The sequence below is a fragment of the Leptosomus discolor genome, chromosome 9, assembly GCF_034619465.1.
Source record: "Leptosomus discolor isolate bLepDis1 chromosome 9, bLepDis1.hap2, whole genome shotgun sequence".
NCBI lineage: Eukaryota > Metazoa > Chordata > Aves > Leptosomiformes > Leptosomidae > Leptosomus > Leptosomus discolor.
Window position 1 is genome coordinate 2,092,559 of NC_141399.1, and position 287,442 is coordinate 2,380,000.

Sequence of the window (287,442 nt, forward strand, 5' to 3'; positions counted from 1 at the left end):
TCTCTAAAATTCTGCACAGTTCGGCTCTTACACAGGTTCCACTCCACAGAATTCGCTGTTGTAATTCCGTCGTTAGACCCAAGATTAATTTAACCCACTTTTCACTTCAGTGGGGTTACTCAAGGACAATTTTCAGCAGAATATGAGCCCTCAGCTTTAAACAAATGCTCCATGTTTCTTATTAAACAGGTTTTTTTCTGCTTCCTGAGAAGGAGGTGAGTAAACCGTGTGACTAAGGAAACCTCGTGTCTTCAAACCTAGGAGACAGCTCCTCGCATGAGTTTGGTTCCTGCGAAGCCACAAGGATGACTGCAAACCTCACAAAGCTGAGCACTTCAGTGCCGTTCTGCCTCCGTCCGCCTTTCCCTTCCTCCCTCACGCGAATACACTCATGCCCAAAGAGTGTAATGTTGCTACTTCCTTCCCAGCTGGGACAGCTGCATCTCTCGCTCCTCTTTTAACTACCTATTTGATCAAAATGCAACTCCGCCGCTCGGTCTGCTTTGTAAACTTGGCCCGGCCCCAGCCCAGAGTCGCTTGGCGAGCACACAGACACAGGCGGAGGTCACGTCAGCGCTGCCTCCCCAGCAGAAGCGTTCTCCAGAGAACTCTGAACTCGCTGCTCGTTGTCACGCTACCTCTGTCGTTTCTTGGATGGTGCCCGTCGTTAAGATTTCTTAGGTCACAGAAAGCACCGCGATTGAACTCTCCTTCCAGACATTTATCTCAATAACCCACGCACATCTTTAGTATGCCGCCCTGCTCTTTATACTTCCATGAATAGTCCAGGCAGGACGGGGACACCTATCACAAAGGTTGTCCAACATTTTCCACCATAAAACCCCTGTTTTCAGTTGATTACAACTTTGAAACTTTCCTTTCAACCAAGGAAACAGGGATCTTTTATCCATGCTAAAGTAATTCTAAATATGGGGTTTGTGAGAAGGTCTAATGCCACCACGCCTTGAGACTGCAGCCCAAAATCTGACGGTGGAGGGAAGGGTGAGCTTTGCAATCTTAACGGTGAAGCAATCAACCTATGGACAGCTGATAAGCTTCTGAGAAGCTGCAGCTTGTGCAGTATCTCAGTAGAGGTTTGTTAGATGCTCCCAGCTAATTTCCCCAAAGATTTCGTCTGCGTGAGGCCCAGCAGGATCTCCTCTGCTGATGATCTGCGCTCGGACCAGGCACTTGGGCTGAAGATAGGACATTTAACCTCAGTGTTCTCAGTGACCTTGAGGGGTGGAAGCTGCCCCATTTGAGAGCCAGGAGGACAACATCTGGACTGGTGTTTAAGAAATTGCGGTTCGTTTTCCTACAAACTCATTTTTCAGAAACTGGTAGGGAGTGGTAGGGCTGGAAAGGCGATTGGGAGCGGCCAAGCAAGGGTGTTAGCACAAGCAGCCATGAGGGGGGGAAGGCAGAGGAACGATTTGAAAGACAGATTCCCTCTGTCCCCAAGCCCAATGTCTGGCAGTTCCCTTTCCGAGCTTGGACGAGGTCCTAAGGCTTCCGACTCCCACCACTCCTCCGCCACCTGCAAGTGTCCACAAAACCTCCCAGCAAGATGTCCTGCCTCTGCTGACAGACATGACGGCGCAGCAGCATGGCCCATCTGCTCCATCACCACTCGCTGCCAGCTCCTGGGCATCTCTTCGACTTTTCAGTCCGAGGGTTTATAACCACAGAAGTTGCCTTTTAGGACTGTTTCATGTCTCTACATTAATCACTGGGGGCTCCACTGTGCCAGCGGCTGTGGTGGGGAAAAAGACCCAAGTCCCAAGAGCCATCTACGTGGGGACGAGTTGCGGGAGGACACCAAGGTAGAGCAGGCAGGCGCAGCAGCGCTGCACAGGCAGACGGGTGCTGGCTGCCTGCCGAGGTTTCCCAAGCGCACCACGAGGCCATTCAGCGAGGACAGGAGGGTCACCCTTCGCATCCATCCTTACGCTTCCCACAGGCCCACCAGGCAGCATGGAGGGGGCTTACACGTGTAGACGGAAAGAAGGAAACGGCATCTGCTTCATAATGAATTTCCAGAGCAGGATGCCATTGCATCAGCTGGAGCACAGCCAGGACCAAGACGTCCCCTGTCCCTCCAGCTGCAAAATTCACACCATTTCTGTAAAAAAGCAGAGCCAGGAAGTGTGAGGTGAGCAATTCCCACCCGTGTGGGAACTCGCAGGGGGATGGACGGCTCAGGCCTGCCCGGCAATAGAGGATTTTAAGGCTTTCTGGAGGCCCACGGTGCCCATACCACACGGTGCGCAGACACGGGCGCTCTCCGGCCAGGGCACCGGGACACCGAGGCACCCTGTCCCCCGCCCGCCTCGCTCCAGGGGCTCCTTGAGGGCGGCCGGCGCTGAGGGCCGGGGCGGGCAGCGCCGGGGCCGCCCTGAGGGACGTGCGGCGAGGCTGGCAGGGCCGGGCCGGGCTCTCTGAGCGGGGTCAAGCTCCCTCAGCGCGGCCGGGCGCCCTCAGCGGGGCCGGGCGCCCTCAGCGGGGCCGGGCTCCCTCAGCGGGGCCGGGCGCCCTCAGCGGGGCCGGGCTCCCTCAGCGGGGCCGGGCGCCCTCAGCGCGGCCGGGCTCCCTCAGCGGGGCCGGGCGCCCTCAGCGGGGCCGGGCTCCCTCAGCGGGGCCGGGCGCCCTCAGCGGGGCCGGGCTCCCTCAGCGCGGCCGGGCGCCCTCAGCGGGGCCGGGCTCCCTCAGCGCGGCCGGGCGCCCTCAGCGGGGCCGGGCGCCCTCAGCGTGTCCGGCCGCGTGTGGGGCGGGGCGGGCCGGCGGGCGGGCCCCGGCTGGGCCATGCGGAGCGGAACGTGAGCGGGGCCGCCCCCGCGGCCGCCGACCCCGGCGGGGAGCGGCGGGAGGGGTGGGGGGGGGGGGGAGGAACGAAGCGCCTCCTCCTGTCCCCGTCCCGGCGCGGGGGTGAGGCGCACGGGGCCGGGCGGGCGGCCAAGGCGTGTCGCTGGCGGGCCGGCAGCCAGGGCCTCCCCCGCGGGCAGGGCCGCAGTCTGCCCGTGGCCGCCGGCCTTCCTGCCGCTCCCCGCCCCCGATGGCGGCTGGCAGCCGCCGCCGCGGGGTTTTCCAGCCCGTTCCCCCAGCGCCCGGGGGCGGACGGTGCTGGCAGGGCCCGGCGCTTGGGGGGGGGGGTGGGGTGGGGGGGGGGTGGTGGTGGTGGGGTGCCGAGAGCCGCCGCCCCCCCCGCCCCGCCGAGCCCCTGAGGGCAGGGCTGGGGATCGGGCCCGGGTTCCCCCGGGACGGGGAATGGGTCGTTGCACGGGGGAAGGGGAAAAAAAAAAGGGAGGGGAAAAAAACCCCTCCCAACCCCTCCGATGTGAACCAGCTGGACTGGGCTCGGTAGTGCCAGCGCGTCTGTGCGCGCTGTTTATGAAACAACATTTTGGTGCCAGGATGTGGTTAGGCTGCGATCGCAACCAGATTTCAGCTGACCTTTCGGAAGCCGGCTGGGGTGTGTTGGAAAAGGGGGGGGGGAAATGCAACCGCGCAATAAGCAGGCAGGTGGGCCCTGCTCCGCGCTGCGTTACCGTCCGCTTCTCGAACCCGCTGCAGGCTTTTTGGATCAGCAGAGCTTTCCACATTCGTTTTAAGGCGAAATACAAGCAAAATCATCTTCAGAATTAGTGAAGCTATGGAATCGTCTCGTCGGCAGTGGGCCGAGGAGGAAATGTCACATCGCAGCCCCGCCAAACCGACCCGAGGGCTCCCGAGGAACCACCCGCGAACGTGTGTTCATGTTGTGCTGAGCGTCGGCACAGCTTTAGTTTTCGAGTACAGTCGTGCGGAGTGTGTTATTCTGGAAATGTTGAGCTCACCTTTCGCTAAGCGCATTCCCCAGAGATTTCGGGAGGTGCAGCAGGCATTTAAAATAGAAGAACATGTGAGACCTTGTTCTTTCCAAAAGGCCTGAGCATGCACTTGCATAATATTCAAATGTTATCCCTGCAATTACATTAGGTTTTACTTTTCACAGCAAAAAAAAAAAAAAGAAGTTCAGTTAGAACTTCCTATAGCAGAAACTAATATTGCTGCTTTTTAACATTTTATAGTTAATATTCTACTTAAATTCTTTTAACTTGGTCCTGAAAAGGACTGTTTCTCGGGCTGTTACCTTGCAGTTTATTATTTGTCAGTGCAGAATTACTTGGGCCTCTAACTGATCCACTTGACTCGGGCTTGCAAAGATGATGTGATTTTCCAGACTGAGCCCTTGTATTGTGGTAGGGATATAAAAATATCTGGAACCTCATGGGAGATTTATGGCTACAACGTCATGTCCAATGTGCCAGTGTCCATTAGGAGCAATCCGCGCTGGTCATAAATGCTGCTTCTGCCCCAGCCGCTGCATTAGCTTCGTTCAGCAGAAACTGGTAATTTAGCACCGTTGCTCAATCAATGTCTTGCTTCCTTTGAGAAAGAAACCTTTCGGGGTTTTTAATTCAGCGCCTTCTAATCTGCTGCAGGTATTGTATTTCCCCAATATAATCCTGAAAAAAAAAAAAAAAAAAAAAAAAAAAAAGTTGTTCCATCTCTTAAATAAAATATGCTTAATATATAACTGCTGCCTTATGTAAACCTCCCTTAACACTGCCGGTGCACAGCGAAAGTGTTTGACATTATCTCTTTTTAAAACAGTATGTAACGTCGTTCAAATATGTTTGTTCCAGTAATAAGGGAAAAGGCGATGATCGTTAACAAGAACCAAATGAAAAAAAAAACCCCAGCAGCACAGTCATTTTTAAAGTCAAACACAGAGGTGGTGCCAAGCCAAGAGGGAAGAGATTTTCTGCCATGTTTTCATACGACCGGGCCATCAAGGGGCTTTGAAGACCTTGCCCCTGCCTTTCCCGTGCAAAAGAACCATCAGCGGATTAAAACATGGGGTTTAATTTTTAAACGTGGGCACCCGGTGAGCGCTGAGGGGTCTGGCCCGTGAGCTCCTCCTCGCAGCCCGGGGGGGCCCCTCCGTGCGGCGGGACCTTCTGGGGGTGGGCAGCCCCTGCGTTGGCGGCCCAGCATCGCCTGGGCAGACAGAACCCCGGTCTGACCCACCAGCAAATGGACGCGGAGGTCAGTCGAGCTGGCGGAGCTGAGTTTATTTTGACTCTTTTCCCTGGCATTTAAAACTTGCATTTAGGACGGCTGCTTCTGGTGAGGGTTTTGTAAGGTGAATGGCTGTCAGGAAAAAGGAAGTTTAGTGCTGTGTGGGGCTCCTTGTTTTAAAGCTTTCTTTTAAAATGTTTCAGCAAATGGTTACTGCAAGCACCAGTGACTTTTCCAAGCGCGTTTCGGTATAATTGTCCCGGTTCCTCTATTTGATAGCCACTTTTTGTGATACGTGGGTTGTCCGGGACTAGAATTGGTGGCTCCCGCCACAGTGGCCTGCCCGCAAGGGAGCCAGACCGAGCTGGCACAGCTCTGCTCAAACTCCCCGTGACGTTCAGCACCAGCCTCTCTGCGGGCACCCCGGCGCCTGCCCAGCCAGCAAAGTGACTAATAGTGAGCGGTGCTAGACAACTAGAACAAACAACTAAACAACAAGAATCCGAAACTCCTTCTCTAGCGCTGCTGGCGGCTGTAGAAGACAGACTGTTAAAATCTACTAATTGCACAAAAAGTGGATGGGTCGTGCTTCTTCGGACTGAGCGGCAGACCTTTTGGAGAGTGCGAGAGACGGCGAATCCAAGTCCCGACGGCGCTGGTGCGGAGAGGTGATGATTGTTTGGGGAAACGTGGCAAAAATCTATAACATCCCATGCCAGGGAATCTCCCTTCCCACCAAAACCTGTGCAGAAAAGAAACTGGGAGTACAGGGATGGAGGGGACGGCCAAAGAAGGTCTACAAAATATTGGGCCATTTCGTATTTAAATAGCTTCTATGCAGCTTGTATGCAAAGCGTCAGACCACTAATGCAAATTAACGCTGCTGAGTCATGGCCAGAATGGGGGGGGAAAAAAAAAAAAGTTAATTTAAAGTGTGACCTGAAAACTAACACGAGGGAAAGAAACAAATCATCCTGCAGCGTTTGAATTTTGCATGGAATGTCACAGTGTACGGTTAGGGGACAGTATCTCAAGGTATGGTAAACACTTTTAAGATTAACAATTTAAATTAAACACTTCAAAAGCCAAAATTATTGTAAATATCAGGTAAGGAATAGCAAAAACTATTTTTCATCTCAGCATCTTCAAGAGCTTAAAAAAAAAAAGTCCCCAGCTTCTTAAAATCAAAGGTGCAGCAGAGCAGATGGGTAAAGATCTGAAGAGTGGCAAAACCAGCTAGCGGCTCTGGGTTTATTTTGTGTAAAATACGAAGGTATCAATGAAAAGGAGATGGTTAATTAAGTCAAGTTTAAGAGTTAATTTCTCTAAATATTTTGGGGTTTATTTCTGCTGTGGAGGTTCTGGTTTAAGGCTGTAAAACCACGCACAGATTGCACGCAGGGTTTCTCTTAACCCCGGTTTTCCCAGCGCTGACAATGCGGGACGGTGCTGGAAGGTGCTAGTCCAGAAAAACAACTTCGGCTCTCCGTGCAGTTCCCCCTGCCCATCTCTCTGGGAGCGGCGTGGCCTCTTCCCGAAAGGGGAGGCTGAGGCTGGCTCCTCAGCGGGGCTTGGTGGCAGGGGGATGGATTTGGAGCGAGGGTTATCATCGCCCCGTGCGGCTCCGGCTTGCGCCCGTGCTGTCGACGCCTGTGTCCCACGCCTGCTCTCGGGAGGGGTGCAAAGTCCCCATCGTCATTCTGGCGTCACTGGGGCGTTTATCTTCAAAGGCTCCGGTCATCACGGAGCTAAAATGGGGCAGGTGGGAACGAGGACTTTGGGCTGAAACTGTGGCCACACCAGCAAGGCTACAACCCGCAGCTTATGAAGGCCAGCCCCGAGCTGGGGGCGTTCGGAGGTGCTTCGCCACCTCCCTTGCGCTTGCACGAGCGTTGCTGGTGGTTGGTCCCTGGCACGGCTCTTTGCTTCAATTCCTGTCTTGGTCGGTCTGGTGGCTTAGGCAGCACGTCATCCGACAGAGTCTGGGGTTAAGAAAATCACCTTCAGCCATGCTGGTTCTTACTGGTGGCGTCCTTCCCCTCACGCATTTCCCTGGCAGTTTCCCACCTGTCCCACTCAGTTTTGGTGAGTTTGCCTGAGGCGAAGGCTGGAGGAGAAGCATCCCCGGCCAGAGGCTGGGCGAGGGCTCTGACTCTAAGTGGGTGTTAGGAGAAAAAACCCTGAGCATTCAAATGAAGGCCGGGAGTAGCAGCTGCAGCGGAGTTTGTATTCTACCGATCATGGGACTTTCGGTTGTTTCCTATCTGTTTTTCAGTAACGCGTCTGGTGGTTATAAAATGAGCAGTATTTATCTGACCCAGGAGTCAGAGACATTACCTCATTGTCACGGGGTCAGTGGCAATTAGACTGCAAAGAGCAGCCAAGCAGTGCCGCTGGGTACAATAGTCTGTGGCAGGCTTAACCTTTACGGTCACCGCTGCTGCGGAGGGACAGCCCAGCCGCACGTTACAGCCTCGTGGCCCCGCAACGCCGGGCCTGGCATTTTCATAGCAGGAAAGGCCCTCTCCTTTCATAACCCATCCCCGAGTGCTCAGGCACGCTTATCAGTATAGAGGTTAAGAGAGTGCAGTATAGTCATTTGGGCAGGATTAACGGGTTAATGGTTTATGATCGGTTCTATCTCAATTGGGAGTTAAAGTTCATCCCCCCAAAAAAGGTGCAGTAACGGTCGAACGTGCAAGTGCAGTAATTTAGAGACGTCGGTCATCCCGTAGTTACCATAAACATGACGTACGAAGGCGAAGAGCCAGCTGTGCACAGCGCAACCAGCTCAGCAGCTGAAGTCAGCCCGCAGCCGGAGAAGGTGACTGCCACGGCTCATGCACGGGGGGTAGCAGCGAAGGGGCCATACCCGCTCCCGCCTTCAGCAGCTGAGCCGTGCACTCGAGGGCGTTTCGAACTGAAACCAGGTGCTTTTCCTTTCTGGAGGTGGCAACCTTATATTTCTGGTCTGTGAATGCGTGGTTATTCACCGTGCTTACTTCCCATTCGTATACGTTAGACTTGAATCACAGGTCTGCCTACCCCGTGCACGCCAGAGCGTGGTGACTCTGAATTGAAGAGCAATTCACCTTCAGATCGCGCGTTTAATGTCACCCCGAACGAGACGGCTGAGCTGCCAGGTGAAGGCCGTTGGTCGCCAGCTTCCCACTGCTGTTCGTTACTGCCTGAGAGGGTTTGTCAGGCTGGGTGGGCAGGGTGCTGCGGCAACGCACGCAAGAGGAGCTCTGCCTCATCCCGGCGGGCTGCCAGAAGGGCTTTCCTCCTCCATGTTGTCACTGGTTGCTCTGATTCATTCTGTTTGCCCGGCTTGCTCTTGCACGATTTCATGCACCATCTCTGTTTTTTTGGTTCAGGAAAATTGAACGTTCTGCCTATTTATTTTTCCACTGGATAAAGGTTGGTTTTGGCACAGGCTGGGCTAACCCTGCTCTCCCAAGGAGAGAAGCTGGGGGAGAGCTTAGGGGGTAGCGCTGTAGGTATTGTACAAGCATGTAATCTTCCCTTTTGCTTTACAATTCCGATTGCTCAGAACTAGGGTGAGGATGTGGGCAAGGAGCAGGACTTTCCCCTACCGTCCTGTCAGAGTGAGTACTAGACCCACAGAAAGACTAGGAACTAGACTCACAACAGGTCTGAAAACCGAAAATCTGAGCATTTCAGTTCTTACCTTGTAGGCACCAGCTCAAGCCCCGAGTCTGGGGTCTCGGTTCCTAGGCAGGCAACGGGGAGAGAAGGGGGTTTGTACATGGGAGGCAGGGAGGCAGGAGGGCCTCCCCCAGTAGCTGGCAGAGGTATGGCCGCTGGTCAGGGGGTGACGGGCTCTGAGCTGCTTTTTTCCATGCCGGATTCACAACTGGGAACTCTGCCCCGGGACGAGGTGGAAAGTAAACCTCAGTACATGCCGTGTGGAAGAGCCACACGGAGCACTCCCAACGTGGGAACCGGGGGCAATGCCCTTTCACGCCCAGGGAAGATTTTAATCTCGTTCTTCCAGGTAAAAGCTCTATCTGGCAAGATATCCCTGAGATAGGAGCTCCTTTGACCCCTGTAACACTTGACTGTCCCCCGGGTGAGGAGGTCAGGTAGCACACTGCTCTGGAGAGCAGCCGCCTTGCTGTTCGTGCCTGCTCCAGGCAACAGGCAAGTATTTTTATTCAATATTCACTAAAACAGCAAGGGCAGGCAGGTCTGCTTCCTGCAGCGCTATCGTCGCTGTCTTCAGTCCGATGATGCAAAGCAGAACAGTTTCAGGAGCAGACGGTGGCATCCTCCCTGCTCCGGCTGTGGCAGTGGTTGTTTGGAAGGTAAGCACCATCAGAAGCAAGGTTGGGGCCTGAAATGTCGACATTCCTAGTGCCTGGCCCTGCTCCCTGCCGCGCTGGGTCCCTCCACGTTTTAAACAGGGCTAACCCCGTCCCGGCTCTGAAAACGTGCACTGGATCGGATCACACAGGCGAGGGCTCAGGAGCTGGGACACAGGCAAGGCATGAGGCACCAGGTACTGCCAAAACCTGGACTGCCCCAAGGATGGCAGTCACTAGGTGTGTAGGAGCCGGCCGGAGAGGACAGGCGACTCCCAGGTCTCTGGTAGCACTTTTTTGGCCGGTCACTGCCAGAGAGGGGGCTCTGAGTGACACGGGCACGTGGGCTGAGTCAGCACGAGCAGTGTGACACGAAGCCCCGCTCAGCTTGGTCCTCACCTCCATTGGCACAAACTCCCCAGGCACTTGTCTACGTGCTTGTCCTGGGTTCGTGCCGTCGGCGCCCAGGAGCTCATCCAGGCCCTCATCCAGGCCCTGCTGGGGTTGAGCCTCCAGGCTGGAGCCCACCGAACCCTTTCTGACGAAACTGAGAGCTGCTCAAACGCAGCAGCCCTTTGCCCTTCAGAGAGAGCCGGCAGGGCACGACAAGGAGAACGTCCTGATGGCGGTTGCTCACTGGGAATGCTGGGGGATAGCTGTCAGCGGGACGAGCATTCCCATAGAAAATGGACTGTTCTATTTCGGGTCGTGCAAGCCAGGTCCCCCTCCTCCAGGGCCATCCGTCCTGGGTATCCTCTGTGCTGGCTCTGTGCAGAAAAATCACGGGGCCATGAAGAAACTTGGGAGCGGCCATTGATGGCTTTGACATCAAAGGCACTGCGAGGAACCTGCATTTCCATCTCTCTGCCCAACATTTACATCGAGCAGGGTTTGGATGCCACCATTTCCTTCTATTCCTCCCACTTCCTAATTTTAGGGGGAAAAAAAAAAAAGAGCAGGCTTTCGTTGGCAACCACAAACACACACCTTTGGGAGAAAGGCTGCTTGATGCAGCAGAGCGGGATGGCTGGGAGCGTGTTCAGGATGAGCCTGTCCCTGCGGACATCTCATCCCGCCTGTCTAGCCCTGCCTGTTTGAGGTTTTCCGTAGCTCTAGTCCTGGCTTCTTCCAGACAGAGAGCAGCCCTAGGTTTGGGGGTGTCTTCGGGGTGAGTCTGGATTTCCAAGGATCTGCATTTTGGGTTTAGATAGCTTAATCCTCTTGTCAGCTCTAGATCTAAGCGGACACAAGCCACATTGCTCTCTGCAAAAATCTCCTAGCCATTGAGATGACCTTTCATACTTGAACGAGATTCCATGGCTGCAAAAATTCAAACTAAAGGCAGTGAGTACGTTTACCAGTAAAGGCAGGTCACTGGGGCACGTTGCAAAGGTCCACACCAAATTTACCATCACGGGGAGATGCTCTTCTTGAAAATGTGGGGCAGTTTACCCACCAGTTACGGGGTTGGATGTGGGAACCACTGGGAGATAGTGGGATGTGATTTGGGTCCTGAAGGTAGCTGTGCTCCTTGGTTAGAGTGATTCTCCTGATTTATGAATAATGAATCATCCTGTGGTTAAACTGATGTGAAAACTCCCATGGCACGTAAATAGAGGCAAACTGCAATTTTTAACTACTTTCAGGTATGCTAACACGGAGGGGATATAATTTTCTTTCTCTAATTTAATTGTACACGATGTTTGCTCCCATCATTCATAAGTAAAAGTTTCCTGCAGACTTAACAGATTGTGTTTCCATCTCTGTTGCGTAAAAACAGTATTACGGACACAAGCGAAATGGAAATCGTAACACAGCATCCCCGCTATTTTAAGAGTCGCACTGAAACACACAGAACAGATATGCAATTCCACTCTTCACTGCCTTCAGATTTGGTGCTCTGTGTATTTACTTAGCGCTAGGAAAGGAAAGTGAAAACAAACCCGTTGCCTCAATGAGCCCCAGGGACAGGCTTTGCTTCTGCCCTTTCCCTGAGGACCGGCCACGTACCACGTCCAGGCACTGGGAGGGTTCTGAGCAAGCAAGAGCTGCAAAGTCATTCCTGAAACGAGACGACAGAGAGAAAGGGGGGGAAAAAAGATTAAAAGAAGGACTGAGTGTCAGGGTGAGAACAGCCAGCTGAGGAGGACTAACGAGTGAGGAAGCAGAGAAGGATCTGAAGGGTGAAAGCTCTTCTGGATGGAAAGGCTGCCTTGAAATGGGTCTGGCTGTCCCTGCTCCGTGGTGCTCCCAGGGAAGCACCTGCCTCGAGGCCATTTATCCATCCGTCAGCTTGTTTTCACACAGACCATAAATGCATCCTGGCATGGGACTTCGGCTAGGCACAGGGTGCCTTTCCCATCTCATGATTGTTTCTGAAATTTCAGACCTTTTTCCCGGGTTGCACTGGCTCAAACCACTTCCATTTTTCCCCGTGGAGTCCCAAAGGTGGGAAGAAGAGGCTCCAGCTGCCAGCAGAGCCGAGCTGCAGCGATGGCTTCACGCAGCCGGCAGCCACGGAGCACACTCCGTCACTACGGCCTCACTCCTCACCGAAGGCGCCAAAGGTTTTGTGCGTTTCCCGGCATTAACCAGCAGCCACGCTCTCAACCGATCCGTATTTTCTGTTTGCTTTCTGCCAGCTTTTCGAGGTGCAATTCCACAGTCAAACTTCCCTAGCGTTCCTTCGATTCGGTCAAGAGTTTTCTCATCTTTTTTTTTTTTTTTTTTTCCCTTCCAGCCTTACATAATTTCATTTCCAAGCGTCCCACTCACGCGCGTAACTGCAGCAGAGGAGCTTTGCAAGAGCCCAGGGGAGCAGGCCAGAAGCAGGCTAGCTGGTCTAATACATCCCTTCGGCGTGGCATCTCCCCTGTGCCGATCAGAGCTGAATTTCTATATGACTAAGCACCTTGGCAGTGGTGTTAGACTGCATCTTTGGGAGTACCGCTCCGTATTTGTCTTTCCTTCCTCAGTTTGCCTCAGTTTAAAAAGAAAAAAAAGTGGGTTCATACGCTACGTGCTGACAAGACTTCACTATTATGGATGGCAGGAGGGGTATGAGGCTCACAACGCAGCTGAGTGCTGGAAAGATATTTGTCACTGCAGATTTTGCTTGTCATATGCAGAGATGACACGCAGATCTCCCCTCTGACAGATTGATAGTCATTCCGAGATGCATCCACCCACAAAAACCACAGACATGCTGCTTTACTCAAATCTTTACTTTAACCACTACTTTGTGATGCAAAACTGGTGGAGTTTTTGGTACTTTTTGTTAAAAATGAAATCTTTATAGGGGTTTTCCAGCATCCTTGCTAGTTACTAAAAACAAATCAACATGAGCCTACTGGATGGGACAACTCAGTTTACTTGTGGGTGGCTTTGACATTCAGCTCATTAACATGTTTAGTCTGAAAGAAGGTTGGAAAGGTAGTAAATAAAAAATTGGACTCAGAAGGACGGCACCTCTCCAGAAGTTATTTTTTCGTGTCTCAGTTAAAATGCCAGTTTCACATCGGTGGAGTATTTGTGGCGAATTTTTCTCCAAATATCTTGCGGTGACCAAGCTCAAAGACCGGCGACAGGGCTCTGTCTGTAAAAGCAAACGCAGGGCGTTAACTGCCGACGTTACGCTCTGAGCTGTTCAGGGCCAGGATGGATGGTCACGTCGGCTCGAAGCCAGGTAGTCTCCAGCTGAAACAAGTAGCCACCCAAATCGGCCATCGGTAGGCTGGCGGCCCCTTTGGGGCCCGTGCTGCCGCACCTGCTCGACTTCTTGTGGATGTTTTGGCCCCGGCGCGCTTCACCGGCACCCCCGGAACACCTCGCCCTGGGCGACCCGCCGTACCGCTGCCTGGAAGAACGGCAGGCGGGCGAAGGACACACATGGCAACGTCTTCAGGTGCTTGTGGTGGAAACGTAAAAGGGAAAGTACTCCAAATAAGGTTCTCTTGTTCAGAAATACAATGGGCAATTTAAAAAAACCCATTAAGCGTGTGTGTAGGAGCATTTCCCATTCTGGGAGACAAGTTGAATTGTTATACGGAGCTATATTATGACTTGCCCGCCACGGTATCAATCAAGGCCCCATTATGTAACGAGGTCTCCGTCACACGCGCCCCACCGCGAGTCCCCGCCGCGAGCGCGGAGAATGTAATCCCGGCTCCTTTGTCCTGCCCTCCGCCAATTTGCTGGGAAAAAAAAAAAAAAAAAATCGAGGACGAGGCTTGAATTTGCCATTGTGGTGGTCTCGGGGCCGCAGCGCCGCGGCTGTGCTTTAGGAGCAGTTATTTGCATCGCCTTGATTAGCGCGTCACCTGCTTCATTAGCGAAGAGAATTCTCATCCACGGACTCAGCCGTTCATGCAAATTGAAGAATACACGGAGATCCTTCCCCTCGAGGACTTTCCATTATTAGCAAAATTGGTAGATTCTTTTTGTTCCTTCCTCTTCGGAAGGTCACTTTCATTTTCACCTCCAAATGAAAGTTCTTATTTAAAAGACAAAATAATTGTCTTCCCGAACTTCAGCATACGGCAGTCTTGCTTAAGGACATCTGATTCCAAATGAAGACCTCTCAGGTGCACACGAGACAGGCGGAAACTCCCCAGTTCCAGTCTAACCCTTACACTAACTGCCATCTGTCAGCGTCACCGAATCATTAATTTTACTTGACGTCAGGGAAGCTTTTTTAGAGCCAAAAAGCTCCCCGCTGGGTAGGATCTAAACCTCCTGGGCTCAGCTGAGCGGTTCCTTTTCCGTACATCTTCAGCAAACATCGCCTTTGCTCTGACAGGACACGGGACATCTTCCTTCTTTCCTCCCTCCCTCTGTCCCCGGTTTCCAGGCTCCACAATCCCAGCTCCTCACAGGCCACTATTTCCCAAATCCCTTCTCGCTTTCCCCCTCCGGCACACCCACACCATTTTTTCGGAAGGTGGGACCGAACCAAGAGACCCTCCAGAAGGGCTGTAGGGGCACCGGTGGAGCAGAGCGTATTCACCCCCCGCCAGTTACCTTCTCCCACAGCAGCACCCGCCCTCGCCGGTGGCCCGCTGTCACCCCGGACCTCCTCCGGAGGGGTTCTGCCTAACCAGCTCCCCCTGCTCCGCACCCGTCGCCGGGTCGCTGGTCACTGGGAGCAGCCGGGTCCTCCTGGCCAGCACCGCTCGTGGGCTCCGCACCGAGAGGGAAGCCCACTCCTTCGCCCCAGCCGTGCCTCTGGCCACCCTCTGCGAGTGCTGGTGCTGTTCCTTGAAGTTGCCGTTGGATATTCGTAGCTATTCCACCCAATTAACAGCCCGCACTAATCATGCTGCTTCCCAAGAACTCCCCGGGCGCTGTGACACTTCAGTTCTGACATCCCTGAGAAATACCACTGCAAAGCCTTGGCAAAGGTGGTCAGTGAGAGCCACGTACCTTGTCTTACAGCATCTCCAGCGGCACTGCTCTGCCTCCCAGGTCCTGCCTTAAAGGAAAGGCATCGTTACAGATTCTGATCTCAGGTTTTGGAGGGGTTTTTTCACTTTAAAGTCTGTAAATAGTTAATAAAACCTTTTGTGATTTCAAGAAAGATTCAGCTTTTGTGGAAAAAATACCTGAAATGTGGTATTTAAACAGATCTCTCGTGTAGCTTTTCCGTGAAGCCAATGACAAGTTGCCAGGAGGTGCTGGATCTCGCTCCAAACCCGGAAAGCCCCTACACAGGCATTAACCTCAGAAGCTGCGGGGTCAAAACCGCTGCCAACCACATGAGGGTTTCCTCCACTGCCATGGCCACGACGGGCAGAGTTCAGTGCATCCAGAACGACCCAAGCCAGAAAGAAAAACCCAAAGAAAGTCTTGAAAACCAGATAGTGCAAGAAAGAAAAAAAAAGAAGCAAAAACGTGCGATGGTTACGCGTGAAATTTCATCGCAATCGTGAGCCTGCAGGAAGGAACGACCCATTTGTGGATGGAGGGGAGGAAGATGGCAGCACGCTTCCTTGGCCGACCAGGAGCTGATGCAGCCTCTGCTTGGGCCGGGGAAGGGTGACCACGCAAACCCCCCCAAGCCGACCCCCCTGCCCCGCAGTCCATCTCTGCTGTCAGGGCAGCGGTCGAGCTTCACCCCGGCGCTGTGCTGCAGCGGGAGGGAAACTGCTCTCGCTTTTTGCATCCCCCCCCCATCCCCTGGGAAAGGACGACCACACGTGAAAACACCCGCCGTGACGGCCCCGCGGATCACCGCGCAACCCGGGGCTCCTGCTCTTGCTGAAGCGCCCGGTGGGTTTTGCCTTTTTAAGGTCAAGACGAGGCGACGTTGCGCCCCGGTCCGGGTGACCCTCCGGGGCTGCGCTGCAGCCTCCTCCCCCCCTCACCTGGCCTGGCGGAGCCTCCGGGAAGCCTGACAGATCTGTGTGGGTCTGCTCATCCCTGGATGGCACGAAGGGAAGAAGCGAGTCAGACGCACGTCTCTGCCGCGCAGAGAACATGAAATCCTGCTCCTTCGTTGCACAACCCCGACGGCAGCCGCATCCCTCGAGCTCCCTCCGCGCCCACCTTGCCAGGAACCCGCGGCTGCAGAGGGGAGGAAGACCGATTTACCAGGGTACGTGTGGAAATGGATGGAAAGTCACAAGCTCCGCAATAAATCTCTGCCTCGGAGACTGCTGGTCACGCTGCCCGCCCGCCCGCCCTCCTCGAAGGCACTGGCTTTGCCACGGCGCCATGACCTCGGCCAGGGAGACGCACCCTTTTCAGACAGTCGGGTGCACTTCCCAGATTCAAAATGATTAATTGTACCAGGTAGTTCCTGCTGTAGCTTAAACACACACCAGATCAGCGCTCCTGTGCTCACGGTACTTGGAGCTGGAGCAGGTTTTTCTTATTTTTACCTCTCGCACGCTCCAGCCTGGGGATGACAAGCCTAAAATACAAGCAGTAAGTCTGTGGGTGATGCAGGGAGGTTCCTGGGGCACTGGTACCTCTCGCTGCCGGAGGAGGACGGACTCGCTCAGGTAGTACAAGCCCAACCTCTGCCCCTCCTGCTCCCCGAGCGGGGAAAAGCGCCGCCCTTACCTGCAAGGCTTGGCTCTCCGGGACGCGTGGGCAACGGCCGACACCACCACACACCGCCTTGGAGCGGGGAGACAAACCACCAGCAGCCTCTGACCGTATTTTGCATCATTTATTTAAATACCTATATTTATGCATTTACAAATTTTCATAGCTCTGTAGCTTTTTTTTTTTCCTTTTTTTTTTTTTTTGTAGACGGTATTGCAGAGAAGTTAGCTTTTGTAAAATGAGGTCCATGTATAAAACTATGCAATGGATTGGAGAGAAAAAAAAAAAAAACAACCAAACAACAAACAAGTTTCCTCTAGAATCAGGAACCGAAGTGACTGAATGGAGGAGGAGAGGGAGAGGAAGGGGTGGGACAGACCAACCTCAAACCAGTGGCTCTCACAAGCATTACACGTCAGTGCTCAGCTACAGCCCTAACGGGAGAGGTCACGTTTCACTCGGTGCAATGCCCGTTTGCTACAGCTGTAGCAGGCACGTCGGTCTCTAGTGAAAAAATAAAAGGAAAAGGATCCTACACACTGAGAATGCAGAGTCTGGACAGCCTCGCCATCGGTTTTGGGTGTCGCGGCACAACGCCCGCAGGAGACTGCACCGACTCACCAGTGGTGCATCCTCATCCCAAACTTCGTTTTGCATAAAAAGTTCCCTTTAAGAAATCTTAGCATTTAAAAAACCTGGTATCTGAGCTCTTCTAGCCTCAGTTCTTTGAAGAATTCACTTGAAAAAATACCTCCTGCCTTCCTCATTTGGAAGCTTCAAAGTCATGTTTTGCTTTAATTGATACCCATTTAACAGCTCATGGATTCCCAGTGTTAGCTCTGGGAGGAAGAGGCAACAGATATGGCATTGCAAGATATTTACACACATGGTACAAAAATGTCCGAGGGTATGAAAAATCACCAGTTACACAATTTTGCAGCAGCCTCATTTACACCTGTAATTTTATACCATTTATTACATTGTACTAACACACCAGATTCAAAGATGTGCACTCCCTTTAGGACATTCAGGAGTTACAAATATATTGTGATTGCATAATTCATATTGCACAATTGTATAAAAACATAAATACTAGCTATTCTATTTTTTTTTCCTTTTAAATACAAAATACATGTCACATAGTCAAATATTCTTTTCAAGTGCAATTCAGGTGCTCTCTTTAGTCCTTCCAAGAAAAAGGCAATTTCGATAAGTTTTGGCACAAAGTTTAACCTCCGTCCCGTGCCAGCGGTTCTCACGACACTCCGTATGCCCCGAACTTTAGATAGTAGCAGTCACGTACAGACAGTATAAACCCAGGGTATTTACAACAGGAACCGGACGGGCACAGAAGCAGCCTCAGCGGTCGGAGCGGGCTCGGGGTCAGCACGACCCGGGCTCTGCGAGGGGGGCAGGCGACCCTCCCGACTTACGCCGGTTGCTGCGGGTTCACATTCATGGGCGGAGGGTGTCCGAGGAGGCCGATGCGCTGCTTCTGCTTCCTCTGCTCCGTCATCTGGAAAATTAAAAAGTTTGCTCATTAGGCCCAGGCGCTTCCTGTGCGTCAGCTCGCCCAAGGACCCGGCGCTGCCTCTTGCGGTTAGCGCTTGCTCCCAAACCCGCTCTCGGCAAGGAACGCCCGCGGCGCCAAGCGCCAACGGAGGGAAGAGGCAACTCGGGGACGGCCACGGGCTCGCTCGTGCGGCTGACCCCCGCTTCGCAAGGAGAGAGCTCGGCAGAGCCAGGCGGCCGGCGCGAAGTCGTGCGGAGAGCAGCTCGCAGAACCCTGCCACCCCCCCCCACCCCCCGCTTCGAAATTCCTTGCAACCATTCCAAGGATGAGGCAGACGAGACGCAGAGGGCGGAAAGAAAAGGGGCGAGCCCTCAAGTCAGGCTGGGAATACCCTTGTCTTCGCTGGAATAGACTCGAGAGCTCCCGCTCTCATCAGGAGCGAGCCAACAGCCCTCCCCATCTGCCAAAAAGCCAAGAGGCAAGGCAGGGACGGGAGGTTAACCACCGCGCTGCCAGACAGCCAGATCTCTGGCAGTACTTCCCACCGGATAAAGGAACGTTTCTCCTGGTTAGTGCCATCACGCCCTGAGAATGAATCACCACTCGTTACCGAAAAACTGCCACAATCCAATTCCCCACTGTTGTGTGGTTTTTTTTTTTTTCCCAAACCTTGGGAGGTTTCTGACAAGAAGCCGACACGCCACGTAAGGACCAGCTCCGGCGCGGGCAGCGCCTCCAGCAGCAAACAGCTGGATCACCGCGCTCCCCACAGCCCCCCCCGCGACCGCATCTCGGCTTCGGGGGAGCCGACGCGGCGGGTGGCTTGCAGCAGCCGTGCCAAGGCGAGCCCGACACCGCTCCTCGGGCACCCGGGCTCCCCCGAGAGCCCCCGCAGCCCCAAAGCAAGGTGTGGACGCGCAACCACGCCGCTGCCCGTCACCCGTGGTGGCACCAACGGCGTGCACAAGTACCCGGGCTCGCATCCCACTTGTGCTGCTCCTGCCCCGGGGCTGAGTGTGCTCTGGCCTTGCAGGGCCCCGCCGGCGACTCCGGCAGCACGCTGGAAAACCCGATTCACCCCAAAAAAGTCATCTCTCACTCCAGCATAAGATACAATTTGGAGTATTTTCCTCTGTGAGAATTCACTGCAATGCTCTTCCTGCAACGTCTCCAGCCACAACCATTTAATTTTTTCAGTTTTCAGATATTTAATCACAAACGTCAGCCAATATGATTGATTGTGGAAGGAGCTCCAGGAGAAGGGAGGTGGCACGTTCCCACATTTCGTTCACTTGTAACATGCACTTGAACATATTCATCTAAAACCTCCAGTTTTTGGGATGGTGAATAGTCTTCCCGTCCCTGCTGCGGGTGCCCCGGCGTGCTGGGGCAGCCGGCTGGTGTCTGGGGTTCATTGTGGGGAGAGGAATTGGTCAAAATGGGCAGTTCTGGGCAACCTCCGACAGGCTCCTCCGTGTCCCGGGGCCGCAGAGCGCTGCGCACACCACTGCTTTCGCTCAGGCTCGCCGGGGAGAACGACACGCATTTAACCACGGGGGAAAGGACTGAAAGGCGGTAATTCCTCTGGAACCCATAACAACGCCCGGTGCCTTGCTCATCGCCTGACCCCAGGGAGGCAGAACTGCTATTTCACCTTTCCAGGAAGATGCCCGCAGCCTCACGAGGCCAGGTCACACCTCCCAGTCCTCTGTGCCACGTTTCTGGAAGTCTTATTTTCGCAAAAGGCTCGTAACGCCTCACAGGCAAACGGGAGCAGGAGGAGAGGGGTCTTCCCATCGCTCCCCGGTCTCAGACACACACAACAATCCACTCCCCTGCTGAAAAAAAAGCTGGACCTTTTTTTTTTTAGCTGTTTCTAATACAACCCACCAGTTGGAAATGCAAAGAACTTCACTTTAAGGTTTACACTAATGAGTTTCACTGAGCAAGCCAAGAGCCACGATTTCACGCAGCCAATAAACCGATTCAGAGGACACAGGAAATAAAAATGGGGAAAAAAAACCAATAAAAAGGCACTGTAACAGGTATTTTTCATGCTGAGTAGAAAAAGGGACGGTGCACCCTGACGCAGGCGTACGTGGAAGACGCGCCTTTTGCAAACAGGGAAGAATAAAGCGTAAAGCAGCGAGAGAAATGCAACGGCAACGCTGATGCAGAGCGTTATTAATCCTGCAAGATGCGTCATGCTCGTCTAGAGGGCACAGGGCTGCAAGATGGAGCAACTTTCATCTCCATCCCATTTACCTGGCGAGTGAATCTCTCGCAAAAGCTTCTCCGCTGCAGCGCCTGCACGCCTGGGTCTGACAGGCAGCGCGAGGCATCGCAGGGGAGCCGCCAGCTACCGCAGTCACGCTGACGGGGCTCAGAAAATGCAACCAAGGGGCCTGAGGTTCATCCGAGTCCAGCTGGACTCGCTGCTCGTGGCGCCCAACTGCACGGACACGCGCCACTGGGCTCCAGGGGGTGAGTCGGAGTGGACTCCAGGACAGGGAGCAGGGCACGCGCGAGCTGGGGGAGCAGGACACCGACGGTCCTGCAGGGCCACGGCGGCGTCTGCCCGCTCTGCTGCTCGCCGGCCCGCTCCAGGACAGCCAACCTGAGCAGCGGCTCCAGCAGCGAGGTCAGGGGGCCCGGCTGGCGCGAGGGGACCGTCGTGCCTCACGCTCACCGACCCCGGAGCTGCCGGGCGATGACATCTCATCCCCTGCTGCGGCAGACAATCACGTCGCAATCTTTTTTGCGCGGCATTAAAGCGATCGAGCTGTTAATGGCTCTGGGTGCACTTCTTTGTGAAAGCATGTCCAGGCACGCTAGATTTTAAGTTTCTAACCATTACAGTCTCCAGAAACCTAACGAGCTTGAAAAGCAAACGAATGAGAGGTTTGCCCTTTATTTAATTACAAGAAATTAAATACAAATAAAACTTCCCTGAGCTAGTTCCTTTTCCCGGAGACAGCTCCTGATCAGGAGGGGGGATATACTGGGTTTGTCACATAATTGGAGCATCCTGCAACTCAAGCAGGGCTCTCCATAATGGTACTTAGGGGAATTCCTAAAAGCTATCGCAACGTTAATGAAGCCGGTTTCCTCTTTTGCTTTTACAGTCAAATAGCTCTCTAAAAGCTAAATCCTTCATTCTTATTTTCACAAAGAGTGAGAAGGAGTTTTAGTGCTTGGTCAGCCAAGAGCTGCGAGCTTCAGAAAGAAATGTGTTCTGATCCAGAGCTGGCTGCGGCCGATGGAAAGACTCCTGGTGACTGCAGACCACTTTGAGTCAGACCCTTCGACAAGAAGATGCGAGACACATGTTTCAAGATAATTGTTTCCAGGCAAAATAGCAAAACCGCTACCTGGCACGTATTAAAGGACAGACAAAAGAGCAACTGCCTCTTATCCTCCATCCTCAAAACCAACTAGAGCAAGGGGGCCCGTGGCACCGTGGCTGAAAACTAATTACAGGCAAGAGCAGCGACGTTTTCTGCTCCCAATCCTGCACGTTAATCCCTTCCTTGTGCTCCGTGGGGAGCTGGGCAAAAAGGGCCCAGCTCCATCAGACACGGAGCGTGATCAGAAGGCAAGGAGCCGGGATCTCAGTCAGTGCTGGCTTCCAGAGACTCCTGTCTCCGTGAAGACAACTGGCTTAACAGAGAGAGACCCGGCCAACCCGGAGCAGAGGTGGGAAGCAGGAATCCGACTGGCATCGGAGCGCGCTGTGCCAGCGGCGCTGCAGCAGGCAGCTCGCAGCTGAAAAGATCACGAACCCCGTCTGCCCTGCGCGACTCCATCGCCTGCCCTGGGATGCCATCACGTGCAAGTCAGCAATTCATTTTATCCGCCGTCGATACCGATATAAACTTCACTCCTCGAACCATCGGGCTCAGGTTATTAACCCACGGAGATAAGCAGCTAGTCGCTTCCCCGCCACAAACGGCTCCCACCGAGGCAGGCAGCAGCATTTCCCCTCTTACTTCCACTTAGGCTGCCATCCGTCGGGACAACACGCAAGAAAGCCCTGCTGCCTCCGCGGCTTGCGCAAAGCCACCGCTGGGTTTGGGTGGGGGACAAGCCCCGCGATCCCCTCGAGCCCCAGAGAAGCCCAAAATTCGCACAAATCCGCAAACCCTTGCTGCAGAAGAACTGCCGCACCCGAAAACCGCTCGGGAGGGCCGGGCAGCCTTCGCCTGCCGAGCAGCAGCCACACGTGCCGCCACGCAGAACGCTCCCGCGGGTCCGTCTGTCCACGCGGCCGTCTGAGGTGTCGCGGCAGCCAGGGAGGGGACCGGCGCGAGCCAACCCACCGCTCGAGCATCTCTCCGCTTCCTCAGCGGGTTTTGAGGTCCCCGCAGCAACGCAGCCCTCCCATCGACACCGCACCCTCCGACCAACCTGAGGGTCACAACCTGCACCACCACCACCACCACGTACAGGCTCCCTGCACCAGTAAGGGCTGCTTTAAGTTAACTTCAGCTTTGATTTTGGCATTTTTTTTAAAGCAAGTTTTCCCTTTTCTGGAGGTGGCCTCTTTGGAGCGCAGCGGTTCGGTGAGCGCTGCCAGGCAGGTCAGCGGGGCTTTGGAAGGGCATGTGGTTTGCTCGCTTCTTCGCTAAACACGAGCTACTTTGGAGAAGTTCTTCCCGGGGTTTGCAGCAGCCACGGAGCTGTAAAAACTCCACCGTGTCCAAGGGCCGTGCAGGAGCTCTGCCGGGCCCGTGGCAGCGCGTGGCCGCACGCTGGCAGCCGGCCCTCCCTTACCTGATCTTTCAGCTCCGACAGCTGGCCGGAGAGGTTGCTCACAAGCTTCATGGTGGACTCCAACTTCTCCTGCAAGTTCCTCAGCTCATTCTGCTCTCCTTCCGAGTCGCTGCTGACAAGCGACATGGCCCGCATCCGGGGGAACCAGTCCAGGTTTCTCTCCTGAGGATCAGACACGAGTTCACAATTAGCGTTTGCCACATGAAAACCTGCACCCTGAGCGGGGACATTCCTCAGGTACACGAGCTCTGTAGTTATTTTCATTTACATCTTACTGGGAAGTCTGCAAAATCGCCTGCTAGAGGCCATGAGGCCCTTCAGACGTGGCTACTGCAGATTAAGGCTCCTTATCCTTGGCTTTTCCTTTCCAGCAACTCACTCTCCCCAGCCATTCTTCTTCAGACATACACGGACACTGGACACTAAACCAGCCCAATTTTCACGTCTGGCCAAGCACTTTCCACGCTAGAAATCTGCTGCCATCCTATAGTCTTTTAATTTGAGTTTGGTGAAGATTTTCTGCTGATAAAGCTGGTTTGCTTTTTTGGTCAAGCAACGTTCGGCTGTGCTTTCCCATGAAAGAAACCGTGTTCTACCTGGAAATGCTTTCATAGTTGAAATGCTTCCTTTCTAATGAAAAAGAAAAAAAAAAATCATATTCTGACTTGGCTGGTTCAGGCTAAAATGCAGGACAGCTTAAGGCACCGGGAATTGCTTCTAATAAAGTTTTCGTTCAGGCACACAAACTCTCTGATATTCCACGTTTAAGTTACAGTCAGGAACTTCAGTGGACACGTGCTCAGTGTTGTTAGTGTGCACCCAGAGGCTCACACATACGCTCACATACAGGCCAGTGACGTTGAAAATAAAAGCAGGAAGGGAACAGAAAGCCACAAGAGAGGAGGAGGGGTGCACACCGCATCTTGACACCTTAAATTTCAACGCTGAACTGGTTTCCTACCTAGTCTGGTTCTCCTCCCGCACCGGCGATGCTCTAAAACAGAAGTCAAACTAACGCTGGGGGAGAGAAGGATGGGTGCGCTCCCATCGGTGACGCTGCAGGTAATACCTTAAACAAACCAGCCGAAAGGGTAACAGGCCACGGGATCAAGAGGATCCCAAACCAGAGCCCGAGCAGCACCCCTGACGAGCGGCGAGCAGATCTCGCCCCGCTTCGCAGGCCGGGCTTGGGCTGGGCGCTCTCTCCAACCCATGGCTTGTTTTTACGGGGCTGCAAGCTCCCGCTGGCTTTTTGCCATTCCCTGCCTCGAGCTCTCACTCCCCCATCTCCCCGCTCGCTCGTTCCCCGGAGCATCCCTCCTGCTTAAAGCAGGGTTGGGCACCTCTACAGAGAGCTACCGTCACGTCCCTTCTGCAATTCGGCTGCGATGCCAAGACTCATCATCTTAAATGAGTCGCTTCTGATCTGCTTGGAGTTTACTACTGCCGAGATGAAAAGGCAGCAGGCAGGCCCTCTCCCGTGCAGCGCACCACAGGATTCCCACATGATGCAAAACTGCCAGGAAGGGTTTTTTTTTTTTCCCTCCTGATCTCTGTTTACAGGGCAGATGGTTTCTGCTAATAAAAGAAAAAAAAAATAACGTACAAAAAAATGTGCCATTATCAAGACAAGTGCCAAAATATTTTGGACTTTAGGGAACGACAGCCCCACAATTAAGATTTAATAGCAGTAACAGGCAACATTTCACTGCGTTCTTCCAGCCATAGCAAAGTCCTTGTCAGGGAAGAGAGGGCAGGCTCGTCACTCGTGCTCAAGTCCAGCGCCTCCCCAGCAAAGTATTTCCTCTCCCCACGCAGGGAAAACAAACTACACCAACTGCTGTTGCCTTCCCCGCTCTCCTCCAGGGGGAAGGCTGCCAAGGACAAGCCAAACTCGACTAAAACGCAATTTACATTCGCGGGTTCGCCTGGACCTCACATTCTGAGGTTTCCAGGCAGATGCAGGAGCAGAGCCCTGAAGCTCCTGCTCCCCTCCTGCTCACGCCTTTTCTTGGTGTAGAAATATTGTTGTTTTACTTGCTCCCGCAGAGGCGAGCTTTCCAAGCCCCTCCCCAGAGCACTCCCAGGCCCCGTCCTCGTGGAGGATGAGGGGGACGAGCAGAGCAGGACCTGGCAGCACCCACCTTTCCCTACCTGCAACATTTTATTAACAAACAACCCAAACCTCTTCTAACGATACTTGGCAACATAAGCAAACGCTGCAGCTGCCGCAGAGGCTGCAACTGGGCCGTCGCAGGCAGGGAAGGTGACGGGCAGTGTGGATGGTGAAATCAAACGGCGAGCGCTACAGCACGGACAGCGTCTGCGGGCTCGTCGGGAGTTTCACACTCACTGGTTTTCTGAAACCCCCAGCACTTGAAGTCACCGAGTATGGGAAATCCTGGCTTCCACTTGAAAAAACAACAGAGTGCCTCGCTAGTTCTCACGACAATGGTGAAAGATTAAAACCAGAAACGCTCCCCGTGAACTCCACGAGCTGAGAAAGCAGAAGGCTGATGCAAAGGGGACGAGAGCCACGGCTCCCCAGGCAGTCTCCTGAGCCATGAGGACAGGACTCCCTTTTGAGCCTGGCAACACCCCTGCAAAGCCCTGATCCATCCGTGAAAGAGTTAATGGGGGCACCTGGAAATTGTCTGTGCAGGGACAGGCTCCGGGAAGGACCTGTACATCCCTGCCACTCCATGTCACGGGGCTGCCCCTAGCCCGCGCTCCCACCCAGGTTTCGTGTAGATTGTTGGTACGAGTCAAACCCAAAGTTCACCTGCAAGGGCCCAGCTGCCACCCAGCAAGAAAGAAGGGGGTGCCCACCCAAACAGCCTGGGCAAACACGCCGAGGTGAGGACCTGTGGGGACAGACGTGCAGGTCAAACCACATCCCCGCAGGTAAAAATGGGCACCAGCGCTCGCTGAGCCGCGGAGGCTGCTGGGACCCTCCGGAGAGAGCAGCAGGGATGCTGCCAGCAGGCGGGGGGGCACACCTCTTCCTCCCCTGCACGCACGCAGTCACACAAGCCCTTCGCTCGGGAAGCCTTCAGCCTCCTCCTCCAACCTCCACCAGCACCGCAGAGAGAAGCTCGAGAGCCTGGGTGGGACCAGGCTGCTGCGACGGCGACTTCTGCCCGAACGCCCGTCCCTGGCCATGCTGGGGAGGAGCAGGGGGGTGGGGGGGGGGGGGGGGTGGTGTTTTCTTTTAAATAAATAAATAACGATGCCTCCAGCGGAGATGGTGGAAAGGGAAATAAGCAGGAATGCAGAAAGGTCAGTCGCTGACGAGCCCGCTGGGCCAGCGTGCGGCAGCCCGCCCGGCTCCCGGCCCCGCGCCCGCCAGCAGCGCTGCCTCTGCAGAGCGCTCCTATTCAAGGTCGAATAAAAGATTTATATCTTGATGATCTAGTTTCTGCTGAACTTTAGCTGAACACCGGGGTGCCTTTAAAGATACAGCCTCACATCTTTCGTCGCTGGGGGTTTGGTGGTTTGGTCGAGGCAGGCGGTGAGACGTGAAGGGAAAGGCTAACCCCCCCCTTGAACCCTCTTCCCTGCCTGTCCCTCGTCCCACCGCGCGCCCTCCCCGGCTGCTGGCACCTCGCATACCAATGCAGTTATGCACTGTCTGCTGTGGTCCTCCGGCAAGCGGAGGCACCGGGATCCTGGTGTGCATCAGCTCCCTCTTCCCGTCACAGTCGCAGCTTCCTCTGCTTCAACAGACGAACTGACTAAAGCCACTGACGGAAGCTGGCTAACCGCGAGCGCTGGGTTTCGGGTTAGCTCTTTTCTAGGTAAAGTTGGAAAAGTCCCTCTTGTAAAGCAAATATCATTAAATCTCAGACATGGGGGCGATGCTGACCGTCCACGATTGGAAATTTGAAAAAGGGGAAGCGGCGCTGCATGATGCAGATGCAATTCATTCTGAGAAGCGCCCGCTCCTCCCTGCTTCTGCCGAAGAGTTTATTCTAAGAAAGGTTTCTGAGGCAACCTCAACGCGAGCCGTGCCAAGAGATGCATTAGCTCCGCTCCTCGGGCGGGAGGTGGCCGCTAACGGCAGGGACCGGGGCTCATCCCCGCCTCCGGCGGCGCCGCCTGCCCCGAGGAACTCACCGCTGCTCTCCCGGGTCTCGGTTTATTCAGCTCTCCAAATATTTATGGGGTGCCGAAGGGCTAAGTCAACGCTCGATGAAATAAATCCCTACGGCCTGCCGTCGGAAGGCTGCCCAGAAGCCGTCACCGAGTGGGGGAAAGCGGCAGCGGCAAATTTCAGTTTCCGTCATGTGTCGCTAAAAATCATACCCATACAGCTAATAAACAGCTTTGTAAATTAATTTTTTTGTTTGTTTGTGGCGAGATGAAACTCCTCTTAGCTCTTTCTTGTGCTGCCTGGAAAAAGCCCCACGTCAGGTTCTCTCTTGCTCTCCTGCAAACGGCTCACCATCGCTTCTTCCACACTTCTCCCCTCTCCATGAAAAGCAGCACTCAGTCCCCACTCTGCGCTAGGAGTATTTTCAAATCCTCCCATGCACCATGTCTTTAAACAGCAGGCTGACGATATAAGGTTAATGATTAAAAAAAAAATATTTTTTTTAAAAAAATCTCCTTTTCCACTGCTGTCACAGATTCAATACCTCAGTGGCTCTTACAGTGGTGCAGAGCAGGGGAACCTGGAAGACAGACGCCACTTCCAAAGGTGGCAGACGACCGTGTGCCCATACGAAATGATCCCCCACACCCCCCTGTACCCCCCCCCCACCCCGTGATGGCTCTGCCGTGGGTGACTCACTTGAGCCGAGCGCCGTGTTCACCGGCGCTGCAGCGACCCCACCGCGCGGCACCCGGGTGGGAATCCCCGACGGCCACGGCCTTACCCTGGCAGAAGCGACAGAGCCGCCTCGCCGTGGCAACCGACTTGGGGCCGCTCGGATCTACGTTCCAAGCAGGACGTGTTACACCACGACCGGCCGGACAGGACAGAACAACGGGGCTGAACAAACAGCCGCTGGTGGCGGGGGCTGCAGTCACCCGCCTCCTCTTGCACAACGCACCCGGCACGGCCCCGGTGGCCCGCGGAGCTCCCCGCGGCACGGGGTCATGGGCTCCCGGCACTGCCGGGCTGGAGGAGGTGGCGATGACTCAAGGGGACGGCCACCTTGCCCCAGCCCCGGGCCACCTCCTCGGCACACACACAGCCCCACGGGTTGGGTTTGGGTTTGATCCTGGCCAGCGCGGCGGACCGAGCCGTTTGTTTTCCCCAGCGTGTTCCCCCTCGATGGTTTCCAGTTGGAAACCTTCCCCCTCCCTCCCAGGCCATGTGCTGGCGGCGCCCCAGCAGCAAGGACACGGCGCCCACCCTACCAGCTGCTTGGGGATCCACCCGAATCCCAACACGTTATGCAAACAAACCAGTAACACAGAACTGGGCTGAAGCCTTCGCTTCAGTTTTCAGCCGCCCAGGCCCTTTCGCTGCCACGTGCCCAACCAACGTGCATCGTTCCTCGCTCAGCGGAGGGGATGCCAACCCGGTATTCCCCGCACGGATGCCCGCCCAGGTGGTTTATCAGGGAAAACCAAGGACTCGGCCACGTCAGGTTAATGCCAGCGGCTGGAGGGGTTTTTCCTGCAGCAGGCTGCAGGGCACGCCGGCTTGCACGCCTCCGGAGGGAAGGGAAGGGCGTCCTAACGCTGCGTGGGGAAGATGAGGTTGACCGACCATTTCTCCCCATGCAGCTTCTGGTTGGCAGCTTAATGCCGATTTCAAGGGCGGAACAAGTTGCTTCGCTATCTGAATGCAAAGCTCGGGACCCGTGCCTATGACACGGTGTTTCCAGCAGCCAAGGGCCTGCTGCCAAACACACCTCTTGGCTCTTCTGTGCCTCTGCTATTATTTATTAACCCTGTAATTATATTGGCTAACTCTGGGAAGGCATCTCAAGATGCAGCTTCTTGGGAAGGCACCACCAAATTAGGCACCAGCAGCTCCAGTTCAGATCCTGACCTCTCCTCAGTCCTCCTCCTCCTCCTCTCCCGGCTTGCACCCAGCGTCGTCGTGACCAGCAGCCCTGAAACCCCCGTTTCCCCATCCATAATCGAGCAACTGCACACAAGTTATCTGTATGGGCTGCTCTCTTCCATGTCTGCAATTGGTTTGAGTATTGATATGACAAATCTGTTCTATTCGATTTTGCCCCAAAGCACAGGATTTCCAAGTACCAATTACACACGAACGTAACTACTAATTTCTCAGACTGTAACCTCAGCTGTATACATGTCTTTCACCAACGCTGCAATCATTAAAGCCCCTTTTGAAATGCTTCAGGTTCGAAGCACGGTGGCCTGCCACTTGCCATTCCCACAGGAGCCGCAGTTCAAATCCAGCCTTGGCCACCTCCAGCCGAATTACACCCGACCTAGAGCCTGGGGACACAGTAACCCTTCCAAGCCATCACCACGTCAGCCTCGGGCAGGCTGTGAATCACACCCTTCCGCTGAGTTCCAGAGTACAGCGACAATGGTGGCTGGGCATTTAACTCCTCAGGAGAGGTTTCGAGTCAAACTTGCACTTCTGGAAGAAGGTAATGTTACAAACCTGCAGCTGATGAAACCTTGCCTTTGCTTACTAGGAGGCTACATCTTGGCAGACGTTACAGGCTGCACTGGACACTCAGAACAGTAGTAAGAAATACTTTCCAATTATGGTGTAGCACACAGCTCGAGACAGGAACTAAAAAAAACCACTCAATAGTATATTTAAATCTCACAAAGAGGTTAATTAGGGCACAAAAGGAAATCTGCAGCCTTCATTTCCATTCCAAATTCCTTGAAGGATATCTGCACCATCACTCCTGTTTACAAACGGTTCATTCTCCAATGACAACACGATCCAGTTGAAGATCCAGGGCTCCACGCTCGCGATCCGGACAGGCGAGCTTGGGCAACCCCTCGCAACTCCCTACCTCGCTTTTGTAATAAAGGTGGATGACACGTGTGCAACACTAGATGAGAAATCCGTGGGAAATGGCAAGAGCTAGTTAGGAAGCTTGATGCTGAAAACGCTCCCAAACGAGCCCTTATTTTTCACGACGCACATCCGCTCGCGTAAAATTGCTCCCAGCCGCGCCGCGCTCACCCCCACCGATCCAGCGCCGATGGGGAGGTGCCTGTGCAAATCCCCGCGTTCGGGCGTGCAAGAGTTGATTACGCAGACATCTGTCCACGCCAGCGACAGCACCCTGCAGCTGCACGCACAACGGCTTCCCAGCGCGCGCAAAACCCACCAGTGTATTTGGTTTTCTACGTGTGGAGCTTCAGAGGAGGAATTTTCACATATTGTAAGTGCCTGCAAACAGCTGCTGGAAGGAGACCTTTGCCAAGACTCGAGTGGCAGCTGTACTGCCGGGGCTGCTGCTAGCGAGGCTGCCACGGTAACTGCAGGGAAGCGCAGAAAACTTCAGAAGAAATTCTCAAGACAGGATGGGTAGATAAGACATTTAAATGAACTGATCTGCAGGGAGTTGCACCGAGTTCACATTAGTCATTTGGGTGTGGATGTCAATGTCTGGCCAACACGATAAGTGGATCCCCCCCCCCCCACCACCTCCTACACACTTGGTATTATTCAGACATCACCTGATCTTCCCTGGTGACTACAAAGCCACGCAGCAGCTGAACCGTATGCCTTTGTTCCTGGGAAACACAGGAGGCACTGGACTGCCAGCTCGGCAGCACCATTAGCATACCTTCCAGATAAACACTTCTCAGAAGACATTGATCCATCCTGAAGCTTCACTATCTTAACTGCACATCTGCAGTGATTTCACCAGATGAACACAACTTGGGTCAGCAGGGAGGGGGCTCTATAAACACCAAGCATTAAAGACCATCTCTGTTACCACCAGATGTTTTCTCCCGTCCCACAGCACTGTCTGCGCTATCAAACAGACACTAGGAGGTGGCTCAAGAACGCATTTCAAAGGTGAGCTGCTCCAGGCCACGCTGCTGTTTGCCTTCTCCTGAAATCCACGAGGTTATCAACCTCGCCAGCGCTGGGGAGGACTCGGGGACGGCGCGTGAGTCACGCAGCAGCTCGGGCGTGTACGCAAGCTCAGCTTTTACAACCAGCAACCCCATTTCCCCCCTTGCTTTGCTCCAGCAATGCCCAGCAAAGACTCTTTAAAGTTTTAGTTCGTGTATCACAGCAGGCACATGCTCACCTTGCTGGTGAAAGGGAACTTTATTCCCTGTTTACAGGGGGAGAAGCTGGCGACGAAAGGCAGGGCTCCTACCACAGCTCTGGACTCGGAGCTACAAGACCCCCGCAGCCTGGCTCCCCGCGCGGCGGCACACAGACACGGGGGAACTCGAACAAGAACAGTCTGAGATCACAAGCAGACCCATCTTCGTATCAGAAAAACGTTCTGGAAGTTACACTTACAAACCAGTACTGGCAGTAAAGTATATTAGATTTTATTTTGCCAGATCACTGGTTTTTTCATTGTTATTTTCATCAGGCTTACGGAGTTCAAAATACTTCTAAACCTTGAACTCTGCTTCCAGGTTGAACTGTTGGCTTCCCTCTGCATGCTGCGTTTTAGCGTCATGAGGTTCTAGCCATGAAGAAATATAAAATTCACTAAAGAATTGAAGTTGATCATCGATTTTCAAGGCTACAATTTCTTTTTATGCTGGGTCAGGTTCCTGCAGGCTACAAGATGAATTCTATGGGCAAGATGCAGCTCTGCCACCTCCGGTACAGCGGATAGCCTCAAAATTGCCTTTCTACACACATTATTTTTAGAGAAGAAAACATCAAAATTCAAGATCACTCTTAAAGCTTCTGAATATTCACTAACTGGCATAAGTGAAAGTGTCCAGGATTCTTTTGATACCACACTGCTTAAAATATCTTTAAAGCACTGTACAAGCAGCACTGGATGCAACTCACGAGCTGATGGCGGATATAATTTTAGTGCCCTACATTCATTTTTTTGGGGTTGCCTTCCCCCCTGCCCCCCATGTTCTGAGGTGTTGGAACAACCCACAAACACGAAATGGCAGAAGCAATTTTTTTCTTTTTACTTTTTTTTTTTCTTTTTTTTTTTTTTTACTATTGCCAAAAGGCAGAAATCCAAGAGATTTTTCTAAAGATATTCTGTTGGGAGTCAGAGCAAAGGTGAAGCGTATTTGAGGTGCATTCTGTCAGCACAGGATGATTTGGGGCACATCATGCTTCCTACCCTCAACTACTAAAAATGGGTCTAAACTGCACTCGAACAATGGTACCACCTAACAGCCCATGGAAAAGACGTGCCCCATCTTCGTCATTATCGAAGATGTTACAGTGCCACCTTCAGTCTGAAGAGGTGGGGAGAAAAATCCCTTGTCAGCCTAACCCTAAGGAGGCTCCTCCAGGAGAACCTGGTAGCTGCAGACATGAGGCAACCCCAGGTTGTCGTTGGCCCTCTGTGCAAATACAAAATGAACCATCACCTCCAACGGGTGACCCTCAGCCCGTGGATCCACGGACGTATTTCAGGCTTTCCTTTCGCCTGCCCTTCTAGAGCCATGAGACGAAGACAGAAGGCTTGAGGAAAAGATGAACCGTGCCCCAAGTCACTCCTAGATACCACTCAAGAAAAAAAAAAATAATAAAAAAAAGGATTTCTGACTCTTACAGAAGTATTTAAACAGGTCTGGTGAAGAAATATATTCATTGTGCTTTTCACTCAGATTTTCTAGGGCAGAAAGATGTTAAACATCCCTCAGCGTTAAAGGATGACGGAAGGAAATTGCTTCTGATTTTCAGAGTCAGCTTTGCCAGATCAGTCCTAAGGAAGAGGGGGGATTGCCAAACGCTGTCGAGAACGAGGGTGTGCGGGCAGCAGGAGCCCCAGCTGCCCCGGTCACGCCCGTGCCGGGCCGTGGCAGACCGCTGGTGGGCAAAGCCAATTCACTTCCCACCCCGCAGCTCGCACGGGTGCACCGCGCTTTGGGCAGCACTGCAGCGAGGCCCTGCTGTTAGCCCTCCATTTAAAACTGGCTCCTCATGAAATGCAAAAAACCCACCAACTACAAGGAATACTCCAAACCTCTACCTACAGCATATAGTTATGTAAAATTGCATCTGTGTGAGCCATTTGGTCTATGCATAATTTATCCATATTCCCATTCAACACGCAGCAATTAGCCCTCGCTGACACTCCTGTGAATGGGAATTCTGATAAAAGTTCTCCAGGTTTTGCCTTTATTGCAAACACATTCAGTGACTCGGTTTTGGTTCTTGTCTAATTTGAACTGTGAGTCTGAAATGATAATTTGTTAATAAATGGAAACTTTTTTTTTTTTTTAAAAAACCCCTAGTTTGAACACAACACAAAATCACCTTTTAAAAGCAGAAACATTTCAAAGAGTACAGTGCTTCCCCCTGAAGTTATGCTTGCGGCAGCGGGATAAATAAAGGCAGCAATATAATCAGTCAGACTAGAAAGCAGCAGTGATGTACTTGGTTATCTCACTGTGCTAATCCTCTGTCAGGTGACCGCTCACAAGATTTCTTTAAGCCCTCATTACAGAGGCAGAAATCCACAACCAGGACACACACTTTAGTGACCCCAAAGTAACATGTTTAACCTCGAAGAGATCTTGGTGGGATTTACATGCCGACCGGGCCATGACAAATTGCCCACTTAAAGGCAGGCTGCACCTCCGCAGCAAAACAGCTAGAGACAAATTAGGAAAGGATTCTGCTATTTATTTGTCCGAAGGCAAATAAAGAAATAACTAACTGAAACGCTGTAAGTCAGGAGCAGCTTTTGCTCACCAGCCAGAGGACACACAAAGCAGTAACTGGGGTTTAGGATCTAATTCCAGGAGCTATGAACCTGCAGCTTGGCAGAGATGAGGCTTCTAATTCTCTCATTAAAAGGCCTTACAGTTGAATAGATGGTAGGTTTAGTTTTTTTATAATAAGCTAAAATCATGTGACAACAAATCCTACAAGTCCGTTTGAGACATTTATACTGGGACAGGTTACAAGCTGCTTGTTATACTTCAGACACTTCCACCAGCTTGAAAATATTCTCCCTTAAACATGAGTTTTCCAAACAGAATAGCTTCTCTTCGCCCGATTCAAACCCCCCGAGAGCGCCCTGCCGTCCCCGCTCCCCGCCGCCTCCTCGGCAGACCCACAGGCGGCCCCAGGGGCCGAGAAGCCGCGGGTTCGCGGCCGCAGGGCGCCGGGTGACCGCGGTGCTGCCGCACACGCCGGCTCCCACGAGGGCCCCTGCCTGCACCTGCCCTCGTCTTTATCGAGCTGTCGTGCCGAGCCCGTCTGAAGTACCTCGTCTTTAGGAGATGCTTCGACGAGGAAAGGCATTGGATTAAGCCTGTTATTGTAGAAAAAGCCTTACACCCAGTTTTTGCTTACAAAACCCCATAAAATACAGAGTACCATTTTTATCAAGTATGCCAGTAGGTTGGGCTAATCCAGGGGGAACAAAAAAAAAGCAAAACTCCAAACTCACCTTGATCATTTCTGCCACGTAACTTTCTGGTCCTGTGTATTCTGTGGAATCCTTCACTTTCACTAACACGATAAAGCACAAATAATGCCACATATTGTGCTCTTCTTTAATGTGCTCTTCAAATGTGACTGTCTTGTTATCAAACTTATCTCTTTCCAAACCTACAAGAGCGACACACATATAACCCTCAGTATTTACAAACCGGTACTCAGAAAATTGAGCTCTACGAACAAAACCTGATTATAAAGTCTGCCGCGCTTCCTAGCAGCCACAGCCGTCCTTAAATGAACATTGAATAACAGGGATAAACTCCAACAAATGCCCACAAGGTCGTGAGAAGAGGAAAGAAAGCGTCACAAGTGCTGCTCACGGTTACTACACACAGCAGAACACTTTGGGTTAAAAGAAGGTAGTTACCGCGTAATGCTGGATTTCGCAACGCATCTCCTATTTTTAGGCAAAACGATACCAAAAGCAACATCTGCTTTGCCACAAACTTCCAAAGGTTATTTCTGTCAGTCTGTGTGTTGTGCAGCTTCTGCATGAGCAGGTCACTTCAGCACACCGGCCTCAAAGGCTCAGCACCTTAATTCCCAGCTTCCTGACGGGAAAACCCTTCGCAGGCGCTACTCAACCCCGCTCTGCGCCCTTGGAAGAAACGCCTGCTTACAAAAATCTCTCCCGTTCCAATAGGAAACTATTCTTTGAAGCAGCAGGAACAGAAACTAAGGATTTGAGGAAAAAAGGGTACACTGGGCACACATTCCCCATCTCTTCCTGCTGCCAAGCTCCCGTGCACGTGATACCCGAGAGCTTCAACCAGCTGAGGAATGCAAGGTAGGAACAGCCAGTCATTCGAGACTCCATTTTCCTGCTAGCTTGCAGCTATCTCTTTTGACTTGGACAGAGGAAGCCCTCACTCTTCAGGTGTGTTCCAGCACTTACCACAAATAAAGCAAGTCGTTTTTAAAATTTCTTCCTTCTTCTGTTTCTCACTCCTTAAATCAGCAAAAGTGTCAATGATCACACCAAAAATCAGGTTAAGGACAATAATGATGACCATGAAGAAGAACAACAGATCGTAGATCACTCTAGCAGCAAAGAGAGGTTCCTGCAAAATACGTATTTCAAGAATTAACGACCCAAATACATATTTTAAGAATTCACCACCCAAATACACGCGCGTCTAACCCTTACCATGCCTTTCTCAGTTCAGCAACAGACTGCGCTGCCCCACCACCCCTCCCTTTAGAGCCTCCATTTCTCACGCTCTTCAATAACTTAGAACTCCAAACATTACGTGAAACCAAAATGCAAGATGACTGAAAGAAAAGCCAAATTAGGCACCTACCAGAAGGTGATCTCTACAGACTTGCTCTTTCTGCTTACTGTGCCCAAGTCTGTCCTCTTGTCTCACACCCCCAAAATTTGTTCTCTCCTCACCCCTGCCCTACAAGCCCATCCAAATTACACCCTTACGTTAATCTGCTTGTGTATCGATATAGTTCCAGTGTTGACAATAAACTCTTCTACTGGAATTTGACGGTATTCATTTCATTTATGCTAACAACCACGTATGTGGACACTAAGTTGGACTTCCTGGTGGTCACCTCGTATTTATTGCGGGCTGAATACTTAACCTCCATTTCAGAATCATCCTGCCCAACTTTCACTAAGAATTATGAGACTTTTAAACCACTGTAAGCTGAAAATAAGGCTAAATATTAGAAAGCGCTTTGAAACTGCTGATAGTACAGGAAGGCGGTCACTCTGACGGAGCCTGCTCCTTTGCCCCCTAACGGGGTTTTGGGGAACGGTCAGAGGGAGGACAGCCCATGACTCCAAGGGGCACAAACAGCTAAAGCAGCAGCAATGTGGGCGGCTTTGGGTATTATGAAAAATTCCTGCTGCTTAGCCCGGTCCTCGCTTTCTGATGACAGCTCCAAACACCACCCATCCCTCCTTCCTTCCCACAGTCCCAGCTCCAACCCATCGTGGTCCCTGTCCTCTCATCCCATTTTACACACCTCACCTTTCCCTAGGGATGCTCCCCACAGAAACTCACGCCCCTAGCGCGGCATCAGCTACCACCGCATTTCCATCCTGCTACTCCACGTTACTCTTTCCCTAGCCTGTACTTCCCTTATTTCTTCAGACCCCCAACTCCCAAAGCACAGACTGCTGGCTACGCCAGTTCTGTTCCTTTGGGCCCCATTCTGGACAGCCCTCAAGCTACAAAAAAAGCCCTAAAAAAAGGACGGGTAGAAACTTATTTGCAGCGGCTGCTGTTTAATCTGACACTGCAGAGATTTAACTGTATTACACCGAGGGAAAGTGCGGTCCCTTCCAGTTGTGATGCATCCTACCTCTGTTTAAAGGGAGCGTATACACATTTTCCCCAGCAGAACCAGATCCCCGGCCCTACGTGGTTATCACTCTTCCGCCCCCATTCAGGGATAATTTACCTCTTTGGATGGTTTCCTGAGCACATCACCTACTCCACCCCCACTCCTGAGCCCATGACTCAGTACGGTAACAATGCACATCAGCAGCGTCTCGCACGTATGCTCTTTATTCTCTTCCTCCATTTCTTCAGCAATCAGTTCTATTAACACAGCAAGCAAAGACACGTTTCAAAGGCAAGAAGATCAGTTTTAAATAATTCTCTCCATTCCTTGCTGGTTAGGCTCTCTCTCCCCTTTGCAAAACCGGCCGGATTCCCAGCCAGCGTCGCAAAGAGCCGACCATCGGAGCGGGGCCCCGCTCGGGCTCCAGCCTGCCCTCCATTCCCCACCACCAGAGTTCCCTTTCGTGCTTGAACTGCTGTCTTGGTTAAATCTCTCTTTCCATTTCTGTTAGCATGCCTAGCTCAGATCACCAGATGCCTGTTTATACAGAATCCTAGCTTTTTGACAGCTCCGAGGACAAAGTGTTGCCTCTTACACTCTCCCTTGGTGCCTGACAGATTGCACAGCCTTTGGGCTGCACTCAAAATGGCAACTTCGACTCGGATTTTTCAAATGGCTAAAATATCACTGCTTATGGAAACAGCATTTTACTAAAAAAGCAACGCACTTTTTTTTTTGACCCTCTCTTCAAATGGCTGAAGCCTCCAACTTCACTGTTTCAGCTGCAGAACGGCTAGAATTAGTTACCTAATCTCATATACTCTCCCTGTCCACATTAAAAGCCTCATGGCTTTCATTTCATCATAAAACTGCTCATGAGCAGATCCCACAGACAGCCTTCGAAATGCCCAAACCCCCGTGCAATCCAGAAACAGCCAAGCCCCAAGATGGTAGAGAAATGGCCAAAGATTTGGGCATCAGAGGCATCCCTGGCCACAGAAGACCCTGACATCAGGTTGATTATTTACGATATAAAAACACTTCTGGTGTTTTCTCTCCTGCAGCCAGAGCAGAGCACTCCTCCTAGAGCTGAATAAAGCAGCTATTCTTGTATCACCGCTGGATCTTGGTTTATCAAAGAGGACACTTGAGCAAAACAGAGCCGTCTCCTCTTGCGAGCATGGGCTCGTGGCCATTATTGACCTTTGAAACGTTTGACCACGTTAAGAGCTCCACTTCCAAGAGAAACAGCAATGTTCTGCCTGGCTCTCTCAGCCAGCACCGTAAATCTCCGAGAAGTAAATTACATTTTCTAGAAAATAAAACTGAAATATCTCAACACCAAATCTGAGGCTGGCGATTATGCTACAAGCAATACCTTGCACGCACTTTTTTGATCTCAAAACCCCCCCGACCTACCCTGCCTGCTTAATCCACTGCGTACTTCCTGCCATGATCGTTCTAAACAGTTCGGTTAGACAAGTAGTTAGCTAGATAGAAGAGTGCTGACGATAAACAATGTTCTGCTCCATATTTCACAGGGTGTTATCCTCCGAGATCACATTCAATAGCCTAACGTTTTGAAATAATAAACTTGGCAAAGAGGTAAACTGCATCACTTCCTTCTCAAACGGGTAAGGTAGAAAACGAAAGAGTATGGCTGTTTTATCGAAGTTCTAAGTTTCTCTAGTTTAATCACTTCACATGACATATGTTATTTGTGCTGTTGGCCTAGATTAACCCCATTCCAAGTAAGATACTCTCATGATAGCTTGGTTCCCAGATTTATTTCACAGGATTTTTAAAGACGTTATTATTTTTTTAATTCAAGGTGCTTAACTAGCAAAAGCGTGAAAAGTCAGGGTGCGAGTTAGGAACGCGACGGCAGACACTTACGGTCTGAAGGAATGATTGAAGAGCAGTTGTCACTGCTCCCTGCTTTGCATACATCTGAATAGAGAAACTCTCCCGTCATGGTCTCACCTGGTTCCGTGCGATCTAAAAACAGAAGGTGATGAATCAAACAGATAGTTAAACGTTTCGTACGCTTTGCAAGAATACTTCTCAGATATTAAGGTACCCCACCATACTCTGTGTGCAATTACTAGGCAGATTTAGAATAGTCCATTATCCTAGAGTTTAGAAGGGCGCAGCACTCTGATTTACACATTCAATGACCTTAAATTCAAGCATATAATTCTTCTTATTTCTGTGGATTAAAGACCGAAGTTGTGCATTTGTTTTGCATCAGCTCCAAAGCTGACAGGGTAATTGAAATTGTTCCGAAATTACCATGTTCTAGGGCACAGTGAGTTTTGAAGGTGCCTTGAAAACCGGCCTTTCAATGCCTCGCAAGTATCGAATCAAACCTATGCCACACAGTAATACGTCTTTGGCATTTCTCCAGCTGCATGGAAACTTGAAATAACACGGTCAGTGAGGTTTGGGTCTCTCGCAGGGTTGGCAGTAAAATTAGGAAAAAATGGTGGGAATGTCAAATAATACTTGTCCGAATAGCTCAAGTGTTAGAGAAAAAAAAAAAAACAAAGACAGATCAAGAGAAAACCCAAACCTCTCCTCTAACAAATCTCATTTCTTAGCAGGAGCTTCCCACCCACTAAGTTAGTAGCTTGATGCTGCAGGGTGCGAAAAACACCCCAATTTTTAACTTACAATAAGCCACCTAAGGTCAGCGCAGAGAAGTCTGCTACAGAATTTAAACTGTAGCCAGTACTGGAGGGAGGTTAATACAGTCTATAAAACTATGAGCAAACCAGAATTAGAGAGATAAACCGCTACTTCACAGGAGCATCTCTCTGATGCCCTTTGATGCCCTTCATTTCTATTCAGTCTGCTATTTCAGATAAAACACTAATTTTTGTTACGTTGAAACTAAACCCCACCACGAAAAGCCAATATGAGCATTCAAGATCCGGCAAACCGAGGCAGAACTGAACTCTCCCAGTGCAGAGCCTTCTCCGCGATGGCCTACCTAAAGTCTGCTCGTAATTAAGCTGGGGGAGGGAGTAGGTGTAGCTGAATTAGATAATCTCAACTGTTTTAGCAAACAGCGAGCAGAGAAGTCTCAACCGCGTGCTGAAGAGCCCAAGTGCTATCTCCAGGGGTTCCTCCTCCCCGCCCCTCTTCATGCTGCAGCAAATTGCGGCGTTTCGTAAAACTATCGGGGTATCCATTTGCCCCAATCAGTTGGATTGTTTTTAAAGTGTATTTTCTATTTAAACAGTGTCCTTTGTAAGAAAGAAGTTGTCGAAGCGGCGAGGCAATTTTGGTTTGTCTTGCCAAAAGGTGGAAGGCGCTCAACATGCCCTGAGGAACGAACCGTGGAAAGGAGTCGCCGGTACCCACCTGGCAGTAACGTTTCGTTGGGGAGCTTGTCTACTTCCAGGATAAAGTCATCTTTGAAGAAGAGGTACCCCACTATGGAGAACAGGTAGACCAAGATGAGAGCGAGGACAGCCGTCAGGATGATGGAACGTCCATTGCGAGTGACGCTCTTGATGACGTTCAGCAAGGTCTCTTCTCGGTACACCAAGTCAAAGAGCTGGGGGACACCAAACGAAGGCAAAAAGGCTGTTTCTCACCTGTACTACCAACAACACCGGTGGCACCCTCCATGGTGGCGTAACTGCATGTTAACAACACCAACCTGAGGTTTTAAAGAGCATTTACAGCACCTTTTTCTTTCTTTTTTTGCCTTTTTATAGTTACGTGACATTTAACGTATTAGCAAAGAGAAATAAGAGCAGGAGGTGAGGAAGATGGCATCCCTCACCCCCGCTGTCCCAGCCTTGGGCCACGCGCTTTGAAACACAAAGAATGGAGGCAGCTCTACCCTCCTCTTCATCTGCACTTCACAGACTCCAGTCCTGAGCAGGAGCTTGGGAAGAAGTCCCTGCCTGGTGCGAGGGCAGGTATTCTTGCCCAAGCGCTAGACAGACAGCACGTGCTTTAAACTTAAGGCTGCCAACACAAACCCTTGCGTCTTTTTATAGTACTGTCTGCCCCACCACAATCTCAAAACAGCTCATTCAAAATGCAATTAGCTCTTTCCTTTAAGTCCTGGTTTAAGTGTGTAATGAAATGAACAATATTCTTTATTTAAATTCTTTACAGATGTTTCCTTCATTTTTCGCTCCTCTGGGTCTGTGACAAGTCACCAGTGCAGCCCAGGCAGGCTGCTGGCTACGCTGGCTGACAATGAGAGAAGGGGTATTTGTTCAATCTGACCTGTGTGACACAGCAAACCACCAGTTCGGGTACCAGGAGGAGCAAGCGCCAAACAAAAGGACAAAACCAGTGTTCTGAATGGGATTTAAGGTTTGCTTTAAAAGTGACGCATTTTCTCCACCAACACTAGATATACTCCTTCAGTGCTTATTCTTAGAAGTATTGTGCTGTGCAAGATGAATTCCACCCCACACAGAAAAAACACGTATGCCAGGCATCCCAGTCGTGCGAGGTCTGGAGCCGAGCCCCAGCTAAGGAGACGTTCCAAAAGCACGGACACTGGGTTATCGTTACTGACAGTGACAGAGTGAACCATCCTAACGACTGTGCACCTCGTACTTACAGCATGGTAACTCCAAAAGTGCCTCCTGTTCAGCTAACGTTTCTATGGCTAGATTTTTCCATGTTTTTTTTGTTTTTTTTTGTTTTTTTTTCCTCATGTAAGACCTTGTATGACCCTAAGATGACTTCAACCTTCACCAGGTATTTATATTACTTTGAGTCACGACATTTTAAATTGTTTTATTATCTTGGATGTCAAAGCAGGGTCACAAGCTCTACGTCTAACCTGGAAAATCTATGCCTTAGAAGTCCGAGAAGAGGACTAACCTGCACAGGGAAATGCTAAACACCTTCCTTGCAACTGCATACACATTTACTGTAATGAGCAATTTGAATTAAATTTAACCTTAAACACGTCTCGTATCATATACTTCAGAAGAACAAAAGAAAATCTCTGCTTGTCCGGACAAATCAGGAAAAGAGGCAGGAGTCCCGCAGCCTCCCACCGCTGCGTCTCCCAAGCACTGTCTCCAGCGCCTGCACCACAGTTTCCCAGTACAAACCAGCACGCAAGCAGTGTACGACCCACGTGGATAGGCCAGAGATGGGACCTTACAGACACATTGTGAGGGCAAAGTGAATACCTACCAACAAACTATAAAAGAATTCATGTACGAAGAGGCCCAGAGCGCAAATCAGAAGGTACAGCAGGTGGTAAAGAAACTCCACGTCCATGATCATCGCCTTGTATCCTCTAGTGAAGGTTCCACAGTTACCCACAAAACTCATCAGGAAAATTATTTTATTACAAACCTAAGGAAAGATTAACCACAGATTAGTTACAACACGTGGCTTTCAGGAAAAAGAGGCAATTTGGAGATAACTCAGCTCCATGACGGTATCAACAACCACGCTGAACAGCGTCTGCCAGACGACAGCGTTTGATGTGTCAGTCAAAAATCTGCTTTCTGTGGCGTGTTCGGCACAGCCGAGCCAAAACCAAAACCGCCCGTGTCCAGTAAAACGTGCGCACTGGCTCCCGTCTCCAGCTTGGTGGCGAAAGGCACCAAGACTAAGATTTAAAGAAGAAAGTGACCACAGTCCCCTGGTGCGAGAGGCAAACCTCCCTAAGAAAAACCAACCCAGACCAACCCTGTTGTAAGCATGGCACCTTCTGCAGTCGAACAACTCGCCAGCCTACAGCAAGCCTCACGTTTCTGAAACGCTATGGATCACCAAGAAGCAAGTGCTCCACATCCCCTCAGCAACTCACTCCGGAACCACGCGCCCAGGAATCCTCCTGCGTAGCACCAGCCACCAGCACCAGAAGGAAAGCTGCCTTGGGCTCCCCTGGAACCTGCTCAGTGCTGCAATTACCAGTAAAAACCACCCCCCCCCCTCACAACACGACTCTGGAGCGGCTCAGCGAGGTACTTTTAAGACAAGGGGCGCTTTTAAATGATGCGCTTGAAAGCTGGGCACTTGGTGATAAAGGCAAAGACTTTGAGGAGACGCATCTTTGCGCAGCTCCTGCTGACTCAGGCAGGGAGAAACGCTTCTGGCACGCTTGCCACCAGAGACCACAAGTATCCGGGTCTGAGCGTTAATGAAGTGCTCTGGTGGCTCAGCTTGCACGCTCAGACCACACGTTACTGCAGCAAAACTGCTTCGAGTCAGCTTTTGGCTGGCAGGTAGACTGCAGGCAGACATTTGGGAAATGCGCTGCTTAGTGAATCCTGCACAACCCCGAAAACGCTGCAGCTCAGTCGCTGAGCGGGAGACGGGTTGGAGTGAATAACCGAGTACTTCAGGGTCACAGAGACTTTACATTTCGGGCTGGGGCAGGAGCTTCTTTCTAGACTGTGACAAAACAGAGCGCAACCTTGGAGGTCTCCAGCCTTGGGAACCAGGGTTAAACGAACAACAGCAAAGCACTTCTGCTAGAAACAGCCCAAAGAGGGAATTACTCCTCCCACCAGTCCCATCGCAGGCTATTTTGGCCTGACATCTTCCCGAGCAGGTAAGAAACCCTTCCATAAGACGCAGGAACTTCAAAAAAGCCCACTCGATACTTACGTTGAATGCACCCAGAAGAAATAAAGTTGGTTGTAAACCAACTGAAAATATTAGCCGTAATATCGTAGAGGCGATTAAGGCGCGGATGCCGTGGGGCTTGGGCAGAGCTATAACGATGGCCAGGGATATCAGCATCGCTGTCCACAGCAGGCCTGACAAGTGGGGCTCCAGTGTACCTAGGGTGGAGAGGAAAAAAACCAAACCCCCTTTCAAAGCCGAAGAAAACAAACCCAAAATAACCAAATCACTGCCATTTTATCTTCTCTCTGGTGAAGCCTCACGTTCAGACATTCTGATTTCAAAGCGGTAAGTGGAACACCTGAGCCCGATGCCTTCAGCAGATTTTAATTACAAACTCGTTACTGAAGGATTATGTAAATGACAAGCGCCAGTATTTATTACAGGATTCTTCGTTTTAGTGTTCATTACTTAAACGCCTCGAACGCCGAAGAGGAGAGGCATTTTGCTAACGCGCTCCGTAGAGGCAGTGAATGGGAGGTGAAGACAGACAACACACTCCTCCAGGTCCCGATTCACAGCAGATTCTCCTATTATGCTTTTGGTCAAAAACCTCGTACCAGTTTTTGTCATCTCTTGCTATTTCTGCTTCTATTTAGACTGTCCCGTGAGACCGTCTGCTTACATAACATCAAGCCCGTGTTGCTAAAAATACACTCCTCTGAAAGAGCCATAAAAAATACTCAGCTGAAAACACCATTTACCCTGGGTTTGTGCAGAATATAAGAGACATCTTCTTCTTAAAACTAACATAAAAATTATTGTTATCCTCAAGCAACTGGTTCCTCGACAGACAAAAAGGCAAGACCCCCCCCCCCGCCTAGATTTCACAGCCCTTCTGCAAGCACATACTCAGAGGACTGTTGTGTCTTACTGGCAAGATACTCAGAGGGCTTTTTCTTCCCCACGCCCAAACTCGGAAGGCTTAGGAAATATTACTCTCATCTGACTAGCACAAGCAGCCATTTAATTTTGTTCCAAATCACTGCAGATTAATAAAGACAGCAGAGGGTAGATGGAAATTAAAACTTAATAAGCATAAAGCTGAACAGATGTTTCTGCCGTCTAAAGGGAGCTTGGGATCCCAGAGCAACGCTGCCACCGCTGCCTGAGCTGTCAAACAGCAAAAGGTGCAGAGCTCGAGTCACCCGAGTGGGAATGATAAACAGCCCAGAGAGGGGAGAGGGAACAAAAACGTGCAGAAGCTGATGTGGGGATCGCCACGAGAGGCAGATCCTGCAGGATCCTGCCTGCGCCCGCACAGGCGTCCGAACACCCCGGCTACTCCAAAGCCAGGCACGTGGATCTATTTGCTTTCAGAGGTTGCAGCAGCCCTGCAAAAATAACTTGTTAGGGATCCTCAGCTCCCGCCTCCGCCAGCCACCCTGGAAAGGCCCGACGCCACCGGCTGCTCCCGCACGAGGAGCGCGACGCCAGGACACGGGAAGACCTTAGCGGGACCCGGGTGAGGCGAATACTCCGGGGCTCGGGGCACAGGCTGGCCTCTCCCTCCCGGGGACAGAGAGAGACGGCGAGCGGCGTCTCGGCCCTTGGCAAACGAAGCTCGCCAAGCCGGCGGGCACTCGGCAGCCACCGCCTGCACCCAGCCCGACCTCAGAGCCCCGCTGCCAGCACGTGGAGGCCATCACACGGCTGCGGGCAGGAGGGGCTGGGCAGGAGGAACGTCTAACCAGGAGGAAGCTCTCGCTGCTTCTGGGATTCTCAGCATTCCAGTACTGAAGGCCAGGCACCCAGTTTTGTTTCTGCTCCTCAAGTCAGAAGTTTTATCGCTTCTGCTACAGTCAGATGCTAATCAGCTGCTCAGTTCACCGTGTCTGAGCAACTCAAGACACTTAACTTCCCCCAAATGGTCTGTTTTGAAGAGTCTTTTTTTTTTTTAAGCTACATATAATACACACATGTATTTATTTATTTTTCAGTTTTGATTGTAACAAGTAGAGAAAGAGATTTTATCAAAACGTTACCTGATAAATAAAGCATTTCAAATATGTAGGGTAGGGCATCTTCAAAATGCCAAACGATCCCCCCGAGTCTCTCAACTTGTAATCTCAGTGAACTAATTACCAGCTTTCCTAGCAGCCACAAATACAGACTTTGAAATTTTAACTTGTGCTCTTTCAAATTAAGAAACTCAGTTGCTCTTCACGCTTGTTAAAACCTTTCAAGCAACTGCTGGCCAGCACGGGGAAGCGGGCAGCCCCGTGGTCTGCTGCCACAGGGTGTGACGCAGAGGTACGGCAGCCGAAACCACAGCCTGGGGTTGCAGAAGGTAACGATACTCTTTCCCCACTCAGGAACACCGGGTTTTGGTCTCAAATATCCTGTACCTTCTCCCAGGCTTTATCAGGACGCAGAACCCCTAAACCCACACCCACTGTGACCATCAGCTGCTGTCAAACACTACTTGGCTAAAACTATGTCTCTCCTCAACCTGAAATGACTGGTGAGCTGCAAAAAGGGTGAAGCGGCTTTTATGCTGCACACAGAGCTCAGCTGATACTGCTGTCACGTTGAGGGTACTGCTATCCTGGAGCTGCCTCGTCTTTGGGTTCTGTAGTTTGCAATGAAGGGGAGAAGGAGGCAGAGGGAAGTTCAACAGGGCAAGATAAGCACCTAACCGGCCCTGTTGCGTGGTGAATCTCAAAGAAGGGGAAGCGAAGGCTTGACCATGAATCACCCCCCCCCCCCCAGGAGGAGGTTTTACTGCTGAGGTCCTTATTTACTCCAGTTGACACGGATGTGGAAAGAACTCAACTCCTACCTCGACATTTCCTTTACACCAGAGCTCTGCAAGCGGTAAACACGAGAGGCGCGTTCACAAGAACATTTCTCCAGATTTCCCGATTCTTGCTGGCGTGACTCCACCCCTCGACCTGCCCCGGGGTTGCATCTCTTGGGAGAGGCCGGATCTAAGGCAGAACAGCTGAATCTCATCAGGACTCCACCGGGACTATTTACTGAATTGGCTCTAAGAACCACCACGGTCACACAAACCCACTGTTTGGATCGAGAGCAACTTCCAAGAGACCTATTGCAGCAGGATTGTGCAATCCCACACGAACCGCGCTCGTTAACCCATCCTTTATGGCCGAAACGATGGCAGCCCAGCTCCTGCCCACCACTGGCGAGGAACCTCGGAGCCGCAGGTTGCTCCCAAGCCAGGGGACATGGCTGGCACGCTGCTCCCTGGGGCAACCTCTGCTCTACGTGCTCGCAGGGGAGAGGCAGCACCAGAGGGAGCTGGGCTGCTCTTCTGTACCCTCCACCGATTCCTCACGGCACGAGGCGGGTCACTTCGCCCCCCAACGCCTCACCTGCCCGCGCAGGGTAATCTCACTCGCCCAACCCCACCACTCGGAGACCTCCTGAAGTGCTACGTAACCACAAAAGTTCTATGGAAAATGGCATTAATAAAATGCAAGCTCAAGGAAATTAAAAAAAAAATATAACATTTCTCATATTTTTAGTTCAATACTTAATTACAGAACTTTAAAACAAAGTAGAACAGTCAAGTAATTAAAGGTGGATGTCTGTCTTTGATAATTTTTTCCCTTAGGAAAGAGCATGGCTCTTCATTTTCCTTGCGAATGCCTCAAGAAAAAGTCAGCACAGCACAATTTAAACCATGGCAATTAAAAAAAAGCCAATTTCTGTTCTACTGTCCCCACTGAAGTAAACAGAGATGCAGAGACACAAGTGGGGGACGGAATTTGGCTCATTATACCTTACTGGTTCACATATTTTTGTGTGTTAAATATCCGTACCTCCTCGAATTCCTTTGAATGGATAGAAAAATGCCACGAGCAGGTTCATAAGGACAGCCAGGTTAAAGGAAATACTGCTCCAGAAGGACATGTTGCGAGCACACCAGTACAGGAAAGGCTGAGCTGCAAAAGAGAAAAATAACTCTTTTTAATGAAACATTTAAAAAAATAAAAGAGTTCTCTATAAAAAATTCATCTCCACCAAAACCCAGTTTTTCAGTTTGCCCAAAAGCACAGCATCAAGAGCAGTAATATTCATGGCTCATTCTGAAGTTTATTTGATTACTCTTGATCTTTGGGTACTTCCAGTTTCCCAGATAGTGCTTTAAGGCAGAGGACTTGTGTTAAAAAGGAAAGTATCTTCAAACGTGATTTAGTGGCAGCGTGAGAACGTGGTCACAAATGCAGAGGCCAAGGACTGCAGGTTTCCCTTAATAATATCCTTTGTACTCAGAATCACACAAAGAACAATGAGGAGGAGGAAAATTTGTACACACTGGCAACGGTTGAGATTCAGCCCCATCCCCGGGAGTTACGCTGATGCCAGCAGCTCTCACCTCTGTGAGACGCTGCCCACCTTCACACTTCTTTTCCGCTGCAGCAAGCCAGAAAGCACGCAGCGAAGAGAGGGCAAGGGGGACAAGAAAGACACAAAATGCAGCGTAACGACACAGCAATAAAGCTCAAATGATTAGGACGGGCTGCCGAGCAGGTAAGAGACCTTTACTCCACGCGGAGGATAGACCAGGACAGCCACAGAGCAGTAACGGCGTGAAGCTCGAGTGGCCTTCCCTCTGCCCGGGGGGCAAAGGACACAAGCACAGCTGCACAGAGCTAAGCACGCAGGTAAACAGCTCCACGTTTGAAATGCTTAACATGACTCCTGACATTAATTAATCATCTCTGCAGCTCGAATCAAGAGGCACAGAAAGCAGGGAGATTCAGCTTCGGAAGTGGTCGTGGGCCAGAAGACGAGGACAGCTAAGAAGCTGCCTTACAGTAATTCCTCCTGCATCCAGGCAAAATCCCCGATTTTAGCTCCTGCAGGCTTACTGTACAGCAAATTGTGTACTCCTGAAATCTAGAGTGGCAAAAAAAGAAAAATCTGTGAAAAATGCTCTCAAAGAAGGGAAAGAACTAACGTCTTTCCCTGCTGGAAGGAGGCAACGTGTACAGGTATCAGAGAGCAAAGGAAGAGAAGCTCGCAGTGAAATTTAGGGAAAAGGTGAAAATGCAAACTCTGAGGCTGAGAAGTAAATTAATGAATGCAGCAATTCTGAGCCTCACAGTAGCCACCACCTGTCTTCAGCAAATCGCCACTTTTAGCATCCTAAGCAAAAAAAAAAATGGGTTAAAAGACTCGTACAACCCCTCATTATACTGAGCTGAAATGCACATAAAAAGCAAATGTAGTGAACAGCTGAATGCAAAGGAGAGGACGACAAAAAGGCACCCCCTCACTGCGGGAACACAGGCTTCGTTGCGCCTCGTTATCCAGGCACACGTTGAGCCTCGCTGAAACGCAACGGAGCAGGTACGACGCGCTGATTTCTGTATCATTTCTGTTCTCGATTTCATCTTAACTGGGAGAATTTCTAAGCAGGTTGAAAGCACTTGTAGGAAATAGTTAATCCAAAGGGTCATTACATCCAGGTTTTACTTTAAACCTTCCCTTGGGGCTGGGCACAGACTATCTGCCCCATGTAGCACTGCCGCCTGGTTTTGGCAGGCTCGTTTGAATTCTTAATTAAGACCTTGGGAGACTTGAGGTGCTCAGATGACAGGTCAGCACCACGAGCTGAAGGGGGAAATACATGGGCCTTTATAGAGACTTTTAAAAGAAGTGTCTGGGGGTTGAATAAGCTGTAAGTGTGCAGCACAGCGCCCCGCCCGCCGGTCACGTCTCGGAAACACAAACCTGTATTCAAGAGGTGAGAAAGAACCGTGAGAGTATCACTTAGGGGCCAAACAAGACCAGAATATTAGGAGACAGACTAAAGGGTTCCAGTCTCTTATTAAAGAAAAAAAGAAACACTCTCCAGCTCTGCAGGTGAATCTTCATTAGTTTGCGGTGTTGTTAATCACGGAGGTCTTCACAGCTTGCCTGGAGATAGCCTCGAAGACAACTAAAGTAACTGGAACAACAAAATCTAACAGAATATATGGATGCTGTCAAAGACAACGCTGCCCATTTGTTTAGGATGTCATATACTCCCGTACTTCTCGTAGAGCTCTTACAAGCCATTTTAGGAAGCAGCTTCCTGGGGATTTCGATGCTTCCAGCAGGACTAATCCACCGTTCAGTGGAAATAGCTCCGCTCTATTTCGTATTCACACACAGGAAAAACAACTCAGTAGAGCTGACCAAGTTTCAGGCAGTCTTGTCTATACCGACTTTGATGATTTTAAATAATACGGTTCAAGTTGCTTTTCTCTGTTACAAGATCTATCACCACATATATGTATACATACACCCCAACAATCAGAAGCAAATATTGAGCTTCCGTTACCAAATGTGCAACACCTCATCAGCTCGAGTGTGAACTGTGCATATGCATCCTGAAAACAAACTGGAAAGCGTCCAGCCTCTTCCTGGAGGTGCACAGCGAAAGGGCGAAACGCAACCACCAGCGATGGCAACAAGGGAGATAATTTTATAAAACCCCAGTTTTCACAGTGAGGAAGGTCAAGAGGTCCCTTCTCACCTCATTTTTTTTTCCTACGACTTGCAACGCTGACTGAGGACCAGCAAGGCCTCTGTCAGGGGAAAGCCTTTGCTGCCCACCCCGGCGCAGCAGGCAGGTTTCGGTGGCCGCCAGCAGCGCGTCCACGCTCACGTTTGCTCGAGGAGGCGGTGCCGGGCCAGGCTGTGCCCTTGCGCTAACAACTGGAGTGGAGCTGATGTGAGCAGCGGTATCGGACGGCAGATGTTGACTAGAGCAGGGAAGAAGAGCTCTCTCGCGTTTCAGAGGGTCAGTGCTGGTAAATTCTAACTGCTCGTCGCTGCCCACTGCAGCTGAGCCTTGTGTGCAACACTTCTCCTTCAGCAAAACAAGAAATCAATTTAAAAGAAATAATTTAAGGAAACGACTCAGAAAGTTTAACTGAGGGAAGCGGTGGCACTGTATGAATTAAAATACGATTTTAAAAGTTTTCCTAGCTGCCAGTGGGAACCTCAGAGGGAAAAACGGGGCTTGACAACGCTTGATTTCAGATGTTTTAGCATCACAGGGCTGGAAGGGAGTTAATCGGCCTGTCTGCCAGTCTGCTCCTTGCCCAAAGAAAGGATGAGTTCTACTTTTACTGTCCCTGGAAAATGCATGTTTCACCTGTTCTGAAATCTCACTGCTGGAGATGCCATAAGCTGCATCACCCAGCCTTACTCCTCCTGGCAATGCAAGGGCGCTGCTCCGTGTATCCAGTGCAGGGAAGGGAACAGACCACTGCTTACTTCAGCTGTGTCCTCTCCGTTTCTCCCCATCTCCACATGCCTTCTCATTTAAGCTAAGCCTCCACAAATTTGTTCCTTCCTGTTGGATCTCAAAAAAGACAACCCGTGACCCTTCTTACCGCTCTCCCCTGGCTCCCCTCCAGTTGGTCCATATTGCTCTTGCATTAAGCTTGACTTCATTACAGCACGTTGCCACCGTGCAGAGGAGCAGGCTCTTTCAGTTATCAAGGTTGCTGCCACACTGGGGAACCATCTGCTACCGAGTCAGCGTTTCAAACCCCCAAAACCTGACCTCAGCGCTCTGCTGGTAACGCTCCACACCACCACACCGGCGACAGCAACCCACCTCGCAATTTCTTTTGCCAGTTCATCTCATTAAAGAGGTCTTCTGATTTCATGAAGAAGTCATTGATCTTGCTGCCTTGTTCATCCCTCTCCGTGGTGTAATATATCCGCAGCTTGGACTCCTTCGTGAGGAATTCACAGATACTGGGCACGGGGAAGACGATTTGCTCCATGGTACGGTCCGACCTGACAATCTGAACAGCAGCCATATTAGAGGTCTTCCTGGGTTTTAAATGCTTTTTTCCCTTGGTTTGTCTGCTTCCCCACCCCCTCACATGGAGAAGCTTGGACACATTTCTGTAGAACAGCAGCTTGATAGAGACTTCATTTAATTTACCTTTCAAAGCAGGCCTACATTTAGCTCCAAGACTGATAATGTCTATGCTGCGGCCTTATCCTGGCAGTACTGTTCTTAACTGGGATCCCCAAGGGACTCAGTGAATCCTGCACCAAAGCTGCGCTGGATTCCAGAGCAGCCTGGTCGCCCGAGCTGAGAACCTTAGCAAATTTTAGCCACATTGCACAGGCAAGTATGAGGAATAACAGTTATATTTATATTGCTTATTAGAGAGTTTTGTCAACCCTCCATATTCGCGCGTGGTTGACTTTTAAAAAAGCATCTTAGATTGTACCTCAGGCCAAATTATCCTTTTAATACAGGAAGAATGGCAAAAGCTCTCACTAACTTTATGGATTCAGCAATAGTACCCGGCCAAAATGTAACAGAAGCGAAGTTACACTTCCTCCTGCCAACAGAGCTCTGCTCAGCTCCATCTTAAAGCCCACACATGACAGCTCAGAAATAGCTCCCCCCCGCCAGCGGCTGTCAAAAAATAAAATAAAAAAAAAAACCACCAAAGTACACACAGATTCTCATGTCAAAGATGACAGTCCACACACAGGTAGTCAGTTCAATCAAAACTCCATGTATAATGGAACCCGGGTTTAACTCCGCCGTCTCTTCCCAGCGGCTCTCTCCCCAGCAGCCCATTCCCCCCACACCTCCCGCTTCCCGGTACCTCAATCTGTGCCGTGTGCTTGGCGTAAAACTCCAGCGCCTCGTCTCCCTCTATCTGACCTCCCGGCTTCAGCATGTTCTGCAGCTCTTTGTTATGACGAGCCAACTAAAATAAAGGAATGCAAAGGGAGTGGGAGACACCAGATGTCTCTCTATGATATTAAATTTCTGATTTTTGGCATAAAAAAAGAAATAGTACGCAGTCAGCTGCTAAGAAAGGGCAAAGTTGACAGAAGGCTTGTTCTATTCCAACCAGACACCCTGCAGCTTTATTTTGGGAGTAAGTCAGAATGATTCAAATATGTATTTTATTTTTTTTTTTTTAATATATCCGTGTTGTACTCCTCTTTTACCCATCCTCTCCCCACCCTGGGCCTGACTTGGGAAACTTTCTGAACATTCACATTCAGTCTCTACAGCTGCCCTCACTCGAAGGTGTGCTAATCACACAAGTATCTAGGCAGGGACGGAAGAGAAAATTTGCATCATTTGAAAAGCAGATGCACAGAGCACTGCTCCAAAAATGCTTCTGGATGCTCTAAATTCATCTTACAGCATAACGATGGGGGTTTTTCTCAGCTGCTAAGGCAGTCTCTAATGGAGTGATAGATGCAGCACCAATGTATTAAGTAGATCTAGGTTTATTTTTCCCCCCCCCCCATTGGTATTTCACCCTTCAAACACCGCGTTGTATCAATACAACAAACCTGACTGGCTCCAATGGAGAGAGAATGTGGCAAGAACCGTGAAAGCAGAGTGAGATTTCTGCTTACGATTCGAGTGATCTGTGAGCAGAATTTATCCGTGAGTATAAAGTAACCCTTGATATGGCTGAGAAATAATACATGGCTTCGCAGGACCGCCAAGAACTTGAATCACACATCTTCAGAAACTTGGTCAAGAGCCTGCCTGCTTCCCGCTATCAAAGAAAACTCCAAAAATTTTCTTGTATTACAGGATTTTCTTTTCTGATTCTTTAAGGGTTGGAATTCGCTTTGATAAAAAGCGAAGGTGCAGCGAGCTTGTCTCAGAGGCGAGCCATTAAAACAATTTCAGGGAAGAGCAGACCTCTTGCTATTCACAGTTTGTGACACTTGGTGCTACCAAAGCTGTAGGCGCAATCCTACCTGATGAGCCAATATATAAATGTTGTGTCCCACGTTCCTCGGAGAAGCCGCAACATCTTCCCCGTTCTCTCCATCCTCAAATTCTACTTCTCCTTGCAGATAAGCCTTCTTTATCACTTCCACCTAGACAGACAGACACAGGCCAATGAAGAGACAGCTCAGGCTGGGGTTGAAGTCTGCTAAGGCAAATACACGCTTGCCACCCTTACAGAAGTGAAAGGAAGCTGAGCATAGACACCCAAGAGGAAGGTCAGTGGGCTCCTCAACACCCAGGGTAAGACAGGAGACCTGAACTCAGCGCCTTCAGCCCAGGTCATCAACACAAGCAGCTAAACTGCACGTTCCCCTCGAGGTAAGACCTTCTGGGCCACCCTCGCGGCACGGGGCATCACGTCCCGACCTCTGGCCCTCACTGTCGCTACGTGCACCGAGACGAGCCGACAGCGTTTCAGCCGTACTCCGACTGTCCCGTTTGTGTCCCCACCAGTTCACACATTAACCAGCCCAGGCTACTGAACAGCTTTTAGGTCACGAGAAATTTATGCTCCTCTCTGTCTCTTGTGCAAATGGCTCCCGCATGAGGACTGCAAAGCGCCAGATGATGCCCCTTCCCTGCCTTAAGCAGGACGCTGAACGCTGCCTCCCTAGCACTCAGCAGGGCTTCCCCACTCGCTCTGGGAGCAAGACGGACCTGCTCCCTGTGGATGCTGCACTCACTCAACCAAATCCTTGAAAGACCTTGCACTTGCCACCGATCCACGCACGGCCCTCTTGCAGCACACCCCAGTCTGCCCAGCGCTGCTGAACCCGCCTTGAAGGGAGTCGGGAATTTCGAGCGACCCAGGGACTCACCAGCTCCTTGGGCCTCATGTTGTAGAGGATCCTCTCGGCGTTCTCGCTGTCGTGCCTGCTCTCCATGATCGCCAAGAGCAGTTTCGAAGCGTTGTTCTGAAGAGAGGGAAAACCAACAGCAGTCACTGCCAGGAGGCAAGAAGCGAGGGCGCCCAGCTTACACGCTACCAGCCCTGCTGCCCAGAAGGGCTTCAGATACCTGGTTTGTACAAACACAAGCCACAGGCAAGGCAGATTTTCTCAGCCAGCCCACTGCAGGGCTCCTACAGCCTCACCTCACCAAGCATTCCCTCTCCTCTAATTATCTAGGTATACAACTTGATAGTTTGTTTTTTTTTCTTTTTACCAGTTTCTTCCCCAAACCCTGCTAAGTGGGAGACATCAAATTACGCCAAGGCAAGGTTTAGATTTCCAAAATGCCAATGTTTCAAGCTTGTATTGTTTTGCTTTGTTCTAAAGACACTGCAGCGCTACTACAAGCTCTCAACTCCAAAATGGGGCAGCTCAGCTTTACTGAAGATACTGTTGATTAAGCCAAAGGACAGCCAAGGCTGAAGACACAGACGTGCTTCACTGCTTTTAGCTGAAAATTACTCTGCAACCTGCTCATGCCAAGAAACGGAGGGAGGAAATGGGAAACTACCACAAGGCACCAGACTACTTTAATACGAACAATTAAGATCAAAATCCATCATGGCTGACAATAAAAACCAATATAAGTATTTAATTTTGAAGTATAATGCTAATTGAGTCTAAAAGCATTTTTTATTTAGAATAATAAAAAAACCCACATTACCCATAATAACGGTGTGAGTTGGCAACGGAAAACAACCAGACATTGCACTACCCGACAGGGCACTAAGGCAGAAAGGAAATATTTCTAAAACCTGTGCTGAAGCACAAGGGCTCTGTGACTACTGCCGCTAGAAGACGACCTACTAGCGCATTCTGAAGCCAGCACCAGGGCTAATTATTTCATCAGCATTAATATGAGCAGCCCTAAAAATTTCTTGATGATTAAAGCGCAACCGATTAAACAACAGCACAACACACTATTAGGAAACTAGTTGTAGCACGAGAAATTTTACTTCCACTGTATATGTGAAAGCTCACCAACAACAGAGACCTTTTCATTGGCTCCAAATTTTTAACAGGAAATTATTTTAGGATTCCTCAGCGTTTCTTGACTGCCTGCATCCCGTGACAGATGCGCTCGACCCCTTAACCAAACTCACAGCAGGTTGGCACAGGCTCCAAGGGAGGCGAAGGCCTGAGCCGCAGCGGGGCCAGGACCTCCTCTAGGAAGCCCAGAAAGGCGCCGAGTGACCCAGCGAGCATCGGTGCCTACGAGCTTGGATCACCCGTCACGCGATTAACACGTGAACGGCGGGTGGTTTCTCCAAGACTCACTTATCAAGGAACAAAGACAGTCGGGGGTACAAGGAGTCTCGTGCATCCCTTTCCCACTGTAGGCAATCTGACCACCAGCCAACCAGTTTATCCCATCAACAGGGCAGCCTAAGCGAGCCTTTGAGCCCTCCCTCCTAGGCAGCGTGGCTGCACGGCGGTGGTCTGCCCTTCGGCTGGGACGCCTCTTGAGGTTGCTCCTTGAGGCAGAGACACCTTTTACCAATGACAGATCACTGGATGAGCCCAGTTTGAGTTCTCCCTAAATTGGAACTGGACCGCACGCCAGGTGACTCTCCCCTCGAGCAGGGACTCCTCTCCTCCCCTCGAGCAGGGACTCCTCTCAAGGTTTGAGATCCCTTACCTGAGACTAGGAGATCCTTGCCCAAGGTGGAGAAGACCCCTTGCTCACCACAGATCCTTGGTAAGTGACTCACAGCATGCTGAATCCATGCTCATGTAATCCATGTAGATAATTCCATTAGACATAAACCGTTGTCCAAGTCTGAGACTAGGACTGGGCCTAGCCGCACCTAAGCTCCATCAAGAGTTTAAAAAGCAAGGGGTCTCGCTCTGAACCTCGTGACTCAATGGGAAGGTGTCCCTTATGTTTTTGCACCTCCAGTCTCTGTGTAAATCATTCTGGCTCGATTCTGACTCAATTCTCCTTTGTAGGTTTCTTCCATGCAGTAAGTAATATGGTGAACTTTGCCATTGAACCTCGTTAAGTCCCACTTTCACAAATCCATATCAAAACTACTTTTGCTGATACCTTTGACAGTGATTCTTTAAGTGATCTAAACCACTCATTCCACAACACATCCCCTCATCTGAAGACTGGGGGCTCCATGTCATCATCTAAAAGATGAAATACCTGTGACAAACAATCTTTGGGCACTGCCTCCAGCTCGCTGATATATATAATTTTTTTGGCACTTATGAATACTGGGATATAATAAACACCCACATAATTCCAACAACAAAATTATGTTTCATCTTACTGTTAACTTGGATCATGCAAAACATTCACTTGCCTTCAATTCCAACACAAGGTCCATCCTCTTCTTTCCCAAAGGGTTGATGTCATTGAGAATTAATGCTGTGATGATGTCAATACCGTTGGACTCGTGAGTAGCAATGCAGTTCTGTCCAAAGAAAAATCATCAAACTTCACTAGTTGCCTACACTAAAAATGCAGCCTAGGCTGGTGACCCGGCCACGAACAGAAGAGTCACCACCTCTTCCATCACCTCGCAAGCTGCTGGAGATGGATAACTGAACAGAAAACCCCAGTCAGTGGAATAACAAAAGATTAAGGCATTTTGTTTCGAGCTTTTCCTACCATCAGCCATGGCATGTCCTACTGACACCACCCAGCCTCAGGAAGCAGAAAGCAACACAGTCGATAAACGAAGCATTTACACGCCAAAGCATCCAGGCTGAATACACAGCTAAGGAAGAACACTGTTTTACTAAGATTAGGGAGAGTTTTCTTTATTTCAGATGTGCCAATCAACACCTACTTCAGTCCTGTCTAACCAAAGATTGTGAATTTCCATAACCTTCCTGCTTACCCTTTAACCCTGCTTTTACAATGGTCTATAACCAAAACAGCAGCTTGCTGGCTTCAAAAGCCAAGAGCCCTGCTCTGTTGTTGAGCTCCACTGCTAAAATCCATACTCATATCTAATGGCTGTTATTCACCCTGATCCATATAACGGAGAGAAACCGTCAGTTATGAGCTGACGCGTACAGCCTCTCGCATAGATAGGATTTCAGCTGAACATCGGCCACCCCCACGATGCTTTGTTTAGCTTTGCTGCAAATTACGTTGGAGCGCACGAAGAAACGGCGCTTCAGAGGACAGATATTCCTCAGGACTTTTTGAAAAGTCACATTCCAGTCTTTCTGTACCATGCCATGGTTCAAATAGCACGCAAATGGAGAAAACAAGCAGACATCCACGTTCGTAAGTGCAGGAGTTTGCTTGTTAGAAGGGTAACACCCACCATCCCAGAACACAGGACTTACCAGGTCATGCCAGCCCGACGGGACGAGTGTTCTCTAACACAGGTTGGGCCAGGTGACCTTTAAAGGTCCCTTCCAACCCCAACTATTCTATGATTCTAACACACACACTGAGCACATGTTATCTGTCAGGTTAGCGCCATAAAGCGGCCAGAGTTTGGAGAACTATTTTGGGGTAGCTATCTCTTCAGTATGGTTTACTCTAGACTTTCAGACTTCATTTGACTCACTGAAAGAGTTATAGCGAGAGTCACGTTTAGACCAAAGGCAGAAGAAATGGGCCTGACTAACTGGCGATGCTGCTCTAAAACAGGCTGTACAACCCGCGGGAAGGCGAAGTGGGAAAGCACGGCCGAGCATACGGCTGCCCTGCCCTCTGATCCTTCCCACTGGAGCAAATGGTAACTCTGGAGCACCTAAAAACTCCTGCTTAGGCAAAAAAAGTACCTTCCCCTACTCCTCACTGATGATTCAGCCTTCGAGGCACAGAGCAGACCAAGTCCAGCTGTGGGTCAGTAACCGCTTTATCCGATAGGATTATTGCCATTATTCAGTGGCGTCTTCCCTGTAACACGCTTGCTTTAAAACAGTTATTCCTGCTCAGAGCAGAACATACCTCTGACAGGGAGTGTGGTTTGGGGGGGAGCTGGATAGAGGCTGCCTCCCCCCCAGCAGACACTTGGTGGTCCTCACCAACACCCAACCCGCGCTCAGCGGGAACCACTGCCACATCCCCCTGCCAGGCAGCAACACACACCCGGTTCTACACACAAGACTATGTCTGAAAATAACCTCAACATGGTTGTCACCTTCATTAACGAGGCTACAGAGCTCAACCTTCGCCCATCAGGCTGGGGGGGGGCACGTTTCTGGCCTCATTTACAACAGGCAACAGAGCTTGGTTTTAGCAGTGTTTTTCCTACGAGGTATTTCAAGTACAAAGATTCCCCACTCTTCCTGTCTGTCAAGTCTAATAAAACAACTTAAATCCTAGCAAAGCAGAAAAATCCCTAATGCTTTGAGTGGTTCAGCTCCTCAGAGGGGGAGAAGTTGATTATTATGAGTTTATAAAGGAAAAAAAACCCCAAACCAAAACCCCTTTTGTAGGGCAAGTCAAGTGAGCAGCGTTGCAAGACAACACAAGTCCAGCAGACTGAGAGCCCAGCCCAGGGCTGGTGGGAGAAAGGCTGATGCTTCTCCCAGCTATGGCTGTATTACCTGGTTCTCATGGCAAGGCCCCTGACAGTACTCGGTCAAACTTTCCAGCGTCTGGTTGATCAGCGCCACGTTTTTCTCATTTATATAGAGACCAAGAAGTCCAAGTCCACCAGTTGTGCTTCCACAGATACAGTCCAGAAACTGCAGCGTCTCGCACACCAAGTTGTAGTTCGTCTTGTTGTTCTGGCAGCGCAGGAAATTCTGCGAGGAGCGTGTCAAAGCCGGGGGAGAGGGGGAAAAAAACAAACAAAAACAAACCATACAAGCTGATGTTTGGATCGTAACATTTTATTAAGTTCATCAACCCACAATTGCACCGCATGGTATATTGCTCTAATTTCACTGGAGCCTGTACAAGCAATTTAAGGCTTTTTCAGGGCGGGCTTGTAATGTGCTGCTCTCTTGAGCAGCTTGTTGGCTTCAAATGTTATAGAAGACAAGCAGCAATGAACAGAGCGCATCCATTAGAGCACTGAAACCCGACGCAGAACAGGCCATTCGCTGCGGATCAGAAAGCTCTCCCGAGCCTGGACGCTTTCCTTCCAGCCTACCTGCTGCATTTCCCTGCTAACCACCACTCAAGGCGCTCTCCTCCCGAGACCTTTCTCCAGGACAGGAGCAGCAATTCCCTGGCTCTGGCTTTGCAGCAGCACCACCTGCGCAAGCGGCACGGAGGCACCTGACTGCACGCCTTGGAGGAAGGCGTCCCGAAACGCAATTCTCTCAATTGCATTTCTTCCCACATAATTATTGTAATCCCTGCTTGAAGCTGCTGATTAGGAGCAGCTCCTCTAATGAAATGCCAGGTTTATCAGCACGGATGAAACATGTTTCCTCCCTCCTGTATGCCGAAAAAACCCCAACAAACCCAACCAAAACAAAGGAGGACAATTAGTGAAAACCAATTTCCCAGTGACTCAGACGCTGTTTGTCAGCGTGCTCCCAGCAGCGCGCTGTAAAAGTGGACAGCCACGACTACCACTTTCTTTTCCTCAAAGTTTCAGCAGGAGAGCTCCTATCCAGCTTCATTCTAGCAGGTTACAAAACACTTGAAAGGTGAAAAAACCCCTCAGACGAACAAGGTGCATGGGGCTATGGAACCAGCCAGGTCTTTTCAGCCAGCCCGCAGAGGAGAGCTGTTAACTGATCGCCCCTAGTGCCTGCGTCAGGCTCAGAAGTCTTTTAAGGCAAACAGACTGAGAAATTGCCAGATTCGATTGAAGGCTAAGCTATAAAAGGAAAATGCTGCCTATGAATGCAGACTAAAGGTGACAGTGATTCAGCACATTTCAGCTGATTGCTCATTTAGTACCCTGACTTTTGATTAACTTGTCAGAACGTAGAAAGGTTGATGCTACAGAAATCGGAGCTCGTGCCTTCCCTCCAGGAAAAAAAAGCAGAAATAATGGATAACACTGAAAGCGAGGAAACAAAATGTTCCCCAGCCTGTGGTATGGCATTTATTCTGATCTCGGCCTATACCAGCCTTAGCTTCTTGATCCAAAGTCAATAAAACACAAGGAAAGAGGAGGAACGAGGCACAGGGGGCAGGAGGACCACGTTAGATGGCTAAACAAGGGGAAGGAAAAAATTGTAGAAAACAAGACCCTGCTGCACTGTGAGAAACTGCCCCAGGGAACGGCTCTTGCTGCCTCAGCCGGTGTAGATCGAGCTCTTCAGTTTTTGTCATCCAGAGCACCTCACAGGCTACGGAGCGGGAGCACTGCTCTTCAGTACTGACCATGCCACCCCACTGCTTCCAGTGGGGATGAACCTGAGGCGCGTGCCGTCCGCCATGCCCTGCATTCAGAATTAAGAGCGACAGAGTCGCAGATTCAGCCAGAAAGTACGAAAAATAGTCAGCTTGTGGGATTCTGAGGAGAAAAGGGGCAACAAAGCATTCATACCGCCTGACTTGAAGGATCCTACGTACTCAGTTGAGAGAGAAATACTTTCCGATGGGATGAAGTGCGAAGTCAGGCAGTCCGTAAACTCCTACCTTCGTGAATAATCTCCTGGAGATACTTGGCTGACTTTATGCTACCATTCATCTTCAGGCAGCCCAGTCCTCCCCATTTCTGGGATACGTGACCAGATAAGGCTACACCCGCAACGGCAGCGTCTGCAGCCAGTTCTTAATGCCTCTGCAGCATGTCAGGGTGTTGGAGACTTTGCTTCCCACTACACAGCCTAAAGCCAAGCACCCTTTAGAGAAAACATGATGAATAAAAAAAAAAAATAAAAATGGGCTACTTTGAGAATACTAGCTCGGTTTGTTCAAGCAGGGGTGAACACAAAATCCTTGGAAGGAACAATTCTACCATTTAAGTGGGTAATTCCCCCCAAAGCCTAAACGTTTTCCTTGGACAGCCTTTGTTTCAGCAGAAATCTGATCCCTCACTGGAAAAACTTCACAAAGAGAGCATAAATAAGAAGAAAGTCTTAGTGAAGAGATATTTTTAAATCATCAGATTTTTCTTTACAAGCAACCAGGTAAGGCAAGGCATTTTTCACCGAATACAGGCTTGCCTGTTGGTCTCATGAAGTTAATCCTCACACATACTTCTTGCCTAAAACACGACGAGCTAAACCAGCTCATTCTCTGCATGCAGCAGTACTGCTCCAATTATTGAATCACTCTCCTGCAGCATGCAGAGCTTTACTGTTCTTTATTACCTAGGCTTTGTCTCCAGGGATTACGAGTAAAAGAGAAGTCAAATCCAATGTTAAAAGTTGTATCAATTGCTGCCTTTTTTTGGGCACAAAAGCACTATTTAACTACCAATTCAGACCTTTAACTAGAACGGTATTTAACTACCAACTTTGACCTTTAACCTGAGCACGACTGGCTAGCTTATTACTAAATTACTACAACATTTTTATTTCACAGAAATAACAGACTTGATAAGAAAAGAAGAATGGGAGTATTGTTTTCCCCATGAAGGCGGGATTTTTAAGGGTGATGCTGAAGCTGTGGCAGGCTGCTGAGTATCACCTGCCCCGGCGCCAGCCCCGGAGGGAGGGCCCCGCTCCCCACCCCGCCGGGAATCCCCGCTCCTCTCCTCCAGCCAGCGTGGCTCTTCCTTCCAGCCAAGCGCTCCCCGGGTGCTCCACTCGGCTTGTCACGAGCTTCAGTCCTCGTGACTGACTCTGTAGGGCACAGGGACATCCCCTAAAGAAACTGGTGGGGCTGTAGCCCAGCCAAGAGAGACCAGACGCCAGGCTGGCTACGCCAGCTCAGAGCCGTGACAGCTTTGCTCCCAAGGCTGAGCTCTCGCGCAGAATCAAGGGTCAGACCTAACGGCGGGTTAGCGAGAGCGGCCGCGTACCCGCGTGCCGAGAGGGAAACGGAGATACCCAAGGGACTGTGCAGCACAGTCTGGAGCGTTCAGCCTCAAGTGGGTATCGAACCACATTGCAGCGTCCACCCCTTGGTCCCAGTCCTCGCGTTCGTTTCGAGGAAGACGCTGCGACCCCTCCTCCAAACCCGCGGCGTAAGGCGGAGGGGGGGCAGCACCCGCCACGCCGCGGGACAAACGGCAGTTTTGTCGGCCAAGGGAACGACCGAGCGATGCAAAAGGTTCCACAACGGCTTCCTCCTCGTCCAAAACACACGCCGCCTCTTGCAGCCCTGACCTGCCTTCTCCAGGTTTTGCACCACAGCAGGCTACTCACCAGCGCCAGTGGCTCGTGAAAGGCTTGGTTTGACAAACCTGCAACCGTCCTGGGCAGGTGATCCCTGTTCTCTCCTAATTCAAAGCTAACACACAACTTGGGAAGACATAGAAGCTTCCAGAACAGGTCTGTCTTATTCTTCGAAGCAGTGACTCCATTGGAAATATCGATAAGGAGTTCAGTTACAACTGACACAACGATTTGAAGCCTCACACACTCCTGCCTCGCCTTCAGGCTGAAGGGGAAAGCAAGCACCAAGGCAGGCAAGCAGCAAGAGGATTATATTTGAAAAACTGTCCCTCCCATCATTTTTTTTTAAAACCTTTTTTTCTCCCAGAGCTGAATGCCACTACCTGCTGTTTGGGAAATCTAATTGCCCAGGATGGTGAACAGCTCAGGCCAAGTTTCTGCACTGGCTTGAATTCAATTTTGCTCCTATAGCTTTCAGTGCCTCGCCAAAGACAGCAGCAGCAGAGGATCATGTGCGTGCGGTTTGGACTGCTGCCACGTCAAACTGCCGTCCTACTTGTCTCCGGCATCGCTAACGGCATGAAAATTGTTTGACAAAACAAAGATCAAACCGTTTTCTGAAAAAAATTAGGAGAAACCCTGATGTATGTAACCTCGGCACCTATGAAATGCTAAAAGAACGACACGCTCGGGGCCCAGGAACATTACCATCCCGATTTGATTTCACACACTGCCAGCAGCGGGGCATTCGAGTTCAGCGGAAGTGATTTGGCAGGTCTGAAAAGCTCTCACGCAGGGTCCTACACTTCTGGCGTGCCGTACAACAATATGCAATCACGGCAATTATTCCTCCTTTATGAGGGCTTTTAGCACATTGTACTGGGTCTCACTAGCTCGTCGCTCGCATTCCATTCTAATCCGGCAGCAGCGGTTACGCTGAACAAAAATCACGGTAATTGCAGTCCATTTGTAAGCAAAAATCTTATCTCCTGGGGAGGCGCACACCAGATAAGATTACCAACGTACGAGTTCTGGGCTCGCTGTTTAAAATCATACAAACACAGCACAGAGCATCACAGGACAGCCGAGGTGGGCAGGGACCTTTGGAGACCGCCTACTCCCACACCGCTTGCCCTGTCAAGGGGCACCACCGAGCAGAGCTCTTCACATCTCCCCACGAGGTATTTATACACACGGGTAAGATCCCCGAGCCTCCTCCTCTCCAGGCTGACCTCTCCCAGCCTCTCCTTGCCCATCAGACGCTCCAGTCCCTCAGTCATCTCTGAGACTCCCTGCGGGACTCAGGAGCCCAGGACTGGACCCAGCTGGGGCATCCCACCAGGCCCTGTGGGCTTGTGCACGTCCAGCTTCTTTCAATGTTTCCTAACCCAATTCTCCTCCACCAAGGGCGAGTCGTCCTTGCTCCAAACCTCCCCTCTGGTCTCAGGGACTTGGGGTTTGTGAAGGCCAGTCTTACCAGTACAGAGCAAGGTGAAGGTGGCACTGAGCCCCTTGGCCTTCTCCATGTCCTTTATCACCAGGGCCTCTGCCCCATTCAGCAGCAGCCCCACGCTCTCCATAGTTGTCTTCTGCGATGGATACAACCTAGAAACCCTTCTTCTTGCCCTTCACGTCCCTCACACCAGATCCAACCCCAGCTGAGCCTTCCCTGATACCATCCCCATGTGTTCTGCTCTGTGGATAACTGGACTTCCCTGTATCTGTCCACCAAGGTATCAACACTTTTTCGGATTACCTTCAAGGCCAAAGGGAACAGTTGGTCACGTATCTATTTTAAAAGGCACGGGATTAGCGAGGCTGAGGCGACACGACCACGGGGCTGTACCTGCAAATCCCGATTGTGGTTTTCACAGAGCAGCTGCAAGAACCGGAGGATAGGTTGCATTATGGAGATCACAGCACTCATCTCCAGGTCATCTTTGCTCTTGTCTGCTGCAGACTGTGCTCCTTCTCCCGCCGAGTAATGGTCCTCGGGATCAGCTTCCCTCCGGTAAGTGTTGTAAGCCTTTCTGGTAGCTGCAGAGGCCTCCAGTAACTGATCCCGGACCTCCTCGGTGATTTGGGTCATAGGCTCTCTCGCTGAAACACACAACAACAGATCTTCCTTAGGCAAACTGGATAAAGGGGGCCAGAAAATCTATCCACACATTTCCCATGACAGTTTCGCACGCAGGCCAGCTATTCATCATCAGTTCTTTGGGTAAGTACGTTTAGTGTGACGTGAGGCTCTCGAGTTTAGAAGGACATCACGTCACTCTCTTCGCACCTTTTAAGCAAACCACATTAAAGTTACAAATTCTGCTATTAATTGGTTAGGGCACACACATCGAGCACTATCAGGAGTTACGACAAAAGGACCCGCTATAGAAGAAAATTAGCATTTCTCCACTTATTGTTAGAGAAGGCACCGACCACAACCCACAGTCCAGGGTCGTTACTACGGATCAGATTTGGGCAGCTTGTCACGATAGACAAGGCGGCACAGTCCCATCTCAGAAATACTTTTCATCATTTCAACAGCACAACCTCACAAATGGATGAAGAGGGGATGAAGCTCTCGAAATCCCGAGCCAGGGCACCACTGATCTCTGAACTTTGCTCTGTGGGATCAGAGATCAGAGCATTATTGCATCAATTGAAATGAGTTCAAGCCACAGCATTTTACTCCCTTGTCACTTCAGAAACGGAACAACCGGGGATTACCTCTTTTCCTGTTCGGTACATCCCTCTCTGAGTCTTCATCCTTCTTTTTATTTCCTAAGTCACTCGTATTGACTGTGACAGTAGCCTTGATTTCTTGCTGAGCCACTTTCATGCGATCATAAAAAACCTTAAAAAACTTTTCAGACTTCTTATCTTCCGTCAGTCGGCAGAAGAATGAATGCTACAAGAGAAGAAGGAACAGGATCTGTATTTTCATACGCAGGTTTGAATACAGATTATTTCACCTTTCTGCACTGCGTGATACCCTGAAGGACTGGGAGGTTAATTAGTTTTCAGTAAACTGAAACCCAGAGCAATGGAGACTTGTACTTTATTGTTAAGGAAGCCCAAGTGTCTCAGCTACATTAGCTCCTTTATTAACAACTTCCAAATATATCTTTAAAGGAAAGCGAGTGCAATAAATCACGCCAGCCCTGGTACATTTAGGCAGCACGCTTCTCTCTCAACAATGGAATTAAGGTAAGCGCAATGAATTAAGGTACGGACAACGGAATTACCTATAATTTGATTCTCAGTCCAGAAACAAAAGAGTAGGAGCAAAATACAGAGGAAGAACAACTGTCCTGCCTTCCTGCCCTCAAATCAAAGGGACTGTGACTCGTAACACGCAATAGTCAATGTTAATCACAGCCCAAAAATGTACAAACAGGCCAATGTAATGAGGGACACTTCGTGCTAAGTTTCCACTGCCCTGTCTGCAGCAGACTTCTTAAAACTCCTTTTAATTCCTACTCTAATATATCCCTAAGCGACAGAAAAACTCAAAGCATTGACTGCTTTTAAAAAGGTTTATTAATGTTCTTCTGCCCATATGTGCACAGAGACAGAAAGTTCTTCCTAAAATTGCGGAGAATACAAATCATGTACAGGTCAAAAAGGAGCCAACACAGTGAGCGATCAGACAATTCTTGATGAAACCAATATGCTGTTACATAAATCAGGACCAGAGCTTAAACACGACTGAAGGATGAACTTGTAAGTGGGTCACCTTATGCAGAGTATTATGAAATTAGTTAGCATTCTGCAGCGGCTCACGATCCAACAGCTTTACACGATGAATAGGAATGAAGCCCGATCTATTGAAAAAAACAAATTAAAATGGGAATAGCAATATATCCTGCCCACTTTTCTGCGGAGCGGAGCACACCAGGCCGTCTCTGGTACGCCTGCCTTTGATCACCCCGAGCAGCTGCAGTCAGAGCAGCGCCGAATGACTTTGAAACACCAATAAAGTGGCGTCTTTGATTACCGACAGAGGAGGAGCGCTACTATTTAAAGAAGTTGGTCAATATTCACGTGAGATGTCCCTCCCACCACTGCAATGCCTTCCACCTGCCCCGAGCATCTCAGCTAAACTCTTAAGAGTTCATTTTTCTAGTGATTAAGAGAGGAGGGAAAGGAGAAAAACCCAGCATGGGCACCGCACATCCCCAGCGCCAGCCACGCTGGTGCCTTCTCCTGACATCCACTCAAACCTGTCTAAATGACAGATTTTTCCTTTTATTATTATTATTCTAAACTGGTTCTTTGACCTGATCAGAGCTAGTGGACAGAAGAACGTCAAGCTACAATCATCACCAAGAGGTACACTAACACAGTTTCCCTGAGCTGCTGACCAGGAACCAAACGCAGGGCTGGGTTACTGGGACAGCCACCCCCTTGAAGCGGGGCTTGTTACTTGGTGGCTACAGGTACAGACCGAGGAAGAGTTGGCATCTAAGTTGCACCTTGAACGTTTTACTCTACCAGTAGTGCACAACGAGCATACCAACAGCCATATTTCACAGACTGACCAGCAGAAGCCACGGGTTCTAGAAAGGGTAACCGTTTTCTGAAAAACACCACGGTTTGCTCAGTCAGGTGAGCAACGGCTGTCCCCTGGCTACACACCTCCAGAACCTGCCCAGGAGGGGTTTCCCTGTGGTGAAGGAGCAGCTCTTTTAAATGAACCACACTGAAGAAACATCTTGTACGCGACTAATTGTCACTTGCTGACAGGCTTGATTTTTGCTGTCTTCTCAAGCTTAACCTTCCACCGCGCTTCAGAGAAAAAAAGGCAAACTAAACGAGCATTTCCAGTAAAGCTTTCTTGTGCGTGCTGTGCCTGCATTCAATGGTTGTCACCAAATGATTGTTTCGGTTTAGGTCAGGATGCCTAACACCTTCACACATATGAATCAACCACATGCCAGCTATCAAAGATCCTGTATTTTAAGAGGTGTGATCTTGCAAGTCGCACTTGAGCAGGTAATTGGTGGTGATAATTATGACAGGAATCCTAAAGTTTATTTACAGATATAGCCTCAAAATAAAAACTGGAAAAAAATCTCCCTTTTTAAAATGGAAACAGAGTGGCATTTCAGACGACCATATGCCAGGGTCCTGGCTTGCGCGCAACCATGAGCAAGACTGCTGAAAGAGCAAGGGCGCCAGGGGAGCGGCTTGGGCGGAGGAGAACAGCACCCCTCCGCGCTCGCACGTGGTTTGGGAGAACAGTGCTTTTCACGTACCACGGGCACGGGAGCGTTCGACACCAGCCGTCCCGCTGAGCCCCCCCGCTAAGCGAACGGATGCAGACCCCAAAGCCGAGCGTCTTGTCGGCAGGACAGAGCGCTGCCCTCTCCGGGCAGAGGAGCCCAGGCTGCTCCTCACCTCCCAGATAGACCCAGTCGATTTAGCCACCACCAAGCGGGGACTGGTGGGGGATCCCCTAGAAACCTACTGCAGGGCAGGGGACCGTGACCCGTAACAGACCAGTAGTGGACTGTACACTGGACTGTACCTGGAGATCCCAGCACGAGGTGCCAGAGGAAAAGCTACCCGAAAGGCAAGTGAAGATACGAGCTTCATCTCACGCTCGAGACGCTGGCAGTGGACCAGTTGCCTGCTCTTACAGAGTGCTGAACTCACACAGTGTGAAACTGTATTTTATTTGAACTGTGCTTTGTTAACAACTGTCAGGAGTCCTTCCCATCAAACAAGAGACGTCGCATGACACGCAGAAGATCACGAGGTCTGCTTTATGCACGCCAGGTTCAGCAAACAGCTTTACAAGCACACGCACCTCAGTGAAACGCAATACATCTCCGGAGCACAGCAACCAGCTGATTCAATGAACCAAGACTCCTCTGATGCGGGGATATGCAGAGATAATGTCACCCCAATTAATTACACAGCTACAGAAGGGAAGAAACCCAAAAACATCCACATGTGACACGCACGAGCTCCTAACGCGATAGCTGCGCTCGCCACGCGCAAGGACATCGCACAAAGAGTTCTCAATCATTTTTAAAGACAGAGCAACCACCACCTACACCAACTCATTCGGAACTAACTGGGGGCAATGGAAAGAGCTTTAAGAAACACACGGGTAAAAAAAAATAAATCTTCTTGCATGAAGGTTTGCAGGTTCAAAGTCTGGCAGGTCACTGGAGAATATATGTATTGTTGTGGTGCAGTTTCCTTGCAGATATGGGGCACTAGGCAAGCAGCAGTACGCTGCTGCTTTTACAGGCATATGACATATATCAAGCATTATGATGAGCCTCTCTCTGTTTTGAGGGGATGGAAGGAGAAGAACCTGGCACGGGCATCACGTCTGCAAAGCCAGCCACACCGATGCCACTCCCTGCCACCCCAAGTGGTCTATTAAAACGCCACAGGGTAGAACAACTAATAACACCAGGTACCTGGAAACCTGTGGAGTAACTTCTCCTTCCTCCTCACCATCACCCAACTCTGCTCCTAAAGAAATCCAGCCAGAACCCTCACGCACAGCAGAGTGTCTCCCTAACACCTCTGCCCCTCCAGCACGCTGCCCCCGAGCCAAAGGAGGACGGTACGTGAACACCACCACCACCACCCCACCACCTCCGACGTGATTTCCCCAGTCCCCACCAAACACGCCGCAGAAGGAAAGCTGCAAACCCAGTGACTGACTTCACTAGCAAATCAAAGAAAGGCCAAGTCGAAATCGCAGCGCGTTGATCAGCGACAGCCTGGGTCCCCTCGAGCACCGTCAGCCCTTCGCGCTCATTAACCGAGACCAACGTTGTGTTTAATTAATGCGTCTTTTTGAGAAAACCACCCTGTCTTTCTTCAGAAGGCGTCAGAGATGACGAACTACGTCTGTCTGTAGTCTGCTCCGGTGGTTAATAACTGTTAGAAACATGTGATCAAGCTCCTTTTCATGTCACTAACTTCCAGTTACTGATTTTACTTTTTTTTTTTTTTTTTAAGTTTATGTCTCTTCTGTAGTTATTCCCAGGACCTTGCTATCCTCTCCCCTTCAAATTATTTACAGACTCTATTAAATGTTTACCTACCTTTTTTTTTTCTAAACTGAAAATATTATTTTTGCTTACTGGCATTTTATTCAGAATTAACATAATTTTTTGTGGTGGTTATTTTTTGGCACATTCTTAAATACTGCAGATCATTAACAATCTGGACTGTAGAATTGCATTTAAAAAAAAAAAAATCAGCAAAGAACCGGCACATCTCCTAGCATGACCACTTCACCTCTTCTCCCTTCCTGCCTTGCCTTCCAAGACCGTTGACACAGAATATATATCATTTCCAACAACGAGTGGAGCAGAAGCTCAGCTAACACCCCAGCAGCTCAGGGGAGTGGGATCACAGGGGCAGGATAACCAGACACCATGGACAAATGTTCCACAACGTCTCTCATGTACCAGCAACCAGTAGCAAACTGGTTTTTTAACCAGCAGAGCTGACATATGCCCTTTGGAGAGCCAAGCCACGAAACCCAGCAGACTGACACCTGTGTGTCAGGGGTACAGAGCGCAGACCCAGCCAGCTAACCCATGACAAATTTAGCTAATCCACGGTAAGTTTACTGGTGAGCGAGACTGCGTGCAGGATTGCTCAATGGAAAAAAACCAAACCAGCTGAAGGCAGCTCATTTTAGCTCTTGCCTTGGAAAGGCTCATCCAGGGAACACCTTCCTCCCCGCTGTCACCTGGATCTGCCCCCAAGTCATAACTGTTTCGCCAACCAAGAAACGGAAGAACCGTTGGGTGGTTTTGCATCGCCCGGCTTGGCTTCCCGCCCCAGACTCGGTAACGACAGCCTGGGCCGAACGGTCAGAACAGAACTAAAACCCAGGAGCAAGCGCCGGGTTTAAGATGCATCTGCTCCGAGGCGTGCGTCCTCCTCCAAGAAGGGTGGCCTGATTTCAGGCAAGCATTTGGCTGCGGCACCCAAACAGATTGCCGTCATCCCGCAGAGGAGAGCGGCTTGGCTGGACCACACCCTCCCTCATTCACAAAGCTGTCACAACAGAGCACAGCCACTAAGCCCTGCCAGACCTTCCGAACAGATCCCGAAGAACTCCCCGGGAAAACAAGTGCCTGATTACCAACAAATAAGGGAAAGCAAAGCCCCAGCAAAACACCTCACAAATTAAAGCCAACTGTTGCCACCCCCCTCCCCGCTCCTCCGCTGCCAGCGAACCGAAAACGTCCCACGAACCTGACTAGCGGGGACGATTTCAAAGAGGAGAGTCCCTCCAGATACAAGAGGAAGATCAGCTATCTGGCTTCAATTCAGGACACTTTATCCCAACACTAGAGAGGAATCATTACAGGGATGTTAACTTGCCTGGGTTATTCGGACAGGCTGCCAGCACGAACTAATGCAAAACTTGTGTGCTACTTCATGTTTGCGGCAAGAGCTTGCCACCCCCGTACCGCTTCTGATAGCTGGACTACTTCAAAGCAGCCACATTTTGAGGGGAACTGCACTGCTAACACGAGCACCGAATTGAGTACAAATGCCAACCCTTTACATTCTGCCTGAACATATTGCAAGGGCTTCCACTGCAGAGAATCCAAACCTAACTTTTGCCTTCTCTTCCCCCTCGTTTATTTATTTTAAATATCACTGATCCCTCTCTCTTCCTGAAATCTTTCATACATCCTGACTCGCTGAAGACCCATCACTCCGGGGCGTGAGTGACAGATATCATTAGTCTTGCAAAGCTTAAGGAAATGGCAGCTGAAATATTTCACGCTGAACATACTTCACAGTTTGAAATAAACCCATAAGGAAAATCTGCCAGAACACCTCAAATGCTTGTTGTTTTTTTTGTTTTGTTTTGTTTTGTTTTTTTTTTGCAAACTGTAAAATAAACTTTGTCCTGAAAACAGAAGGGGGACTTCCCAGCTCCGTTTTCCTCAAATAAGATAAAACCTGTGCCACAGGCATCCACACACTGTCCTGCAAGGTCCTACTCTCAGCTGGAGATTCTGCCCCACCTTACGGAGGATGTTTTTGGAGGGGTACAAGCACAGACTGACCCATGTCAATGCTTGTCGTTTACTGAAATGAAAGCAGCAGCAGAACTACATCTCTCGTTTTGGGAAGAGCCCTCATATCCTACACTTTCTCCTACTGCAACACCTAAAACCTCCATGCAATCTAAAGTCGTTTCACAAAGAGGAAAGTAAGAGTAAACCTCACAGAGACACAGTCCCCTCATGCCTTTCCAGAGCCAGCACAACCCCCCCGGGACAGTGAAGTGACACAGCACCATCACCAGCAGGTGAAGCCACGCTGGGGGAACCACAGGTAGAAACGTGACTCGGGTTGGGGTTTCAACCCCCCCGCAGCCAGAGCAGATGGGCTCCAAAGCGTGGGAGGCTCGGGGGCCTGACCTGCTTTCAGCAGGGAGCCCTGTTCGCGCTCCTCCCGCACGCAGGCGGGAGCACGCGCCCGCCGGGTCACCCAGGTGATCCGTGCAAGGCTCTGGCATGGCAGGAGCATGAATCCCACTTCCTTACCGAACCAGCGAGCTCTATGTAGGTGTGAGAAACAAGGAAGTCTGCAGACTCCTCAAAAAGAAAAAAAAAAAAAAAAAAAAAAGTGTAAGATCTTCTTGAGAGACAGAGGAATTAAAGAAAACCATAGCAACAAGTCAGTCCACCTACCCAAACCACCCACCCACCACCAGTTTCATTTGCTGACGCACTTCAAAAACAAGCTGGCTCCTACCCGCTCTGGAAGGTGAGCAAGCCCTGAGAGCTCATTAAATTCCCTTCTCAGCTACTCTTGTATGCCTGCAGCTAGTGAGCAAGTGGGATATAAATAGAAGTTATATAACGTCGCTTTGTTGATTCCTGTGCTTACCGAAAAAAAAAAAAGAAAAAGGCAGCATGACCTTGTTTTTCTGAATAGCTTGCCTCTGCCTGCTTGTGGAGGGCTTTAATCCTGCTAGGGATCATCTTAAAAGTTTATGTTGGACCTGCATCCCACAGAGAGGAACAGGGAGAATTCGGGATTTACGTCCTGCTCCTTGCCGGACCAGGATCCCACCCGAACGCCACGCGAGAGATCTGGGGTACCCAACCGCCACGAACGGCACCAGGCTACCAAGACCGAAGGCCAAGCGGCACAGCTGAACCCTGACGTAGCACCTTTCCTCCTTTTTTTGGCCGCTACCGCACCAAAGGGCACCTCCAAATCTAAGCATAAAACCTTATTTTGGGCAAAAAGACTGAAAGGAACACCGCTGGCTCAAACAGACTTCAAAACGTAGTAGCAGCTGCAGCTCAAGCAGGAAGACTTCGTGGCACCGTTACGATCTCACCTCATCCACCCTGGCCTCCATCCCCCCCTAGGCACCTTACTGCCCCCAGTAAAAATGAAATGGGCTCTGCAGGAATGATTCCTCACAGCTTTTGGCTCCGTCTCGCAGGCCGTTACCCGCAGGGCTTGTTTGTTTTTAACACGGTGGTGTCCGACGCCTAGGTGGGATTGAGACTTCGCGGGGCAAAAGACACCAAAACCACACGCGGAAGAGACGGCTCCCGCGTCTCACCTGCCGCAGGCCAACAGAGCGTCAGGACACGGGTTTCCTCAGCACCAGCTGAAAAACCAGCGCAGGTTCAGTGCCTGGTTTGGAAGGCAGCTGGGCTGGGAAGGAGGGCCTGGATTGGCGGCGTGCTTCGTTTTGGAGAGGGCTCTCCTTCACCAAGGGCAGGGTCACTGCCCGCAGCCGGGTGCGGCGGTTGACGTAGGCCCTTACCAACACTCACTTCTCTTTTTTATGTCATGTTCTGAAGTAACGTACTCAGAACGTAAAAAAAATATTACGGTGTATTTTAACTTGAGAAAAACTCATTAAGATGGTGAAAGACATAGGTGATTACTTACATGCTGACAGCTTTTGCAGCAGTTTCCTTATCAGGTATTATTAAAACAATATAAAAAAGATGCAACATCTTACTTATATCAAAGAATTCTGCTTGTTATAAACAAACAGTAGAAATTTTGGAGACTTTATCAACAACCAAAAGCTCTCAAGTGCTATTTACAAAAGTTCAGCGATCCAAAGACTTTCTTGCCTCTGAAGCATTTACCATCACGTCTGATTGTGTGCTCGCAGATAGCCGTGACTGTTGCAGATTTTATAAGCAGTAAATCTGGCTTAAAAAGTCCAAACCACAAACCCTAAAGCACCACAGTTTCACTAAACCTACGTTTTATATCACCAATACTTCTGTAGCCTTTTGTAAAATTTTCTCCCAATTTTGAAGGGCAATTGAAGTCACGGAGAAAAAGAAACTGTGTGTTCTGGCAACCGAACAGGTCAGGACACATTTAGGCCAACAGGGAAAGTGAAAAACAAATGCAGTGGGTTGACTGGCTGGTTCCAGCTATTTCACTGTTGATGTTTTCAGTGTCGCTCATCCTTCCATTTTTGTCACAGCGTTTCACAGCCAACGCTACAGCAAGCTGAAGGACACGGATCCATCTCGCAGCTACTGCTCCCTCAGAGCCCAGGGCTGCGGCAGAGGCACAGGAGCGAGACCCACCACCCCGCCTGCGGGGCAGCCCCCCAGCTCGCCTGGTGTCTGCGGCTTTCCTACGCGCCAGAAACACACAGAATAAGGGGATAGCTCTGGATTCAGTTCCTTTTGGGCACCAATTCTGCAATTATTTAATAACTATCGACCATCTTTGGACAGTCTGAGGCGCTGAGTTCAGCAAAGGACGCCACAACGCTGCAGGAGTTTTCTTACTGGGGGCAATGATGAGGAGAAATGTCGACTAAGTCCAAGTCCGTGTACGGTGCAAGACAGAGCTGGAGACAGGAGAGTCGGGGTAGTCTGGCGTTTCACCCAAACCAGTATTTCCTACTGCACCAGACTAGGGGAGAGCTGGCTGCTGAGGTTTCTGGCATCTCGCCTGTTCAGTCCCCCACAGCACTTCTGCAAGGGGCAGCACGGTCCCGTGCGGCCGCAGCCCCTGGCCCTAACGAGCACTCGAGGGAGGGCACGCACCACGCACGGCTCCTCCTCGCAGGCTGAGCTGAAGAGCTCTGGAAGCCCAAGCAACTCGAAGCCACGTGGCTTTTTTGCACAGTCACATCTCAAAGGAGCCTCGCACACTCGTGGCGAGCTCCAAACCTCGGCTCAGCACAACACCGATTTGCTCTTGCCGTGCCCGAACAGAGGCACAACCCTCTGGTCACCCACCACAGGCTCCTTGGTGCTGTCTCGAGTCGTGGTGGCCCCTGGTCCTCATCCCATACTCAGCTGCTGGAGGAAGGAGGAGTGCAGAGCAGATCCCACCATCATCCTCTGTGCAGGAGCTGCAACTCTGCTCAGGTGCCTTAAAGCTAGGAGCAAATCCCACTTCACTCCGGCACAATAATCCCCTTTTCCTTGGGTGCTGACTCCCATCGCCTCATCCTCTGTGGCTGCAGCCCACCTCGGGAAGAACTGGGGATGAAGGGGGCGCCACCGCCCTTTGAAGCAGTAGCTCTGCGCCACGGCACTTCGGGGTAGCGCTTTAAAAAAATCCCTGAAACTAACGTCGCCAACCTCATTTTACCTCCCCTTGCCGAAAATACCAACATGTGCGTGTGGGTAATTTGTCACGCAATCTAACTTTTGAGAAGATCCCTAATTAAACGAGCAGCCCAAAGTCTCCACGGAGAGGCAGTTACGTAAGGGACTTGACTTGCCATTAACTTCCACCGACCAAGGAAACCCAAAACTCCGCGGAGGTGAGGCGGAGTAAGGGCGCATATGATTTTTATTTAGCAGACGAGAGACAAGCGTTACAGGAGAAGTCCTCCGCAATTTCCTCCGCTGTCACTCACTCGCCAGGGTCCCTTGAACGGAGGGAAACGCGTCGCGTGGCAGCGGGGAGCGGACCAAGCGTCCGCCTCTTCCCCAGGAGACGCAGCTCAGCGTGCCTACGAGCAGCAGCACCTGCCACGTGAGCTCCGGCAGAGCCAGCACCCGAGCCAGCACCCCGGGGGGACGGGTGCCACGCGCCCCGGGTGCAGGGCACGCTGTTTCGGAGGAGAGCGTGGGGCCGGCCGGGCTTCCCGCCCCCCCTCCCCGGGCTGCTCCGTGCAGAACCGCTGATGCCAGCTCTCCCGAGGTGGATGCTGAGGGTTATATAAATTAATAAAGGGGTTTATGTAATTTTCAGTTCAGCGAGCTGCAGCATTTGTCAAGTTAATTTGTTGTCTGGTTTTGACCCTGCGGTTCCACCTCCGCTGCTGTCTCCTTACAAACGAGGGCAAGCTTCCCACCAGAGCTCCTGCTGAGCGGGGGCGACGAGCTCGCCGGACACAGCTACGACACTGTCATCACCGTCTTGGTTTCCAAAGAACCTGACGGCGTTTCTAAGTGAACTCCAAAAATTAAAAAGAACCCAGAAAATTAAAATTCCAAAAATTAAAAATAACCACCCAGAGAGCTTTAAGCAGGCAAAGACCTCTGTCTGTCTCCCAGAACAGGTAATTTATCACATCCATGTTCACCCCTACAGCGAACCACCGAGCAGCATAGGATACAATATGCCATACAGTGCCAGCTCAGCCTCTTTCCTAAGGTAAACCAGGAGTATTTTTCCCTTGTCCTGCTTCTCCCCCATGTTAATTTTCTGAACAATACAATAAAAATCACTCCTGCCAATTATAATAAGGAACATTTCTACATTTGCTTTTCTGCTAGAGTTGGCAACCACCTACTTTGCCTAGCCTTAATATCGGCGCTGCACGTATCTAATGAAACAGGAACACCTATTCCAGTTATCCCTTCCCAACATCATGGGGATCTGCTCTCCCACTGAAGCTCATGGGAGTTACCCGGGAACTCCCATTATTAACCATATTACAATCATCATGTGCAAGTTCCTGTGTGTCAGTACAAACCTTCTGCTTAACTTCAGGCCGAATTCATTTCCCGTGTGAAAACCTGGAGTTCAGAAAATGCCATGCAGGGGTGACACATTTCTGGCTTTGCTGCCAAAAAGCCTTTTTACATAACCTGTCCTATCCCACCAGTTTCCTATTCAAAAAGGCCCGTAGATATAAGCAATTTAAGTTTGGCAAAAATTATTCAGACTGAGCACAGAATGAACTTGTTCAGCGTACTATAACTCAAGAGCTGCTAATAATAACCAAAAAAAACCCTGTGAAATGAAGATAAACAGTGTCAGACCTCAAAGACCAAACCGGCTGATTTGGCTAGGTCGACTTTCACAATGACAAACGTACGTGATGCAAAGTGAACAGAGTTATTAGTCCAGAGACTGAGGATGACTCTTCCACTGGCAGTTACTGGAAACTGCCGCAGAACTTCAGAAAATCCACTCTGCAGGTCGCAGACGCTGCGAAGCCCTACCTAGCCAAGCTGTAGAAGTTACCGACAGAACAGTAGAGAAAGATCAGGATAAAAGGCCACGGAAAGCATCGGGTTAATTTTCACGACCGCATCTAGTTTCCACAAGCAGCCAAATTTTGCAGTGTACTTCGTAAAACTGAAATCTAAGTAGGAGACCATCACGTTGCCGCACTCAATAAATCTTCACTGTGCTGTAGTGAAAGACTGCTTCAGAAAACCCGTCAGATTTGAAGCTGTGCAGACTGGCGAGTACCCCACGCTGCTCTCCTGTTAAAGGCTGTGCTCCGACCAGCAGGGCTGCACCCGGAGCCTTCTGTATTTTCTGGGTGAGCAGATAAGCTCCTCTTTCTAAGTGAAGACAGAAAAGCTTGCTTGCACCGAGGTACCGTCTCGGGACACCAGTTTAACTTGGACACCATTCAGCAATTGCTCTGGGGGATACAGACCTGAAATCGTGATTTTACTAAAGAGCAAGCCTCCACCTTCGCTTTGATTCACCAGCCTTGAGCCAGCTGTTCTCCCAGAAGTTAAGCTTTGTGGTTGGTGGTTTTTTCCATTAAGAGTTTTTACTTACTTGGCTTTCGTGACTCAAATACTACAGAAAGATCAGAGCGCCGAGTATGGGCTGCTCTTGACTGACATTGTAGTAATCCCCACAGGCCTTGACTGTGCTAGAGCCAGCACAAGTACAGCAAGCCACCAGCAACCTCACTACCGAGCACCAGGAGATGAACCAGCACGTCAGGGAACATCTTTACGCACTCATAAACTTCCATTTTTTTGCCTTTTGCTGCCAGGCCACTGATTGCTATAGCGCAGAACACCTACAACACAACTGCTCCACAGGATATTTTCAATAAAGTCTCATCTGTGCTTTGCATGCGTGAGTAAGAGCTCCTGGGTGTGTCCAAGACCTCAGAGCTTACAGCACTAGCTGTAGGCATCACAAGTCATTTGGTTCCTAAAACATTCTGGACCGAAAGGCAGCCTACGCCGGAGCCCCCTCCCAGCCCTTCGCTGCTGCGTTAGAGCACGTCCACGCACACGCACCACGTCACTGCTGGCTGCCCGGAACGTTTTCTAAAGGTAAAGACAAGCGCCAAGCACTTAGTCCTGAGTGGGAAAGGATGGAAAAGAATCACTCTGGTTTGCAAAAGTAGTATCTATAAAGGCGAGAGCGCAGCAGGCGCCGGCAGGACGCTGAGGCGCGGATGTGAAAGCGTTACGCCATCCGCCGTCAGCATCCCGTGCCACCAGCTCACGCCTAACCGCACGGTTATCTCACAGACGGCAAATGCAAACTAAAGAATCTCCCTTTTTGGGGAACAGGGTGTCTTTGGAGATGGATCGCAGGTCTCCCCGTCTGTTTTGACCAGACGAGCTATGGGATCTGCTTCCAGCAGATTCGCAGGCGGCGGGACGTGACTCAGTCCAGTAGCTCTGGGATCCAGCACAAGCAAAGGATCTCTCCGTGTCAGGCTGGTGCAGAATTTGTTTTACCTTCCAGCATGACAGTGTGAGATTACCTGGGGCTCCCTGAGAGCTAGGAAGATGAAAGCTCAGCTTCCTGTACATTGGAGAAGATCAGGAAATTTAAAGGAATGACTCTCCCCAAGGAGTGTTAATCCTGTCATGGCGGTTGAAGGTGACACGGGATTTTAAACACTCAGTTCCCATTTTGTCTTTTGCAAAGAAGCTTCACTCTGGAGCATATACACAGGGGAAAAAGAGAGGGGACTGATTACAGACACAGAACAAAGGAGCCCAAAAACACTCCCTCTCCTCTCAAGAGAAGCGTGCGTGAGCACAAGAGGTGCTGCTGCAGAGATCTGGCGCACGTTTTAACCGTAACCATCAATCACAACTCGTCAGGATGCAGCCCCGCGTTACACTTCACCTAATCTCACCACGTACTGCTGCCCAGAGGACACAGCTGCTCTTTAGCACATCTCTGGCCAGGTTGGAGCCAGATGTTTCTACGGGACCGAATCCTTGGTTGCTGGCAGGCTGGTTTTCCATCCCATCAGCCACTTGACTCAACTCACCCCACAGCTGCACGAGCCGTACGAGGAGGGGACGAGCAGAGCTGACCAGAACAGTCTGGGCCGTTTTGGCAACGGCCCGCGGCGAGATGAGACGAAGCACAACCCTCAGCGCGGCCAAACATTTCTCCCTCCCAGGAGCTGCCGCGGAGGTCTAGCTGTCCTCACACAACGTTGTGAGGGCGGTGGCTCTTCGCTGCTGCAGCGATGCCAGAGACAGGCTGTGTCTTTTGGGCAGCTTGGCATGGCAGAAGAATAAAGGACTGGCGAGTGGTTACACCATAGTGGGAACAGTGGGCCACATAGATAACTTTTTTTTTTAGTTCTCTTTGTCCAAACTCTTCTGAAAATGCTAGTGTGTTTTAAGTATCTAAATAACATTCCTAATTAGAATGCAGCACAGACAGCATCCAATTATAAGCCTCACTCTGTACGTATATCGAACATTTGGATGTACCGCTTCTCTGAGTGAAAGGAACAAAATTTGACCTTCTTAACCCACCGATTGCTTTGTTCAGGCGTGTGAAGCACTTTGCGTGGGGTAGGGAAGGGGTAACACCCTCCGGAACAGCTATGCATATAACCCACTGTCCAAGCCAGAAACAGACTGTGTGCAAACAGAACGCACGCGAAGTCAAAAGAAGAAGAGATTACACGTTCAAAAACCTTGGTAGGCATGTTTTGCTGTCACAAGGTTTTACTCTGTTTGGAAGGATACCGTACAAGCCAACTGGTGTGTGTTCACTAAAATCCATACCAGGCACAATTCTCATTTAGGGAAACCAAGTCCTTCCTTAAAACACAGAAATGAAGGACAGCGTGATTGCAGAAGAGCGGTAGCCTGGAGTTTACCATGCATTGCTACTTTAAATTTCAGTCTGAAATCCAACAGCTAGTTGTAAAAGTCTCTGAGCACGTTGCAGTTGCTTAAACTTACTCACACCAGTAGTCACACTAACTTATGCTACAACGCTGTTTTGTTATACATTCCTCTATGTTGCCCTGGGAAACACCTCAATTACCAAGTGCCCGTGTTAACATTTTTATTAAATGTTAACTTTTGCACGGCAGACACCGATATTTTTCTTAATTACAGGTCAAAGATCATTTAGTCATTTCCTCTCCCAGCTCCTTAACCTCCTCAGGTTTCCTGGAGTTCACAAAAACATTTCCCTTCCCAACATGTTTTAGTTACAAGCTCGACGTTTTCCATTTCCCTACCTGTATTGTAGTGTTCCCGCCTTCCAGAAGGGCAATGGCTAGCAGGATGCTCTCGTGGAAGACTCTGTCGCTGGTGGCATTCATGATGAGATCTATGACCAAGTTGGATGCACCTTCTTTATCCAGATGACACTGGACATCTGCCAAACTCATCTCACCTCGGCTCATTGAACTCGATCCAGAGCTTCCTCCTAGAAAGGGGATCACGAGAAACAGGCTGAGATTCAACCCCCACCGCCCTCCGGTGATGGCAGCTCCCTTCTGGTTTGAATTATTAACCCACCCCGAACGACGCGCGGGCATTTACTAACAGCAATGAACTCGGCTCCCAGCGCTTCTGCAAGGCAGAGTTTGTAACGTTGAGCGCCGATGGGGCACGTTCTAAGACGGGCACTTCACATCGCTTTAATGTGTGTGAGGGCAGGAGGTGGCGTCCTCAGGGAGGACAGCCTGGGCTGCCGGGGGGAAACGCTCACTGCCTTCATTAGCAGCAGAAACTGGGAAGAGGGCTGGTGTACTGGAAGAGGATTCTGGAACCAGTGTGGATTCAGGGATGCAAAGAGAGGTAGAGGCTCCGCAGGACCAGGGAGGGGATGGAGAAAAGGCAAGACAAATTCCAGAGGATGGCAAAGCCGATGCTTTCGGACGTGGAGGAGTATGGCAGTAGGCAGCGCAACACAAGGACAAAGGAAATATATGCGAACTTCAGAAAATAGGGGGAAATAGGTTTTTTTTTTTTCTTGTTTCTGATCGGGCCTGCTTTCAACAGGATTACCCACTGTCTTTATTTGGAAGAGGCAAAACCCACTGAACTGTGTTTTGATAAGATGTGCTTGACATCATTGACTTTTTTTAGCAATGCCCTCAAATTAAAGTGCACTTTATAACTGACTTCAAACCAAATTTTTGCTCATCCTACCCCTCAATCTCTCTGCAATACAATGAAATGGTTTTGTTTCAGATACGGACAATAATTTGACATCCTTAGGAGCACGTTTCCCAAATATTGCAACTACTGAACTGATCAGGTTTGCCAAGTCCACTCATTCAAAGCAAAGTCACAAAATTCAAGCCAACCCAAGATAGTCTCTGGAAAGTATAAAAAACTCTGTGTGCTGAATTTTAAAGTACTTTCTCAAACGTGCTCAGGAGAAAAAGACCACCGCTCTCATCCGCACGAGGAAAAAGCAGCTGACATGATTAGAGACAGGAGAGCGATGCTCCGCTCAGCCTGAAGTGGGATCCTTAAAACACGGTGGAGTTTCTAAAGCCGGGAGTGACATGCAAGCAGGACTTCTTCCCCGTCCATGTGGATAGTTTCCTCTTTACGGGGATTTCATAGAACAGAATTTCATAGAACAGAACAGTAGTGGGGAAAAAAACCCTCTTTCCCCTGTAAGACGCCAGTTTGGCAGACACAGACACAGAGCACGTGGCAGGGCAGATCACACGAACCGCTGATGAGCGGGAGCACGTCCTACCTCCTGCCCCGGCCTTGCTGGCGCCTCCGGCGGACAAGGGGCCGTTGCCGAAGGTGGTGAGGCTCTCGCGCCGTCCCGCCGGTCTCACGTTGCCGTAATAGCGGTTGACCAAAACTTGCCTGAGTGCCTCACCCTTGATTCAAAGAGGATAACGAAATCATGACGTGAGCTTAACGGACAAACAAGCTAGCAACGCTCACGGCAAGCGGGCTGCTGTTACCATTAGCCTGCTCGCAGGGAGGGAGGGGGAACCGAAACCCTGGAGATTTGGAAAAATCCACCGAGCACCTCCTGATGTGCTTGGGCAGGGACACCCGGGGAGGGGGGGGCTCAAATAAGATTACAGGCTCCCAGAAACAGCTACAGTTCAGTTTTTGTGTAAAGCTTTCCAGACAGATTTTATTCTCAAAGAGAGGGTTTTTTTTTTTAATGAAGATCTATTGTCTCAGTCTCAAATGTAAAAAAGATGCACCTGCACGGCACCAGCACAAAATGAAGAGGATTAGAGGAAAAGTGACATTAGAAATGGCTTTGTGAGTGAGCAATCCCACCTTCTCAAACCTACCCTATTCTTCCCTTTCACCCACGTTACAGGGACACGCTGTTCTCCCTCCGTCAGCAACTGATGCGATCTAACGCTGTCAGCCGCCGAGCGGAAACCCGAGCGATCCCCGCCGCATCCCGGCTCTTTGTTCCCCGCGTCCCTGCTGGCAGCCGCCCCAGCCGCCCGGTCACGCCGGCAGCCAGCATCCGAGCACATGAGCCCAGGGACACCGGTCCTCAGATAACCCCGACACCCCGCGCCCCGGGGAGCGCCCGGCACGTCCCCGCACAACACGTGCTGCTGCCGTCAGCGGAGGCCGGAGGAGACCAAAGCACCTCCCAGGTCGAACGCCAACCTGCAGCCCCCGCGCTGCTCTCGCTGGAGGCCTTACAGGAATTCCCAGTAATTCGGAGCTGCTGGTACTGCCAGCAACGGGCAGACACACAAACACCGCAGTTGGATTAACAGGTCTTTGTGCAGAGGGGAAAACGGGTGGTTATTTTCACCGGGAGCTACTGCTCTGCTACAGGCAGCGTGCTGGGGTTACAGCAGTACCAGCCTGAGACGGTGTTTGAGAACGGGGAGGAAGGGTTTTTTTCTGGGGATTAAAAAAATTAATAAAAACCGATCTAGCCAAGAATAATTTCCTATTAAAAATCTGTCAGGATGAACTCAAGTACCTCGATCTCCATTCACGAAACAAGGGCTTGACACTGATTTTCAGATGTATTTCAGATAAAATTAGTTCTTGACACTGATTTTCAGATGTATTTCAGATAAAATTAGTTGTCTGACTGTAGATTCAAACTGCCATTAACCACGAGGTTTACTACACTAGCTGTCACACAAGTGAAGCCTTACTCAAACCGTCACAAGAGGCCTTTAAAGCACAAACAGGCGAACAGAGCAGCGTGAATGTGCATTCGTTGGCTCACACGAGACTCCTGCACTGCCGCAGCCACACTGCTTTTGATACACAGCTTAGAGAAATCCTTATAGCCCAATGCACTGGAAAGACAAAAACCTGTCTGGATGCTAAACAGCCCTTTACCAAATTTCAGACATCACTCCCAAGCAGAGAAGCCCAACGCCTGCCTGCAGCTGGTCAGGGATCGCTGCCCTCCCCGCAAGGCTGGTGCCAACGTCAGGGCTCCCGCCGTCTGCTCCCGTCACGATGATTTAGCAGATTAAAAACTGTTCCTGTAGATTATCAGTGTGAAAGCCGCAGCGCAGGAGCTGCATTTTATGGCATCAGATGGGGACGGGGGAAGCGGCAGGGAGACAAAAAAAAAAACCAACCATGAAAAGAGCTTTCCAACCAGCTGCTTCCAAAAGCCCCCCCCAAAAAAAGAAAAAAAAAAAAAAAGGCCAAGTTACTTCAGAATCAACAGTAAAGATGATGAGCACTTTTCCAAGGGGCTTCCTATCACCTCTTGGGTCTAAGACTGAACATGTATGAGAGGCATGAGACTCAATTCAAAAGCTCAAGCACAGTCTCATCCCAGGCGAGCTACTTTGACTGACAGCGACATGAGAGGGTTCAGTACATGATGTAGTGCTATAACCATCTCTCTGCTCCCAGTCTGGCAGGTAAGGAAGGCTACATGACAGAACAAGGCCAAGCCAGACAAAAAAACCCCTAACTACCTCTTCCTTCTACACGTCTACTGATTAGAAAGGCGACTTGATACCCATATAAGCCCTACGCCAAAAATCAAGTTACAATGGAGTTCCCACACTACGTTCTTCCTCTTCTGTTAAACTCCCTGGCAGTCGTTACATCAACGGGCAATAAAAGCAGTCATTTTTACTACTTACTACAAGGTAACACCACACATGAACCACAAGAACTGCTGTTGAGTAAACTCCACCTCCTCCTACAGCTCCTGGAGTTGTCTCTAGACTTTCCTTCTGGTCCACTATGGAGCAGAGGGCAACTTCTATTCCACGGGCAAAAGAGTTGGGGTGAGTGGAGAGACCTCCCCGGGAGCTGCTGCTCTGAGGACAGGCCTGCAGCACCTCTGTTGTCTGTAGGAGCAGCGTATCCAAAACAGGACAAGTAACCAGAAAACACAAGTGGGAACACGTATCGAGCCTTTGTTGTTTCGAGTCTGAGAGCGGGCTGGTCCACCGTTTTGGAGGTTTGGCAATCCGCATTCACCAGCGTTTCAAATTCTAACTGGGAAGAAAAACTCCGTTTCCTACGAAAGTATTCGAACCCACTGCGTTAGCTAACGACTATATGAGTATGTGATCAAAGCAGAGGGGAGAAAAAAAATAAGTGGTATTTAAGAAACGTTATAATTAATTCAGCTGCAATGCTTGGCTCCGGCACAGTTCTTTAACCATCCTGTTACTGTTGTACACCACTTTGATGCGTACAGTATGCAAACAAATATCAGATGTTTGGCGGCAATAAGAAAAATCAAATATGCTACCTAGAAAAAAAAAGAACCCAGCAGCGTTCCGCTTCGTCTGCGTTCACCGCCAAGGTAAGCTAACAGTAAGCAGCACACAGGCCTTGCTGTACCTGTATCGGTAAAGCAGCTGCAATACACACCTCTGTTTTAAGTGACACCAAACCCCCGTTATAAACTTCAAACCAGAGAATCTTTAACGGTATTTAGGCGTGAAGCAGTTCTAAGTTGCCGCTGTTCTGTTCCCAGCTACAAGAGCAGAAGAAATCGAGAACCGTATGAAGGAGGTTGACGTTGCAGCTTGGCTGTTTACGAACGGGGAGGTGTGGCCAAAGCGGGCAAACTCCCCAAGCGCCGAGGAATCTCGCTTCGTAATCGTGCCATCGCCACCAAAGGGGAGCGGCTTTGAAAGCGTGAACAGCCTAGACCAGGACCTGAGGTTTAAAATTCAGCGCAGCCAAGCACTTGCCCCTTCCACGCAACGCAAGCGAAGGCGCTCCAGCACCCTGCGAGCGCGGCCGATCATTTTAGATTTCCCAAGAGACCGACAACAAGCCGTCAAGCACAGAAGGTTCTTACGTGACTTACGCTTCACTGTTCAAAAGGAAAAGGTAGAGGATTAGTTCTGAGCGTGCTTGACTGCTGTACATACCCTTCTATGATCCTCCAGTTGCCTCTGTGGTAGACTTTGATCAAGCTCCTGCTGTGCGTGCAGAAATTTCATTTTAAAGCAGAACAACACTAAAGAGACACTGACATCTTTGCACCCACGGAAAATATCAAGGGAAGTGACAGCTGAAAGCAAGGGGGGAGATGAGGAAGGCCGACTGACAGGCTATCTGAACAGGACATCTGCCCTCAGTTAGCTCTGGCAGGACTTAACCAGGCTGCTCTGCCACCCCCCAGCAGACCACCATGGCATGCACCTATGCCAGCGCATTCTCATGGAGTCAAAGAAAACACCGAGTCTGTCTAATTTTACAGTTACCAGCAACACACACGAGTTTTTAGGAACTCAAACCATGCATGCCCATGCACACATAGACACAGATACACACCCCCCCCTTCCCCCCAAGACGAACGCCCCGTCCCACTACACACAGCAGACTTCTGGGGGAAGGGCAGGTACTCAACAGGTCTGGCCGTGGTCAGTGAAGCTCTTTTGAGACTGCGGAGGGCCTCTGACAAAACCTGCGGGATTTCCCTTCCAATGCCAGGGACTTCAGGGGGGTTTCGCCGGTTTACTGAACAAAAGTCCCTCAGCGTGTGCGTACTTCCAAATTAAATCTCTCTTATTTCAGGTATTAAGTATCTCAAGGAAGCAAATTTTCAGGAGTGGAACTTCCACTTTGTAAACCTGAAGTACGTTGAGTTTTTGCTGCTTTAAAACATTCCGAACATGAGTAGGAACAACCGCCCTGTACAGGGACCAGGAGCCGTCTCCCAAACATCTCAAAGTCATTCTATGACCACTCAGACTTTCAGTTTACATTTAGACACTATTCCACAAAAACTACAAATACAAGGTCTAAACCACTACAAACGGCATTTTTTTCCTTCATGATTTCAAAACTATTTATAAACTTCCTATTTATATAGCTTAGAATATCGACACTCTCCTAGATTTAGCCTTCCATGTGGTTTCAGTTAGGTTTGCACCGATACAGTACCCAGTTGTACAATCTACCCATGCCATCTGTGGATGTCCCATTAATTCCAACAGAATTTGAGATTTCATGAATTCTTATGTCTTCATTTCAGCAAATAATCCACCTTATGCAAACCGATGCTGGGGTATCTCATCAGGGAAATGTGCCTACATACCCAATTCACGATAGAGCTGGTAACCTTGAAGATCTGAAGTGACCATTAACTGCTTGACTGTGCCATTTTAAATGGGACATCTAGCTGCTCTGGGATTATGAAGCTTCCACTAACTTCTTCCGACACTTCCATTTCCTTACTAATTTTTTTAAATATGTGAGACAAGGAGAAACGTAAATTCTGCATTAAGAGCCAGAGAAATGAAGTCTCATTTTGTTAATGCAGGGGGATTTGAGAAGGGACTTTTCAAATATTGCCTCCCTTAAAAACTAAAAGGCAACAGCTGAAAGACCTGCGCTACCTTGGACTGGTTAAAACGCTTGTCCTTTGGGCTCCTTACTCTGTCTAGGAACATAGATTTGGGACTGGTTTACATGCTTTCGTGTATTTTTGGACTATCATGCTGAGGCTGTATCGGATTAAAGGACTTCAACAAATCTATTTTTCGCTGTCTAGCACCACGCAGGAACACACATTTCACAGGGTTTTTACCAACAAGACACTCCACTAGGACTACTTCAAAACACCAATATTTGCCTGTTGTACAAATATAGGTGGGTGACACACCTCTACAGAGCTCTCCGTTTCGGGAGGTTGCGGCAGCTAGTTGAAAGTAAAACGCAGAAAAATTAGTCATTCTTCAAGAATCTTTCATCCCAACAACAACAACAACAAAATCTAGTGGTCAACACTTAGGGGAAGGGAGCTAGCAAAGCGCTTGACTTCAGCTGAATCAGCACAAATGAATTACAGCCATAATTACTGTTTACACCCTCCCACCCACCCGGCCAGCCCCTAAAAGGGCTACATTTTGAAAATTTAGCAGGTAGCCTTTGAACATCCCAAACTACTTTGCATGAACAAAAACCTTCAGCTGCAGGTGCACGCAGGCCTGCGATGCAGCAAGGCACTTTTCTGGGCAGCCTGCTCGGTCCAGGATCTGCGACTCGCAGAGGCTGAAGGCAGCACACCCGTCCCCAGCGGGGAGGAGGAGGAGGAAGGCAGGGCTGCATGTCACAGAAAGGCAGGAGCCTTACTATGTTAGCTTAAAATAATGCTTTTGGTGGATTCTCATTTATAAACACCCATTTCTTGAGATAAAAGATAGGTGATACAGCACCAAACACGAGCGATGAAATAAAAGGCTCAATGGTGACAGCTTTCCAAATTTAAAATGCTGATCATCCCATTGAAACAGATGAAGACAAGCAACTTTCATATCTAGTAGAGCTTAGACATACAACAGAGACCTAAACATTCAAATGGAACTGCCTACTTAATCGTGGATAAATTGAGTTAACTTCTCAGGAACAGACACTAAGAAATAAGACGACGATGATGCAGCAATACCAAATGAAGTCGGCCACCCGTTGTCCGTGTCTGCCTGGAGGGCACACGAACTAGACAGACAAATCAAGCATGGGCTGGGAAAACGACCGTGGTATTTTAACCTAACGTCTGCTGCAGCCTAGGAAACGCACAGCAACGGGAGAGGAAGGACACGGGATCCAGACGTCGAAATACGGGGAGACTCGGCTTCCCAAGAAGGAGCCAGAGGAGCGAGCGCTTCCCCTGCGGCGATCCGTGGGCAGGGGCTCCTTGGCCAGGAAGAATCGTTCCCCGTTCTCCTCCTAATAGACTTTCCTCCTGGCTAATTCACACGGCCCTTGGTACACCGTTTCCTTGCATTGTCACCCCTCTTGGACACTTCACAAGCATGCAAACCATTTCTCCCTTGGCCAAACCGAAGCAGGGACTATTTAAGCCAGAGGATCAAAAGTTAACAGGAAGAACCTCATTTATGCAGAGGAACACACAGTTCCTGCACAGCCGCCCTGTACACCCTTGCTGCTCGTCGGCTGGGCGCTGGAAACGCCGTATCAAGTCATTAGGCAGTCTGGGCACATTGTTCTGGTTGCAGACGCCGTCTCCACAACTTGCTTCAGAGCAAAGCAAAAAAATCCCTCCTTTCTTAGCAGCAGCAGGGGAATTATGCATATTCCCCTGTAAAGGGAAATTAGGGACCTTCCTTCCAGCGAAGGAGGGACTGAAGCTGGCAGGTCAAGCGGACACGACTGCCACAAGATAATGCACTGGACTTTGGATTCCCAGTGAAAGCTTCCTTATTGCCAGGCTTACACCATGACCCCAAATCAATCAAATGTGTACGTTTTGGGGCCGAAAACCAGCACAGACAAAGAATCAGCATGAAATTAGTTTGATCTTTCCAGCTGAAATTGGAGAAGAAAAAGGCAGATATTCTAGCTAGCAAATTCCTGTGCCTTCCCACTGTAGCAGAGACAGCATGTATAAATAGATCAGCATGTTCGAACCAGCCCCACAAACTCATCTGCAAGCAAAAGCTACTGCCCATGGCAATGCTCGGATGGATCAGTCCAAATAAGCACGGCCTTCAGCAATCTTTCAGTAAGAATATAAACCTCAAGTACTAAAATTGTTATTCTTTGAGTCAAAAAGGGTTGAAGCTGTAGTTCCTGTGCTACACTTTGCACTGACCCGGGTGCTGCAACAGCCAAGTATCAGCTTATGCTTCACACGGAGGATTGAACAGGGCGGGAGAGTAGACTGAAGTAGTAATTTTGCTGCATTTCTTGTGTCTCTGCACACCTCAGCTCTCCACCTGGAAGGAAAGTGATGGCTTTAGGGGGCAGGGGCACATTTGTCAAATACCCAACGGTGGCCGGGTGAGCGCCACGGACACAGCGGGCAGCTTTCCGACTGGAACGTAGGGGGTGGTAGGGTCAGAGTACAACGTTTTTACTTTCTGCTAGCGGTAGCAAAAGTTCCTTTCAACTTGCTGTGCAAAACTCCGTCTTCCTTTGAAGCTTCCATCCCCGCAAGGCTGGCAAATAAACCGCTCGTCATTAGCCGTAATAGGAGAATTAGAATTTCTTTGACCTGCTGGTGACCGTAATGCTTCTAGCATCCACTTCCCCAACGCAGACTACGTGTGTTTCCCAGAAGGGTCTTTATCTGACTCAACAGTGGAGGGATCCACCTCAAAAACCACCAAAGCGAGTGACAGCTCAAGCGTGAACTCATTACATCTCAACTTAGGGGATATGGAAGAGGTTTCAGTCCTTTTCCTTTATGATTTTAAGGAAAGTATGAAAGTTTTACTTTCATTTGCTTTCAAATTAACAATCAAGATGAAAGTTGTCTAATCCTGTCTTTCACAGAAAATTCAAATAACTAGCACTGTGGATAAAAAAAGTAGAAATGGTTTGAGGAAATGCAGAAAGATTTTCATTCAGGTTTAAAGCCTCAGGATCGCTTTCCTCACTATTTTTTTTTTTTCCCCAACTCAACTATGTAATAAAAATCCAGAAAACTGAGCACTGAAAACTCTTGAAATGCATTTAAGAGGCAGGTGGAGATTCCAGTTCACATAGACTGGGTCTCCTCCAGACAGTGGCTTCAGCAAAACAGGACAGAAAACATCTCGTATGGTCACGTTACAAACGGGTGTGAAACAGTCTTATGGCAAAAACCTGCATGTTTGAGCCTGATCCTTTTCTCCTCAGCCTCACCAAACGTTAGAATTTTGGCAAAATAATGGACAAACCAGCACAATTACAAGCACAAACCTCCTCCACTTCAGGCCATCTCCGAGTTCAAAGGATTGAACCTCAGACTCCTTCACTTCCACAGGCCGAGGCCAAACTACCACATTTAGGGTAGTTTGAGCCAAACTCCTTTAGGGCTTTTTCCAAACACTCCTCTAAACTGGGCAAGAAGGTGACTAGGTGGTGCAAGGCAACAGTAAACTGACATCTGTCCTGGGAGGTCTTCAAGACCAACACTGAGCATTCTGAGGAAGCTTAGTGAAATTAAATCGATGTGACTCGGTAGAGAAGCAATGGCGAGAACCGAGCTGCCCTGCGCGGCGCAGGAAGTCGGGTTAAATTACTGAGCAGTCCCCTCCGGTCTCAAAAATCTGTGAATTCAGGAACCAAACCAACTCCCTGCATAGGGCATCTAATTACCGGGGTGGTGGGGGGAGAGATTTGGCACAAAAGAGGAAGGGGAAAACCACAACTACAGAGTCAGCCAGCCAAAGCTCACGTTAAGCTTTTGACAGCTAGGTTGTATGTCCAGATGCAAAGAACTGAAGATCGTAGACAGAAATTACTCTGCAACCGCTGCCCTCTGCCTCAGCTCCTGCATTACCATCTCCCCTATCAGCTGCAGCTCCAGTGGGACTGGCTGTTTAGATAAGAGTCCTGGAAGTCCCTTCCCACTTCTTCCTCCCTTTTCTGAATTTCACCTCTTTTCTCTTCGAAATACATTCAGTACAGTTGTTTCCTAAAAGACACACAGCAAAAGCATCCCCGAGTCTGATTCATGACAACAGACTAGAGCACAAATTACGTCGCTGTCCTTCACAACTCTTCAATAATACCAGAAAACTCCACGTGGGTTACCTGCTTGCCAAGTCTCCTTTGTAAGGCCAACGCTGCTACCTTTCAGAGCTGAGAAAAAATTTGGATAGGAAATTTCTAGCCTCTGCAGATGATACGTAGGTGTTTGTCAAAGACGCATTTGACTTGCTACGGATAAGTTTCAGGGCAGAGGGGAGTAACTGGGAACCAAGAGCACCAAACTGCTTTGACAAACTTCCCACGTTATCGCTTACCGTTGTACAGACCTGCATCAAAGTTGCTGAGAAGTGTATTTTTAGTGATTTTGGAGGATCTCCCACCTGCACAAACGAAGCAGCAGCAGGAGACGTGCAGCAGCACCTTGTCCTGGCACAGGTCCTCTCCCAGCCCTCGCAGAAGACATATGGGATTTATGGGGGCGGGCAGAAGCAGCCCCCCAGCTCGCACCAGTGGGTGATGGAGCAGCAACCACACACTTACACACCCTCCCCGCTGCAGCACACACCCAGGTCAGGGACGTGGCTAAACGTGGGTCATCTCCCCCCCCCTTATCTTGGTGAATTTGCAGCCTTAGCGCCCTGCCAGACGATGAGGTGGGAAACCTGGCGTAAGGGCAGCCAGTGCCGACACTGAAAGGTCACAGAGATCTGCCTACAGGCACGCCTTCTCTCATTTTCCACAGTTTTCGGTTCAGAAAGCATGTTTTACTTGGGCTGGGGCTTTCCTGGACTGAGAGACCTCAGTCTCCCATATGCTGCTGACCTTCAGCGGAGTGCAATCACTCGCTGCTCTTTAAATCCTCAGTCTTGCAGGTCTTTTACAGTAACTGCAGAGAGTAACAACTATCTTCACTACAAATTCTGTATTAGCAGTTTTAATTAACTAGGGAGATGGTATAACTATTATTTTTTTTGGTTACAAATAACTATAAGAAATGTTCCAGTCCCCTTTTCCAAAGAGCTCACCCATTCCAGTTCATGCAATAAAAATGGTCCAAAGATTGCAGGATTTCTGAAGGGAAAAAAATATAAGGCAGCCCACAAAAATTTATGAGATCCTGCATTTCCTCTGCTTGAGACATAACAAGTGAAGCACTGTCTAAGTGAGAAATGACTGTGGAGTAAGCTCTCTCTACACGGAGAATAATTTGTAAGTGCATATCTCCAGCTCTTAACAGGTTAATAAAATCCCAGTCAGAAGATGCACAAAATAGCACACATTTTGCACCTTATTCAGCCCTCCCAGTTTTAGTTTATCACTGATAAAGAGCACTGAGAAGGTTAATTCAGTCAGTCCCCTTGAACCAGGATTTTCAGTTCCCTTTTCACCTACTTGAAACCTCAAGACCAAACTGAAGAGGTGAAACTCCCCTGCCAAAACTAGATTGAGTGGGTCTGCAGGTGTATTTTAGCTGGATGCCGTTTTATCACCTGCATAAGAAGTGCTGTTACTGAACAAAAATAGAAAGACCCCCAACAACAACTAAAAAACCCCCGGGGTTTTACTTAATTCAGCTTTTTTAACTCCAGATCCTAAAAAAAGACAATATAATTACAAGGGAAACTCTGGGTGCTGATAGCAGTTTTGCTGGATTTGGTCGTTTCGGTGTCTGCTGGCCCCTGCCCCAGCCCCGCAGGGGACGGGAGCAGCAGAGCACCCCCTCTTCACCCAGGAAAATGAAATCCAGATCCAACGTACGGGACCGGGAAGCGGCAGCAGCCCCACAGACGCGGCAGCCGCCGGCGCTGGCTCAGGGGCCAACCGCCCCGGCACGGCCCACGGTGACTGTAAACATCGCCACCGCGTTTATTGGCAATTACTGCTGAAGGTCACACATCAGCAGCGGGCCCAAATTCCAGGAAAAATAGCTGTTCTTATGTAACTGCTGCTTGAATGTTGGCAGGTGCCCAGCGGAGCTGCTCACTGCAATGTGGCTGGGAGGGGGGAAAAAGGGAAGGGGGGGGAAAAAAAAAGAAGAATAAGTAGGACATCTCCCAGGCACATTCAGCATCCTCAGCATGCCACCTGCAGGTCAGCACTGACACTTCTCGCCTTCTTAGTCCATAAAATATTAATGTGTTTCTCTAGGACATATACATTTTGGTGCCCAAGACTCGCACTGCGGGTGGAAACTGGGCCACCGCGTCCCCAAACAGCTCTCTGGACCAAGGAGAGTGGACGGGAACGTCGCGTCGCAAACAGAAATGCCTCAGCAGGGAGGGAGCTGTGCTGCCTGAGCTGCCCTGGACCGCAGGGAACCCATGGTGGAGCTCACCATCCCCACTGGAGTTGTGAAACAGCGTAAAGATCTGCATTTGTATCATGACTTGACTTTTTAGCGGGGTGCGGACTGAATTAAAATTAAGCTGTTGTGTCTAATTACAACCAGGGTTTAGTTATCAGTGTTGTGTGAGGATTCACACCTGATGGAGCTCGAGAAAAATTTACCTTGGTCCTGAACCTCTTCTCTGAGAGACCAGCAAAGTCAACAGCTCCATCAAGAACAGGATTACACCAGTTCCAGCCCAGTAAGCAGTGGATCAACAGAGACTCAGCCCAAGGGCTTTTCTAGGCAACTCGCCATGGCCCTGCCTTGGGGGTTTCTACTTGATTATTTGAGAGACCTGCACAGAGCCAGAGGTTAAGACCACCCTACTTAGCTCTTCAGCTCGAGTCAGACGCCTTCAGCTCCTAACGCCCGCCCGACGCTCCAGGAGAGCCCGTGGAGCCAGAGAAACAGAAGCCCCAATGCAAACCAGAAGGCAAGCTCTGAGCACACAGCTCCCCAAGACCAGGACAAGACCACCACAACCATGCTGCAAGGAAGGTGCAAATAAGGTGCAAAATGGTTCACAGTTTCTGATGGTTTTGGTTTTCTATCAAAACAAATGGTGCTTTTCATCTATCTTTGAAGATACTCTTTCTGGTCTTTATTTTAATACTGGTCTTAAGCAGCCCCCAGCCCAAAGGTCTGTGCACGTTTACCAGTTTAGAGGAACCTGAACATTTTGGAAAAACTGCAAGATGACTCTCAATTTTAGCGTGTCCTAATTTTTGTCCCCAGAAGCAAAACCTGTTACACGAATCCTGCCACAGCAGTGAATGCTGTACAGCCCCAAAATAACCATCTACAAGAGCTTAAAGATGCCATCACCATATTTCTGCCAGACCGGATCACGGTCCTCAGACCACAGTAGGAGATGTTGCAAATGCACACCACACTGCACCGCTTCTCCCTGGAAACCTCCAGTGCCTGCCTATCCCTCATTTCCAACAAAATGGGAATTCCCCATAAGCCCCTCAGTAGAACCACGTGAACTAGGCCCACAGCATTACCCCGTCCTACCCCTCCCCTCCATTTCCACACCGCTCCTCCAGCGCTGCAGACACCCCAGGGGCTCGGGCAGGCATTCGCCAGGGGTGCAGCCGACCTTGCGCTCGGGTCAGAGACTCACCATCCTTCCTGTTCCGCGGGGGATTTCCTACCACCGAGGTGAATTCCAGCATTATTCACCCCGTTCTAAGGGCACTCCCTTTCTTCACTCACAAAAACGTTAAGGGGGACTGTAATGCCCATTTTCTAGCACAACTCCTCAGTAACAAACACATGGACCTCCTGGCATTTTCAGTATCTTGTATTATTTGGATCCACCACTCACTGAAATTACCTTGCAGTAAGCAACTAAGATACATAAACCAACCTATGCATACAAGCAACTTGTACATAAATCACATAAATATTATGAAATCATGCCATAAGACAGTTACTTTAATGGAGTTTTACCCTGAGGGAGTCAGAAGCATTTCAGCTGATCAGGAAAACTAAGCTGTGCATGGTTTGACAGAAAAGGAAGTTAATAGTTTTACTAATAATGGAGATTTCTGTATTCGTTGCTCTAAACATTCACAGTCTCCAGGGCTGACAAGGGAAAGGGGGGGGGGGGGGAAGGAAACCCTAGGATTTCCTTTGAGACTTGTCAGTGGTTCAAGCCCCTTTCTATACGCAGCCCGTGCTCACGGCTGGTGGTTATAACACACCTGCTCCCTCCACGCAGTTGCTCTGTTGAGGAGCAATAAAGTTCCTCCTCTGCAGCCTCCAGACCAAATCCTAAATTGTTCCGCACGCTCCGGCTGATTTATTGCAGGCAAAGACAGCACGTTACAGCCAGAAACTGAAGGGGAAAGAGTTTCATATTATGACTTAATCTGCAATTAAACAATTCAGGTTTCTGTCTGAAGTTTCTCCAAGATAAAATTATATATAAATATATATATGTATGTGCTGTTCTGGAGATAAAATTATATATATATATATATGTGCTGCTCTGGGAAGCTGTAGCACCACACAATCTAAGGGGTCTCGCGCTGGATGGAGACGCTCACGTGCTACAGATTAACTTCCCAAAAACCAGAGCATGCTGCTGGTGCGTACAGGTAAGAGGGGCAAAAAAATCTTGGTTTATAGAGAAAGAGGAAATAATGGCACCAGAGGTCAGACAGCACAGCACCTCTGTAACTCTGCAATATCAAAACTTTGGTGGGGAGCTCGGAGATGCACCCAAGATATCAGAGGCAACAGCAGCAGTGCAGTAAAAGGACCTGTGCCACACAAAATGCTGTCCTTCGGACCAAATCCCTCGCTCTCTGCCCATGTCCTACCCATCCCACCTAACTTCTGCGCATGTGAACGGGAAGGGCACGCCAAGAGGAGAGAATTTCTACCGACAAACAGCAGGGCGAGCCTAGCTGAGGGTTTTCTGATAAAGAGCTTTTCGTTGAAGCTGAACCTGGCGACGGGAGACGCGTGACGTTTTTCTTAGGAAAAGAAGCTCAGACCCTGGCTGGACCTTCTGCCTGGCGAGGGGACGCCAGCGCACGCCAGGATGACGGTGATGGCACTGACCTGCAGCACCCCCCAGGCAGAGGCTAGGTTAAAAACAACCCAAAAAAGCCACAACTCCATCTCGTTCTGGTGAGGAGTTCTGCTCCTTCCCTCCCCTAAAAGCCCTGCTGAACAGAAAAGACCCTCCGACCCAGCCCGGAGCGATGTTACACTTCTGGGTCTATTTTTGTGACCAATGGTTCAGATTTCAAATTCATTTCAACAGGCAAGGTCCTTGAATATATTATTTGGTTTTCAGAATGACGTCTCCCCAGTGAATTCAGCTGATCAGCATCAAAATTAACAAGTTCTACAGAAAGAAGTTTACGGCATATTTCATTACCTACTCTATTGAATAAAGAGCAGTAACATTTAAAGTGCTTTAAATGGTTGAATTTTGTTCCAAACAAAAGGCTGGCTTGGGAGAGAATGCAGGAAACAAAGCGCAGAGAGGAAAATATTTCTTTTTTTCCTGGTATTTCAGTACAACAAGGTGCCAGTCAATCACTTTCTCAGTATTACACATTTATGCAAAAAGAATCTCAAATTTAGCACCCACACGTGGGTTTTTTTGAGCTGGATGAGGAAGTTGCAGCAGCAGAGACAGCTCAGCTCCCTCCCTCCACCCCATGCGCGGGTGCCCGAACCAGACACGCCACTTTTAAAAGTCCTTAGAAAGCTGAATTTCAGTTAAGACTGAAAGTTCTCGCTCAAATATGGCTTTTCCGCCTGTAGAACAGCCGCACAGAGCATAAACACAGCCCGGGCTGCCGCACTGCCATGTTTTTGACGGTAGGAAGCTTTTCGCAGAGAAACAGCTTCAGAAGTCAGTAGTTTTCACAGGGTGACACCACGGCGCTTTCACAACGCTTCACGTGGCTTTATGCCCCAAACCGTGGCTACGAAGCGAGCGGAAGGACAGCGAGATGCCTCGATGAGCTGCACGACCGTCACCTCCTGCGGCGACACGGTCCCTGCGCAAGGACCCACCCTCGGCGGTCCTGCCCGCTCCCAGCCGCGCCGCGCCCTGGGACAGCAGCGAGCCGAGACACCTCGTTCTCCTCCAGCTGGCTTTTGGCAGGTTCTTCCAGCTGGCGTGAACCCCGCCACAGCTTTGCTGGAAGAGCCTGTTCATCGACGACGAGGCAATGGCGGCCGAGCGCTAACTGCCGGCGTTTTAACGGCGCTCGCGGCAGCCGATGCTGCAAAGGCGCTCGGATTTGGTCCTACGCTTCATCGGATCTACTACGGCACCAGATGATGCCAGACTGCCAGAAATAACTGCATGTAGACTAATATTCCAAGTAATGACACATGGAATTAGTTATGGTTAACTATTCCCAGCGTAGACACACGGCAGACTGAAAACTCAACTAAGTCACTGACACAGGCATAACAAATCGGAAATGCTGAAGAGACGACAGGACAGATCACAGGGCTACTCATAATACAAACACCATAGAAACAACACTGTAGAAGATAAATAAAATTAAAACCTCAGCATTATCCAATTCAATGGTAATCTGCCGGAAAAAAAAAAGAAAAAAAAGGGGAAGAATTGAAAGCAAGCATTAGTAAGAGAAATCACAAATGAATTTCATGTTAGGATCTTATAAATCATTTAACACTTTCATGCTGCAATCCACCACCGTGAGTATTTTACAGTCGGCATGAGTAACGCTGGCAAGCGCCAGGCTGCGGTGGGTTTGGGAACCAACACTGCTGGAAGCACCAGGGAGCTTCGGAGGTAGGATGCGCCCCGGCTTTGTTCCTCTGCCAAGTGACAAACCACGCGGGCTGGCTGACCGAGATCCAAGAACCTCACCCTTGGGCGTAAGAGTCATCCCCAGCGTGAGCTGCGAGCATCAGTGGGAGTGCAGAGGCTGGATTTCCAGCTTGGGAAGAAAAATGGAGTTTTAAAATCTAAGTCCTGCAGAATGGAGGCTAATCATCTGGTAGGCGCCCAGGAAGACGCGCGTGAATGACATGTTTCAGCAAAGTAAAAAACTTGGGTCTAGCCTACACTGTCAATGTAGTAAAGTTTTCTGCCTATTAAATCTACCACAGTATGCTACCCATCACGGAGCGAGCCTGAGCGCGTGCCAAGACGGGGAGTCTTTAGCAATATGTAAAACTTCCAGCCTTCCCACAAGCTTCTGTACATCTGTGCTCTCACCACGGGTTTTGCCTGCTGCAGAGGAACCCCAGCTGTTTAACGAAGGCCTTCGCTCATGGGAGCGGACAGCCCCGCGCTCTCCGTGCGCTTCCCACCTACGGGAGGGACGAGCAGCCAGGCCACGAGGGTGCGGTGCTCGTTATTAGCGCTGGAAGATTAAGCGTGAGAGGAGGAGCACGATCTTTTTATAAATCACAGGGTTCCAGCGAGCACCACACGGTATTACAGCAAAAATCGCACGCTGTGCCAAAACTTCCACGGCGCTCTGCTGCTGCACACGACTTCGAAGCGGCTGCTGTCAATCCTGGGAACGTCTGACCTACAAGTAATATTGCTTGTGGGATCAACACGCTGGTCACGAGAATAAGTCTTGCCACCTTTCTGTATGGAGGGACTCCTGTATTTGCAATGGGGGCATAAGGGTTTTCTCTTTTTTTGGGTTTTTTTTTTTTTTTTTTAAATATTCCCCAATGATTTTAAAAACAACAGGTATTGCCTTTTAAGTGGTGACTAAATACAGTTATATGAGTCACAAGGGAGAATAAATACGATTGCGCTTCTCACAGCCAGACAGTAAAAGCTGTTCTACTACTACTAGCAGTCTATCTGTAAGCAATCAGCTGCTGTTTCGTATGCGGGAATCCACTTCACAGGCAAGCACATTCTTATCTTGCGTTACGTAACTGACTTACTGCCTCAGAAATTCATGCGTTTTCTACTCTCTGAAGATTTTCAGAACCTTCTGGGGTTCTCCATGGCCCGAACAGTGCAAGTTATGTTAACTGTATCTTCTAGAAACACTGCTTCACCCGAGCTGCCCAAATAAAGTCTAAGTGGATTTCCATTTAGAAAAATCGGAGCGGCATATTGCATTTAAAGGCAAAAAACCCCACCCCCTCAGAGCTCTTATTTGGGTTTTGTTGGTGTATAGTACATAGAGTATGTATCATCCACCCTTTCTGTTACTTAGGATGACCTTGGACAGTCTTCTCCTGGCTGTTTTTAACAGGAGAACGTACACTGATGTACCAACAAAGTGTAAAACTAAATCTGAGATTACATTTAATCTTTTACATCCCCAGCGCTGGGCAACAGGAAATATCAGCGCTCTACGCTCATTAAAGAGGATCACCTAGCCCAACTCCCTCTTGCAGGAGCAGCCTAACTTCTGCAGGCTACAACCAGTTCCCTTCCAGATCAGACTTGTACTGTATCGCAGATGTCTTAGTACAGGACCTTGAGGAGAGGACAGAAGGTCTCGGCAGGGCTTCACCTTGTGCTGTTACGACCCAGCGCACGATACTGCCCCCTCCAGCAAAGGACAAGGTGCTGAGAGGGAAGTTGAGCCCTGCGGTTGCTGCCCCTTTCCTACCGACCCTGCGCCCCTTCTCAGCCCACACAGACATGCTTCTCTCCTGCAGCGTATTAGGGCGTTCCCCCCAAGTCAACGAGTTTATTCAAAAACACTGCAAAGTGAAAAAACTAAAAGAAATCCCCAGGTAGGACTGCAGGTCTAGAGCAAAGCAGCAGCAGGAGCCGGGAGGTGGGCTGGCCCTCTGACAGCCAGGAGGCCGTGGCAGCACGTGGGAAGAGCGTTCCCCGAGAGGGCAGGGAGCACAGCACCGGCCATCCCCACCCTTGGGGCATTTTCCAAGGAGCCTCCCACTCGCTTCACGGCGCTGCCGCCTGCTCAGCGGGGCGTGCTCGGGCAGCAGCCCCCACGCCTGCACGTGCACACCCACGTGCCCGCAGCCTCCTCCCTCCCTCCTTTCGCTCTCCTTCCTCCAGGTCCTCCTCGTTCCCAGCTCGGCGAGCCAAAGCAGAGAGGTCGTGTGCCACCTGCCAGCGGGCCAGTCAGCCTAGAGATGCCACAGGTTCCTCTGCCTTCAGAGCACCTCCCTTCCTCGCGGCTGCAGCTAGAGCCACAGCCACAAAGGGTTATTTACCCCTGCGAAACTGTCTGACCTCTAAAGCCTTTGCCTTTTTGCGCTGTGAATCCAGCGCTAGGCAACGCCTCTGAACCCCACTGCAAGCGAGGATCGGACATGAGGCACCACCCGCTCCCAGGCACGGACTCCCAGTTGCGTCCTTCCGCAGCACCGCTTCCCCCCAGGGCCAACTGCCAGTTCTCAGTCGCCCATGAGCACGTTGACTGGGAGGGTACGTGGCCCTGTACACCCACCGCGGGGCACGGTAACAACCGAGGTTGCTCAGAAATGCACGATACGCCTTCGACTAGGATTTTGAGGTGGACTGTAGACATGTCTAGATACACAAACAGATGGGCATATACACACTCTTCTGATGCAAACACAGAACAGGTCTGTATTCACAGAAATCCGTTCTTCTCAACAAGACAAAGGAGTTCTATGTAGGAAAGGGAAAGAAAACAAACCCATGGGTGCGGGTACAACAGTTTCCATCTATAATTCACAAGATGATGACTCAGATGTATATAAGTTAAAATTAAACTATAAAATACCCTCCTGCTGCAAGTTTATGTGACCTGATGAAGAGTCACCTAGACCCAGAAAGCAGATAAAGAGGTTATATCCTTCATAAAAAGGTAACGAAATTAGGTATTTTTACAGTGCCAGCAACTGCAGGAATTAGACTTAAACTTGCAAGTCTAAAGTAGGAAAGCAACAGAAACAAGCTTACCTTTCAAATTGTATTTGAAGTTATTAGTTGAGTAAAAATGTTTTGTTCCTGATCCAGTGCAGAAGTGCTTACACATACAAAACACAGCTTGGAAGAGCGAGAATTTTATTTTCCTTACTGAATAATAGACAGTGTTTAACACAGAACGATGAACTGTAAATTACATTACCTTTTCTCCATAGCCTCTATCTTTGGTCATCATTTCCCTGAGCGTCTGTAACACTTTAATACAGAGTTTCTCCTCATTCTCCTCTAGCAGCTGTTTAGTATGCTTTATTAACCTGAAAACAACCAATCACAGCTCAGTTTAGTACTAATATCCTAAAAATGGGATAAGATATATGTGGCTATCTTAGTTAATTGTTTTAAGCTGCAGACAAGTTTTATTATCATGCTGCTATACAACAATCTTGGGAACATTCTCTCAAGAGTGACATTTAACCAGCTACCACAGGCTTCGGTGACTCTGTGAAGGAAACAGCACGCCCCCGGCAGGGGGAGCGCCGGGCAGAGCCCTCTGACTACGGGCAGAAAGGAATTGGGGAAGGGGCAGAGGGATTTAGGACTTGCTGGTCCTCCAGAACAAACACTTAACAGTAAGAAAGAAAAACTATTCCACCTGCTGCTTTGTTGAAGAAACCGACTGAGAGTCCTGGATAGCGCAATTAGAAATCCACCCGACCCAGCGTTTGTTACTTACGCAGGTACCGAGCTGCCATAAACTCTGTACATGACCCACCCCCACCAGGAGGTGATCGGAGAAGCTGGATTCTGCTCCGAATCGTCCGCTAAATGTCCCTGTAATCCTTTCTTTTCCTTCCCTCTAAATGTGGGCAGCATCTGCATTAGCCGATGCACGCGGTAACACCTGGCTCTGACATACTCGCCCAGCGCGAAGTGCTACAAGGGCAAGGACCTTGCAAACATCACTGGGGTTGGAGGCAGGTACGAAGTAACAGGGATCAGCTCAAAATCTTTTACTCATTTACACTACCTGTTCATGCCACTTGTATCCTGCGGCAAACACAAAGTTTGAAGCATCAGCTGTGAGAGCCTACCCAGCAGGCTTTCCCTACCCCCAAGAGCACTTTTTTTTCCCTTCCAAGGACAAACGGCGGTTACCATGCCATGAAATACCGTATCTGCCAAGCTGGGGCAAGAGGCACTGTTCCACAGGGCACGGGCAAATTGGGAAGAAGCAAACCAGCACAAAACGCCTCCCAACAAGCCAGTCCTCAAGACAACTTACTTGCAAATAAAACCTCCGCTTTCACATTTCCTCCTCGCATCCGTGTTCTCTGGGAAGAGCAGTTCAGGCCTGTGAAGCACATCGACCAGAACTGACAGCTCTGCCTGGACAAGAGGACGTAGGCGATCCTCTAAGGCTGATACTATGTCCTAGAACACAACCACATCAAGATTTTAAACAAACATTAAATACATCTAAATTTAAGTGCAAATCACTTCTACAAACCGCCAAAGAGGGGCAGGACACTGAGGTCTGTCCTGCCTGGATAAACTAGATTAACAGACCTCAGAGTCTGGTCAGATGAGAACTTCAGTTTTATCGCTTAATAGTTGTCTCTAAAAAGGAAGCCCTGATTTCCAGCAGTCCCCCAGATGACTTAGTTCCCAACCCTCCCCATCTTCATAGGTGCTCTTGTTGATACAGGAGAACGAGAAAAACGCAGATTCATAGCTGAACCAAAACTTTGTGATAATGGTCAGGCTATTTATGTTTACGCAAACTGACAAAAAAGTACCACTGTTAAAATGATGCAAAAATACAACTATTCCCCTTTTCCCTTGTGTTTGGAAAGCTGCACCTACCTTAAAAAATCCCTAATACTTAAACAAGCAGAAAATACTGAGATACCTATGAAGCCAGGGAGGAAGTTAAATCAAATTGAAATGGACAAAGAGACAGGAATGGATAAAGAGGGAGAAACTATTTCAATCAGACGGGGTTGGGCAGTGCTTTTACATTAGGTAATGTAAGTTTACATAACGTTAGTTACAACTGTTTGCCAGAAAAAGCTTTTGACCAGAGAATGAAACCTCAAAGCATAAAGGCGTCATTCAAGATGATGAATTTCATTTGGTATAAAAAAGGCCTTATTTAAGCGTCTACAGATCTGAAACGCAGAGTACAGCTATAACACATCAGTCCCCATTTCTAACACTACAGTGTTATGTTTAAATAGTCTTTTTAGCAAAACCAGTATGGGAGTGCACACACTTTCTGTCAGGAAATGACTGGCTGCAACTGGTGCACAAGGAACCCGTACATCTCTGCTTCAGGCTCTGCACTGGTTTCCAGGCAGGGCTGTGGCACCTTTCGTTGCACTGAGAGTTTTGGTGAACAAGCAGCAAAGCACTGGAGGAGTCTGAAGGCTGTGACGACGAAAAAATCCTGGCTTATCAAAGAAGTGTTACTAACGGTGGAATAAGAACACTCCAAGTACCACTGCCTTCAAATACCAACATCTCCCAAGATGGGTACTTCTGTACCCATTAGCCATGCACGTTCAGTTACCTGTCTGGATACAAGGGTTGATATTTAATACAATGGTTTACGTTTAATTCTATACACAGTGTTACAGCATTATTACATCCAGCATCAGCTAACTTGATTACCACGTGGCATTTCGACTAGTTAATTCCCAAATGTCTCTCGACGGGGTAAATTCCTCCTTTCGCGTAGGCACGCCAGCAAGTGCTTGGCAAAGGAGGAAGGAAGGGGTGCTGCGTAGTCACCTGTAATCTTTCAATGATGTTCCGATAATCCCTGGAGGCGGCGAGCACCGAGTCTCTGCGGGCAGCGTTCCTCGCAGTCATTCGCCAGTTCATCGCCGTCTTCTGCACGATGTTATGCGACTTCAGGAAGAGGTTGTTGACCTGACTGTCCAAGTCCACGGGAATCGCAATCGCTCGGCTCTTTGCTGCAACAAGCAGAAGTCAGTGAGGATGGACTCCTCCACCCACGGGGTACAACCACTGCAAGAACAAGCCAACCTCTACCTGCGATTCCTTCCACAGCCTCCTTCGTAGGCATTTTAAACAATGCGCTGCTCGGTCCCCGCGTCAAGGGTCAGACCTCTGTGTAACGCTGTGCCTAAAGCCTTTCCCATCTCGCAGCTGTTTGCTGCCTTTGAAGTGTGGGAGCAGGAATCCGTCCCTACACACGCACCCCCAGCAACTCATGCCGGCAAACAGGTACACCCACCCAACAGAATCGGGCCCCACATCCAGTACAAATTACTCTTCTTGCTACTGAAAGCGGAGCGAATTACTGGGAGGAGTGGAACAAAACTATTTCCCCGCTGCAGATCAACAGGACCGCAGAGAGTTCCGAGGTTAAACGCACTTGAGGTTACACTGACAGCACCTATTGCTCAACCGTGACAACCCATCGACGCCACTGGTGCTTCGCACTACGCCTTGGCTTCGAATGACCTGCAAGTGGCACCTGCGGGAAGCCAACCGCCCCTTCCTTTCAGAAGGATGGCACGTGAGCAGCAAATGCTGGGTGACCACGCTGGCAGCAGCGAGTCCTGGTGACATTTATTTCTTACCCACGTCTGAGAGGACCCGGATGCAGCTTTCCACGGACGCCTTTTGGCTCGGCATCAGCCAGTTGCAGTGGTACACCCTGAACACGCCTTGCAGCAGCTGCACAAACACGGGCTGCCGAGTCTGGAACACAAGGTTAAAGGAAAGAAGATCAAACCCCTCGTGCCATACCGAGGTGTATCAGCATCACCTTGAGGTAATACTGGTTACCAGCTTCAGCCACGACTCTCTGCACACCAGTCACTTCTAACTGGTCTGCATCCACGTGTTAGGCAACTTCATGCTGCAGAGAGCGTATCTACCACACAATCAGCAGCTGAATGGCAAGGGTGGGAAGGAACGCTGGAAGGGAAACATTAAACAGGTAGCTTCTAAAGCATAAAGCCTCGGGAACTGAAGCTTGACTAAGCAAAGGAAATAAGCAGTCGCCTTCATCTGTTTCATCAGAGTTATCAGCAACCCTGGCACACAGATTCTTCTTTTAAGGCTGACCAGTAGCTGACTCAATAGTCCACAGGTAAATGGGACTTTGCTCTCGGCTAAACAACAGCACAGCTCCAGAGCTGAAAACTCATCATTTGAAGTATTATTAGCTGGTATCTAATTTACTGAAGAAACCAGCTGTGTGTGTGTTATTCCCAACACAGGTAGTAGTTAGTGGTAAACACCGCAGCAGCTATGGATCAGCCAACACTAAGGCGTGGGTTTTAGCCCTGTATTTCACAAGATGATCTTCCACTATAGATAGGTGAGCTACTCCAACACACACATGCACACGAGCTCTGTTCTTTCATCTTCGCGACAATAGTGACCAAAAGTCCCTGTTTGGTTTTGTACAGTAGTCACCTAGCAGAACAGTTCATTCATTTTACCTGTAGAGAAAAGAGTGCTTCAAATATTTCAAACGAACCTACATTGAGAGGGGACACCCCGTGTCCCTGTGCCTACTAGCTATGTAATGTTTCTATCAGCTAAGTGAACCACACCACAGTGCAAAGCCCACACGATTTAGGAACCAGTGAAAAAAATACCTCTTTTATTCTGGTCAAGATTAATGCCTGTTTGTAAGAAAAAAGTGGAGTTAGATGAAAAAGCCAACTCTATTAGATAACCAAATCTATTAGATCAATTAATCAAATAACACCATTATGAAATGTACAAACGGAGAATCAAAACTCAAGAACCAAAATTACGAAGAGGCAAATACCCACTATCCTTTCTAGAAACAAGCCGAACACCAACGACATGGCAGACAGTAGTATTCTCCACGGGCACCCAAAATACCAGTACTTTTGGATTTCAGCTACCCACATGCTCCTTTCAGTTCACGTTTGAAGACTTCTCAGTCCTAAAAAGCTTCACAGATATTTCATTTGTTTAAACTAGGTCAATAAATCGAGTAAGGCATTTACTCCATGTTCCACATGACACCAACTACGCTTGTGGAGGAAAGCCTTGGGCAGCAGCACCCTGAGGAGCCAACCAGGCTAAAGAGCGCTTGTTAGAGAGGAAGAGTTTTGGACAGCTGTGTTTTGAAAAGCCATATTCATGTTCTCCTAGTTTTATATTATTTGAACTGCATGACAGACAGACACGGTGTTCCTTGAGCAAGCGAGGCTGGTCCTGACTCAAAGGAGGAACAATTTAAGTCGAACAAGCCAGAACACGAAAGGGCGTGAGACGGGAAGAGGCTCGCAAGAGGAGAACCGAGATGACAAGGTGCAGCAGAAAGGATGGGGAGCGACTGCAACACAAAGGAGAGCGGCCACCGCCACTCGTCTACGGAGAGAGCAGCACCAGATGAGGTAGCAGTGGCTGCAGACTGCCCTGCAGCACCTCAGATGGGAGGAGAAAGGAAAATCCCACCCGGAGGAGTGATGTACACCAGCTAGGTGGTCCAACAGGCTGTACTCCTCAGATGGGAAAGTCCCTGGTTACGGGCAAGAGCCTTAACAGGCAGAAAAAGGGAGAGAAACAGAGCTTTTCGTTTAGAGACGTCGAGGAAAGATGAATCTAGGATAAGACAGAAAGAACTACCCACTGGGACGGTTAAAAGAGAGGTGAAAGAAGTTCTTCATTCTGCTAGACAAAGGGACAGATTGAGAAACTGAAGGAAAACCGCTGGCACAAAATTAACAGATGGCTAAAACATGACGGTAAGGAAGCGTATTTGCATGCTGGACGCTCAGAGATGACAGTTAAAAGCACGACAGCCGAGGCACACAGTACGGAGGGAAGAGAGAAGGGCAGGGCCCCGGGGAAACAGGGGATAACGATCTCCATTTCTCATTCCTTTTGATGAAGTTTTGACTAACTAGCACGGAGGCTGATACGGCCACGGCAGCCGACACTTCCAAGTCACATGAGGAGCAAGTCAACTGCTGGACGGCTCAGACTGGCCTGAGCTGGGCACAGCCCCAGTAAAGCTGCTTAGCCCCAAGACAGCCGTTGCAGCTCCCTGGGCTCTCGCAGGCAATGCTTGCAGTTTGGCCATTCAGGAGTAGTTGAGCCAACACAGCTCCGTTGCTGTCAGCGTGACGTGACTGTCTCCTTGTCTGAAGGAGGGCGGTCGAAGCCTGCGAGACGCAGGGCTTGTGTTCGAGTGCCAAACAGCTGGGAGATCAGGCTGCTCACTGGTCAAGCAGACACGTCTTGACTCGAGGAGGGCAGAGATACAGGCGGTCAGTAAGGCAAAAGCAGGCAGATCATTGCTCACACGGAGCAGAAGAGTCTTTACCCAACGGGCAGCCACGCAGCAGTTTTACGTATGCTTCCCCGGAGCACCGCGGTCACCCGGGCAGCACACCGTGATCCAAAGGGTTAGCACAAATTCCTTGACAAGGGACTGACACGGCAAACTGCCAGATGCCCTTCACGGCCGCTTTTGGGAAGCAGATGCCTCCTAACCTGCATTCGATTATAAACCCGGAGGTTGCACCGTGAACAACCGCCTTTGGCACGATGAAGTTGCGTCAAGTTTCGACGACTACCACCCTCAAAAACTTCTGGCAGACCTGCCCGGCACCTGACCGCTCCACCCACGCTCCTCCCAAAAAGTTATTTATGAACAAAAGAACGATGTTATCTCTGTGCTGCAATACAAATATTAGGACAGTGTCCTGACCCTGCTGTTCTGCAGTGGAAACCTCTACCTCCTGTCACCTCACAAATGTTCCGAGCTTCTCCTCCACGTTTCCCCAACTTCTGACCAAGACAAAAAAAATTACCCAGCTTGAGGAAACACACTAGAGCTTTTATAAATGTTTTGGTTTTGGAATGTTTTTGGTTTTAAAGGAAATTAGAATCTTCCTATAAAAACATGCTTTCTTTAAACAATCACTGACGCACCCCCTGTAACGCAACGCTCTCCTCCTGCCTGGAGAGCTTACCACCAAAGCTTTATCTTCCTTCTTCATGGCACTCTGGAGAACTCCTTGCTGCTGTGCTGCTGCTTTACCCCTGCTAGAGAGCTGGCATGCCAAACTATCACTGAGCAAAATGGCTTTTTTCTCTCCCACATCTGCCCACATCACCTTACTCAAGTGTACTCTGACCTATGGCCACAAAGAGGATGACCAGAGCCCTTTGATGCCACAGCAATACAAAACAGGGCTAAAGGCTTCATTTCCCTACTTGCAGAGTGATTTTCTCACCCAGAACCTGATCATGACAGATAGAAACTCTCTCCAGAAGACCTGCGTGGTCTCAGCGTTAGCACGGAGTTGAAGTCATGTGACACTTCAGCTTCTCCAGAAAAATGTTTGTACTCTGATCTACGAATCTTTCCACTTCTACAGCAAAAGAAACATCCTGCTCACAAAGAACACAGATCAGCTCCCCCATTGCAAACACCCGTGTCTCTCTTTCACTGGTAAACGGAACCAAAGCAGGACAAACGTAATGACATTGGCAGCACGTTTTCACTCTTGTGTCTCTACGTTCTCCTACCTGCAAAGTAGTGCTCTGATCAGAGAAGGGGGAGCTGAAGAAAGTGGTGACTATACTCATCACTATCTCTGTAACGTACTTCTCCAATATGGAGTCAGCATGCTTTCTGTCGCTGGTGTTGTTACAAGCCTGCAAGGCAATTCATCCTTAGGTCAGAAGCAGCTCAGCCAAGGTAGGTTAATAAGGTTACAGACTGGAATTCTCGATTTTGCGCTGGTTTAAGTCACAGCAATTCCCTGCCACCATGATATTTATGACACTTGGATCTCTGCACTTCCAGCAGACACAAAAGCAGAAGCCCAAGACCGTTTTTAATGTGTTGGCATATAGCATGTTTAGGAGGGAGGGGAAAAAAAAAAACAAGTGCCTTAGAGGAAAGAAAGTAGCAGGGTAGGGAGGACTGAGGTGTAATGCTTTCATATGGGGAAATACTTGGAATCCCAGGCAAAAAGCCATATGGCCAAACAAATGCCAAGCTTGGAAAAAATTTGTCCTGACCTGCCAAAAAACGTTGACTATTGCTCGGGAAGGAGCTCACTGATCCCGGCCAGAATAAGCAAGCCAGGTGGCAGAACAGAAAAAGGCATTAGACAAAGGAGCAGGGTGTGGGGCTTTTCTGCGTTTGGTGTGGTGGTTTGGGTTTTTTTTTCTCCTTTTTAAAAGGAAAATATTAATGTGTTCCATGGAATATGACTAATGAAATCCACAGGCACAAGGAAACGAAGGCACATTTAAATGTGGAGGAACACAGTACTCGGGGTACTTACTGCCTTGATGCACTGTTATGTTTTATTCTTACTGCTCTGTACTAAACAGTTTCATTTAAGCTTTTTGAACTCATCAGTTCCTAGATACAGAAATCATTACCCGACAGATGTCAACCAGGAAGTTCTCAAATAGCTTCCACATATGATTACTGGTGTAAATCTCTTTCATTTCTACTTCTGTGTCCACATAGCAATGATTCAAGAAGTTGATGTATGCAATTTTAACCTAAGAGTAGAGGGAAAAAATTGCCGTTAAAAAAAATAAAAACCTGCACGGTATTATGAATGAATATAATGTCACATTAGAACTGCTATATAAATCATTTGCAATTTCTTCCTTTTATTTAAGCACTGGTGAAATTTAATGCCATGAATAGCAAGACATCAGCCAATAAAAAACACCAGGATTACTGTAGACAAAACGTCAGCATCATAATCATTTCCAGTTCTGCAGAACCATCTGTTCAAGGTTAGCAGCATACTCCATAAACTCCTCTGCCTCAAGAACCCTATAAAACAAGCAAGTACAGCAGCACATCCCCATTTTAAGGGCAAGGGAACAAGTATAAAAGGATTTAACTTAGTCCAGCTTCACTGGGGTTGCCGACAGCAGAACCAGGGAAGGAATCCAGTTTCCCAGCTCACAGCTCACTGTCCACCTGCACCACCACCACCCTGCCCAGGCCAGACTCACCAATATCAAATCTCCCTCCCCCAAAGTCAGCCCATTGCCTCCAAACAGCCCTCACCTCGGGTATGCAGTCCTCGTGGGTTACTACCCTAACAATGTCATCCAAAGGAAGAAGGGAGTTGCATTTTATTTCTGTGTAGACGTTTTTGCCTTCCGTGCACACAGCAAGCAGCTCTACTAAGTGGATGTGGTACATCAGCGGGCTGTTTTCATCCATCCGATCCCTCTCCGACCTCATCATTTGCACCAAAGTCTGGAAGGAGGCTCTGTCATTGTAGAACACGAGGACATCTTCTCCCGCGTTCACCAGCTACCGGGAAAGAAACATATTCCGTCAGCAGATCAAAGCCCCCGCATCTCCCCGCAGCATCCTCCCCTAATCTGTGGGCTGCCTGTTACCGTGCAAACCCCGATTAGCTATTCTTTAGACACTTAAAAGGAGTGCAGCCCACCAAATCAGCTGGGCATTCCTCTTGTGCTCCCTTCATGGGCTACAGCATGACATTTTCTCCTGAAGAATTTACCACTTCTGAACTGCTGAAGAACTTCAAAGCCAGTCCAACTGACTGCTTAGACAGAAGTTGTGCCAAGAAGCTTGTGACTTTCCATTGTGCTTTTTTATTTCACATATACTGCTTCAGCTGACTTTGTATTAAATACAGCCAGCTATAGACATATCGTTTTGGTCAGAGAAACACCCCCGGGGCACGCTGGATGGGAGGACTGCAGGGCTCAGTAATTCCACCCTTCTGAACAAACACCATCAATTTTCCAAGGCTAACAAGTGACACGTTAAGTCACACACTGGAGATTGCTATCAGCTTCGCATTCGAGACCTGGAGAGCCACATTTTCAGAGCAGCTCAGACCTCCCGTAACTCCACGAAGGGAAGGAGGACGAGCAAACCCAGACCTGCTCCAGGCTGGGCACTTCTGAGCACGCAGCTGGAGGGACCTGGGGCTGTCCTCCCGCAGGGGGTGTGGCAAACAGGGAGATAAAACGCAGACAGCAACCCCCAAGGCAACTCCCTTTTCTCAGCAGCCGCTGACCCCCCCCCCCGAAACCGACCGCTGAGCATCTGGCAAACTCGACTCCATGTTGAGAAGCTCCCGAAACCATTTCTGAAGGGAACGATAAAATATGGCAGACCTTCCATCCACCTAGTGAGACTGACAGGCAAAAGCCAGAGCTTGACAAATCTGATCCTTGGGCTCCCCCTGCTGAAGAGGCCAATAAAAATCCTGCCAGGTGTGCACACACGCTGTCGAACAGATGGAGCCCAATATCCAACCGAGAGGGATTTATTCACCCTCATCTTACCTCTCCTTTCCAACCTGACACCCCAGTTTCCCAGTTAGCTACACACCTAAGTTTCTGAAGACCTCAGACTTTTCCCTCTTCAGCACTTGAACAGCTGAATATGCAGGTCTTGGTAAGGTCAGAAATTCCCAACAAAATACCATCATGGTATCATTTTCCTTCTCATTAGTGATCTTGAAATTAAACTATTTCTCTTCTGGCCAGTTTTGCCAGAGAAAAGCACCCTTGCTTCACAAGCCCACCTATATGCTGCTGTGTAGAAGCCTGGAAAGGAACTTGCGAGTGTCATTAATAACCAACCTCTTGTCATACCTATGGATGAAGAGCTCAGAAAGCTTTTGGTCACAAAAAAGCCTGCGCTTTCTGGTAGCTGTATGCTCTTTTTGCATTGTGAGAGCTAGCTGTCAGCTTCTTGGCAGTCCCAGAAGCGAGAGGATCAATTTGTCATTTTCACCAAATGGTATGTGAAAACTTCTGTTCAGACCGTACAAATCTCTGCAGCTCTCACCTCAGCCATTACCATATCTTGGCATTTCTTAATGAATTTTCCTTCCGCCTTGACAATTGTCTGCAGGAACTTTATGTACTGAACGTTTCTGCCATGTGTTTCGATACAGTGGACAAAGTGTTGAACAACGCGCTCATTAATCTCGCTGCAAAGCTGGAAGTTGTTCATGAAAATGTGCTGCATTGTTACTGCTTCCAGAATCTAACGGAGAGGATGAAAGGAAGAAAGAGATTAGAAAATAAACAAGCCACCAAACCCACACAGAGGTCGGGAGAAAGTCAACCCTCCTGCAGGGTGCAGGACTGAAAAGAACATTTCCGAGGACCTAATCTTTCAGCACAACGGCTCGTACCTAAGCCTATTTTTCAGTTCACTTCAGCCTCTTGAACTCTCTACACTGAAACACGGTTCTAAACAAACAGATCTTGCCAACTTTCGAGGCTTTAGAGTGAAGAAAACAAAATGTGACCCCTTCAACCAATCTTGCATCAGAACAGGCCCAGAGGCGATCACCAAGGACAATCCCTTCTTTTTTTCCTCGCTAGGGGAAAAAAAATAAATCACAGCATGAGGTTATTCTTACCCCTGGGTTAAGGAACAGGTTTATGTGCTTGTGCAGCAATGCCTGGTTCTGTTGGTTCCCAGCACAAAAGTTCTGTAAAAACTCGTGTGCGAGCTTCATGATCTCCTGCATCCTCGTGTCTTCGGCCTGCGATCGCATGACAAGGAAGACGGGGTTAAAAAAGAATCTGAAGGTTCACTTTCAGGTGAGCACTGGACGAGCCACAGCTCCAGCTCTGCAAGGGAACCGTCACGTCTCTCTCACACTCCAAAGAAAAACAAACCTCCACCCAGTTCAGAGACATTAGGCATGAGTTTGGCCCACTCCACAGTTTTAAAGATCATCAAAAATAAAGAACATAATAGATATTACAGTAGTTTATTCTCTAAAACTGCATACTCCACGGCCAAGCCTGCCAGCAACGTGCTTTAGTCACTTTTACGCTTCTGAACATACCAGTACGTTGGCCAAACCACACATCATCACCGTGGGGCTACGCAGGAAATCTGCCATGTTCCACTGAAATGCATTTCAGCAGCGACAGATAGGTGGTTCATGGCAAACAAGAGATGGAAAGTGAGGATTGCAACAGTCAAGCCCAACTTCTATTTGCTGGAATCCGCACACTACTTGCACGCTTCCAAGTTTGGTTCGGGAACCGCTGCCTTTCCTCTGACATCAGGGTGGCTTACCAGTCCACGGATGGTCTAAGATGCAGCTCGGAAAATTAGTGTCTGCTTTTGTTTTTAAGGAGTTTCATGTATTTCCAAGGGTGAAACACGTTCCACACTGCCTGTCCAACACGTATTCACGTGTATGGGACAGAAAGGTGACAAGAGGGTGTTTTTGCTGATGATTTTTTTAGCACAACGCAAAGCAAGACAGCACGAGACTTCGCTTAACATTAATCAAAGCTGCTGTCTAGAATGACTGCTTCACAGAAACCTGCAGAGTTTGGAAGAGAGGACAGGAGAGTGACCAGGAAAAGGTGACGAGCTCCCTCACCGATGCCATGATAAGCACCGGTCACCTGTGACTAACGGGCAGCCAACGTGCTGACCTTAGGGTGGGCTTCAACAGCACAGGGCAGTGAAGGGGGAGCTCAGGCCGTACTGCACCCCAGTCCAAGGGGGCTTCAAACCGCACCGCTGACATGACGAGGCGCCCCCATGGCTAGTTACGAACAGCAGCCCTCGCCTGGAGAGCCAGCTGATATTTATTCATTTCTGAGGGGAAGTTTGGGACTGTACAACAGCGTGGACCTGGGTCTGACCACCAGGCAGACCTGCTGATAGCTCCCACGGGAGACCAGGCACCCTCATTTCCCTAAAGTGCTCCCAGGGTGGCCGTCACACAGCTACCTCGGAGCCATGACGAGCATCTTGCTCCCACTGAGACACTTCAAGGCAGCACACACCTCCCATGAAAAGCTGAGAGCTGAGCCTTGGTCTTGCTCTGAGCGATGGTGGACAAACATTTCTTCAGGAAACAGGGCATGGCACTGCGTGTTCAAAGACCTCCAACAAACAAAGCTCATGTAAGTTCCCCATTATTTCTGAAGCGTGGGTATTTCCGAGACTATCAGGCTATACAAAATAGCCTCTGCGCATCTGATGTAAAGGTTAAAGGTTCAGGAAGATTCAGGGAAAGTATTAAAAGCCCGTCAATATGACCTGAAGCAAGGCAACAGCCAGAAACCCAACCTTTTCGTAAGGGATCTGCAGCAGCTCCAGCACGACGGCGTGAGCTCCCATGTTCCTCAGGAGTCGCTGCTGCTGCTTACGGCTTTTCCGGACCGAGGCGCCTTCCTGAACACAGAGCTTGCTGAGCCGCAGCAGGATCTGGAGAAGAGACTTGCTTTAGAGCTGAACTTCTGAGGTTTACTCCAGAGCACGCCAGGCGGCTCCCAGAGAGCACCAACAGCAAAAAAAAAAAACCCTTATCTGCATGGACCAGAGCTGCTCTAGGCAGTCAACTCAGGTTTTGGGGTGAGGAGCTAAGGCCTGCCACACCAGTAGAGGTGCAAAAGGACCCAGCTGGAAGCGAGAGCTGCTGGAAACGCGGGGGCAGAAGGCAGCGATGGTGTCGGCTGCCCCCCGGAGCGGCAGCCACCGCCCCCTCGCCACCCCTCCAGGGCGCCAGCGCAGCCTTGTGCCCCTCGGCACCGGGAAGGGAAGCAGCTCACTGGCCTGGGCACCACCCGTGGCATCTCTGACCAGGGCTGGTCCTGCACAACTCAGCCAGGCCGAGTGAACCCAGCACCTCGGGCTCCGCCGCACGGAGCCACGGAAGCACCGTTAGCTCACACCACACCAGTGTCTGGTATTTTTTAAATCAAACTTCAACAGGATGGCGAGTTTGAGCACAAGGTACTCGAGACAGGGGAAAAAAAAAAAAAATCAAATAGCTTCTCCACTTGCTTACTTCCTTTAACAATAAAAATATTGTGTTACCATTGAAACAGCAGCCGAATGTCGCGTTTCTCACTAATCCATTCTTAAGGGAAGAATACACGTTGTGCTTATTATATCCCTGGCTTCTCATTCAAGTTGGGCATGTTACTCAGCAAATACTTTCCACAATGGAAAAGTGACTCAGGCTTTCCTGAGTGCCTCCCTCTGACTGCAGCCCTCCAGAGCTCTGTTACTCACTCACACTTCCATTTAACTACCAAGAAGCAAAGTTTTACCTCTTTTACTACACGGTAGTTGTAGCTGCTAGTACTTTCAGGCTTTTGGGACTTGCTGTGACCTTCCTGAGGATAAAATCAAACAATTGATTAGTAGCTTATACTATTGTCTTCATGAAGGCTAAAATTACTGTTCTAGGAGAATGCCTGCTCTTTCCCTGGAGTGTCATCCTTCAGTCTTCTGACACTCAGAAAAATACATTTAATTATCCTGCCAAGCCATATTGGCCTCTATAACATAAAAGGAGGTGGGGGTGGGATGATTTTAGAGACAGCAACCTCCTTGTCCTGTCCTCTGCTTATCACATTCTGTCTGTAATCAAGTCTCCCCCAAAAAAACCTTCTTACTCCCTGTTTCTCTCCACTATTATTAAACCATCACTGCATAGATATCAGGAGATGCTCACAGTCCTACACACAAGCAAAGCAACAAGTAAATTACTTCTATTTACTTCCAACAATAAATGTTCGTAGCCCAGGGACTGTTTCTTGAATTCTCACACCTGGTCTTTTTTATTTGACTGCAAATTATATGGAGACAAAAGGTGTTTAATGGTTCTAACCCAGAGGTGCACGCCAAGAAAGTCCTGTTATTATCAGGTACGGCTGAAGCATCGTTCTCCTTTGTCATTTAACTCTAATGCCATGATTCAAAACGCATCACCCGAGCAGCTCACAGCTCTGCCCTGACACTACCTGAGAAACTTTTGACCACACAAAACCCACACAATCTGTCAGCGCTGAAAGGACACAACTCGGGAGCCAGAGCAAACCCAAACCAACTGCTCTGTTAAGATCAGCAGCGGCTGCTAATCCTGAGCCGTTTCCACTTGGCACTAACTAGCTCAAGTTCTCCTTTCACTCTTGCCTTAATCTAAAAGAAATACAGATCGCCTCACCAAGCTACGCAGGGTGCTGGAAAGATGTTTTTTCGGTCACATTTCCGGAAAGAGTTCCATCTTCACAAAGTATTAACACATTCATTGGCGCAAGCACAACCTAATTACCTCTTTTTTCTTGTGTTCGTTTTCACCTTGCACTCCATCCATAGTCTCATCAGGACCTTGGCCTTTGTACACCCAAAGCTCCGATTTTTCCACAATAGACCTCAGCTGGTCCAAATCTTGCTTTATCTGCTTGTAGTTGTCAACATCTTGGCTGGTAACAAGCAGTTGAACCTTACATGAATGCAATCCATTAGTTGCACGAAAGGACTGGGTTTTAGCTGCAATATATACATTCAGATGAGGAATAACGCTCTCAACACACACACATACCTGCTTAAAGGCCTGAAGAACTTCTTGTCTCTGACTGAAGTGCCGGAAGAGTAGCTGAAGCGCTCCAGACACCAGAGGCGGATAATCGTGCATCGTTAAATGCAACAAAACTCTGAGAAACGTTCTGCCGCCATGATCATCCAAATCCAGTGGCGTATTCTCCTCACTGGAAAGAGAGCGTAGGAGTTAACTAGCATAGGAGACTGAACATCCCAGCAGGTTCTCTAGTCCAGCCAGCAGTGGCAGAACACCTTTTTTCTTACTATTAAATAAGAGGGAAATTTATCATATCAAGTGCTATCTTAAGACACGCTGGGTTTTTTAGTGTACTGCTTAATAGGGAGGCTATTCCAGAATCTCATTAATCACGGTTCACTCAGCTTACACTATCCACTTACATTTTTCGAGGTCAAACTATGCCAAAATATTTGTCCCTGTCAGCCTCACCCTATTGCTCAACTAGTTCTCGCCCATTCCTGCTACTAACCTTTCTCGCTCTTTATGAAATAAAACCCTCCCTCACTATCCAGGTTGCAATGCTAATTATGTCAAACACTTGAAAACCTCCTCTTCGCTCCCTTTCCTGAGCACGAGAAACTCATGTTCTATTTTTTCCTCAGTCCCCCCTGAATTTTTTCCATATTCTGCTTCCAACGGAGTCTGCATGCTTACATCAAAATTCTGCTTATTAATGCTGTAATGTATCTCTCCCCTTCTGCCTTCATTTAAGAAATGGGTTATCTTGGGTTTACAGAGAACAACCACAGCTCTGAGCAGCTTAAGGACAAGCTCAAGTACTTGGAGTCTGTCACTGACTCGCTGTGCTGTGATTTCAGAAAGGATAGAAGCCGGTCCGGAAGGCAGGCAGGCATGGAAGGTACAGCTCGCTTTGTTCTGTCATGCATGTGCAGTTTAATGCTGCATTATACAAAAAAGGATGGCTAAATATATATCTGCCTCAGTAGAAGTCCCAATCCTTGCCTACACAAACTTTCCACCAAAGATTTCGCTGCAGCACTCAGCTTAGATGCACTAATCCTCCAAGCTGGCAGTCACCCACGCAAGCGAAGAGCCCCCATGAAGATCTTTCTGGCTGAAGGACCCCTGTGTCCCTTATCTGTGTCTTTTAATACAAATGGCCACTCCTGCGAGCTGTATCAAAGGCATTTCAGGAAAATGCAGCCTAGGTAACTGTGGCAGCTGTTTCCAACCTTTTCCCAGTTATCACCTCGCTTTCAGCTGCAATCTCCACTCCTTGGGAGCCCCGAGGGCTGCAGCCTGGGAACTCCTGAGCTACCCCTCGATTAGCACTAGTGAAGAGATACTTTCCTTCCGCCAAAGATCCCCTCGGCTTGTTCTTCAATATGTTCAAAGTCTAGAGCTCCTGAGAAAACAAACAAGACAAATACGTCGTGTCAGAGTCGCCCCAAAGATGTTTTTGCAACCTAAAGCCATTTCAGATGGCGAGTGGTGATCTAGGTGCAAGCAAGGGGGGTCACAACAAGCTGAAAGGAACGCTGAGAGGTCACCGAAGCAGCCTGCTAAGGTAACGTAAGACAATAAATTATCCTGTTCTCAGCTGACAAATGAAACTGCATAATAATTTCAGCGACATCCACGCTTACTCCTCTCTCGCCTATGTTTAGATGGCACCAGCATCATTTCAGGGCACTGATGGGACCTGGTGTCACTCAGAGGGGCCATCCACAAGGAACACCAAACTTCAGCCTGGAGAAGTTCTGAAGTAACAACCGCAGCAATGACAGCAATACCCCTCTAAGTTTTTTGCATTTCCCAGTAAAGGTTTATACATTACGGCATGGGCAACGACCAATATTCTGAAACAAAAAAAATCAAAATGGTAAAGCAGACTCGGGAGCTCTCGCTATTCCACAAAGATTTGCAAAGGAGAACGGAAAGACAGCATGGGGATTTTACATCCTTGCCAAGAACGGATGAACTTTCTTCCCAAGTTCAACTTGCAGAAAAAGCTCGCGCCCTCCCTGCCAGCCCAGTTGCGAAGGCCCTGGCACCCCGGGGGGCTGCTGGACAGGCAGCCCGAGGAAAAAAAGTAAACATATCCCCTTTGAAGTGAGATCAAAAGAAACAGTCTCCTCCTTTGGAAGACTTCACATCTAAACCACATTTTCCTTAGCTTTCTCCTTTGTATCTAGAGATACGGTCCCCAAGTTGAGGAATGAAAACTGTTTGATGTCTAACGAGCTGCACTTTTGAAGTCCAGTTATTCCTACACGGTACAGGTCCTCACTACGGGAGACACTTCCCCCTGGGAAGCGAACATCCCATCTACCATATCCATTAACTATCCTGCTTTTGGTTGAGAACCCTGGACGTGACAAGCTCAGCAGCTGACTTGCATACCCTTGCCTAGCAGCACTGACATCTTCAGATGTCTTTGCCTTCCCACAGTACCTTTGGAAAAGGGAAATTTCGGGGGGGGGGGGGGTAGAGGCATCAAGCCAGGGGGAGAGATGAAGGACATTGATTACTTTAGGGAACCTTTTCATTCACCCAGAAACAATAACAGGAAAGACTCAATCGGAGGTAGATGACAGATCACATGCGGTAATGTTTATTTCAGGTTTTCTTTAAAGGCTTTTGGTCACACTTAATACGTGGAAACAAGCAGGAGAGAGTACAAATAAATCCTGGCTTCTGCTTGGGACAGATGGATATGATCCCTACTCCGTTACCCCCACGGCTAGCAGGGCACTGCTTCAGTAGGACCATCCATACACCAAAGCAAGGACACGAATCAATTATCCAGGCAGCACCTGTAAGATTAAAGAGCCTTCCCTAACCCACACAAACTCACTCTTTGCAAATAACTAACCTGGTACATTAGCCGGCATTTCTTGATTGCTGCTTCCAGTGGGTGATTCAGCCATCTGGGCATTGCTTTCATCGAACTCATGTTTGAATATACAAAGCAGGCAGGAGATTCTGTAGTCCAATCTCACATTCAAAATAAACTGAGGATACAGAAGCAGGAAAACATTGAAATAACTTGCCTATTCCCAGCACGTGTACATTTACACACAACGCAGTGTTACCAACATGCACGATCAACGTCACCGAGACGAGAATTTAACTCGGAAAAGAGGCATGTAAGCGTTTCCTTAAAAATCCCCAGAATTCAGTATTTTTTTTGCAGTGATTTCAACGAGCATACGATATGCCCGCAGTAATAAACACTTCTGAGCAGCAGATTTTTGGCTGCCCGATACAGGCAGCCTCACCCCGCCCCCCCCAGGCCAGCGAAGCGGCGTTTCCATCTCCGTCCTGAACCCAGCAGAACCCAACAGCCCGGCACCGCCGTCCTCCCCGCGGCCGAGAGCCGACCACGGGCTGCCCGGAGCCCGGCGGCTGCCGCACACCGCCCCCCGTTCAGGCGGGCTGTACTAGCCAGGGCCAGCGGAACCCCCAGCGCGGCAGGGACCACCTTCTCGTGGTCTTCCTCCCTCTGGAGGAAAGAAGTACGACGCAAAGAACACACTCAGATTTCGGGGAAAACGCTTAATGCCAGTTTTAATACGCCATGGTAACAGGGGGAACGCTGGCGCGCTAAAATATCCCATGGTGCATGCCAGGCCGTAAGAGAAGTTCTGGCTTGAACTAAAATTAGCGATGGGGCAAGGAAGTGAATCAAGCCTCCCCTACGTGCTGCATCTGCTGCCGAGGGGAAGGGCGCAGCCTCAGCCCCAGCTAGGCGAGAAGCCTCCCACGGGGGCAGAGGGAAGGCACACCGCGGCTTTCCTGCTGCTTCGCATACTTTCGCCCACACGGCGTTTGCAGCATTCTGGCCTCCGTGAACTCGCCCGTGAAGCTACCGAACAGAAAAGGGACTCCTACACGGAGGGAGGGAAGATGGGTTTCAGTGCAGTTAATTTTACAGCAACGTTCATGTGGAGAAGGGAAAAACTCCAAACTTTTCTCCTTGTGTCCCGACGATTTAGGAGTGAACAAGCGAGAAAAGCCCGACAGATGGAAGAGACAGAGAGGCTGGCAAATGTGCATACAGAAAACACACTTCGGGCTGATGGCTGTACGAGGAGGGGCCTCAAGTATCTCCCTCTTTCCATGGGGCACTTAACAAGATGGCCCTGTAGACTCAGAGAAACGACTAAGGTGGAAAAGGAGCTCCACTTCAGCAAGTCAGACTGTTTACAAATCACTGGCAAATATGCAGATGCCTATCGCAAACTCATTTCTATTAAATTGTTCTAGTGACAGCATAATATATGATCACACATTAAGCACTCCATGCCTGAAAAGTCACCCTTGTCATGCTTTACCAGTTTGAGAGAGGCACGTATAAGGCATGAGTGGATCAAAAGGCAGCACGGCACGATGTTAATGCCTAAAGCCAGCACAAGACGCTACGTGAATTTGTGTGGCTAGTACCTGAAGTATTTCGATGATCTTCAGCTTCGTGTCCATTACCAGGATGTCCTCTTTCTCTGGCTCGCTCTGCTTGACGTTACCCTCCGGGGCAGCAGCGAGCGGAGTCATGGGCAGGAACCCACCGCCTCTGAGCACCACCTGGGTCATCAGCTCACCGACGCCGTGGATCGATCTCATCACGTTGCTCCCTTCAGAGGCACGTAAACAGGTTAAGGTTATGATGGTGTCATGGGACTGCACTAACAGGGCAAGGACCCTCCACAGCCTACGAAGTGAAATTGCCTCGACATTAAACGAGGCCACGCGGACACCTAAATCCCTGGAAGTCAACAGAAGCACCGCAGCACTTGCAGAAACCCCCCCCCCGCCCTCTCCCTCTTTCATCGCAGGCATTACTCCGCTGTACAGCCCAGCCACAGACAGAAAGGAGAAGATTTCCAACCCACCCTGACATTTCGAGACGAGGTAGAAGCCACCAAAGGACGATCTGCTCTGCCAACCGTTTTTCAGCCTTACCTTTACTTTCCTCGCCTTTTGCCATCTTGGTAATGGGGAAGATGGTAGTGATGTGCACGCAGTCTAATATAGCAAGGAGGATTTTGGTTAGCCTGAGGAGGTCACAGAAGTTGTAGAAACCAAAATATATCAGATTTCTGGCTAAGTTAACAACCTACCAAAATAACAACAAAAAGCCCGATTAATACTAAACATTTTGCTGTCGCAATCAAGTTGTCTTTTAACACAGTGAAAACAGCGAGAACCTGGGCTGTGAGTCATATCATAATACCTCCTATTTCCATAAGACTGCATAGGGCTACATTCTACCAGAATTTTCTATTTGCCTACAAATACTGCAATGCCTGGAGCAACAGCCTGTACCTGCGATTCGCATTCTGTACCTACAAAGTCACACCGCATCTGTCTCACTACGGAAAAGGTAACACAGGTCAAAACTAGAGGGAATGTACGGATGCTTTTCATGGTTTTGTCTTACAAAAAACCCAGCAGACTTCTAAAGCTTGCTGCCACCAAGTTATAAAGCTTCCCCACAAGCCCTCCACATGCACTGCTTCAAGAGCCACACATGGTAATTTCAAATATAGTGCAAATATTTAACGTAGCCCCGTTACCTGAAGTATATTCCCACCAGTGCTTTTCTTGCCTTTTTTTTTTAAAAAAAAACCCACATCTTTTATTCAATTAATGGTTTTTTAGGGAATACTAATGCATGGATTTGCTACATTTTCTTTGCACAGACAGACAATTTTAATAGGTCAGTAAGTCACAGGACACTGCATTGCTCTCTTCGTGGGTAACGCTGTAAGCTCGAGAAACTATCTGTGCATGCAGACGTAGTGTTTAGTTTTTGAGACTATTTATTCCAGTAAAGCTTGACTTTGCAGTAACAGAGCACAGAAAGTAAACAAGGCTGCTGCAAACCTAAGACACAAGCTCACATTCATTAATTGTATTTCAAGAACTATCACTGCAAACTCACAAACTTCAGTGGGGCTGCTTGCACAAGGAGAAAGGACTACAGTGGGCAGGAGGAGCCTGCTGAGGCTCAGCACTCACCAATTACTTGCCCATCTATTTGGTGTTGAAAAAAGTACCAACATTCCACATTAAAAAAAAAAAGAAAAGGATAACGTCAGAACTGGATAACTACCTCGAAAGTGAGCTTATTTTTCTCTTTGTCAGAGAAAGGGAACCTCTGACACACCACATCTCTTAAATATTCCTCTACAAATTCCATTGTTTGTGCAAATCTCTCCTTAATTTCATCTTTGGAAGTTCCACTGCTGTCATAGCTGAAGAGGAAAAAACAAAACACAAGACAAAACACAAAACTTAGCATGCAAATACACAGGGCTCTTTTCCCCGACACCATTTTTCATTGTTTTGTCAAAACCTAAGAGAAGTTAAAGGCTGTTAAATGATTTACCCAAACGAGGGAGTCAGGAAGCTGACACCATAATTTCCTGGCTTTTGCTGTTTTATCCCATATGCTCATTTTGCACTATTTAAACATGTCTGAGGAAGACAAAGAGAGATAATTTGGTCCCAATAAAAAAAAAAAACCCAAACCCTTATTATTTTAGTGGAAACAACGACAAGCCCTGTACAGCGTTAAGCAGAACGGATGTGGCCCAGAGATGCTGACTGCGGATGCTATTTTTCCTCCAAATAAAAACAATCTATATGCAAAGTAGGCATTAATTTTTCCTAACACAAATTCTAGGTTTGTTTCTCAGCGCGCGCAGAGAGCGTTCAAAAGAGACACCCCCCCCACCTTCCGCTAACTGCTTCTGTTCTCCTGTTTGATCACGTATCACCCTCAGCCTCTGCCAGAGCCGAAGCCATTTGTTGCTCTGTTTTGGCATTTAAAGTTCAATATGATCTACTGCATCCCTCCCAGCAAAGAAAACTAGGCTAGCGAAGAGGGAAGGGAGGGAAAACCCCAAGAAACCACTAAACACTAGTTCTAACACTGACAAGGCTCAAATTCCTAACACTTAACATGAATGTTCAATGTTCATTTTCTCCAACTCAGAAGAATTGGGTTCTGAACAGCTGAAGGACTATAAATTCGAAATTATTTGTATTATCAAGAGTTAACACAAGCCTATGGTCAAGAAATCACGTCTCCAGCCTAGCTGTGGTTTTGGGTAGGGTTTTCACCACTGTATCAGAGTATTTTCCACTGGAGGTTAAGGAACGTGACTCTGCCTCCAGCACATTACTGGCTTCAGCGTTTTCCCCCTTGCTTTTGCTTGTGCAAGCTACCATATGGACAGTCTGCCCTGAAAAGTCTATACTCTAATCAAATAAGGCAGGAGGAAAAATGAAATATCCTCCCTTGCTTTCCCTCCCCAAGGCCAGGTCACTTGTCACATCACCCAAATCACAGCCAGACCATCGCCGTGAGATGGAGACAAACCCCTGCTGCCTCACAGCTTGCACCACGTGCACACAGGAAGGTTATTTCGCTCGCAGGAAGGTTCTCTCCAGCAAACATTACAGGCAAATGAAGCTACAGGGTTTGAATGTTATGGATTTTTATTATTTCTTTTTTTTTTTTTTTTAACAGAAACAGTATAAATAATGCATGACCTTAGGATTGATCTGGTTTTGTTTTAAAAATCAAGAGCCATGTCATTTCCTTTCCCACACCATTCCAGCAAGCACTTACTCATCAATGGCAATTTCAGAAGGTATTTCAGACCACAGGCGAGCATACTTCACCGGCGTTACTTGTTCCTGGGGGTCACGATCAACGTGCATGTGAAGCATGAGCCGGCAGAACGACGCTCTCAGATCATACGGCAAGTTTTCATCAGACATGCAACGGAGAATGAGGTCCACATCCAGCTGGCCAGATATTTCATTTATGGCTAAGTACTGTCGATCAAGGCACATTCTAGCAAAGAGGTTTAGTTGGTATCTTCGGGGGAAAAAAAACAGACAAACAGCTTATACCTTAATTTCCAGAAACGTCCAGTGGGTACAGTAGTGATATGCTTTTATACGTATTAACAGCATGGATCTTCTATTTTCCAGTGCTACGGCTATACTTGTTACGGAAAGAATAAAGCACTTATCAAACACTAATAAAAGATAACATAGTGGCAAAGTAGAATAAAAGGAGTAATCACATTTTCCTGAGAGTTATCTAGAATTAAATAACGCCGTTTATGAAAGCTACAGAAGAATCCAAAGAACACTTAAGGCAACTCAGCCTAAATACTGTAGAAGACCTAACACTTCTTACTGATGCCAAAGCCAAAGTTGTTCACTGACAAAACAATGTAGATGGACTACAGAATCCTTAAAAATTAGGCATCTGATTAACAGCTCCTGAGCTCTGCTCCCTTCAGTGAAAGAATTGGTAGAGAAAAAGCTGAACTTAATTCCTAAGTTTCTGGGTCCCTAAACTAAAAGCAAACAACTGGCATTTAAGGTATGCACGTTCAACAGACTGACAATCAGCCTTCAGTCATACAGCACATGCCCGACATCCACGGGTATGCACACAGGCTTGTGTTGAATAGTGTCAACTGTGAGGTTTCCTAACGAAACGAACCTTTAATGGAAAGCAGACTCCTTTCCACTCTCAGCACTCCTCAGGGGAATTGGACCAACCAGTATTCTAAACCCTTAAGCATGTTCACATGTCCATAACGTAGACTAAAAATACTTAACACCATCAATTCTACTTAAAAACAAGTGTGAGAGAATCTATTTTGAAAGCAGATACAACTCTTTAAAACACATCGGAGAGGTCTCCTTTTGAGCTCAGCCCTCCAACAGGCTCAAATACAAACATGCATTAGGCAGCCTACTGCGAGAACCACTTCGATGGAAGAGATAAGGCAAAACAAGGTAGCTCTTAAAAATAAAAATATCTAGTCGTACTTTCTGCATCACCCCAACCCAGTCAGTCAGACTACTCTCAGAAGTTTATAACCCAGACACAGGAATTCGGTCTGGGCTGAAACCTGACCTTACGCTATGCCAAGAACTTGGTGTCTTGTCAAGTCATCTGGAAACATCGCTTCGTGTCAGCAACTGCTAAAAGCATAGTTTAAGCCGTACAAAAGAGCACTGCACATTAATCAAACCGAACTTGTGGCACTTTCATGACTTCATACATCGTCCTGCTGAGAACTACGGGACCACTAAAGGCTTTGAACTTGGAGAGAAATTTGGAAGGCAGGGAGAGCAGCAGCAAGATCTTTACAGTCAAAAGCAAAGCCACCTGCACACTGAAATCCCGCTCCGCCTGCAAGCAGCTGTTCACCCCCACGACCATCTCAACACAGGTCACCTGAACGGCCAACACGCAGGCTCCCTCCTAACACCCACTCACCAGGAAGCCAAGCAGAACCCCACATGAGGTGCTCTGCCAACTCATCAAACTGTAATTACCTTCTTTTTCAAATCAGTTGAAACTTGCTCACGCTGGTAACTGGACTTCTCACCACAAACAACTTTGTGCTTTTAGCCCTCACTTCAAAGGCCTCACCCTCACTCTAACGGCTGTTTTGTCCCTGAAACCAGTATCCTTTCCCTCCAAACCAGCTACAGCCTAGATACCAAAGCTTCCCCACACAGCCTTGATGAACTTTGCCAGCCAACTACTGCGCGTGCTGTTAACCTGTAGTAGCTGAGTACGTCCCGATCTTCCTTCTGCCCTTCCTTAGCATCTTGAGCCAACTCTCTGATACTCTTACTGCGGATTTCCTTGTTACTGTCTCTCCAGAATAACCACACTTCTTCCTCATCTTCTCCGACTTCCAAGGCATTTTCTCCACTTGACACTTCTTCAAACTCAAATCGAGAGAGGACCAGCCTGCCAGAAGGAAGCCAGGTTAGATTACAAACTGCCGAGCCCCACGCAGATCTTTCAGAACATTTCTTTTAAGACATTTGCTAAAAAAAGACACTTGCTAAAATGTACTGGTGAGATCCAAGGAACTAATTTTACGATCTCACCTGCATTTAGAAAACACAAATTTTATTCCTCAACTCTGCAAAGTAAAAGCAGAGTATCTTACTCTTTCAGCAGTAGCAGTTTACTACATAAAATCTTTGGGGTTTATCATTGAACATATTAGGTCAGAATAATCTAAATTTATAAGCTTTCCATTCAGCCTTAAAAAGACCAACATTTCAGCTCCATTCAATCGATGAAGATAAAGAAACAAGGAAGTTCAAGGCACGTCTAACTGACTTTCAAAAACATCTTTACAGGAGAACTGGTTCAAAGATCATTCAACAGACTAGGAAAGGATTTGGTAAACAGAAATATCTACAAATCTATTAGTTCTGTATCCCTTAAATGCCAACTGGATCAGAACTTCTTCCTGCTTACATGGCACAGTAACGAGAAACAAATCAGCCACTAAAACTAAAACGGCTTTGGGGGCTTTTAGCTCTTCAGCAAAAAAAAAAAAAAAAAATCACACAACTGAAAAAGGCAAATTGAATACACAAGGATAAGAACAAATAAGTGATGTAGCAACTTTAACTGCTGGTGGAAATAAATACAGTCTTTATGATTTCATGAAGAGAATGAACTGTGAAAAAATATGCTCATCCATTTGTGTTTTAAACACTACCTGACAAACACCTGCCTCCTTTTTACAGTATTTTGATGATGATTATCTGTGCCCTATTCCAAATATCGAACAAACCCATCTTTATGAGAGATAATGGGGATTTGGTGCCTGCTACGATGCGTCAGCAATGGCAGGGCAACGCTGGAGACCCAAATCCGAACCGCCGAGGGCGAAACGGGCGAGCAGAGATCCACCGGCTTCCGCTTTGCTGCAAGCTGAGCTCAGCGGGCAAAGCAGCGCTCCCTCACTTCCAACACCTGGTGGAGGAATGCCTGAAGGCCAGAGGAGGATCAGGCCCACAGGACCCTGCACACCTTCCTGCAAAGCCTGTCTGCTTCGATCAAACGTGAGCGCTGAGAACGCATATGGCAGGCGTCTGCCGTCAGCAGCACCCGTTTACTGTGTGCCTGAAGAGGACCCCACGCGCAGTTAACTGCTTTCTCTAGACGTGCCAGCAGGGCTCGCAGCTTTGAATCACCTTCCTTCTGTTTCACGCTAGGAAAACCATCTTTAAAGGCATTAACTCACTTAGTTTCAATGAGAATGTCTGCATTGGCTGGATTCAGCACGGCTTTACAAATCAACTCCTGTGTCACCGGAATAGACTTGTTCATGGAAACGCACAGATCCGAGAGGTAATCCAAAAACCTGTTGGAAAACGCGAGCCAAAAGGGTATCAATCCTTGTTGAGATCTAGACTGCAGCAATCTACATTTCAGAAAGAAAACATCCAGAACTCCATTTTAACATGGCAGAGCGAGACTGTTGCCCAAGGGGGAAGTTACGGCGAGTGCCAAAAAAAGAAGTGAACTAGCTGTGCTTCCTTACTAGCAAGTTGGCAGGTACAGATTTTTCCCAGAAGGCTAAGAGGAAAAGGGTAATCACACACTCAGAAATGCAGATCTCACCTGGGCTCCCTATTTTTCCTCACAAGACTAACAAAGGTGTCGATCTCGGCAGCCGTGATGTGCTTCTCCAAGAGCTTGCGGTTGTTATGAAGCAGTGCCGTAATAGTGTCCTCGGCCAAGACGTCGTAGCCGATTTGCTTCTGCATGAAGCCGAACTGCTTCGCAATGTATTCCTTCAAACCACAGAGGGAAGGACAAAGGAGGTGTAATTAATTCTCAAAATTTCAGAAAATACTCCGTAACAGCAAGCAGTAAGATGGTCGCGAATACCAACAACCCAAGAAGCAAACGGGATGAGATTCAAATCGTTCTTCTTTCAAGAGAAAGCAAGAAATGACGGATAACCTCAACACCTCCCTCCTGGGCTGCGCACCACCAAGGCATTTATCCTTATCTGATATAAGTTTAGTTTTAATAAACGGCAACAAAAAATGAACATCCTTAATTCACCTGTCAACTTCCAACGGAGCTTGTTGTACACGAGTGAACAAAGTCTTATAATTCCCCTGGATTTGACAATTCCGTTGTGTTCTTAAATTCCCTTTAGAACTGGTACTAATTAACACTGCATATAGTCTCTGACAGAGATGAAAAATGCCAGACAAACTGAGCAACCCCAAAATCTCTTGCCGACTGTACAACCACAGCACAGCATAGCAGCGTTTCAGGAACGCAACGCAGCTTTTGCAGGTTTTTGTGGAGCACAGGAACAATTCAGGGCCATCGAAAGCCACAGGCCTATTTCAAACCTGATTCTTTCGGTAATCCTGCTGAGAGTGCCTCAGCACTCTGTAGCAAAGCCGGCATATGTGTCTGAAAGGAGCATGACGCTGGTCTCCAAGCTCCTCCAGCCGCAACATTGGGCCGTCACCGCTGTCCGTAAATGGGGCTTGCAACAACTTGAAAATCTACAGATTTATTAAAAAACAAAGATAAAATCCCATAAGACACTGCCTTCATCTGATTAAAATCAGTGTAAAAGCACTGTGACAGTGTCTTTAGATTTCTAAAAGGTTCCTCACTGTAGTTACCAAACTTCTGGGCCACAGAGCAGCCTGGACAGAAGACATGGTTGATCACCTTTATTCAACGCCATATTCTGTATTTTTTTCTTCTAGCAACCGTCTGCCTATAGAACCCCGCCAAGAGCCTGCTGAAAGCTAGAAACTCAGAGGATCTTTTGGTCCCAATAATTTGGCCAGATTCTCTGTTATTTCTCTTTTCTGACCATCCTTCTTATAAGGCAGAGTTTCTAGAGAAAAACGCCGCCTACCTGCTTTAGGATATTCTGTTCTCTCATCAGTTTTTGCCGCTCTCGATTAGGTTTAGAAAATACCACTTCAAGGACGTCTTGTCCAGAGTTAGTTCCCCCAGTAACAAAGTAGACCAAATCCTCCAACAATTTGGTAACAGACCTACAGAAAAGCCAGAAGTTAATACAAGACAACAAATTCTATCTCTTAAAAGAACAACTCCAGTGTGAGTTTACACAGATTTCAAAATGCCAAGTGAAACAAGAACATCAATTACAGACTGACTTGGACACAGGATAAAGCACATGGGTTTGTACAGAACTTGAAACTAGAACTAATGCTCCCTGTTGCTGCGGCCTTACTGTCCAATAGCTAAACCACGGCAGCAGTAAGACAAGGGTATCACTTTAGGGCAACTATACACTCACCAAATTCTATTTGGCAGTTCTTTAAATTGCCAAAAGTCAGGCGATTTTTCCCTCCCAAGGCCGAATAAAAGACATTGGCTACAGAAGCACAGGGGCCCTGGTTTGACACAGCCCACTCTGCGCTCTTTTTGTGTGGTCACATACCACGCACGGACCTTGGCAGAGGATTTGCAAGAAGTCATATGTTCAGTCTTCCCAAGTTGGATTATAAATTCCCACACTTGATTGGCAAAGCCCATCAAGGAAGGTATGCTGTGGATTATTCCTCCAAGTTCCCAACAACAGTTCTCATGCTCTCATTTCACAGGACAACGGGCAGAGCTTGACAGAACGGGCCTGAGAACCTCCACTAAGGACACGTCAACAATAAAACCATCAACTTTTTTTTTTTTTAAATCTCATCAAGGAGGAAACACAATCTCTCTTCTGAAGATAGCGTACATAGACAAAATTTTCAAAGAAGCAGTTACTGAGTAAAAGAAACAACATTATCTGAACCAAATTCTTGTTTCCTTACCTTCTTTCATTCTGGGTTATTGTTCCCTTTTCCAACTTGCCAGCAATGGAACCTAAAACCTTACTTGCATCATTTGCAAAATCCAAGTCCCGAACCTCTGCAGGGGAAACGGGTACTATGGCAAAAGCTTCTTTGTCCTCTTTCACCGGAGAAGTACCAATCTGAAACCCAGGAAGGTTTTATCATCAAACCAAAAGGCAGAAAACAAAGTAATTCACATAACTCGGCGATAAGGACACAGAAGAAAAGCCACGCTCCACATGCACAGTGTGAGGCTACTGATGAAATCAAACTCTGGGAACAGTACCCCTCTGTGAAAGCTCAAAGCTGTTCCTAAATCCTGAAAGACATCGGGTGAGACTGAAACAAAGTGCTGTAAACAGTGGGAAGAAAAAAAAAGCCTCCTTGTGATGACCGTTGTACAGTACAAATTGAACAGCATAACTAGCAAACTGCCACGAAAACCTAGTCTTTAAGAGACAGTATTTTGCATAGGCACTGTTCATTCCTGTTCCACTGCTTGCTGTCTGACAAACCCAGCAGTCTCAAGGGACTGGAACTTCTCCTGCCAACAACGCTTGTCTGAGAGTACAGGAATCCAAGGGTGTACTTACATAAAGGAACACCACTCACTTTAAGCATCACAGGTTTCTCCTCTTCTTTATCAATAGGGATATTGGTACTGTGAACCCAGGTGTTAGTGCAAAGGTGTCTAAGTCTGACGTAAGAGTTCCTGAAAGAAAGTCAAAAGTTTCAAAGCATGAATCGGTTTCCCAGACGAGAAGCCTTCACATGGTTCGAATTGCAAGACATTGGCAGGAACAAGCGGGGCAAAAAGAAGCGTCATCTTTATCCAGGCTGCGTAACGTAACAGGAACGAGCCTCTTCCTTCCTTATTTCATTCTATAAATTCACCTTAGGAAGTCTCCTCATCTAACAAAGTGTAAAGCAGAACTACGTCTGTATTTTTTGGCTGTAACTCAGCTGCTGCACAGTAACAAATTAAGCCTCTTCAAGTCCTCACCTTTCCACATGCTATAGTGTACCTGAGCTGCCCGATTCCTCCTTCATCTTGGTATTTTTCAGCCTATACCTCCCTGATATGCACTTCATACTTTCCAATCACAGTTTTTTGGCTCTGTGTATAGCTAGTCAGTGCTGTACCAGCACCAAAGGTCCATTAAGATACCCGAACAGGAGAGCAGCATGGAACAACTTCCCCTGGCAGAAGCCCTACGGGGACAGCAGTTCCCAGACTGTTTTCCCAGGTATTTCTGGCAACGACACCAATTCGCATGTACCAGCTCTTTGATAAAACATGTCAGGCCAGGGTTAGATAAGCATCTTAGGCCAGGACAAGAAACACAGCTGCAGCACAACCTCCTCTCTCCACACAACCACGGCAGCCCAAAGGACAGAAGAGGCAGCCAGGATGGCTGCTTTTGGCGGCCACGTTAACTTCTGCTAAATTAGAGCATCTGGCGATTTAGAGAGTCGCTTAGATAAAGCAGATGCAACAAATAGGCTGGGCTTTCTCCGTGGGAACAGACAGCAAAGAGCCTGCAGGCAGACTGCGTATCTCTGAAGGGTACAGAAGCTTTTAAGTACCAAGAGGTACCAGAGGAACAGTTAATGACATGTAAACCACAGAAAATGAAGTGCTAAATACTTGATGTTACATCCCAGCTAATATAATACAGACAGGTCACGGGGGTGGCTTGATAGCATACCCAAGGCTTTCAGTCCCAGTTTGGTCACTGGGAAGGAGACTTTTCCCACCTGTAAAATGGGGTTCTGTTACTTATAACTCCATTGTAAAGTACTAAAGTGAAGCTCCAGGCACTTGCTAAGTATTTCTATGTTAATTTGAGGAAGAACCTTAATTCCAAAGGACAGAAGAAAAACAGCAGGAGATAGCTTTGCTTTTAAAAAAAATTAATCATTTGAGTCCAAAGCAGATAGTCAGCCCTACCAGCACGCCTAGCTGTACCTGGGGACGAGGCTGTCTCCTCCTCGCAAGGTGGTAGGGTCCAACTCAAATATGGAGGAGATATCGTTTCCTTCCGGCACGGACACCAGAGAGTACGCCATCTTCTCCTGAGCACTGTGCAAGCCTCTTCTGGAGGCATCCTGCTCAGGGTCCAGCTGTGGAAGGAGTCCCATCACACACAGTCAGACCAAGCCCTCCAGCCCCACCTGCCTAGTGTTAAATAGATGGGTCCTGTAATTTGCAGACACTGAGCCACTCCAAGTACTGGTCAAGACAGATGGGCTTTAAGACACCAGTAAAACTGACAAGTAGCTGCTCTGGCCAACCATTTCTTCCCTTTCCCTGGTGTTAGTAATTTCTAAGCATTTCTGGATCACAAACACAATAAATCCTAAACCATGGAGGTTATGTCTTGTGGACAGTGCCAGGAGAGACTCAAAATCTTCCAGCCATTCATCCCACAGTGCACTGGGAACTCTGTCTGGTTTTGGGCGACCCACACCTGCTAAGATCCCCACGCCTGACACTACTAGCTCTTGAAATGTACTGAATGTATCGCAAGCATCACTTAAACAAGGTAATTATGTGAGCTGCAAATATAAGAATGAGCAACACTATGTACCAACAATCTTGCTGGGAAATAATCAACTTCAGCAGCAAAAACGGGACTTGGATCTGTCAGTCACAGACAAGCGAAACAAGAAGCTAATCAAGGAGTTGGACGTCTTGCTGTTCCCACTACAGCTCATGATGCACTCAAACACTACAGCTTATAGGCACTCAAACACAACGATATGCTACAAAGGCCAGGGCATCAGAAGTATCTTTATTTCCAAGGTGCTAGCAAATTAGCAGCCTCCTCTAGCAAAGTAAAGATACTGACATGGGCTGAACAAAACCTTGGATTTTCAGATGAAAGGACAAAAGGGTAGAAACAATAAAGACAAATGGGGAAAAAGGAACAACAACTTTCTCTAAAAGCTTTCCTAGGGAACTACCAGCTATCACTGGCCAATAGAGAAGTTGCTAACTGTCTGGCACAACACGGGAGCCAGCTGTCCCTGTATAAATAACTAAATCCTAGAGGTAATTGTCAAAGTGATCAAGCAATCAATTTATGGTCATGGCAGCAGGGGAAGGCAGGCACCCAAAGCAGTCAGCACTCTGTCTTTCAAAGTCCTGGTGCAAGGCATTGCAATCCTCCAACATACGGAAAAGGTATCTAATGTTGCTTGTGCCTCAGGATATTCTGTAGTTAGCACATTTGTAGTCAATGAACTTGGATGCAAAGCAGTGACATTTAAAGTCTGATTTTGCACATGGGAACAGACAGTTAGCTGTATGGAACAGAAATACATATTGGGAGCATGCCTCCAAGAGAAGAAGCAGCTATACACTCAACAGAGTCCATCTGGAGGCTTTACACTGGAAGAAATTCACTCACTTGGAATGAATTCTCCGAATTTCAGCTGTCTCCTCCATCCCCACAGTAAGGCAGCTACTCTGCATTAACAATTTGTACTTCAGCAGACAAGCGGTCAGTTATTGAAACTGGGGCAAAGCTGAAAATGAGTATGAAACCAGAAAGTAGGAAATGGGGCGATTTAGGAAGAACTAAAACTTCAACCCCAAAGCTGACAACAGCAGTGCCCTTTGATGCTGAAAGGTACCAGCTGGCCGCTCACCCATGCCCTCTGAAACCCCACTCTTGGACAGGTCCCTGAGGTATGAGGAGAAAACGACAACAAAACACAGAGCTGTGCAAAGAAACCTGCCGTCTTGCAGGCAGCTCACATTTGGATCAAGCTGGTGTTTGGATAAAGCAGCCGACACCATCCCGTCACCAGGGAATGTTAAACGATGCGGCAATTTCGTGTCAGAAACGAATTATGTGCTCCCGAGCCTATTTTTATGGTCTGGTTTTGCCACCTAGTGGTAAAGAGACAGAGCAGGGAAAAGCCAGCACAACTCTGAAGCCAGTGCGTTATCGCTGTTACTGCGCTTATCAGAAGGAGGCATCCGCATATCACCAGTAGGGTGGATGTCTACGTAAGAGACCTCAACATTGATTAACCTTCAAAAAGTTAAACCACCAAAACAGTGCAATGTTGGGTTCTCCCTCTGCCCCAAGCAACAGCTTGCGGGGGGGTTGTTCATTTTTTTCAGTACGTTTACTGAAGTCAAGCCGTCTGAAGATCAGTGTTTGCTGCCTAATACCACCAAGAACTAACCGGGATATCAGCTCAGTATCTGGGGGCAAGGGTAAGCGTTTTAATGGCCAGGCTATAATGACAGATCCCTTTAGGAGGAAAAAATCCACCCTGCAGGATTTCAAAGCATCACAGCGCATTCATCTTTTAAAAACTGGGGGAGTAGCTCTTTTTCATATATTCAAATGGAGCAAATCTTCCATAATACAGGATAAATGGCCAAGAGAGCTGCATAAGCCTACAATCAAATCCAACTACATATAATCCACAATGGAAAGTGCTGTTCCAGTTTCATCTGTTCTTAACTACTGAGGCAATGCTGCTTCCCTCTGGCATCAAAGAGAAGCTTCTATTAATACAAAGCATCAGCACGCTCAATCTTTGACACAACAACATTTACTGAAAACAACACAGACTTGCTTCCACAGGAAAATCACAAGAACGGCACTGAAATCGTTCTCACCCTGCCACTCCTGCTCTCTAGACCCTTTATCCTGGCTTTCCTGTGACAAGCTAAAACAAGAGGGGGAATTAATTTCTTAAATGTCAGATGACTGACGGGCACAGCACTACGTGACCATCCCTTTCGGAACACTTGCCATCTGGTGTCACCTTGAGCAACTTGCTTGTCAGACCTATTCAAGAGAGTGCTTCAAGGAAGCAAAGGTTTCAGAAGCAGGAAGACAGAAGAAGGCATGCTACAAAGGGGGGAGGTGAGGGGGTCCAGGTAACATAGATTCGGTTCCAAGTGCATTGCTCTTCACTAAAGCCTAATCCAGTTTTCAATATCTGCTCCTCTGGAGAGGCCTCAAAAAACCTTCAGCTCATTCTCTGTTTTTCAGTTTCTTCACTAGCGACAAAGCCTGGACCATCTATGCACTGGCCAGGTAAATACCTGGGCCTGTGTCAAGCCCTCCTCAATCAGGGGCAAGATCATACTCTTGCCTATACTTACTGAGGATTGACACTCCAGGTCATCTTCCTCATAGTCAGGGTTTACCTGATGAAACAGAATCACAGGCACGTCAAAACTCTAACAGAGCTGGAAGGGGGAAACAACCTCGGCGCGGTCTAAACTTATTTTGTAAAAAAAAAAGGCACTCTACCGCACTCCCAGGCATGCAGAACAAATACACTGTGCAAACGACTCATTTCTCATCGGGCATCTCTCTGTCCGTGACCTAAGCAGTTAAATAATCTGCACACATGCAGAGAGATTGATCTGGTTCAGGGTAATCACTAAAGGAGCAAGAGAAGTAGAAAGTTACCAAGTTTTAGGGTTGTTTTGTTTTTTTTTTTTTTTTAAATCCCAAGTGGAATTTCCTCCTAGAAATTACTGGCTTCGCAGAAATCTTTTAGAACAAACTCTATTCCAGCCATGGATCAGGTGGGCAATCTCCTCTGGTATATTTTTGCACGATGTAAGCCCATGTTTTTGTTTTGGCTGATTAGCCAACTCAAGATTTACTGGAAAAGCTCTATACCGGATCGCTACTGAAAAGGATTTGCGAGCGTGCATGGGACAAAATGCTGCCGTTTTTCTAATCTGCTTATCAGAAGAATATAAAATGGGGTGTTTAATCTGGACCTTTCCCACCGCAGCTCTCAGGTCAATAGCATGGGCTGGGACAGCCCTTCCGCCCCGCTATATGCTCTTACATCCAGGACAGCTTTTATTCACCCAGGTTAGTGTACTGGCATGTTGATATTCCACGCTGTACAGCAAACAGAAGTACTCTTAATAAATGTTTACAACTGTTAAGCAGCAAAACTCCCAAAAAACCCTTAGGCTTTTTTTTATTTTTTCTTTTTTTTTTTAAATAAAATGTCTTGAAATCTTGTTTCAAGAGGGGAAAGATGTCCACTACGGACAGAGAAAAGGACTTATTTGGTTTGTGCTTGGACAGCCAAGGGTTACCTGCCCTTCTTACAAGAGCGGCCTGAAGTCTAACTGCGTTTTCATTTTACAGTCAGTTCAACAATTCCGCTTGGAAATCAGTGCTTCAAGAGAAACTAACAATAGCCGAATTCATTTTCCCCCAAAGGCCATTTACAATTCATTAATCTGTTAATAAATTAATCTTGATTCTACCGCCCACATCACAGGATACTATTTAGTGTCTATTCTTTGCAGGAGAGTTACTGCCTCTAGCGTTCACATAAAAAGTGAAGTAAGCTCAAGACCACCCCTGTACCGTGGTATTCTTTCGAGTCTCTTTCGCCTTGTTTTCTGTGTTTAACCATCTACTTTTGTACTAAGGACCCAAACACCACTCTCCTCCCCTCCCCTGTGTCTATTTTTAGGGCAGGAAATGAAAGATTTTCAGAAGGTGTAAAAGGAAGAAAATACTGTGGAAGGCAAGGCAGAGACCCTAAGCGAGCCCCAACACCTACCTCTGCTGCTAGGTAGTGTCCAGTAGCGAGGTGTTTGAACCTGAAAAGGCTATTCCAGTAGCCCGCCCCACCACGACAAGGATCATGCTGCACCACCTACAGGGGAAGAGAAACCACATTGACGCCACATGTCAGCGACCTCCCCTGCAAACACAGCATTTACCTTATTTCACGGGCAGGTAAGGGCAAACAGAATGAGGAGCTCCAGAGAAGCTCAGACCACCTTTCACACGTGAACACCACACAGCACAGTAAATACCTTGAGCTGGCTACAACTCGCTCACTTCATCAATTTACGGATGACGGCAGGAAGACTACGGTGCGAAAGGTAATTACAGAAGGTGCTCTAGATGGGCACGTGTTGCTAGGTCTGGGAACAAGCTTCCTGAAGAAATGCAACAAATCCTTTACCTTTCTGGTATCATTAATTTTTGACCTTCTTAAAGCGGATGAGGGAAGACACCTGGAAGTATTTTGAACGCAACGGTGCTGTACAGAAGGGTATGAAGACTGCTGCATCTGCTTGCTGACTTCCGAGGCAAGCAGAGCCTCCAGCGTCACACAATGTGTTACTTCACAGCGGCTACTCCCTGGGTACACCCGCTTCCCTAGGGAAAACTCAGCATCGCTGACCCCTGCCTCTCGGGAGAGGACCACCCTGCCTCTGCCTCGCACTGACGTACACAGGGGCAGTTATCACAGAAGCTACTGGTGTGTTGTAACACGTCAAAGGCACGTTAGCTATAGGTAGGCTTTCAATTCACATACAGGAGAAGCTGTATATGAAAGCCAACACTTCTGGAAAGAGAATATGAAAAACACCTATTTGCCATGACAATTAATTTTACCATTCTTACACGGCAAACATTCAAAATCATCAAGCAACTCTAATAATACCAATCATAAAGCAACTCTAATAATACCAATAGATTGAGGATATTTTTAAAAGCCAGTGACAGCCAAGGTGTTAGTCACTATTTAAAAGCCAAGTAGAGAAAAAAAAAAAAACCCAGTCCAGACAAGCCACACACAGAGACTAGCAAAGGGCTGCAATCTCCTGTCAAATGAGGATATGCATAATCACATTATTCCACACCAAAAATAGAGTGTTCGGTACACTCAGCAGGACAGTTGAAATTATTAGCTGGTGTTAAACTTTAGCGACTCCTAAGGAAGTGACTTCATAGATGCTTCTCTGCTCCCTTTTTCTGAGTTGTCAAGAACCTGAATTTGAGAGCGATCTGCTGCGCCATTAGACATCAGAACTGCTCTTTGATTTTGCACAGAAAGCACAGGAAGTAAAGGAATTTTAAGATTAAACTTCTAACACCAGAAAAACTTTTACCTAAAAAAAAACCCCAAACCAAACAAAAGAAACGAAACCCAGGTACGCTGTTTTTAAACAGAAACAGCAGTTGTTCCTACAAAGCCACCCCCAGCCTGGGTTACAGTTCTTACCTCTACTTCCCACAGGGCTTTTGAACTGGTTGCAGACGTGGCCGACTGCCTCCCGGTCGTTCTCAGGAAGACGTGCTGCTTCTTCCTGTGCTCATCGCAAGTCAGGAACTTCTCCTGTTCTGCATGAAACAGTCTCACCACATCCCCCTGCCAAAGCCCAGGCAGCACACGATCAATACAGACCCGGCAGTGAACAAGGTACAAGCAAGTAGAGTTTTGAGTCTTACCCCTTTGAGAATGTCGTCTTTGTTATCACTCCATTTCATGAAGAGGACTATTTTCCAGCTTGTATTGCAATTCACGGAGTTGACCTAAAAAAGAGAACTAAAACCATCAGTCCCATCGTCTTGGGCCTACGCAAGATACCGCCACAAACTACTGCCTTACTTGTTAAAGCAATTTTCAAGAGAATACTGCAGTCCTTGTTGCACCAACTTAGAGAAGGAAAGTCCTTTCTGTATTTACTCCAGAGCAAGACTTGCTAGGAAATCACTTGCTACACATCACCATGCCACGATTTCTGACTTCGAATGAACATCTTATTTTCAGCCCGTCAAGCAAAAGAGATCAAACCTCTGCCCAGCGCCCAAAAGAGATGAGAAAAGTCTGCCAGCTCTATTAAACTGCTGACTAACATGGTAACCCTTCCTAAACAATGCCACAGGTACCAACCAACCTGCTGATTTTCATAAAACAAGTCCAAGCTTAGCTGAAACACACAGAAGTTTGTACAGCTGCTCCAGCTGCGTCCATCTGCCCTTACCTCATTGCATCCTGGATTATCGACAAGCTGATGACTACTGGCGTGGAGAGGCTGGCCAGCGTTGACAGGATTCAGGACAACTTTGTCTCCAATGACAACCTGTAGACAAGTGCAGCATCAGACAGCAATTTGCACCCTGAGAAAGCTCTTTTTCTTTCTTTTTTTTAATGGCAGTGATGGGAGGAAATCACCTTCTTGCAGTTTGGAGAGATGCCAGTCTGAGTATGAAAACCAGGATTCCGTTTGCTTCAGAATTTAGCTCACCATACTCAGTCATTCAGGCAGAACCCCCCCCCCCCATACTATTGGACTCAGAGGCTTGCAGAGGAAACACAGACTGCAGTCCTGGTAACTAACCTATCTGCTGCTTTCCCTAAAGTGCTTTCATTGGTTAACATTTAACAAATAATTCCTACAGCAAAAGGTCAGCCAAAAATCCTCCTCCTCTGAGGTGCACTTCCATCTGTAAAACCAGATTCCGGAGCAGGCCAGAAAGACAAATGCACTTGATGATGGACAGTAAAGGTCCTGGTCTTCCCTTCTTCTACAGCAACGTCTGTATTAAACTAAAAGCCAAAAAGCCTTTTCTGTATTGAGAAGAGCTAACTGATAAAGCATCTGAGAATTGGTGCGACTTAAAAGCACTTAAGGGCCTCCAAGACTGCGCTACCCAGTGCTTTGGATTAACTGTGTGTAAACCAGCACAGCGTGTCTGTGAAAAAGGAACCGTCACATCAAAACGTATGGGGCTAGTCAGCAGGATACATTATTCCTACTTGATCAGGCCACTGTGTTTGGGTGCCACATATATACCTGGACTATACCACAGAGCACGCTGAAGCTTATCACCTCCTGGTTTCAGGCAGAGAGTATACCCAGGTGACCCAGATTTTGTAAAAAAGAGATTAAGAGACTAAAATGGCAATGCATTTAATTCAGATCCAATTATTTTCCAGATTTCCCATGAAGAGGGCCATTGAACTCCATCACTACCCCATTCCTCTTACACAAAACGATGACGAATTTTGATTCCAAACGGGCAACACTGAAAACCAAGATGCTAATTATTTGTTCCAAATCTACTGATGGAACTCAACATTTCCTACCATTTTGAATCGGACGGGAATTGTGAGAGGCTAGCGTAATTAGGTCCCTTATTCCCTCCAACGTTAAATCATTCCACGTTTCCAAAATACAAGTTACCATAGCAATCTTCCTCCCCCTCATGACAGCATAGGAAAAAGGTTGTTCCTGCAACATCACGCACTAAGAGATCTGTGCATTTCATTAATTGCAAGGCAGGCCTCCTGAAACAGGCTTTGCCAAGCTGTGCACAAAGTAATAGTGAAGATATTCCCCTTAGCACTTACACTGTCTCCAATGGAACGCAGCTTGTAGAAGGGCTGTATGTAGAACCAGGAACCTTCATTTCCAGCTTCATCCAAGGTCACCCTCATAGCGTTCTTCTCCAGTAGAGCTGGAAGCCTCTTATTTACTGTTAAGTATTTGTTACTTTTTAAATGAAGCAGCTAGAATAAGAATTAGAGTTCAGTTCTAAGAATGCTCATTCTTCCTCCCCTCAATAAACAGCGAGTGTGCATAAGGTAACGACAGTATTATACAGGAATTAAAATAAAAACTAGATTATATAAAAATTTCGATGTGTTCAGGCACCATTTCACTTACACTCAGTATATATACAGTTCCACAGCACAAAACACCTTCAGCTAATCCAACTGTCCCTCCTCCAGCAAATGATAAACACTTAGAAATGGCCTCGTCACTCTACGACAGCCTGTTCAAAAAACCCAGCATCAAAAGTTGTAGAATGCTGGGGAAGAAGGGGCTTTCCCCGCTAAGAAGGGGGTGGCGAGAAGTAAAGCTGCTCTTATCTTGCTTTGCTCTGTCTCATTGAACAGAAAACACGACTGCTTCTTTGAAGCCCCTCCTCACAAAGCCCCACTCTTCAGCTCTCCGCTCCACACCGCCTCACATACCGCGCGCCGTCGGCATGAATGCGTAAGCTGCAACAGGGCACATCCCGGCTCCCGACCTACCCAGCAACGACCAACCGTTGCTAAGTTTCCTGTAAATTTAGCAGACAAGTACTTTTGTACAGAAAGCCGCTTTTTGATGCCTTTTGACTAGCACAAATACTCACAGAACATATGGGAGTTATGGGAAAAATACGGGCAAAACTTGTCACTGCTTTTACTAGTGTTGACGTTTGTAGCCCAATCCAAAGCGGATAGTATTTTTCTTACATCATTAAAAGCAGATTTTTTTTTCTTTGCCTCAAACACACAGGCCAACGGTGCACTTAATTCAGCCAAGACAGGCACTGCCCTGCCCGCCCTCCGTCAGGTTGCTCCGAATCCTGCAACTGCTTTAAGGGCAGCCAACCTGCTCCTTGCCACGGAGAAAGCCTGGGCTGCTGGGGCTCCTCGCCACCCCCTCTGCTGGCTGGTGCTGTGTCAGCAGAATGAAGTAAAACCCACTCGTCCAGCAATTTCTTAACCTAAGGCTCAAAACACTCAGGGAACTCGTCCTGCTCCTGAAGTGCCGAGGTGCCCTACCTAGTGGAAGTCAGTCTGCTTCGGTCCGTCTTTTCGTTCCAGCTCCTACTGCATATTACGCTCCCCATCCAGGAAAGACCTGTCTCTCTCAATCATGCAGTTATTGTACTTTCCATTTTTCTTGGGTTTGATGCCTGATTATTTTTTTTTTCCTCTATTCCCTGGGACTTAGCATATCCTTTGCTTCAACGGACTGCAATTACTCATCTGGCTTGATTTCCCTTCCCTGTGCCAGTTTACTATTTGGTGTGTCAACATCTGACTGCGAGAGGCTGTGTCTGGCACCGCACAGTGCCCATGCCATCTTCCGAATGGCCAACTCTAACGAAGGCTCTAACAAGTATTTCTGAAGCAAGCGATCACATGGTGACCTCAGAAAACAAAGGCACAATTAACCCATAACGAAAAAAAAAAGTGACTCCATCACAGCCATACGCCCAGTTCTTCCTTCACAGGATGCCACTTCAGGACACTGTCACGCCCGGCAAAGCTACAAGACTCTTGTCCATGAATTCCAGAAATAACCAGCTTGCAAAGGTGCTCACGGCCTACCTGGATGACATTGCCATACTGGATGACTGTTCCCAGCAGCTTTCTGTTTTCGGTTTCGTTCTGTTTCTTTTCCAAATCTGCCGCATGCTGAAATTAAAGAACAATTCAATTGCCGACTGTTTTATAAAAAGAGCGACCAAACACCTGAGGTTCTTCAAGAGTATTTCAAAGAACTAAAAAACCAGTGAGCTTCTGAAACAGCGTAATTTTCTTTTTCCAGCTTCCAACTGCATCTTTTCCAATCCCCTTTTTCAGTTGTTTAGGAAGACAGACACACACCATTTTAGCAACCCATAGTTTGGGTAAAATTTGATAAAGTTTTGGAAAAAAACATGAGATGAAAAGCTCAGACAAGACAGAAGACAAGCCATGAGAAGACACCACCACACCTCCGGAGGGAAGGCAAAAAAGGGATGGGTAACAACTCAAGCCAGGGAGTCGATATTCTTTTCCACTGGCCCAAACTCTTCCATAGCCTGTGGTTTTATGGCGACTCTAATCATCTCCACCATGCAGCAGGATCATTTAGGAGACCTTCACAAATGGCCACTGCCGCTCTGAAGACACGAGTTCCCAACTTCCCAGCACCACCGAGTTCGCACTTCACGAGGCCGAAGGATACTCTGTGCTACACTACGGACCGGCTGCGAAAACGCAGGGGGGCATTTCTGGGTCACGCTAGCATGGTAACAAAAGGGAAAGCCCTTGCAGAATTGAAGGGCCACAGGGATACCTTGTTCTATTTAATAATTTCTAACTAAGCACTTGCGCTTTGTTTTGTTTTACAAGTGAGCTATTTTGCCTGGGCTGTTTTTAAACCATTTCACCTGGTAAAGAAATTCTCTCTCGCCTCACATGGAAGACAATTTTTTTAATGGGGGAAAAAAAAAGTGTATTTCCTCTAACCGATAGCTGGTGGTAGAGAGTAATTTAAAACTAGACTTTTTTTGGAGGCTAAGCATCAATGTTTATGGTTTGGTTCTCAGATCTCAAGGACTAGAGTAGGTCCAGTTTTCTCCTGGAGGAGGAAAAAGTGCCCAGTTCCTAACTGTAGTAAGGTAAAGTAGCAATAACACAGCACAAAGCTTAGCTACCGCAAAGGAGGAACGATCTGTATACTGTTACAAAATTTCGGCATCTTCAGCTTACGCAAAACATGCTATTTTTAGAAGTTGTGCTAGGTACGATAGCTGGCTCTTGCTCCAGGAGAACCTGGAATACAGCTGCTCATTCAAATTCAAAAATACATCCAGAAATACAGTGCGGCATAATTTTCTCTTTATTATTGAAATACAACTTTTTTTTGCTGGATTTCGAAGTATTCTGTTGAGAAACGGTTTCTTCAAGACACCAGGGCTCTCTCAACGATCAACGGCAAGCATGGAAGACAGGGCTTCTCTGCTGGCACGGGGTTGGGTGCCACATTTATTATAAATAAAATAGTGTATACTGTGAAAATATGATTAAGACTTTGGACCCATTCCAAAAGCACACACGAAAACTGACAATCATTGAAGAAAGAATCATCTTCTCTGGCCGCTAGATGTCAGCTTCTCAACCAGCACTGATTCTTGATACCAAAGAAAGACAACTGTCCCAGATTTTAAATCCCTTAAATGGCATTAACTTAAAATAACCTGACCTCAGCATTGAGCGCTCCGCAGCAGACAATAAATTCCACCAGCGGACAAACAGAAGCCAAAAAAGGCAAGTGATGATGAATACAACTTGCATCGCCGATTTCATTAGAAATTGCACGGACTGATAAAGAAATCTAATCACGGGCCGAGCTAACAAGTGTGTGCACGTGTGCCAGGGCACAGCCCCCCCTCCACACACCTCGGGCACAACGCAGGGCTTTCCAGCGTCTTCCATGTGCCAACAAGCGGAAAAGGTGACACGTTTACCCGTAGGATGGGCAGAAAAGGAAGTTTTGATGTACGAGCGATGTACATGGGACCAAATTATTTCCAAGCCATGCACGAGCCCCAGGTCACTGAAGACCTGATGCGGCACATGCTACACAAAGGATTGGCCTTTATGTCACAGCGATGCCTATTAAATAATCTCTGATAAAACCCTGAAGTACTCCAATCCTTTCACCAAATCAAGCTAGCAGTTCCTGCACGGTGGCACATTTCCGCACGACAGCACTCAGCTGGGGCTGAACACTGGGAAAATCTAATCCCGTATTTCCACAGGGACCCTGGCAGAAAATGGTGACGTGTCAGATGAACAGGAACAGGGCCCAAAACACCTCAAGTGGCACGTACTGAGGAAAGAGAAGATGACTTTACATGACATTGCAATCCAGGGCAATTACACAGCATTTCTCTTCTACATGACGCACCACTTAGACCGTACCTTCTCTTAAAATCCGTGAGCTCACACACCTAACCTGCAGGCATAAACTCTCCCCTTCCCTTACACGCCAGAAAAACCAAACCCAAACCGCCCTGCTACTTCAAGCTTGCTGGCGTGGTCTACATCCCTAAAGGGGCAGGAGAAATGCAGCCCAAGTGAGGGACCTTTGTGCTACAGCCAGCACCAAAACAGCTTTCTTCTTGCCAAGTTAATACTTGGAGGTTACAAAACCACGCTTTCAGAAGCAAAAGGAATCAAGCAGTCAGCCTTTGTGAAATGCGGGAGCAAGGCAGCCATATGGCAATCAGCAAATGACACTCTCCTACAGGGCCATTTTTTATTTCAGTCTACAATGAGCTTAATATAGGCTTAAAGAAACTAAAAATATTTAGAATTGTAATTCTGACATGAAGTACTCTAGCTATGTAATTTTAACATAAACATGGAGTTTATTTAACTCTAAAGTCAACAGATGGTATTTAAGTTGCCTTTTTTTTTTTATATAGGAACTCTAAAAACAGCAATCAACTGCCTTACTGGGTTTTCAACTGCTGAATGTCAACATTTTACCCAGAAAATATTAAATACTGCAAGCTAATAAGGAAGGAGAGGCTGTCTGGCCTTATAATTACTCATAATTACCCATCAACCTTCACATGTATTAACAGCAGCTATGTCTGTTCAAGGAATCCCAGTAGATTTACCGTATGAGTAGATGCCCAGATGGCATCTACCAGCCCAGCTAACGCCTGTGACTTCCCACATCGAGATGCAAGGCCCAAGAACCTTCTGCTCTGCTTAGTTGTTTGAAGGGTCCCATTTTTATGCTGTTACCACCCAAAATGCCCATGTAGAGCTCTACTACAGGTTAATGACAAAAGCTTAAATGGCCACCGTGACTCTTAGCCCAGGATGATACACACTGGCATCAGGACACACAGACCTTGAACAGCATGTTGTCATAAATCAGAGGGTATTTAAGGAGTTAGATCTCAGTGCATATCTCAAAAGGAGTCTTGTATACGGATTTCTATACGTTTTCTCGGTGTCTCCAGGTTAACTGGGTCAAGTTGACCAAAAATACTTACTTGAAGCAGTATAGATGAGAGTACCGATGACCAACAGCAGCCTAAACACGAATACTTACGTGCAGTTTATTGAGCAGCACGGCATCTGTTGTGCTGTTTGCTCCTGGCTTTGCTGCTTTCCAGAACTGCTTTTGAGCAGAGTACCGGTTCATGGGACATAGTTTGAACAGGCAATCTATAAAAACAGATGAAATAAACAGAGAGATTGCTCCAACCATTCATAATTATCTGGATTTCTGCTAACAAATATTCCAGCAGCAACGAAAGGTTTATAAACAAATTCCAAAAAGCTCTTGATCAGACAAATGCTTTTTTGAGCAGCAAGAATGTTGCCCCATGAATGATAAAAATTAACTGTTGCTGCCAAACATCTGATGCAAGACCAGAAAATTTATAACTTGTCCCAGTCAAACACTCAACCACACTAAAATGGTAACAACCACACTAAAATGGTAACACATTTCAATGCCTTCCCAGGCAAACAGATCCGTTTTTACACGCTTCCAACTTTCAGTTTTTCTGCTTTAGCAGGTACACTACTTCACACAACTCACGTTAGGTTGGGGGTTTGGGTTTTTTTTTTTTTGTTTTTACTTCTTGTTGTCTGTTTAGCTTTTGAAATCAAATCCTTTCTATTGCTAAGGAAAATGAGGCACAAAGAATGGGAGAAAGTCACCTCAAAGTAGCAGCACCATAAAATACCCCCAAACAACAGCACGCACAAGCAGAGACACTCAAAGCACAGCTCGAGGTAACAGTAAACCTTCAGGGTGTCCGGTTCTTTACCCAGTCCATCGACACAGTTTATTTAACATTCTGCCTGGCAAAAGCCAGGAATTACAGCTCATTAGTCTTATTAAAAATACATTTTTATATTAAAGAGATGTTACTTATCAGTAATAGAACAAAATTAGCTGCATTGACTGTTTTTCTTCTCCTCTGTTGCTAGGCAACAGAACACGCAAAAAAAAAAATTAATAAATTAAGCTATTCAAAGACAGTGCCTAAAGTAGCAGCTTCAAAGTTTAAACAAAGTGCCAAAAAAGCCAGAAGGCTGTTCCCGGCGCCTCTTGGGCAACGGCGTGGAGGTAAGGCTTCAGGTTTCTGATTCACGCGGTGTTTCTCGAGGCTCCTGCTGCATCCTGACAGGCAGGCGCTGCAGTCTGGGAACCAGAAAGCTCAGGAGGGACCTACCTGGGGCTTCATCCTGCAAAGCCCAGCTGCTCCGGGGCCACCTTGCTAACGGACACACTGGATGCACGTCAGCCAAAAAGGGAAAACCCCCACACTGAAGACAAGCCCCTCCAGCTCCGCCACAGGTTCAATTTGCTAGGGGGCTGCGCCCCGCTAGAGACAGACCTTGGTAACTTTCCCTCGGGGTGCCGTTTGAGACAGACACCTTCACTCTTTTCAGGCCTTTCTTAAAGAAAAGCCCCATTTGATGTCGCTCTGCCTGCCTAATCCATCCCCGAAGCACCGCACGCAATATCAAACGCCTTCCTCGGAAGGGCAAAGGTCTGTCTTCCAAACCAAATCCCCTCCGGACGGGGCGAAGCAGGTTGTCGTTTCATCTCTCAGGGAGCCACCGACCGCCCAACGGGCCGATCAACTTGTCCCAAACCACCACAGCAATTCCTGCAGCCTGCTTAGTGGGTGGCCCAGTATACCAGCAACAGGTACAGCAGGAGCTGGGTACGGCACCGGGGACCTTTACTGGAGTGACACAGACTGGGGAAGGAGAGCAAGAGCTGGGGCTATGTGGAAGGAGATTTAACTGCATCTATCCAGAAACGCTCACCTCCACTTTGACACTACTGGCTTACAGCTTCTGAACAGACAAGAGAAGTGGAAAACGAAGTGCCAACCATACTTTCCAGGTTTGCTCTCTTGAACGTATTTTTCATTTACATAAAGATGATTCACAGAGATTGACAGCACGGAATAGATTCAAAAAGCCACTGCAGGCTGGCACTTTAAGCTAAGACTGTGCATTGTAAGCAACACACCAGTTATAAAATTTTCTATTTTTGCTTAAACCATCAGTTCACACGATGACAGCAATTAACACAGAGAACTGCATAGAAGAATTAATTGTATGCTAGATTTAGTCACAGCACAAATGTACTTTTTTCCCATCCTTTTCAGTCAAGAAAGTTGTCAAGTTAGGCTTAACTTCTAAACTGTTAACTGCAAGCAACCCCCTCTCCTCCCTGTAGCACAGGGGAGAGGTCTACAAGGGTTTGACCTCATCCAACGCAAGAAGGGAAAACATAACGTGTTTTTCTTTGGTTTTCTTCCTAGTTACAAAGCTACAGATCTAAAACAAACAATGAAAAGCACACAACTTTTTTTTTTTTTCCTAGCATTTGTTCTATGAAATCTATTTCCTAAGTGGTTGAGGAGTTGAACTTAGCCTTATTCACTTTAATATGACCACCAGAGGCTGGTTAGTACCAAAAGTATTTCACCATGGGTCAAGCTACGTGAACTTTATGGCCAGACTCTTACATCTCCAGATTCCATGGCCTTATATGTTTACAAAAATCAGCATGCAAGGATGTGCTAGCTGAGTACCATCACGGTCAGCAGTCTGCAACCCACAGTCCTGATGACTGTGTAAAATAAACCAACTACTTGTCAGACACTCTACTTACAGAAGTTAGGTCTACTTCTAACAGACCCAAAACGAAGCCAAAGCACCTGAAACAATCAGCTACCTGCTCCGATCATGGAATTCAAGCAGCTTTACCACATAGGGGACGTGATAAATGAAGTTATTACCGCAGAGCAATTACATCTTATTATACACTGTTGAACATTAACCATGAAGGAACGCATTTTCTTCTCAGATCTTCACGATACACAGTGAAAAATGGCAGACTCGCACACTGAGTAAGTATAAAAATAAAATACTACGTAACTGCTGATGAAATGATGACACATCATCAAGCTTGAACAAAGGTCCTGCAGGAAAAAGGGATTGCATAATTGTATACTGCCCCATCGTGCACACGGATGATGAATGACCGTTATACGGACACGTTTTAAATGTGCATTTCAGTGCTTCCAAGCTAAATCCTGTTCTTCCGTCAGCAATTGCTTTGCATCTAATAAAGCAGACTGAGTAAGACCGTAACTGCACTGTGTGACACATTAATGCTCTCACTGTTTGGACATTTAGATCCCCACATGGGCCTCTGCCACCTGCAGCTCACAAACACGTTGTCAGTGATGTTTGGTTACCCTCTGCACGCACCAGCATCGCGGAGGAATAGTCAAAGTCAAGGGTACCGGGAACACTAGAAAACTCCACGTTCCTTAGTGCTCTGGGGTTCAATGAAGAGAGAAACTTGCCAGCTACATTACTGCAACTGCAATTCATTCCCTCCACCCTACGCCTTCCATGTTCTCTTCTCCCTTTTCCATTCCCTTCTCTCCTACTAGACCTTGAGCCGCCTTTCCTACCCAGTCATAGTCTCCAAACTCACAACCTTTCCTGCCAGTCCAAGCCCCATCAGTCAGATTCTCTACTCCCACCCCAATTAATTTAATCAGCCCCCAACAACTGACTAATCCACCCCTTCTCTTTTCCCCCCCATGACTGCAATGTGCAGGTCTCCACCTCATACTTGAGGAGGGATTACGTTTTGCCCAGACAATCCTCACCTCCCAAGTTTTCCCAACTTCATCATCCAAGGCACCTTGCGCTCCCAAAGCATGAGGAACCAGGACTTTACAAAGAAAAGGCTGGGCAAACCCTTCACCATCACCACAGTATTTTGTCAATCACTTTTTAGGAGCACACACCTTTCTTTAAAAGACACATTTGGGAAAAGTATCTGGCAAAAAAAAACCCCAAACAATAAAAATCAGCCACAACAGCAAAGCTTATAAACATCAGGCTGGAAAAACATCCCCTAATGGAAACTTTCAGCCAACCTTGAGCCTCCACGGCCCTTCTACCTCTACCCCGCAGTGAACAAGAACCGCGTTGCATGGGGGCAGCTGCTGGGCAAGCGAAAATCATCATATGGTCAGTCCCTCTCATGGGGTAACAGCATCTGGGCTCACAGATGCAGGACCTGATTTAAGAGATGGACCATCACCGTTTCACATACCAGAAGCTCAGCAAGCTCCCTCTGGCGCTGCCCCACGAGAGCCGGCTTGCTGGCCAACCCCGTCCTCTTCTCCCTGTCAGGTTCAATTCTAACAGGTACACACAATTTTTTCGACTCACAGCAAAATGAAAAACCTGACCAGACTGACTTTTTTTTTTGTTTGTTTTTTTTGTTTTCTGTTGCATGGGACTTGTCCAAAATTGCAGCTACCCAGTAACTTCAGAGGGGCTGGAATGATTTGGAGAAGCAAGTCAGAGTATTTCAGAGTCCACCCAAGACACAGCCACCTTCCTTCACCACAAGCTGCGTAGAAATACCTAATTCAAACTCATACATACCTACGCAATCCCAGTCCTCCCTACAGAGGGCTTCCCCACCACTGGGGGCATTACACCACGTTATGATGTCAATTCTACCGCGGGTGTAAGACAACAGCTCAGAAAGCGGCTGAACTGACCCTGCCGACATCCAGAGCTCTTTGCGGTGCCTTTGCTGGGTGACAGCGGGACACCAGCCACTATTAAAACTTTCCATCTTTGCTGAGAGCAGCTCAGAGCAGTTCTGAGTTACAGCACACATTTTTCCTCCCTCTGCCATGCTCTAGCGTGCTCGTTTCTAAATGATCTGGAAGTACTTTTAGCTTCAGCCAGGCTGGTTGTGTAATACACCGCTCATCATTTTTTCCAAATCTCCCCTGGCTATTTTAAGCATTTAGTAGAAAGTCTTCACCAACTTTTCTGCAGTTAGAGAAAGCAGGCATCAAATATTTTGTTGGCAACGAAAAGGTGTGTCGTTATTTCATTTTTTAAACACAGACCCAGACTTTACAAAATGCCAGCTGGAGAAAGGTAGGAGTAAAGAAAAAAATTATTCCCGCTCTCAAAAATCATACTTCAGAGTACTTTCAGATGAGGGAAATCTATAAAGATGAAGATATTTAAATAAATCACAAACCCCACTGAATATTTAACACCAACACAGCTGTTTCTTCCTTACTGGGAAAAAACCAAACTCCTTTTTGCGCAGCAAAACTAAAATTAAAAGAAAATTAGCAATTCCCTGTTGAAATTTAGCAGTTTCTCTTCAGACTTTTCTATACTTAGATACCTGATATTTCCCCAGGGCCAAAGCCTGCTCGCAGTAGAGAATGAATATAAGGATAGTATTATTTTATTTTTATTTTAAATATAAAAAATAGCAGCCGAGTAAACGAAGAAGTAACAGAGCTGACAATGAGGGAAATACTGCAAAGAGAAGTTCTTGACTTTATATATTTATGAAAGCTGCACAGCTTTAATACACTCACAAGGATGGTAACACTCCACAGGATGAAAAGATTGTTTATTTAAAGACAAAATGAAGACCTCTTTTGTGCTGAAGTGAAATATTTTTATGCAGGAGGCATACGGAATAATACAAAATGCATATATTCAATCACAGGCAAGTTTCACCTCCTCAGAAGCCCTCGGATTACTCCATCATCTATTTCTATACTTGTTCCTTCTGAGGTTTAAAATGAATAGCTGACAGCCTAAGAGGTTCAAAGAATATAGAACAAAAGCGGCTATAGAAATGTGTTGATTATTAATCATTCCCGCATTTCCATAAAGAGGGGGGAAAAAAGAGAAAAAAAAGAACCCGATCCTACAGAAATTACTGTCTCTGTGATGAGAAGACATCCCTTCGTTTTCCACTCGCGGTGAACAAGCTCTGCTGGGAGCACAGCAAACCATTTTGCAACGCGTGTTTTGTCAGGAGGCACCGAACCCTCGACCTGCTGCCCCGGCAGCAAACCAAGCCAGAACACCAACCTCCACTGGGCCCATATTCTGCCCAGCGGAAGGCGACGACCCAAGTCAAACCTCACCTCGCCAACAGCTCGGCCGCGCCACAAGCCGGGGAAATTTCAGCGCAGGCGAGAAGGGCGTTTGCGTCCCAAGCCCAAAGCTCTCGTCACTATCGCCCATGCCACTGCAGAGCAACCCAATCTTTCAGGATCCAAACGCTGAATTAATTACCTGACCAAACACTAGAGGCTGATGCTGCTGCGAGGTCTGTTGCCTCCCTTCTGCGTGCTGCTGCATCTCGCCTCTTTCAAGGGCTTTCAGTGCTTTTCTTTCCAAAGCACAATAAAGGAGGAAAAATCACCCTTGCAACCAACATTTAAGCGGAGAGCCCGCACGATTTACGGTCTAAATATATTTTGATCTTTATGTTAAAATAACCACCCTCAATTCACATCTGCAAGACGTGAGGGTAACCACCCTCTTGCCATTGTACTCCTTTATGCACAGTTCTACCAACGGAAAGAGCTACCTCATTTTTTCAAGCTGAACATAGGAAATAATGTAATTGTTATTAACTCGGAGCTGTTGTATCAAACCAAACAAAGGGAGAAGACTGCAACAGTGATTTCAGAGAGTGAAAAATTATATACCTGAGAGCTGGACACTGAATATCAATGCCTACTAAAGCAACAGCGTTCATTAACGCAACACGAATTAAAAAGCAATGGGTTTTTGAACGTGACAATTCGCACGTGACTCCACACACCACTGTTAGTAACTTCACAATAACAAACAGAGCATTTTAGGCATACTGAAATTTACTGTGGGATAAGGTTGTCCTTCAGCAAAAACCACCAAGGACAATAACTTTGCTCCAAGGAGGAAGAGCAAACACGCGGCTCCTCACCTGCGAGGAAAACCATCCCGTGAGGCTCTGGACACCCTGCCATGTCTCCGGGTCAATTAAGAACCAAAGCACAGACAACTCAGGACGCTACAAGCAAACACCCTCCGAAGCCCTCAGGACCTCAACGGTGGAGCAAAGTGCCCACAAAACTACCAAAAGACTAACATGAGAAATGCATCTTCAAGTAAACATCTTAGGTACCAGAGAGTTCAGAATACACCAGTGTTTGTTTTACTTCTGCATGTAACCTCTTCGGTCTCCTTCAAAAAGAAAACGGCTACTCGAAAAGAGAGAAATATTTAGACACTGGATACACAGGCATTTCCAAAAGGAAACATTTGCAGGAAAGACCAGATTCGTTTTTTCAATCTCTGGTACGAGCAAGGCTGAGTGAGGATGCTTTGTGAAAACACAAAGCCAGGAGGGACCGCAACACAAGCACAAAGAAAAAAAACACTGATGCATTTAACCAAAACACACCCCCATCTGACATCTAGGGGGTCAGGTTAAAGAATGCAAGAAAACTGGCAGCCTCCTTGTCGCTGAGACGTGGCACTGCGATGGATAACACGGCCCCGGACGGGCAATAACACAGAGCTACCACAGACAGAACATGAACCCTGGGACATTCTCCCTCAAAATCTTCAGGGCTTTTCAGTCTACATCAGCTGCATTTTACCCCAGCAGTAAACCGAAGGGTGTCCATCTGCTGGCCATATTGCTTTATATTGCGACTGCTCGTCCCTTGGATTTCATGTTCACATTTTGCTTCTTCACTTATTTCATTTTCGCATTTTGCTTCTTCACTTGTTCCTGCTTTTCCGGAATAAAGTTCCTGCTCAAGACGGGTCAGGAAGCGGGGGCAGGCGGCGGGGAACGGCTCGGACAGTCCGAATACAGGAAGAGCAAGAAAGCTCAAATTTCAAACACCCTCTGAAAGCGCCGATTCTGAGCAGTATGGGAAGAACACCGTTGTGCTATCAGAGCTGACGTGACTGAACAGCACAATGAAAGCCGTTTCTGTTTAAGAAAGCTTTGCGTGCGTGCTGTAAGAAACGAGCCATCGCAGCATCACGCAAAACAAAAGGCAAATTTTTCAGCTGTTCATTAAAGTAACTCAATTTTCAGCTTTTAAATGCATTTGGCTTAAAGAAAACCCACATCACCAAAAAAATAAGATATAAGGAAGTTAAGCAAATGTTTGATAATATTATTGGAGTTTAGGTTGGAAGAACTGAAGAAATAATAAAACTGGATTCAGTTCTTAAATTTTTCTTAGGCAAGGGATCCCAAGCACTTCATTAGCCTGAAATGCTTGTTTGTTTCTTTCCTTCGGCACGGAGTCCTGTCTTCCCAGTTTCTGGCCCCACTGCCTTCTGCAGAGTTGCCAATACCACAGGCTCACAGGGCTGGCAGACCCTTCGAAAGCTTATTTAGCTCATCCCTCCCTCCCAAAGGCAGAATTAACTATGCCTACCCCATTCCTGACATATCTCCTGACGTCATCTATTCCAGCACTCCACTATTTCTGTACCCAGCCTATTTATTTCTACAATTCAAGCCCATTACTTCTTCCCCTCTCCATGTGGGCAGGCAGAACAGAACTTCTCCTCCCTCTCCCAGCAGTATCTGCAGGCTCCTCTGTCCCTGTCCCATAACTACCAAGGTGCAAGACTAATCAGTCTTGTTCCTGACCATTGCCCTCCTCTGGATTTTCTCTAGTTGACTCATATCTTTCTGGAAGTATGAGGTGCAATACTAAACAAGATTCTTCACTTGAGGCTCTGCCAGGAAGTAAAATTGGAAAAAAATAATTACTATGTCTTTTGGCAGTGCTTCTTTTTATATATTCCAAGTCAGCAATTGCACTTTTTGCAACAGCACGGCACCGACAGCTCCTATTCAAGCTGTGATTCCCGCAACCCCTGGATCCTTTCCTACCGCGCTGCTGCGCGCGCTCACCCTCCTCCTCCTCCCTGGATGCAGTAAACTGAGTGCCGCCTTCGGTGTGTGCCCCCACTGAACTTCAACACCATTTTTCAGATCTTTTCTTCAATTTTCAAGGTCAGCTCCCAAGTCACCAACTTCTCCGTAGAGCCTGCAGAGGACACTTAGCTGCGAAGAATGCAGCGACCAGCAGCGTGGCAGCGGACACCCAGTGCTACGCTGGCAACAGCAGACACCGTGCATAAGGCACGTGCTGCCACGCAGATGTTCAGACTTCCAGTAAATCGGCTACCGAGGGGCTTGAGCAGCACTAACCGAAGAGCTGGGCCAAGCAAAGAGAAATGCAAAATACCCAGAACCTGCCTTAATTTTAGGAAACACCACCCTGGAGCTGAACAGAGCAGAGTCCTGCGCTGCCGAACTGTGCCGCGCTCCCAGGCAAACAGGGGAACACACCAGTGTCCACAGCTGTTTTCTGAGTCTGAAAGCTTTATCCCTTGCTCTCTGCTCCTAGGCTTGGCTTGAGTCTTTCCCCTCACTTATGGAGGTCCTCTCCCTAAACAGCCACCAGCCTTTTGGCAGAGGACCAGAGGTGCTCTTGCCAAAACCTATCAAGTGATGCTACTCAATCTGACCAAGCTCACTCCCTTGCTGTACGCCAATGCCCCTTCCCAGGAACAGAGCGCAGAAGACACCAACAAATCATGCAGCTAACGAAAATTTGGCCCAGTTCTCCATAACGCAGGCTTAGCACTGAAGATCACGCTCTGGTTGCCTCTTTAAAAAGTAGATGATGCCGACATGGTATTATATACGCTGTAAACACAAGTGCTGCCATATATTGCCTCTGCTCACATTGCCTGTAGCAGCATACCAACGTGTTACAGCAGAGAATAAAACACTTCAAGCACTTCTAAAAAGCACAACATTCCGGTTTGATGGCACTGAAGAGTTAAGCCATGCCAGCACCGCTGCTGAAACACAATCTATAGCTTTAGAGATCAAAAATGAAAGTGGAAAATAGTCCCTAAACTAGTAAAACAGCCCCTTCCAGGAACAGCTTAAGAGCACTGCTTTACCAAATAAGGCAAGTGAGCGCTGGAAGCCAAAGCAGCAAAGCCATGCTGCGTTAAAAAAGCCAGACAGCTGGATAATAGAAATGTGAATAAGCCAGCTTCTCTAGACCGGATTGCAAATGGGAAGAACAAATGTTCCGCGGCCCTGAGCGGAAGCAGCGCCTGCCAGCAGAGGCCTGAAGGCATCTATCCCAGCCGGCGGGAGCCGGCAGCGCATTCTTACTGCAGTTTGGGGTTTTTTTTTTCATGCAATGCCGTCATTCCAAATAGGCAACGGAACCACCACAGATTACGCCTGGGAAGAGACGCTGTTGGGGCACTTACCATCACCTGCAGCGAGCACGCGAAACCAAACATCCAAACCCTAACGGCGCTGCGTGTCCCGCACCGACGCGCCTCTCGCCCTGCTGTACAGAGCTGCCAAGACGCTGCTCGATGAGGACAAGCACAACGGTGGGGCTGCTAAAGAGAACACTGCTCATTTTTCAACTTCGAAAAGAAAATGAGTCGCTTCCCCCCCTCCTTTTCTTTTTTTTTTTTTTTAAACACACAGATGCCATTCAATTAATTTTAGTCTGCTCTACTACTATGTTACCTTCCAGAAAAAAAGTAGAACGCGCTATCATCCATCTCTAAGGGATGCTTCATACAGTCTCCAAGTGTAATGCTTCTGCAGAAATAAACACTCTGTGTTAACCTTGTGTCTATCTTCCAGTGGATACAGCAGCTTCCAGGAGCCCTCGGTTTATCACAACTAATTATATCCCTGGAGAAGAGAGGCTGCGACAAGAACACCAAAACCACATTCAGTAAACCAAGGAGTTAACGCATACCTGCGAAGGAAACCATCGGTTACAGCTCTAACTTCTTGTCCAACTATGAAGCAGACCAAGAAGTTTGGGTTTAGGTGCTGCAATTTCACAGGACAATACCTGCCTTATTTCCCTGAAATCCTCGAGCAACCAAAAAACACTCCCGTTATGCTGGTGCCACAGTAAGAACACGCAAGCGATGGACCCCCAGGCCTCTCATCCCTCTGCCACCGCAGCCGCCCAGGCAGGAGCTCCCCTGCCCCACGCTCTGGGGTGCTCCACTTTCGCAGTCCTCGGCTCCACTTCTGCAGCCCTTGGCTTTCCAGTTCGCACTCCCTCTCGGCAGCCGTCACACCGGCACTCCACCAAAGCCAAGCAAGGACTATCCACCAGTGTGTTCAGTCCTGAATCCTGCTCGCTTCCTAAGCCAATTTACCTTCAAGGACACAATATTTACCAGCCATTGAATTTCAAAGCCTATTAATTGTTGCCTTCTCACAGTGTGTGTGAATCAATAGATCCATTCACTCCAGTCCCCTCTCCTGCCAGCTGCAAAAAAATGAGCAAATCTGTACCTTCCTGTGTCACAGCTGGGAGGCCTTCACAGCAACACATAATCAACTGAAAAACAGGAGGGGAAAAAAAAAAAAAGGTGATCAAAGCTTTACCTAGCTACCACTACAGCGCTGAAAGTTTCTCCTTAACATTGAGACTCTGCCTTTTCCCAGCCTTTAACCGATCCTTGCGACAGAAGGGTAAGGAAGCCCTGGGACAACAGCAGCAACGCCTCACGGCATTGGCATCGCCAAGGGGAAGCGCCAGGAAGGACTGAGCATTCCCACCTCGCCCTCAAGGCATGACCGCTGCCACCGCAACATCCGCCCCTACCTGTATTTGTTTCTGAAAAGCCTAGAGAAAATAAATGTATTCAACGCCCTCAGCGATACATCCACTTAAAATAGTTCCTTTTTCTAATATACCTAAAATACCAATCGGGTATTTTCAGTGTTTCAAGCCATCTTTCAAGCTGCCTTATCGACATAATGATAACGTATCAATCAGTGCGGAAGAAGGCTGGATTCAGAAGTGATGGATGGGCTGGGGAGAGCTATTCCATAACACCAGCTGCATCACTGTCTGAACACATCCTACACTCGTATCCGCACAGTCAGCAAAGACAGTCGTCTCGGATCACGAAGACCACCTTCGTCAGCAGCCCCAAAGCAGCCATAACCTTCGCAGTTCAGAAAAATGCACTCAAGTCCTCTTCAGCATTGTCTGCTCCTGTCCCTTCGCTGCTTTCAATCACTGTCTCTTTTCCAATTATTAGTATCATAATGGTATTAAAACTGTTTTCTGGTTGTGTTAGGTGGTCCAGCCTCTACTTCCAGATCTACACCAGGTTTACATCCTGATTTTCAGGATTTCAGGTTTCAGATTAATTTAATCAGGTTTCAGATTAATTTTCCTTTTCTACACAAGATCTTGGCACGCAGAAACAGCAGAAGCAACAACAAAAAACCCGATTATATCCAACAGATTTGATAATCCTGATTTGCAACTGTTGGTCTGCAGAGTAGAACGGAGCCCCAGAGCAGGCGGACGAAATCCTTTGGTGGGGAGATGCTGGGACAGCCTGAAGTGGCAACTCATGCTCAAGGCAGCCCCAAACATGGGCCAAACAGCGTTCAGAGGCAGGATCTAACCCCCACTGGTTTCACAAACCTGATGGAGTATTTGAAAAATTACTTCGGCCCTCTCCTGCTCCGCTGTAAATTTAACAGGAGTTCACACGAACTGCATCAATGGTGACATCTGAAAGTGTCGTTTCACCTGTGACGGTGCCAAATGCTGTTTTCAACCAGCAAAAAACAGCCCTTGACGCTGACAGCTGCAAGAGCACTCAATGCACCGTCCCATGCCAGCTCTCCCATGCAGGAGGTCTGAAACAATGCTTTCCAGATTTATGACTTCAGAGGAAAATTGCAGTAGTAAGAGGTAGCACTTCACTCTGTTACATCACCATAATTTTCACCCACAACAATTTTAACACACGCTTTCGGAAAAACAAGTACATCAACCTCTCGAACCAACAACTCATACGATAAACCAGGCATGAAAGATGGATTGCAAATATTCTTGATATTAGAGATACTCAAAAAACAGATTCTGCCTGGGAGTTCAGAAATAAAAGACTCTTTCAGCAAACAGTAAATGAAACGCAGACACTGATGCTGTCCAAAGGTTTAATCATGGAAAGTGCCAACTGTACTGATTAAGTATCTGGACCTTATTCAAAGATAACCGATACAAGCAGAACAAAAACTCCCCCAAAACACCTGAGGATATGTACATTAGGTGAAACAAAAAACGAAGCGACAAAGACGTGAGAAGTTGATTATCTGTAATTTCCTGAGCTTTCAGATATGGATGAGCACTTGGGACTTTCCTCACTGACTTTCAGTCTTACTAAGTCACTCCCAGTATGAAAAGGAAGTCAGTAGCAGCAGTGGTTTAAATCTACTTGTCTGTCACGTCTCTGGATTTTTAAAAGATACCGAGCAGGCCTTCCCTTTGCCCTCTGAAGACACTCCAAAAGCCTGCTACCTGCCCATTCAAGCACACAGACTGCACATGAGATATTTTCAGGCACAAATCCCTTATGTTCTTACTAAAGATCAGAGCACTACCAATACTACACATTACATAAAACGAAAAACCTTTTTAAGAAAGAAGGATGACGAGACTCAACCAAAAGATATTGGCTGGTACAAACTCATGTGCTGTGAATAATATTTCTATGACCTTCCACTGTCATAAAAACTGAGAACTATTAAAGACTTCAAGCGGTCGTTAGTGCCTCGCATCCTCCAGCAGCGTGGCAGCACAGGAGCACTTCCACTATTGCAGTTTTCCCCTCTTGGTCATTCAAAAAAGCTTTGAAGGCTTTTACAAGGTGAAGCCACTGAAAGTACAGCTAAAAACATTACAAAGACTCAATGTTTAAAGAGAAACAGATAAGCTGCTCAAGGAAAGCGTTGGAGAAATGCGTGCACTGTACAGCAGCAAGTTTCTGAGCCAAAATGCTTCTATGACATTGAGAGAGTAATCACATTACGGCTGGAAGTGTGATGGGAGGCGATAGCACACGACCTGCCAGGCTAAGGATATAACAGAGTTTCAGTATTCCATCCCTGAACTTGCATTACTACAAATCTTGCCAAATATTATAATTTTCACACACATTATCTCCGCTTCTTTACAATAACACATCTTGAAAATTGTCATCAGATAGCCCACACTCCCAGACAACCCACGTTTGGGGACACAAATGACCGCTAAAATCAGAAAGCTTTCAGCCTTCACTCGAGAGCCGCTCGTAGAATACTAATTAACTTCATAAACCCCAACCTTATTCCAGAGAACAAGTTTTTCTTGTCAAACATCCCCACGTGTTACTTTTACTAATAAATACATCCATTAACTGCTGAATACAAGCCTTAAGCCATATGCTTGTTATGTATACAAATCAACTTTTTTTTTTTTTTTACTAAAAATATTTCAACTGAGCCTGCCGTTATACCCACTGTGATGCAGCAAGGATGGATCCTTTAGCTCAGCAACAGAACACCCTTTTGCTCTATTCAAATGAAATCTGAGGAAAAAATTATCCCTTCAGCCTCCATTTTGTAAGGTCTAATAGATTTATGATGAAAGTCTTCAGAACTCATTGGGAAACGGGAACAGAAAGGGGTCAAAATGATCGCAACGCTGACGGAGACGCCAGGCATGCAGAAAGACCCATCACACCACCTCCTTGATCTCTTGCTACTCAGGATTTCTACTTCCTAACGCAGGGGGGAGGTTGAGAAGCACTTCTTTTATCAAACCTGCACTCGGTCATCCCCACGACTGACCGCTGCGTTGCACTTACAAGAAGATAACACGGACAGAGGCAAGCAGGAGGGGTTATCCAACTGCAACAATGGTGTCTTGGGTAGTTCCCACTACAACCAGTCCTGCAGCGTCACTTTGCTGCTCTGTGAGGATGTGAGCAACAGGAACAGGCTTCCGAAGCTACGGTCAATCTTGGCCTCAAACAGCACACAGCTACCCAAAGCGAAATGAAGGAACACTTGACCTCAGGAGAAGAGACAAACAGATGTTAACACGCGCACACACCCATCTGGCCAGGTCACGAGCATATGCCAGGTAAAGGAGCATCACTTCATTATCGGCAAACTTACTGTGTTGGTAAGATTAAAAATTCCAAAGCGCTTTTCAAGAAGTACTACAGCTGTACTGCACACCCTCGAAGGGCCACAGCACTAAAAAGCAGGACTTGTTTAAACAATGCACAAAGGCACACAGGATTGCCAAGGCACTCTTGACTAGAAACAAAGGCCCATGAAGCCCACCACACACGTTAGCTCTGTAACCTCTTCCCTCCCCAGCAGCGCAGAGAAAGCCCGTTTCCGCTCTTGAGAAGACCCACCCTTCCCTACGTGCCTTCAAACTCTTCCACAACGAACGCACACAGCACTTGACAGCAAGAAGTTCCTAGGATTGTTTGCAAGAGCAGACTTCATGCATTATCCTCCCCCAGTCTTCCTCCCAGCGTGGCCCTAAAGCAGCTGGTTCCTGCCTACTCCCACCCCACGCTCTCCTCCATGGCAACACTTCTGTGTACCAACAGGGGAAATACAGAGAAAAATGAATAAGAGATTATTTGCGTCCTCAGATCTAGCACCCGCATGATGCTAGTAATCAAGAATCATTGCAAAGCAAGATGTCCACTTCAGCAATTCAGTCAAGTTGCATAAATTTTAATCGAGAGGTTGGACTAGCTCCACATGAATCTAAAAAGCCCAGCCTGACAGCTGGTTGTGCCACAGACTTGTAAGCACAGAAAACCCACACAGGATGCTGCCTGACGAAGCTCAATCTCAGACTATTAAGGCAGTTGTCCTGCAGATCACTACATCTTACGGAACGGTTGTTCTATTAAACACCTTACTTGACTTAATCCTCACAAATATCTGGCTGCTATCATTTATTCCTCCCACCACCCTCAAGCTTCTGTCCACTAAATAAGGATAAAAAGATACATTGCAGCCCTACCACATTGAAGAATAGATTCACACGGTTCCTTCCTGTACCATCAACTAGTTATTCCTGTGTGTTTATATAGGTTTTGCTCAAAAATTCCCTTCGATGTGTTCAGAAACACCTCTCACCAGGCCACCCAACTGATTTTGCAAAAGCTCTGTCCAGAACCAACTCTCTCCAAGCCACCCATACCATTCCCAAGCAAAGGGCTTGAGGACACAAAACACGGAACGAGGCAGGTCTTGTCCTCAAGAACACGTAGCACTGTAGAGAAAAACACAGAAAAGTCTATCTGAGGACACAACCAGAAAGACAAGATGTTGATATTGATGCACGTGAGGATGTCCATGGACTATTCTGAAGGCGTCATCTGACCAGCACACAGATCTGAGGAGGCCAAAGCACCGTATGAGGAACTGTTAATTTCAAGTTAATTGATTCAATCCAAAAAATATCCAAGGAACATTTTCAGTGCTTCAGAAGAGATCAGCATAATCCAGCATTATACTGCAAGGAACATTAGACAACACTGCTTCCGGAGCGTCACTTTCAAACGCGGAAAAAACATTTTTAGATAACTTTTCCTTTGCATTTGTAAAATAACGCATCTTTATAGACAAACGTTCTCCTTTCTGCTTACCAATATCAGGGTACTATGCCTTTACATTTCTCTAAAAATCTAAATATCTGAAGTATGTTTAAAATCAGCATAGCGCAAAAGACACCTCCAAGGAAGCGTCCACCAGTAAACACCATCCTTGGGCGGAAGAAAATCTTGGGGCTTCCAGCATGAGCCACACACTAACTGAACAGATAGTCCAAGTAGTTGAGCCACTGTGGTTTTCCAAAATGAGCCTTTTAACTACAACTTGAAGGAATATTAAGTGCCAGGCACTTAAAAATCTCTGAAGGATAAAAGTTTTTCCTTCAAAGTTACTGAGTTTTTAAGTCTAAGGCTGTAACTCATCATTTTCCTGACACTTTTTTCCCCTTTTCTCTCTTTTTTTCTTTTTTTTGAGTACTTTGATGTCTAGCTCCCAACACAATGTTTAACTTTAATCCTGTATTAGCCATACGTTAAACCCTGCACGAATATCCCATTGCTCTCTAGAGCAGTTAACTGTTTGGGATCTCAGACCGCGCTGTCGCGAAGGTACTTCTCCAAGACCGGACCTTCAACACCTCTGCATGTGTAGCGACCAAAACAGCCTCTGGCAACGAACTTGTGTGACTAATCTGACATTTTAGTAAAACCCCAAGGTCTTTCTCTTCTTCCCCCTCCAAACTCCACGGTTAGCACCCCCTCCCCGCTACCTCACGGTGGTTTCACAGCGCTGGCAGGGCCATCAAAGCAATGGCCAGGCTCACTGAACTGACAAAAACACAGAGCAGACAAACAAATCCAGTAGTTTCTGCACAGAAAAGGTACAATAAAGAAGATGTAAACGTTGGGCGTACCTGAAGGGTACAGCAAGATGGAACTAATTTTGCATGAGAAGCAGACAGCTCCACTCAACCCCTTCCCAGCGATCATCAGACAGCCGCATCTTACGCGGGAACAAACCTCAGCAAAGGAGCACAAAGATCCTCAACACAGCACAAAGGTACGCAAGCTCCCCGTCACGAAAGCTTTGACACAGAAAGCTGAAAGAAAGAAATGTCTGCCAACAGAAATCCCCTCCCCCAGCAAGAACGTGAAAAAAAAGAACCACCTTTTCTGATTTTTTTTCCCCAAGAACATTTAGTTTTCTCCATGTTTTTTCAGTTTGTGTTTCTTTTTTCTTTTGAATTTCAGAAGATGAAAAATTTCAAACTTTTCCTATTCTTTTCAACAATGGATTCTTGAAGAAATTACAAGAACATAATATTTTCTCTGGTTTTATTCTGAATGTTCAGTTATTCTCACCAGTGTAAAGAACAACTCTGCCATATGAACTCCCCATCTTCTCAGCAGCCTGCAAAGGGCTTTCCTCTCTCCCCTGCGCTACTCCCTCTCCCCCATCCCTTCTGCTTCCCACATAATGGATCTGGCTTGGGCTGCAGCGGCAGCGCAAGCGAATTGTAGCACCCCTCTGGAAACACAGACTGACCCGAGTTTAGCCCCAGCACAGCTGCAGGGCTTCCCCTCGGTCTAACCTTTTGTAGAGGCAACGCACCAACTAATCTGTCCCCCTTATGGCTTTCTCTGCTACCCAAACGCCTTCAAGGTCCTGAAAACTACTGCTCAGCATTGAGGATTGTGAAGACTAAAAAACTATGGTGACGGTTGCTGACCTTTCAAGGTAACTTCAGCGAAATGCTAAAAACAAAAATATATAAAACACCCTCTCCATTTTTGGCATCATATTAATATTAAAAATCCAATGTCAACCACAATAAAAGAAGCTGATGTGAAGTATTACTGGATATTCGTAACAGGAGCTACTACAATTAAACATAAAATCACCTATATATTGGGTACTCCCTTCCCTCGCAATTTTTATTTGTGTACACACAAACCTGCAAGGAGACTGTTAAGACAAATAAGCTGTTAAACTCCAAAGAGTTCTCTGCAGACAAATTCTGATCCCAATGCAGAATTATTATCTGTCAAGTTTCCCAAATCTTCACAAAACACAAAAACTTTAAGCACATGACTGACAGCATATGGAAAAAAAAACATATTTGGAATTAAATCTTATAGATCATATTTGAAGGATCTTCTCCTCATTGTCATTCTCCATGACCAAGGCCATCTGCCTGACAAGGAGTGGGAGGATATAAATTCTTAGCTTATTTTAAAACTTGTCAATGATAACCAAGAATTGTCTGTAAAATCTATACTGCCTTCAGACTCTACCTTCCAATCCCTAAGACATCAGCTCATAGGGTGCTGCCATTCCTATTTAGAGAGTATGTGCTTTGCAACAGGGGAAGGTCGTTCTCCTGCGTCACAGCCAAATGCTCCTACAGCAACCAGCAAAGACACAATTTTTGTTTCCCAGGAAAATGCGGTAATTGCCTTACTCTCATAGTACAGCACCGCCAGTTCTTACCAGCATTCGCTGTGAGCACATGAACACGGGATACATTACTTGCTGCTTAACCCACACAGCAAATGCACTTTAGGAGGACAGAACTAAGGCAGGCAGCACAACCCCCAGAAAAGGGGCATGTATGCTCGAAAAAGCACCTTTGCTTAATATCCACGTTAAGACACGAGGGTGAAGTCAAAGGCACCTGGATGCTTTTGACGAGAACATCCAGTTAAATTAACGTAAAAACGCTGCAGTTGACAAAGCCGACTCCGGCTGCGCTGAAGCCATTGGCGGCCAAGCAAAACCACAAATCCACCGCTTGGTTCTTCAGCCTTTCTTGGCGATTCATCGAAACTTCCAGGCAGGGCTGATGGAGCAGTCGCCAGATCAGTAGTGCAGCTCCTGCTTTTGGGAGGTGTTCTGAAAAACACTGAAGTTCAACATCCAGCTCGGTCCCCTCTCTGGTGGCGTTCAGGATCCCCGCATCGGCAGGCACTAACCATTTCACTTCAGCCGTCTGCACAGAGGGGACTCCACTCTTCCCACACAGGCACCATGTTACTGAGATTTATTCTTGTTTCTTCAATATTACAACGCAGCTTTGGGGCACAAGGAGCAGGCGCGGACTGGAAGCCCTAAACACAAACCAGCCCGCTTGTGCTGAGCCCCCACCCCAATCCCAGAGGCTGCCGGGCCACCCTCAGCCTAAACCGCTGCCTCCTGGGGTTGTTAGAGCTAACCAGTGCTGGCTGGAGACCATGCGCTGCTCCGAAGGGGAGGGAAAGGATTTCTGTACATAGAACAAAGATTTTTTCCTTTTCAGGACGGCTGCTCCCCCATCCAGCTCTCACTTCCTCATGCCTACAAGTTCTGTGTTTATTTTTTCCTTGTATAATTTTTAACCTCGACGAATAAAAGGGCTGACATTCACTAAACACATGGTCTAAGTGCTACCAGATTGCTTTTCCGTAGCAAAGCCTTCTGCATCTTTAATAAAATCTGACTCTGAGATGATTTGTTCTAGTTAAATCAGGAGAGGATCCTGTAGCAGCATTCTCCAGCGATGTCACGGTTTCTTTGCTGTCAGTAGAGCCTGGAGGTGATTTCTTATTCTGAAAATCTGACTGAGAGCTACAGAAAGACTCTTCAACCAAAACACAAGGAGTTATGTTTTCATTGAACTTCTGTATATTATATAACCAAAGCACGTGATAATTGCCAACACTGAGAACTTGGCACTGGTTATTTTCACAAATTAGGTATGAGGGAAGCGTTAGTCCTAACACACAATAACTCTCTTACCTGACTGTATAATCAGCTGTCCATCAGAATAAAATCTTTGAGGCACGCTGCATTTAGTGTCAGTCGATCTGTAACGGCCACTCTGATGTTGGGAACGTTCACACGAGACATGCCAACCGAAACGCCTTGACTTTCCCACCCAGTTAACAGTATTTCATGAGAGCTACCCAGCTCAGGTTTCTCAGCATCTCTGCCAGGCTGCATCCAGACCAGCTGAAGGCAGAGGCACAAACGGCTCCATCACCAGTTACCAGCTGGTGGAAAGCCTCCATCTGAGCTTCCACAAAGCTACCCCAAACACTGCACACATTTGGGGTGGTTTTTTTTTTGGTATGACCCCAAAGGCAGGAGTTTAAAAGGCAAGTGCAGGGTGTAAGAAACAGCCTCCGACACATGCCCATTTTCAAGCAAATGAGAAAAATCAGCATAGATTTATTCCCAAACAATATTTCTAGGTAAGAAACACAAGGCTTCATCATACTGGCTGCATTTGTTAGGGGCCACTAAATGCCAACCTGGGACTTTTGCAACTCCCTACCCCAGGAGTTACCAAGCAGTCACTTACCAAGCAAGGAAACAAACCGGTAATTTCCAGTTCATTCCTAAAGACCCAGTAGGTGCTTTTCAAGACTGAACTCAAAGCAGCAAATTCCTTTCTGGATTGCAAAAAAATACAACATGGTTTCCAGAATCAAGAAACTTCAGCAACTACTCACTTGTTTCCTAGCATTTGGATCACAAGCTTTAAAGCTATGCAGGAAAGGCCGTAGATTCTTATACAGAGCTTGGCACATTAGCACTAGCACCTTGATCTGCCCCCAGCAATGTGAAGAACTCGGGTGTTATTAATGCACCAACAACTGAAGAAGAGAAATCACACTCAAGTGTTGACCCATTCAGTACCATACTTCATCCTGAAAGATGACTCCAAATTCTGCAGCGAGAAGGACGGGGTATTCAATCTCCAGCAGCAACGTGGGAACGGAGGAAGATGCAAGTGTCACAGACTGCTCACTGAAGACAACTGGCAAGGTCTGGCTTTCGTAACAGCCCATTTTGATGGCTGGCTACACTGGCAACCTCACCATTTTTCTTCTGACTGCTCTCCAACAGAAGTACTTACAGCACTACTTCCCTGAGCTTGCAGGTGTGAGGAGGTACCACCGCTTCAGCCAGGACTCCTGCTCCGTGAAGAACAGGCTACCCAGAGAGTGAGAAGTGAAATCGTCTGACTTCTGGGTTGGGGCTGGGTTCCTCTTTGACTAATGACTTCCATGTGGCACTTGGACACAGCACCTGTAAGACCTCATTGGGATGGGTACTTAGCATATTTATCTCTTGTCTTCTTAAGTAAATAACCTAAACTGAAAACAATTTTGAACCGTAAGTCCTTTCAAAATATAAAGCCTTATGTTTTATGTAAAGTAAAATAACTGCAGCTTTTAGTATAACTCACTGCTACTGCAAGCAGCACAGAACTTCACTCTGTCCTAAAAGCAACAGAAAAGTGAGCATCTACAGAACAGACTCTGTGAAGAGCTCGACACAGACAAGATCCTCAGGGGTGTCACAGTGCACTTATCTGCTCCCTCTGAAAAATGAAGCACCTCATGATCACACCAAGCCAAGGGGTAATAGGAAGTCAAATCTGGTCACAGAAAAACATAAAGGGGAAAAAACTTGAGGATATCGTCCATACCTCGGCCAAAGTAAAAGCCAGATATGGTTTCCTAAAGTCTGCTGGGAAGGCAGCTGGGTTTGCAAGGCAGAAAAACAGCAACCCTGAAGCACAAACATGCTAATCCAAAACTGAATTGGAAGATCCAAGAACACGGATCACACCTTCCCGCGACTGTGTGCTGTATCAGGAATCCTAAGCTACATGTCGCAGAAGCAAAACCAAGAGAGCCAAGAGGATCTGCTTGACAGCTCAGCTACGCGAGTGTCAGCACGTTCAAGGTGAAATGTGTTTTTCTGAATCAAACTCCACTGCATTTGTCACCAAACGGGCTTCTACAAATCCAGGACTGTCCAAAGCTCAGTCTCAGGAAATTAATTGAGTGAATTGCAGTTGCTTTTGACTCATTATAGGCACTGATAACCTTAACTGCAAAGCACTGTCAGAAGAGGTGACTATTCACCAGTAACTCACTCCGGCTAACAGAAATAACAAAAGCTATCACCAAATTGGTGAACATCATTCAGATGCTTTAGAATCCCCTTGTCTAGATCTTCTCCCCATGTATTTGGCCTCTCTCAAGCACCGGGCAGTAAGGGAACTCTGCTCATCACTGCGCGATGCAGCAGGCAAGCGGGGATGGGAACTGGATGACAAAGGCTCTCGTCTCGGTACTGCCAACAAGATGCCAGCGAAGCCGTGTTTCACAGGCACCATCCCCTACACCAGGCTTGCAGAGAAGGCTAAGCCTCCTTAGCTGCAATCCACCACTCAAGACCTACAGTGAGAAAAGTTCAGCAAGTCGGTGACTCCAGAAAGCTACGTGGGCAATACGGTTCAGCCAGGCAAAAACACTGAGCACACCGCATGAGAACTTAAATTTCCAGCAGAAGTGAACAACAGCTCACCTAGTCTTCCATCCCAAATTTGCATATTATTTTCCTTTTATTAATACTCAAATAACCAACTTGCAGCACATAAGAAAACTGATAATTCAGCACAGTTCCCATATTGTCAACAAACAACCTGTGACTAGGTTACCTGTTGGATAAAGTCTCACCCAAGGCTCAGTCAGTGAGCCTCAGGCTTAATAAATGCACTCTCAAGTCAGGTGTTCTGGTCTGATGGCAATATTTGCACACCAGACCTTACCAACCAGCCTCTCTCCGAGTCTCTCTCAAGGTCCTCAACACTTCCGACAACCAGTGAAAAGCTGAAGCTGTCTAGTACCTAATACCTGGGAGACTGCTTCCCTCACACGCAGTTTTTTCCCCCCACAAACTCCATGACTTTATCCATCTGTTCTAGTATTTGCACCCCTCTATAGGAGCAGGCCTCCTTCATCTGCAAAGCACTCAGGCAGCACTAACAACAAGCACAACACCAGCTCTGAAGTCTGTGTGAAGGTCCTCTGGAAGTACTTAGTATTGATGAGGCTCACCAGCACCTCAATCTTCCCAGCTTACAGAACAGACTCTGAGAGCTTTTAAAAGAAACAGAGCAAAGGAGATGGAATGCACACAAGAACACAACAGTCGAGCTACCCTAAATATTAAGCAAGCCACAAATTTTAATAATTTTGCTATATTAAAACACACGCACCAATGTCACCCCACCCCCACAATTCATCAAGGCATTTCACTCCCCTGGGCTCTTGTGACTAAGTATAATATTTCATTAAATATCCTGTTCATACTGGCTTATGTACTAGGGAACACACTAATTTTAGAAAACTGATTAGCTAGTTCTTTCTAACCGAATGTTATTGTAGCTAAGGTCAGATTTTGCACTGAAACTATGGCAACAAAGCCACAGTATTCTTTTGTCTACAAGGTTGGGGCTAGGTTTATTAACAGTACTGTTCTACTTAATAGCTAAGCACTGCTTTTTGGCAATCCCTCCCTCGATCCTACCTGAAATACCCTGAACTTTCCACAGGGGAAAAAGCTCAGACCTGCGAGAGCTGCTGAGAAAGAACGAACGTTCAAAGCAGCGCTTGGCTTATTTCTTCATTTTTAGGACACGGTCAGCACACCAGCGCTGTCACCCTGCACAGACTGTCTCACCGGTACAGAACTACTACCCACAGTGTTCAGATGGACAACCGAAGCGCACAGATCATCAAACTTCACGCCAGGAGTTCAATGAAATCCCTCCTTTTGCAGCACCTTCACCAACAGATTGCCTTTTCCATACAGCACTCCAGCTACGCATATTAATCGCCCCTTTCTATTTCAAAGGGGCTTCGCTCTGCCTTCATCTCGATGCAAAACATTCAAGATGAAAGCACCCTATAAAACCAGAAGTTGGCAGAGAGCTGCTTGACCACAGCACCCTCAGTACAGAGCAGCGTGCCAAGGCAACCCAGCCAATCCTCCCAGGGGGTGCCCTGTGTTCCGAACTGACCCAGCTCCTCCTGTTCAGCACCGACCACCTCAACGCCCGGTTAAACAGACCCTCCTGTCGCCTGTGCTGTGCAGCCCCTCCCCATGACCGTCTCGGTACCCCAGCACTAGGGCACAGAAGAAAAACCACGCCGAACCACCTCAGTGAAACCAGTCATTATTTAGCCAGTCATTTATCCATCATTTCGGCAAAGCGCATCGGCGCCAGGGAGCTGGGATGCCTTCAGTGCTTCAGCACGCGTTTCTACCGACTGGCCTAACGACTGGGCCCATGTCACAGGCCAGCGAGGAACCACGCTGCCATAGATGTGCTCAGTTAAATACAAACAGCTTTCCAGTTCGCTCTCCGTGACAGAAAAAGCGCTTTTCCCTTCGATTCCTGTATCCAATCACTACTGGATGTCAAAGCAATGCAAGCTTGAAATAAAAGGAGAGGATGCAGCAGCCACACCAGTATAACACCTATTCTCCAGCTGTGCTCGTAATGGGAAAGCTCCAGTACCTCCTCTGCTTGCTAAAAGAGCAAGCCATACAAGTAATTATCACTGATGAGCCCGGCGCTGCCACAAAACCCGTGGTTAAAAGCGTCTGGAGATGAGGTGCCCACGACATCACTCTGAAGTCACCATGGGCTGGCACAGAAGGCAGCGTGCATTGCTACTGCTGGCCTGCAGAGAGGAGGGAGGCTTGGGTGTGCTCCTGTAAGCACTGCGCCAACTCTTGATCAGGACTCCCTCTCTCACAGGGTCTTCCAAGCTTTAGCGGATACAAAGCACATTCGTCCGCACAAAAATGCAACGCTTGTGACTTCTCAGGTTTTTTTTGAAGCACCTAAATGCCACAGTGACAATTGCCTGTAACATCTGCTCATATGTAGGATGCAGTGGGCTAAAGATCCACGTTTTAGAGACAGCACTCAGGATTTCTTCATCGTATAAAGGGCATCGAATTCAAATGTGTACTAGCAGTTGGCAGTTTTCTAGCACGGTTCTATAAATACTTCGAATCGTACTAAAGGATTCCTCATCAAGTCAGCGAAAAATGTATTTTGGATATTATAACTGTATCTTAATTCAGCAAGATCAAAAGATTGTTCCTACACAACATGGCCAATGCTTCAATTTCAAATAAACAAATTATAGGCACAGCATTAGACTGTATTTTTATCATTTTTTCTCCCATCACACCAACCTCAAAGCTTCTTTTGATTTTACACTAGACCATGATTTTAGCACCCTTTTTGAAAAGGGGCTAAGAAACATAAGGTTTTCTTCTTATAGCATTTGGCTTTTGGGAAAAAAACAGTTAATTAAGCAGGTGTTTACTGTTGCCCCCCTTCCTACTTTTGGTATTCAGCAAGTGCATTTTAGTCTGTCTTGGACATCTCAAAACTGAGAAGGAGTTGCTTTTCTACTGCAAGTCACATACTTCTCTTCAAGATCACCACGCTAAGCTTTGAACTTGGCACTCAAGCACTCTCAAAAGTTCTGCCTCCTGCATGAGAAAAGAATATTGCTATTTTATCTGCTAATATGTGGTTATCAGAGCGAAAAAAAGCCATATTTAGACATCGGTTTAAATACACCTTAAAGGAATCTAGGCACCTTAACAATTAGCCTACCCAAAGATTTCGCCAGCCTAAACTTGGCCATGCAGCCCAGGTCTATGACCCCTCTTCTCGCCATCATTCCAGGAATATGCCTTCAACCCTCTGCAAAACACCCGCTCAAACCCCTCTAATACATACAGAAAGTCATACAACTCAGACTGCTTCACATCAAAGTGTAAAACTGAATCTAAGCCGATATAATGGCTTTCATCAGAGCACCTTTGGACAAGTATGCACGGAGAGCAAGCGGATTTGAGGTCACACATTCACCTGAAGCTGAACGCGTGACACCTAAGGGCTTATACTGCAAACAACTCTTCTTGATGAGCACAGGAACTACCTTACTACCCAAAAAGTGCACTTCTATACGCTGCTGCTATTTTTCCAAAACTAACAGGCAGAGGGATCTGGGTATTTGTTTTAGTTTGTTTTTTAATATTCTGAAGTGTTTGGGAAAACTATGTATGTGACCCTTCAAAATTCCCTTAATCTCAGTTCTAATGCCAAACTATAAACAAGCTTGGCTAAACAAGGCTAAATAATCCCGTACGTATGCAACATAACTCCACAGCCTCTACCAGTACTGCCTAAATTACACGGTTTCCTTCATCCAAACCAGAGCAGCAGCATATAGCCTTCAGGTCATTGATGGCAAAGCTGTGAAAACAAAACATAACTCAAAACATTTCTGTTACGGAGAAGTGTCTTGACTTTCATCGGCGCTGAGCACTGTGAGTTTAAGAGAAATCCATCAAAGAACTGGGGTGCGTAGATACATATTCTTTTTAAAATACACATACATTTGTATAGTAAAGCTTCTTTGCAGTGCCCAGGTCGTTGCTCCTCCTGAAGACTGACTCGTAGCTCACAGGCTGAGACCCTCAGCACTAGCCCCTCACACCAGGCGAGCCAGACCGACGGCTTGGTGAAGGCAAGGCTCAGGAAGAGCACACAGTATGGATTACGATCAAAAGAACAAACAGAATCTCAACTACTCATCTTCTGCTTCACCATGAGGGTATTTTAAGTCTTAGATATGGGTTCATTCCCTGAACATCTTGCCAAAAAAAGAGTGTTGCCCAGCAACTACTAAAACAATGTTCTGGAAGGAGGTAGCTGCTGGACAAATTAACCCAGTAAGTGCCCTTTTCCCTGCGTTTCCTGCAGCTACTGCAAAGCCTCGGGATGGCTGGCAGACAGATCTGCATCCCAAAGGAAGAGCTGTAAGGAATCTCCCGAGAAGGCTGTCAGACAGACTGCTGCGGTGCAGCAGCAGTGTCTTGCGTTAAGCAAACACATTTGGCTTCGCGCAGCGCCACGTTCCAACCCAAAACGAACACCGATAAAACCTCTGCAAAAGCACCTACAAACCAACGAATAAACAGCTAAAGCACAAAATTATCAGCCCTGGGCTCTGCCGCAGCTTCAGCACTGCTGTTAGCTCTGACCTTGATTTGCAAAACAGCTCTCTGTGCGTTTAAGTACGAATGATTTCTAATGAAACCCTGGTGGTTTTAGCCTAGCTAGAGGGTCAGCTGTAGTTCATACTTTCCACACAAACCATGCATGTTAAAGGACGTTCATTTATAGCCCCTATTCAGATGCAGTGTCATACTCAAAGATGGCAATTAGAGCAGTGATTCCAGCTTTATAAAATACATAAAATGTCTTTTTTTTTTGTTCAAAGCAGCGCAGATAACCAAGGAACTGTCACACTTTCTTTTTTTGGAGACTCTTACAACTAGGATTTTTTCCAGGAATCTCATCTGTACACAGTATATTCAGACCAGTTAAGTAAAATACTCTTTCGCAAGAATCTTCATATTAACATCTTAAAAAAGAAACACCCTGATGAATGTACTCTTAAGTCTTAACGTTTTGCAAGGCAGTTTTAGAGGACTTTTGAATTAGTTGGAGCTGAAAATAATGAAGGGCCACGGAAACAGTCTACTTTGAAAAAAAAAAAAACCCCGACACCCAAACCACTGTATTTAAAGTGGATTTAGAAAGCCAGAATAAAAAAAAAAAAAAAAGCCACTGCAATCTCACAGACTGTAATTACCATCCAACCTCAAACCACTAACTTCAAGTACTCTCTACCTGTGATTGGGATGGGAAAAAGGAAAAAAAAAACCACCAGCCCTCACACCTTTAAAAGATCAAACTAATATTGTAAAGACCTAGAGGCCCAACAGCATTTCATATGCGAAATAACTACTGGTGAACGCTCACAGTAACTTGAGGGTGTGGGACTAACACCTTCCTTTGGAGTTCTTCCCAACTCCGGCACTTCTTTTCCACCTAACACACTCTCTCAACTTTTTTTTTTTTCATGTCTCATTTACACTTTTACACCACGGTCCAAATCCTACCTGCACGCTATCCCACCTTACTCTCAGCTTCCTCTTGCACTTCACCCCTTTCAGGCCTCCACCACCACCAGATTGATCTGTCAGCCTATTTTTCCCACAACTTTTGTCAACAAAGCAAGCCCTCGTGTCCTCAGGATACCTCTGCACGTTTGCCTCCAAGCAGACTGAAAGCCCTATCGTATCACTCCCAGCTCTGACTCCAGTCCTGTCGCTGCAAACCATTCTGTCCAGTCCAGCCGAACACGCCCCGAGCTCCCCACGCCGGATTTTCCTCAGGACAACTTGAAGCCCACGTTTTTAGGAGTGACTTCCTAGCACACAAACCCCACCTCTTCCAGCTATGAAGCGCTTGCTTTCAGAAACGTGTTCCTCAGGCAGGGGCTACTTGCACACCACGAGCAGGTCACCAGTGTTTAGCGACAGCGTATACTGACGGCCAAGTATCGCTGTCAGCTGCCTTTTGTACAAGAGGCTCCCTCCAGGAGGAAGGATGGGGCAGACACACCACCACTCTGCACACAGCAGCTCTGCTCAATTTCCAGGGTCTAAAGCAGGGAGGAAAGAAAAACCACCACCCTCTAGACCAGGGCCTTGCTGCTGCCATGAGATGCAGCTGATTAAGTGTAGCCTAGGCAACGCGATTTTTTTAAAACCTGAAACACCCATGGCTAAGAAAAAAAGCAAGATGGATTAATTCTGCCACTGGATATATATGCTTTAGTTTCACACTGCATTTTCTTGGAGTCATGTATGCATATCTAAGCAGTCAATCTTGCTTCTAGCTACCTCTCACCGCTTTGATTAAGCATGAAAATTATATTTACAACTGGTTTTACATCTGCCTGCAGAAAGGCAGATCTGCTCCGAGAAGCTTAGAGTTACATTTCTTAAAAACACTGCCCGAAGCAAGATCTGAGAGACTGGCCACAGAGCCACACGTTCAGCCTCCTTCCCAGAAGGCGACTTCAGATTTGACTGACCTTCAGCCGGACACCTTAAAGCGCAGCTGGCTGGAGAGAAGACTCACACAAGGGTATAGAACAGGCTACAGCGCAGAGGGATGTCTCCAGTCCTGGGTAAAGCCATAACTTACGTCGCTCGCATTTGATGAGTTTTGGTCCTGCTCTAACGAGATTTGCACAAGTTACTCCTCAGCCACCAGGGCCATTCGAATGGTTTTGCACCTATTTGAATTCCAACCAAGACCACGCTTCTTCTCAGGCCTCAAACTGCAGTGATCCTATCAGCTGTGACGGTTAGTACGGACTGCATGAAATCATTGATCCAACGTGGGCACCCTGTACTAAGATTCCTGGACATTTCCACGTCAGCTCCCACCCCAGGATGCTGCTGTACAAAAGCCATCTTGTGCCACCGATCTGCTGCACCCATGACCCTGCCCAAGGCAATGAAGGCTAAATCTCAAGCAGGACAAAACTAAATGTTGGGGCTACGGTATTACAGTCACCAGATGCCCACAGTTACTGTATATCCCAGACATAAATGTTGCTGTTTGGATAAACACAGCTCAGGGAAGACCTCGCGTTCCGTTTGCAAGGGAGGTATTTTTGCAAGGTGTCATAAAAACACCAACTCAGTCTGCAGAGACATGGCTGTAGCTCCTGACCTTGCCAGAGACTTCCCGTGCAACACCCCAGACAAGCCTCTGGGTGCCTTTGCTTCACATTAAAAAAAAAAAAAAAAAGGTTATCTTCCATTTGTGTTGAAGATGGTGCGATAAACTTCATCATTACTCTTCCGAGCATATTTATCCTGGAAAGCATTTTATCTTCAACTACACTTGTAAAGCGTGTGTATAAATAACAGAAATGCCTGCGAAAATTTTATGACTTCTGTTGCCATTTGCCATTAAGCTTAAGCTTCCCCATGGAAGCTTCACAAAGCTTTAGTGAAGTAACTACAAAGGCTGGAAAAGGTTCACACCATTCTTTCTCCGTGTATAAATTATAAGTAATATGAGAACATTTACAATGTCTAACCACAATGTTTTATGTCAGACAAATGTCTCTCTGTACTTGCAGTTCCTAAACTGTGCTAGCAAGAATTGCCTTTTTCTCATTCTTTTCTCCCTCTCCCCCTGCCTCCTTCTACACCCAGCAGTCTCAGTCAAATCTGGCTTTATTCTTTCATGATTTTTATGTCAAGAAATGCCTGGAGTCAGGGCTCTAGTTCACGTAACACCATTGTTCTTTTTCTGGAGAGCTTAACATCGAATGCTAAAACTTCCCCAGGTTGCCTCTTCAGTATTTCAATCCTCAACTATTTAGTTTTCCACTAAAAAAGGGAGAAAAACCAACATGGACTCACAGACTTCAGCAATATTCTAAAGAGTTTCATTATATGAGATATCTTCATGTCATGGCAAAAAAAACCCAAACAAACCCAAACCCAACCAACAGCAAACAAAACTAGCAGTCCAGAAGGTAGATGATTTTCAAGGGCAATCACCTGCAGTTCTAGCCAAGAATTATGGTAATTCCAGAGCCCCTGATAAAGGCAAAGCATAACCAAGGAAACGAGATTCATCCAAGGAAGAAACAAGACAAACAGTTGTTGCTACATCTGAGAACAGCAATAAAAGGTTGATCAAATTTTTACAATATTCTGCTGAGCCATCCCCTGGGTAAAAGATGCAACCAAGGGGTAAAAAAAAAAAAAAAAAAAAAATTCAAGAAGGTTTTTCTAAACAAAATCCCAGTTACTGCTTCTCTTCCTGTTTGAGACTTTTCTTAAACAAATCAGCCCTAGCCAAACTGTGCAAAGTAGCAGGCATTAATTTCTTATCACCGAGCCTAAGTTTCCTGGCAGAAGGAAAGCAAAGTCAAACGTAGTTAATATCAAATGAGGTCAAACAACAATAGTTGTTGCAAACATTCGCTCCTTTTCACTTTCCTCTTCTGAGCTAGGTTTGGTGCTGGGTAACTACACGGCATGTACGACAGTATAGAGAAAAAGAAACCAAACTTACAGGGACCCTGTAAGTCTGGACAGATCTGAAAGCCAGCCTCAGCTGGCAACCCCATCTCCACCCCCTCACAAAGCATTCGTATTAAGTCCCACAACTCACTTCACACAGACATTCACAGGTTTTGGGGTTTTTCTTTTTTTCTCACAAGTTGCCCTTCATGGAAGACGACGACACTGAAATACTCTATAGAAAGCACGGAGGTCAAAACCAGTTACACATGACGGCACAAAACGAAGGATGACTTGTAAGCAGAAGGGTCATCAGCTGTCTAACAAACTTACCTCTGAATTTTTTGGGTGGGTTGTTAAGATCACCTGCTTCTGGCTGTACCACACACCGATCATCCACAAGGCTGCAAAGAAACGAGAAGTAAAGTGAGATTCTATTCCCTCGCAATCACTTACCTCCTGGTTAGCAAACCCAGTCGTTTATTTGCAATATTTTATCCGAGTGGCCACTTCAGCAGAAGACATTCCCCAAATGCCAACTTATGCCAAATCCTTCTAAGAAGCATGCAGCTAGTTTTCACTGTTGCCCAGAGCTATGCTCCTGGATAGGTGGGACAATAAATAAGTCATTGCTCCTGTATACTGCATCATCTTTATGTCCCCTCCTTGAGGTGCAGACAGAACAGCCCATATTCTAGTTAGGTGAGAGACAGCCTTAGAACAGCTATGGCCTCTTGGACAGATTTGAATACCGTTGCAAATGTGTTTCTATGAAGGGTAGAGAACAGGAAAACAGCACTGTGCGAACTGGACACTGACCCTGTGACCCCTCAAGTATCAGCAAAAGGCAGAAACAGTAACTGCCACAATAAAAATTGACTCCCAAGAGAAAGGAAGGTGGAACTATACCCTCCTGCTCACCAGTCATAAACACAGATAAGCCAAGGAGTCGAACTAACCTCCTCCTGTTCTGCCAGGAAGGGGGTGAATCGGACAAGTGAACCAGAGAGATTCCCACAGGGAATGCCAGGACAGGGCTTCCTGTGAATACAGGGTGGCAAAAACCCCACAGGGTCAATTCAGATCCCACAGAATAAAGAAAACGGTGAAGATGCGGCTGTCGCCGCCGCTCTGCCCTTGGCACGCTTTGGATCAACAAGGAATTGCGCTTTTACCAAATGCTAGTTCCAAATTGCACAAAACGCAACTGTGACCAAATACTTTGTAGTTTCTGACTTGATGCTAAATGACTCAATTTGGCCCCTTAAAACCAATCTGTCAAAGAGGCTTTCTACACAAAAGTAGAAAGTAAAACTCCAAGGTCTTAAAGGTTTGAGAGGTCCATTCTCATGCAGAATCAACTTGAGAAAGACTGAGACCTAGAATATGAGAGTTGTTCCTTGCAGAGGCCGGTTACATGCAGGGAGCATCTTGAGACAACAATTATGGAAAATAATGAAGTGCATAAAAATTAAGAGATCAGAGAGACTAAGTGGACTCAAGAGTTCTATGCATCTAAAATTTGCATACGCAAACATTCAGAGTAAATTGCTTTTTCCCCATGGATTTTCTCCCTATTCAGTATTATATATACATATATGTGCTCCAACAAGAATGGTAGTATTAATATTTGAGCTGAAACATCTGCTTCTCGTGAACAAAGGGCCAAAAAAAGTCAAGTCAAACGGGTTACTCTGATCATCCCACACAAAGATAATCTCAGTGCAATATATCCCTCTCATCCTGAGATCAAATTGAAAATAAAGAGGAACTTCCCAAACTACTAAGAAAAAAATTTCACAGGGTGAAAAACACAAAAGAGGATATGTTGTACACCGGTAATCAGTAATGAGGACAGCACTGAGTTTGGGAAACAGCAAGAGTAAACTCCTGATTAAGCAACAGTCACGTCATGGGAATATTAAATAGGAACACTCTTCAAAGATTTAGAACGACGTTAGAATGTATAGTGGGATGCTTCTCAACCGTCATTAACCACAGGAACAAGTAATTACACATTGTTATGACATAAGACTGTCAAAACTCCACATGGTATAGAGCACAATTACACTGAATCTTTCCTTTGCTTCTTTAATTTTCTCTAGGACGAAGACTAAATTAAATATGGGACAAAACTAATTTGATTATGAAGGCTTATTAAGATGATAATGCATTTCATGTTTCACATAGCAATTGGGATTTCTGGCTTAAATTAGGCTCAGAAGATGTGTGGCCATTATATAATGCAGTTACCTTAAAACAGCACTAATCAAATCAAAGAGGATGCTTGTAACACTAAGGGATCTTTAGACCTGCCACGAGAATATCTCATCAAGCCTAGGAAACACATGTGCTTAGGGCCTGTAGCGTCTAAAAGGACTACCCATGGCGAAAAATATCTGCTCAGCAATGCCATCAAAAGCCACAGCCACTGCGGAAATGTTCATCATGCACCGTATGGGATTAAACATAACATAACAACTTTCTACTTGGTCTGGAATTACGTACTGCCAAACTTGCTTCAGTACTAGGAAGAAAAAAAATAGCCAGATGTATAGTATCGCTCAATTCATTTTGCCAGTTTTCAGCAGATAGTATTTGGCCAGTCACACAGCCGATCGAACGCTGCAGAGTGTACGTGTCATATTTGACGAGTACCTGGGAAATTTGTCAAATACATTCGCCAAATACTATTCGACCAACCCTACTTACTACATCCCTTGCTTTTATCATACCTTCTTTCCCTTCTGGCAGCATCCCATATTTTCTTCTCTTTCCTATAATAGATCATGGTGCATCTTCAGTGTCTGCTTCCTTCTCTGCCCCCTTATTTTCCAGAATCCTAATAAGCTAGAGGACTAAACCTACAAGTTAGTTTGGAGTCACTCAGATGAGATTCCAGCCCATCGTTTCCTGCAGAGAGACTTACCAGGATGCTGTCTTTGTACCCTGCTTGGGAGCTCCATTTATCAGATGCATCTGGACAGTAGGCATCAAAAAATTTGCTGTCACTGTACCCACCCTGAGGCCCTTACGGCTACTGGAAATGAGAAAGAGCAAGTTGCGTGCGTGCCCACTCACCAGATCACCAAGCTTCCTGGTTGCCTCTTGGCTACTCGTTCAGCGCTGAAGTACCACCGCAATGTGTCATGCATGCTATTTCTCTCCCTCTCCCTCACTGCTCTGAAACAAGGTGGCAGATGTGCTCTTTGAGCTTCTCATCCAGCCCCCTGCAAGGTCTTCCAAATCGGTACACAGCTCCTCTGCCAGCTTCTGATGTTCGGAGAGATTTCTCCTCGGCAGCAGTTGAGCAGAATAAAACATACCCTGTCACTCGTCAGAGCCGTGTTTCAGTTCCTCGGCTTTTCTCTGCAAACTCTTCCTTCTCCTATGTGAACGGCTACTTTTTGTTTAATGAAGTAGCACACACCCTTCTTCCCGCTTACCAGGCACTCTCCTACAGAGCACCTACTCGGACGCCTTTGCAGAAGAAAGCGCAAAGGAGCTCTGTGGGAAAGCGTGGCGGGGGCAGGAGCCGGCAAGGCACGGCTCCCGCCGCAGCTCGGGGGTGCTGGCCATCGGCAAAGCTGCAGGTGCAGGTTCAAAATGTGTTCTCCTTCGACTGGAGAAGAACAATTGTGTTTGTCTGAGAAACCCCAGAAACTGTAAGACAAAACTAGTCATCGTGGTATATAAACAGTTTGGCTCGGGGCTTCTTTGTATAAATGTCTTTTAAAAACTACTTACATTGCCTGTGCTACATCCTGCTTTCCAATCAGCAGATGGCACTGGGGCCTATCCATTCCTGACTGGGGGAGCAGGGAGGGACAGGACGGGACACACGGATGGACACGGGACAGACAACACCACGAAGATCATTTGCTTGCATTCATTCCCTCTACCCACACCTTAACTGGACAAGCTTCTTCCTCCCCACCAAGGACGTCCAAACCACACCGCAGCCATCAATACACTCTCCATCCTCCCGATGTCTAGCTTGCCATATCAGCTTTAGGCCATTTTTAAATTTAGGGCCAAATCTGTACATAAAGCTACCTTGCTTTACCCAGTATTTCCTGGGAGTCAGGCTCAGGATAGCTAGCTGAGGTCTGCTAGTCCTTCTTAGGGATGTTTTTAGTACAAGAGAACAGCTGTTCTTACCCCAAAGTGCTAATAAATCCATTTGTTGAGCCCTCTGCATAGAGAGAACAAATATCTCCAATATGAAGGAAGCTCGACATCTTGTCAGTCATCTCTGGCTTACTGCCCCTAGAAGAATAAAGCACAACATTACTATTTATCAGGCAGAATTTCTCGGTACAAGCTACTGGAGTTTACAACAACAGGACCTTCGCTTTTGTTTGTTCGTTCGTTTGAAAAAACAGCCAAGTTCTTGCACTGGAATTCCAGGTATCAAGGGCAACACAGCATGTCAATGTGCTTCCTTAGAAAAATAAACTAGGGAAAAACAAGCAGCTACCGGCATCCCATTCGGTGCGGGACTGCTTGACAGGTAGCCGTATTCATCCCAACAGATGCTCACAGCCACTTCAGTCCAGACGTGCTGACCCCTTTCATCCCACTTGCAAGAGGGAAAGGGGAAGGAGATGAGCCGCCTCACTTTAAGACATGTTATTTGTACCTGCTGAATCACTACATATTTCTTCGCTAGATTCTTTGTCAGAATCAAAGGTGGGTTTGAGCACGTTTTATAGGTCCTCTGGTGTGCTGGAGTGATGCTCGTGGGAATTGTAATGTAAAATACTGATATGACTCACGTCAATATTTTTTGGTCATGTCAAAGTATTGACATGACCGACGCTGAGGTAGCCAGCCACTTAACAGTTGAGGTCCCAAGACAGCATTAGGTGAAGACTGAATATGCCCCACAACAGATTTTGCATGTAAAACCATAAAGATTAAGATTTTTTTCAGAGTCAAATACTTTAAACTATGTATGTATCAGGAAGCCAAATCCCTGTGAAATCAAGAATACTTCAACCCTGGTTTTAAAAAACATTGCCTAAATGTGACACTGAGGAGAGAGGCACTCAGTGTTGTCAACTGCCACAGTATTAAGAACTATCCTTATTTTCTTTAAAGCCCCAAATCTGGGACTGAATGATACAGGACCTACCTGTCATTTAAATATATATAGAAAAGCAAGTTTCCATCTGTCACAGAGACAAACAACACACGCCCGGATAAAAAGAAGCCCAACTGAATAGACTTGCAAAGACATCCTTTCCAAGGCCATTTACTGGTTTCTTGGAGATCCTCCTAAGCCATGCTTTTGATCACCGAGTTCAAAACGCTGAAACAGCTTTTCTATGCCCGAGGTTTCAAACAGCAGGCAGCAACGCAGCTCTTCCAAGCTGCTCCTCCTCGCAGGCTTGCTCTGCAAGGCAGCCCTGCCAGTGAACACTGCCCAGGACCAGACTCCTAGAGCGAAGGGGAAAGAACTGCAAACACTTTCACCCTCTCCGACATCACACCCAAATCAGTTTTAAATGGTCTACCACCAGAACTAAGCAGCAGGGAATTAAGCTTATTATAGAGTGCAGCCCTGACATTATACAGGGGATAAATATTCCCTTTTAGTGAACACTATCTTGTTTACCAAAAGTGTAAGGATCAAGTTTACTAAGCAAGGCTGGAGCTCAACAAGGACAGATTCATGGAAATTTAAAAGTTGATGCTGATAAAGCACCGCAGATAGGAACGTGCAAGCAAAACCTGAAGCTATGCTTCTGTTTAAAAAGCTGCAAACAGCTACCCCTCCCCACTGCCTCACCCTCAAACTGGTGGTGGTGGTAATAATAACTCTCATTATTAACTCAAAGCAATTACAGATGTTCTCATGCCCGTAAATTCCTGTGTCACCTGTATAATTAAAAACAAATGCAGAAAAAACCCCAAAAGAGGCCAAGATCTTACTCGGGGTAAAGACGTCTCAGCTCCTCTGAAATCAAATCTGTGCGCATACAGAAGCAAACTGTTTGGCTTCAGGTTGCTTGTTTAATGCCAAGTCCTTCAGCCACTGCATATGTTATACAGTCCGTTCCCATTCTGTCTTGGTAAGTGGACAGAAAAACATCACTACCTATTTTAAGAGATATGCCACCAAACACACAGAAATATGCTGAGTGACTGAATTAGCATCACTAGAAATACAGCTTTCCTCATGTCCTGGCTTGGAGGTTAACTACGAACTTCATACCAAAGACTTCTGAGCCCTCAAAATTAAGCTCAGCCCTAAATTAACACAGCCCAAACCCAAAGGTATCTAAGTCAACAAGAAACGGAGGTACTTCCAACAACCCCTTTGTACCACAGCGTTTCAGGATTCCCATTCGGGGTGTAAGGGGGATTACTTTATTGGACTACATCATTTTTCCTTTGGAAAAGGCAGATGTTCACCACAGCTGTTCCCAAGAGAATATGAAGGTCAAAATTACAGGCTTCCATTAGCTTCCATTAGCGAAGAGAATAATTTTTTCTTGGCCAAAAAAAAAAAAAAAGAGATTACCTCAGATCATTGACCAAAACCAGGCCCAAGGATGGAAATCACATTTCTGCATTACTTTCCAGAACATAGCCTGGTTTTCTTCAATTTTCTTTACCAAACAAGATCCCAACATACCATGTCATACACCATGATATTATAACCCTGACACAACACAACAGTGTAAACCCCTAAAAAAAGCCCTTTTGCAATTTATTGAAATTTCCATCAGTAAAACGTTCAGCGACTTGACTTATAACCATGACAGGGCTATGGGTAACAGAGAGGCAGTTTTAAGTCTGGAAGCAGTTCAGGTACACAGCATGGCTGAACCTCACTGCCAGGCTGTTCACCAGATCCCTTTTATATTGTTCGGGGCGAGCTTGCAAAGCCGCCACCACAGGGTCAGGTTCTGCTCCTGTGCCCCTCGGGGTGCCAGCTTCCGGCGGCACCGCTGGACCCCAGCCTCTCCTGTTCCCAAAGAGGAAAGCTGTGCTCCTCATGCTTCCTGCTCGTCACCAGCTTCGCTGAAGTTACCTTAGAAAGGGTTGATCTGGCTACAACCACCTTATTTTTTAAGGCTTTTCTTAAGCCTGCAGTATTTTGCAGTCAAGTCCTCGCTCATCCCTTTCTTGTATTCTTCTTGAACACTGTTTTAATGCCGATCAGCGTGATGTTACCTCCAACGCAACGGGGGCTACTCGGATGGAGCGTGCCTCCACCACTCTCATGAGGCATGCTTGCCAAATCCAAGTAGGGGGAACCTCTTTGTAAAATAGCTCTTTATCCCAAGGCAAAAAACTGCCATGATGAACGCTGTCTACATCTCTCACATTCCTTAATAACTGAATACCAGAAGTCAGTCAACTTGACATTTATCTTTAAACGTGCTGTTTCTGAGGTTGGCCGGTGCTCAGGAACATGCTGAACTGGCAGATGGAGTGAGGGACTAAATGACCCAACAGGCCTCCTTACATACAAAATTTACAAGTAAAGAGCGTGATTTCTAAACTGATTTTGCTTATTTCAAAGTTGCTTTCATAATTTCCTCACAAGGGACTTGTGACACCTAACGAAATTACTTCACTAATTGATCAATTTTTTGTCTTAAACACTAAATGATCAGCTACCATGAACTGAGTATTTTCCATCTTTGATGAGAAGGACAACTGGGATATCTGAGACAAAAAGTAGAACTGGAAGGTTTCCAAAAGCAAAGTTTCCAGGTATCCGGTTTGAAACCCTTTTAATAACAGCTCTGTCAACACCAGCTGATCACACCAATCCCCCTGAAATCAGACCTCTGTGGGCATCTTCAGCTGGAGAACCCAGAAGTCGAGGCACTAAAAATCCATCAACCTTGGCACATTTATCCCAAGCTCCTAGCACAGGCGGACCACAGGGACTTGAGAGAACAGGCTGTCTCTCAGACATGTCAATCAAAGCATCCGTGCGCGTCCCCTCGGCCAGGGAGGGGATGCTTCCCTTCCCCCATCGCGTTGGCCAAAGACACGAGGTGACCACCAGAAGGCCCCTGGAAGCGCAGGGCAGGATCCTCACACCCACTCCCAGAACCTGGCTCTTACGGCCAAAAGCACAATCACGCTGCTCCAAGAGCAATTGTGCTCCGTAGGCAAACACAACCATTACTCTGCAGTTTATTTATTTTAGATACGCCAGTGCCAAGAGCAATTGATTGATACCAGAGGAGGGGATGGCCCTAAGAGAACGTTTGCAGTTACTGCTAGGCACAATCCCAGCTTTAATGGCATTCTCACGTCCTCGCAGGAGAGAGGAGTCCTGCAAGAAACCCACCGTGTTCCAGCTGCAACACGGCACTCTCCTGGCCATGGAGGGTGGCTGTCCTCTTCCACTGCAACGCTGGGGGAAAACAAGGTTCCTTCTAGGTAAACTTACTTGAAAAATCGAAGATAAAGTAGTACTTTGATAAGGAAACGATAGCAGCGTGGCAATACTAGCGTACACACCTAGCAAAAGTGACTCGGGTTTCTCCAAACAATTATTACGAGGGTTAACTCAGGTGGCAGCAACGTCGACAGCAGCAACTCAAATTTTTAAAATCATGCTCTTTTTGCACTAAGCTGAAGACTCTAATTTTGACAGAAAGACAGACTTAATTTTTAAGATAAACGAAACATGAGCTAAAAGTGGACTGTACGTTGAGAAGCAGACTGTATCTACTCACAGGCATTAAAAAAACCACCTGAAAGATGAACACATTCTACAGCATTTTTTAAGCCTTAACAGCTTGAATTTTTTCAATTACGTTGGCGATGACTTCCTCGTGTGTATTATCTATACCAAAGTTAGTGTGTCTTTAAATATGTTTTATATTCAATTTATCTGCACAGGAAAATAAAATTAATTCTCTGTTTAAGAAGTTACGCCCTAAAATACAGAAACTGCTGAATTTCATGTGGATTGCAAGGGACTGCTTTACAAATCATCTTGCCAGCCTACAGCTTTGCTCTGCGGGTCTGGATCTGAAAATGCGTTAGCTAAATCCAGGCAGTGAGTTAAACCCAGGAAAACTTTCTATTCACCTTAAGAGTTTTAAGACTTGCCTTTCCCATACTACTCTGTGCTGCTTCGGGGAACGCAAAGCTATCACGAGACCGTGAGTTGGGTCTTCTGACCGAACAGAACGTGGCATAATTATGAGGTTCATTTCTGATTATTTTCTTACTTATAGATTATCTTGCGTGTAGCCTCAAAACAAGCTGCATTGCATATTGCAAAAGCCAACAAAAAGAACCAATCCTGAAACACAAACGAAGCACTCTGGCAGAGTTTGTACAAAGCCCTTCACCGCCAGCACTACCGTTCTTCTCCGAACCAAGGGTGAAGTTCTGCAGACCCTCACTCCTAACTGCTTCCACTGCCTTTCAGGAAGATTGAAAGGACTCAGTCACATCTTGGGGTACGAGTAGATCACAAGCTTAGCCTGATGGCCTTGAATAAGCCAGTATGAGGTTGATACAGTCACTGAAATTCAACTGAGACACTTCAATCCATTTTCTCATGACAACACATTTCATAATGGCAGTTAAAGCAGAATTAACAGTGAAAACACTTAGAAATCAAACTGACTGTTAAATATCAAATACCTTAATGAGACAGCTGCTTTCTGAAGATCTCAGAATAGGAAATGCAACTGCTTTGTAAACATTTCACGCTAATTTCTCCCATCACTCATCTAGATCTTGATGCTAAGTTTGAAAAGACAGGCTTCAGAGCAGTGCTAGAAGTTTGCTTTCCTTGAACAGCAGTGTCAAGGCCCCCTTTTGAAGTCCCTCCTTATGGGGACTGTGTGTAACCGCATTTCCGCAATATGCTGCTCCTCATCTCAAGCAATTTAATGCTGAAAGACTTCCCAAAGAATCTGAAGCTATTTTGCTGTCGCCATGTCTCACGTGTCCGCTTTGTGTGGGATTTTAAGTCTTTAACCTATGACTGCAAATCCTATTTGCAAAATAAATGAGACCAAATATGTCTTATTGCCGACGGTTTGGTTTCCAGCAACTGGGATACAAATTACTTAAATCTTTTTAAGATGGTTCTAATGATGTTTGTTTTGAGCAAAAAAGCTCCTTGCTGTGCTTTGCAATCCCATGATGTACTCTGATCTCTATTATCATATGTTCACTGTGGTTTAGTGCTCAATTAAATAGAGACTGGCAAATTTATATGTACCATTACAGAAAATGGAGCAGCACTTGAAAGTCTTTTTCTCTATTTAGGTTGTTTAGGTAAGAATGGAATCTCAAAACGTATTTATTTAACTGCTTCAACTTCATTCCTGCAGCCAGGAAACTCCACAGTGAAAGTTTAATTTTGCTTCAGTTTTTAACAGAAAAAAAGATCAGACTTTAAGAGTAGAGAGAACAGAAAAGCAAACATAAAGGACTGATTAATGGCATAAGTTATTGCCCTATATGTGAGGAATCATCCATAAATTAACAAATACCGGTAACATGACCTCAAGACTCGATCAACTGGAAACACACAAGACCAGGTAAGTCACCGTGTTTGAATCAAATGGAATTAGGTCCTTAATATTTGTAAATTAGGCCAACAAACTAACTTTTTTTTTTTTTTTAAATGCAGCCAAACCCTGACTCCCTAGATTTAAATGAAAGTCCAGCGCTTAAACAATTTGGTAAATCCAAACCTTAAAACAAGATTACTTGGCTGAAAATTTGGCCCTATAGGCTTGATCCAATGTTTCTCCTAAGATTTCTCTAACGATTTCCATGTTTTTTGGATAACACCCACCCAGCATTCTGTACCTATTTTTACAGGTGCAGCTAACTTTTTAAACCCTGAAACCAAACCCCAACGTTTCCCATTCTTATGGCAATAAAAAGGAAGGTTTCCTCCCTGAGGGCTGTGAGAAAGATTCAGAAGAACGCAAGAATTCCATTAAAACAGCCAAAGCAAGGAGGAAGTGCTCTACTTAAAAGATCATCTAGTGAATAATCACCCTTCTGGGGCTGCAGGATGAACACTGTCATTTGCAAAGCTTCTGACTTAGCAAATCCAAAAGGAGCTCTTTGCACGCACCGGGGAAAGCCAAATACAAGGGATTTTGGGTGGCAGCGCACAGGCAGCTGGGTCAGCGCCACGCACCGAGCGGGCCACCTCAGGGAAGTTCGCTCGCTCCCCAGCTGAGCGCCAAACTCATGAGCAGAGCTAAATCCTGCCGTTTCTCAACCACCAACGCTGTCCGTAGCAGGGGGCAAGCAAGAGCAGCCCAGGGGACCCACGGCCACGCCAACTGGGACCCTCGCACGCTTGCAGGGGGAGGCAGCTCAGGAATCGCGTTAGGTTTTGAGAGGGTTCAGCACTGCTCATTCTATGCACATGTACTTGTATTTTAGAGATTACACATCAAAAAAAAAAATAACAGCATGGTGCCTTTATCTACCACATGATCTTGTTTTCCATTTAACTGCAACCTTTCATGTCCAGGAGCCTGCTATCTGCCGACAAATTGTCATTTGATGAACCGTTAGATTAAAGAGGAGAAACGTACTTTCTCAGATAAAGTATTCTTCCTCCTAACGCCTGTAACGCAGCAGATTTTTCTACAGTTTGCCGTTCGAGCAGGCAAGATGGAGGCTGTAGGAGAGGGGAGGGAGCAGCACAGCACTATGACTTTCTCAAGGACACACAGCGGGTCACACTCAGAGCCCAGATTTGAATCCAGGTCTCCTCTGAATCCCCAATCCACCGGTCCACACTGCCCCTCTTCTCCCAGGAGGAAAACCAGTCTCATTGCACATCTAATCAAACACACATTTCCCCCTTTTCATGATGGAAATTGGAAGGGGCGGGTAAATTCATACAGCAAGACGATGGCCAAGTTAATTATGTTCTATTCATACTACTGGCCACTCCAGAGCAATTTTTTTTAATTTTTTTTTTTTACCATATCAACAACAAAGTTATTCAGAAGTCACTATTTCATAGGTGCAACAAGAGTCAGTTTAAGAAAAAGGGAGAAAGAGATCAAGTAACTCATTTTCTTAACTTAAACCTCACTAAACCCTCAATACAGGAAAGCAAACACGTCCTTTCCCCCTCAGAAAGAGCACATGCATTATTTTATTTGCCCAATGCAACCAGACAAGCTAGTTACAGAAAGTTCAGATCAACAGTAACGCGCTCATAACAACGCTAGGCAGGAGTCCCACTTTGACAGCGGTATCTCATACAGCAGCCATCAGACTGATGTATGAAACACGACCGACGGATCCTACTGATAGGCATCTGCAGAAAGCTGAAAAAAAGAAAATTTATTAGAGATATACTGTCAGGAAAAAAAAAAATTGGGTTTTGTTCCAGACCAAGTATGACCTGACAGCATCTTTTTAATCTCATGAAAAGTAAGAAGCGCTTTCTGAAGCTGATACTTACTGAAGTTCGTACTTACTGCTCTAACCCTGACGGGAGAAGGCAGCTTAGCCTCTGGCCAAGGCCCCTTCAAGCACACAATGTTTTCCAGCATATTTCTATTAGAAGGAGAAAGTTGGAACACACCAAAAGCACTGGGGCAATCAATGTCATGGGGAAAGAGAGCAATTTTGGTTTATAACACCAACTGGAGTTTGGCCAAGGAAGAAAAATGGCCAGGGAAGAAGAGGGTACAGAACAGTCCCAATTTCATCTCGCATGGCCATATATCTACGGAGGCTTCACCACGGAACAGGCTGTCTCCTGCAGCCCCATTCCTCGCATCAAGCCTCCCAGCTTCCTTCCTCACAAGAGACACACTCTTTAGCAAATCACACTCTTTAGCAAATGCAACACTCCCTAAATTTACCAAAGTCTTTTCCTTCTGTCTATCCATCTCACCAGCCTTCATCTCCCGGCGCCTGCCCATCTCCCTCTGACTCCGCTTGCCCAATGCTTGCACCCTTCCCACGTCCTACACCTCCCATTTCTCCCTTCACCAATACTGCACCTCGGTGGAGGTTCTGTGGCCTCCATGGTGGCACTTGCGTCGTTTTCCACGGCTGGGCTTGGCTGGATGTCTCCTGGCAGCCTTGGGTCCACGCTGGCAATGAAGTTAATGCTTTTCTTCCACTAGCAGCTCTTTCCTATTGAAGGCTTAGAAGTCTGCTCTCGTCTTCCAGAGGCAGCGACCCTCACAAGGGTAAGCTCACTGCTCTTCCCTCCTAGACACCTCAGCAGGCATCCAGGTCTGCAGGCTAAAACCCAAGTGCCTGTGACAAGCAGCCGAAGAGGAGGAGCCGCTACCAGCACATGATCAGCCCATGTGGAGAACCACTGGTGGCCAGGGGACCTACTTTGAGCCCTGCTGATCTAAAAAAGCCTGATGGGCTAGGCTCCTTTACAGATGAAGGCTCCAGTTCCCAGGCTGACTTGTACCTGTTGGCCCCCCAAGAGTGATTTTCTAGAATGCAAGCAGCAGTCATTCTGCTGAAGCAAAGGTTCAAAACCCTGTACCACCGTATCTCATAAAGAACACTAGCAACTCAATCTGCTTAACCCTTACAGACGGAGGAGCACCCAAGGATCGCAGTGTTACTTTAATCATAAGTTTTCAATTAACCCTTTAGATCGAGCATCACCAGCCAACTCAGGTATGGGTCCGTCGTTGTGTCTGCGCGTCTCTTGTTGCAGTGGCATGCAGGCAGGACGTATCTGGACGGCAATCAAAACTTATCTTCAGAACTTCTTGGCAGATTTCTGAAGAAATGGATAGGATGGAGCAAGGCGCAAAAGAAATGTCTGTAAAAGTTTCACACTAAACTGCTCCGAAACAATTCCCATACATTAATTCCCATAAATTAAGCTATGGCCTTTCAGCATTAGCCATTTTTTGGCCTACTGTGATCAGAAGTTTCTCACCCTTACACACACAGACATGACTGACTTCTGAGTGCAGACATCATGCAGACGGCAGGGATGAGGAAAGAACTGTTTGTGTATGACATGACATTTGGATCCAGGACGCAAGTCTCTTTCCTTACAGCTTCATATCAAATTACTGCAAAAGCAGGAACATTTTCTAACATCCTAACCCAGAAATTTGCTTCATCTGGCACTGAGTTCTCAGAGCTACTCACCATCCTTTGATAACCTGTTCAGCCAAACCATCAGCAAGGCATGTGCACTCAGCTTTCTGCAACGCTGGCATTCTGGCATGTGAGGATGCAGTGGCATTGCCACAAGCTGTAGATCAGCAAAATAGCACTTACTTCCACGCACATTTGTAACACGGTTTTCTCTCTAGAGGGTTAACTTGCTCAGACCTGAAGTGACATTTTAGTCTCCATATAACTCTGCTAGGAAAGAAAAATGAGTTCTGATCTAAGTTTTGATAGGCTTAACCAAAACCACAACTATGAAAATGAAACTCTTCTGAGTTCAGAATCCACAGCTGAATTTTGCAGCTTTCCTCATCTGAATCACAGTTCCTGCAGTTTTCATTTTATCTTAATTTCCCCCCCCCCGAAGGAATTTGGTCCAATAAAACACAACTGCTCTCAAGACTTGGAAATGTCCTTTCTCAACAGGTACAGAACAAGCAAGAATAACACACGCTTCCTGCGGCTGCCTCTGCCAATCTAATGAGCAGTTGCAGCACCCTGGAAAGAGGGATCTGCCTCCGGACCCAGCCACTGTCCACCTGTGCCAAGGCAGAGAACCAGGCAGGAATTGCTGTAGCGCTTTCGCAGCGCCCGTTGGGAACAGAAATCAGAAAGGAATATTGAGCCAGATCAAAGCCCGTGCTGCTTGGCATCCTGCCTCCCACAGCAGCCTCTGGGAGACGCACAGCAGAAGAGCACAGACATCATTTTGAAGAGCTACGGACACAGACAGGACCTGGCTGAGCAGCCCAGAGATCCTGCCCACCAGCCTTCCGAGCCTTCTCCTTTACAGCACCCAGTAAAGCAGTACCTGTCTGTACCCAGCACAGGCCTCTGTCAGAAACTGCTCAATGGCTTTTAATTCATCTTCTGTACTATCACACACACACAAAAAAAAGGCAGAAAAAAGGCTCCAGGCTACTGAAGCAACACCAACTAGTGAAGGTGCTATTTCAGTACAGAGGAAACTAATTTGGAACATACTGTAAGGCAGATTTTTACAAAACCAGACTAATACCACGGTCGCATTGTGACAGAAACGTTACATTTACGTAACTTTCTAGCAGCGCACCATTTTCTATCTCTAAACCCCTCTGGTCTCCATAAGCTGCTTTGGTGAAGCTGCCTTCCCTCACACTCACCCACGGGCGAGCGAGCAGCTCGTCTACCAGCTACTACAGAGCCACTACCCTCATCCCACCTCCCACAGGATCTTGAGATTCCTCCCATCTTTAAGACATAATCCTACAACTACAACTATCTTATATTTATGGGGTAATAATGTCTCAAAGACTCCCAGTACGCTCTGCAACTTGACACATCAGATACTCCTAAGGAGCATGCTGTGCACTGAAGAATTACCACGCACGGCATGGCAGGGGAACAGCAGAGCCAACAAAACAACCAGAACAAGCTACACCTGCTCTTCTGACTGCTTCATCCAAGGGCAGGTGCAAGACAAAGGCTTCAGATACCCGGGTCCTGCTTTTAGCCTCCTTTATAGCACTGAAAAGCACGTTTCCCCTCAATACTGTCCATTTCAGCGATTTATCAGGTGAGTCCAGCTCATCTTAAGAGCTGAAAGGAGCTCCTGCTTCCAGAATGGGCCACACCAGTAGGTATCCGATCAGCCACTGGGACTGTTACCTTTCCCCTGGTGCACACACAGAGTACTGGAGGAGCTGGAACCTTGCTTACACATTTCATCCAAAATCTGCCACCCTTGCAGGTGACCAGCCATCTTCTCACACTGTCACGCTGTAATGCTCATTCAGCACTGCCTTTACGAGAAGAGTTACTACAAAATTAGACCAGGAACTCACATGACAACAGCATGGCTTCAGGGTTTGCAAGGCTCTAAGCTGCAATGGCACCTGGGAGGACTCGAGGTTGAGTTTCTCCAGCTGAACTTCATTTTTCCACTTCCTAGCCTGCCCCACACAAATGCAGATTCATTGGGATGATGCAACAGGATTGAGGGTGCCACAAGTAAGATCTCATTGCACCCCTCTCTTATAACCAGAGAGCACAGCTGTTGTTCACACCGCCCTCCACCCTCCATCAGCCCCAGCGCACCCCTCCATCCAGCTGTCCTCACCCAGACCCGCAGCTCCAACAACAGCCACCAAACGCACGCACCGGCCGAGCGCTCGCCCCTTCGGCGCTCTTCACCAGGGCCTCTTCCAACGATGGTGTTCAGGACTAGCAAATCTTAGAAAAATACGCTATTTCCCACAGTTAAGCTCCACCCCACGATTGCAAAGGCAAACCAAAGTTACTCTTGCTGTGTGTTTACTTCCTAATTTATGAACCCCTGTAAGGGGAAACCAGATCACTCCCTATTTCAAGGCTTAACCAACACTGCAAAACAAGCGGATGGGGAAAAAAAAAACACTCATCTAAGCAAACGCTTTAATCCCAGGGTGGAATCAGGTATATTGACAAGAAAAAAACCTGTTTATGACAAACAAGAGATGGCTTAAAGAACACATTAGAAATAATCAGCTCAGCAAACAGTTTACTTAACAGCTTGTTTTGAAAAACACTGGGACTCTGTTTTTCATGTCCACAATGACTCCTTTTTTTTCTGGCTTATGCCAGACACTGACCACGACGCATTCGCACCACTCCAAGTCGCTGGTTTCCACAGCGGTCGACTTTCACACTCGTTTCATCAAGTGTGCTGTTACCCCAGAATTTTTGGCCTGATCAAAAGCCACCAGTTTTCTCCACTCACCGAACAGCCAGCGCTAAGACAACCAACACTTTGCTGCAGCCACCACGCCATGCAATACCGTTATTGTTTCAGGCACTGACCTTACACCAGCAAAACCACTGAGCATTTAGAACCTGGAATATTTGCTGTGCGAGGAAATTGGCTTAAAGTAGAGGTTCGGAAAATAAACAAACAAAAAATCCAGTGCCTGGTAGCCCATTAACTTTAGCCACAGAGAAACCACTAAAGGGAAAGAAATGGATACTGGCTTCACATCACATCCCACACTCACGCAGCAGAACCCTGCGAGGAAAGCAATTCAGATGTGGGCCTTTGGACTGGGCTCCGAGCCAGCGAGTCTTTTGGCTCAACAGGTTTGGAAGTCCTGGGATACCAGGCAAATTTCCGAGCGCAGGAAAAGAAACTCAAAGGCAAATAACAAAACGCACGTTTAAGAAACATATGCGCAGGTATCGGTCCTTATTAAATAAAACAGCTACCACACACACACCCTACTCCCCACACGACCTCGAGTCACTAAATCTTCATAAGGCAAGGATCTGGATTGTATTAGCCACGTTTTCCCTTCCTGATTTGCGAGCAGCAGCAGCAGCACAGCCCGATCCATCTGCAGTCGAGCGGGCACATGCGGACCGTCGCCCAGTGCGCAAGGTGATACATCTCCAACGCAGAAATTCAAACCTCTCACCTGTTGGAGTCTTTTTTAATACAAACTACCATGAACCAGACCCAACCCACACGGGGCAAGGAGGTTTTAGACGAGAGGGGAAAGCCTGACCGACGCCAAGCCATCCCTGCTGCATGCAGCTCGACAGCAAAGCCCCCCGGGTAACACAGCGAGGGTCCGCAGAGCAACAGGCACACCGTCAGGAGCCACAAGGCAGCCTTCAGCCCCAGAACAACCAACGTAACCAGCAATACAGGAGCTTTCAGCACGAAGACGTAAGCCCGCTCGGAATTACGGCGCATCCCACGTACACGGGGAACTCACATGTCCCCCCTCCTCCCGGCCGAAGCCCCAGTTATTGTAGCCCAGGAAACAGCCAAATATTTGGCCTGTCAGACCAGTTACCAAGACCCTCAGAAACATCCACCCCCAGCGGCCCAGATCTTGACCATTTAAGAATACGATCGCCCACGGCCAAGCCCCCACCGGCGCTCCCAAGTGTTTACATAACACCGACCATCCCCGGGCGACCCTGCCTCGAGTACGAGAGGAAAAACACGGGCAAAGTTGGAGCGGACACGCTGCTCCACCGCCGAGGCCTCGGTTCTCCCGCCGAGCGGAACCGAGCGCCCCGGGGGGGGCCGCCCCAGCCCCGGGGGGGGCGGGGGGCAGCGCTCACCCCTCCGCCCGGCGGAGCTGGGCGCGCACAGACACTGCGGACCCGGGCTCCGCTCCCCGCGCAGCGCCGGGAGGACGGAGAAGTCTCTGCCCCGTCCTGGGGGGGGGGCTTCCACGGCCGGGGGGCCCCCGCCGAGCACCGCTCCGCCGGCGCGGAGCGCTGCACACACACACCACACCCCCCCCCCCCCACCCCACCCCGCCGCTCCGCAGCCCAGCGGCGGCCTGGGGACGGGGAGGGGGGGGGGCTGCCCCGGCAGGGCGGGCTCGCCGCCTCCCTCCCCACAGCCGCTGCCCCTGTGCTCGGCCCTTACCTGACTCCGGTGGCGGCGGGGCGGGCTAGCGGCGGCTCGACAGCCCCATGCTGGCGGCGCGGCGCTGCCCGGTCCCGTTAGGATGGAGGCTGCGCCGAGCTCTCCCCCCCCCCCCCCGCCCGCCGCCGCCTCAGCTGCACATCCACATGGTTACTGCGCTCGGAGCTCGCCGCCGCCGCCTTATATAGAAGCGCGGGGCATTCTGGGTAGCGGAGTCCCGTCCGCGCCGCGCCGCCGCCGGGGAGCGCCACAGCGGGACTACAACTCCCGGCGTGCCCCGCGCTGGCGGGCGGGCCGGGGCGCTGAGGCGAGGGTCGGCGCCGTGCTGTGGCGGGGTTTTGGCGGGTCCGTGCGGTCAAACCGGGGGCTCGTCCCGAGTCTGGGGGCTCGGAGCTGGATTGCGGCCCCGGCGGGGGGGTTTGCAGAGCCCCGGCAGCGGGCGGGAGAGCGGTCCCGGAGCGCCCGCCTGCCGCCGGGAGCAGCGGGATGCGCCGGGACTGTTGTACGGGCCACGGGAACGGCAAGAAAATCAAGCCGGGGGGAAAAGAAAAACGACAAAAAGTTAGTAAATGCGGGTTTTAGCACGGTTTGGGAGGTGCAGAACGGCGGAAAGATGACGCCGAATGCCTTGTGCTTAAATACAGAGAACTGGGATCCTTATATATATTGAGATAATATATATATACATTGAGATTTTATAGATACATATTGAGATTCCACAGGGTTGCTTACCTACACGGCTGTCACTGCTGGAGTAATTCGGTTATTCTAAGGTAATACTAATTATTAATGAGAAAAATATTCTTAAGTGAACAGTCAGCTGTAGGGATGTGGGGTAGTACCGTGGGGTAACCCAGCTGTTTTGGCAGAAGGAGAGTTTAAAGCTTTGAAAGTAGCGAGTTTTACTTGGTTTCCTCTTCGGCAAGACTACCTGGCGTAGGGATGCTGCTAACGTTAAAGACTGGCTACTGACTCAGAAGACAGGATGACCAGCAGTGGTAAAATATAATATTTCCTTTTATTTATTACATTATGCAATTAATTGCCCTTAAAAAAATAGTCAAGGTACTCTGTCCTGTCATTTTTCTGCCCTCCACGGGGCACACGCGGCTACGTCTGGCAGCCTCACAGCAGCAGAGGAAACGCTTGTGCTGCACAACTGCTGCATCGCTTTCACGGGCATCAGGTGAAGAAAACACTTCCCTCCCCTCGCTGCCACCCGCCCCGACCCGCTGCTTTCCTGGGAAACAGCATGGAGCCACGGCTGCCCGCAGCTTGGCTCCCTCTCGGACCGCCGCTGGAGCCAGGGAACCAGCCTGGATCAGCCAGTGGTCTGATTCCACGCAATCTACCACTGTCTTGGTTCTTCGTTAAAAAAATAACCTCAGAGGGGTTGTAATTATGGCTGTCAGGCAAGGACATGTGGCAGCTGAAGCCCACGACTTAGGAACCTACGCGAAGGTCAGCGAGGAGGGTTTTCATTAATGGCCGCGATACTACAAGGCATTACTCATCAGGAATTTGGCAGAGTAATGGTGCCTAATGTCATTAGGTAATCCTAATGAATTCTCGTGTAATCAAATCTAATCTCTGCATGAGTGGAGCAGGCTGAGGACAGCGAACTGCCGGAGCGTCTGGTGCGCTTGGGCAGCGCCATCAGGGCTGTTGCAGAGCGCTCTGCCCGCCCAGCACCCCGAGCAGCGACGCTAGCGGGGTGCCCCCAAACGCCTCCATCACGGGGCAGCTCTATGTTAGAAACCGCATGTAATTAAGCCAGTTTTGGGGGATTTCCCACAGACAGAGGATGAGCAGGTTCCCCGGCCACACTCAACCCGACCCCATGAAGTTGTGAGTACGGGATGCACAGGAGACAGCAGTGGAGACCTGGGGACATCCTGCTCTCTCCCAGTCTGCAAATCCCCAGAGTTCCCATCTCTCCACGCTCCTCCTACAGCCGTCATGGCCTTTGTCTCCTGCTGCTTCTGCAGCCCACCGCTCCTTGATCCTGCAGCCTCGCCAGAAGGGGGAACATCACAGGCTACATCTTCTCTCATGGACTACATTTGCTTCTGGGCCTTGGTCGGTTCTTCGAAGGCTGTGGAGTTTGCGCTACTGAAAGCCCTTCAGCCAAAAATACTGAAGATTTGCTAGATTTGAAGAGGTCTTGTAAAAATACCCCTTCAAATTTGTAAAAATACAAAAATACTTGCTAGTTTTGAAGACAAGTATTGGAAAGACAAGATAATAATGAAAATTTCCAACAGTGGAAAATGTTTCCATTTCTCCTTGGGAACTTGCTTCCGAACGCTGCTGCAGGCACAGGGGCGATCAGCGGGCTCCCCTAACCTTACAGCTTTAAGAAAGGGTGAAAGGGCAGGCTGGGAATGAAAACATTCACACTCAGAAGCACCATTGAGTTATTCTCTTAAAGCACCTGTTTGGTTGATAACGTGAACAACAGCAGGGAGCCCCTGAGATGGGGAGCAGGGTCCTGTTCACCCCGTGGCAAACCAGGGGTCGGGCAGAGATCGCCCCCATGCACAAAGAGAGCGCAGATGTTCAGCCCACGCACAAACGGGATTTCAGTCACAGGGAAACACCTTGCAAGAGACTTTATAATTTTTTTTCCTGTTCTTTTTCTCCTTTTTGAACCTTATTCTGCTCCATCACCACCTTATTTGTAGTAATTATGCAAATTCAACATTGCTGAAAGACACTAAGATGAAGTTGGAAGTCTTCTATGTGCCAAGAACAATATTACCTTGTTTTGTGCTGCTGAATTTGCAATTAACCGTTGGCTTCTCCAAGCTATTTCAGTCAAAACACGCCCTGGCCTGCTGGGTGGGTTTGCGCATTTTTTTGTCTCTGCTGTTGGTTCAGCTGCACAAGCAGCAGCCCTGGAATTAAAACTAGAACAGAAGATACACCACGACCCTAAGGATCAAGCTGTCTAATCCTGCTCTTCATGATGAGGTAGATGATCCCAAAAGCTTCCCGTCACCAGAGCTGTCCGTGCCAAGAGCGCACCGACGACAGGGACGAACGCTCAGCAACATCTCAGCTTCTCAGCGACGTGCTGAAAAGTCTCTCTTTTCTAAAATATGTTAATAACAGTGAAATCAGCCTTAATCCTGAAGCGTGGTGTACTCCGTGCGAGGAAAGAGAATGATTAAACCCTGTGTGGAAGAGATCAGCTGCCTGCGAGCAAATGGCTTAGGAGCACCAACATGGTCAGTAAATGAGAGCGGAAAAGTTCTCAGAGCACCCCAGGATTACAAACTGGAACTTGGATGTTGCTCAGAAGCCAACTGTAAATGCAATTATTTGATTCCTGAGAGAATACAGGAGCATAAAGCTTCCCGATGGAAGCACAGAAATGGTGCAGAAAAGAATTCTGGGGAAACAAGCAATGAGAACGAGTGGGCAAGAACTGTCCCAGCTCACTGGAAATCAGCTGATTTTTTTTTGAATTCCATCATTACACAGACAGAATCCCCTGGTTTTAATAAGGGGGCGTTATCCTGGGAGACTGTTTTCAGTTCTGGAAGACTGTAGAATATTGGATACCTAGATTTTGCTGCATTGGAAACTTGGAAGGAGAAAGGGAGTTTGATTTACTTTGCATTTTCATAGCGATTCATTAATGCACGGGGCTCAGATTGCTGTTTCAAGATAAAAGGAATGTTTACCTTTTACCAGGGCTGATTTTATAACTACATTTGTATTCATTTGTTTCCCTGCACTCTGCTTTCCTAAGCACGTCACAGGGCAAAAGGGAGGTGATGGATAACTGAAGTGCATCCCCGTGAAGACTCCCAGCACCACCATTTTACACACAGCAGAACTTCACACGGCAAAGACCATTGTGTTCCTTCCCAGTGCTAATGCAAAACGAGCAACACCCCACTCCTCCTTCACTAGGGTCATGCTTCTTTTTGCTGCCCAGTCCTAATCTGTACAGGGGAAAATATCTTAAAATATTTTGAATTCATATCCCACAGAATGAGTACAGACTTCTGCCAGCATAGTGGAGGAGCCCAAAGATCCATTCGGATGCTGGTCCTGAACAGAAGCTCCCAAGCAAAGTAAAGATTTACATATGTCAGAGCACCAAAATCTCCCCAGCACGGGAAAAACGAAGGAAGCCAAGGGCATTGCCAAAGGTATCGACAGCTCTGGGTTGAGAGAGCGGATCATCATCTGCCTCGGGCCACGTACCTTGGCTGCGCGATGAGTACAGGGGTACAGCAGCCCTGCACCCCTCCTGCCTGTGAAGGAGAGAGCGGGGCGCTGGATTGATGTCACACGATGTAGCAGGGGACAGTGAGCGGGAAGAGCCTTTGCTCTCCTCCCAAAGCCCCAGCCAGCCGAGCTGGCACAGAGCTGGCTAGGAATCTCCTGTTTGCTCCTCACAGCAACTTGCTGCCTCTCCCAGGAGCAGAGCAGGAGGCCGCTGTGCCTCTGCAGAGGACGGCTCCGTTCCCGACCCCCTCGGCCTGCATGCTACCCCGCTGCCATGCGCCTGGCGTGTTACAAACTGCTTCGCAGTCACCTGCACTGAAAAATCCTGTAAAAAACCCCCCAAAACTGCTGTAACAGGATTTGATGTTCTCTTGGAAAGAAAAGCAGCTTTCTCCTTCCCCCCCCCCGCTCCAGTGACATTCTTCTCCCCTCCACGGTGATGTTTTTGCCATAAAGACTGGTTGTGCCATACTTGGTAAAATCCATTTTTAAGCGTGGAAATCGAAACCCCAGGATTTCACACAAACAGAAGTGCCCAAGGAATTGACCATTTATTTTTTCCTGAGTCCTTATTCTGAAGTGATGGTGAGTCGCATCACCCCCCATTAACAGAGGGGATGAGGGTTCTCTTAGGAGGGGGGTAGGTGCACACCTTGCATCACACACTGCTATGAACACAGCCAAAGGTACCAGCACTTACTTTTCCTGCACCTTGTACGACTCGCTGGTGTCAATCTACCTACACGCTGCTGGCTGTCCTTCAGCTGCAGCTTCATTGCACCAATTTGCTGCAAAAGAGGAAAAAAAGAAAGAGCTTAACACATGGCTACTGACGGCCTCAGCCAGAGACCAAGGCCTCAAGAACCCCATCCTTGGGGCAAGTTGCTAACAATGATTTCCAAGAGTTTACAAAAGGGCCATTCCTCACTTCTGCTGAGCGGTTACCGACACAGTTTGAACTTCCCCTTCCTAAACCACAGGATGGGTCAACTACAATGACATCTAGTTGCATGTTTTGACATCTCTACAGGCACGTACCTCAAGGCAACGCCGGTATTTTCCTATTTTTTTATTCCCCATGGAGGCAACATGAGCAGTACACGACTGTGCGGTGCCATGGGATTACGCTGACGGATAGTTACATTATTTTCAGGAACACAGACCTACCTGCATTCATTTCACGCACGAATTCTTCTCATTAATATAACAAGTACCAGCCTTACGCCTTGAATAAACCCCAGTCCCGTGCAGGGTCAGCACCGCCCGTGAGGCACCAGGGCGCTGGGCACGGCGCCGCTGCCGAAGCTTCCTTGGGGCCGCGTTTGCTCCAGTTCCTCCGTGTTTTTAGGCCACGCAGAGGCCAACTTCGCCTCGGGACCTACGCCGAGGCAAGGCCGCGGGCAGCAAGGCCGCGGGGAGGCGGCTCCCTCGCTCCAACCACGGCCGCTGCCCGGCTCCCTCACTCCTCACAAGGCCTCACCCCCCCCCCTGCCGGGGACAACCCACCAACCCTACGGGCGTTTGGGCGCTCGGGGCCCGGCCCGGCCCGGCCCGCGGGGCGCTGGGGCAGAGCCGCTCGCTGCTCTCCGCGGGCCTCCCGCCGGCGTGGGGCGAGGGGGTGCCGAGGGAGGCAGCAGGGCCCCATCTCCCCCTGAGGCGACCGAGCAGCCTCCCGGAGAGGCGAGGGGACATCCCGGGCACCGAGCGCCCGCCCCTCCCCTACGCGGCGCTGCCCCTTTAAGGCGCGGCCCGTCACATGACCGCGGGCGGCACGTGGGGCTTCCGCCAACATGGCTGCGCCCGCAGCAGCCTGCGCTTGGGCGTCCCGCTGCCTCCGCCTCGTCCTCCTGCTGCTGGGGCTGGCGGCGATCGTCGAGGCCGCTGCCGGCGGGGACTGCGGGTGCAGCGCCAGCCGGGGCGGCGGTGACGGGCGGGAGGCGGCAGCGCGGCGGTACTCGGCGGCGGGCGGCGGGCGGAGCGCGGGCCGCAGGCCGGTGAGCGGCGGGAGGAGGCCGAGGGGGCGGGCGGCGGGCCGGGCCGGGCCGGGCCGTGGGGCGGCCCCGGCGGTGCTGGGTGAGGCAAGGCCTCCTGCCGCGCTCGGGGCGTTAGCGGAGAACCCCGAGCGAGCGGGCTGCGGGGTAGAAACGGGAGTTAAAGCCGCTTCACGGCTCTCTTGGGCCCAACTCGTGAGAACCTCGGCCTGGGCACGGCTGGTCCCCTCTCGCGTTTCCCGCTCAGGGAGACCGAGTGTCTCCCGCGCTGTTCGGGTGGTCTCGAAGGTGGAGAGAGGCCTGGGCAGCGGTGCCTCTGTTGCAAACCTGCAGTGGTAAGAAAAACTTCTCTACACCAAGCGAGATAAGCAGAGGCGTCCTTTATTAATGATGCACCGACCGGGGACATGAGATCTTTCCCAAAGATGTCCCCTGCACGTTGCAATCAACAGATATTTATGTATTAAATTCATACATATTCAGTTTATACAATGCATGTTCATTATCATCCTCTCCATGATTGGTTCTTCTTTTGCCAGTTCTGATTCAAATTAGCACACAGCCTCTGTCATAGTCTTCTGTTGTTCCCTTGTGAGTAGGGGGTATAATTTGGGTAGGCTGTCTGTGAGTTGGAGGTCTCGACCACTCCTCGAATTGACCTTGTTTGGTCAAGGAACATGCCCTTGGCTCGTAGGCTCTTGGCTCGTACCTGCTCTGGTCATGATTCAAAGGTTATACGCAATGGGTGCCATCATAAATCCTGTCCAGCAGACATCTGGGACTGCAACACATTGTCCTTGTTTCTAACCACTAACAGATCAGTGGTTAATGAATACCTCAGGGCTGGGACTTTACAGGGGTATGTTCGCGGCATTGGCAATACAGATTTTATTTTATATTTGATAACTTATTTCGTTTGAGACTTATTTTCCTAATATAATCATTAGTTTCCTCTACTAATGTCCACTAATTAGAATTCTTGATATTCAAATCAAGATGGGAAAAGTAAGGGGATTTCTAAGCAGTATCCTAAAATCCTAAATCTGATGTTTTCTGCAACACCTGTGGCCTGGTGGCCTTCCCTGACCGCTCCTCCCTGTGCCAAACTGAGAGGTGACAAATTGAGGGTGTTTCCTCGCGCCTTTAGCTGCCTCACAGGGAGGATGTGTGTGCCAGAGCACGTGCCTCAGCGGGGCTGTTTGTCACCATGCGGCTCTGGGTGGTGGTAGCTCTGCTCCTGTAGTCCCTTCCTTGGTGAATATCCATCCCACTGTGGCTCTGTTTCCGTGCACCCTCCCGTCTTCTTTAGCTCTGTGTTGGTACCGATGGAATTGAAACGCTGACGAGTGATGTGTCGTATCTCCTGTGTGTGTTTCAGCAAAGCCGTCGTTTGTGTATCCATGCCTGGATAGCCTTTTGGGTTCTCTTCAAATGAAAGTCTCTTTAATTGCTTATTCCTTTCTGCTGCTCTTCTGAAAGACACTGTCCAAAGCCGAGCGTGCCTTCTTGACGAAGGCAGTGCTTAAAGTAGGGTGATGTGCTGTGACATGCCTGCTGCGAAGGGGTACCGAGACTTTTTGTGTCGTTGCAGGCCAAATGCCTCACCCGATGACTTGTTAGACATGGGATTGCTGTTTTCACGAAGGCTGCTAGTAAACCTGGGCAGACAAAGTTGTGTCACAGCAGACTTGGATCTTGTTCTTGTGCGAGGTGGCTTGCAAATAGTCAAAACGTAGGGGCTGCCTCTGGGTGCTGTGGCGCTGGGAAGCTGTGTCGGCTTGGGGAGCGGCTGTGTCACTGGCTGTGTGTGGACTCGCCAGGTAAAGGGACGGATGCGCAGTGGTGACTCCGACTTTGCTGTTGCAGCTGCACTGAAGAAATTTGAGACTGTTTAAAGATTAAGAATTAAAGAATCCATTTTGCACGTGGGCTTTATGTCAGTAATCTATGTTTCGTGTAACAAATGCTGGTATTTCACTGTAGGGTGGAAAAGTCATTTGACTCTTACTTTATGCAAGGCAGCTGGCAACGTCAGCAGTAGGTAATGAGAACTAATTACTGCTGGGTTTTAAGCTGTGTTCACAACACAGCTTCATTACGCTTCGCTAGAACAAAAGGGAAGTGAGGGAAGAATTAGCTTCTGCCTCAACCAAAAATGAGATTACTCATTTCCATTATACTTTTAGAACTGGGGAGCTAGTATTTTAGTGGGTCTGCTCTACAATCCCAGAATACTTTCCATGCGAGTATAATCATAGGCCAATGCATTCCCTGGGGTTGAAGTTGAGCTTTGAGGACAATGAGCTGCGTGCACTGGCTCAGTAACGCTGTGCAGACACAGGCAGTTAGTGTGGCACGCTCTGCTGTGGTAAGTGGCGCCTCTGTCAGCCTCTGCTGTTGGATTGCTGCCTCCACAGTTCAACTTTGGTATTTATTAGAGGTTAGTTCCTCCGGGTTAGCTACCTGTCTTTTAAAACTGGGTGTTAAAGCTGTGTAACTAATGGCACAAATGTGGTTTCTGGATGCGGTGTCTTTGCTTAGTGTTGTGTTCCACTGCTCTCCGCTGAAGAGCACTGCTGGGGACCTGAGCCTTGCAGCCTATCATGTGTTATCCTAAAGCTGGCTGCCAGAGGAAGGCCCTGCTTCCAAACAGGAGGTGGAGCTATGAAATGGGCCTTGGTGGGGGAGGATAATCCTGTGGAATCAACGTACACTGGCAATCTATGGGGATTTTTCAGGTTTTGGAAACGAATCCTCGGCTGTAAAGCAAGGGTTAATTTTTCACACGCTTTTTTAGGCAGCAGCTCCCGAGTGAGCTCTGAGTCTTGCGTTGAAGACTGCTTCGAGGAGTTGTTTTAGCTACAGTGGGTTGGAAAGAGGTGGTTCCGCGTTGTCAATCCCCGAGTCCTAAAAAATGTAAGCAAATTCATCCTGAAGTCTTTTTATGGCTTTGGTTAAAGGCAATCTGTAAGGGCTCAGATTCTTTTTACTGGAGAAAAAGTTAGGAGGATGTACCTAGCCTCAAATGTGGGTCTTGCTGGCCTTTTGCGAGTTGTGCGAGTTCAGTGTCACTGGGAGAGAGCCAAGCAAAAGGAGAGCTCCATCGTGGAGAAGAAACGATGAAATTGGCTATGTCAGGTTATGTCAAATACTCCAGCTTCTCTTAAGAATAGAGAGAGGTGCTGGATAGCTGATGTGAACTTTACTGGTCTGTTGGGATGCTGGTGGTGGTGTAGCTACATAAATAACTGTAAACTCCAGAAGCTGGAAGGTGACTCAGGATTCTTTTTGTCTTCCTGGTTCGTGAGTCAGTGTGGACATCCAGACAAACTATTTTGGTGAAAGCATCTGACTTTATGAAAAGAATCTTGTAAAGTAAGAAGAAAACCAAAAAGTTTCAGCTCCAGAAGAATCAAAGTCCTAATCTAGGCTGTGCTGCAAAGCGGCTATACGGACAGAGTCCCGAGTTCACGTTGGGTTCTGTGAACCCGCCTCTTCTAGATAATGTGACATCAGCTCCCATTTTTTTATAACCCTCTCTCTGTACTTTGGCTACTTTTAATATACTTCTTGCATACTGTGTTGTTCCACTATATGTATGTGGAATTTTGTTTGAACTCTCGTATGTCTAAATCCCAGACTTCTTTTTCCGTCAGAACTTAAACCGGAGTAGTGCTGGAATTGTGCTACGCTGGAAACTTGTGTCTCAGTGAAATACTTCCGTTGTTAGACTTGAATTTCTTGCATACCAAACATCAGAGTCTTGCACAAAAAAAGAATGCTGTTATGTCATAGAGCTGTTTATTTTAGGTTCTGTCACTGGTCTGCCTGCTTGAATCCCTTTGAGAGTAGTTAGTGTGTGATCACAGATAATTTCAGGTACAGTATGACACGCCAGATTATTTTCCACAGCGGATGTGTTTGTCGGTGCTGGATGGCTTTCCTGGGGCTCTCCACTGACTGTTGCCAGAGGAGAAGTGAGGTGGCTGAACTCAGCGTGAGTTAGGGGGTGAAGGTAGCTCAGGAATGCTGAAAAGAAAGGAGAGGGAGTTTCCTTCCCCAATTCTTTCATCTGTTGACGATGAGTAACTTCTTGGCAAGCCAGCTCTTGGGTAGTCAGTCCTTGAAACATCACCTGCCCGTTGGGAAGACTTTATGCTGCTTGAACTGTCATTCTTTGTTTCAGCACAAGCTTCTGAGCAGGGATCATGGATGCTCTTGGTGTTTGGGTGAGGAGCGTGTTGCTCAGTCTGTGGTCTTCAGAGGGCTCTCAGGAAACATCTGACAAGGCATGACAAGACCTCTGGGGCCTCTGTCATCCTGGAAAGAGCCCACTAAAGCTGAGGGAAAATGTTCTGTTTCTTGGGGAAACTGGCTGAGGCCTTAAAGGGAAAACATCTTCCTGAAGTAGGTAAAATGTTGTTCTGTCACTTGTCCTTTACTTCAGAAGCTTGAGGCTCTTGCCCAAGGCCAGCCTTCCAGAGGAGTGGAATATAACTGACCTGAAAGTTGGTCTCCTCTCTGGTACACAGAGCTGCAGGTGCTGTGCCTACCTGACAGTTAGCAGCATGGGTGGTAATAAAATGCTGCACGTGCCTGTTGTTAAATCCAAAACCACATGTAATTAGTATGCAAACAAGCATAGGCTTGTCCATAAAAGAGCACACTAATAATCTCCAGCTTCTTCACTGATGCATCAAGCCTTCGAGGAATAGAGTGAAATGCCAGAATTCCTCATCTGAAAACGAGTAGAAAGGACTCTGGAGTGTTTCTTGGCTCTTAGGTACAGTAGGGGAACCTGTTTCTCCTCATTAGAGCACAAGCATTATCCTCAGAAAAAGTTCTGAGTTACCCAGATTTCATGTAGAAAGAGCTGCAAATGGGGCTTTTGCTCTCTGTTGAAGTCTGCTTGGTATTTCTTCCGAACAGGTGGTGGTCCAGATCCCGCTGTTGCCATTTTGTTGTGCTGTTTTTGTCAGTGAAATGCTGCTCAAACCAAAAGCGCCTCTAAAGATGAGGGGGAGGAGGAGAAACACTGATGAAAGACTGAAAAGTCTCCTCTTGTAATCTTACGGGTGGTGTTTTCTCTGCAGATGGTCGCTATTCCAGGAGGAGTGTTCACAATGGGCACTGATGAGCCCGAAATACGGCAAGACGGAGAATGGCCGGCGAGGAGAGTCCACGTTAACCGGTTCTACATGGATCAGTACGAGGTCAGCAACGAGGAGTTTGAGAGATTTGTGAATTCTACGGGGTACGTTACTGAGGTAAGGTGGAAGGGCCTACGGCCTCCTGTCACCTTGCTTTGTGTTGGCAAAACCCCCGTTACAAACGGAAGCTTTTCTCTTCCTGAAGGCTGTCACGGTGCTCGCTTGGGATTTGCGTGTGAGAATGATGCTGATGCAAGCTGTGGAGAGACAAAGTTGTCTTACTGGGGGTCTGAAGGGGCAGTTTGGTGCATACTGTTACGTGTCATGAGTGTCTTCAGATCCCAACTAATGTCTTCCCTGCAGGACGACTGAGGCAGCCTGGGTGACGCTCACGTGTGGCTGACGATGTCTACGCAGGGTTTGGGGTTTTTTTTGTTGTTTGGGTTTTTTTTTTGACCTTGGGGTCCTAAGAACATCTCTGTACCAGTACAACTGTGTTGTTGGGTTTCCCTTATTTTAGAGGAACAGGGGAGAAGGGATTTCAAGAGCTGTGGCAGCTGCCGACTCTGCAGGCTAGTTCAGTGCAGCTCCTTGCTAATGAGCTGAGCAGCAGAAAGCCCTGCTGTCTAAAGAAGATATAATAGCGAGTATAATAATAGTTTTGTGCGTGTTGCGGGGAACAATGGGCGAAGGAAGAATATGTTAAGGTTCTTCCAAGAAAGAAGGTACCTGTGCCGGAGGCTCTGATCTTTCCTGACAGTTGGCTGTTCCTACGCAACTTTCATAAAACCCTGACAGGCCTTTTAGGGGAATAAAAGCCTCGCTAATGATCAGGTCTCAAAGGAGGCACTTTGCTGAATTCACTCGATAAACTGGTTCTCCTTTGGAAGACGGGATGCTTCTGGTTGGATGAAGGGCTGCTTTTATCTATGGCCCTGTTTCTGTTTTGAAGTTCTTGGCTCAATAATTGTGGAAAAAAGGTTGCTTCACAATTTTGAGTGTGAACAGGGCTTACTTGTTGCAAACTGCTTCCAGAATGAGCACGTGCGCCGTGGTATTGAAATGGAGCACTGCATCCGATGGAGTCTGCTCCAGACGGGGCCTCGTGGCTCAGCTGGTGTAGCCGGGTGCTCCACTTACGCTCTCTCCTGTCCCCTCTTCACGTGGGGCCCCTTTTTATGCTGGATTTGGAAAAATAAACTCGGAGTTAGAGTAAACAACACTGATTCTGCAGGGGTTTTTTGGGGATGCAGCTGAGCTGGTTTTTGTGTATTTAAATAATGTCCACATGACTTACTGCGGGTAAACAGAGCCAACCGACTTCTTGGGTTTCTGTTGTTAAGGATAGGCTGAACTCCAGTGGCAAATGAAACCTGAAAGTAAGTAGAAAGCTGAAGGAAAAAAATATCTCCAGAGGTACAGCTGTCTCGTTGAACCGAAAGTATTCTTTTAACAACTTGGGAAAAAAAAAAAAAAAAGCCTTTGATGGAGGCTGTCAGACTGAAACCTGGGGTCCTTTAGGTGGTAAATCTGTTTGTCTGTGGGTCTTTCAGATTGGGCAAGTGAGAGAAATTTTTTTTTTTTTTCTTCTTTCCTTTCTGAAACTGAATAGGTAAAGGTTACGGTCGCATGCTAGAGCTTCTTGCAGTTTGGGTGGTGAATGGGCTCCTGCTTTCAAACTGTGTTTCTTGAAGAGTTCTGAGCGTGCAGAGGCAGCCCATGGTGATCATTCTCTGTCTTTGGATGCCTGTAATAAAGTTAAGAAATTGAGAAGGGCAAATGTGTTGAATTCTGCTAATGTGTTTTGACTTCCCTAGTGCATCAAGTCACTTAGTTTACCATGGGGAAAAAAACCCTCTGTTGGCATCATGTACTGTGATTCATTCAAATAATTTGTATTTCTTGTTTCTTTGGGGTTTATATAATGCTAGATATAATGATTGGGTTTCTTTTAACTCTTCTGTTGTTGTTGTAACAGCGCTTTAAAACATGGTGCTAGTGATGATGGAGCAGTAAGTGACAAGGCTCAAGTCCTTTATTGTGGTTCCCAAAGGAAAAATAAGAGCAATGAAATGTGCCCTTGAACGTCAGATGATTGACTGTAGCATTTTAAAGCAGTTGGGACAACTGGAACTGCGTTTTTAACTAATAAAAGTAAAAACCTTTGCGGAAGCTCTGTGAGCTGCCATCTGTCCAGTGGCTGTTGCAGAACGACGGCATCCAGAGATAAAATCCCTTCTCTTCTGAGATAGCTTCCTTGAAAGAGAACTCGGAATTACTATTAGGATTCCCTTATCCTTGATAAAATAAAGCTGTAAATGTGAGTGATGTTTTTAAGAATAACGTTCCTTTGATAATACGGTTGAATCTTTTGTTCTTTCTGTAGGCAGAGAAATTTGGCGATTCCTTTGTGTTTGAGGGAATGCTGAGTGAAGAAGTGAAGGCTGACATCCACCAGGCAGTGAGTAACACAGCGGGGTAAAACTGACTTGGCAATCGCTGGGGTCGGTGGATGTGTTAGCAATAATATCTAGATTGTGTGGTATTTCCAAAGCCATGGACAGAAACGGGGTTTATGGAGGGGAGTTTGGCTTAGGACAATAGACTCCCTCACGTGTGGAGGAGTTACAGTCTATTCTCTGCTCTGCTTTTCAAACAAACAATTTGGAAACAAATAATCTGTTCCTGGTTAGCAAAAGTTACCATCAGCCCCTTCTTGTCTCTTTATTTTGCCTCATAAACGAGAGATCTGTAGGACTGCAGTAAGTGGTGCAGGCATACGGCTGTTTATTTGTGTCAGCAGCGACGCAGCGATGCTTCAGGAGTTGGGATGTCAGTCGTGGCTCTGCTGAGCGCTGTGCTGTGTAGGCAAAGCAAGGAGCGCTGCTGGCCCCAGAGCGTACGGACGGGTGGCTGGCACGCTCTGCCGACGCAGTCTGGTGTCCAAACAGCGGGGGTAAAGCCCAGATCCTGCCGATTTAAGAAAATGAGGATAATCTGTGTATCTGGTACGATAGTGATGCTTGCATGAGTGCTGTTTCTAGGTTGACTGGAGGCAAGTATTCCAAAGAAGTGCCAGGTGAGTGGAAGGGAATATTGATTTTAAAAAAAAAAGAATTAAAAAAAATTCAGTAGTGAAGCTTCTCTGCCCCCCTTTCCTCTTTATTTCTGTTGTGAATGTGTGGCTGAGCCTTTCTTAGGCTTCATTTACCTCCACTTTACTATTAACAGGTCACTTAACCTTCACAGCTCCCTACAGTAAGCAGATTATGTCTTGTCGTCATCCAGATGAATTTATCTGCTTGGAGCAGGAGTTGGGAGAAGATGACCTCCTGAGGTCCCTTCCCATCACAACTATCGTTGGGTCTGATGAACACGCTGCATTTCCAGATCCCTGGTCCCGTGCCTTTAAAAAAGGCCTTGGAAATGAAGCATTCCGATGGTTAACTTCCTTCGGGAGCAGCGAAGTGACCTTGGCTCCTTTGCCACTGCCTGAGTTGGGAAGAGAATGCCCGCAAGGCAGCGACAAGGGCGGCAGGACTGGAACGGCCTCTCTTGGCAATAGTCCAGTTAGACACGCGCGAGCGTTGGTGCCTGTGGGGCAGCACACCTTTTTCTTGCCACCTTTTGCCCCTTCTGATGCTGGGTAAGCAAGGAGAGGGAGGTGGGACAGATGGAGAGGAAGTTATTGCTTTCAGTGAGCAGCAAGGTTTCACTTGGGCACGCCATTTAATCCAAGGTACAACTTCAAGAGTCTGGAGGAGTGTTGCTGATTACGACAAACAACTGGGAGTACCTGGAGCTTTTCTATTTAGTCATTTCTTTTTCTCCAAAATGGTTTATCGCACAAAAATAATTTTTTTCCCACGTGCGTGGTGCAGTACCTCGGAGTAGTGAATATTCATTGTTCTATGTAAATGATGCTCTTGGTTGAGGGGGGAAGTCTGTAGCGTTTGGTTTTTATCTTCAAGGGGCAGACTGGCAGATCAGAGGTTTCAAGAAGCCCAAAGTGAACGTGTGCTGTGAATGACTGGCAAAAAACGTGGGGTTTTGTTTCCTACTGCAAGGAAAAGAAGATTCTAAGAATGGTTTGTTATCTCTTAATTCAGGACTAACGTGTTTGTACTGTGAGATATAAGAGGACTTCCCAGATCCTTGCATAAGGGATGCTGAAGGTAGAATAAATGCAGATGGGCTCATCTCATCTTCACAGCAGTCGGTATTGGAGAAATTCTTTTTCCTGCCCTAGTTCTGTGATGCAGAAATCCCTAAATCAGGCTCGCTGTTTGAAAAGAAACAAACCAACCCGAAGAATGCTGGTGTAAGCTCAGTCTTGGCTACTTTATAAACACACACAGAGTGTTGGGAGCCACTTTCCTGGGTGTGTCAGCCAAATTTTGAAGTGTTGGCTGTAATGGGAACAGAAGGAGTATTGTGCCAGAGAGCTGGAACGGAGCCCAAACTGGTCTTTTTTGGCTGCCTCTTGACGAAGGTTTTCTGTGTTTGTTAAAAGTAAACTTGAGGAGACTGTCCCTTTGCCATGTTTGCAGTATTTATTGTCAGCTCATTTTGCGAGTTGCTGGCATGCACAGAACAGACACAGGGAAAGATTGTACTAATTATTTCGGTAAAGTGAGCTGGAGAATAGTGCCTGCCTGCCTGGTAGTTTGGCACTTCTTAGCTTTATGCTGATGCTGAGGACAAGCTTATGTTCTAAAACATGGTAATATTGTGAGGAGGTGAAAAAGAAACTAGAAGCTGCTTTTCTCCCTCCTGCCTGCCTGCCCCCTCACCAGCTACGTACCACGAAATCCAGCTTTTAGCGAGGAACTTATGTCTGCGAGGAGAAGGTGTCAGAAGGCAGCTCAGCGGTAGAGCTGGAAAGAGAACTCTGATGTCTGAAGATACAGCTTAGAATCTTATCTGTATGTGCTTCTGCCTCTCAAAACTGCCTTCTTGTTGTTCCCGTGGGCATTGTCTTTGAGAGCTGCTGAGTAGTGCGCAGCCCCGAGATGTTCCGAGGGCCTTTGGGTGTCGTGGCAGTGCAATTCCTAGAGCAGAACAAGCCTCCTTCCGTCGCAGGGAAGGGGAGCATCAGCCCTGGGACGTGGTGTTAGAACAGAGCATAGTCAGGCCGCTCCTCAGACAACCAAATTCGGTGTAGGCCGTGCTTGTCCTGCCCCACTGAAACCAATAAAATGCACTAGCAGTTTTCTAGGGATTGTGCTTTTGAGAAACAAGTTGCTATGGACAACTTGAAAGAAACTTCTTATTGCTAAAATGCAGAAGCGTCCCAACCGTGGGGCAGGGACTTTAAGGGTTCTCCAAAAGCAAATGCTTCCCAGGGACCTGCAAGCTCAGATTAAACGCTAGGAAATAAAAGCTAGCTGCTTGTTACGTTGCCCAAAATGTTTAAATTCTACTAGTGTCTGCTGGGGGTGAAGGGAATCTAATGCTATTCAATTCCTTTAAAGACCAAACAAAGAAGTGAGCCCATTTTAGGACTTGGCTACTGCCGCGTAACCATTCAAATGTCGTCGGGAAAAGTGTAAATTGCGTGAAGTTGGTTTGCATCAGCAGGTTGTAAGGATCAGCAATAGAGAAGGTGAAGGCTTCTCTCTCAATGTATACCTTGATCAACTGATACTTTAGCTTGTGGCGTGTGTCTTCTTGAATCATAACTATCACCGTGAAAAGCAGAAAGAAGATACAAGCGTTGGTGTGTTACTGGTACTGGAAAACCCTCCACCAGACTGATGGGAGAAGGACGATATTTTTACTTTGCCTCGGTGGCTCAGGCGTGTTTTGATAAGGCTTTTCTCCAGCTGAAGCACAGGGGTGCTAAATGCAAATGTGGATCTAGGGGAAGAGCAACAGGAATGTGTGTTTTGGAAGCGGTATTGCATGTGCAGTGAAGGAATTGGGGAGAGGTGGAAGTGCAGATGCTGAACTACGCGGTACACGACAGCCTCTGTACCTCCTGTCTGTTGGGGAGGATCTGGGGGTTTGGGTCTGTTTGGCTGCTTTGGCTTCTCCAGTTCTTAAACCAGACAAATTTGTCATAGGCCCTCGAAGGCAGCAGACAGCTAAATGAGAGCAGAGGTGGGGCTGGTGAAAGCTGAGGCAGGAGCAGACCAGCTTAGCACGTAGAATAATTGTCGGAGCTTTGGGTGTGCGTTTCCTGGAGGTGAGGTGGTCTAGATAGCCGCTGCTGCGGGGAACGTAGGCTGGACCTACCGCCCCTCTGGAAGGGAAGCAGTAAAAAGGGGTGTAGCAGCCAATAACTGAATTGTTCTAGACTTCTGGGAACTCGAGTTTTAGTTTTGGCCTCGAAGTTTGGGGTGGTAACGTGGCAGGGAGTGCAACTTTAGCCCTGTGACAGATGAGGGTGTTACTGATAGAATTGGCGAGGACTTTCTCCAATAAAAAAGGATTTTCTGAGGCGAGGGTGGAAAGTCCTTTGAAACCCAAACGTTTTGTGTGGGCTTAAAATGTTTTGATACAATCAGTTCTCAGACTCGCAGATTAAAACCAGCGACTAATTACTGCATCTATTACAGCTATTGACTTACGGCCTCTATTGCGTACTTGGCCTTTGGTTTAGATGTCACAGATAAAACGCTGCCTAGAATTGCCAATAGCTTGGCGCTTGGAGGTTATTTTTTGCTTTCCCTCTCTATTGAGAGAATTTTGGGGAAATGGAAAAAGCTCAAAATTTAGAGATTTTGCTGCCCTTACTTTATGATGAAACTGTTTTGCTGCTCTTTCATCTCCCTGACTGAGTTAAGGAGGAAGTAGAGAGGGAGAAATGCATACTCAGTGCTGCTATTCCACGGCTTTGTAAAATGCCATTTATATGGCATTTTAATGTATCCTGGAGCAAAAAGCATGGGGATTGTGTCTGTGAAATGAGAAGGTACTGAGGCGTGCTTGCCAGCGAGGGGATTTGAGAGCTCTTGCAAATAACTGCGAGAGTTTTGCCCGCTGTGCAGCTACCATGAAGAAGGCAAACAGGATAGCACTTACCGAGGCTGGAGTGCAGCGTGAGTCGGATTTGCTCACTGGAGAGTGGCGGGAACATTTTTATCCTTGGCTCGGGGAAGACAGCAAAATTAATTTTTGCTTCTAGGCCAGATAAATTCTGCAATGAAGGGACCGAGAGCATACAAATCCGTGTTCTTCATTTGTCTTTAGGAGGTATTGACTTTCTGCTCGGAGAATGCAATGAGATTAGTTCGCTGGCAGACCTGGGCAAGTACTAATGAGGAGTTCTGGTTGATCTGGAACTATTGGCTGCTGCTTTCGTCCCTGTCTGCGTGGAAACCTCCGCGGTGGTCTTGAGCTGTGCCGTTCACCGTGACAGCAGTGCCTTTAGCCTGTAACTCAGGGCATAGTCCTGTTCTGAAAGCATTACGCGTTTCAGATGAGCCCTTCAGATGAAGGAATGAATGAATGAATGTCATGTTCATTTGGCATTCATAACGTTCAATATGAATAAAAAAGGTAATAATGAAACAAGCCGCGTTTGCAGGCAGGTAGCAGGGCGCGTGTTTGCAGCAGTTACGATGGAGAACGGACCTTCTGACAGCGTGCAGTAGTGACTTGCTCATCTGTGGCTTGCCGGGGGAGCAGGTAGGTTATGGTGTGGTTTGCTGCTGTTAAAATGTCAGCATACGTAGGATGCACACGCAGCACTTGACAGATACACTTAGTGCTACTTGAAGGGTAACTTTCATCTCTACCGCACTTGGCTTTTGCTTTTTTCAGAGAGGAAACTGAAATCAGAGGTTGAGGGGGGTGAGCCTGTTTCCTGCAGCCCCCCCAATGCTTCAGACATCCCCAATAAGGAGCTGGGAAGACGGGGCTATTGAACTGTTCATCTGGATCTTCTTATGCGGTCCTCCCGCTCTGGGGGTAAAGGAGGACGTGCCGGCAGCAGCTCTCCCTGGGAACTCCCGGCTCCGTATCTATCAGTATAAGGTACAGCTCTAAAGCGGGGCATTGCGTGTGCCTCGGGCTGTAGGTGTGTCTGCGAACGCCTCGTTCGTTCCTAAAGCTCGTGTTCGCTTGGCCGTTGGAAAAAGTTACCAGCTTGAGATATTGGCTGAAAAATAGACTTCAGAGGCGGAACTCACCAGGAATATCAATTCCTTAAAAGAGGCTTCTTTGGATTCCAAAACTTGCACTTAATGAATCTTGCTGGATTTTAGTATCAAATAGTTTTGGTTGTTTTTCTTGGAGGATCAACGTAGCTGTGAAGTATTACACTGTGTGAATGAGATTCAATGACCTTTCCTTATGCGAAGGAAAAGGCCCCTTTGTAAAAGCAAGGTGCTAGTTTCCAATTAAGTCTGAAATCTTTAGCTGATGACTTAAAACGTATTTATTCTTATTCTGTAAAGCTTTAGCCTTTCCTTTTTGCAGCACTGCAATTTCAAACTACTTTAAAACACTGAAACTCAAGGCAAACGATATCAATATTCAATATTAAACAAAACCCCTTTTTGCTTTCATTTCTGAGCTGATGAGGGAGGAAAATAAGAACGAAAACAGATTCTTCTGTAACTGGAGCTTTTGGGGAGCTGGGACTTTTAATTGGTAGAATAAATAGCGTGGGACTTGCATGGCATTGCAGAAGCTGGCAATGTCGAGTATTAGTTATCTTCCAGAAAAAAACCACTCGGCTGTCTACTTCTAAGCTGTTTCAGTGTGCCTGGTTACTGGTTTGGTGGAGAATTTGACAACCGTGTTTCAGTTCAGTTTATGGACGCGATTAGGGAAGGTTTGTTCTTCTCTGCGGAGTGCCTTCAAGCACCAATAGGAGTGACAGCTGCCGGTGTAGGTTGTGTCTCCCTTACGCAGCTGCTATGACAACCTCGATAACGGGCTGGGCGAGATCTCTGCTGGCCTGAGCCCTGCCGCGCTGCTCACTTCCACGCTATTTACATTGCCCTGGCTCCCTGACTCCCTTCCAGCTGTTTCAGCTCAAACAGGAGCCCGTTGCTATAGAGATGATGCACTGCACAGAAACGGGGCACGGTCGTGCCGTTCTCGGCGTGCCGATAACAGGGAGCAGCGGGGCTGCAGGCGGGCGAGCGGGGAACGTGCTGGAAGGGTTTGCCTTGCCTTTGGAAAAGGGCTTGAAAACGGAGCGGCACCACGACGTGGCTCCAGCTTGTTTCCAGCCGCCCCGCGTGGTGGGATGTGCTCCGAATCCGACCGCCAAGCCGGATCGGAGCGGGGCGAAGCTTTGTCTCTGCCCTCCGCTGTTTTTTTTCCTCCCTGGCCCAGAGCGGGAGCCAAAGCACTGGGATGCACTGGTGCGGCCGCCCAGGAGAGCTGCTGAATCCCAGTCCGTGGGTCCCACGGGCCGCAGGCAGGTGTAGGTTATCCTTGGCAGAGCGGGCTCCCACGGGGGGAAGGAGGTGCCGTGGTGACACGGGCTTGGGAGCTACGGGTGGAAGGTGGGAGAGACATCTCTGCCCTGAATCTTGGCGAGGGAAGAAGTTTTCGAGGGTTGTTGGGAAACTTAGGAAAATAGGTGTGCAGGTAGTTGTGACCGGGACCCCGCCGAATGTGACTTCTTTCTGGTTTCTGAGGGACAGTGGCTCGTCTGTGGCACAGGAATTATTTTTATTTCTTAAACTCCCTGCCCTACTAAAAATGTTCCATTTTCTATCTGCCTCTTTCTTCAGTAGTTCATTAATCAGCTGTGCAGGGTTTAAGATACGGCTTAGAGGAGGAAAACTTGACAGAGATTTATGTGTATCTGCCTTCCATGGATAAAATAAAACCTCATCCAAAAATTATATTCTTTACTGAACAACCCGTTTTTCTCACATCCTCCTGATGCTAGCAGTGAGGGTGTCCGGACCGCTGGGTGCATTTCCCAGCGATAACGCTTCATAAGGTCCCTGCTTCCAGCCAGTGCACGCGTTGCTTTTGCAGCCAAGAGGATGCTTTTGCAAATTCAAGACGTAGTGCTTAACACAATCGGAGTCAAACCAGTGGTAACCTGTTAAGTCAGCTTCTGGAACTGGCGTGTGTGTGTGTCTCTTTAAGAACCCACCGCTTAATAAATGATTCTTGAAGGGTTTTTCGGACTTCAGACTACTTTTCACTCTGCAAATCTCTTTTCAGGCAGTTGATTCCTGAATTGCTCAAGTTCTTACTCTGCAATAACTTTTGCTGCTTCCAGCTGTTTATCTTGACCTAGTGTATGCAGCCCTTAGTATATTAAAACAGCGCTGTAATGCTGTAGCATGTTAAAAAAGATGTTTGGTGCTACCTGTCTGGACAACAGCGTGAGCTTCTCATCATTTTATGGGCCTGACTTAACCTTAGAATCCACAGCTTTGTTATTTCAAGTGACTTGCTGCGTGTTAGAAATGGAATCAGAGCCAAGATTAGCTACTCCGTGAGTTTATTTTTGGTGATTTTTCTAATACATGGATGTGATTTGGATTTGAAACTTGGAGCTAAAGTGAGGGGTTTTGTTGTTCTTCCAAGAGGACCAGTGCCGTGTTAGGTGCAAGACCAACACAGAAGTTTTCATGGTTATCGGCTGGGGTTTTTGGGCGGGTTTTTAAGGGTGTTCCCCTCCTGCTTTCGCACTCCCAGTAGCGCTGTAATGCTGCTGATGAAACTGTCTCTCCTGATGTTCCCCCCTTTATTTTTTCCTACGTATATTTAAGAAGGAATTTTCTTCAAGATAGTTTTAAAGTAGTCTAAAAATCTTGAAGTCACGAGTTAATGGAGCAATTAAAGTTAGGATATCCCAGCCTGCTTTGAAAAGAAGATTGCCTACTTAAAACTTTGCATTTTTATTTAAGCCGATAGTGGGAGTGTGGGCTTCGGTTCTGCGGATTGCTTCATTTGAGTGGAAAACCTGGAGGTCGGAATTAACTGTTAGTGTAACTGCCCAGTATTCCCATATCGTGGTGTCTTTTCTTCACAGCGCTACGGGTCTGTGATAAGCAGAACTGAATCCAGTTCTTCAGGTTGAATCCTGGAGCAGAGCGCTGGATAATCCAAGTTTTCAGCTGGATCAAACCAAAACAAGCACTGAGCTCCTCCGCCTCTGGAATGCGCTGTGCTGCTGGAGCTGCCCGTGGAGGCAGTTGGGCAACGTTTGGCGGGCGGTTACGTGTCACCGGCTCCGTTAGGAGGGGTGGGCTGTGCTGGAGAGGGTTAACCGACACGAAGGGGATGCTGCCCTCTCGTTGGGTGTCTCTTCAAGATCTGTTCAGCAGCATGTGCTGCTATTTTTACAGAACGAATCTGTTGCCGGTCCACAGAACACATGTTTCGGAGCGAGCGTGAGAAGGCGAAGCATTATGAAAGTAACTGAGCTCGTTAGTGGCAAGGGAGGGCTTTGCTGTATGAACTGCGATGTTGTAATATCTCTGTCTAATTAGCTCTTCCACTAATTAGATTTGGAGCAATTAAAAGCTTTGGGGACTGCTGAGAAGTTTTCTGAAAGGACTGTAAATTTTGGGTACGTGACTTTCTCTTTTGGAAGGAGCATCTTGGTGCGCGCTCGCTGGTGGCAGTGGCTGACTTAGATTAGTTTCCAGTTAATTATTGACGGCTGTTCGCAGTCCATCACCGTTATCACCGTCCTAGTACTATATGTGTAACTTCTCTAAAGATCTGGGTGTTCTGCAAAGACTGGCAGCCATTTGGTGTTCAGTTCAGCAGAGCCAGAAAGGGAAGACGTGCACAAATAGTGCTCTCGTGTGGAGAGACTGTGTTTTCCTTGGTTTAAAATAAACCATTCTGATTGAAAGCATCTGCTTTTTCTTTTGCATAACAAAAATGTTTTCCAAAATTAACATCTTCTAAAGTAAAAGTCTTTGCAGTCTTCTGCAGAGATTTTTTTTTTTTTCTAACCCAAAAACCAGCGGTTTGATTTACAAAAACGTGTTGTGCTTAGGAACTATCGGGATGAAATCCTACTTGTGATCTTTCCGATTCACAGAGAACCTTTAGCAAATGGTATTGCTCCTCTCTTTATTTTCCTTAAAGAGCTGTAAAATTCTAACTTGGGATTTCTGTACTATCTTGAGCGTAGGTTAAAGCTCAAAATATACAAGGAATTGGTCAAATCAGACTAATTATAAACCTATTGACTGTAGCATCCGTTTAGCAGCTCGCTTATTTGGAAGCTGTAGCGCTGTGAGGGTTGAGCAGAGTTTCTTTCTGAATGAAGAGCCCATCTTTGGGTTTGAATGCTCCGTGGCAGAGCTGGAGTTTCTGGTAAGAGACCAAATGCTGCTCATGCCTTTTTGAAAAGGGTAGGGGCTCTGCTTGCGAGAGTGCCGTCGGCTTTGTTAGATACTGAGCCAGAATGGTGTGGCTGGTGGTGTCCATCTATGCTCTTGTCGTGTTAGGGGGGGCGGGAAGATCTCTAAGAAATGTCATTACTTTAGTTGTGTGCCTGAAGGGTCCCATTTAGGTGGAGAGCCCATGGACAGAACGTCCCAGTCCTCAGCAAGCTGCTGGGAGCATCTTTATTTCTTGTGTACTTAACACCAAGGTCTGCCCTTCACCTGCTTTGGAAGAAAGCATCAAAAACCCGTGTGGGGGTGGCTTCCCAGTCCCACAGCGCGGTTAGGGGTTCCAGGGCTCTTGCCCAGAGCTCCCAAAGAGCTGTGGGCTCTTCAGTGAGCTTAGGCCAGCAGCTCTGCTGCTGGAGTCCAGGGTGGTGAGTGATTTACAGCGAGCGCTTCGGTGAGGTACCCAGATGCGTGCTGCAGGCGAAATCTGCGCGTGGGGATGGGAGAAGAGTGACAAGCTGTCACGGGAGCTGTTGCAGCATCGACTGATCAGATGCTTTAAAAATAAGACAGTATGTCTTTGTGTATTAGCAGCACTGCTGTTGCTTAGGCACTTCAGTTTATTTTCCTACCGAAACATTCAAATGAGGGATCTGATGTGTAATTTGGACCAGAGTTGTTCTTAACAATTTGTCATAGCTAATTTTTCTCTCACACACATGTAATTACGGGTTAAATGCTCGTCACTGTTGTAGGATGCAGCTTCCTCTGAGAAGATGCTGTTAAAACTGACTGTGCTGATGCTCTGTCTCTGCTGAGTACCAGCTTTCAGTGACTTTTACTCCTGGACTTTCCTGTGAAGGAGTTGGTGAGTTCAAGGGTAACGCTCTTGGCACGATCCCTACCTCTGTGTGTAACCCCTGACAAAGTTGCTTTAGCAGCATGAGGAAGAACTATTCTACTTCTTCCCTTTGCCGTCTGTTGAGTGGGGAAAGCTGAGGAGCAGGAGAGAGGGCAGAAGTTGCTGACGGTTGTTCTACAGGCCAGTATTAGAGTGGCACCTGGATCCCCCAGGTCTAGGGCTAGCCAGCTGGTAGGTTGTTTAAATCCTAAAGCATTGGAGGTTTATTTCCTTTGAGTTTTGTTCATTATGGAAGTTATCTCGGTAGTAGGAGTATTTTGGAAACAAGCTCTCGGGCTGCTGGCGTAAACTCAGTATTGATGGTTACTGTAAGTGTGGTTTTTTGCCTCAATTTTCTGAAAGGACCCATTGTTAAGTATTTCTAAGCGAATGTGAACCAGAGTAGAACAGTTGAAGGTGCTGTGCACTGACCTCAGCTTTGAAGGAAGCTTAATAGAAGAAATCTTTAACGAATGTGCTCCAGGAATAATTCCTTGGTGTCGCAGAACCAACTTTGAGACTTTTGGTTAGAGGGAGGTACTGAGTGTCTGTGTCGTTACAGGGTATCTTGTCTGCTTGATGTTGCTCAGCAAACCAGCTGGGGGGAAAAAAAAAGGCTTCACTTAACTTCTGTGGCTCTTCTGTCTCCACCTTCTGGAAGCGGATAGCAAATAATTTAAAATCAGCTTACTGAGTTAATTGACTGGAAAGCAAATGTGTGGCAAGATGCGTGTTTTGACCCTAGTTAAAGGACGTCATCAGGGTTTTGTTTTAGTTCTTCCAAAACACTGAGTCTAGGGAGCAAACATTTGGGATGAAAATTCTCTTTAAGCCAAAACTGTCTTTTTTTTTTTTTTTTCAAATCATCTCTGCAGAAGGTGTCAGACCGAAGTCAGCCAGGAGGTGAGCGGGTTTAACTGTGCTGTGGGCACACTGTTGTGAAGGAATAGAATAAAACCGCAGTGTTCTGCGTGACCTCTTCCGAGCCCTACCATCCCAGTGCTCTTGGCTTGTGTTTTCAGAGGTCAAGACCTGAGCGTTTCTGAGGACAGTGTGGTCCACCACAGCTAACGTGCTGAAGGCTGTGCCTTCAAAGAGAATAAGCTGTGCCTCCTATCAGACCTGCAGGTGAGAAAATGTGGAGAGGAAGGAGGGGCAGCCAGGGGCAATACTTCAGAGAGGTATCCTCAGGATTTGGTCTCCCTCTGGCTTGTTTTTGGGTGGTATTTTCCTTGTGCTGTTCCGTACCTCGGGCTATTCCCTGGCCAGCAGGACTCTCTGTGGATCAAACGATCTCCTTGGTTCATCAGAGAGGGTTTGGAACGTCGTGGGTCAGCAGGCAGAGCCATGAGCCGCGAGTGAAAGCTTAGCAGCCTGTTGTCACGTGGTGGTTTTTCAAACAGCTGGGAATTTAAGTCGCCTTCCTTGGCCATTCTTGTCCCTTTTCAGGTTGCAGCTGCTCCCTGGTGGTTGCCTGTGAAGGGAGCCAACTGGAAGCACCCCGAGGGTCCTGACTCTACTATCACCAACAGGTAAGCCATACATGGCCAGTCAGTTATAAAGCAATTGTAAATATACCTGTCAACTTGCACCAGGAGCGCAAGGAAGTGGTTTTTCATTAGTTACCTGTTTGCTGCTGCTTCGGCGACTGTTTCCCCATCTTCTAGTGTGTTACATGCGACACTCGGTGGTCGTATGGTCAATGATGTGGTGGTATCTCAAAAAGGTCTGTAAGCACTTTCCACCCGAGGGGAAAGAGGCCGCACTGCAATGTGCTTCACTTGCGTTCCCATCTGGGTGTCAGCAGCGGAACGGAGTCGATCTGTAGAGGGTCAGTAACTACAGCGCGTTCAGTGCAGGTCTGGGTTTGGAGAGGAACACCGAATACTGGCTGCATGTGGACTCTAGTACGTGTAGCGTGTCCTCCCTCTGGGATCTGGAGGCCTAGCAGATCTCTGGCAGCAGAAGACTGAAGAGTTTTTTGTGCTTTTTACTGTATTCTGACTTTGTGGGCTGATTATTGCAGAAAATCAGTTGTGATTTGTGTCTGGAAGCTCTAAACGCTTCACACAACTGTACTTGTTCTTAGCAGCCTGTAGTTAGTGCCATGCTTTGCTAGCCTGAACCCTGGAACTTGTCGATCCATGTCTTTGTACAGCCTGTTTCCATTCCGAAGTGGAATGAATTTTATGCCTAGAAAATCAACAGGCTTCGTTATTCTCAGGTGCTTTTTGTGGACGCTGCAGCGCTAGCCCTGGGTGGCACGTGTTGGAAGCCGTTGCTCAGCATTGCTGTGTGCTTGCTGGGGTGGGACTGTCGTCCTTTGGGACCTCTCACACGGCAGCTCTTCCTCTCGCTAGGCAGGTGTCAGTGCAGTTGGCACTAGCTGCCTTCGTCAACTAGTTAAAGTTTCAAAACTGCTGTTTGAAAGAAAGTCAGACTCTCTAGCCTAGATCTAGCAGATACTGGCATGTTTTTGAGTCCTCTGAGGACAGGCCTATGTTCGTGTAACATCATCTGATGGCTGAACTGCTTAGTAGCAAGTCCGTTGTCTGTTCTCCAAGGGCAATGAAAGAATTATCTGAGGCAAAAATAGAGATAATATCAGGGGGAGACAGAGAAATTTAGGTCACAGTCAGCAGGTAAGAGCTGGAAACCTGCCATGTAAATCTAGTCTTGTGGAAGTGTGGCCCAAACCTAGCCTAGTACAGCTGCTGGTGAACTTGCCACGGGGAAGTAGCTTAATGGACCGACAGGCACACGCTGGCTTGTGAATTGAGGCAGGAAAGACAAGTTAAGTGGAAGTCCTCTGCATCTGTCTTCTGGACCAGCACCCTCAGCTCTTGAGGTATCTTGGTCTAGGAGGAGGATCCTTGTGACAAGAGTGACTGGGCATTTTTTCTGGAAAAAGAGACCAGGATTGTGAGGGCAATCCTGCAACCAAACCAAAGGAACGGTGGGAGCTTTTGTGTGAACCGTGCACCTTGAAATGCCCAAAGAAAAATACTTTTTTCGTTCAATTTCTGCAGTTTGCTGTGTTGTGGATTGGGTGCTGCAAAAGATGATGTTGCTAAGAGCAGGGACTCTTTCTCATCTCACCTCTCCCTCAAAAACCCCACAGCTGACAGCAAAGAAAGAACCTACAGCAAAGAAAGAACCTGCAGCAAAGAGAAGAGCGCGCAGGGAGTGAAGAGCATTCGCATTAAATTGTGGTGTAAATTTTCCCATTGAGAATCTTGGCTTTTCGTTAAGATACCATTAAACCAGCCTAGCAAGGAGTAGTAATGCTGTCGGCTTTTGGTGTCTTCCCAAGGTCTCTGAGCACCTCCATTTCCACAGCAGCCAGAGTGGTGATAGTTCTTCACTGTTGCCTGCGTGCAGCAGGTTTCTGAGGTGAGAAAGCACAAGCCAGAAATGTTGTTGTGAACTGCAGAGCTGTACATAAAAGCATGGCGAGGCAAACACAAGTTTTTCTCTGGCTGCATTTCCCTTCCAGCACCTTGCTGCCTGTCTTTAAATAGTTTCTTTTCTGTAAAAGTAACTGGTACCTCGTCTGGTTGTAACTGAACTGCGAAACGTCCTCCCAGTCCTTTGTGGCCATCGCTGAAATCAGAGTTTGATGAAACGCTGGGGCTGTGTAGCAGTGAGATGGCCTAGTTCTGCTGCTGATCTTGTCCTGTTTCTTCCCCAGAATGGATCATCCGGTTCTTCATGTTTCCTGGAACGATGCTGTGGCGTTCTGCACGTGGGCCGGGCAACGCTTACCGACGGAGGCTGAATGGGAATACAGCTGCCGAGGGGGCCTTGAAAACAGGTACCTGTCACAGACGTGTCCCTGAGAAATGTTTAAAACTGGGGTTTACTGGGTAAGGACGAGTTGTGCGGGGTTTTATTACCCTCAATGTCCCTTTCTTGTGTAGTACACGTGTCTGTGGTAAGTATCACACTGACTTACTCTGAACAGATTCCTTGAGGTAAGTGAATTTCCCTGAATACTGGTGTGTTGTCATCTGAACTCTGCGGTGGGAGGAGGATGCAGAGGTCCCAGGAGAGCAGGGGATGTGACAAAGTGCCCAAACAGGGCTCTGCAGGGGGCAAAAGGTGTAGCCAAGGGTGACAGAGTTGCAGAAGAGCTGAAGTAAATAACTGCAGCACTGTGGGGCCCCTGGATCCGCCTGTTGCCTGTCTGTGGGCTTGGGGAGGAGAGGAGGATGAGGTGAAGAGCAGGCTGGTGTCTTCTCCACCTTGGGTCCTGGACTCCTTGCTGCACAGGGCAGGGCTGTCTTTCCTCCTTCGTGCACGAATTGTCCTCTTGCTCTCCTTGTAAAACCTGCGAGGTGTTGGTACAAACGGAACGATACCAGCAGCTCTGCAGGGCTGGGTGAGGAGGAAGGGGGATGTGTGTGGTGTGTCTCATTTATTTATTTATTTATTTTAATTGAAAAGTGTTTGGCAACTGTTCTTCTGTATCTCTTGTAATAGACTTTTCCCATGGGGCAACAAGCTTCAGCCCAAAGGTCAGCATTATGCCAATATCTGGCAGGGAGTGTTCCCCACTAACAACACTGCAGAAGATGGGTACAAAGGAACTGCGCCTGTAAGTGTGTCTCAAAGTGAATTAATTGTATGGAAATGAACTTAGTCTTCCTAAAATTGAGGTCTGTGTTCAACACCATGAACTGGGGCTGTTTGCCATTCCTGTACTCTATCACCTTTAGATTTTTTACAGTTAACAGTGTAGTTCACTGCAGACTTGGGTATTACCAAGGGACACTTTTAAAAAAGCTAATTGCAAAGTAAAGATTACTTTCATTCTAACTTTTAGTTCTTCTCAAACTGACCTCTTTTCCCCCTTTCCAGTCTATAGTCAGAAGCTGAAATACTTTCTGCCTGCACTTCTGGCATTACAAGTTTTTGAACTCTCAGGTTTTTGGGTAGTTGTTCGTGAGGCAAAAAAAAGATGCAATAGTTTAAAGGAAATGAAACTTCCCTTTTTGGAAAGGTTGAGTGTGTCTAGTATGGGAAACAATGGAGTGGGATTTTAAAGGCAATCAAGAATGTGAGTGAATTATTAAATGATAGTTAAAGTCAGTCCAAAAAGTTTCATCAGGAGAGAAGCCTGCACATGCACGAGTTGCTTTTCTTTGATGGGAAGGGGAACGTGGAAGTTCTAAGCATGGGCATGGAGGTTGGGTCACTACTGCCACATGTGTTGGTCAGACAGTGCCTCTCCTCAGAGGATCAGTCTCCAAAGCCACGGAGGACATGTGGTGCTGAGAACATAGAGGGTGATGAGAGTTCATCCTGTTTTGTTGAACTGGAGCAGGTAAAAGCGTTGCAACCCCGCACTACTAGTTTGGTGTCCGCTGTTGCGATGCGGAGGCCGAAGGCCCTGGGACGGCCTTTCAGCAGGCTGGCCTGCAGGACTAAAAACCTGCCTTCACGGCGAGTGGTTACAGAGCCGGCCCTTGTTCCGTATCCTGTACAGGTCACGGCGTTCCCTCCCAACGGATACGGCTTGTACAACATTGTAGGAAACGCCTGGGAGTGGACGTCTGACTGGTGGGCTGTTCATCATTCCACAGATGAAGCCCACAACCCGGTAAGTATTTTATTGGCATCCCATAAAGTACAGAATTCCCCTACTCTGGTCTGGTTGCTGTTTGGGAACCTCCTGTTCTTTCCTCCTCTCTACTCAGGGTGGGCTGGGCTGCGTTCTGGGGAATTAGGAGCTATCACACCACAGGTCATCAACACGGAAGTTGTAGTGCCATTTTACTTCTGTATTTTTTGTTGGACAGGCCTCTGCAACTGGTTAGCAGTTGAGTACTTCCAAACTGGCATCGTATTGCATAAATCAAGAATTTGCCAATGAAGTGGAATTACTTTCAAAAAAAAAAAAAGGAAGGTTTTTTAATTTGTTTATGTTGTTACAAGCTGTACTACTCTTTTTTTTTCCTTTGCTAAGTAGAGTACAAACCACTCTGCGTTATCTCTATGGCTGATACTCGCTCGTTTAAAACTCAATATGTAATAAAGCCAAAGTTCATGGGGAGAAGTATTTTACTGGGCTTTGAGAGGTTAATCTTTGGGTTTCTCTGTGGCAGGCAGAGAAAGGGGTCCTGCAGGGTAAGCTTTGTACGTGGGGGTTCTCATGAAGTACCTCTCAGCAGGTTCAAGTTCTAGTATTACATGTTCTCTCTCGTTTATCTGAGAAATGCGCTGCTCTGCTCTCACAGAGCTTGTTTTGTTCAGACAGAGTTACCTGTAATGGCAAAACCAATTCAACCTCACGGGGCAGGAGCTGGCTGCTGCAGGATTTGTTATCCCCATGGAGTATGCGATGTGTAGCCTTTGGCATGCCCGTCATAAGCCTTTCTGGGAAGTCAGCAGTTGGGAATGGCTTGAGGAACTTGCCAAACCTTTTTTTTTTTCTTGTTTTGCTGTTCTGCACGTTGCAGAGGTTAACAGTCTGCTGTTCTTCCAGGAGGATGTGTCTAGTGAGAGGAATCAGACACATGCTGGGGTCTAGATCGCTCTAGATGGGTACTAGCTGCTCCATCACACTGATGGAGCATCCGGAGATCTCCGAACCCATACTGATCACACCAGTTACTTCTTATCCCAGTAAGATACCACAGGCTTCTCTAGTGGCTTCAGCTGTGTGTCCCACAGTGCACTAAGTACATCTTCCCAAGTAACTGAAATGGTTGCAAGCTTGGACTAGATGATTTCAATGGTTTAAAAGGTTCTACTAGATGATCCTTGAGGTCCCTTCCAACCTGGCATTCTATGAGTCTATGGCATACAGCTTTTTTTATCTCCTTGTTTGGTTTAAAACAGGATGGACCATTCTCTGGGTTTTGTTGGTAGGCAGTCTGAGTGGCCTAGCAATGGCTCAAGAACCTCCTTTCCCTTTGGGACCTTGGCCGTGTTGTGTCTCCGTCTACGACCTCTTTCGTGTTTTGCACAAATTCATGTGATGTGATTTGAGTATTTCACAGTACTCAAAATGCTCTGAACTGTCCCTTGACTGCATAAACACACCTGTCTCTCCCACCTTAGCTCGTGGCTTCCATACAGAATCGCAGAACGGTAGGGGTTGGAAGGGACCCCTGGAGATCATCTCGTCCAACCCCCTGCCAAGGCAGGTTCAAATACACAGACACAGCTGAAATTTATGTAAAACTTACACTTCGCCCTCAGACTGGAATTTTTTTTCCCTGTTTGCATATTGCTTGATTAGGACAGAAGCATCTGCTGTCTTGCAGTTCTGTTCCCATTCCGGTGGGTGCTTTATATGCAAGGAAGGTTAATTTTATGTTTTTGGTACCTTCCCAATGGAAATGAGGCCAGTCTAAGAGCAACATTTCTAAAGATGAAGCGAATTTGGCTGAAAGTGAAGCACAATAAAACTAGCGAAGTTTCCCCTGTCAGAGGGAGTGAGTATTGATTCGATTGCAGCCTGGGGAGTCAGGGGAGGAGGAGAGTGAGCCAGGCTGAGCTTTCCCTCCCAGACTGTGTGGTCACCTGCCATGGCTTGTACCAGGGAAGCTCCTGCTCTACCCCTTCTGCTGCTGAAGCCTCACCTCGGTGCCTGGCACCAGCGCACGGTGATCAGCATGGGCTGCCTTGGCTGGAGCGGAGGCGAAGGACCCCCTGCCCCTCACACCCTCGCAGAGACAAACGGCGTCCGTGTCCCCGGGAGAGAGCACGGGTCTGGCAGCTGGTGGCGTGTTGCGGCTGTCCCCGTCCTCGTTCATCTGTTCCTCCTCTGCCTCAGCTCTGGCTGCTTGTTTGTCCCGTCACCCCTCGGGGCAGGGAAAAGCGCGTGGCGCTGGGGAAGTCGTCTCGCCCAACGAGGAGCGGCAACACTGGGAAACCAGAACAGAGTGACTAGGCCAAGTCTGGAGAGTGAAACCACTTTTGTGTGCGATAGAACTCAGAAGTCACAGAGCTCGGCTCCCTTGCACCTGGCTGTGTTCCAGAGGTTATTTGCTGTGGTAATCAGGGCAAGAACCTCCAGGAGTCTCCACCCCAACTGTAGCTCTCAGCTAATCCGTTCCCTGCCACTGGTGCTAGTTAGCTTCATCTTAGTCTGTTTGATCAAGAAAAATAGATTTCTCTGCCTGTGTCGGCCTTCCCAAGTTGCACAAGGTCCAGCTGGCCAGAATGGCGTCTCTTGCTGAACTACAGACAATGTAGACAATTGTGAGACAATGCTTGGGGAAAAATAAAACCTGTCTCTTAAGAATTGCCGTGGTGCACTGTCATTAGAATGGCTTATTTGAACGAAACACCTTCGTGTTTGTAACATCAACGCACCAGTGCTGCGGTGTTAAACGAAGGTGATGGTGAGAAACAAGTGAATTTTGCTCTCTGCGGCTATGAGTTTGCCAAGGTTTTTAATTTAGGCGTAAACATTTTGCATACGCTTCAGAAAGTATTTAAAAATTAGGTGTTAACAATGATGCTTTTAGGGGTTGGTTGGTTTTTTTTTTGGATGGAAACTAATTGTCAGAGCCTAGTGTCTGAGGCAGAGCCCTTCAAAGTGAATTCCAAAGGGTTTTTCTGATTAAATGGATAAGGAAAGTGAATCTCATAATGTGAAAAGGTGTCTCAAAATAGCCAGGCTGCAGTATCTTCTGAGACATTAAAAATGATTAGCACCGTATCTATCAGAGCCAATCTCTTCAGTCTCTCCAGAGTACAAGTCAGCATAACCTATATATAGGATGTGTTCTTTCAGTCTAAAAGACTAGGAATTCTTCTAGAGGGTCAGACCTTAGTGAAAGTTTTTTAATGTACTTAGTTTAACATTTGAGATCTTCAAAGCAGTTTCCTAGTTCTGGAGAGATTTTGGGTGTCCTGTGCATTGGTGACGAGGAGTGGATGGAATTTTGCACACAGATTCGGGTTGGGATTTTTCCTGTAATTGATGGGCTTGCGTACACAAATAGTTACCGAGGGCAAAAATAAACTGGGACACCTGAAAGGGCTTTGTGAGTTGCTCTAACAATGGAACAAACGATGGCTTTCCTCTTCTTTGCCAGGTGTAGGACCTGTGCAGGGGCGTATTGAAGGCAAATAAACAAACTTGAAAGATTTTTGTGCAGCTCACGAAGTAGAGAGAATGCAGAGCTTGGCACGATGTCCTTGAAATGATAAGCTGTGATGTGCCAGGAACGCTGGACGCCGTTGGCAACAGTGAGGGCTTGGGGCTGCAGCCAGAACCTTCAAGGCAGTGGCACTGAAAGGCATCGCGGCCTGTCATGGAGGTAGCTGTTAAGAGCAGAGCGTTAGTGTAACTGGGGATTTGTTTGTACAGACCTTCCTTTGAGAACTTAAGTAGACCCTTCTACAGCTAAAACTCTCCTCGGCTATCGTGGTGCAGACACTCTTTGCACAGTGGTAGTGGCTAGTTCAAAACGTGAGGAGCAAGCGGCTTTTGTTTTGAATTCCGCTTCTCAGCCACTCGTGCGGGGAGCTGCCGGTGCCTCTGCCCATTTCTGCCTTAAGCAGAGGGAAGTCTCCCCGTTTTACAGGCATGGGGGATCAGCAGGGACATGTACTGCACCGAGACTAGCTGGGAAAGCAAGGAAACAGCCTTGTATTTGCAGGGGGGGTGAGTAACAAATTGTACATAGTGAATGACCTCACCTGCCATCTGGAAGACGGGGAATGGTCCCTTGATCTCGTGTGAGAGAACGGGCTTGGTACTCGCCCAGCAAAAAGGGGGCAGCCCCCACACCAGTGCCATTCCCCTGGTGCAGCAGGACAGCCCCGTGGGCATCCAGAACACACCAGAAAAAGCCAACTCTAAAGTAGCTGTCTGTGCCAAACTCTTTTATGGGTGGAAACGGAAATAACTTCTAAATTTTCTGAATTTCAAGTGGAATCGCATCTCTGAGCTGTGACCTAACTTCCCCTCACCTCTCGGCATAGTTGTGGCCTATATTCTGTGTTCACCGACCACCAAGAGCCTTTCTCAGCAGAGCTCTGTTGCACATCTCAGTTTAGGGTGCCAGGCTGTATCCCCGTGGCTGTTCTCCAGCGTTGTGGGCTCCTTGAGGGATACTCTACCTGAGTGACTGCCAGGAGACCAAGGAGCTGGCTGTCCTCCCGCTGTTCTCTGACGTTATTTTGCTTGCCCTTGAAGACATCTTGGAGTTGCGCAGAATGGGGCCACGCAGCAGCACAAAGACAGTCTCGCAGCGTGTCTGAATCGCGTCGGTGAAGCGTTTCTTGCGTGGTCAGACTCGTTTTGGAGGGAATTTTTAAAATCCCCTTGAGAAAATGTAAAACTCTTCCAGTATTGGCAGTGGGTGAAAAGCCAGAGCACTGCTGCTGTCAGAAGTAAGTGCTTCTGGGCTGATTTTTCTCATGAGTGGGAAAAAAAATCCGCAGTTCAAGACAAACTCACAAAAAACGTTCCTGTAACACATCTTGCAGCTACTCTTTGACACACAAGGGCAGGACAAGGAAGCGCAAGGGGTGGGGTTTTCTGTTTGAAACGTGTAAACGATCGTTTTGGCAGACAGTAGCCAAGGGGGTGCGTGAGATCAATCAAACCGCTGTCCCTTTATGGGGCCATCTTAATTGTGGCGACTTCTGGCTCAGATTTTTTTGTATCAGACACGTCATTTCTTGTGACCTGCAGCTCTGTTTGAAAATGGATTTAGTTCAAAACAGTGGGCGTGTAGCGGACTGCGTAGAAAATGTTGGGGCCTCTTCAGAAAGCATTTGTTTGATGTAATGAAAGAAATACAACTTTCTTTTTAATTTAAAAAAAAAAAAAAAGCTGGTACGATGGATTTTAATAACTCTTTAAAGAATAATCCTGCTTATAAGCCTTGGTAATTGAATGCATGAGCACTTGTAATTATACAATCAGACTATAACCTGTCTGTTACAGCGTTATACTACAGAATAAACTTGGCAATACACAGTAAATTTGTTCTTTAAATCCAGGATCGAGGTCTGGCCAGCTCTGGTTCTCTACGTATGAACAGCAAATGTCCTTCCACTCCAGTACCAGATGGTACGCTTCTCCAGATAACGGCATAAACCAATATTGTTTGGTGGAACAAAGATTTGCTTGTTTTAATCAAATGTGACCTTAATTGCTGTGCTCCGATTAGTTTTTATTACGGGTAAGCACAGTCAAAGCAGGTTTCCTTTCTCGATGAGGAAGATACAAGCATGAGCAAACACTAACGTTGCAGGCTTTCTCCTTTTTCTAGTTATAAGAAATACAAGACTTTGAGCAGCAACATGGTCTGGCCAAAGTTGGATAAACTTTGTTCACTCTTACTTTACCAAGTGCATTAAATGCATGCATTAGTCCAGAAGAGCCATGGACTGGGGGGATTTTTCAGGATGCTGTACCTGAAGTCTGTGTAGTTCTGTGGAAGACAAAGCAGTGAAGCTTTTTGGGGGGTTGGGGTTTTTTTTCCAGTACTGTCTAAGCAGCCAGCCCTCAGACAGGAGTGAATTTCCATTTCTACATCTGCAGATCTAAGGACTGCGAAGGCTGTCTGTAAAACAAGAGGAAGCTTAAGCAAGTGATGTAGGTAGGAGAAGGACCACGCAGAGGCCAGGACTCTAGTCAGAAGGGCGTGTGTAGCATCCGAAGCAGGGTGTCACTGGTAAGAGAGCTCAAGAAACTGAAACTCTTCCTCTGCTTTGTCTGTAGGGGCTTGGCTGGTTCCTTTATCTCTGTTTGGAGCTGGGAACCGGGCCTTGCTTTGGAGGTGCTTCGTGCTACACGTAGGCCAAGGAGCTGCGGCACCTTCCTACCTACCTGGACAAAACTGTCCAACCTCGTAGGCTGAGGAGATGGAGTCCAGGTGGCTTCTCCCTGCGTGTGCCAGGTTTGAGGTTCCTTCAGGAAGGCTGGGGTAGGGAAAGGAGCCCACCAAGAAGCCATCAGGGGAAGGACAGCTGCCTGCCCTGAGCCTCGCCGCGGTGGCCGGGCCGTGAACTTGTCGGGAGCGTAGTGAAGGGCTCCTGAAGGAAAGGGACACCAGTCCAGCCCGCGGCTGCTGGGATGCTGACAGACCACCGGGGGCACTTGGAAGCCCTAAGCAGGGGCCTTGCACGGGGTGCAGGAGCAAACCGTGGGAAAAGGGAAAGGCCACGCTCGATTCCAACGCCACGTTCTCCGCGGGCGGGCGGGCGGGCCTGTGCTTCGGCAGTAGAAGGCCGCGCGGTCGGCGACGGGGTGCTCGTCAGTCTGCGGCGGGAGCGTGTCTGTCATTTCGCGTTGGCTGCCTTCAGATCCGCTGACGAGGCTTTGCTGGGGACCCTGGCGATACGTGGTGCCTCTTCAGAGAAGCTGAGCTGCGCGTTGAACGGAGGTGCAATCGCTGCCTGCCGCGGTCAGTGCTGGGGTTCTGGCTTCAACTCCACAACAAGTGGAGGCCGAGAGTTCCTGTAAGCTGCGCCTCTGACACTGGGCAGGAGAACTGAATTCGCTGTGCCCTGCCTTTGAGGCTCTGTGGTTCTTTTTTACGCCCCCCGCCGCCCCTTGATTCGAGTGCAGTCACGAGCTCGGAAAGGTGCCGATCTCGCTGGTTACTTGTGCGTTTGATTTCGTACGTGTGTAAGTAGCTGGATACAACTGCGGTGAAATCTGGTTATCCCAACCTCCTCTTACCTGTTCCTTTGCTGAAGTTCAGAGCGAGACAGGGAAATATCAACAGCAAGAGGACTAAACGTAGCCCATAGACTGTCGTCAAACAGGCAGCAGTTGTTTCTCCAGCTAATGTCTAGTTACTTTCTGCTTTTCAGAGAACTTTGCCAGTTGTTTTATGATAAACTCTTCACCTTCAGTGATTTTAAAGAATTATGTCTCAAGAGGATAATGTTTTGCAAGAGAATAGATTACTGGGGAACACAATAACAGATTTTTGCAGGTGGTAAAGCATTTCAGTGCTGCAATCCTGCTTCAGAGGCTGGGGGGGGGGTCAATTGAACTTGGGTTTTTGTTACCAAATAGCCTTTGATGTTCAGTTCTTGCCTGGCAGAAGATATCTGTAATTAATAAGAAGAGCTTATGCAATGACCATTTCCTTCGGTTCATGTGCTGCTTCAGTGTATGTTATCCCCGTGTAATCCCTGAAACATACAATCGTCTTATGGTTGGACAACAAACCCTCTAATCCTAAATTAGCCTGCTCCTCTTAGTTTATGGAAGTTACTTTGGACCTAATAGCAAAGATTGCTGCTCAGTATTTGCATTACAGTTTTAATGGGAAATCCTGCTCAACAGCTCCATTGTTCTCTGTTTTGTCTTGTTCTCATGGGGCTCTTTTTTAGGTCGGTTTTCTTCTGGCTGGCTCTGCCCTGGCTTCCCTTAAGATGAGATTAACAGGCTCTTGGAGTTGATTGTGCTTGTTGGTGGCTTATCTTAGAGCGGGGCTCAGTGTGTCTACATGCAAGTTTTGGGAAGACAATTTCCAGAGACCTTGGAAATGCAGCAAGCCTGTCCCGTGGAGGAGCACCCAAGCTCGGAAACGAGCGGACACTGCCTCTGGGTGGGGTTTTCCTTGAGTATTTGTAGGATATTAAATGCAGTGATAGGCCTTTTTTTTTTTTTTTCTTCTTTCCTCTATCTCATAAAATTTTGCAATAAACGTGAAGCTGCTGAAGTTTCAGTATGGTGAGCTTTCGATGCGAAGACTCTCAAAGCGCTCCAGTTCAGTGGATGCAGTCAGTAGCTTCTACCAGCATCAACTTTCAGGGTTTTCCAGCAGGCCCTGTGATTTGTGTTCGGCGTTACAACTGCTTGCCTTGTGCTGATTCTTGTATGACTTCACCTCTGGAAATGCAGGAGTTGGGTGGGGGACAGCTACGTCCCTTGGTACAGGGCAGGACAGCGTGGCGACCAGGTGTAACCAAACTGGTGGTCAGTGGTTGCTACGGAAAGCTGGAGAGGTGGTGTTCCCTGGGAAATCCCCTCTTTTGGAGCCTCTTTCTTCAAGGGGAGTTATTCCTGGGTTCAGGAGATACTACAGACGTTAAATTTTTCCTTGGGGATTGCATTGATGTTTACCAATCTGCTGTTCTTAAAGCACAGCACCCTTCAGATACCTCCAGGATCTGGCTGCTGGACAGGAGGAGGCAAAATCACTGGCAGAATTTCTTTTTCAGCAGTTGTCTGTTTTTAATCTATTACGGTATGTTTTTATGGTGCCGTTTTTGCATCGTACATACTCTGTAGCAATGAATTCTTTTCTTCCTAACTGCTAAAAACCGGGCTGATGACTTTCTTGTAACCTACATTTATTGATAGCGGTCTTAGCAGAAAATGCAGGGATTTGGAGAACGTTATGGCTTTGTTTGAATCCTGTATTCCACAAATTCTTCTGATGAGGTTTTGTCTAGAAATACAGACTTGGTTTATACGCCCTACAAACCAGCGAAGAAACAACAGCTTGTACATAGTCAAGTGCAACTTCCTTTGAGGGAGGCTCGTGCGTGATTTGTTGCACGCTAGGGTAGCGTGCACAGAAATAGAAATACACGTGAATCTTCCAACTTTGAGAGGATTCTTAGTGGCGGTGCTAACTTCTGGGCTAGGCTTGCCAGTTAACTAATAAAACACTATTTATTTTCTTGACCTCGTTTGTCACTTTATAGAACGCAGATATTCTTGTGGCTCCTTCCTAAAACTAGTTTCTCAATGCACGTGGAGCGTAGACAGCATGTAAGAATATTCAGTATCAACACTGGAAACATGGAGTTCAGTGTCGCAGTAGTCTCTAAGTGTTGGATGGGCGCAGCGGTAGCTTTCAAAGCTGAAAGGAGTGAAGTGGGAGAACTGCTTGTGCCTGTGTAATAAATATGCATCAAAGCAAGCGAAAGTGTGTTATCAAGGAAGCCCAGCTTTCTCCTTGAACTATTAGGCCATCCTTTGGAGTTGGAATTGAGAGAGAGGAGTGAAATAACCTCGTTAAATCAATTTGAGGGCCAATTTCATAAGCACTTCAAATAAATCACGGACATTACACTGCAAACGTAGGCGCAGTTACACCATCGGCGCTCCTCAGCGCGGTGCCTTCTGCAGACCTCGCGGGCCGTCCCCGTCCCCCCTAACAACAAGCGGCGGGGAGGTGGTACAGAGTGTCTTGCAGCGCAGTCGCTAACGTGTGTTTCAGACTGGGTTTTGGGCTGGAAAGAGGAGCACTGAGCATTGGGCATCGCAGCCCCTCGTGGCCACCGGCCACCCGCGTCGCCGCCTTTAGGAAAGCGGGAGTGCTGGGTGCTCCTGCGGGAGGCTCACAGGCGCCCGCGGGTCCGCGCCGTAGCAGTGGAGCTGATGGGAATCACAGATCCGTTACGGGTGCAGGCCCGGGACAGAAATTCCTGCTCTCATTAGGAAATGGCTGAAACACCAGAACCCGATCTGTTTTCAAGGATTTCAGTGATGGCCACTGGGCTTCTTAGAGCTTGTTTTCAGGGGCTCCACAGGGCCCCCTGGGCAGCAGCTCGGATGTTAAATGTTTGCAGCAGCCAGGAGGGAGCACAGTTACTCTCACCTGTCTGCAAGTCTCTTACACCCTGATTATTTCCAGCTTTCTGGTTCAGGCAGACACAGCTGAAACTTCTCTATGCTGAACATTTATGGCTGCTCCTTATTCACCTCCCTGTTCTTTTACCTTTAACCATGTAACTGGCAATTATTCTTAGAATTGGAGAATAGTTGGGGTTGGAAGGGACCCTTACAGGTCCCCTAGCCCAACCCCCGAGGGAAGTCTTCTTCCTTGCATACTAACCAGTGTCCTCTCCCCGCAGAAAGGGCCCTCATCGGGGACGGACAGAGTGAAGAAGGGCGGCTCCTATATGTGCCATAAGGTAATGTGAAAAGGCCTGTGGTATTTCCATATTGATCTTTCCTCTGAATGTACCTGACTTGACAATGAAATCAGCTTCTGACAGACTTTCCTGGCGCTCGTTAAGGGGTTTCATGCAATTTAAGGAAGAGCAATATATAACGTTCTTAAGGAATTCTTTTTGGTTAGCTTAGAATTAAAATAAACAAACTGCTTTATCTGGTACGGGGTTTTTTTTAGATGTAGCAGTTGAAGTGTGCCCCTAATGCTACGTTCATTATACCACTTGAGTGATAATTCTAAGAGGAGAAAGTACGGATGGGACTTTTTTTTTTTCATTTTAGAATGACTTTCGATCCAGAAAGGACATCAGGTGTTAGCAGAGAGATTGCTGGGAGGTGAATGTTTCAGCTTGGCTGATAGCAGACTGGAAATTCTGTCTGAAAGGTCTGGGTGCCACCACAATGCAATGGCTGTTCATGATACAAATCGTGTTTGAAACTCGGTTCAGGCAGCGCTGGAAAAATGCTCATTGTAGATCTCCGTTCTCATTAGAGCTGTCCTGTTCTTCTTCCCTTTCAAAGCCTGCAGCTGGCAAATCAGTCTCATAATTAGATTAAATTTTCTACAGTGAGATCCCATTTTCTACACTGATTTCCTTCTTGGGTGAAATCGATGTCAGATGTTAATTAGCAGTTTTGATTAAATTAACACTGGAATAGACTCTGCTCCAGTGATGAATAACGTGACCCATTTTAAAGGCTTGTGAAGATTCTGGTCTGTCCTGGTCTTCTTTTTTTTTTTTGTAGGTGATAAAACTAGGCTGTGTATAAAGACAAAACACCCCACCGAGTACTGCTCGTACAAGGGCTCTTTAGTAGGTGCCTCAAAATCGGTTCAGACTAATCTGTTCTACAGCTTTTCTGCCTCTCGGAGCTGACAAAGGCTACCGTTTGCTCAGCAGCTACTTTTATTTTTGAAATAGTTCAGCTTCTAAATCCTGTCGTGTACGGTGGAGGTTTGGGGCAGGCCTCGGCCGTGGGAGGCAGCAGCAGCTCCGGGGGCCACAGGTTTGGATCTCCGCAGGCGGAGATACTGGTAAGGGAGATGAACATGGGATGGCCCGGTTCACAGGGCTGTTCCCGCGATGACGGAGCCAGCTGAAGCTGTCACCACGCTCGCCGTTGTACGAACTGAGCTGTTCAGTAGCTGTAGCCAAGCTCCTGAAGAGATCTGGGTTTCAAGGAGGAAAAACTATCCTCTCCTCCCTGCTCTCCTCTGCTCCCCGCCACACCCCACACCCCCAGAAAAAGCGGTGGAGTGGAAAAACAACAACATACATAACAGAAAGAAACGTTTGCTTTTTAACCCAGCTATTCCAGAAGTCTGGTTCAGAGCCTGACTACCTGCAGGCGAACCAGCCTGAAAGAAAGTGGTGGGTTTTTGTCAGAGGAGCCTGCAGCGGGAGGACAGAACAAAAAAGCCGGAGCCAGATCTCTTGAAATAACAGCAAAATGGGGCAGAACTCGGAGGGGTTGTACTGGAGCTGCTACATCAACACCCAGTCTGCCACCCCAGCGCTTTATTAGTGAAATTACCAGCGTGACTGTCCTCCTTCCACGCTACAGCGGGTAACTGCTGCTGGGCAGTCAGCCTGACTTTTACCGTAGCAGACCCCTTCAACGGGTTAGTTCTGCAGTTTGGAAACCATCATTCCGAACGGCAGGTAACTGAGAACCTGTAGCACTGTGGATAGCACAGGTTTTCCTTTTTTTTGAGGAGCACTGAGGCACGGCCAAAGCTGTACAGCCCGGGAACACACATCACAAGTTACAGCCCAGTGACTACCTTGCTGTAAAGGTGGCTGACCTTGTCCTGTCCAGATTCGTTTGGTTTGTGTCCAAGTTAAAGCCTTTCTTTGCACAAAGCTCCCTGCAGCAGTCCTTTTCTGAATCTTTTACGATGATATTTTTGATCTAAACTGGTCTGTCACTATCAAATCCTACAAGCACCAGCCAAACAACACGGGGAATGGAAGCACAGGGCTATTGCCCACCGCCACGCATCAGCAGCATCAGATGGCTGTATCTGATGGGTGTGAGGACAAGTCCTGCGCCTGTCTCGCTTAGAGAAGTGAAATGGCAACGATGGTTCCTCCTGTCGTTCCTGAGAGGCAGCTGCTGCGTGATTGCAGCCCGTGGAAGAGGACAGTGTTCAGAGTTGTCTGCTAGGGAATATCTGAGATGCAATTGAATCGTTTTATCAGTGGCTGAATTTTAAATGTAAATGTTTTTGTAGCCACCAGTCCAGATTGTATCTTGACTATAAATATCCCTAGAATGCACACCACAGGAATACTGGGAAGGAGTTTGCCTCCAGTTAGTCCTTTCCTCTTGTTGCATCTCATTCAGTGCAGCGTGTTTTGGGAGGTGCCAGTACCTGTCCAATTCCAGTCGTCCCTCAGTACACCGATGCACAGATCGAGGCACTGAGCTGCCCTCTCCTCCTCTGAGGAGCAGCAGAATGGTCACTCTGGCTTTTTCCCAGAGCAGGACATTACTACCCGGTGTTACCAGACACTCCACCATTCAAACTACCTTTTCCCTCTGCACCGTGGGATTTCCCTTACCTGCCACAGCGGGTTGGAGCAGCATCAGCTCACTGACCGCTCCAGCAGCGGGGAGATGCTTTGCTGTATTAATCGAACAAGCTCTTGCCTGAGGAAGCACGAGCTGTGACGCGCTCTGACGTTCCCGGTTTCTCCTCTCGCCCTCCAGTCCTACTGCTACAGGTACCGCTGCGCGGCCCGCAGCCAGAACACCCCCGACAGCTCGGCGTCCAACCTGGGCTTCCGCTGCGCAGCAGACGCCTTGCCGGAGCCACGGTGAGGAAGGGGGGCTGGCGCACCGAGACGGGCTGAATTTCACCCCAGGCTGAAGAGCCGTGGGGAGTGTCACTTGCCGGTGAGACAGAATGGAACAATTTAGCGCTTAAACTTCCTGCTGAGGGGGTGGGGAAAAAAATCCAGCGCTGCTCAACATAGCTTGAAGGACCTTCGTTGGGGAACCTGGCCTGGACTCTCATCCTGACCAAATGTTTCCTTGGTGAATTCTGTTGGGTTTTAGCGAGGGTGTTGTGGAGTTAACTAGCACAAAACCGAGCAGAAACCTGCCCATTGTGTTTTAAAAGGGTAACTAATAGCTCCTTTAGAGAAGATCTTTATTAAATGGTTTTATTTATGTGTAGTGTCAATTTCTACACTCAAATCCAACAAACAGGGACTTTATGAAGTTCTAGAAAGCTTTAAAAGAAATTTGAAGCAGTTAAGACATTTTAGAGAGCTTTACCAGCGAACTGAAGGTGTTACGAGCGAGGACTGGCAGCTGTCCACCGGGGCAGCTAGTGCAGCCCTTGTGTTGCATTCCTCCTGCAGTGAAAATCGGGTCCAGAAACGTGCTGCTTCTGGGGAGATACTTGCTCCTCTTTAGAAAGTGCCTTCTGCAACCGAGGGATGATAATCCTCAGGGTGATGATGATTAGAACTGTTGTACATATTTGAATAAAATTTCAAGCATTTTTTCATGCTGGAGCCTCTTATTGGTGGGAAAAACACTGGGACTTTCCATTGAATTTCTTGGACACGGTGTGGGCTTACTTTGGGGAGTCGCAAACTGCAAAAACGGCATCGTTAGAAACTGAAGTGAATAAACGATTTCACTTGAGTAAAAGATCACGAAGGTGAAAGGATGGCAGATGTAAGTGTGAGCCCTAAGGCCTAATAAGGTAAACTTTGAAACTGTTCTGTTTTTAAAAAACAAACAAACAAACCAAACAAAAACCAACCAAAAAAAACCCCAAACACAAAAAAAAAACCCATTGCACTTAAAAGGAAAGGAATTTTAGCAAGGAGGAAGGGGAATGGGGATAATGGGAGCTACCTCATTTTGGGATCTGGGTGTATTTCAGGCCTGTCACCCTGTTTTACACTGTCACTCACTCTAGGGACACGGTGTCTGGTCGTATTTCTGTGCCAGGCAGTAAGTTTGCTCGAAGGGGAGAGGAACAAGGGTTGCTGCCCTCTGGCAGGCTGAACTGCTGGTGGGTAAGGCAGGGATTGAACTCGGCGGCTTCTCAGCTGCTTCCAGCCCCAACAGTGAAAAAGACGGTGGATGACCCAAAGCTGCTGCATTGATGTCCGTCCTCCCCCGCCCTGTCCTTCCTGCAGTAACCTGGGTTTGGGTTTCCTACAGCCTGGGGGTAACACAAACGCATCGCTTGCCAGCTCCTCCTCCAGTCAGTGTTTCAAGTGGGAAAGAAGATGCTGGAGACTGTCTGGGGAGCCCTTCCACCCAGCCCAGCTCCGGCAGAGGGCATTCTAGCAAGCAGAAAGAAATTATTCCAGAACATACCGCTATGACCTGGCATTCACATAAGCATGATAAAAGCTGTAGGAAGTATTATGTGTAGTGACGACTGTCTTACCAGCATTAAATGTTTAGTTAAAATCTATGCATTGAAATAATCTACTTTACTGAAAGTAACAGGGATTCTCTCTCTATTTCTGTCTTTCTAAAAGGCATGTCTCTGCCACAAGAAGGAATATACTTTGTAAAAGATTTTGCCTAAAGCTGCTGTTTGTTTTCATTCTGGAAAAAAACCCTTGAAAAAAATACACACAATTCCATATAGGAAAATCCTTACGACTTTATTTAAATCAACAGCTTCATGATGCCAAGCAAACCCATCACACGCCCCATCAGGTGTGTCAGGCAATGCCCACGGTGCCGGGGGCGGCCTGTGGAGGAGTCTCCCTGTTCTCCTGCAGATGGGACAATGTCCTGTCCTGCTTCTGTTTGTGTAACCGTTACTGTGGTTTATTACAAGATCTTTCATTAAACGTCCTTGAATTAATCGGATCAGATTTCAATGGGAAAGCAAATCTCCCAAGCTTGAGTATTGAATATTGAAAGACTGATAATCCTTACTGCACTCTGAGAGTAGAAGGAAGGAGGGAAGATGACCCGGAGCTCCGTCTTTTGCGCTGTTTGACCGGATTCACTGTGAAAGAGCACGCTGAAGCGGGCAGTGCCAGGCTGGGACTCGATGAAGCTGAGGGAAGAAGCGAACAGAGATGCAGCAGGTGGAAACAAGGGTCTGTGCTCTTCCCCGGGCCCTTGTTAGGGGATTTTTTTTCCTTTTAGTAGGGTTTTGGTCCGCGCCCCCAGGCAGCCGCAGTGCTCTGTGGAAAAGTTTAGAACTCCCTGACAGACAAATGGTTGAATTGTTTTGTGTTCTTTGGAGGCCCTGACTGTGGCTGGGTGTTTGCAACAGCACACCGCCCTCTTCTTGTGCGCTGCTGGGGAAGTTTGTTCTAAGCAGGGAACTGATCCTGGCGTCACTTGCTAGGAACAGCATCAGCTGGCTGGGACTGCAGGGGTAGGATTGCAGAGACAGAGGGCTCGGCCGCGCTCTCCGGTTCACAGCTGGGGATGCAAGGACTAGATATCGCTAATGGTGTTTTGGGGGGCTGGTTTGGGGGTTATTTTTCTTGAATCTACACTTCCTTAACTACTCAAAATCGTGCCAAGTACGTATTCATAACAGGAAGCTAACGAACAGTGCTGTCATCTTGAAAACCCATCTAATCTTGAGGAACGGTGTAAAACTAGCGCTGCAACTTTTTCCAGGAGGGAAAGAGGAAGCAGATTGGATCATCCGCTCCCAGCCCTCCAGTCCCGCAGGCTGAGGGCGGCTGGCACGATGCCCTTTGGGGGAAGAACACCAGGTAAAGCCTCGGAACAGGACAAGAGACCTTGCAACCCAAGCTGTACCCTGGTATCTAGTGTAGCTTGAGTGACGGGACCTGGAGGACTTCTCCTCTGTAGAAACACACACCCTTGATCAGGCAATGAATAAAGTTAATGGCCACGCAGCTTGTAAACTGCTTTTGACAAGCAGCTGAAATCCTCTGGAAGCTTTCTGTACTGAGAGAAGCGACACTTAATGATTAAGCCGAAGAAAAACCACGTGGTAATCTTTAAAACCACGGCCTAGGTAAATCTCAACAGCAGTTCTTCCTAACGGAAACACGAAGATACACATTAAATGGGGAAAAGCTAACGCTGAAGCTTATCAAGGAGGCCTAGGGAAACACAAAGCAAGATTTTGTTTAGCAAATAGCAAAGTAATAGCAGCAAAACATCCTTTATCCCTTGTCGGTATCAGGACAATCTTTCAGGTCCAAACCAAAGTTGTCTTTTATTTCATAAAAAGAAGTTGCCAACGGCCTGTAGCCCCCCCATTGCGCTCCCTCGTGCGTGTTTGTTTTGTCAAAGGTTGGGACTGCAGTTAAAGACCCACCTGTACAGAGCCAACGACCCCGGGGCTGTGCCACTGCTGGCACGCTGCGGCCCGACTGTCACAAGTAGCGTTTATCGGTCCTGTACATCAAAGTTGGGGGAAGTTCAAAAGCAGCCTGTTTGGAGCCGCCTTCATTTGCTCTAAGAAGGAGGCGAAGCCCCGCGCGGTTGCAGCATGCAGCCCACCCGGCACGCTCTCACCCGCGCCCCCGGGGCGAGGAGCCGCTCGGTACGGCGGCGCACGCGTTCGACCTGTCCGAGAGCTGCTGGGAAGGGACGAGCCTGGCCTAGCACAGCCTGGCTCTGCAGGAACCGGGCAGCCAAAGCAGCCAGGAGCTGACAGGAACGCTCGCCTGTCTGCCAGCCGTTCTACAAAGTGACAGGACGCGTTTGCTGTGGTTCAGACGTACTTTGCCATTTCCCGCTTCGATCCATTTCAGGAGTCAGTACAGCAGCACCGCGCCGCTGCAGGCTGCGGAGTCTGCATTGGCTCGCAGGTTCTGCTGGCAAGCGAGGTGGAAGCGCTGCTGGCGGTTGCCGCAGCCACCTCCTTAGCTGAGCCTTTAGCCGGGCGCGATGAAAGCGACGGCAGGACCGTACCTCAGAGCCTGCAGCACTGCGCCGTTCGCGCAGAGCTGAGCGGGAACGGAACGGAACCGGGCACTGCAAACCAGATTTCAGCATGCAGCGACACGGAGGTGGAAAAGGGGGGGGGGTGTGTGTGTGTGCGTGAAGCATTCAAGCTAATCTTTCTGGACGGGTTTTTTACCTCAATAATAATTAGTTATTTATGTTTTGTGGAACAAAAAACTTATAGCAAGTAATTAAAGAAAATAATTTATTTTAATGGGATTTAAGAAACCTAGTGCCCCTCTTGCAAGTGTCAACATTCCTCGGTCTCACTCTCTTGTGTAATTTTCAGTGACATTTCTCACTGTTATCACATGTCCTTTCTGTGTACCAATGTTACAGTTCATTCTTTCTGAAAGGTACAAATCGGGAGAGGTGCTTTACCAGAAGAGAACAAAAAAAAACCCACCAGGCCTGGCTTAGTAACTGATTTTGGAACATCTTGAAGCTCCAGTGCTCCTCCATACCATCCACTTTGAAAACAGCCTCTAGGATGTAGCATGAAGTTATTCTCAACATCTTGCCTTTTAGCTGTCACTCAAAAAACCCACACGTGCTTCCTTGGGGGAATACACCATCAGAGTTTTATTTAACTGCAATTTAACTACTAGGGAAAATGGTATTTTTTAGGTACGCTTAGGGACTGAAAAGCTATGGAGAGCTCCCTGAACAAGTGTCTGGTGTGGGAAAGAGGGAGCTGTCCCAAGGTAAGAAGGAAGCACACGTGCGGGAACCACAGTAGCAAGGTTTTCTCCACCTGTTGTCTTCCTCTAAAGATTTTTGTTCTCTGTTCATTATCGGTAAATTATGGAATCTTCCAGAATAATCGTATGAAAGTTCCTCTCCGGCAGAAATATCAGTAGCTGCAAAAAGTGCCAGTTTAGGCACCATTGAGTCAACTCGAACTGGCACCATAAATAAATTTGGTTCACAGGAGTGATTCAGGAATCTGCCTACGTTACCAGTGTACGTCGGGTCCACAAAGGTCTCCATTACCTGGCCGCTGTGGAGGTGCTCCCTCACCGCTATAACGTAGTTGGAATCCTTTGGTGTCTGGGCCTCAATCCTTCTACGTGCCTCATCAAAGCCTAAAACTTCACCAGCGTATTCGCAAACAAACCTTCCTTTCGCTATGAACTCCAGAGTGCGGACACCCCACCCTTTCTTCTCAGTCTTGAATACCTCGAGCCTGAACTGCAAACCCCTCTGCACAACCCTGTTCTGGCAGGATTCACCACACTGGCACATGGCATTGCACTCAAAAACAGGCCTGGCGTACTCCTCCTCTTCCCCTGTAGGCCTGAGGCACAAGCTGTTGTAATTTGCGCCGCGGCAAAGACAGGAGCACGCGTGAACCACACAGGAGCTGGCGAGACAAGAGCATCCCGGAAAGGTGATTTCGGTGGGGTCAGTGTCTCCGTCTGCTCCGGCCACGCTGTCTGGGCTGTACTGCGGAGAGAACAAGAGTCAAATCCTTGCCACGTTCAGTGCTTCTCTCTACAGAGGCCGTTAGATTTTTAGGAAGTCTGTGTCTGGCAACGACTGATCTCTGAGCTGAGCTGAAATAACGAACACTTCATTTTCCTGTAAACGTCTAACTACAGGTCTAACTTTGCTGAAACGGTTTAAAGAATGCAGCTCAGATATTCCACATAGACTGAAAAAGAATCAGTAGTCTGGTAGTGACTGAATTTCTCAAAATAGTCTACTAGCCAGAAAAAAATAATTTCTTAGCAGGAAAAACATGTCAGCTAATTGGATCTAGTTTACTAGATACATTTTTTATTTATAGAAATACCAAAGTATCTTTAAAGTAATTTTTCCCCTTTTCAAAATGCTCGGTAAGCTACTTACAAGGTTAGTCTGTAACGATTAAAGTCGCAGAATTTCAAATGCCCATTTTTGTTAAAAATGAAGATACTCCAAATTTACCTCTTCAAAATGTCGCATTCAAACTTGCTTCTGCTAATTCTGTTAGGAGGTGATGATGGTTTTGCACTAGCACACCTCTCTGCTTGCAAAAAAGCTGAGCTACCTACTCTATTGTCAGGGTAGAACAGGAGATGGGATTTGCTTCACCCTAAATTCTCTCTGCTGGAGTAGATGTGGTTCAGTTCAAGCAACCCAAGCAGAAAATCAGGTTCTCAAAATCACACTAATGCCCCCCACCGGTGAATGATTATAGAACCACGGACTGTTGGAAAATAAAAGCTGACAGAAACTTTGCTGAATTTGAAAATCACAATATGAAAACAGCTACATGTGTATTTTTACTTTCTTCTCAGCATTCAGCTTGCAAAACTTTATTTAGAAACCTGGAGTATGTGCTGTTACTAAATACTGCATTTCACAGTAGCTTGTGTCTGGTAGCTTCTGTGTGTTGCAAAACATGCCAGTTCGGTCGGAAGTTTTTTTTCATAAACATCAGATCAGTCATTTGGCTTTCCTCAAAACCAAGTTTAACACTCCCTTATGTGTTCCCATCTTCTCCCATTCACTGACTACAAGCTTTCCTATTTCTATTGAGTATCAGCACACCGTGCAATTTAGGAAGATCAGGGTCTATCTGGATTAGGTCTTTATGTTTTTCCCCAGGCTTACTAGAAGTTTTTCATTCTGTTTTCTGAAGACTCTCTAACGTCCCTGAAGGAAGCTCCCAGGCAATCACGTGTGCTTCCAGGAAACGCGCAAGGAATTTACAACTAATACAGAAAACGGCAGAAACTGAGCAGTGCCTGAGAAAGCACGAAAAAAGTCAAAGAGTTTAAAGCACTCTCCTATATTTCCAGACCATACCGTTTCTGGCGAACCGCCTCAGAGGGCTGTGCGGTGGGAAGCAGCTGCCCAGCCGGGCAGGTTGGGTTTTTTTTCAGCCTGTGGCCGACGCTAACGCCCTGCAGTGCAAGAGCTTGATTCCCCCCAACAGGTGACGGCTGAACCGCGCGATTAAAAAACCCACGAAAAACCACATACGGAGAAAAAACGGTAGCGACACGTAACCGAAGCGCACAGCGAAGAAAGAGCCCATAGCGACCCCAGCACCGAGGTGCAACCAGCCCCACGGCCCTCCTGCTGAGCGCCACCCCGAGAGGGCAGGGGCTGCGTCCCCGCCTCACCGGCGCCCGGGCCCGGCTGGCTGAGGGGACGCCGGCGGCAAACGGGCTCCCTGAGGCGCCCCGGGCCGCGTTGGCCGCTTCCCGCTCTTCTCCTCCTCCTCCTCCCTCGCTCCCCCCCCTCCCCGGTCTCCCCCGGTCCGGTCCGGCCCGGTGCGGTGCCCGGGGCGGTCGCGGCCCCCGCCCCTACCTGAAAAGCCGGCGGGGCCTCCCCGGGCGGCCACAGCGCCACCGCCACCGGCTCCAGCCCCCCGCTCAGGTCCGCCATCGCCCCGGTCCCGCCCCCTGCCCCTGCGGGGATTGGCTCTCCGGGCCGAAGCCGCTCTTTGGTTGGGTAGACGGAGTGACGCGCTGCGTGCGGGCGCGCCGCCGCTGTGACCGCCTAGAGCGGGGGCGCGGGCGGGGAAGGTCGGCCGGGGCTGGCGGAGAGCCGCCATCTTGTGGCGGTCTGAGCAGCAGCGTGGCTGCTGCGGCGCCGGGCCTGTGGCGTAATTACTTGGGGGGACTTACTGAGATGCCTTCCCCTGCACAGCGAGGAGGGAGTTTCCAGGGTGGAATGTGGCTGATGTACAAAAGATTTGTTCCACGGTCATTCCCTAAGCGACATAACCTGCGGCCTTAAGGTGTTGGCAGCCCCAGGGCAGGGGGGGGTGTTGGCTCCGAGAGAAATAACACCGAGGGTGGAGTGGAGACAGCGTGGCCAGGCTCTTCGATACCATTGCTGAAATGGGAATTGGATGATACTGATCTGGGGAATAAAGGGTTAATTTAGCATAGCTTAGTAGAAAGTAGCAATTAGCTAGCTAGGCTTAGCACAAGGTAAGGGAGCAGAAGCAGCCTTGAAATGTTCGAGATAGTAGGAACAGCTTGGGGGAGGAAGAAGGACTTGATTGTCCTGGTGAAACAGCCATCAGGTTCAGACTGGTTCTGCGGTTTGGAGTTAAGCCAGTCTGAGGTTCTGTACCAAAGGTGAGAAGTACACGGTGAAGAAGACTACGAGCCTTCCTCCGAAAGCCCCCAAAGGACGGCCACCAGACAACAGCAGGCATGCGCCAAGAGGAGGAAACAATAACTTCCGAGAAACAATTACAATGTCCTCACCTATTCTCTGAACTGATTGTACTAACTCATGAATATGCATGTTTTGATGTAATAAATAGAGTTTTAGGATGTGACCCGCTGTGCAAGCTGGGAGGAGCGATCCCCCTTGCACCCAGCGCTGTAATAAACACACCGGCTTTAGAGCTCTCTGCGAGTTACAGAGTTTGCTTCTGCGCTTCAATACTATGGAACTGGTGCGATGCATAGTTGCTACCCTAGGCCAACAGTCTGTCGTCTTTCTGACAAACTCATGTCCTGCAGTGAACTTGGCTTATGATAATCTCATTATAATATCAAACCACACCTCCATCCCGAAAGCTACCCACCTCCCAGGTGTGACCACCTCTCACTGAGCCTATGCTCTCAATTTCTCTAGTCTGTGCCTTTAAAAGCGAAGCGACGCATTTTTACACCGATTATGACCAAGGTGTGTATGACTAGAGTCACTCAAGCTCCACCTGAAAAATAAAAACCAGTATAAAAATAGCTTAAGAGAGAAGGATGTTAGGGAAGGTGCCATCGAGGATGAGTCACAGACCATCTTAGACTTTTGGGATCAGTCGACGAGCTGGGCCTCTCTTCCTCCCCATAGGGACGCCTTTGGGTAAGACTCAAACACTTGGTTACACCGAGTGCTTCCTGGGAAACTTGGAAATCCCTATAGAGTTGCTTTTATAACTTAACATGTTTTATAGCCAGGCTGTATTATTCTTATTTGAAATTTGCACGCGCTTTGCAGACAGGGACTTTTATCACCAGCAATCCAACAACCCCCTGTTTCTGTTGCTGCTCCAAAAAGCTGCACTACTGTCAGTCCAGCCGTGTGAGCTCTTGGGAACGCCACCACGCTCCTGCGTGTGGCCCTGATAGGTCGGTCAAGCGCTGCTAGGTTGATACTGGACATGACTGGACTCATAGAGCTGAACTGGGCATCACTCAGGATCTAAGCCCAGCTGCCCCCAGCCCCTCTGATACCTGAGGAAGAGCTGAAACGCGAGGGGGTTTGTTTTCTGCCAAATTCCTTCGCCCTTTAACGCAACAGGGGCTGGCCGGCAAGGGGAGCTCTGTGTCACCGTGTGCCCGTGGGATGAGGCTGCCCGTGGCCAGGGGCGGGGGGAAGGTGACAGGGCTGCCACTGTGGGTCGCTCCCTGCAACAGGGCTGCCCCTCCAGAAACCGGTGTGGCTTTGTGCCGTGTGTGTGAAAGTACTCAAACCCGAGCAATTTCAAATGTTGTTTACAAACGACTGAGTTATTTTCATTCTTCGTGTGACTGTAAATCCTTGCTTATTTTGAAGGTATTAGTCTGGTGAGTTTTGGGTGTTTTGGTTGGTTGGCTGCTTTTTTTTTTTTTTTTTTAAATTCTTCCTGGCTGGTTTAAACTTTTAATTAACCTTTTATATTTTTGGTTTTAAAATAAGTTCATGTGTTTTGTAACATGGGTGGGAAGTCTTGGGTTCGGTTCTTCCAAGGCCTAGAAATTCTGTCAGCTGTAGCTGGGCAGTGGAGACAGCGGCCACCTCCTTCTGTCTGGGGTTGGAAGAAGATTTGGCAGGTCTTGTACCTACAGGAATGCAGAGCAAAGATCTGATCTTCCCCTTGGCTACTTTGTCAGGAGGTAGTTGGGTCAAATGACTTTCCTGGATGAAGGGAGATACAAACCCATGGAACGAAGCTCTGGCTTGATCTGGGAGGCCTTGCCAGTACTGTGGGTGATGTCCTTCTAAAGCAGTCAGACGCAACGGCTTCCATGCAGCGTGGTAGGAGTAGAGCAGACACGATTGGTCTCGCCTCATCTTTGGTCTGTGAACTGAGCTGTGGCTAGGAAAAAGGAGTCAGGTTTGTGTTCTTCGGATGCTGGTGGTTCTGCTAGCTTTGGTATTTGCCCCTTGGGCCAGTTGTTCTGGGGCCCAAGGTTGAAGAAGCTCTTACCATCTTTTCACCTCCTTTTTCCCTTTGCGTGAACCACGTGTTTTCCTTTTGAAATGAATTATCACATCCAGCAGTAAGCTCCCCAGATTTCGGAGGCAGAAATCCCTGGAGCATGCTCTGTGCTCCTCAACAAGGTCTTACTTGTGTCTCTGTTTCCCTGCGGTGGTTACTGATGGGACTTTTCTGATCCCTCTTTCTGCAACATCCAGGAAATGGAAAGAGGCTTCACCGATTGTGTCCCCTTCCTCCTGCCCGTGAAGAGGAGCTGAGCGACACCAGGAGAGCTACAGGTGAGGTTGGATGGTGAAGTCCGTGTTTGTGGGCTGGACAGTTAATGAGAATAGCAGAATTGGGAGGAAGATGATGAACAGGGTTGTTTAGGGTTGCGCTCAGCCTGTAAGAGAAGGGACGGTATGGAAGAGGAACTTCTGGAGGTCCATGCCTCCCAGTATCTGGCCAGTATAATTTTTGGGAAGACTTTGGTCCATTTAAACCTTGGACCAGCGTATGCTGCTGTGAATGCAAAGGAGATGTGCCTGTCGCATGAGCACTTCAGAATGGAATGGAGATGGTGGGAGGCTTTTAGTACGTACAGCCTGTCGCTCTCGGTTTGTCCACCCGAGCAGCAGTACAGCTGCTCCCCGGGGCTGCCTCTGAGCCCTGCCTTCTTGGGGCTGATGCTTTCATCCTGTGAGCACTTCTCGTCGAGGAGAGGGAGGTAGGTAAGTTTTATGAGATAGATGCTGAAATGCTGAGTGATTGCACATACTAAAATACACTTTGGTTTTCTAGTTCAGGGCTCTCTCTTATTACCAAATTGACCTTTAGATAAGACACACATAATTTGGCTGCTAATCCTTAGTGCCAGATGGAATTCTATTCCATTTTTAAATGACAGAAGTAATGAGTCAGTACTCTGTAGTAAAAGAAACAGATTGCTTACATGTACAGGAGATGAGGGTTTGGAAATCAGCAAAAGGTCATGGAAAATCCAGTGTTTTCCTCCTCCTCCTTGTCCCGCTCAGGGCTTTTATGGTATTGAACTATGAATGGGTTGAACTGTTGAGATGTCCAAGTTGGATGAAAAATGGATGAAAGCTCATTTTAATTTGTTATGTAAAATTGTTGAAAGAAAGTGTAAAATGGAGCTGAAAGAATTAACTGTATGTGAACTTAGTGATGCTGAACTGAGGCAGCTGGTGCAGCTGTGAATTTGTTTTGCAACACACTATGCTGTCTCTAGGGTAAGACCAAATCATTTTTCTTTGATACGTTGCATGCACTTAGCTGTTGTTTTTTCTCCCTGTGTAAATAATGCTTTCTGCTCATTAATCACTTTTATGACTGTTCTCTCAGATTTCTTAATATCCATCTGATAACTGGGGTTTGGAAGGTTAACTGTGTCTGGAACAGTGAAATCGTGAGAGCTGTCTTCATCTCGCTTCGCTGAGTTTTTGGGGCTGATGCTGTGTATTGTAACAAGGTGGTGGAGCTCGCGGTGTGTGTGAACCTGTGACTCAGACTGCAAGCGAGGGAGCTGTGCCTAGAAAACCAGGCACAATCCTGGTCTGGAAGAAATTAGATGTAAAGTTTCTTGTCTTTTCTGGTAGGCGAAACGCCCTGGAGTTAAGGAAGCTTTTTCTAAGTGTTTTTTTTCCAATGTCAGTGTGGTGGAAGCTAAGCGATCTCAAGGGATTAATACATAACACGGTGCTTTCATGTATTCATAGCGTCATCATTAGTGCTGTTGGTTGGAAGGGAACTCTGGTGATCTGGTGCAACCCTTTCTTCCACTGGGAGCGTGCCCATACTCAGGTCAGCCGTGGCTTGCCTGAGCTGGCTTCTGGAAAACTAGAGGCCTGAGGTTTCATTGCCTTTCTGGGTGCTGGTTTCAGGGCTGTGCCAGCCTCCCAGGGAGAATTTTTCAAAATGTCAAACCTGAGCTTCTCTAGCTGCAGTTTTTTGCCTTTGTGCCTTATGTATCACTAATGAGAGGAGTTTGTTATCTTCCTAATTACTCTTCATAACATTCCTTTAGATTACCTGGTAGTGTCCTCCTTGCTGGAATAAACAAGCATATGTCCCTCAAACTTTTCCCACTGGTCGTATGCTTAGTCTCCTGACCGTCTTGGTAGCCCTTTGCTGGTTCATCTCCGATTTTTCTATGTACCTTTTGAGCCAGAGGGCCTGCAACTGGCCACAGCTTGCATTGCTCCCTCATGGTGCCAAGCAGAGGGCGTTAATAACTGCCCCGGATCCATGGTCCCCCTTGTGTAGCCCGCCGTGAGGTTTGCCTTCTCTGCAAGGCGAGCGCGCGGTGGGCTTTTGTGCAGCTTCGCTTCCGTTGTAACCCCCGAGGTGGGCTTCGGTGGGGTTGCCAGGCAGTCACTTCCCAGCGCACTGCCGTATGGGGGTGCCCTGCCCCAGGAATACCGTTAAACTGGTCTTCCATTTGTCTGGCCCATGGCAGTATCTTCTGCCTAAAGCTTGCCTTAAGTTGCACGAGCAAGTTAAGAGGCCGTGCAAGGTGGGCACTTTAAATTCCATAGTATAAAAAGTTGTTCGCTCCCTGTACCAGAAACATGTGATCAGAGGAAGGACTTTTGCTAAAAACCCCTGTTTGAAGGCTTCCTTTGGCTTTCTAGTTTCCTACGGAACCAGTCTCTGGAAGAATAACGTATTCCTTTGAAGTATTTTATTTTACATTGCACATGGTTTCTGTAGCCTTTGTTCTGAACAGGCTGTTCAGATAGTTCCTGGATATTTCAGCTTGCTGTTTTACTTTAAAAGGAAGTACACGTCCTGTGTGATGTACTGGAGATGTTTCCTGCCGGAGACCTAAGGTGCTTCTTCAATCGTGGCATTGAGTGCAGACAGCCCAAAGGGACTTTAGTCTGTTGTTCCCAGGTGGAGCGTTTGTTAGCTGCCTTATCCATGCTCTCTTTAGCTTGTGTCTTCTTCCTTCTCTAGTTAGATACTTTTTTAAAACTTATTATTCCCTTGCTTACAGAGTCTTCTCTTTGTGCTGCTCTTCTCATGTGAGGTTTAAATTTTCCTTTGATTTGACCTTCATTTCAGGGTGATCATCTCCCTCAGGTTGGTGGGCATGTACTGTCTGTCTTTCTGCCAGTCCATTGTGTGTCTGTTAGAACACTGATTTGCAGAGAGTGAAGTATAAAAAAATCAATATCCCGTTAAGTGGAGCAGAGTGACAATGTTCTCAGGCTAGTCAAGTTCGAAGTCTGGTGTCTAGGCCCTACGGGGGTGGGTTCTTTCCCCCTGTGGTCCTGGCTGGGCAGATAAGATAAAACGTACAGATCCTGTTCGGGTTTTGTTCACCCGTGTCCGTGGCTGGAAGACTCCTTACAAACCACCAAATTCTGAAAAGTGTTGGTGATGCAAAAAAGGTACTTTGATTTATTATGACACTTGCGGTTTGTTGTTTCTTAGTAGTAAACCAGTAGAAAATAACTGTTCTACAGTGTATTTAGGCCGGACATGTAGACATGAGCAATCTGATATTGCCTACGAGCTCTGAAGTGCTCAGAGACTTGTGGAAAGACCAAGTGTAAGGATTTTGTTGTGGTGGTGGTCAGTAGGAGGTGCCTGCCACATTCAGGTGATGAATGCAGCTCCGCTGCCTGGCCCCTTGTTCTCTGCACGGTAGTCCGGCATTTGAAGATGGGGAGTCAAAAACATACGTATTTTTCTGTTTCCTGCTTTTGAACCATTCTCAGACCAGTCTGCAGTTATTTTAAGATCTGCTACACGTGCTTCAGTACTGTTGATAAACATCTGACTGACCACAGGTATGATTCCCCTCCGTGCACTGGTTGCTGTTACTGTCTTAAAAAAAATAAATAACCCCCCCAACAAACCCCGTTAATACTCTCTACTAATTGCTTAGCTAGGAAACCAGCTTCTGTCCGTTTACAGCTCAATTCGTTTCTGTTTTATAGCTTGTAAAGTACATTCAAGTACTTTATGGGCTGAGAATTTGAAATGATGAGGCGCTGCAGTCTGCCGCGGCGTGGTGCAGTGAGCTCGGCTGGCACGCTGCCTGCTTTTTGCCAGGCCAAGCTCATTATCTGTGAGTCACACCTGGCCCTCGCTGAGTTGGGAAGCAGAACTTCCGAGGGTCACTCCTGAGCCCGGGGCTCCTGCCTGGTGAAACTGTCTCCTGCTGCGTGCTAATGAGCTGGCTAAATCTTCTGTAAGTAAGTGGATGCTGGAATGAAATGTCTGGTAATCGTATTTGTAAATCCAAAGAAGGAGAAGTGGAAGATCAGTTTATTTAAGTGTGCCTTAGCTCTGCAGAGGAGCTGACCTTGGAAAATGCTGTTTGAATAACATAGTTTATCAAAATATCTCCAAGTGCTTTGCAGACATAGATGAACTTTGTTTCCCTTCTTGTACAGATAAGAAAACTGACGCAGAAACACATGAAAGGAGTTAAGCAGTGGTTGAGCTATTGTTCTTGGTTATCGCAGGGCTCTGCATTTCGTCTCTCAGCATATGCTGCTCTTGCAGCATCGATTAGGTAATAGGAACCGTAAATTTCTTTGCCAATACACAAAACACTCACAAAGTCTTGACTTTCGTGTGAGTAAAAAAGTGATGTAACTTAACATTTTGTCAGATCCTCAGGTGTAAACAAAACAACTTTAGAACAAGGGGAACAATTCAGATCGCACCATGCGAATTGCTTCTTGGTTAACAGCGACGTATTTCAGTGAAAATTAGTCTCAGGGTATGTTTCCTGAGAATTAAATAAATTCGCATCTATAAAGTTATCTTGGGCTGGCAGCAGTGGGTGAGCCACTTGCAGAGCCTAGACGGACCACCCATCTACCGGCTAAAACGGTAATAATGTTTTGCAGGGGGTCTGTCCTGAGTGCCTTGTTCTGCTTTTGTTAATAGAGAATGCTCTGTAACAGCGTTCCAGTTAAATAGATTTCTGTGTAACTGTATTGCTTCAGAAGCAGCTCATTACTAAGTGAGACCTAGAACTGCCTCGCAGACGGAAGGAATTTCTTCCCTTTGAAGTGCACATCAAATTTCTTCTGTGCTCCCCATCTGCCTTGTGTGAAAAGAATTCGTTTGACACCAGCGACCCCTGGCAAGCCCTATATAGATAAGGAGAATGTATTTGCACACCATTGAGGTCTTTTATGGACTACCATGTGTAATGTCTCAAGGGATTGAAGCCAGTGTTTCAAACTGATGTGTTAGCACTGCAGCGTGCTTACCGAACTTCCGCTGCAAAATTTGGTTCACAGTTTCATGTAACAGGCTGCTTTTTTCCAGCAGTTTGCCCGAGGCAGAACTGCACGAGTATCCATGTCGCTTTGCTGGGCTGCCTTCCACCGCAATGGCTGTGGGGGGGTTTGACCCTTGCCTACACGGGGGGATGCAGTTTGTGGTTAGTGTGGCACGGATGCTTTTGTGTTTTTACTACGTTGTGCTTCTGGTGTCCTCGGTGACAGACATTTGACTGCAGTAGCCTGAGTTACTGTTTTCACAGAGCAAGTGCTTTCCTGGCCATTCGGGTGGTCGTGATCCCTTCTGCTTGTGACCCCCGTGCGCTGGGGAACGCACAGCCGAAGCCAGGCTGAGGTCGAGCTTCAGTTTCCTGTTGCAGCTGACGGCGCCAATGCCGTCTTGTCACCACGAGTGGCAGCTTGGTGGAGGCTCACCGGTTCGGTGTGCACGGAGCAGGCACGAAGGTGGTTGTGATCGATGTGCTCACGGGGCACACGTGTGTCTGGCGCCAGGGTAGGGCGTGCTGCTGCTCACAAAGCTGCTGGTGGCTTTGCCCGGCTGGGTTTTGGGGTGTCTACCTCAGTATTCTGCTGGGTACCTTCATATATAAATACATCCTTGGTGTGTGTAGATATGCGTTTAATACACTGTTTTCATCTTTGCTTAAATTTCTAACTTAATTAGTTCCAAAGCACTACGTTGATTGACGTCATCTTCTCAGAGTTGAGAATCTAGATGCCTCTGTTTTTTGCCGAGTCTACTTCAGGCTGGTCTGTTGAGTAAAGATCCCAGATGATGGATGACATCATTGTACGCTTGCTTTCTCCTCTCCTCCCTTCCCTCAGAATCCCTGTCACTGCTGGAAACCTTTGTGACTTTGACTGCCTCATCTCTATACCCCATAAAATAAGATGTAGTGAAAGTTTCTTATAACCAAGTCTCTTTATTGATTGTTTTGGGGTTTTTTCCCTTCCTTTTTTAAACAAATAATTTAGGTTCTTCCTCCTGATTTCACATTGCGAGTGTGACCTAGTATGTGTGAATATTTTTGTTGGAGTGGTTCTTTCCAGTGGTTTACCGTCAGTTCTGTGGTGTGCCGTACTGATTCAAGGAGTCTTCAGGCACACGTGCTGTGTGTCAGCTGTATTGCCAGTCAGCGGAAGCGGGAAAGGTACAGTTTCATCTTGGCAAACACGGCGGTGGTCTTCCAAGCCGTAAAAGCTGAGCCCACAGGGGCTGTTGCGCTGAATGTCAAATGAACTCTGTGCACTCCGAGACTGGAGTGTTCATGAGGTGTCATCTTGCTGGTTAGTGTCTCCCATGAATTCTTGGGATGCAAGTCATCTGAAAATGCACGTGAGCTAAGGCTGATAGAAAACTCTACTGCTCTGTGAATAAAGTAGAACGTTGAGTCAGGAATAATGATTTTATCTTCGGTGAACATTGGGTCAGGCATGATGGACTGTGGAACAAGTCCTTCCAGTTCTTGTCACACAGAGCATCTTGGTCTGCAGCCTTCCCTTTATTAAATGATCTGACAGTAATAAAAATGGGTTCAGGGTTTTTTTGTTGGTTTTGGTTTGCTTTTTCCCCCCCCCCCCCCCCAATATTTGCTTATATTACAAAGCTTTCAACCTGATGCCTCTGTGCTATTTATGCTTTCAAAAGATTGTATTTTGCATTTTTTTTTGAATTTACATTGTGGAAAAAGATGTGTCTCAAGAGAATAAAAAAGTCCCTTATCTTATCTTGCTGCTCCATAACTGGACTTTGGTTTAAATGAAATCCATAATATTTTCCTTGTTGATATGACAACAGAAAACATAAAGGTGAAATTAGAATAAGAATATAGATGAATGTTAACTGTATGTGCTGTAGCAGTTAATAAATCACTTGATGATCATAGAATAATAATTCAGTATGGCTTGCAGTCAAACAGAATGCTTTCAAGAGGGGAGGAGCAGTATAAAGAAAGAATTATGTGCATTTAATGTAGTATTTCACTGTGGTAGTAAATCAATTCCCCTCATCAAATTCTGTGAACAGATTTATGACTATGCGTGTATCTAGGGCAATTAATAAGCCATCTCATATAGGACTAAGATCTCTGGGTTTGCACTGTAACCTTTAAATACCATTTATCTTAAAGGCACAATGCTTAAAACTTTCTAAATGTTCCTTCTAAAAGAAAACTTAAGAAGAAAAAAAGAGAAATAATGCCTTATTAAAAAAAAGTTAGTTTATGTGGCATTCCAGTTGCTTAGAATTTAGTTACCTTTCAAAGCTATTAATTTTGATGTAATCACTCAATTTTTATGATAATCTTCTCTGCAACACTGTTTCTGTGTGTTTTATGAAAATTTTCAAGTACCTCTCAGTCTTTCCGAATGCTTCACAGTCGAGTGCAATCCACATAACTGGGAGCCACGAGAAACGGTCTCAACGTGTGCCCTGGAGCACGTGCGAGTGTCATGGAAGTGACGGCACTGCGAGTGCCGGCTCCGGGTGGCAGAGGCGTGACCTCCTGGGTGCCCAGGCAAATGCGACCTCTGTTCGTACCTTGGCCCCTGGTTCCTCCTCCGAAGCCCTCGTCGCTTCTCTCTGTGAATTCGGCAGAGCTGGGACCGTGAGCGTGCAGTGCGGAGCGATGCTCTTCGATGGTGCCTGCAGGTTCGAGAGCAGAAGGAAAAGGAATAAAAAGGAAGAGCTGGAACTGAGCTGTCCCTGAGCAAGTAAAAATGCGTTTCTGTACAGGCCTTGAAAGATAGGAAGAATCTGTCTAGATGTCCTCTTGCTCTTGGTGGCTACGTTTGTAGTGCTGCTGCTTTTCCCTTAACAGCCCTTCCTGAAACGGGTGACTGGATTGATAGAGGGGTCAGAAGTTACTTGCCTAGTGAGGGTCCAGCGAGAGAAACCATTTTCCCTGAAATTTTTTTGGAATATAGGCAGACAAATTAATTGGTTTTTTTTTCCTGGAAAGAAGCGGAAATCACCACTGTGACCAAATATTTGAACATCATTAGCTTTCCTCTGCTCTGTGGCAAGTTACTTGCCCTTTCCTACTCCTGGGGAGTAGGGACAGCAGCTCCCCGGATGGGAGGGGAAGAACAGGGATTGTTTGATAAGGTCAGCAGTGTTGCTGCAGCGCTCTGTGAAAAGGACATGTTTTGACTGTGTTTCTAAGTCATCTCCAGCCTGCTGTCATCCTTGTTTGTTGTAACACGGACTGCTTTGAAGTGCTCAGCCCTATAAAATGAGCAGACTACTAGGGGGCTGTGTGCTGTACAGGTCAGTTACGTATATACCAACAGCACTGTTGTCAGTGAAAGTGTGGATGAAGGTGTTGAAAGCAGGTTCCCCAGGGTTTGCTACCACCCCGCAGCAGAAGGCAGCTCGGGGTGCTGAAGGATTGGTTCTGCAGGGTTTGTTTTCAGCAGAGGGCAGCAGTTTGCATCATCCAACAGTCAGTTTTTTGGGGGGGGGGGGGAAATGTGGTTACCCGCTTCAGGTAGCAACCAGCAGATCTTATTTTGTGTTTCCTTTAAGGAGGGAAATAGCCCTCAGGAGCTGAACAGCTAGATGAACTGGTGCACCAGTGCGTCGGTGATGGTAAACCTTTCCTTCCCTTGCGCCAGGCTACTGGTGGCCTCTTCTCTGCCAGGGGCTGCTTCCTCAGGGATGTGACAGAGCTTTCCCCACTAATGAGCTTGTCAAGCTCGGCGAAGAGAAAGAGTAGCCAGCCTTCATGCTTCAAGAAAGTCCTTAGCTTAGCTGTGCTGTGTGGTCACAGAGTTCTTGTTATCTGTCTTCAGTACCAGCTTGAATCTCTTCCCTGGAGAGAGCTTTACTGGGGTAAGTAAGTGTTTGAAGAAATTCTTCAGTTTAGGTTAAAAGCACAAACAGCTCTTTGCATGCTTCCAGGTGCTGGCATCCCATGGATTAAAAGTTCCCCCTGGGTGTTCTGCAGCTCTTTTAAGGATCTCGCAGCCTTACAAATCAAATCTAAAACTACAAATGTGAAGATCCCAGCGTTACGCTGGGGAGTCTCCAGGTGGGAAGTTAACTTTTTAGGAATTTATCACTGAACATCAATAACCCTGTCTTTGACACTAACCTCCACGACACGTATCCTTTGCCTACAGCCCACATCACAAACCGCTGAGTAGGCAAAGGTGAACGAGTGAACACTGTTCGTGTGTGGAAAAAAGGTTGAACGGCTGTGGAAACAGTCTGCTCTGATTTCAGATTAGCATTAATTTGGTTTAATGCCGTTTGGCTCTTTTGTTTTAAAGAGTTTGGAGAAGCAAAGAGCCCGTTAGGTAGTTAAGCTATGGCATGAACGGCGCAGGAGTTAGTGTCCTCCTTAGAAACATCGTTTGGCTGGCAACATCTACAGGCTAGTAGCTGACAGGTGTGCTTGGGGTATTGCATTCCACAACAGTATCACCTGAATATGACATCGTGTTTGCAGTCATGGTTTGTTTTTTCACCTTTCCTCCTAACCTCTCTAAGTGCTTCCTGATTTATGGTTCTTTCTCTCTTACCGTGTGGCTGAGAGTGCATTACATTTGTTCATCACGGAAGTCAAATAATAAGGAAGAGGTGGCAGACCTTACGTATCCAAGCTGCAGGTATGCTGCTTGCCTTCTCAGAGGGCAAACCATGGACTAATTTGAACACCGTACGTTTAAAAGCTGGAATTAGTTTTCATGTCCACATATTTTTTTTAATCTTAAAATTGAAGAAAACTAATCAGCTGCAGCTAGTGTTCCTGGTGCCACGGCCACTAAGCAGCAGCCATTTTGATAGAGATCAAGATGCTTCTAGAATCAGTTTAGGAATTGTTTAGAGAAACCCAAGCAACGGCCCAACCGAACCAGAGAAACTTCCACCTGCATTGTATTTTGTGACCCTCTTTAGGGGAAGGGGAAGCAAGGACTGGCTGTCCAGTCCCAACCTTTGCTGTGTAGACCACCTAGCATAGTAAGGTCTTCAGGTCCTCTGCTTGTTGCCAGCATGCAAGTACTGATCTAAATATTGTAATACAGATTGGCAAAATAATTTGTTGTACCGACGCTCTTACGTTCTGGCTGGTCATTTTGGCACGCCTGACGGGGTAAGCGCTGAAGGGGAGGCTGAAGTTCTTTCTTGGCCGGGCAGCTCTGCGGTATTGCTGTGGTGGGCTGGTCAGCCCTGATGACATTCTATGAAAAGTGGAAAAAGTGAAAAGCAATCTTGCTTTCAAAGGATTGTTGGTGACCTTTAAATTAGGGCTGGCAGTCTCATCATAAACTGCAACTGCAGGATACATGACTTACTTCCCTTTCCTTTGCACTGAAAGGTTGTTTTCACTGAAATTACCACTTATTACAGAAAGGTCAAATTCATGTAACTGCATCTCAAGTAAGTAGACAGTGACCTGGTTTATCTCAGCACAGTGTTTTCAGGTTCATAATTCAGTGGGTTTGGGGTTCTTTTTTCAAGATCACGCTGTTGTCATTCTTTTGTAACATGTTGCAAATAGACCCATTTAATGGTCTGGACTTTCAGCTGCTGCAAATGGTTTCTGTTGGCTCAAATGGGATGATGGTAGATTACACTGGTGCAAGGTTTGGTGCTTTGTAGTTGTTGTTGTTCAACGGCTTTGTCCGCTGTCTCCCTAGAAAACAGTGTCACTTCTTCCCAACTTAAGTGGGTGGCTGTGCACGCATTCTCCCTCTGTAACATCTCTGTTAACATTTGCTGATGTTGAGGGAGACTTGCAGTTCAGTCCTTGTTTTGTGCGTCCCAAAAAGTGTCAGCCGCTGGGATGTCGTGGACCGTGGACATGTAGAGGAGGAAGGGGTCTGCAGCAGAGGGCGAGACATCCTGAGTCCCAGACTGCCTGCGCATCCCTAGGGGGGGAAACTCGAGTAAGGAACGTGTGGCTATTAGCATGGACAGTGTTTCCACCAGTGGGTGGTGATGTGTCTTCAGACTTAATGCTGAACTTTAACGGGTAGCTGTCAAAATTTCAGTCCTGATGATGTTTTCTGGAGCTGTTACTTGGAATATTTTGGTGATTTCTTAGACCTCATATTAGGGGGAGTGTAAACATTATACGTCAGAAACTATTAGTAACTGCTTTCTCCTGCCTCTGCGTTTCCAGTATATACAGGTGGCACGAGGCTGTACTCCTTTGTCTTTGCTGTGTATTTTAAATTAGGTTATTTATGATGTTATGCACTTGAAAGGACCAAGACTTTTAAGCCATGGTTTTGCCCACAGCTGTGCTGGCATTTTGTTACTGTTTTAATCAAGTGGATAAAGTCTTGAATTCAGGACAGTGGTTCTGTGCTGCACATATAAGCTGGCTGTAAACATTTTCTGTGGAAAAATAGAAGAGGGATTTTAGACCATATTTAAACTCTTAACAATTGGTTTTTTAGGTGTGTCTAACACTAAGTACAAATCTTGAGAGTCAGGGAAACGGGCTGGATATAGACTGGACTCTTCAGCTAGAGCTTCAGTCTCTTTATTTGGCTAGTGAGAGAACCATGCCTCTCTATTTTTTATATCTTCTAGTGTCTTTTTAATGTCAATTTATTCCTTTACTTGTATAGAACTTAAATTGTTATCTAAATATCTGCCAAGAGATGGCGGTGCAATGCTGCTCAATGTGCTGGATGCGGTTGTAGGAAAACCTAGTAGCTATGACAATACGGAGCCTTCCCCGAGGTTTTTGGTGGCCTCCCCTAGAGCAGACCGACATATTTATCAGCTTACTTCCTACATGCTGCGGGTTGAGAAAATGAGCAGAAGTTAAAATGATCGCCTGCTTCGCAGAGCTCTGTTCATCCCTGGAAAGCCCCGCTTCCATCCTGCATGCAGAGTAGATTTCGAAACTGTGCCTTGGTTTCTCAGTCTCTCTCCGGGAGAAATCCAAAGGCAGCTCAGGCTGGCACCGTTTCCAGCTTGTGTACAGCTGGTGAAGATCCCCTGGCAGTTAGTGGTGCGACACTGATTTCTGTTAGCTACGGGATATTAAAAAAAAAATAAATCCCGACCCCCCAAATATTGTGTTTCTGCGAGGTGCTGTATATATTCAGGTGAGGCAAGGCTTGTCGAAAGAGGTAATCTGTCTTATTTGTCAGAGTTACAAGAACAGACAAGCTCTCTGGTATGAAAGCACTTCTTCAAATCTCTGCTGTATATTCAGACATGCTAGGCACACCAGAACACAGAGCTGTTAGCACTGAAAACAACTTTTTTGTCTTATGAATACCAAAGGGTTTCTTGGGAAAGGTGGGTGGGAGATCAGAGGGATAGCTGCAGAGTGCTCCATTTCGCTGGTACTGCCAAACGGACTTGAGGCGGTGTCTGAAAGGGGCTTCGTTGCTCCCTTTTGGTGGGTTGGGCCTGCGTTTGACAGGTGCCTGTGACGTCTGTCATAGTGCTTGTACCTTCCTATACCTTTAATTTAGTTCCTGATGTCAGTCAGAGGCAGTCTGTATGTTAGATTGTTTGGGTGCTGGTGTTGATAGGAGTTCTGATTTAGAAGAAAAGTCCCTGAAGAGTGAGTGAAGCCTTGGTGTTCGTCTTTGGAATAAACACCATCACCTGACCTGAGCTAACCCGCCATCAGACATTGTACTGGATGATAATGAACCTGAGGCCGTAACAAAACATTCTGGAGCCCGTGGTGAGGTGTCAGGTTGGTTTCATTCCTTCTGAGCGTGGAGAAAGACTCTGTTTGGAGTAGGTTTACGTGGAGAATTTGCCACGTTGGGCGGCGTGTGGGAGAAGATGTTAAATGCCGCGTTCCTGGTTTCATCGGCCTGCTTCTACAGCTAGGGTCCTACCTCAGGTTAACTTTCTGATGTTCCTAAAATACGTAGTTTTGTAGTTCAGGATATGGAAGGTAAGTAAAAAGCACTCTGTCTGCTGAGTTTCTTTTTAATGAAAGCATTTTTAAACCACTGTGAAGATTATGTTTTGGAGGGCAGGAGGGGAAGAGAAGCCAAGTACCATTTGAGGTAGGCACTGATGAGCACTACTGCTTGCTCCGGGCAGGAACAACCAGCTTCTTACTGAATTTTTTCCCCCTTGTACATTTACTGGGCTTTTTTTTTCAGTCCAAAATTGTTTTAAGTGTCAGTTGAAGAGGCTCCCTCCCTTCACATAGGATGTTATTTCTCTGATCAATAGCACTTTGACAGGACAGTTTCCTAATATTCAGTCTAAATTTTCTGTTTCTTAATACAATCCAATACTGTTAACTAATGCCTTCCTTACTATAACAAGTACTTTATACTCTTATTCCAACTTCATACCTTTTTATAATTTGTATTTCTGAGTGAATGTGAAGCTTCTTAGTGCACATCTTGTTTATTTTTTCACTTGCTCTTGAATTCCTTTGGTCTAAAAGCTTTAATAAATACTCTAGTCGTTCTAAAGACATTCTTCGCTTGAAGAAAACAAAGGAGTACCCTTTGTAATGAGTGAACAAGATTTAAAACCATTTGAAAAGTAAACCTAAACTCAGCTGTCCTTCATGGTGCTGGCGTTGGTGTTTCTGTTACAATGTCATGATTGCAAGCATGGTCTCCGTGGTTGTGTGTCTCCGTTCAGCTATATTGCAGATGGCTGGCAGAGAGACCGAAAGTTGGTTCTTGGCCAACAAGGTGTAAAAGTGGGAAGCTAAACTCTGAACAAAAGTCCAGAGAGGACCAGACCTTGATCTGGGTCAGCAGAGGCTCGTGGATCTTCAATGTGCTGTGCTGCTTGGTTTTTGTTTTTTTTTTTAAATCACATCAGGAGATCGTGGAGAACTTTACAAAAGAGCTGAGTGAAGCACTGGAGAAGTGAGGTCCGGAGGACAAATGACTCATCAAAGATCGCCTAGCAGGGTGCAGCATGGGGCTCGGGTCTTCTGAGCCCATCCCCATGCCGGCCAGACTGCCGCAGCTAGGGCAGAGCAATCCAGCCTGCTGCTGCCGTGGTTCTCCTTAGCCCTGGGCTCCAGCGAGGCTGGTTTTTCCCTCTGTGTTCCAGCCAAACACCAGTGAAGGCAGTGGGAGGCCTTCCATTGACATCAGCAGGCTTTCGCTTAGGCCTGGTTTCGCAGAGGAGGGAACATTACCTTCAGCATTAAGCGTCTTTGTAATTCTTGTGGTGTTCAGGGGCTTTCAGGTCACATATTGACTGAATTCCTGCTTCTTGGAAAATGATGGATTGTGTCTTGGGCCAAAAAGCACGCTGAGGCTGTTGTGGGTTATCACACAGAAACTGGTGTGTAGTGGCCAATCCGTGTTCCCAGTCAGTCGAAATAAACTGTTGCTCAGCATTCAGAGTCATCCCTGCTCAGGATTATCTGCACATATGCCAGTGTTGCAGCATTGGAATGATTTGAGCGCGCAGGGTAGAACAGCGAGAGAAAGCCCTTCGTTGATCCTGGCTGTACACTATGAGCTGAAACGTTTTGGCTTATTTAGTAGTTGACTGGATTTTGTACACTTACCTGAACAACCCCTTAGTTTGCTCCTGAGTTTTTAGTTGATGTATTCACAAACCTGTGGTCATAGAATGCTGCCGAATTGTGTATTATTATTTTATATATATGTGTATATTGTTATTATAATGAAAAAGTGTGTTATTATTGACATCACAAATTTGTTTTGGCTTTTTGCTGTCTGTCAGCATTGTATATAAATCCCCCCCCCCCCTCAACCTCTCCAGTCATTCTGAAAAGCACTCTGTATTTTATCCCCTTCCATATATTCTCCTGGAGTGCTCTGTTCTGTACGTTCGTTCAATTTTATGCTACAAACTGTGATTTGTTTACAGTGCTGGAATTAACTTTGTGTCTCTGCTGCACTTCCTTGTTTGAAGAGCTGCCAACGGGTGTATTCATCCATGTCTTTATTTCCCATACATGCTGAGAATATTTTTGGGGGTTCTTAGGGATCCATCCTTCTCACTTCAGAAATTTTCACTGCAGACAGCAGTTAAGGGGTAACAAAATCCCTCGACCTAGTTATGGAAGAAAAGACTGCGAAATGTGGAGATTTTCCTTCCTGGAACTGTGGATTTTGATTCCTGATTGGCTTTGTCTTTCCATCTGCTCATCTCATCTGCAGCTCTTCCAGTCTCTCACCAAAGTCTGCTCAGAAGCTGGTCGTTACTGGTACGGCTTATTGTGTGCCAGACTGTTTTGGGACCGGCTGCGGACTTGTTTCTGCTGTACTGATCTGCTTTTGTTCCTCTGACTCAGATCTGCTTCTCTCTGTTCCTCTCTTTCTCTGACACACTTTCCTTCCAGTGGAAAGGCTCTGACAAGATTTTTATAGAAAGTAACAAAACCAGATTTATTTTTTTTTTTTGCATAGGATCTACTTCTTCATATGGCCTTTTATCTGAGTTTGCCCTTGTATTTTACCTTCATTATGTCAGTTCAAAACTTTGTGTTTCCTATAGTTCTGTCGCATAATCTTAGTGTGATTTAGGTTGTTTTCTGCTGTGGTTGAAATACTTTTTCTTTCATCACTGTGCATAATTGGTTGAGCAGTCCTTTGAGCTGCATATTTGAAGTATTCCCCCACCTCCCCACCACCAGGTTTCTTCCCCCCTCTTTATTGGGGGAGTCACCTCGATTGAATTTCATGCTGGTATCGATGCAGAGCAGCTCTACTGGTTTCTGTTGGGTTACCCGCTGCAGCAGAGATCGGAATCTGACTGCTGGCTTTCTTTTACTAAATGCACCACAAGCTTTAAAAATAGAAAACTGGTAGTATTGATTCGAGGCAGCTGCCCTTCAGTTTTGTTCTCACAGTGCTTTGTGATGTTGGTGTTTGAATGAGGATGCTGATGTTCCAGGCCTGGCCTGTTTTGAGGAGATATTTTCAAAGTGACTCCAGGATATAAACAAATACGCAAGCCTGTGATCGTGAAATGCACTTGAGCTTGTTTGTGGTGGCTTGAATTTTAATTCCGGTCACCTGAGAAGGATGTACACTGTGTTAAAGGAATTTGACTAAGTAGTTTGTGTCCGAGATTCAGATTTTTTTTTTTTTTTTCTTAAAGGAAAAACTGGAAAAGAGCTTCAAACTTCATACTGTGAGAACGTTTCCTTCCTTCTCACGTGCCCACTTTCCGTTGTTTTCCCAGTGGCTTTGCAAACTTAATTAAATTCTAAATAAATTTTTATATCACACTTGGCACACAGTACTATTGACAATATAAACAAAGCGGACAAATTGTTTAAGGCACGAGCAAGAGATAACAAAAAAGGGGAAATAAACCCTAGCTTGCTGACAGTGGCTGCAGTGAGGACTTACTTTTGGCTTTCTATCATCGTGCATAGCAAACCCCATCAGTTCCGATTGTTTCAGTGCTCACATCCCTACCCACTGGTCCCAGATTAAACTCAACTACCTGCATTTCCGAAGGCTGCCAGTCCCCAGCCTCCCCGGTGTGCTGCGAGGTCGGGCTCCTTGCAGCTCCTGGCTGCCTCGCTGGGCTGCGGGGTGCACCGTCTGCAGAGACCCCGCGTGGTGGAGGACAGCCCAGGAGCGGAGCCGGGCCAGGTCTTACGGGTCTTTGCCCCTTTGCACGTTGCTCCGTGTTGCCTGCACTTAAATGTTCTTGGCCTTACAGAGCCGCCTCTCGGGGTACTCGCTGCCAAGGGAGATTCTACACGTGGTGTTTCTCCTTGAAGGAAGCCTGTTTTCTGGGAAATACAATCCAGTAAAATGCAGCTCTTCTTAAGGGAGTAGCTGGAAAAATTTAATGGACTCTTTTTTTTTTTTTTCTTTCTTTCTTTAGGGAGGCCAGAATAGATGAGCAATGGCACTTTTTGGCTTTAAGAGCTGATAATTGAATCTCTGGATAGCTAACGTATGGCAGCTAAATTTTCAGAAGAGAGGAATGGTTGTGTTTGCCTTCATTGCTGGGGTCACAGTTTGAGACGCCTCAGGGGAAATGGCACAACCTGTCCCTTTGCAGTCAGGCTGTTCCACCACTTTTGCTGTGCAGCGTCTGCCTATATTTTGTATACAAGGGTGAGAAGAGCCACATTTCGTAAAACATATAGCCTTCCTATGTTTGTATCAATCACTCAGACTCTTTAGAAATGACAAAAGAGTTGTTGGACCAGTTTAAATGCTTGGTTGTGGTTGACCTCTGTAAAAACAGTGAGAAATGGATCTTAGGTGATGCAAATATTCGCGCCTACGTTGAGGTCAGGAGAGTTGTGACAGCTGACACCAGGTGAGTATCTGCCCCTAAGGGACATCAGGTTGGTTGTTGTTTAATTACAGAAATGAAAATATTTTCATATAAACTTAGATAAGCTACTGTATGAATGACTTACCATGACTTAATTGGTTTTGTTTCACTTAATTTTGAGTGAAATAATAAAGTAGTATAGAAGGTGTGATGGTAACATAGAAAGCATGATGGTATTTGGACCGAAGGAATGATTTGAAATGTTTGGATTGTGTTAGAATCTCTTTTTTGTTTGGTCAGATGGTTTTTTGTTTTGTTCTGATGTTATCTTTGCCATCATGCACGTTGCCACTGCTGCATCCAAATGTCTATTCTGAAAAGTAACTGAATTTGGGAATCTAACGCAGTCTGAGGTTCACAAAGTAGTGTTTCAGTATACACTTCTGGTACATTGATTCGGGTTTGTCAGTGTGAGGAAATTTGATAACCTGGCCCATCCTTTTTCCCTACCTCCACGTGTTGGGTGAGTCCTTAGTTACTCATTTGAGGTTGTGTAGCCTAGTGCTCAGTAGTCCAGTGTGCAAAGTACATTTAAGCATTGAAACAACGTAGGAGCTGAATTCCTGAGACACTGGGCTCTAAAAAAGGAATTGCTCTGTGTGTGAGATATCTGCTCCTCTGTGAAGACATCCTCCATTTCTGCTTACTCTACGTGTTTGGGAGAGTAAAATGATTTAAAGCGTGTTATTTTTGAAATATATTGGCTTCCATTGGCACAGTGGAACACGGTGACATTTCCGATGACGCAGTCTGCAGACCGAAATTCCTGTAGTAAACATTGCCCTAACGGTGAAGAAGCAGTTGTAGTTTAGCAATTTTTTTAACCCTTATAATAAGGATACTTTTGCATGTGGAATAGTTTTTCTGTGGTGTCAGTGGTTGTTGGGTGAGGTGGGTGTGTACCAGTACTGAATACCGAAAACTTCCTGTCCTTTCTAAGAACAGTATCTAAGCTCAGCTTGATCAGGCTGCTTGGGGTGTTTCGTGTAACCTCCAGTCCCATCAACTTCTATCAGTTCATCTGCTGAAAGAGACTGAGACACACCTTACCGAGAAATTTAAAAGCTACTTTAAATGTTATGGCGCTTGTAGTCTCTGATAGGCCATTACATGTGAAGTGAAGGTACTTATAGTGCAATGCTGGTGTAATTCCAAGCTACAGGAGGCCACGCAACCACGGGAAGGGCTGGGAAGTGGTACCAGTGATGGGCTCCTCCTTCAGCAAAAGCTCCCACCTGACATCCCTTCATCGTTCGGGGTTTTTGCATGGGGTGTGCTGTTCCCTGCAGTATCCTGAAGCAAACACCGTGTCTGTTGAGCTGGGACTGGCGAAGGGGACCGAGATGGAGTAAAATGGTGAGGTCTGCAGGTGAGTGAGTACTTTGCTCCCCTTTTACTTTGGGAGGAGAGATGTCCTCTATCTTTGCCGTTCCTCCAGTCTGTGTGGAGTGTTGCTTCGAAGCCTGTGACACAGTCCTTCCCCTGGTATTTTGCCTCCCTTATGCCTTTAAGATTAGAGGGAAAATCAGAAGCTGAAAACCTGCTGAGCAGAACATTCTCTAAATTGCCATTCCAATGGCTATAAAGGAAAAAAAGACCCTGAGGTGACCTGCTGTTGTTTGCTTGCTGCTTGTACAACTCACTGAAGCTGTCAGTTGTATTGTGTGGTGGTTGTGTAGCAGTAATGTCCCATGCTTTTCAAGGAAAAGCACAGTAAGAACAAGCGAGTGAGTATTTAACAGTAAAGTCAGGTCTTTCAAAACAGGCTGTTTGTAAAAAAATCTAATGGACTTCAATTCTAAAGATGTTTCCTGACAGGTCGTACGAGTATATTCTAGGGTAGAGGTGTTTGCATGGGTGTAAGTTACTAAGATGACTGAGAAGAAAACTGTTCAAAGCAAACTTTAAAGTTTGAGGGATACTTTTAAAAGAGACCTAGACTTGAGAGGAAAAAGCATAGCTGTAGCATTGACTCCCTTTGTGATAAGGTCTCTGGGATTCTTCTCAAATAATTAGCAGGATATAAATATATCAGTTCAAAGAAGTGTGCAAATCTCTTCTGACAAACATTATTATCTGGAGGCATTCTTTTTATCTGCAGGCGTTGTTTCTTGGGCATCCGTGGTTCCTTAATTCTCCCAGAAGGGTAAAAAAAAGGCTCTTACCAGGTAGTGTGTTTTACCTCTGGCTAAAACCGTACGGTGGGTGAAATAGTTTTTCTGCATAATCTATCCTGGGAAATGGTCAATAACTAAGCCAGAGTAAAAGTTAATTACCAACCAGTTGGTAGTGCCATTAAAAGCATGCCCAGGGGTAAGAGGCACATGAGATACAAAGGAGATGAGAACACTTTTCAGTAGGGTTGTGCGTGTGAAAGGGAAGACGGTGGTTACTGTACGTAGAAGAAGCGAGGGCAAAAGATTGTAACTCGGTGATTAAATCCGACAGCTGAAGCCTTATTTAGTTTTAAAACAAATTAATGAGTTTATTTCAGACACGCTATTGTTTGCAGAAAGGGAGAGGCAACAGTGTCCTGCATGATGGTGTATGTACTTCCGACATTTCTTTACGTGCATGCCTCATCAAAGAGACCCACCTGAAATAAGGTGTCAGGAGGGCTCTGGCAGCCTTTTTGACCGCCCTCGCGGCCAGCTGGTATCTTAACAAGTAGATTTGTTTGTGCTTCAACAGGTGTCTGCATCCCTCGTCGCAGTCTGTGGCCACCTGAGACTGACTAGTCTGAGAGGTAGAAGCAAAGCCCGCAGAAAAGTAACACCACCAGGGTATGGCACCGGCCATTTCACCGATTAGATGCTCTCCAGTGGGATTTCTCTGCCGTTAGATTGAGTGTGTGCTTCATGATCAGAGCTGCAGCGAAATCGAGGGGAGCACTGAGGTCCCGGTGCGATGAGCACGCGCGCCACGCCGGCGACTTCAGCGCTGGTCAGCCTGCTGCCGCCTTCCCCCCGCGTCCTCGCGGGGGCTGTTGTATGGCAGCAGTTGTGCTCCGGTTTCGGGGTGCGTGCGGCGTGAGGGGGGCTCCTGCGGCATCGGAAGGGGCTGCTTCGGGAGCTGGGCTGGGTCTGCGCTCGGGGAATCCTGCGCGGTGCGTGGGGAATTGCTGATGCAAGCCAAAAGCTGAGCACTGGGCCATCAAAAACCAGTGGCGTTCATGTTTGACAAGGCCAGGAGAGATTCACGGAAGGAATCTTGACTAAAATGCTGTCAACACGGGCTGTGAATAGATTGCTCTTCCAAGGAATACTGTTGGAACCAGACAAACTTGTCTATGCAATCTTATCACTGCAGGTCTTGTGTGTGTGGTTCTCCCCAGTCTGCTGATACTGATAATGGGAGGCTGAAACCACATATTTGGTCTTGCTTTTTGTATTCGTGTCTGGTTTCTTGCAGAAGGCAAAGATCATGTAATATTGGTTTCAACATATTCCAGGCAATGCCTTTTTTAAGAACACCAGTGCTTCATCTTGCTGAAGGAGGGAGTTTGGGGGATCAGAGACCGTTCCCTCTCTTGCCATTTACACGCTTGGCAAAAGACAGAATTGATTTATTCGTTGTCTAGTGTGTGATGAGTGGCAGAACCCCAGCCCGGCCGTGCCAGGCAGGCCGTTAGCGGGGACGGGTCAGCCAGGGCAGCTGCCCTGAGGGAGCTCCAGGTGGAGCCCATCCCGTCATGGCACAGGCGGTATAAAGGGGGAAGGTTTGCTGAGGGAGGGAGCTCTTGGGGGGTTCCTGTTGGGGTTCCTGCTGCTCCTCCTCTGGCTGCTCCTGAGGATTGCTCTGCTGCTGACTGTGAGTGCTGCCTGTTCATTGGGGTGAGGGTAACTCTGGCTGTCTCTGCTGGTGTTGGTGGTGTTTGTGTGAAATCTGTTTCCCTTCCACCCGTGGGTCTGCTCTGCTTTTCCTAATTCCCCTCCCTGGCTGGTGGGGGGTTGTTGGGTGATAGAGCAACTGTTATAGTTTAGCCCTGGGTGCAGGCTGAGCGTAGGCAGATGAGTTGTTAAGTTTTTCAAGGATTGGTGATGGTCCACACAAAGATGCTATGCAGCATAAATGATATATTTTTTTTAAACAAATGCCGTGAGTGTCTGAAAAAATCTTAATCCCCACTAAAGTATTTTTCCTGGTTTCTTTTCCCAGGAATCACTGTAGCACTCAAAGGCGGCAAGTGTCCCTTTTTCTTTAAGGGGGTGGCTGTGTTATGGTGATTGGTGATGTGCCACCATGGGGACACACAGGAGCTGGCTTTAGGTCCTTCTGCAGCGCGGCCATGGTAACAGCGAGCTCAGGGCAGGCTGGCTGCCTTATCTCAGCCACCTTCGGCTCTGAAACCGGGAGCAGCCGAGCCAGCTGGTTTAGGATCAGCACAGTATAGACATGGGCTAAATAACTGTGATGGAAGATCACACACTGAGATGCCAGCTGTGATCTTGTGGAAAGTTTTGTGTGTTTTATGAAGTTCAGGTAACTTCACTTCCTCTTCATAGCGTTCTGGTGGCTTCTTGGTGGCTGTTAACATATTTATGGTTACCACGTTTAGCAGCAGAAAGGGGGGTGATATGGGCAAAAACTGGTCTGTGAGATCCTTGGCTTGGTTTTAGTTCCTTCCTAATGTGCTTTTTAGGATGAGTTTGATTTAACTGCTTGAGAAAGATGCCTGGATATTGTTCAGCCTAGGTAAAAATAGCCCCATTCTGTCAGATAGTCTGTATTTTAATAAGCCTTGTGCTAAGAGTATGTGTGTTTCACAGCCTAGCAGAGGTGACCTGAGAGACTTGTGGGTAATAATTCATATTCTCTAATAATGAGTTTTCTCTAACCCTCCTTGCTGCTTTCCATCTGCCTTAGGTTTTTCACTAAGTAAAAATGAAGGATTTTAGGGATCAGAATTCAAGTTCTGCTTGTTGTCATAAAGGACAAACATTTGCTGTGTGATGAGACACAAGACCTGCTACTGGGGTGAAGGTGTGCATGCTGCTGCTGCCCTTTGCAGGCAATGCCAGGGAGCTAAGGCCCTGCTGAAAGGGAGCAAAAGTACTGAATTTAATGTTAAATGTGGAGGCAGGTCTCCATTCAGGCAATGGGCTCGGCAGCTGATTGCAGTCCCAGCTTGGGGCATGTTGGTAGCCTTCCTGAAAAGGTAGATGTCTCATTGCTGCGGCTCCAGTTAGATGAGACCTGCTGAAATATCAAAGACACCGTGAAAAAAAATCTGTAAACTCTGCGGGATTGTGCTGCCTCTGCAGTTGTATCAAGTGAAACACAGAGCACTGGAGATGGGTGTAGGAACAGGCTGTCGCTGTGGGCAGCTTTTCCGGAGCTCTCGTGTCGTGTAAAGGCTGAACGCTGCCAGAGCCTGGAGGATGAGGAGGGGAGGGAAAGCTTGGGAGAGGTGGAGCTGTGGTTTGCTCGGGTAGGAATCCGCAGGAGCCTGGAAAGTCAGCTCACGCTAGCAGAGGCTGTGGAGAGCCAGCAGATGCCTGGTCTGCAGAGCAGCGATGGGCTGCTGCGGTACTTCGGGGAGTGTAGGGGAGACCTCGTTTCAACATCTGCATGGGAACTGCTGTGGCTGTTTCATTTTACTAATATTTGGTTCATTTGAAATATTTTGGAAGAACTGCATTTGTATCAGGTGGTTTATAATGTGGACCCTAGCTTTCTAGATGTGACAAAGAAATACTGAGTATGAAAGGCAACGAGAGTTTTGCAATAAAGGATTCTTCCCCAAAATGGCCGGTATGAAGCAAAATACAAATATAGCTGAGACCTGTCACTAGGAAACATAAATAATATTTTTAAGCTGTCAATAAAGCATTCTCATCCTTCCCTCCTGTCTGATACAAATTAGTCAAAACCAGTTGTTTTAGTTGCAAGCAACTAGTTAAACTTTCTGATAGGAACAGGAACATACAACACAGACAAGTAAATAAGCACATTATGGTACCAAGAAGTACGTTGGCCAAAGAGTTTCACATCTTTTACTGACTACAGAGAGCAGAATAACCGATAGCTAATGCAGAGTCCTGTAATAGGGTGCTGTCAACTTGAATATCTCACTTGCTTGGACTTTCTTTCTGTGTTGCAAGCAGTGCCTCGCATCCTGATAATGAACTAAGTGAAAGGCGAAGTTTGAGGAGGACTATATATAAACTATTTTTAAGTAACTGTCAGCAAAGATAAGAATAACCAAGAGGCTTTTGGGCTTATAGGCACAGCGTTTCTTCAGGGTTTGGGTACTTCAAAGTTTATATGATCAACTGTCCCCCCCCCAGTTATATCAGTTGATCTTATTAAAAGATAGCCTTGATGTTCAGAGACCACAACGGAGGTGAGATTTGTAGAAAAAGTTCTATCATCAGCACTACAGAATGTGGAATTTGTTGAAACGTTTTTCCTCTGCTTGCCTTTGATGCCACAAGCTGCGCCGCGTGGTTGGAGCTGCGGTGGTTTCATCGCGGCACAGTTTGGGTGACTGTTGATGTAAAAGTGGTCCTTCGGGTTTGTGATCCATTGCTGTTATGTCAGTGTTTGAGCTGAAAAGTCTCTTCTTTTAAGGAAAAATAACTTTTTTTTTTCTTTATACTTGCTACAACCTTCAATTAAACTCTTCAAAACCTGAGTAGAGCTTTGGTCAGGTGTTGAAGTGGTGTGGAGGAGGGTGACCCTGTGTGCCAGCACCCAGCTGGGCTGTCGGAAGATCCAGTGGGGATGTTTTGATGCGTTTGACTTTATCTGGCTGTTTACTTCTGTGTTTTTATGACAAACACAAAAGTAGATGTTGCAAGTGTTTCAAACAACAGATTGTTGAGCTCTTCATGGGTAACGTGTTTACTTGAGTGGGAGTCAGCAAATTCATTATTGAGAGAATCACTTTTTATGCGGTGACAATGGTAGGTCCTGTTGTTATGCTTCAGAAGCGAAAATGCTTGATCACAAAAGTCCTTGTAATGTTCTCTTTGGGGTTATGGGGTCCCTTTCTATGTTTGTTAAATTATTTTAGTAAGGTTAGTCCACAGCTAAGCTCCAGTCTGAGCTTTGGAGCACGTTTCATCCTCTCCTCCATGGGGAGGCAAAGCATAATACATGACCGAATGGTCTCTTTCAGCCTTTGTTTCCTAGTCCTCAGGTTTTCTGTGTCTTACATGGAAACTCGTGTTGTGGAATATACAATAAAAGTGAATTTTATTTATGATGATGCCTTCTTAGCAGCCCAAATACCAAGGGAGGGATTATTAAGCTTGCTTTTCTTTGTTGTTAATGATTCTAAAAAGGTGATGAGATTAGTTATTTTAGGATCATGAAGCAACTGTTGTTTTTATTAGTTACTGGCAGATGGTGACTGTGTAATGAATGTGGAGGTAGTGACAACTCACCATCACGGTAGTTCGAGAGGCTTGTGGCCTCCAGAGAGGGGAAATGGGCCTGCTCAGCATCTGTGAGAGAAGCTTCTGTTAACCTTAGGAAATTCTTTTAGCCGGGAAACCATTGGGTGATGAAAATGAAGACTGTCATCTTCTGTATTAGATATTGTAACTACGGGGTGGTTCTTGTGACCTGGGGCGTTGGATGCGCTGAGGACCAGTGAGGGAAGAAAACTATTATATTTCTCTGTGTTAGTGAGATGTGTTATTGCAGAAAAGCACGTAAATCCGAATGTTTTGTCTGTGGCTCTGTTTCCTCTCTGTGAAGATTAGTGTTGATTCATGTGTATTTGTGCTTCCATATGGTTGTTTCTTCTTAGAATTCTGAGTTAAGATCTTTTGGTGGATAATGTCCTGCTTTTCCAGCGGGCTTCACAAATTCCAGTTTTCTCACCCATGTGTCGCCCGAATATTGGGGAAGCTACCCTCATTTAGAAGAGCGGCCTCTCCTTGCCTCAAATCCATTTTCAAAACCTATTTTTTTTGTAATGCTCAAAACCACAGTGTTGTTTATGGGGCAGATGATGTTCTGGTTTGGGAGAGCTGAGGTAACCCAGTGCCAGTTCCACTGCTTCTGGGGAGCGTCTCTGTTGCTGGACGGGTCACTGTAGGTAGTTGCTTTATCTGTGAAAAGATGATGCAGTTTGGATTTATAGAGTGCAGCAAGGTCCTTTTAGAAGAGCAACGTGTGGTGCAAAGCAGCATTATGATGATTAAAGAGGAAAGATGATAATCTTGAAATTACCCAGCTAGAAATATAACTGAAAATAAAACCTTAGCATGTAGATTCGGAGAAGAGGATTTTTTGCTTAGTCTAGTGACTCCATTAGTTTAAAGACCATTTCCATGTACCCAACAAAGATTATGCCCCCAGAGCAGATGTAGAGTTTGGAGTCCTGCTGAGGTGAATCATCTCTTCAGAGCTTGAGTTTGCTGGCAACAAAAAGAAGGAAACAGCTGGAGAAAGCCGAGAGAGGCTTTTGGGGGTAGGCTTCCTATAGATTATTCTCCTAATTGCTGCAGCTGAGCACACAAGAAGAAAGGCAGAGCCAGGGGGAGGTATATTTATGAAAAACATGTCCTTTCTGTCAGCTGACTGTTGGCCTTCGGACTATTGTGCTGTTAGGGTTGAAGCTTCTGAGTTTTATCATTTGACACAAAGAAAAACATTAATTATTAATAGCAATCTTTCCTTGTAACATTTCACACTCTCAAGGTATATGGTGGACTAATTGCTACTAGGTAAGAGGGGGAACAAAAAAAAAGAAAAAAGGAAGTCCAAACCCCCAGGCGGTAAGAGACTTGTTAAAGATTTATCGGGTTCCATCTCTTTCAGAGTGATTTGGCAACAGTTTTTTGTCAAATGGGCCAGAGAGCCCTAACTTTGACTGGTTTGTGCTTGGTGCCTCTGACTCCCAAAAGGCAGGGGGAGTGATCAGGTGTGGCTTGTTGTCACTGAGCACTTAGGAGATAATAAAAGGCAGAGGCCATCTAGCTGCGGTTGTTAAGGGGACCTGTTGCAATAACAGCCTGTAACGATAATTCTCCAGGATGACACCAGTGTGATTTATGACGGTTGCATTTATGGCTGATGCAGAGTTTTCTGCTCTAGGCTCAGCTCCCTGTTGTGGATTACTGCTTCCTTGGTTTTCAAGTCCTCCATATAATCAACTAACTGCGTTCCAACCAAGTTTGCTGTAGGAGGATATAATCCTGCTGGATACAAGCAAATAGCTCCCGATGAAGCCACGAGACATGGGCACCCAAGCAGATTTGGCACGTTGTGCTGGCAGTTGGAGGGGGAGGGATGGACACGTAAGTGACACCAGCATTTCCATACCTCCACTCAGTTGCACCCTAACGCTTTTGGTGGTGGGCGATGCTGCGTACACGGGCAGTATGAAGCTGCTGAGTGCCCCAGTGGGGTTTAGGATGCTGGGATTCCCCCAACTGTCTGGGCTGTGGGTCAGGATACAAGTCAAAGCAGGATGTGCCTGCACAGAAGTGCAGCTAGGAGGAGAGACCGTTGCCCACTTACAGCCAGGATTAGAAGATTGAGAGAAAACGAAGTACTTGCACAGAATAATTGTTTTGATGATCTCCTTTTCCTTTACCTCTAGACAGTGGCTGCTGGCCTTGTTCTTTGACACAGATGAACTAAGCCCGTGTGTTCCCTTAGCATTGTTTCAGTCTGCTTCCACTAATAAATCCAGTCTCCTCAAGAGGCACTTCAGTGAAGATCTAGTACAGAGTTCTGGAAATTGTTATTGCTCTCAGATGCAGGGAAAGTTTAGGGCTATACCAAGGAAACCACTTTTTTTTTCCTCTCCTTTCTCTCTGCTTTTAAATTGTGAAATCATGTAAATGACTTTATGCTTTTTTAGCATAAGAGGCTGTCTAAACTATTGCAAAAAGTGAGTAGTGTTTTGGGAACTTCTGAGTATTAGCTGCTCCTCTTTTTACCACTTACTGAAATTGTAATGCCAGAATGGCCTGAAGAACACAGTCACTTTTTTTGTGTTCTGGAAAAGGTATTTCACACATACTTTTGATGCTGCTGTCTTTACAGGAAACCTGCCTTTCATTCTCTATCTTCCCTGAGAAAAGATTTCCCTTTCCATTAAAGCAGTGGTTGCAATTTAAAATCCCAGTAGAGGCGAGATCTAGGTGTGGTTTTTTTTCCGTGCTTGTTTTTAAAGGCCACTGTAGCCTCTCCCAGGGTTTAAGTCCTGTTAGGTACGTGGAGTCGGAATTTGCCTGTGAAAAAGGTGGGAGTATGTGGAGATCCACAAGCACGAGCCATAATGTAGAGAAGTGATGTTGCCTCGTATGTCGCTTCTGGGGAGTGGAGAGCTTTCTGACCTCTGTCCTGGTCAGTCTGTGCCCAAGGCTCGTTAGCACAGTTGTGTGTTAATAAAAGCCAACTAATGTGTTTTGATATTAAAGGCATTCTGCTTTCCTTCTGGCACTGTCATTTTGTACGCTGTCTGCCTTCTGATCAGTCGGCTGTTGCTGCTGTATACTCCTATCCAAAGTCAAACCAGGTGGAAACTCGGCTGTTTCACTGCAGAGAGCGGCTACGCTGAGCTGGATGTGATTAGCTTTTCGGAGCCGAGATCCTTCTGATGGCAAATTCTCAGGAGGTCTAAAGCCCTGTGTAAGACTTGGTTGCATCTGTGCTCTGTTTAGTAAATGTCAGCTCATTCGTAACTTTAGTGTGCCCACAGACACGCTGCTGCTGGCAAAGAATTGTTCTTATTTCCCCTGTGCTTCCCTGCTGTTTTCATTAGGTTTGTAATGTCATTTGCTTCAGCTAGATGATTAGTGTCTAACTGTTTTTATGTTAATACTTGAGTTCAATTCATTTAAAAAACTGATAAGGAACCATATTTCACTTCTTGAAATTGTGGAGGTATTCAAAGAGCTTTTTGTGTTTATGACAGATTTAATAACTGTGTCTGGTTGAGAGAATGCTTAAAAATCAAAGACCTTTAGAAATGTCTCTACTGCATAGGACAAAGTTAAATGGCAGCGCCGTTACGTGTCGGGACAGACCACACTAACCATGAGCCAAAAAGAAGATGGCAAAGGTTCCATTTGCTGTTACAAAAGCATAAAGCAATCCCCTGCCATTAGGCAAAGCAAGCCCTGCATCACAGCCACGATGCTCTCGGCCAGGTTAGAAGCACGATATCCCAAGGAGGACTTGGAAGCTTTTTAGCTGGGACTATGGATCAAAAGAGGAGGCCAAACATGGCAGAAGAGAATTGCAGGTTGGTCTGCAAATAGAACTTGTTTTTCTGAGAAACTGGTAGGAAAAAAAAAATCAACTTGTCCATCTGCAAAGGTATTTGAAAGGGTGAAATGGAAGGAATGCATAAATCTTCAAGACAGTTTGGTGGATGATAGTGCACTTCATCAGTGGTGATAGGTGTGCTGTTTTGGGAAGTTCCTAATGTTTTTAGTTGGATGGGCTGTTCAGTATTGTACTGTTTGCCTGGAAGCTCCTTCAGATATTATTATTCTTAATAATCCACTTATAGATTATTAAAGTACGTTGAGGTAGCTGGTAGTTTTAATAGCAGCTTTAATTGCCTTCAGTGAATGACAGAAGCTCCCAGAAAAGTGTGTGTGTGTGTAGGGAGGGTGGGGGTTGAATCTCACTGAGCTTCTCCCCTATGATCAATACCCCACAACAGAGATGCCTTTTGCTAGTTCTGTTGGTGTTTCTCAGGACGAGTTACGATACCTGGGCTGCAGATTTGGAAGATGCTTTGATGGGCCCCATCTGTCAGCAGTGCCCCCCTGCCTGGATGTAGTGATGTGGGGGGTGCAGCCTCCTGTGCAAATCTGGCCTGTGGGGATGATCAGGTTTCTTCAAAAATCTGTTTTGGGGAGCAGGACATGCAGTGATACAGTTTTGTTCTTCCCTTTGTCCTGGCGTTGCAGCCATTCCAGGTACAAGTCCCTCTCCTCCACTCTTCATGGCACATTCGCTATGTATCTTTGGGATTGCTTTGTACAAATAGTTTACTCAGTGCTAAGAGTCCTGTGTACACATCATTAATTTCTTCTAGTATGGGATTTGTGCTCAATTCTTTATTTTCCTGTAATATCCAATAAATATTCTAAGCACTGTGCTAAAGAGTGTTCTGCAGAATGAATTTCTCAATCTTTTCTACTGAAGTTGTTCTACTTATTAGGGAAAACTTAGTCTTTGAGAGAGAAGTGATGGAAAAGAGTGATTATAGCCGGTGGGGTAGAGGGCTCCTGGGATGGACAAAGAGAGACGGAGAGAGCCTGGATTCTAATTCCGTCTCTGCTGAATATTTATTTATGCAAAAAAGAACAGGTTCAGTAGGAGAAACAGAACAAGGTCTTCCTCTCAAGTATTCCAGAGTTTGTCTTTGAAGTCACGGCAGCTGAACAATTGCAAGTGAAACCAAACCAGTAAACCAGAGCGAGCCCAGCACTGGAGCGTGCTGGTGCTGCTGGCAGCTCTGCGCTGGGGAGGGCTGTGGGGCGGGCTGGGAGGCTACAGGCGGGAGCAGGGGGGCGGCTTGCAGCCCTCTGCCCTCCCCCAGCGATGGGCACACACCGAGCTGGAGGTGACCTGCCCGCGGTGGCAGGGCGGCAGAGCCACCGGGAGGCCTGGCAGCAGGGATGGCGCGACAACGGCGCGGAGCTGGCGAGGCTTTGAGCTGGGGCTGGGGCTGGCGAGGGGAAGGGACCCCAGCGCCCCTGTGCTCGGGCCCTGCGGAGGTGGGGTGGGGGGTTCCCCGAGGGGCACTGTCCCAGCTGCGGGGTTCCCCTCTCGGGGTTGTGCTGAGGGAGGGGGAACTGCCCCAGGGCAGCGTCTTCCATGAGGCCGTGGCTTGGGCTTAGGGACCTAAATCTGCGGTTTTCTGGCTTGCGTAGGGACAGAAAAGGTGCCTCTGGATAGAGTGGTTTTTTGGCACGATAGCCATTCGTGCTCGATCACAACAAGAATTGTAATTGAACACAAATTGCCTTTTTTTTTTTTTAAGCTGCAGTCATTCATTTGTATTAGGTTTTAAAACACTTGGCAAACCAGAACAACCCTGTTCTGCACCTCGCCTCTGCTCAGAGGTTGCGTTCTTAAAGGAACAAGATGCATCTTGATGTCTTGTGTTCCCTTGGAAAACACTTTGTCCGCAGGAAGCCCAGCGGGCAGAGCTGCAGGTGCCCGTGTGCTGTCGTGCGTGTGCTGTAAACGTGCTGCCTGGCGGAGGTGTGGTGAGCGTAGTGCATATGTATGCGTTTCTGTGCTGAGACAGAATGTGGCAGCCTGAGGTAAAACAACATTTTTTCTAATCCCAACCCTGTTTAGAAGAGCCTGTGAGTAGTCTCGGTTCATCTGGAACCCTAAATCTGTCTCATTTAGCTTCAGCCCCCAGTGGGGGATTCGAGACAGTTTTATCATCTGTTTATGTAAGCTTTTGTCACTGAAAAGTTAGATTTGTGCCACGTAGTTAAGTCAGATTTACGGGACACTGTTAACTCTGAGAGAATGACCCAGGGGATATAAAGAAACTTCAGCTGAGGAAATATTTTATTTTAGTGTCTGGAGGAGTTTTACACCAAACAGACACTTGCACCCTCATGCTGGTAAGAGTTACAGCAGCATATTTCTGGTTGTAGAGTTAATGAGGTTGCTCAAGTGCATTTTAAATTCTGTGTCTGTGATTTGCTGGAAGTTGCCTGCAAACATCCAGGTTAACACATCCCCCCTGGAGCTGGGTCTCCGCTGCCGCTTTGGGCCTGGAACTGGTATGGCTTGTGCCCTGGGCTGGGTCAGGGTCGCTTGGTGTGCTGCTCCCAGAGGAGGTGGCAGAGCACCTTCCCGGGCCCTGCAGGACATCAGCCTGGGTTTCAGAACAGCAGCTTGGTTTTGAAAACAGTCATATCTGTGCTGCTTGTATTGCTTTATGTAATTAAGGGATCTTCATCTAATTTAGCAATCGAATACTGGTGAGCGGCAAGGGAGGAAAAGGTCCCTGCCAGGTTTTCTGCTCAGTGTGTGTCGCGGGGCTGAATTCCATCACCTTTTCTCCTCCTCCCAACACCCGAAGCTGTGGGGATTCAGCGTGATGGGTTTGATTTGTGAGGTGAAAATCAACTAACTCTCCTTCTTGTCTCAGGCGTGGGTGAAGGTGTGAGCGCTTGTGAACAGTCTCCACAAAACCTCCTTCTTGTTGTCTGGTTTACCTGAAGTTCACGTGTGCTGTTGCCCTGGCAGGCCCTGGGGACGTGCTCAGGGGGAGTATGGGTGACTGCCCTTGTCTTTGGGGTGAGCTTGGCAAGAATGGAGGGATGTAGCTGGTGCTGGGTGTGTCAGGAGCGTCAGCGCTGCTTACAGATCATGGATGATGAAAGCTGTGATGATTTTAAAAAAACTGTCAGGAAAGGGGCTTTTTTTTTTCTTCCTTTCTCTTCTTGTGGGCCAGAGAGATGGCAGATATTCCTTTGTGACACCCAGGGCTGGAAGCTCTGTGCACAGGGGATGTGTAAGTGAAATAGGATTGTAGCCTGAGCCAGAATGGTGAAGGTTTTGGAGTACTTCATCAGCCCTGCTTGAGAAAACGGCTGAAACCTTTGTGAGAATTTAACTTTCTCCGTCAGTAGTACGTTTTGGCGCCTCTGGCTGAGAGGAATACGGACCCAGCGTTCTGGGCCTGGGAAAATACTCTTGTTCAGGATAAAACTTGAAGTCCTTTTCTATTCTTCTGGTGGGTAGCTCTGAATTTTGATGTTGATCTTTATGCTCAGATCCCGATGACATTTCAGGTGGCTTGATGCCCTGCTGGGTGAGTAACCTCCAGTGCCGTGCTTCGGCCAGGGCCCATGGGGGTGTGCTGCATCGGCTCTGCTCTCCAGGCTCTGCTCTGTGCAACTGCTCTCTCGGGGTCCCGTGTGCACACGGGTGCCACTTTAAAAGCTGGGTATGGTTTTTCCACTCTGTGCACTACATTTTATTGATTCTCCTTAAATCCAGCCTCAAGTATACAGATGTTATTCTGATGAGTACAATAAAGGAACTAGAGAGACCAAAACTTTTTTTTAAAGCTGGTCTACCCTGATCTCCATAGATTTTCAGGTCTCCAGTGTTAGGTGCGTGGTAAGTCTGAACTAAAATCTCGCGTATCATGCAATTGCCTCTTTAGGCAGGCATCGTGTACTTTATTCTCTGAATAGAAAGGGAAGTTACTTGGAGATGGTCTTTTTACAGGGTAAAAATTATATAGGATTGGTAGAGCGGGACATGCTGTGGAGGAATTGTGCTATATATATTCAAGACAGCTTCAAGTCAAATAGGGTAAATTAAGAAATGGCATTAAAAGAAGCTGTGAAACGTTAAGAATAAAAAAGCCATATCTGTGTGGGAAGATGATGATCTTGAGACAATGACAGAAGCTGTCATCACAATATACTGATAATGTCCATGAAAGGCTAAGTGAGATTAGAAAAGATGCAAAAGCAGAAATTAGACTGCAATTAGGGGTGTGTTGGCTGGGTTTGGGGCTGAAGGTAAGAGACTAAAGATTTAACATGGTACAAACCTCTGATTTTTGGAGCATTTTAGTGACACAGGTGGACCAGAAGTAACCTAATCCAAAAAGGTGGGGCAAATCCTGCAGAGCAAACAGGACACGATTCAAGATACTACTACCAAGTTGGCCGTCATGTTATTCACATTTGATCTCTTGGCAGAAGCAATAATCCTGGCACAGTAAAACATTTAAGTTAAAAACCCACACCTATTTAAGAGGCTGTTTAAAAAGAATTTTAAAGGAACAGCTGAGAGAATAATGCTTTCAGGCAGAATGACTTGGGAAGGACACCAAAAGCGAGCATGATTAAAAATTGAAGTGAAAGGCTTTTTGGAAATGGACGTAATAGCAAAAGAAAGAGAAGTTCAAGAACCTACTTACTGATTAATTTAAATGTACAACCACAAGAAAAGCTAAAAAGATTCTGATGAATCGACAGTCATTAAAATAAAAAAACAAAACCCAAGCACTCTGAAACCCAGTCTTTAACAGTCTGGCACTCATCCTGCTTTTGCAGTTAATAGGTAATCAATAGTAAAGTAGTAAAGAATAATACAAGTCGTGTTCAAGGAAAGAAATGTAATAGCAGAAGAGTTAAAGGCATTATTTGCCTCAGCACACAGTGTAGGAAAGCTTAGCGAGGCTCCCTGTCAGCTCCCTATAGGCCCCTTTCTGGTGGGAATAGTCCAAGGAACTGTCACAAACAGATGAGTTGGTAGAAGGTGTCAAAACAATCGATAAAGTAACGAAATGATGGGAACAGATGCTGCATCTTTGGTGAAAAAGGAACTTAAAGATGGGCTATGAGCTGTAGGGTTACCTGCCGTTTCAATCCGCCTCAGTGGTACGGAGGGGGAAAGGCCCTACTTTATGTGAGAGTGGGAGAGGCGATGGGGGGAACTGCAGGTGAGCGAGTGTGGCTTCTGTACTGGCACACTAGTGGATAATAAAGATTATTAGACACGTGCATAAATATGATGCAGTAGGAAACTATAACTTTTCAGGGGAGTCATGCCTCACAAATCAACCAGGTTTGGCTGGAGGAGTTAATGGATATTTGGATAAGGGTGGTCTCGTCAATATAGCGTACACTAATTTTTTTCAGAGCACTTCCAGCAAGGTACTTGAAAAGAAAAAAAGCGGTTTTATTTATAGCATAAAATGGATTAGTAACGTGCTAGCGTGCAGGAAAGAGAAGGTAAGAATAGAAGTCTTTTTATTTGAATGGAGGGAGGTCTCCATCCATCAAACAGATTAATTATTGGATTTGTGCTGGTCACTGTAGCTGGTCAGGAAGAGGAATGAATAGTGAAGTGCTAATGTGTGACCATACATACTGTGCTACAAACAGCATGTGTGGGGAAGGGCCTTCAGAAATGACTGTACAGCATTTCATACAAAACACCGCGACTACTTAGTGAAACTCTTAGGTGGTGGGTTGAAAACAACCAGAAGGAAGCAGCCTTTCTCCCCGCAGCGTGTGTGTGTGTTGTGGAGCTCGTTGGCACGGGATGGGGCAGAGATTTGAGCTGCAATTGTCTTCAAAAAGAGACTCAACAGGTTATTTTTGGAGGCTGAGTCCACTAGTGAATATTGCCCTGAGATGGGTTGGATTGGTGCTGGCTCAGAAGCTCCCCAGCCTGGGGATTACACCATCTCTGTCATCAGAAGGTGCAGCTCGCTGCTGTCATGCAGGGCGCTCTGCCTGAGCAGCCCTTTCCCCTACCTGCTGTGTCAGTTCTCAGGTGGTTGTGTTAAGACCTGGTGATGATACTTGGAAAAACATCTTTGGGTAAGATGATGGTAAATTGTGAAGCATGTTTTCTATTAGAATGAGTTGGCAACTTCAAGCTATTTTTAAATTATTTTTGTGTTTGTGGGCAGAGGGGAGGGTAAACTGCTTCCAGCTGTTTTCAGGGAATGAGAATCTCTGAATTTCTGGTGTGAGTGCTTCTCTCCTGCACTCATATGTGTTTGTGCTATAGGCAGGCATGGCCAGGGCTTACTCTGGTGTTGTTGACTTATGGATACATCTCTAGAAAGTTCTTCTTACTTGAGCAGAAAGTGTTCGAAGCAGCCGAACCGCTCAAGTATTTTCGCCCATGCTGGAGGTAACCCAAAATGACACGTTTGCTTCTGTTAAATCGTGAGCTTTGTGTCGGCGAGGCATGTCGCAGCTTCTCCACGTGCCTCCCAGTGTTCTCTTTCACCTTGACGTGACACGTTACGTGTTGGGCAAGGGGCTCAGTCCTCGGCTCCATGCCAGACTTCATGCAACCAGGTAAGTATCTGGTGGTTCCGGCTGTGCTGAGGGACTCCTTTGTCGGTCCGAATGCAGGGCAAGGCGGCAGTGCCCCGCTGACCAGCGGTGGGTGCTGGGGGGCTCCGAGCTGGTGCACTGGGTGAGCCTTCTGACGGCTTGTCGGTAGCAGTAAGGACAAGCTGGCTGCAGCTGAGATCAGAACACTCAACGTGTTTCCTGGTCCCTCCAAAATTTTGCACAGAGTTGTTTGTGTTTAGCTGCTGCACGTACTGTACTGATGGGTTGTAAGAGCAGCAGAGCTTGGCAGTAAAATAGGGGAAGTAGAGCAGAACAGCAGCAAAGGCCTTGTTACAGCTCGTTGGACTGGTTTACTGTCACCAACGACTGGACTGTGTAACTATTGCAAAATCAGCAGTTACTGCTGTAACCTCTTGGCACTAGAAATGGGAATATTGGTGAGGAACTGTGTGTTGAAGTGTGAATAATTTATTTTTAGCTTTCCATTTGGAACAAAACGTCTAGTTTGATTCTAGTGAGTTAAATATTTTCTGACATGGTGATTAACAGCCTTGTTGACAGAAGGGTTGCGCTGTTATTAATAGATATGTATCTCTGTTTTGGTAAATTTTAGGCGCCTTTGTTTTGAGCTGTGGGAATTTGTAATGTAGCTGATGTAAGTCATGTGAGTGAAGATGCTGAGATATGCAGCTGGTCCGTTCCCACGTGTGGTAGTGTATGCTGGCTTAGATGTCGAAAAGCTGTAACCGTTGAGACAGAAAATGGTGAGAGGGAATCGAAATAGTGAAATAACAGTTGCTCTGTTTTATCAAAAAGTGAAGAATTTTTCCTTCGTTGCAACACTGAGTTGCTGCGATGCTTCTTTGCGGTGGCTCTCCTAAACTGAGCAGCCTGCTCTTGGGCATTTAGCCCTTAGCTCCAGGTCGCTGACAGCCACACCGTGTTACACTGACATCTAGGTGCCTCTGTCGTATGGGAAAAGGGATTTCTCCCCCGTGCCTGCCTTCACCTGGAAGCTGCGAGGGCTGAAGAAGCGGACACCGCATCGGACGACTCTGAAACGACTTCAGAGCTTCCTCTCACTCGCACTGGGTGATGTTAGTGTGAAGCATTGGGTCTGGCGTGCAGGGGGGAGGCAGATGTGCTGGGCTCTGGTCCCCAGCGGTGCCGCTGAGCGAGCAGGGATGTCGCTGGGCTTTGTTCTCGGACAAGACACTGCACGAAGCAATTCAGCAGTGTCAGTGTAAGCGCCGGGCACTGGAGGAGGGTTTAATTACTGCTTCACCGTGGGGCTGGCAGGGCAAAGTGTGTGTGAAGATGTGAAACCCACAATGGTTTCCTTCACGTAGCTCTTGCCCGACTAATGAAACGTGCCGAAGGTTTATCCTTGAACAGTTAAAGCTCCTGCGAGAGGAAGGCTTCATTTTAATACACACAGAAATGTTTGCTGTCTCTCAGCATTTGTCCTTGGGTTTTCAACACCAGGGTGCAGGAGTGTAAAAGGTCTTGGTTATCAGTGATGTCCATTGGTCTATATGGCTTCCTTGTGTAGTTCTCTTCCGAATTTTCACTGCTGAAGCATGTTTCGGTTTAGGACTTAAAAAATAAAAATTAAAAAAAATAGTATGTTGGAATTCCTTCTTGACCACCTTGGCTACTGAGCCCCTAGAATCCAGTTCTGGTTTATTGCTGTCACTTATTTGCATTTCTTTGCTTTTTCATATTTGAAAAAATTAGAAAATGGGAAGGATTTCTTTTTTAGGTGAAGGCACATGTCCAGTCTTTGAAAGTTACCCAGTCTAGTAGATTCCCAGGAAAAACTCCTGGTAAAAGGTGGATCTCCTGTGTTGAATTCTGTGTAATGTAACTGCACTGTGCTGGGGAATGTGTCCAGTTTTAATGACAGTTAAATTCTGCAGGACTTGCTTGTGAGAGCCCGAAGTGCCTCTGTGACTCCCCCTTGGCTTGCCTAACTCATCTCGGTCGCTCTTCCTTTTGATCAGCTGGCTCGCTCTGTCCCTTCCCTCACAAGGGAGAAGCTAATGGGAGGGAACTCAAACAAGACACAAGAGCTTTCCTTCTTGAAGATGTGTTGGCACATACCTGACACTAAACTACCTTCAGATTTTGATAGTCTGAACCTGCAACTGAATAACTGACCTTGAAGGATGATTTATAGTGATGCACTTCGGGAAATTTTTTCCAGAGTTCAGACCCACTTTATTTTTTTTATATTTAAAGAAAAAGTTGGCACTTAATCCTGTAGTATTTTCTGATTTAATGGACACCTGCTCTGGAGCAGCGTAGCTGTGTACGTACATATAATTAAATTTGGCATTGGGGGAACTTAGTGTTGAGCAAAGGAGACATAAACAGTTTAAAAACCAAGGAAGAGTTCTCCAGTGACGTGTGTTGTACACAATTACTGTGGATAAGCTGTTGCAGTTTGCGTTCTCGTTCGTTATTAAAATTGTCTTGCTTGCTTAGGGCTAAATTTGAATATCGCTGCTTCATGGCAACATGCTTCCCATTCGATTTAAGCAGGGAAAAAAAAAGCTGATGGTACATGCTAAAAATTTGATGTTAAACCATATGACTAATTTTAGTTTTAGACTGTTCTTTTTTTCTCTTTTGTGCCGTAAGAGGCTTATATTTTACCTGACTTCAGACTTCCCACGCAAAGCTAAGTGAGGTTTACCTAGCGCAGTGTGGAACAGCTTACTTTAAGGTGGAAAAAGTCATTAGCTGCCTCCTGCTGAGACTTGTATAGAGAAGCTAAATTATAAGCCTCTGAAGTTTAGCGTGACGAAGAGGTAAATTATTGTTTATTATTTTACTGTTTCCTCCTCGGAGCTCTCAGGCTTGTTAGTGGAGCACGTTCCATGACCTTGTTGAGGTGGTTGGGGATGGGGCAGGAACTGAACTGGAAGAAGAAACTTGTTAGAGCACTTCAATAAAACACTAGTTTCTCATTGCATGGAGTGACAGGAAAAGCGCACGCCCCCACCTACTGAATCCTCTGGCTACCGCTGCCTGCTGCGGTGTTTGTAGGAGTCCAAAGCAAAACGCTGGCTTTGCTGCTTTATCTTGGGAAGATTTTCAGCTTTTTTTTTTTTCGTTTCCTTGCAGCAAGTGAACATCCTTAGCAGAAATATCTTGTGGGCAGTTGTAGACTGAGCAATACAAAATGCAAGGTGTTTTAGGCCCTCTGAAAGAAGGAGTGCCTGCCTGAGCAAATGAGAGGTGTTCCGTGGGACCTGAGGAAATGGATCAGCATTTAGTTTTGAGGATGATATCCCACTACAATTAACGTTTCTTTATTGTTTTTTTACAAGCCCTATCTAGTTATAAGTGTTTCAGGGCTTTTGGGAATATTTCATAGGAGAGGTTTCTGCAGGTTTTATGAGGTTAAATGTGTACTTGTTCAGCACAACAGAAGTAGTTGTATAGAAAAGCATGTTTGAAAAAAAGGACTTGGGCATCTTGAAAAGTTCTCACCTAGGAAGAAGGATTTTTATTCGTAGGAACTGGGGACCTTGTTGGTGTTAAATAGACTGTATGTTGAGAGTTTTGGAAACGTCACGTTATTGCCTCACGGAGGGCCATGGGATGGGTAAGGACCTACCTCATGTCATGTCGCTTCGTGAGAAGTAGGAGGAGTACAGCTGTGGTGTTTGGTAGGCTTCGTCTGTCCCATGAAGCCTCTTGTTTGCTTCTGAGCTAACCTCTGGCCTGGGAAAAGATAGTGATATAGCCCCTTTTAAAAGAAGTAAAAAGATGGAAAAGGTGGCAACTGCATGTCCTCCGGGGCACAGCGTCGTGAGCTGCAGTGTAGGGCTCAGACGCAGGAAAGGTTGAGAGAGAAAATAAGAATAACTGAAACAATTTTCAGAATTTAAAAGACAGAAAGACATCAAAGTTCAGTCTCTTATTTCAAGGTCAGGCTTGCAAGGATGAATTGTTCCACTGTCACGCCTTACGTTGGTGATTCTACCTTTAAGTAAGGGTTCCTTACCCCTCTGATAGCAGAACTCAAAATTCAGTTATTTACCTTGCAGAGCCTCTGCATTTGCTCTCGTGAGGCTTCAGAGGGAGCGTGCAAGTCCTGTACTGCTTTTACAAAGTCCCTGTCTGTAGTGATGTGAAGGAAAGGGCTACCCTTGTGTGGGACTGGAAAGAGGTGGTTGGGAGGATAGATCTAGGATGAGAACATGAGACTGAACTTGGGAACCTGTTTCCTCTTGGCAGCTATTGGAAACCAAGGTACAAATACAGATAGACCCGTAACTGAAAACGTCTTTGTGAAATTATATTAAATTCAACTCTGTACTTACTGCTGGGAGAAAGGGGTAGAAATGCTGTTGGTATTTCGTATGTTAAAGGCAGACGTATATGTATCAGGTTAGAAAAAGAGCAAAGCATCATTTCATGTCGA

General features: G+C 47.5%; 3 protein-coding genes across 9 annotated transcripts; 1 reads left to right on the top strand and 2 right to left on the bottom strand.

Annotated features, from left to right (window-relative positions):
• Positions 1 to 17,747: 17,747 nt before the first annotated feature.
• ITPR1 (inositol 1,4,5-trisphosphate receptor type 1) lies at positions 17,748 to 188,634 on the bottom strand. 7 transcript variants are annotated; one of them, XM_086470515.1, is made up of 62 exons: positions 188,609 to 188,634; positions 179,778 to 179,885; positions 175,950 to 176,020; positions 144,600 to 144,715; positions 141,089 to 141,175; positions 139,331 to 139,489; positions 137,961 to 138,059; positions 137,425 to 137,508; positions 137,198 to 137,344; positions 135,740 to 135,835; positions 134,301 to 134,345; positions 131,136 to 131,290; positions 129,779 to 129,878; positions 129,146 to 129,306; positions 128,221 to 128,362; positions 127,697 to 127,855; positions 126,948 to 127,120; positions 126,568 to 126,687; positions 125,076 to 125,270; positions 123,111 to 123,362; positions 121,587 to 121,728; positions 120,434 to 120,587; positions 119,918 to 120,105; positions 118,347 to 118,485; positions 116,818 to 116,876; positions 115,493 to 115,654; positions 115,223 to 115,393; positions 114,216 to 114,281; positions 113,230 to 113,367; positions 111,548 to 111,673; positions 110,965 to 111,165; positions 109,195 to 109,446; positions 108,546 to 108,671; positions 107,679 to 107,807; positions 104,762 to 104,788; positions 103,733 to 103,853; positions 102,915 to 103,099; positions 101,407 to 101,555; positions 100,327 to 100,438; positions 96,817 to 96,843; positions 86,603 to 86,638; positions 84,864 to 84,914; positions 81,251 to 81,383; positions 79,770 to 79,960; positions 64,820 to 65,000; positions 63,942 to 64,195; positions 58,451 to 58,651; positions 56,239 to 56,349; positions 53,798 to 53,893; positions 52,946 to 53,068; positions 51,820 to 51,924; positions 50,802 to 50,994; positions 47,005 to 47,127; positions 43,202 to 43,377; positions 41,774 to 41,938; positions 39,962 to 40,157; positions 38,492 to 38,593; positions 36,713 to 36,852; positions 35,193 to 35,358; positions 34,248 to 34,408; positions 22,720 to 22,881; positions 17,748 to 17,949 (listed from the first exon to the last, which is right to left on the bottom strand). In XM_086470515.1, the coding sequence occupies exons 1-62, from the start codon at positions 188,632 to 188,634 to the stop codon at positions 17,863 to 17,865; spliced, it is 8,322 nt and encodes a 2,773-aa protein (XP_086326641.1). In that variant the 3' UTR covers positions 17,748 to 17,862. The 7 variants fall into 7 exon arrangements, with proteins under 7 accessions (XP_086326641.1, XP_086326646.1, XP_086326640.1 ...); XM_086470520.1 differs by lacking the exon at positions 104,762 to 104,788; XM_086470514.1 differs by lacking the exons at positions 104,762 to 104,788; positions 188,609 to 188,634 and adding an exon at positions 100,144 to 100,152 and having other exon boundaries at positions 84,864 to 84,911; positions 119,918 to 120,101; positions 120,394 to 120,587; positions 179,778 to 179,869.
• An 11,555-nt stretch (positions 188,635 to 200,189) lies between these two features.
• SUMF1 (sulfatase modifying factor 1) lies at positions 200,190 to 238,137 on the top strand. The gene is made up of 9 exons (XM_086469837.1): positions 200,190 to 200,393; positions 205,484 to 205,657; positions 207,927 to 208,001; positions 220,169 to 220,251; positions 222,411 to 222,533; positions 223,202 to 223,316; positions 224,208 to 224,321; positions 234,518 to 234,577; positions 237,333 to 238,137. Exons 1-9 carry the CDS (start codon positions 200,190 to 200,192, stop codon positions 237,441 to 237,443), a joined length of 1,059 nt encoding a protein of 352 aa, XP_086325963.1. The 3' UTR covers positions 237,444 to 238,137.
• Positions 238,138 to 241,728: 3,591 nt separating this feature from the next.
• LOC104351061 (histone-lysine N-methyltransferase SETMAR) lies at positions 241,729 to 244,925 on the bottom strand. The gene is made up of 2 exons (XM_086470139.1): positions 244,848 to 244,925; positions 241,729 to 242,993 (listed from the first exon to the last, which is right to left on the bottom strand). The coding sequence occupies exons 1-2, from the start codon at positions 244,923 to 244,925 to the stop codon at positions 242,196 to 242,198; spliced, it is 876 nt and encodes a 291-aa protein (XP_086326265.1). The 3' UTR covers positions 241,729 to 242,195.
• Between the last annotated feature and the right edge of the window lie 42,517 nt (positions 244,926 to 287,442).

What these genes read in the sequence shown, in the direction of transcription:
- ITPR1 (XM_086470515.1), bottom strand. Translation starts at nt 188,634, where the DNA reads ATGGAGGCCACAGAACCTCCACCGAG. An exon ending in AGGAAAAATAGGGAGCCCAG is followed by an intron (nt 126,688 to 126,947) that starts GTGAGATCTGCA and finishes GTTTTCCAACAG; the next exon opens with GTTTTTGGATTACCTCTCGG. An exon ending in GGCCTTGCCATGAGAACCAG is followed by an intron (nt 56,350 to 58,450) that starts GTAATACAGCCA and finishes TTCTTTGGACAG; the next exon opens with AACTGCATTGCTACTCACGA.
- LOC104351061 (XM_086470139.1), bottom strand. Translation starts at nt 244,925, where the DNA reads ATGGCGGACCTGAGCGGGGGGCTGGAGCCGGTGGCGGTGGCGCTGTGG. An exon ending in AGGCCCCGCCGGCTTTTCAG is followed by an intron (nt 242,994 to 244,847) that starts GTAGGGGCGGGG and finishes TTCTCTCCGCAG; the next exon opens with TACAGCCCAGACAGCGTGGC.
- SUMF1 (XM_086469837.1), top strand. Translation starts at nt 200,190, where the DNA reads ATGGCTGCGCCCGCAGCAGCCTGCGCTTGGGCGTCCCGCTGCCTCCGC. An exon ending in GACTCTACTATCACCAACAG is followed by an intron (nt 220,252 to 222,410) that starts GTAAGCCATACA and finishes TTTCTTCCCCAG; the next exon opens with AATGGATCATCCGGTTCTTC. An exon ending in CGAGGGGGCCTTGAAAACAG is followed by an intron (nt 222,534 to 223,201) that starts GTACCTGTCACA and finishes CTCTTGTAATAG; the next exon opens with ACTTTTCCCATGGGGCAACA.